The sequence below is a fragment of the Somniosus microcephalus genome, chromosome 3 (genome assembly GCF_052327205.1).
Source record: "Somniosus microcephalus isolate GS21.2 chromosome 3, FLI_Smic_1.0, whole genome shotgun sequence".
Classification (NCBI taxonomy): Eukaryota; Metazoa; Chordata; class Chondrichthyes; order Squaliformes; family Somniosidae; genus Somniosus; species Somniosus microcephalus.
The window spans coordinates 22627642-22915999 of NC_140989.1; the positions used below are offsets into that span (position 1 = coordinate 22627642).

At 48.5% G+C, this 288358-nt stretch overlaps 3 protein-coding genes across 17 annotated transcripts; 1 reads left to right on the top strand and 2 right to left on the bottom strand.

The window, feature by feature from the left end:
* Positions 1-53052: 53052 nt before the first annotated feature.
* On the top strand, positions 53053-133156 carry reps1 (RALBP1 associated Eps domain containing 1). 9 transcript variants are annotated; one of them, XM_085979260.1, is made up of 21 exons: positions 53081-53170; positions 61562-61725; positions 78410-78601; positions 85293-85383; positions 89494-89618; positions 90861-91023; positions 98468-98531; positions 102506-102660; positions 104541-104662; positions 111299-111379; positions 116481-116568; positions 120221-120322; positions 123195-123264; positions 123460-123593; positions 123876-123940; positions 124788-124970; positions 125073-125156; positions 126859-127007; positions 128416-128430; positions 128551-128656; positions 130713-133156. In XM_085979260.1, the coding sequence occupies exons 3-21, from the start codon at positions 78464-78466 to the stop codon at positions 130779-130781; spliced, it is 2004 nt and encodes a 667-aa protein (XP_085835386.1). In that variant the 5' UTR covers positions 53081-53170; positions 61562-61725; positions 78410-78463; the 3' UTR covers positions 130782-133156. The 9 variants fall into 9 exon arrangements, with proteins under 9 accessions (XP_085835394.1, XP_085835395.1, XP_085835386.1 ...); XM_085979261.1 differs by having other exon boundaries at positions 111302-111379; XM_085979263.1 differs by having other exon boundaries at positions 89494-89555.
* An 11301-nt stretch (positions 133157-144457) lies between these two features.
* Positions 144458-211451, bottom strand: ect2l (epithelial cell transforming 2 like). 5 transcript variants are annotated; one of them, XM_085979270.1, is made up of 21 exons: positions 211201-211451; positions 201623-201735; positions 199475-199637; positions 196107-196359; positions 187883-188019; positions 186305-186432; positions 184244-184367; positions 182200-182368; positions 179675-179803; positions 178279-178371; positions 174781-174963; positions 173215-173318; positions 165984-166073; positions 162003-162217; positions 160732-160879; positions 154368-154441; positions 154109-154265; positions 152151-152216; positions 147412-147500; positions 146450-146622; positions 144458-144782 (listed from the first exon to the last, which is right to left on the bottom strand). In XM_085979270.1, exons 1-21 carry the CDS (start codon positions 211426-211428, stop codon positions 144652-144654), a joined length of 2967 nt encoding a protein of 988 aa, XP_085835396.1. In that variant the 5' UTR covers positions 211429-211451; the 3' UTR covers positions 144458-144651. The 5 variants fall into 5 exon arrangements, with proteins under 5 accessions (XP_085835396.1, XP_085835397.1, XP_085835400.1 ...); XM_085979271.1 differs by lacking the exon at positions 165984-166073; XM_085979274.1 differs by lacking the exons at positions 184244-184367; positions 186305-186432.
* A 20839-nt stretch (positions 211452-232290) lies between these two features.
* Positions 232291-264362, bottom strand: ccdc28a (coiled-coil domain containing 28A). Of its 3 annotated transcripts, XM_085979297.1 has the most exons (7): positions 263977-264357; positions 254900-255071; positions 253463-253644; positions 238608-238771; positions 237166-237320; positions 236105-236127; positions 232291-234739 (listed from the first exon to the last, which is right to left on the bottom strand). In XM_085979297.1, exons 3-7 carry the CDS (start codon positions 253612-253614, stop codon positions 234685-234687), a joined length of 549 nt encoding a protein of 182 aa, XP_085835423.1. In that variant the 5' UTR covers positions 253615-253644; positions 254900-255071; positions 263977-264357; the 3' UTR covers positions 232291-234684. The 3 variants fall into 3 exon arrangements, with proteins under 3 accessions (XP_085835423.1, XP_085835417.1, XP_085835418.1); XM_085979291.1 differs by lacking the exons at positions 232291-234739; positions 236105-236127 and adding an exon at positions 236154-236348 and having other exon boundaries at positions 263977-264362; XM_085979292.1 differs by lacking the exons at positions 232291-234739; positions 236105-236127; positions 263977-264357 and adding exons at positions 236154-236348; positions 256393-256497.
* Positions 264363-288358: the final 23996 nt, after the last annotated feature.

The window sequence follows — 288358 nt, forward strand, 5'->3', positions numbered from 1 at the left end:
GGCTGGGTTCAGATCCTCTATCACTCTGCAATACCTGGGCTGGGTTCAGAGCCTCTATCACTCTGTGGTACCTGGGCTGGGTTCAGAGCCTCTATCACTCTGCAATACCTGGGCTGGGTTCAGATCCTCTATCTCTCTGCAATACCTGGGCTGGGTTCAGATCCTCTATCACTCTGTGGTACCTGGGCTGGGTTCAGATCCTCTATCACTCTGCAATACCTGGGCTGGGTTCAGATCCTCTATCACTCTGCAATACCTGGGCTGGGTTCAGATCCTCTATCTCTCTGCAATACCTGGGCTGGGTTCAGATCCTCTATCTCTCTGTGTTACCTGGGCTGGGTTCAGATCCTCTATCACTCTGCAATACCTGGGCTGGGTTCAGATCCTCTATCTCTCTGTGTTACCTGGGTTGGGTTCAGATCCTCTATCGCTCTGCAATACCTGGGCTGGGTTCTGATCCTCTATCTCTCTGTGTTACCTGGGCTGGGTTCAGATCCTCTATCACTCTGCAATACCTGGGCTGGGTTCAGATCCTCTATCTCTCTGTGTTACCTGGGCTGGGTTCAGGTCCTCTATCACTCTGCAATACCTGGGCTGGGTTCAGATCCTCCATCACTCTGCAATACCTGGGCTGGGTTCAGATCCTCTATCTCTCTGTGGTACCTGGGCTGGGTTCAGATCCTCTATCACTCTGGAATACCTGGGCTGGGTTCAGATCCTCTATCACTCTGCAATACCTGGGCTGGGTTCAGATCCTCTATCACTCTGCAATACCTGGGCTGGGCTCAGATCCTCTATCACTCTGCAATACCTGGGCTGGGTTCAGAGCCTCTATCACTCTGTGTTACCTGGGCTGGGTTCAGATCCTCTATCACTCTGCAATACCTGGGCTGGGTTCAGATCCTCTATCACTCTGCAATACCTGGGCTGGGTTCAGATCCTCTATCACTCTGCGGTACCTGGGCTGGGTTCAGATCCTCTATCTCTCTGCAATACCTGGGCTGGGCTCAGATCCTCTATCTCTCTGTGGTACCTGGGCTGGGTTCAGATCCTCTATCACTCTGCGGTACCTGGGCTGGGTTCAGATCCTCTATCACTCTGCAATACCTGGGCTGGGTTCAGATCCTCTATCACTCTGCGGTACCTGGGCTGGGGTCAGATCCTCTATCTCTCTGCAATACCTGGGCTGGGTTCAGATCCTCTATCTCTCTGCAATACCTGGGCTGGGTTCAGATCCTCTATCACTCTGTGGTACCTGGGCTGGGTTCAGATCCTCTATCACTCTGCAATACCTGGGCTGGGTTCAGATCCTCTATCACTCTGCAATACCTGGGCTGGGTTCAGATCCTCTATCTCTCTGCAATACCTGGGCTGGGTTCAGATCCTCTATCACTCTGCGGTACCTGGGCTGGGTTCAGATCCTCTATCACTCTGCAATACCTGGGCTGGGTTCAGATCCTCTATCTCTCTGCAATACCTGGGCTGGGTTCAGATCCTCTATCACTCTGCGGTACCTGGGCTGGGTTCAGATCCTCTATCTCTCTGCAATACCTGGGCTGGGTTCAGATCCTCTATCACTCTGCGGTACCTGGGCTGGGTTCAGATCCTCTATCGCTCTGCAATACCTGGGCTGGGTTCAGATCCTCTATCACTCTGCAATACCTGGGCTGGGTTCAGATCCTCTATCTCTCTGCAATACCTGGGCTGGGTTCAGATCCTCTATCACTCTGCGGTAACTGGGCTGGGTTCAGATCCTCTATCTCTCTGTGTTACCTGGGCTGGGTTCAGATCCTCTATCACTCTGCAATACTTGGGCTGGGTTCACAGCCTCTATCACTCTGCAATACCTGGGCTGGGTTCAGATCCTCTATCACTCTGTGGTACCTGGGCTGGGTTCACAGCCTCTATCACTCTGTGGTACCTGGGCTGGGTTCAGATCCTCTATCTCTCTGTGGTACCTGGGCTGGGTTCAGATCCTCTATCACTCTGCAATACCTGGGCTGGGTTCAGATCCTCTATCTCTCTGTGTTACCTGGGCTGGGTTCAGATCCTCTATCACTCTGCAATACCTGGGCTGGGTTCAGATCCTCTATCTCTCTGTGTTACCTGGGCTGGGTTCAGAGCCTCTATCACTCTGCAACACCTGGGCTGGGTTCAGATCCTCTATCACTCTGTGTTACCTGGGCTGGGTTCAGAGCCTCTATCACTCTGCAATACCTGGGCTGGGTTCAGAGCCTCTATCACTCTGCAAAAACTGGGCTGGGTTCAGATCCTCTATCACTCTGTGTTACCTGGGCTGGGTTCAGATCCTCTATCACTCTGCAATACCTGGGCTGGGTTCAGATCCTCTATCACTCTGCAATACCTGGGCTGGGTTCAGATCCTCTATCACTCTGCAATACCTGGGCTGGGTTCAGATCCTCTATCTCTCTGTGTTACCTGGGCTGGGTTCAGATCCTCTATCACTCTGCAACACCTGGGCTGGGTTCAGATCCTCTATCTCTCTGTGTTACCTGGGCTGGGTTCAGATCCTCTATCACTCTGCAATACCTGGGCTGGGTTCAGATCCTCTATCTCTCTGTGTTACCTGGGCTGGGTTCAGATCCTCTATCACTCTGCAATACCTGGGCTGGGCTCAGATCCTCTATCACTCTGCGGTACCTGGGCTGGATTCAGATCCTCTATCACTCTGCAATACCTGGGCTGGGTTCAGATCCTCTATCACTCTGCAATACCTGGGCTGGGCTCAGATCCTCTATCACTCTGCGGTACCTGGGCTGGATTCAGATCCTCTATCACTCTGCAATACCTGGGCTGGGTTCAGATCCTCTATCACTCTGCAATACCTGGGCTGGGTTCAGATCCTCTATCTCTCTGTGTTACCTGGGCTGGGTTCAGATCCTCTATCACTCTGCGGTACCTGGGCTGGGTTCAGATCCTCTATCTCTCTGTGTTACCTGGGCTGGGCTCAGATCCTCTATCACTCTGCGGTACCTGGGCTGGGTTCAGATCCTCTATCACTCTGCGGTACCTGGGCTGGGTTCAGATTCTCTATCACTCTGCAATACCTGGGCTGGGTTCAGATCCTCTATCACTTTGCAATACCTGGGCTGGGTTCAGATCCTCTATCACTCTGCAATACCTGGGCTGGGTTCAGATCCTCTATCACTCTGTGGTACCTGGGCTGGGTTCAGATCCTCTATCTCTCTGTGGTACCTGGGCTGGGTTCAGATCCTCTATCACTCTGCAATACCTGGGCTGGGTTCAGAGCCTCTATCTCTCTGTGGTACCTGGGCTGGGTTCAGATCCTCTATCTCTCTGTGGTACCTGGGCTGGGTTCAGATCCTCTATCACTCTGCAATACCTGGGCTGGGTTCAGAGCCTCTATCACTCTGCGGTACCTGGGCTGGGTTCAGATCCTCTATCTCTCTGCAATACCTGGGCTGGATTCAGATCCTCTATCACTCTGCAATACCTGGGCTGGGTTCAGAGCCTCTATCACTCTGCAATACCTGGGCTGGGTTCAGATCCTCTATCACTCTGCAATACCTGGGCTGGGTTCAGATCCTCTATCACTCTGCAATACCTGGGCTGGGTTCAGATCCTCTATCACTCTGCAATACCTGGGCTGGGTTCAGATCCTCTATCACTCTGCAATACCTGGGCTGGATTCAGATCCTCTATCACTCTGCAATACCTGGGCTGTGTTCAGATCCTCTATCACTCTGCAATACGCGGGCTGGGTTCAGATACTCTATCACTCTGCAATACCTGGGCTGGGTTCTGATCCTCTATCTCTCTGTGTTACCTGGGCTGGGTTCAGAGCATCTATCACTCTGTGGTACCTGGGCTGGGTTCAGATCCTCTATCACTCTGCGGTACCTGGACTGGGTTCAGATCCTCTATCACTCTGCAATACCTGGGCTGGGTTCAAATCCTCTATCTCTCTACAATACCTGGGCTGGGTTCAGATCCTCTATCTCTCTGTGTTACCTGGGTTGGGTTCAGATCCTCTATCGCTCTGCAATACCTGGGCTGGGTTCTGATCCTCTATCTCTCTGTGTTACCTGTGCTGGGTTCAGAGCATCTATCACTCTGTGTTACCTGGGCTGGGTTCAGATCCTCTATCACTCTGCAATACCTGGGCTGGGTTCAGATCCTCTATCACTCTGCAATACCTGGGCTGGGTTCAGATCCTCTATCACTCTGCAATACCTGGGCTGGGTTCAGATCCTCTATCACTCTGCAATACCTGGGCTGGGTTCAGATCCTCTATCACTCTGCAATACCTGGGCTGGGTTCAGATCCTCTATCACTCTGCAATACCTGGGCTGGGTTCAGATCCTCTATCTCTCTGTGGTACCTGGGCTGGGTTCAGATCCTCTATCACTCTGCAATACCTGGGCTGGGTTCAGATCCTCTATCACTCTGCGGTACCTGGGCTGGGTTCAGATCCTCTATCACTCTGCAATACCTGGGCTGGGTTCAGATCCTCTATCACTCTGCAATACCTGGGCTGGGTTCAGATCCTCTATCACTCTGCAATACCTGGGCTGGGTTCAGATCCTCTATCACTCTGCAATACCTGGGCTGGGTTCAGATCCTCTATCACTCTGCAATACCTGGGCTGGGTTCAGATCCTCTATCACTCTGCAATACCTGGGCTGGGTTCAGAGCCTCTATCACTCTGCGGTACCTGGGCTGGGTTCAGATCCTCTATCACTCTGTGGTACCTGGGCTGGGTTCAGATCCTCTATCACTCTGCAATACCTGGGCTGGGCTCAGATCCTCTATCACTCTGTGGTACCTGGGCTGGGTTCAGATCCTCTATCACTCTGCAATACCTGGGCTGGGTTCAGATCCTCTATCTCTCTGTGGTACCTGGGCTGGGTTCAGATCCTCTATCACTCTGCAATACCTGGGCTGGGCTCAGATCCTCTATCACTCTGCAGTACCTGGGCTGGGTTCAGATCCTCTATCACTCTGTGGTACCTGGGCTGGGTTCAGATCCTCTATCACTCTGCAATACCTGGGCTGGGTTCAGATCCTCTATCTCACTGTGGTACCTGGGCTGGGTTCAGATCCTCTATCACTCTGCAATACCTGGGCTGGGCTCAGATCCTCTATCACTCTGCAGTACCTGGGCTGGGTTCAGATCCTCTATCACTCTGCAATACCTGGGCTGGGTTCAGAGCCTCTATCACTCTGCAATACCTGGGCTGGGTTCAGAGCATCTATCACTCTGTGGTACCTGGGCTGGGTTCAGATCCTCTATCACTCTGCAATACCTGGGCTGGGTTCAGATCCTCTATCTCTCTGTGTTACCTGGGCTGGGTTCAGATCCTCTATCACTCTGCGGTACCTGGGCTGGGTTCAGATCCTCTATCTCTCTGTGTTACCTGGGCTGGGTTCAGATCCTCTATCACTCTGCAAAACCTGGGCTGGGTTCAGATCCTCTAACTCTCTGCAATACCTGGGCTGGGTTCAGATCCTCTATCACTCTGCAATACCTGGGCTGGGTTCAGATCCTCTATCACTCTGCGGTACCTGGGCTGGGTTCAGATCCTCTAGCTCTCTGCAATACCTGGGCTGGGTTCAGGTCCTCTATCACTCTGCAATACCTGGGCTGGGCTCAGATCCTCTATCACTCTGCGGTACCTGGGCTGGGTTCAGATCCTCTACCACTCTTCAATACCTGGGCTGGGTTCAGATCCTCTAGCTCTCTGCAATACCTGGGCTGGGTTCAGATCCTCTATCTCTCTGTGGTACCTGGGCTGGGTTCAGATCCTCTATCACTCTGCAATACCTGGGCTGGGTTCAGATCCTCTCTCTCTCTGTGTTACCTGGGCTGGGTTCAGATCCTCTATCACTCTGCAATACCTGGGCTGGGTTCAGATCCTCTATCTCTCTGTGTTACCTGGGCTGGGTTCAGATCCTCTATCACTCTGCAATACCTGGGCTGGGTTCAGATCCTCTATCTCTCTGTGGTACCTGGGCTGGGTTCAGATCCTCTATCACTCTGCAATACCTGGGCTGGGTTCACAGCCTCTATCACTCTGCAATACCTGGGCTGGGTTCTGATCCTCTATCTCTCTGTGTTACCTGGGCTGGGTTCAGAGCATCTATCACTCTGTGGTACCTGGGCTGGGTTCAGATCCTCTATCACTCTGCGGTACCTGGACTGGGTTCAGATCCTCTATCACTCTGCAATACCTGGGCTGGGTTCAAATCCTCTATCTCTCTGCAATACCTGGGCTGGGTTCAGATCCTCTATCTCTCTGTGTTACCTGGGTTGGGTTCAGATCCTCTATCGCTCTGCAATACCTGGGCTGGGTTCTGATCCTCTATCTCTCTGTGTTACCTGTGCTGGGTTCAGAGCATCTATCACTCTGTGTTACCTGGGCTGTGTTCAGATCCTCTATCACTCTGCAATACCTGGGCTGGGTTCAGATCCTCTATCACTCTGCAATACCTGGGCTGGGTTCAGATCCTCTATCACTCTGCAATACCTGGGCTGGGTTCAGATCCTCTATCACTCTGCAATACCTGGGCTGGGTTCAGATCCTCTATCACTCTGCAATACCTGGGCTGGGTTCAGATCCTCTATCACTCTGCAATACCTGGGCTGGGTTCAGATCCTCTATCTCTCTGTGGTACCTGGGCTGGGTTCAGATCCTCTATCACTCTGCAATACCTGGGCTGGGTTCAGATCCTCTATCACTCTGCGGTACCTGGGCTGGGTTCAGATCCTCTATCACTCTGCAATACCTGGGCTGGGTTCAGATCCTCTATCACTCTGCAATACCTGGGCTGGGTTCAGATCCTCTATCACTCTGCAATACCTGGGCTGGGTTCAGATCCTCTATCACTCTGCAATACCTGGGCTGGGTTCAGATCCTCTATCACTCTGCAATACCTGGGCTGGGTTCAGATCCTCTATCACTCTGCAATACCTGGGCTGGGTTCAGAGCCTCTATCACTCTGCGGTACCTGGGCTGGGTTCAGATCCTCTATCACTCTGTGGTACCTGGGCTGGGTTCAGATCCTCTATCACTCTGCAATACCTGGGCTGGGCTCAGATCCTCTATCACTCTGTGGTACCTGGGCTGGGTTCAGATCCTCTATCACTCTGCAATACCTGGGCTGGGTTCAGATCCTCTATCTCTCTGTGGTACCTGGGCTGGGTTCAGATCCTCTATCACTCTGCAATACCTGGGCTGGGCTCAGATCCTCTATCACTCTGCAGTACCTGGGCTGGGTTCAGATCCTCTATCACTCTGTGGTACCTGGGCTGGGTTCAGATCCTCTATCACTCTGCAATACCTGGGCTGGGTTCAGATCCTCTATCTCACTGTGGTACCTGGGCTGGGTTCAGATCCTCTATCACTCTGCAATACCTGGGCTGGGCTCAGATCCTCTATCACTCTGCAGTACCTGGGCTGGGTTCAGATCCTCTATCACTCTGCAATACCTGGGCTGGGTTCAGAGCCTCTATCACTCTGCAATACCTGGGCTGGGTTCAGAGCATCTATCACTCTGTGGTACCTGGGCTGGGTTCAGATCCTCTATCACTCTGCAATACCTGGGCTGGGTTCAGATCCTCTATCTCTCTGTGTTACCTGGGCTGGGTTCAGATCCTCTATCACTCTGCGGTACCTGGGCTGGGTTCAGATCCTCTATCTCTCTGTGTTACCTGGGCTGGGTTCAGATCCTCTATCACTCTGCAAAACCTGGGCTGGGTTCAGATCCTGTAACTCTCTGCAATACCTGGGCTGGGTTCAGATCCTCTATCACTCTGCAATACCTGGGCTGGGTTCAGATCCTCTATCACTCTGCGGTACCTGGGCTGGGTTCAGATCCTCTAGCTCTCTGCAATACCTGGGCTGGGTTCAGGTCCTCTATCACTCTGCAATACCTGGGCTGGGCTCAGATCCTCTATCACTCTGCGGTACCTGGGCTGGGTTCAGATCCTCTACCACTCTTCAATACCTGGGCTGGGTTCAGATCCTCTAGCTCTCTGCAATACCTGGGCTGGGTTCAGATCCTCTATCTCTCTGTGGTACCTGGGCTGGGTTCAGATCCTCTATCACTCTGCAATACCTGGGCTGGGTTCAGATCCTCTATCTCTCTGTGTTACCTGGGCTGGGTTCAGATCCTCTATCACTCTGCAATACCTGGGCTGGGTTCAGATCCTCTATCTCTCTGTGGTACCTGGGCTGGGTTCAGATCCTCTATCACTCTGCAATACCTGGGCTGGGTTCACAGCCTCTATCACTCTGCAATACCTGGGCTGGGTTCTGATCCTCTATCTCTCTGTGTTACCTGGGCTGGGTTCAGAGCATCTATCACTCTGTGGTACCTGGGCTGGGTTCAGATCCTCTATCACTCTGCGGTACCTGGACTGGGTTCAGATCCTCTATCACTCTGCAATACCTGGGCTGGGTTCAAATCCTCTATCTCTCTGCAATACCTGGGCTGGGTTCAGATCCTCTATCTCTCTGTGTTACCTGGGTTGGGTTCAGATCCTCTATCGCTCTGCAATACCTGGGCTGGGTTCTGATCCTCTATCTCTCTGTGTTACCTGTGCTGGGTTCAGAGCATCTATCACTCTGTGTTACCTGGGCTGTGTTCAGATCCTCTATCACTCTGCAATACCTGGGCTGGGTTCAGATCCTCTATCACTCTGCAATACCTGGGCTGGGTTCAGATCCTCTATCACTCTGCAATACCTGGGCTGGGTTCAGATCCTCTATCACTCTGCAATACCTGGGCTGGGTTCAGATCCTCTATCACTCTGCAATACCTGGGCTGGGTTCAGATCCTCTATCACTCTGCAATACCTGGGCTGGGTTCAGATCCTCTATCTCTCTGTGGTACCTGGGCTGGGTTCAGATCCTCTATCACTCTGCAATACCTGGGCTGGGTTCAGATCCTCTATCACTCTGCGGTACCTGGGCTGGGTTCAGATCCTCTATCACTCTGCAATACCTGGGCTGGGTTCAGATCCTCTATCACTCTGCAATACCTGGGCTGGGTTCAGATCCTCTATCACTCTGCAATACCTGGGCTGGGTTCAGATCCTCTATCACTCTGCAATACCTGGGCTGGGTTCAGATCCTCTATCACTCTGCAATACCTGGGCTGGGTTCAGATCCTCTATCACTCTGCAATACCTGGGCTGGGTTCAGAGCCTCTATCACTCTGCGGTACCTGGGCTGGGTTCAGATCCTCTATCACTCTGTGGTACCTGGGCTGGGTTCAGATCCTCTATCACTCTGCAATACCTGGGCTGGGCTCAGATCCTCTATCACTCTGTGGTACCTGGGCTGGGTTCAGATCCTCTATCACTCTGCAATACCTGGGCTGGGTTCAGATCCTCTATCTCTCTGTGGTACCTGGGCTGGGTTCAGATCCTCTATCACTCTGCAATACCTGGGCTGGGCTCAGATCCTCTATCACTCTGCAGTACCTGGGCTGGGTTCAGATCCTCTATCACTCTGTGGTACCTGGGCTGGGTTCAGATCCTCTATCACTCTGCAATACCTGGGCTGGGTTCAGATCCTCTATCTCACTGTGGTACCTGGGCTGGGTTCAGATCCTCTATCACTCTGCAATACCTGGGCTGGGCTCAGATCCTCTATCACTCTGCAGTACCTGGGCTGGGTTCAGATCCTCTATCACTCTGCAATACCTGGGCTGGGTTCAGAGCCTCTATCACTCTGCAATACCTGGGCTGGGTTCAGAGCATCTATCACTCTGTGGTACCTGGGCTGGGTTCAGATCCTCTATCACTCTGCAATACCTGGGCTGGGTTCAGATCCTCTATCTCTCTGTGTTACCTGGGCTGGGTTCAGATCCTCTATCACTCTGCGGTACCTGGGCTGGGTTCAGATCCTCTATCTCTCTGTGTTACCTGGGCTGGGTTCAGATCCTCTATCACTCTGCAAAACCTGGGCTGGGTTCAGATCCTGTAACTCTCTGCAATACCTGGGCTGGGTTCAGATCCTCTATCACTCTGCAATACCTGGGCTGGGTTCAGATCCTCTATCACTCTGCGGTACCTGGGCTGGGTTCAGATCCTCTAGCTCTCTGCAATACCTGGGCTGGGTTCAGGTCCTCTATCACTCTGCAATACCTGGGCTGGGCTCAGATCCTCTATCACTCTGCGGTACCTGGGCTGGGTTCAGATCCTCTACCACTCTTCAATACCTGGGCTGGGTTCAGATCCTCTAGCTCTCTGCAATACCTGGGCTGGGTTCAGATCCTCTATCTCTCTGTGGTACCTGGGCTGGGTTCAGATCCTCTATCACTCTGCAATACCTGGGCTGGGTTCAGATCCTCTCTCTCTCTGTGTTACCTGGGCTGGGTTCAGATCCTCTATCACTCTGCAATACCTGGGCTGGGTTCAGATCCTCTATCTCTCTGTGTTACCTGGGCTGGGTTCAGATCCTCTATCACTCTGCAATACCTGGGCTGGGTTCAGATCCTCTATCTCTCTGTGGTACCTGGGCTGGGTTCAGATCCTCTATCACTCTGCAATACCTGGGCTGGGTTCACAGCCTCTATCTCTCTGTGGTACCTGGGCTGGGTTCAGATCCTCTATCACTCTGCAATACCTGGGCTGGGTTCAGAGCCTCTATCACTCTGCAATACCTGGGCTGGGTTCAGATCCTCTATCTCTCTGTGGTACCTGGGCTGGGTTCAGATCCTCTATCACTCTGCAATACCTGGGCTGGGTTCAGAGCCTCTATCACTCTGCAATACCTGGGCTGGGTTCAGATCCTCTATCACTCTGTGTTACCTGGGCTGGGTTCAGATCCTCTATCACTCTGCGGTACCTGGGCTGGGTTCAGATCCTCTATCACTCTGCAATACCTGGGCTGGGTTCAGATCCTCTATCACTCTGAAATACCTGGGCTGGGTTCAGATCCTCTATCTCTCTGTGTTACCTGGGTTGGGTTCAGATCCTCTACCACTCTGCAATACCTGGGCTGGGTTCAGATCCTCTATCACTCTGCAATACCTGGGCTGGGCTCAGATCCTCTATCACTCTGTGGTACCTGGGCTGGGTTCAGATCCTCTATCACTCTGCAATACCTGGGCTGGGTTCAGATCCTCTATCACTCTGCAATACCTGGGCTAGGTTCAGATCCTCTATCTCTCTGTGGTACCTGGGCTGGGTTCAGATCCTCTATCACTCTGCAATACCTGGGCTGGGTTCAGATCCTCTATCACTCTGTGGTACCTGGGCTGGGTTCAGATCCTCTATCGCTCTGCAATACCTGGGCTGGGTTCAGATCCTCTATCACTCTGTGGTACCTGGGCTGGGTTCAGATCCTCTATCACTCTGCAATACCTGGGCTGGGTTCAGATCCTCTATCACTCTGCAATACCTGGGCTGGGTTCAGATCCTCTATCACTCTGCAATACCTGGGTTGGGTTCAGATCCTCTATCACTCTGCAATACCTGGGCTGGGTTCAGATCCTCTATCACTCTGCAATACCTGGGCTGGGTTCAGATCCTCTATCACTCTGCAACACCTGGGCTGGGTTCAGATCCTCTATCACTCTGTGGTACCTGGGCTGGGTTCACAGCCTCTATCACTCTGTGATACCTGGGCTGGGTTCAGATCCTCTATCACTCTGCAATACCTGGGCTGGGCTCAGATCCTCTATCACTCTGTGGTACCTGGGCTGGGTTCAGATCCTCTATCACTCTGCAATACCTGGGCTGGGTTCAGATCCTCTATCACTCTGCAATACCTGGGCTGGGTTCAGATCCTCTATCACTCTGCAATACCTGGGCTGGGTTCAGATCCTCTATCACTCTGCAATACCTGGGCTGGGTTCAGATCCTCTATCACTCTGCAATACCTGGGCTGGGTTCAGATCCTCTATCACTCTGCGGTACCTGGACTGGGTTCAGATCCTCTATCACTCTGCAATACCTGGGCTGGGTTCAGATCCTCTATCACTCTGCAATACCTGGGCTGGGTTCAGATCCTCTATCACTCTGCGGTACCTGGACTGGGTTCAGATCCTCTATCACTCTGCAATACCTGGGCTGGGTTCAGATCCTCTATCACTCTGCAATACCTGGGCTGGGTTCAGATCCTCTATCACTCTGCGTTACCTGGACTGGGTTCAGATCCTCTATCACTCTGCAATACCTGGGCTGGGTTCAGATCCTCTATCACTCTGCAATACCTGGGCTGGGTTCAGATCCTCTATCTCTCTGTGTTCCCTGGGCTGGGTTCAGATCCTCTATCACTCTGCAATACCTGGGCTGGGTTCAGAGCCTCTATCACTCTGCGGTACCTGGGCTGGGTTCAGATCCTCTATCACTCTGCGGTACCTGGGCTGGGTTCAGATCCTCCATCACTCTGCAATACCTGGGCTGGGTTCAGATCCTCTATCACTCTGTGGTACCTGGGCTGGGTTCAGATCCTCTATCACTCTGCAATACCTGGGCTGGGTTCAGAGCCTCTATCACTCTGCAATACCTGGGCTGGGTTCAGATCCTCTATCACTCTGCAATACCTGGGCTGGGTTCAGATCCTCTATCACTCTGCAATACCTGGGCTGGGTTCAGATCCTCTATCTCTCTGTGTTACCTGGGCTGGGTTCAGATCCTCTATCACTCTGCAATACCTGGGCTGGGTTCAGATCCTCTATCACTCTGCAATACCTGGGCTGGGTTCAGATCCTCTATCACTCTGCAATACCTGGGCTGGGTTCAGATCCTCTATCACTCTGCGGTACCTGGGCTGGGTTCAGATCCTCTATCACTCTGCGGTACCTGGGCTGGGTTCAGATCCTCTATCACTCTGCAATACCTGGGCTGGGTTCAGATCCTCTATCTCTCTGTGGTACCTGGGCTGGGTTCAGATCCTCTATCACTCTGTGGTACCTGGGCTGGGTTCAGATCCTCTGTCACTCTGCAATACCTGGGCTGGGTTCAGAGCCTCTATCACTCTGCAATACCTGGGCTGGGTTCAGATCCTCTATCACTCTGCAATACCTGGGCTGGGTTCAGATCCTCTATCTCTCTGTGTTACCTGGGCTGGGTTCAGATCCTCTATCACTCTGCAATACCTGGGCTGGGTTCAGGTCCTCTATCTCTCTCAATACCTGGGCTGGGTTCAGGTCCTCTATCTCTCTCAATACCTGGGCTGGGTTCAGATCCTCTATCACTCTGCAACACCTGGGCTGGGTTCAGATCCTCTATCACTCTGTGGTACCTGGGCTGGGTTCAGATCCTCTATCACTCTGTGGTACCTGGGCTGGGTTCAGATCCTCTATCACTCTGCAATATTTTTTCAATTTCAATTTCAATTTAAATCGCTTTATTGGCATGATAAGTTACATCTTATGTTGCCAAAGCATCAAAATACATTTATGGTTCAGCACATAAACGCAGTTCTATTCATACAGTGTATAAACAGGTATATCCCTGAGTGTATAAATATACATTCGCATTGTTTATATATATTTTTTTCTTAGCTTACTGGTTGTCCCTCTGTTCATGGCAAGCTGCAACATAGTGCGCCGCCAGCGTTACACAGCTTCTCTCCTCTCCCAGTAGGAATGGGAGTTTTTGGTTGTCATTCAGATTTCTGAAATCAGGGCATATTTGTGAGAATTTTTGGTAGAAATTCTCCCTGATGCCCTGATATTTTCCACAAGCTGTGAGGAAGTGCATCTCTGTCTCCACCACTCCCTGACTGCAGTGAGAGCATATCCTGTCCTCTCTTGGCAGCCTGGTCTGCCTGTGTCTGCCTTTTTCGATCGCTAGGCTATGTTCGCTAAGTCTGTACCTTGTCAAGGTTCTTCTCAGTTTGTTATCCTTTACCATGGTCAGGTAATCAGCTATGTTGTATTGTCTGTTTAGGGCCAAGTAGCAATTGAGTTTGCTTTGGGTTTTTGTTGTTTCTGCCCAATATGTCAGATATTTTTCCTTTTGCTTAGCGACGATTGTGTTGGGTCGAATTCTTTGTGTTACCCTGTCACTGTCCTGGGCTGGGTTCAGATCCTCTATCACTCTGCGACACCTGGGCTGGGTTCAGATCCTCTATCACTCTGCAACACCTGGGCTGGGTTCAGATCCTCTATCACTCTGTGGTACCTGGGCTGGGTTCAGATCCTCTATCACTCTGTGGTACCTGGGCTGGGTTCAGATCCTCTATCACTCTGCAATACCTGGGCTGGGTTCAGAGCCTCTATCTCTCTGTGGTACCTGGGCTGGGTTCAGATCCTCTATCACTCTGCGGTACCTGGGCTAGGTTCAGATCCTCTATCACTCTGTGGTACCTGGGCTGGGTTCAGATCCTCTATCACTCTGCAATACCTGGGCTGGGTTCAGATCCTCTATCACTCTGCAATACCTGGGCTGGGTTCAGATCCTCTATCACTCTGCAATACCTGGGCTGGGTTCAGATCCTCTATCACTCTGCAATACCTGGGCTGGGTTCAGATCCTCTATCACTCTGTGTTACCTGGGCTGGGTTCAGATCCTCTATCACTCTGCGGTACCTGGGCTGGGTTCAGATCCTCTATCACTCTGCAATACCTGGGCTGGGTTCAGATCCTCTATCACTCTGCAATACCTGGGCTGGGTTCAGATCCTCTATCACTCTGTGGTACCTGGGCTGGGTTCAGATCCTCTATCACTCTGCAATACCTGGGCTGGGTTCAGATCCTCTATCACTCTGTGTTACCTGGGCTGGTTTCAGATCCTCTATCACTCTGCAATACCTGGGCTGGGTTCAGATCCTCTATCACTCTGTGTTACCTGGGCTGGGGTCAGATCCTCTATCACTCTGCAATACCTGGGCTGGGTTCAGATCCTCTATCACTCTGCAATACCTGGGCTGGGTTCAGATCCTCTATCACTCTGTGTTACCTGGGCTGGGTTCAGATCCTCTATCACTCTGTGTTACCTGGGCTGGTTTCAGATCCTCTATCACTCTGTGTTACCTGGGCTGGGGTCAGATCCTCTATCACTCTGCAATACCTGGGCTGGGTTCAGAGCCTCTATCTCTCTGTGTTACCTGGGCTGGTTTCAGATCCTCTATCACTCTGCGGTACCTGGGCTGGGTTCAGATCCTCTATCACTCTGCGGTACCTGGGCTGGGTTCAGATCCTCTACCACTCTGCAATACCTGGGCTGGGTTCAGATCCTCTATCTCTCTGTGGTACCTGGGTTGGGTTCAGATCCTCTATCACTCTGTGGTACCTGGGCTGGGTTCAGATCCTCTGTCACTCTGCAATACCTGGGCTGGGTTCAGATCCTCTATCACTCTGCAATACCTGGGCTGGGTTCAGATCCTCTATCACTCTGCGGTACCTGGGCTGGGTTCAGATCCTCTATCACTCTGCGGTACCTGGGCTGGGTTCAGATCCTCTATCACTCTGCAATACCTGGGCTGGGTTCAGATCCTCTATCTCTCTGTGGTACCTGGGCTGGGTTCAGATCCTCTATCACTCTGTGGTACCTGGGCTGGGTTCAGATCCTCTGTCACTCTGCAATACCTGGGCTGGGTTCAGAGCCTCTATCACTCTGCAATACCTGCGCTGGGTTCAGATCCTCTATCACTGTGCAATACCTGGGCTGGGTTCAGATCCTCTATCTCTCTGTGTTACCTGGGCTGGGTTCAGATCCTCTATCACTCTGCAATACCTGGGCTGGGTTCAGGTCCTCTATCTCTCTCAATACCTGGGCTGGGTTCAGGTCCTCTATCTCTCTCAATACCTGGGCTGGGTTCAGATCCTCTATCACTCTGCAACACCTGGGCTGGGTTCAGATCCTCTATCACTCTGTGGTACCTGGGCTGGGTTCAGATCCTCTATCACTCTGTGGTACCTGGGCTGGGTTCAGATCCTCTATCACTCTGCAATACCTGGGCTGGGTTCAGATCCTCTATCACTCTGCAACACCTGGGCTGGGTTCAGATCCTCTATCACTCTGCAACACCTGGGCTGGGTTCAGATCCTCTATCACTCTGTGGTACCTGGGCTGGGTTCAGATCCTCTATCACTCTGTGGTACCTGGGCTGGGTTCAGATCCTCTATCACTCTGCAATACCTGGGCTGGGTTCAGAGCCTCTATCTCTCTGTGGTACCTGGGCTGGGTTCAGATCCTCTATCACTCTGCGGTACCTGGGCTAGGTTCAGATCCTCTATCACTCTGTGGTACCTGGGCTGGGTTCAGATCCTCTATCACTCTGCAATACCTGGGCTGGGTTCAGATCCTCTATCACTCTGCAATACCTGGGCTGGGTTCAGATCCTCTATCACTCTGCAATACCTGGGCTGGGTTCAGATCCTCTATCACTCTGCAATACCTGGGCTGGGTTCAGATCCTCTATCACTCTGTGTTACCTGGGCTGGGTTCAGATCCTCTATCACTCTGCGGTACCTGGGCTGGGTTCAGATCCTCTATCACTCTGCAATACCTGGGCTGGGTTCAGATCCTCTATCACTCTGCAATACCTGGGCTGGGTTCAGATCCTCTATCACTCTGTGGTACCTGGGCTGGGTTCAGATCCTCTATCACTCTGCAATACCTGGGCTGGGTTCAGATCCTCTATCACTCTGTGTTACCTGGGCTGGTTTCAGATCCTCTATCACTCTGCAATACCTGGGCTGGGTTCAGATCCTCTATCACTCTGTGTTACCTGGGCTGGGGTCAGATCCTCTATCACTCTGCAATACCTGGGCTGGGTTCAGATCCTCTATCACTCTGCAATACCTGGGCTGGGTTCAGATCCTCTATCACTCTGTGTTACCTGGGCTGGGTTCAGATCCTCTATCACTCTGTGTTACCTGGGCTGGTTTCAGATCCTCTATCACTCTGTGTTACCTGGGCTGGGGTCAGATCCTCTATCACTCTGCAATACCTGGGCTGGGTTCAGAGCCTCTATCTCTCTGTGTTACCTGGGCTGGTTTCAGATCCTCTATCACTCTGTGTTACCTGGGCTGGGTTCAGATCCTCTATCACTCTGCAATACCTGGGCTGGGTTCAGATCCTCTATCACTCTGCAATACCTGGGCTGGGTTCAGAGCCTCTATCACTCTGCGGTACCTGGGCTGGGTTCAGAGCCTCTATCTCTCTGTGGTACCTGGGCTGGGTTCAGATCCTCTATCACTCTGTGGTACCTGGGCTGGGTTCAGATCCTCTATCTCTCTGTGGTACCTGGGCTGGGTTCAGATCCTCTATCGCTCTGCAATACCTGGGCTGGGTTCAGATCCTCTATCACTCTGTGTTACCTGGGCTGGGTTCAGATCCTCTATCACTCTGCAATACCTGGGCTGGGTTCAGATCCTCTATCACTCTGTGGTACCTGGGCTGGGTTCAGATCCTCTATCGCTCTGCAATACCTGGGCTGGGTTCAGATCCTCTATCACTCTGTGGTACCTGGGCTGGGTTCAGATCCTCTATCGCTCTGCAATACCTGGGCTGGGTTCAGATCCTCTATCACTCTGTGTTACCTGGGCTGTGTTCAGATCCTCTATCACTCTGCAATACCTGGGCTGGGTTCAGATCCTCTATCACTCTGTGGTACCTGGGCTGGGTTCAGATCCTCTATCACTCTGCAACACCTGGGCTGGGTTCAGAGCCTCTATCACTCTGCAATACCTGGGCTGGGTTCAGATCCTCTATCACTCTGTGGTACCTGGGCTGGTTTCAGAGCCTCTATCACTCCGCAATACCTGGGCTGGGTTCAGATCCTCTATCTCTCTGTGGTACCTGGGCTGGGTTCAGATCCTCTATCACTCTGCAATACCTGGGCTGGGTTCAGATCCTCTATCTCTCTGTGGTACCTGGGCTGGGTTCAGATCCTCTATCACTCTGCAATACCTGGGCTGGGTTCAGATCCTCTATCACTCTGCAATACCTGGGCTGGGTTCAGATCCTCTATCACTCTGCAATACCTGGGCTGGGTTCAGATCCTCTATCACTCTGCAATACCTGGGCTGGGTTCAGATCCTCTATCGCTCTGCAATACCTGGGCTGGGTTCAGATCCTCTATCACTCTGTGGTACCTGGGCTGGGTTCAGATCCTCTATCACTCTGCAATACCTGGGCTGGGCTCAGATCCTCTATCACTCTGCAATACCTGGGCTGGGTTCAGATCCTCTATCACTCTGCGGTACCTGGGCTGGGTTCAGATCCTCTATCACTCTGTGTTACCTGGGCTGGGTTCAGATCCTCTATCACTCTGCAATACCTGGGCTGGGTTCAGAGCCTCTATCACTCTGCAATACCTGGGCTGGGTTCAGATCCTCTATCACTCTGCAATACCTGGGCTGGGTTCAGATCCTCTATCACTCTGCGGTACCTGGGCTGGGTTCAGATCCTCTATCACTCTGCAATACCTGGGCTGGGTTCAGATCCTCTATCGCTCTGCAATACCTGGGCTTGGTTCAGATCCTCTATCTCTCTGTGTTACCTGGGTTGTGTTCAGATCCTCTATCGCTCTGCAATACCTGGGCTGGGTTCAGATCCTCTATCACTCTGCAATACCTGGGCTGGGTTCAGATCCTCTATCACTCTGTGTTACCTGGGTTGGGTTCAGATCCTCTATCGCTCTGCAATACCTGGGCTGGGTTCAGATCCTCTATCACTCTGCAATACCTGGGCTGGGTTCAGATCCTCTATCACTCTGCAATACCTGGGCTGGGTTCAGATCCTCTATCACTCTGCAATACCTGGGCTGGGTTCAGATCCTCTATCTCTCTGTGTTACCTGGGCTGGGTTCAGATCCTCTATCACTCTGTGTTACCTGGGCTGGGTTCAGATCCTCTATCACTCTGCAATACCTGGGCTGGGTTCAGATCCTCCTTCACTCTGTATTACCTGGGCTGGGTTCAGATCCTCTATCACTCTGCAATACCTGGGCTGGGTTCAGATCCTCTATCACTCTGCAATACCTGGGCTGGGTTCAGAGCCTCTATCTCTCTGCAATACCTGGGCTGGGTTCAGATCCTCTATCACTCTGCAATACCTGGGCTGGGTTCAGAGCCTCTATCTCTCTGCAATACCTGGGCTGGGTTCAGATCCTCTATCACTCTGCAATACCTGGGCTGGGCTCAGATCCTCTATCACTCTGCAATACCTGGGCTGGGTTCAGATCCTCTATCACTCTGTGATACCTGGGCTGGGTTCAGATCCTCTATCACTCTGCAATACCTGGGCTGGGTTCAGAGCCTCTATCACTCTGTGTTACCTGGGCTGGGTTCAGATCCTCTATCACTCTGCAATACCTGGGCTGGGTTCAGATCCTCTATCACTCTGTGGTACCTGGGCTGGGTTCAGATCCTCTATCGCTCTGCAATACCTGGGCTGGGTTCAGATCCTCTATCTCTCTCAATACCTGGGCTGGGTTCAGATCCTCTATCACTCTGCAATACCTGGGCTGGGTTCAGATCCTCTATCACTCTGCAATACCTGGGCTGGGTTCAGATCCTCTATCACTCTGTGTTACCTGGGCTGGGTTCAGATCCTCTATCACTCTGCGGTACCTGGGCTGGGTTCAGATCCTCTATCACTCTGCAATACCTGGGCTGGGTTCAGATCCTCTATCACTCTGCAATACCTGGGCTGGGTTCAGATCCTCTATCACTCTGTGGTACCTGGGCTGGGTTCAGATCCTCTATCACTCTGCAATACCTGGGCTGGGTTCAGATCCTCTATCACTCTGTGTTACCTGGGCTGGTTTCAGATCCTCTATCACTCTGCAATACCTGGGCTGGGTTCAGATCCTCTATCACTCTGTGTTACCTGGGCTGGGGTCAGATCCTCTATCACTCTGCAATACCTGGGCTGGGTTCAGATCCTCTATCACTCTGCAATACCTGGGCTGGGTTCAGATCCTCTATCACTCTGTGTTACCTGGGCTGGGTTCAGATCCTCTATCACTCTGTGTTACCTGGGCTGGTTTCAGATCCTCTATCACTCTGTGTTACCTGGGCTGGGGTCAGATCCTCTATCACTCTGCAATACCTGGGCTGGGTTCAGAGCCTCTATCTCTCTGTGTTACCTGGGCTGGTTTCAGATCCTCTATCACTCTGTGTTACCTGGGCTGGGTTCAGATCCTCTATCACTCTGCAATACCTGGGCTGGGTTCAGATCCTCTATCACTCTGCAATACCTGGGCTGGGTTCAGAGCCTCTATCACTCTGCGGTACCTGGGCTGGGTTCAGAGCCTCTATCTCTCTGTGGTACCTGGGCTGGGTTCAGATCCTCTATCACTCTGTGGTACCTGGGCTGGGTTCAGATCCTCTATCTCTCTGTGGTACCTGGGCTGGGTTCAGATCCTCTATCGCTCTGCAATACCTGGGCTGGGTTCAGATCCTCTATCACTCTGTGTTACCTGGGCTGGGTTCAGATCCTCTATCACTCTGCAATACCTGGGCTGGGTTCAGATCCTCTATCACTCTGTGGTACCTGGGCTGGGTTCAGATCCTCTATCGCTCTGCAATACCTGGGCTGGGTTCAGATCCTCTATCACTCTGTGGTACCTGGGCTGGGTTCAGATCCTCTATCGCTCTGCAATACCTGGGCTGGGTTCAGATCCTCTATCACTCTGTGTTACCTGGGCTGTGTTCAGATCCTCTATCACTCTGCAATACCTGGGCTGGGTTCAGATCCTCTATCACTCTGTGGTACCTGGGCTGGGTTCAGATCCTCTATCACTCTGCAACACCTGGGCTGGGTTCAGAGCCTCTATCACTCTGCAATACCTGGGCTGGGTTCAGATCCTCTATCACTCTGTGGTACCTGGGCTGGTTTCAGAGCCTCTATCACTCCGCAATACCTGGGCTGGGTTCAGATCCTCTATCTCTCTGTGGTACCTGGGCTGGGTTCAGATCCTCTATCACTCTGCAATACCTGGGCTGGGTTCAGATCCTCTATCTCTCTGTGGTACCTGGGCTGGGTTCAGATCCTCTATCACTCTGCAATACCTGGGCTGGGTTCAGATCCTCTATCACTCTGCAATACCTGGGCTGGGTTCAGATCCTCTATCACTCTGCAATACCTGGGCTGGGTTCAGATCCTCTATCACTCTGCAATACCTGGGCTGGGTTCAGATCCTCTATCGCTCTGCAATACCTGGGCTGGGTTCAGATCCTCTATCACTCTGTGGTACCTGGGCTGGGTTCAGATCCTCTATCACTCTGCAATACCTGGGCTGGGCTCAGATCCTCTATCACTCTGCAATACCTGGGCTGGGTTCAGATCCTCTATCACTCTGCGGTACCTGGGCTGGGTTCAGATCCTCTATCACTCTGTGTTACCTGGGCTGGGTTCAGATCCTCTATCACTCTGCAATACCTGGGCTGGGTTCAGAGCCTCTATCACTCTGCAATACCTGGGCTGGGTTCAGATCCTCTATCACTCTGCAATACCTGGGCTGGGTTCAGATCCTCTATCACTCTGCGGTACCTGGGCTGGGTTCAGATCCTCTATCACTCTGCAATACCTGGGCTGGGTTCAGATCCTCTATCGCTCTGCAATACCTGGGCTTGGTTCAGATCCTCTATCTCTCTGTGTTACCTGGGTTGTGTTCAGATCCTCTATCGCTCTGCAATACCTGGGCTGGGTTCAGATCCTCTATCACTCTGCAATACCTGGGCTGGGTTCAGATCCTCTATCACTCTGTGTTACCTGGGTTGGGTTCAGATCCTCTATCGCTCTGCAATACCTGGGCTGGGTTCAGATCCTCTATCACTCTGCAATACCTGGGCTGGGTTCAGATCCTCTATCACTCTGCAATACCTGGGCTGGGTTCAGATCCTCTATCACTCTGCAATACCTGGGCTGGGTTCAGATCCTCTATCTCTCTGTGTTACCTGGGCTGGGTTCAGATCCTCTATCACTCTGTGTTACCTGGGCTGGGTTCAGATCCTCTATCACTCTGCAATACCTGGGCTGGGTTCAGATCCTCCTTCACTCTGTATTACCTGGGCTGGGTTCAGATCCTCTATCACTCTGCAATACCTGGGCTGGGTTCAGATCCTCTATCACTCTGCAATACCTGGGCTGGGTTCAGAGCCTCTATCTCTCTGCAATACCTGGGCTGGGTTCAGATCCTCTATCACTCTGCAATACCTGGGCTGGGTTCAGAGCCTCTATCTCTCTGCAATACCTGGGCTGGGTTCAGATCCTCTATCACTCTGCAATACCTGGGCTGGGCTCAGATCCTCTATCACTCTGCAATACCTGGGCTGGGTTCAGATCCTCTATCACTCTGTGATACCTGGGCTGGGTTCAGATCCTCTATCACTCTGCAATACCTGGGCTGGGTTCAGAGCCTCTATCACTCTGTGTTACCTGGGCTGGGTTCAGATCCTCTATCACTCTGCAATACCTGGGCTGGGTTCAGATCCTCTATCACTCTGTGGTACCTGGGCTGGGTTCAGATCCTCTATCGCTCTGCAATACCTGGGCTGGGTTCAGATCCTCTATCTCTCTCAATACCTGGGCTGGGTTCAGATCCTCTATCTCTCTGTGGTACCTGGGCTGGGTTCAGATCCTCTATCTCTCTGTGTTACCTGGGCTGGGTTCAGATCCTCTATCACTCTGCAATACCTGGGCTGGGTTCAGATCCTCTATCTCTCTGTGTTACCTGGGCTGGGTTCAGATCCTCTATCACTCTGCAATACCTGGGCTGGGTTCAGATCCTCTATCACTCTGTGGCACCTGGGCTGGGTTCAGATCCTCTATCACTGTGCAATACCTGGGCTGGGTTCAGATCCTCTATCACTCTGTGTTACCTGGGCTGGGTTCAGATCCTCTATCGCTCTGCAATACCTGGGCTGGGTTCAGATCCTCTATCACTCTGCAATACCTGGGCTGGGTTCAGATCCTCTATCACTCTGCAATACCTGGGCTGGGTTCAGATCCTCTATCACTCTGCGGTACCTGGGCTGGGTTCAGATCCTCTATCACTCTGCAATACCTGGGCTGGGTTCAGATCCTCTATCACTCTGCAATACCTGGGCTGGGTTCAGATCCTCTATCTCTCTCAATACCTGGGCTGGGTTCAGATCCTCTATCACTCTGCAATACCTGGGCTGGGTTCAGGTCCTCTATCACTCTGCAATACCTGGGCTGGGTTCAGATCCTCTATCACTCTGCAATACCTGGGCTGGGTTCAGATCCTCTATCTCTCTGTGTTACCTGGGCTGGGTTCAGATCCTCTATCACTCTGCAATACCTGGGCTGGGTTCAGATCCTCTATCACTCTGTGGTACCTGGGCTGGGTTCAGATCCTCTATCACTGTGCAATACCTGGGCTGGGTTCAGATCCTCTATCGCTCTGCAATACCTGGGCTGGGTTCAGATCCTCTATCACTCTGCAATACCTGGGCTGGGTTCAGATCCTCTATCACTCTGCAATACCTGGGCTGGGTTCAGATCCTCTATCACTCTGCGGTACCTGGGCTGGGTTCAGATCCTCTATCACTCTGCAATACCTGGGCTGGGTTCAGATCCTCTATCACTCTGCAATACCTGGGCTGGGTTCAGATCCTCTATCTCTCTCAATACCTGGGCTGGGTTCAGATCCTCTATCACTCTGCAATACCTGGGCTGGGTTCAGGTCCTCTATCACTCTGCAATACCTGGGCTGGGTTCAGATCCTCTATCACTCTGCAATACCTGGGCTGGGTTCAGATCCTCTATCTCTCTGTGTTACCTGGGCTGGGTTCAGATCCTCTATCACTCTGCAATACCTGGGCTGGGTTCAGATCCTCTATCACTCTGCGGTACCTGGGCTGGGTTCAGATCCTCTATCACTCTGCAATACCTTTGGCTGGATTCAGAGCCTCTATCACTCTGTGGTACCTGGGTTGAAGTCAGCGATCGCTCTTTTTGTGGTACATATGCTGGGTGCAATTTTATTGATTTTATGAATTGCAGAATCAGACAACAAAGGAGCCCATTCAACCCATCGTGCCGACACTGTAAGAGCTACCAATTAGTCCCACTCCACTGCTCTTTCCCCATAGCCCTGCAAATTTTTCCTTTTATATCTGATTCCCTTTTGAAAGTTACTATTGAATCTGCTACCACCACCCTTTCATGCACCTGGAGGTTTAGAAAGATTAGTTTTTAGGCTGTTCCTATTGGTGGGTGAACCCTGAATCTGAAAATCAGATCTGTTAGCAACAGCAGCTGGAGTCAACTCACCAATTCCACGCTCGGCGGGAATATGGGTCAGTGAATCAACACTACAGTGTTGTAGCTCTTTTTCTGACCCACTCTCCCATTGAGCATGGCTCCATGTTTGAGTGGGTGAGGGATTGAGAATGTACCAGTATACGCGATCCCCAACTGCAGTATATACCAATCCAATGCAGCCGACAGTGACAAAAAACCTGTACACCATTCAGTTACTGAAGAGAGTTGCATTGCTCAAGATGCCAGTCTTCAGTCGAGTTATTGAACTGATTCCCCGCCTGCTGTTCTGGTATTTCAAATGGATATTTTATTGGCCCGTATTTTCCGATGCCTACGGGTGTGTACGCGCTGTGTACATTCCCATAGGGACATCAAAAATGCCGGTTTTAGGCATGCGAAGCGCATGCACTGAAAACCGCCATTTCCGATCTGTCAAGAATGCTCTTGACAGATCGGACGCCTGCCCTGGAGAAGGGCCTCTGCGGGCAGAGAGTTTCGCTTTCTGCAGAACCTCCGCCCGCTGAAAACCCTTAGGGGAAAAAATTCGGTTGGTTTGCGCCTCCCGTTAGCGCCTTAAGAGGGCGCTAATGGGGCGCAAAGCAACTAGCGCCCGTGCGCGGCGATGTTTGCGCCGCTCACTAAATTAACTAGACATTTTGCGGCAGCGCTGAACACTACCACCGCAATCTCCTGCGCCGACAGATTGTGACATCAGTCGAGAGTGCAATGCCCCGGACCGGATGTTGAGTGGCGCCCCCTGTCTTACCGCCTGCCGCTAGCAACGACAGGTTGAGGGGAGCGTTTTGCAGTCGGGAAGGGACTGGGGGAGCGCTATTTAAAGGCGACCGCTTCCTGCCTTTTTTTGTCGGCGAAATTTTTGTACCACGCATTCTGAGTGAGAGAGAGAGACTGCAGGAGATATTCAAAGCTGTGTTGAGGAGTTTTGGGTACTGAGCAGCACTTTGCAGGTTCTTTCTGATTTGATCTTCCTTGCATCGATTTAGAAGAGACTATGGGGGCTGCACTCTGAGCTCTTTCCCTGGGCCTCTCCATTGTTCTTTCCAACAGATTTGATGTACAGGTCTCTCCAGGTGCGAGATTCAAGGCTGCAATGAGTAGGGTGTAGATGGAGAGCAAGATCGACCCTCCCCTGTGAGAACTGGCCGGCGCCAGTGTGTCTGTGTTCCATTACTGACTGACATCACATGAGCTTCGCCCACCCTCTGAGGTAGCGCCTCGCTCCTCGGCCTTTGCGCCTTAAGACAGGTGTGCAGCGCTTGATTTAGTGCTCCAATCACCTCCAGGGGCGATAAAAGCCAAGTTTGCAGTTGGAGGCGATAATTAGCGCCAGGCGCTAAACTTTGCGTCCGGCCGATAATTGCGCTCCAAATGGGGCAATACTGAATTTCTCCCCCTTAGAAATCTTACGCCTGGTAAAAGCAGGCGTAAGGCCTGCTTTTACCAGCATAAGAGTTGAAAAAAATATCTCATTTATAATTTAAAAATACTTTCAAAAAAGGTAAGTTTATTTTTTGCCACGTAAAAAATTTTAATTATTTTTTTCAAAAAATTGTTTAAAATATTTAATTTAATGTAATTGTAACTCATTTTTAAAACGTGTTGGTTTTTAAAAAACTTATTAATGTTTTAGTGTCTTTTTGGGGTTCTGTATTCACAAAGGAGGACACAAATAACCTCCCAGGAATATTGACAAACATAGGGACTAATGAGAGGGAGGAGCTGACAGAAATTAGTATCTCTAGGGATATGGTGTTGGGTAAGTTGAAGGGACTGAAGGCCGACAAATCCCCGGGGCCTGATAAACTACATCCTAGGGTACTTAAGGAGGTGGCCCTGGAGATAGCAGATGCTCTAAGGATCATCTTCCGGAACTCCATTGACTCGGGAACAGTACCCGTGGATTGGAGGGTAGCTAATGTTACCCCAATATTTAAAAAGGGGGGTAGAGAGAAAGCAGGGAATTATAGACCAGTAAGCCTTACATCGGTTGTGGGCAAAATGCTAGAGTCCATTATTAAGGATAAAATAGCGGAGCACTTGACAAATGGGGAAAGGATCGGACAGAGTCAACATGGATTTACAAAGGGTAAATCGTGTTTGACTAATCTGCTGGAATTTTTTGAGGAAGTAACTGGTAAAATAGATGGGGGAGAGCCAGTGGATGTGGTGTACCTTGACTTCCAGAAAGCCTTCGATAAGGTTCCACACAAAAGATTATCATGCAAAATTAAGGCTCATGGGATTGGGGGCAAAGTATTAACGTGGATAGAGAACTGGCTGGCGGATAGAAAACAGAGAGTTGGAATAAACGGCTCGTTTTCGGAGTGGCAGGCAGTGACCAGCGGGGTGCCGCAAGGATCTGTCCTGGGACCCCAGCTGTTCACAATATATATAAATGATCTGGATCAGGGAATTGGATGCAATATTTCCAAATTCGCTGACGACACTAAACTAGGAGGAGGGGTGGGCTCTGATGAGGATGTCAGGAGGCTACAGTGCGATTTGGACAGGTTGGGGGAATGGGCGGATACGTGGCAGATGCACTATAATGTGGATAAATGCGAGGTTATCCACTTTGGGGGTAAAAACAGGAGGGTGGATTATTATCTAAATGGCAATAGATTGGGAGATGGGGAAGTGCAGAGGGACCTGGGTGTTCTTGTGCACCAGTCACTGAAGGAGAGCATGCAGGTGCAACAGGCGATTAAGAAGGCAAATGGTATGTTGGCCTTCATATCAAGGGGGTTCGAGTATAGGAATAGGGATACCTTACTACAGCTGTACAAGGTGCTGGTGAGACCGCATCTGGAGTATTGTGTACAGTTTTGGTCGCCCCATCTGCGGAAGGATGTTCTTGCCATGGAAAGAGTGCAGCGGCGATTCACCAGGCTGATACCTGGAATGGCGGGAATGACCTACGAGGAGAGATTGAATAGTTTGGGCTTGTACTCACTGGAGTTTAGAAGATTGAGAGGGGATCTCATCGAAACATATAAAATTATGGCAGGCCTGGACAGGCTGAATTCAGAGAGAATGTTTCCAATGGCAGGGGAGCACAGAACCAGGGGCCACAGTCTAAAAATAGCGGGCAAATCATTTAAAACAGAGATGAGGAAGAATTTCTTCACTCAAAGAGTGGTGAGCCTGTGGAATTCCCTGCCACAGAGGGCTGTGAAGGCTAATTCAATAAATATTTTCAAGAGAGAATTGGATATATTTCTGAAGGCTAAGGGGATTAAGGGTTACGGAGAAAAGGCGGGGACGGGGTACTGAACTGGTAAGATCAGCTATGATCTCAGACGAAGATCAGCCATGATCTCATTGAATGGCGGAGCAGGCTCGAAGGGCCGAATGGCCTACTCCTGTTCCTATCTCTATCTCCATTCATATATTTGACAGGTCTATCTGTCAAAAGTATGAAGGGAGATTCCCTTCTCCTATTGGCTGGCCTGGCCCAGCCCACATGATCCCAGGGACGCTTGCGAACCGCCTGTGCCCCTAGGATACGTGGGCCCTGCGTATTTCGTCTGTGGAGAGGCCCAGGAGCGGAAGTGTCCGGACCTCAGGGGCCCTCAGGTAAGTTCGTAGGTTTTTTTCCGACAGGAGGCATCCACACGCAGGAAGCCTCCTATTGGAAATTACGGGCCATTATTTTTTATTTATTCAGTCACGGGGTGTTAGCGTCGCTGGCAAGGCCAGCATTTAGTGCCCGTCCCTAATTGCCCTTGAGAAGGTGGTGGTGAGCCACCTTCTTGAATCGTTGCAGTCTATGTGGTGAAGGTACCCCACAGTGCTGTTAGGCAGGTACTTCCAGGATATTGACTCAGCGAAAATCTTGTCCGAATCCAATGCCTAGATTGATGCCGAGTGGTCCGTCTGGTACTATTCTTATCGTAACTTTTTTTTTTAGATATATACATATATATTAAGGATCCCACTGTACTATTTAAAGAAGGGCACAGTGTGATTCTAGTGTCCTGACCAACAATTCCCCCTCAGCTCACCCTACCATATAGATTAGTTGGCCATTTATCTCATTGCTGTGTGGAATGTTGCTGTGTGCAAAATGGTTGCCGCATTTGCTTACATAACAGCAGTTACTGCATTTCATAGAAATTCATGGTTTGAGATGTTTCTGAGGGTGTGTTATGGTGCCCTATTTCTGCAAAGCTTTCTTTCCCCAAATAGTTTACTAGAATTTGAGTGGCCATTTCAGTTTGCTGAAAGTGTCTTAAATTGAGGTAAGAACATAAAAATTAGGAGCAGGAGTACAGCCCCTCGAGCCTGCTCCGCCATTCGATCTCAACTCCACTTTCCCGCCCCATCCCCATATCCCTTGATTCCCCTAGTATCCAAAAATCTATCGATCTCAGCCTTGAATATACTCAACGATTCCACAGCCCTCTGGGGTAGAGAATTCCACAGATTCACAACCCTCTGAGTGAAGAAATTCCTCCTCATCTCAGTATTAAATGGCTGACCCCTTATCCTGAGACTATGCCCCCTCGTTCTAGACTAATAAGGAAGCAGCAGGTGGTTTAAGGGTATTATTAGGAGTGAGAAACTCAATGAGAAATAAATAAGCTGATGACACAGGTATCTTGGGCGCCTGAAGAGTACTCAACTATTTTGTCATTTTTGAATTGAAAAATGTCTAAATTTGGCTGCACATAATTATATAACTTGGCGCTGTCATAAAAGGAAAGTAGGGTTAATGGTATAAATGAAAGAACTTGCATTTATATAGTACCTTTCACGGATGTCCCAAAGCCCTTCACAGCCAATTAAGTACTTTTGTGTAGTCATTGTTGTAATATAGGAAACATGGCAGTCAATTTGCACACAGCAAGCTCCCACAAACAGCAATGTGATAATGACCAGATAATCTGTTTTAGTGACCGGAATACCAGGTAAAACTCCCCTGCTCTTCTTCGAAATAGTACCACCTGAGAGAGCAGACAGGACCTTCGTTTAACATTGCACATCTGAAAGATGGCATTTCTGACAGTGCAGCAGTCCTTCAGTACTGCACAGGGAGCGTCAGCCTAGATTATGTGCTCAAGTCTCTGGAGTGGGAAGTGAACCCATGACGATTCTTGTTAAGTCTGTGTGTTCCAGTTGTATTAAGATTAATTACTGACACAGACTACAAGAATAAAGTTCAACAGGTCTTTACTAGTTGGAGGTCAGGACTATACTAAATACCATATCACTACACAGTACTTATATACCGGTGGTCACCACCGGTATTACGTATACAGCAGCCAGAGAAAGTAGTACATCTCTTAAGGTGGAACAGGCTTAAATTCTCTTAAGGTGGAACAGGTTACATACACCACAATCCTCCCTTTTTAGCTTAACAGTCATATCCCCATTTAACATAACATATATATACATATATATATAACTTCAGGTATAAACAGTTCAAAGGTTCAGTCTCTCAGGAGGCCTTCTGATTCGGTTTGGATAACGCCTTTCAGTGGTCTCTGATTCTTGTTGCTGAGGTGACTCTTCTTGTTGGTTTCCTATGTATTGGACGTCATCATCAGGTACAGTCCCTGCCGAGGTAGATGCTTCAGGTTCATTAACGTCTTCCACAGTTGTCTCTGTCGCAACCATGGGTTCGACCCTTGCTCTTGATTCTACCAGTTGATCCGCATGACGCCTTATCACATTGTTACCAATATCTACTGTGTACATCAGAGGTCCTTGTCTGGCCCGAATTGTTCCGGACTGCCATTTTTCGTTTCCATAGCCCCTTGCCAACACTGGTTGTCCTACGTCGAAACTTCGAGTGGACTTGTTATTAATATGCCGGAACTGTTTGTTTTCCACTTCCCTCCGCACATTTGGTTTTAACAAGTCCAACCTGGACCGCAACCTCCTGTTATAAAACATCATGGCAGGGCTTTGGTTAGTCACTGCATGAGCGGCGTTTCGATATGCCATTAGGAAATTGTCCACCTTGTGTTGTAATGGAATCTGATCATCGTTCATGGCCTTTATTGCCTTTTTGAATGTTTGGACAAATCTCTCGGCCAACCCGTTTGTCGCCGGATGATATGGGGCAGAGGTATAATGTTTCACCCCATTCTTCTTTAAGAATTTTTGGAATTCTTCCGACACGAACTGTGGTCCGTTGTCCGAGCAATCCGTTCCTTGCGAATATTGTTCTTAACACCGCAATTGTCTTTTCTGAAGTAGTGGTATTCATCTTGATCACTTCTGGCCATTTGGAATGTGCGCCCACCGCAATTAGGAACATGGAGTCCATGAATGGACCAGCAAAGTCAATATGTACGCATTGCCATGGGGCTGAAGGCCATTCCCATGGGTGTAGCGGTGCGATCGGAGGTGCATTTTGCACTTTTTGGCACCCAGCGCAGCTTTTTGTCAACTCCTCTATCTGTTGGTCAATGCCCGGCCACCATACATAAGCCCTAGCAAGACTTTTCATCTTAACTCCCCCCAGATGACCTTCATGCAGTTCCTTTAGAACTCTTTCCCGTAACTTGGGAGGAATAATCACTCTTGTCCCGTACATCAAAGTACCATGGCAGACGGACAGCTGGTCTCGCCTTGCCGAGAATGCTGGTAACAGAGGATCACCATGTGTTGGCCATCCCTTCACTGTCACCTCGTAAACTCGGGACAGTGTCGGGTCGTTCCTGGTTTCTCTTTCAATACTTGCATTGGTGACTGGTAAACACTCGATGATGGTCGAATGAAATAACTCAACAGGGTCAACTTTCGTCGTCTCTTCTGCTTCAGTTAGTGGCAGGCACGACAGCCCATCAGCATTGCCATGCTGCTTTGTACCTTTGAATTGTATTTGATATTGATGTGCCCCTAGGAAAAGGGACCATCTCTGGAGTCGCTGTGCTGTCATCACCGAAACACCCTTCTTAGGGTTAAAAATGGATACCAACGGCTGATGGTCTGTCAGAAGTGTGAATTTTTGGCCCTGCAGGTAATGATTAAACTTCTTCACTCCCCATACAAGGCTGAGAGCCTCCCTATCGATCTGCGCATAGTTGCGCTCAGCGGAGGTCAATGATCTGGATGCAAACGCGACTGGCCTTTCCGTGCCATTTGGCAACTTGTGTGAGAGTACTGCCCCAATACCATATGGAGAAGCATCACAAGCCAACCGAATAGGCAGTGTCAGGTTGAAGTGAGCCAACACTTCCTCTGAGGTGATCAATTCTTTGCTTTTGCGAAATGCCTTTGTGATAATAATAATAACTTCCGGGAAGTTATGTCATCACTTCCTGTGAACTGTGAACTATGAACTATGAACTGTGTACATACCTCACTTCCTGTCATATGTCACTTCCTGTTGGACTGGTATAAATACTGGTCTGTTCAGTATTGTAAGAGGCTTCTACCAGAGGCATGGTAAAGACCTCTCTTGTATATAGTGTGTTTATAAGTTACTTAAAGCTTACTTTAAAGTTACTTGATGGTAAGACTCCTTTTTCTTACATCAATTTAAGTAACTTAGTATTTACACTCACAAATACTAGACCTTCGGACAAACTCGGAGTTAAGGATCCAGGGAACCACCCATCATGGAGAGAATCCTTAGACCTATTCGTCTGGACTTGGACCCGAATACACCAGCAGCTGGCAGGGTATGGAAGCATTGGTACCGTACTTTTGAGAATTTTCTGGATGAATGTAAAGCGGATGCTCCTGCTAGATTGAGGATACTTATCAACTATGTGACCCCAAAAGTGTTCGAATATGTTGATGAATGGGATAATTACGATGAGGTGATTCGGGCACTTAAGAAACTGTATGCCAAGACCCCAAATGAGGTCTATGCTAGACATCTACTGGCCACAGCCCAACAAGGGCCAGGGGAATCAATTGACGAATTCCTGCAAGAACTTCGCAGGCTCAGCATAGATTGTAACTTTCAGGCAGCCTCAGCTGAGCTGTACCGCAAAGAAATGATTCGTGATGCTTTCATCTGTGGGATTGCCTCTCCATTTATACGCCAGCGTCTACTAGAAAGTAAAACACTTGAGCTACAAAAAGCTTTTGACCTAGCTTGTTCTCTGGATTTGGCAAAGAGAAATGCAGACCTCTATCAGCTGCCCAGATCTCAATCTGCTGCTGTAGCTGCAACCAGACAATTCAAGCGGTCTCAGGTGAACCCTATCATGGGGGAATCTAATTCTGATAATTCTGATGAAGAAGAGGAGGATGACCCCACTTTAGCAGCCTCTTGGCAATCTAGGAAGGAGTGCTTCTTTTGTGGAGATGCTTTTCACCCTAGGAAAACCTGCCCTGCTCGCAATGCAATCTGCAGTTATTGCAAAAAAAAAGGACACTTTGCTAAAGTTTGCCTATCAAGGGCCTCTACGAGGGCCAATCCAGCTAAGGCCTACCGAACTGCCCCAATTAGGGCCTATCAAGATGCTCCAGCTAGGACCTATCAAGCTTCCTCTCGAGCTCTCTCCCGAAGAAGCACACCGAGAGTTTTAGCCACTCTCTGTGCAACGACACCAATTACAGCTGCTTGCCCACAGAACCTGTCTCATGCAGCCACAAAAATTTCAATTAAAGGGCATACCTTAGACGCCTTAATTGACTCAGGAAGTACTGATAGTTTCATTAAGGAACAGATTGTTGCGAAATTGAAACTACATGTCTTCCCATCGGACCAGGCAATTGCGATGGCTCAGTCATCACTTAATACCAGAATCTCCGGCTTTTGTGTTGTTGATATGACACTTCATGGTCGTATGTATCCCTCCACCCGACTTTCGGTGCTCAAGGACTTATGTAGTGACCTCCTCTTAGGGCTGGACTTCCAAAAACAGCATAAGAAACTCACCATTGAGTTTGGTGGATCCAAACCCGGACTTACTATTTCTAATATACCGTCTAAATTACCGTTTTGTGCATTGTCAGCAGCTTCACTGGATGAACACTCATTATTTGCCAGTATTCCGCCTCGATGCAAACCAATAATAACTAAATCGCGGCGCTTTAATCAGGAAGACCAATCTTTTATTGCGGCTGAAATCTCTCGACTTCTAGCAGAGGATATCATCGAACCATGTTCGTCGCCCTGGCGGGCTCAAGCCGTCATTGTCAAGAACCCTCTAAAACCTCACAAACAGCGACTATGCATCGATTATTCGCAAACCATCAATCAATATACCGACTTGGATGCCTACCCATTGCCACGCATTGATGATATGGTTAATAAACTGGCCGAATACAAAGTGTTCTCAACTTACGATTTAAAAAGTGCCTATCATCAGGTACCCTTGAAGGTCTCAGATAAGCAGTACACGGCCTTTGAGGCTAATGGACGGCTGTACCAATTTTGTCACCTCCCATTCGGGGTTACTAATGGAGTGGCTGTCTTCCAACGGGCAATGGATGGCCTGGTTAAGCAGGAAAACCTAAGGGACACTTTTCCCTATCTTGATAACATTACCATTGCAGGTCACGATCAACAGGAACACGACGCCAACCTCCAAAAATTTCGGGATGCCCTCCATCGCCGTAATTTGACCCTGAATGAATCCAAATCTGTTGAGTCGCAACCGACCATCAACATCCTTGGCTACTGCGTAGGCAATGGTATCATTAAGCCAGACCCAGAAAGACTTCGCCCGCTCCAAGAGCTCCCGTCACCTAAGAATCCGGCTTCTTTACGTCGGGCTCTCGGTCTGTTTGCATACTACGCTAAATGGATTCCTAATTTTTCAGACAAAATCCAACCCTTGCTGCATGCTAGATCATTTCCACTGGGAACAGCGGCTGTTGCAGCCTTTAACCTTCTCAAAAAACAGTTGGAGAAAGCGGCTCTTCACTCCATCGATGAGAATCTCCCTTTCGTGGTTGAATGTGATGCCTCGGAGGTGGCGATCTCGGCTACTCTGAATCAGGAAGGTCGTCCTGTAGCATTTATGTCCAGGACCTTACAAGGTGCCGAGCTACATTATCCTCCGGTTGAGAAAGAAGCCACAGCCATCATAGAGGCAGTACGGAAGTGGAACCATTTTCTAGCTCGCCAGCACTTTACATTGATCACGGACCAACGATCAGTCGCCTTCATGCTCGATAATCGAAAACGAACCAAAATTAAGAATAATAAAATACAACTTTGGAGGATGGAACTGGCCTCTTTTGGTTATACCATTCTCTATCGGCCTGGCAAGGAGAATGTGGCCCCGGACACCCTCACACGGGCATTCTGCTCCACTATGTCATCCTCTACTCTCATGGATGCCCACAATGGATTGTGTCATCCTGGCGTTACGCGCATGCTACATTTTGTACGATCACGGAATCTCCCTTTTTCCACTGGAGATGTAAAGAAAATATGCTCAGAATGCCGGCTTTGTGCGGAATTAAAACCTCAGTTCTTCCGCCCCTCAGATGGTATACTCATACATGCAACCCAACTGATGCAACGACTTAGCATCGATTTTAAGGGCCCAGTGCCCTCTTCAACTCGGAACACATATTTGCTCGCCATGATCGACGAATATTCACGTTTTCCGTTTGCCTTCCCCTGCTCCAATATGCTGGCGTCCACAGTAATCTGCTGCCTTGAGCAGGTATTTTCTCTCTGTGGCATGCCGGCTTATATTCACTCAGATCGGGGTCCACCCTTTATGTCAAGGGAACTCAAGGACTACCTCTCAGAACGGGGAATTGCTACAAGCAAAACAACACCATACCATCCCATCGGAAATGGGCAGGTAGAGAGGTATAACAGTATCATCTGGAATTCCGTACGTCTCGCTTTAAGATCTCGGGGCCTACCAGACCAGCAATGGGAAACAGTGCTTCCGGATGCATTGCACTCTATATGGTCCCTGCTTTCTACAGCCACAAATACTACACCTCATGAGCGGTTCTTTGGATTCCAGCGTCGCTCATCTCATGGGACATCACTCCCGTCATGGCTAACTACTCCTGGACCTGTATTACTCCGAAGATATGTTCGGACGTCTAAAAATGACCCTCTCGTAGACGAGGTCGAACTAACCGATGCCAACCCCACCTATGCAAACATACGATATTCCGACGGCCGAGAATCTACCGTATCATTACGGGATCTGGCTCCCTGCCCACCAGGACCTAGTGGGACATCGGGTGATGGCATTTCACCGGGAAACTCTTGGGACCTATCGGGTACCCCTCTCCAGGATCCTGATCGGACACCAACTAGCTTGGTGCCGGTAGAACCCCGTACTCAAGGTTGCGACCCTCCCAGTACCGCGCATGAAAGTACTGATCCGCCACAGACCAGCTCTGCACCTCCCTCTGAACAGAGGCAGTCCGACTTTGAACCTATTGGGGCTCGTACTCGAAGCCATGATCTCCCCGACCCTTCACAGGGCAATCCAGGCCACACAGACTCTGACCAATGGCCAACCGCATGTAAGCGGACCAGCGACCCTCTACGACGGGAATCCAAACGGGTGCGACTCTTCCTTGTTCGGCGGCTGCGGACCAAAAGGTAGACCACAGCCTCCTAATCCTGCAGGAGGGAAGAATGTGATAATAATAATAACTTCCGGGAAGTTATGTCATCACTTCCTGTGAACTGTGAACTATGAACTATGAACTGTGTACATACCTCACTTCCTGTCATATGTCACTTCCTGTTGGACTGGTATAAATACTGGTCTGTTCAGTATTGTAAGAGGCTTCTACCAGAGACATGGTAAAGACCTCTCTTGTATATAGTGTGTTTATAAGTTACTTAAAGCTTATTTTAAAGTTACTTGATGGTAAGACTCCTTTTTCTTACATCAGCCTTCTTACAGTTTTCGCTCCATTCCCATGGTACCCCCTTCTGTAAAAGAGCGTTCAGCGGGTGCAGTACCGTGGATAGATTCGGTAGAAACTTATGGTAATAGTTAATCAATCCCAGAAACGACCTCAACTGAGAGACATTATCCGGAGCGGGAGCCTTTACAACTGCCTCTATCTTGTCAGGAGACTTATGAAGCCCCTCCCGGTCAATGACATGACCACAGTACGAGATCCGCTTCTGAAAGAACTCACATTTCTGCCAATTAACTCTAAGTCCATACTCTTTCAGTCTGTTGAGCACCAGTTCCAAGTTTGCGAGGTGTTCTTCATCACCATCACCTGTAATCAGAATATCATCCAGGTAACATTGTGTGCCTGGAATTCCCTGGAATACCTGCTCCATGGCCCTCTGCCAAATTGCCGGAGCCGACGCCGCTCCAAAAACCAGCCTATTATACCGGTACAAACCTCTATGCGTGTTGATCGTGAGGTACTGGCGTGACTCTTCTTCAACCTTCATCTGCAAGTACGCCTGCGCCAGGTCTATCTTGGTGAAGTGTTTCCCGCCAGACAACGAAGCAAAAATATCCTCAATCCGCGGAAGCGGATACTGCACCGTGTGAAGCACCGGATTAACGGTGATCTTGAAATCTCCACAGATGCGAACCTTCCCTGGTTCTCCTGGCTTGTTGCTCGAAGGACGTTTCATAACAGGAACAATGGGCGTAGCCCACTCACTCCAATCTACCTTAGACAGTACACCTGAACGTTCTAGCGCTTCCAGTTCCGCTTCTACAGTAGGTCGTATTGCATAGGGTACCGGTATGGCTTTGAAAAATTTTGGTTGTGCATGTTCATCAATCTTGATGTTTGCTGTAATTCCTTTCAGTGTTCCCAGTCCTTGCTGGAACACCTCTTTAGCATCATCCAATATTTTGCACAATCGTTTAGGTTTGACATCTGTTTCCCCGGAATCTACCGTTAGTGCTTTTAAGGAGTGCCAGTCCATATTCATTTTCCTAATCCACTCCCGTCCCAGTAGTGGTGGACCTCCTTCAGGTAGCACATATAAGTCCATTACTTGGCTTTCTTCGCCCTTGTGGACCACTTTTACCTCTATCTTTCCGATGGGGTACACTCTTTGCCCCGTGTATGTTTTCAATATAATCTCCGTATCCCGTAGGGGAATATGTTGGAATAACCTTTTGTAATCTTTCTTATTCATGACCGTCAATGCCGATCCAGTGTCCAATTCCATCTTTACTTGGACTCCTGCTATCTGAAGAGTGACCCAAATTGTCTGGAGATCTGCATCCTTACCAACGTTGTGTACTCTTAAGCTACCCAGTTCATTACTGCTAGCGTCTGAATCTGACTTCTGTTCGTTCGAACTGGTCTTTGTCACCTTGTGCACCTTTATGTATTTTCCTTGCGGTGACTTTTTGTTGCTGGTCTTCTTTCCTGACCGGCATACTTTAGCTATGTGGCCAAGCCTGCCACACATTCTGCATTCTTGGTTTTCAAACCAACACTGGTTCTGATCGTGTGTTGTCTTTCCACAATGATAACATTTTACAGTACTCAAACCCAATTTATTTGTACTGTGTTCCGGTGACCGTAGCTGCATTACTGCCGTGCCTCTCGCTGCGGCTTCGTGTGCCGCTGCCATAGTGACCGCTTTCTCAAGCGTCAGCTCATTCTCCTCGAGCAGTCGCTTTTGTGTATCTTCTTTTAATAGTCCACACACAAATTTATCTCTTAGCGCGTCTGTTAGTCCCGTTCCAAACTGACAGTACTTTGCTAGCTTACGCAATTCCATTAAATATTCAGCATTGCTTTCATCCTTCAGCTGCCTTCTGCTGTAAAATTTAAATCGTTCCGCTAGCATCAGCGGCGTGGGGTTTAGATGATTTTTCAGGACAGTAACAATCTCCTCGAACGTCTTATCCGCCGGTTCATCTGGTGATAAAAGGTGTTTCAATTGCCCGTATGTCTTCGCACCCATTAAGTTCAATAAAGTTAGTGCTTTCTCTGCATCTGGGATTTTATTTGCTTTACAATAATTTTGTATGCGTTCTACATATATGGCCCAATCTTCGATGTCGCCATCAAAGGTATCGATGTTCCCATGTTTAGGCATCGTTGCAATTTATTTTATCCCAAGATGGCGGCTTCCCGCTCTTGTCTTCGTCCTCCGCCTACAAAATGGCGGTTTTCCCGCGCTTGGCGGTCTTCACCCACTGGCTGCAATGGCGTTTGGCATGCCGCTGCTGCTCCCCTTTCCCAGCGGTTAGTAACTCCCCCGACGCTGTCTCCGCTTCACCGCGGCTCCCTCGGGCATTCGCGCTTCCCCGATGTCGCGCCTCGCAGCCCTTCTTGCAGCCCGGTTATTAGCACCAGCTGCGTTCACCTTCACCGCGGCTCTCGCGCCTTCAGTCGCCCCATACGCTGCGCCTTTTTGGCCCGAAAACGGCCCAGCCCTTATCACCAGCCGCGATCGATGTCCCCGCGCTGCGCCTTTCGGCCCGAATGCGGCCCGGCCCTTATCTCCAGTCGCGATCGATCTCACCGCCCTTATTCCTCCGTCTTCCTCCCCCCCCCCCGTCTGTACAGCCAACGCGGCCGACTTTCTGCTCGCGTCGCTGACCGGCTTACCCACCACCGAGGTAGAAAGAAGATAGCTGACTGCCACTGATGGAGGCTTCGAGTTCAGGATGTCTTCTGCACTCCGGGTTCTCGATGCCTGCCGCGCGACGTGTCTTCCAGCAGGGTGATGAGGGTGGATGCCTCTCTTCGACGCCCGTTCTGTGGACGAAGCCGCCGTGGATATAAACTGCTGCAGGGTAAGAATCGGACTCGTCGCCACTGTTAAGTCTGTGTGTTCCAGTTGTATTAAGATTAATTACTGACACAGACTACAAGAATAAAGTTCAACAGGTCTTTACTAGTTGGAGGTCAGGACTATACTAAATACAATATCACTACACAGTATTTATATACCGGTGGTCACCACCGGTATTACGTATACAGCAGCCAGAGAAAGTAGTACATCTCTTAAGGTGGAACAGGCTTAAGTTCTCTTAAGGTGGAACAGGTTACATACACCACAATTCTGACACAGAGACAAGGGTGCTACCCACTGAGCCACAGCTGACACCTAATGGGTATTAGAGCTAAAATCACGAGAGTTGCTCCAATCTGCCAATTAGTCTATCCTGCTCTTTTGACACCACTTGTATCAATTACGATTAAAGGAAAATGATTCCAGACAGTCTCAAGAATTTCAATTACATTTTCCTTAAATGTTATTGAAATTAAATCTATTTGACTGATGTGTAGCTTAAGTTTTCGGTAAACTACGTCTATTATGGGTGATTTTATTTTTAATAGCATTATGAAAATTTCAGAATTCAATGAGAATGACTTCAATCAATATCAGAACTACCTGAACTGAATGTGATTTCCCCCAAGCCTGCACAAATCAGGTTTGGATGTGAGGTGATAATGCATCGGCTGCTTGATGACTGCACATTAAATTGGTCAGAGATACCGTCTCCCCCCACAACCCAGTGGGTAAATGTTGTGTATGTACCTTTAAGAGAATAACTGGTCTCAGACTGCAATACCGGCAGTGACCACCCCTGTATAAAAGGCGCTAGAGAGCCTCTGTTGGTTAGTTTCGTTTATGCCTTTCACCAGTAAAGACTTGTTTGTTTCTCTCCTGCTAGTCCGTGTCTCAATCATTCACGGACTTAACACTGGCGACGAGTTAGAAAGAACTTACCTGCAGCTCAGCAGCAGTTCCGACGACGTTGAAGGTCGGAAGAAAAAAAATTTTTTTTTTTAAATACAGTCCATTGAAACTCGAGGAACGGGCGTCGACCGTCAATCATCGGGTTCAAGGCTTTGCAGGAGCGACTTTCCAGAGCCAGGCTGGGTTCCTCAGTCCGTGGTTTCCCAGCTAATTGGGCTGGTGGCAGGTAGTGCTTTGATCCTTCCTGGGCTGCAACGGGGCCGGGCAGCGAGTCGGGAAGCAAGGAGAGAGAGAGAGGGTGGAGCATACAGGGCGCGGCCGGTGTTTCGAAGCTGGGCAGCGTTCGGACCTCAGAAGAGGGAGGGAAGTGTTCCAGAGGGTCCGCTCCACGACGGGAAAATAATAAAAGAAAAAGAATACGCGCAAGAAACCTTGGAAAGCAGCGCTAACAACAGCGGGGAAGAAGGAAAAGCGCGGGAGGCGCCATTTTGTTAAATCAGAGAAGAAGGCAAAGCGCGGGAGGCGCCATTTTAGATCTGCAAGATGCCGAAGACTGGCTGTATCACTGCTTTTGATGATACATTAGAGGACTGGACCACGTATGTGGAAAGAGTCGAGGTATATTTCGAGGCAAATGAAATAGCGGAGGGGAAAAAGGCATCAATATTGCTAAACGTAATGGGCGCTAGAACGTACGGCCTATTGCGGGATCTGATTACTCCAGCCAAACCGAAGGCGAAGAGTTTTAACAAAATTGTTGCTGTTCTACAGGAGCACTTAAACCCTGCACCGCTGTTGATAGCAGAAAGATTTAAATTCCACAGGAGAACTCAGCACAAAGATGCGAGCAATGCTGAGTATCTTACGGAACTACGCAAGCTATCAAAGCACTGCCAGTTCGGAGCAGGACTGGCAGATACCCTACGGGACAAGTTTGTCTGTGGACTCCTGAGTGAAGGAACACAGAAGAAGTTACTCGCAGAAAAAGAGCTGGCGCTAGATAAGGCGTTCAGCGTGGCAGTATCGTATGAAGCAGCAGCCAGGGGAGCTGCAGAAATTCAACAAAAACCACAGGAATACAGCACCCACGAAATGACACGGGGATTTGCAAAATGTTATCGCTGCGGCAGAACTAACCATGACCAGAAGGACTGCTGGTCCAAAGACAAAATATGCAGACAATGCGGGAAGATTGGACACATTGCACGAGTTTGTAGCTCTGGGAAGAAGACCAGCGACAACAAAAAGGCTACTAAGGAACCGTACAAGAAAGTACAAAAGATGACGGACAGTAGTTCCGAAGACCAGATGAGCGATAGTGAATCCGAGAACAGGAGATTAAGCTGTCTCAAACTTCACAATGTAATCGCAAAAGAGGATCACCGAACCATTTGGGTCACCCTCACGATAGCAGGGTCCCAAGTTAAAATGGAATTGGATACAGGATCAGCGCTAACCGTCATGAATCGACGAGACTATGAGCGGCTATTTTCACACATACCCTTGAGAGAGACATCCATCGTCTTGACGACGTATACGGGGCAAAAAGTATACCCCAGAGGAAAAATAAGGGTGCCTGTCGAATACAATGGCAAGAAAATACGGAAATTGTATCTCTACATACTGCCAAATGGTGGACCACCGTTATTGGGACGGGAATGGATCAGGAAGATAAACTTAGATTGGCATTCCATTCATGCAATGATGGTGGACGGTAAAAAAGATGAAGACGTCACTCCTGGACGATTGTCAACAATCTTAGCTAACGCCAAAGAGGTATTTCAACAAGAACTGGGCACGCTTAAAGGCGTAACCGCCTCGTTAAAAATAGAAGAGAATGCAGTTCCCAAGTTTTTCAAAGCGAGACCGGTACCATATGCAATTCGTCCAGCCGTCGAGGCAGAGCTGGAGAATCTGGAGAAGGCGGGCGTGTTGTCTAAGGTCGACTGGAGCGAGTGGGCGACACCCATCGTTCCTGTCATGAAAAAAACGTTAAGCAATAAGTCCGGAGAGCCAAGGAAGATTCGCATCTGTGGGGATTTCAAGGTGACGGTGAACCCTGTCCTTCACACAGTACAATATCCTCTTCCAAGGATAGAAGACATCTTCGCCTCACTGTCTGGAGGGAAGCGTTTTACAAAAATTGACCTAGCACAAGCATATTTGCAGATGGAGGTTGAAGAGTCCTCGAGGAAGTATCTCATGATAAACACTCACAAAGGTCTTTACCAGTATCATCGATTGGTATTCGGAGTAGCATCGGCTCCGGCGATATGGCAAAGAGCGATGGAACAAGTCCTGCAAGGGATTCCGGGGACTCAGTGTTACTTGGACGACATCCTTGTAACAGGTGAAGATGACAGTGAACACCTTAACAACCTAGAACAGGTGCTCACTAGACTACGGGAACATGGGCTGCGAGCCAACTGCCCCAAGTGCAAATTTTTTAAGAAACAGATATCGTATTGTGGCCACGTGATTGATGAAGAGGGGTTACATAAGTCCCCTGACAAAATTGAAGCGGTTGTTAAGGCCCCAGCGCCTGAAAATGTGTCGCAACTGAGGTCATTCCTCGGGTTGGTGAATTACTATCATAAGTTTTTGCCGAATTTGTCGACAATTCTGCACCCACTGAACGCCCTGCTACGAACGGGGGTAGCATGGAAATGGAGCGATGATTGTAAACGTGCTTTTCAGAAGAGTAAGGACTTAATCACTTCGAAGGAAGTATTGGCTCACTACAACCCAGCACTGCCAATCAGGCTGGCGTGTGATGCGTCTCCCTACGGCATTGGGGCGGTACTGTCACATAAATTCCTTGATGGTTTGGAGAGGCCGATAACTTTTGCGTCACGCTCGTTAACTTCTGCCGAGCGTAACTACGCCCAGATTGACAGAGAGGCCCTCAGCCTAGTGTGGGGGGGCGAAGAAGTTCAATCACTATCTGCACGGTCAAAAATGTACTCTACTAACCGATCATCAACCTCTTGTCTCCATTTTCAACCCTTAGAAGGGTGTACCGATAATGACAGCACAACGGCTGCAGAGATGGTCCCTTTTCCTAGGGTCACACCAATATGACATCGAGTACAAAGGAACTAAACAGCATGGAAATGCTGATGGATTGTCACGTCTACCGTTGCCGACGGTGGAAGAAGAAGACCTTGCAGTGGATCCAATGGAGTTATTCCACTTGACCATAGTCGAATGTCTCCCTGTGACGAATGCAAACATAGAAAAGGAAACACGGAATGACCCGACACTATCACGGGTCTATGATTTAACGGTGAAGGGATGGGCAGCACATGGCGAACCACTGCTGCCAGCATTCTCGCCGAGAAGAGAACAGCTGTCAGTGTGCAGAGGAACCTTGATGTGTGGATCCAGAGTAGTAATTCCACCTAAGTTGACGGATAGAGTGCTCAATGAGCTTCATGAGGGTCATCTGGGTGGGGTAAAAATGAAGAGCTTAGCCAGAGCGTTTGTGTGGTGGCCGGGAATCGATAGAGAAATCGAAGAGATGACCAAGAGCTGTGCAGGATGCCATAAGGTCCAAAACGCCCCACCACAAGCTCCTCTGCATCCATGGGAGTGGCCCTCATCTCCATGATAAAGGGTGCACATTGATTTTGCTGGTCCCTTCATGGACTCGATACTTTTAATTGCGGTGGATGCACATTCAAAGTGGCCAGAGGTAATAAAAATGTCCTCAACCACCACGGAAAAAACTATCACAGTTTTACGAACCATATTCGCCAGGAATGGGCTGCCTGAACAGATTTGCTCTGACAATGGACCACAGTTTGTGTCTGAAGAGTTCCGGAGGTTCTTAAAGAACAATGGTGTTAAGCATTACACATCTGCCCCATATCATCCAGCCACTAATGGATTGGCTGAGAGGTTTGTCCAAACATTCAAGAAGGCTATCAAGGCAATGTGTAATGAAGATATACCCCTACAACACAAGGTGGACAACTTCTTGTTTGCCTACCGGAATGCGACACATGCGGTTACCAACCAAACTCCAGCCATGATGTTCTTCAATCGAAGACTACGATGCCGCTTGGATTTGGTTAAGCCAAACGTCCGAAGAGATGTGGAGAACAGGCAGTTTCAGAATATGAATGAAAGGCCGACCAGGAGTTTTAAGATAGGTCAACCAGTTTTGGCCCGGGACTACTGCACTGAGAAATGGCAGCCAGGATCGATTTGTACACGACAAGGACCTCTCATGTATACCGTGGACGTTGGGGAGAGCATTGTAAGACGCCGTGCTGACCAGATTCTAGAGTCACTGGAAAACGTCAACTCCACATCACGATCTGATACATCTGGTAATGAAATCGACGTTCCAATTGCAGCTACCGCAGAACCGGTAATATTGGAAGCAGATGAACCAAACAACGACATTGATTTCGACTCAACATTGCCAGAAGAACCTGATACTCCAAAGAGGCGTTATCCAGACAGAATCAGGAAGCCTCCTCAAAGACTGAACTTATAATTGCTTAAACTTAACCAATGTATCTAGCAACAGTAATTGTGATTGTAATTCGTTATCATTAGTGTTAAATGAATGTTATGTACTGTTTATCTAAAAGGGGAGGAATTGTTGTGTATGTACCTTTAAGAGAATAACTGGTCTCAGACTGCAATACCGGCAGTGACCACCCCTGTATAAAAGGCGCTAGAGAGCCTCTGTTGGTTAGTTTCGTTTATGCCTTTCACCAGTAAAGACTTGTTTGTTTCTCTCCTGCTAGTCCGTGTCTCAATCATTCACGGGCTTAACAGTAAATGCACCACACGGTGTGGTACTGAGCCATCAAGCACGAGAGGTGGTGCAGAGAAGAGCCACACCGCTGATCTTCAGTATCACAGGACTGAATTATTTGTAAAGACCGGGGAAACTTAGACTCCTGCCTTGAAAGGAGGGGTCTGAGAGTGCTTTTCCTTCACACCGACGCTACAATTATAATGCAAACGCAGCCTAAATTATAGAGTCAGGTCTTGATCTGACTTAATCACAGAAGAATCACAGAATCCTCACAGTGCAGATAGAGGCCATTTCGGCCCATCGAGCCTGCACCGACACATATCCCACCCTATCCCCGTAACCCCACGTATTTAATCCCCTAACACTAAGGGTCAATTTATCATAACCAAATCAACCTAACCCGCACATCTTTGGACTGTGGGAGGAAACCGGAGCACCCGGAGGAAACCCACGCAGACACAGGGAGAATGTGCAAACTCCACACAGACAGTCGCCCAAGGCCGGATTTGAACCCGGGTCCCTGGCGCTGTGAGGCAACAGTGCTAACCACTATGCCACCGTGCCCCCCCTGTCTGAGATGACCTCCTCAAGGGAGTCTCACTCCACCTCACTTTGGAGCAAAGCTGGGACCTAAATCCAGATTTACACCACATGAGTTTAGCATCAGTGTAAAATGGAGCAATAGGTGCATAAAGTGACGTACGGTCGGAAGAGATTTAAGCTCACAAGGAATGAACATTTTCAGCACATATATAAATTGGTCTTTGCATGTCTGTGGCATGAGTAGACATGTCTCAAACAATGTGATTCCCCTTCATGTCAGATTACTTGGGCCCCTCAAGTGAATTTAATGCATCACTGATAAAAGAACAGTGGGGCAGAGGAACATACAGGATTGGAGAAGACCATTTTGGTCGATTTGGCCAGTCTCAAGAATTCAAAAACAGAACACAGTTGTATATCCCTCAGTTGATATCATTGCTTAATGCCTGTCCGACTCCTTCTTAAAATTACTAATATTCTCAGCCTTGATTACCTCCCTTAGCAGTCCATCCAAACATTCACAACTGTCTGAATCAGATAGCCATATCTGATCTCTCCATTCGCCTACACTCTTCTGAGATTCATTCCACACCCACTCGCTGTTGTTCTTGGCGCCATGGTCAAGAGTTTCTCAGGGTTTAACATGTCGATACTCTCAAGGATCTAGAATACGTCAATCAAATCCTTTCTCAGTCTCTTCTTCACCAGCGTAAACAAACAAAGAGTCTGTAGTCTCTCCTTGTAGCTCAGGTGCCTGATGCCCAGTATCAGATGGGTAGCCCTTTGCTGCTCTTTTTCCAATGCCATGATGCCCTTTCTGGAAGATGGCAACCAGAAATGCAGACAATACCCCAAATGGAGACAAACTAATTCTTTAACTAATGTCTTGTACAGGCTCAGTATCACATCCTATGATTTGTGTTCTATTCCATGTATGAGACAAACCAAGAACCCATTTGTCTTATTTACCACTGCTGCACACTGTGCAGATGGTTTAAATGATCTGACCACCCATTTCCAATGCTGTATCCTGTAGAGCAATGGCATTTACATTATTGTCTCAATGTTTATTCTTCTTCCTTAGTCTCATTGCTTTGCACTTGATAACTTTAAATTTTAATTGTTATTTCTCAGTCCAGCTTCCCAACCAATCTAGATATGTGTAAGAAGTCACACAACACCAGGTTATAGTCCAACAGCTTTATTTGAAATCTAGATATGGGTTGGGGAGTTTACATGGAGTTTACATCTCTAACGAAAGGTCATCGACCTGAAATGTTAACTCTGTTTCTCTTTCCACAGATGCTGCCTGACTTGCTGAGTATTCCCAGCATTTTTCTGTTTGTATTTCAGACTTCCAGCATCCGCAGTATTTTGCTTTTGTACCTAAGTCAGATGTCCAGTTGGATTCCATTCACGAATGTTAATCCTCCAACTCTTTAAGCTGCAGCTCATTGTTCCTGCAAAATAAAAATCCCCCCTGGCCTCCATCACGCCACAAAATGGCGGCCGTCCCGCCAGAAAGAAACGGCCATTGTCAAGCGCGCGGAGGGTGGGCCACGTGACCAGGTTGACGTTTTTTTTTTAGGGGGTCACGCGGCCCGCTCAAGCCAATCAGTGCAGACTGTCCAGCTCCACATCACCCACATTGCAGAAGGCAGCGTTGCGGGATTTGCTAACCAAAGTAAGAACCCGGGGCGTGTTGGCTTTTCTAAATTGCATAAGTTTACATAGGATATACAGCACAGAAACAGGCCATTCGGCCTAACCAGTCCATGCCGGCGTTTATGCCCCACTCGAGCCTCCTCCCGTCTTTCCTCATCTAAATCTATCAGCATAACCCTCTATACCCTTCAGCTGTGGCTCAGTTGGCAGCACTCTCGCCTCTGAATCAGAAGGTTGTGGGTTCAGAATCCCACTCCAGGGACTTGAACACATAAAGCTAGGCTGACACTCCAGTGGAGTGCTGCACCAGAACATAAGAAATAGGAGCAGGAGTCGGCCATTTGGCCCTTCGAGCCTGCTCCGCCGTTCAATGAGATCATGGCTGATCTTCTGCATCAACTCCATTCACCAGCCCTATCGCCATATCCCTTGATGCCCTTACTAGTCAGAAATCTATTAACTTCTGTTTTGAATATACCCAATGACTGAGCCTCCACAGCCCTCTGGGGTAGAGAATTCCAAAGATTCACCACCCTCTGTGACGTAAGAATACCAGGCACTTGGTCTAAGCGTTAAACAAAGCTTTAATCAACTGTTTTACAACATGGAGGTCTAGTTGTGTCCTTCACTAGTTCCTGTTAAGAATGTCCTGCGCAAGCTGGGCCCATGCCCAAGTATTTATACTCTCCCTGGACAGCGCCACCCACAGGCCGCTCAGTATTATTTCATAAGTCTTTCTTTCATGAATGACTGATTCATGTCACTCTGTGTGAAGAAATTTCTTCTCATCTCAGACCTGAATGGCCTGCCCTTTAGCCTGAGGCTGTGGCCCCTGGTTCCAGACTCCCCAGCCAAGGGAAACATTCTCCCAGCATCCACCCTATCAAGCCCTGTAATAATTTTGTATGATTCACTGTCGGAGGTGCTGTCTTTCAGATGAGACGTTAAACCGAGACCCCTGTCTGCTTTCTCAGATGGACATAAAAGATCCCATGGCACTATTTCGAAGAAGAGCAGGGGGAGTTATCCCTGGTGTCCTGGACAATATTTATCCCTCAACCAACATAGCAAAAACAGATTATCTGGTCATTATCACAGTGCTGTTTGTGGGAGCTTGCTGTGTGCAAATTGGCTGCCATGTTTCCCACATTACAACAGTGACTCCACTTCAAAAGTACTTCATTCGCTGTAAAGTGCTTTGAGACGTCCGGTGGTTGTGAAAGGCGCTATATAAATGTAAGTCTTTCTTTCTCCCTCACGTTTGTCTAGCCTTCCCTTAAATGCATCTATACTTTTTGCTTCAACCACTCCCTGTGGTAGCGAGTTCCACATTCTCACCACTCTTTGGGTAAAGAAGTGTCTTCTGAATTCCCTATTGGATTTCTTGGTGACTATCTTATATTGATGGCCTCTAGTTATGCTCTTCCACCCAAGTGGAAACATTCTCTCTGTATCCACTCTATCAAAACCTTTCATAATTTTAACGACCTCTATTAGGTCACCCCTCAGCCTTCTTATTTCAAGAGAAAAGAGACCCAGCCTGTTCATCCTTTCCTGATATGTATACCCTCACATTTCTGGTATCATCCTTGTAAACCTTCTCTGCACCCTCTCCAGTGCCTCTATATCCTTTTTGTAATATTGCGACCAGAACTGTACGCAGTACTCTAAGCGTGGTCTAACCAAGGTTCGATACAGGTTGAGCATAACTTCCCTATTTTTCAAATCTATTCCTCTAGAAATAATCCCTAGTGCTTGGTTTGCTTTTTTTAATGGCCTTGTTAACCTGCGTCACAACTTTTAGTGATTTGTGTATTTGTAATAAGTGACCTCCCTATTCTTCCTACCAAAATGTAATACCTCACATTTATCTGTGTTGAACTTCAGTTGCCAGTTATATGCCCATTCCGCAAGTTTATTAATCTCTTCTTAGGACTGAGATGAGGAGAAATGTCTTCACTCAGAAGGTGGTGAATCTTTGGAATTTTCTACCCCAGCAGGCTGCGGAGGCTCAGTCGTTGAGTATATTTATTTCCCTGATGGAAACGTTCTCAACTTCACAGCCGAATGGCCCGGTTGGTACAGTGGATGTTGCTGTGGTCCTGCGACATTGAAGCCTCCTCCCAGGAAGCAGACAGGAACCGTCTCAAAAGGCAGTTGTCCAAGTTGTTGGGTGAGCGGAGCCGGCTGGTCGGCCTGCGAGAACCTTCTCGTGTTCAGTATTATCATATAGAAATTTACAGCACTGAAGGAGACCATTGCGGCCCATCTTGTCTGTGCCGTAACGAGTGTCATTATACAGGAAACTTTTTTTTATCCAGCACGGACGGGACCGACGTGGTGCCGGTTCATCAAAAATTCCGGATAACCGAACGCTATAGTAAAAGATACGGAGCTGAGAGCTCCGTATAAAGCAACAAACCCTGTTGCTTAGCAACAGCTTCAGAACAATGTCCACAAGTTGCAAGCATCTCTGTAGCTTAGCAACAGCTGCAGCCACACTCTTGCCTTCCTCCATTTGTTGCTGTGCAAGTAATAAAAGTTACCTGAACCGACTCCTGAATTTTGCCAGTTAACTGACATTTCCGGTTATTTAGGTGCCGGTAAATCGAAAGTTTCCTGTACGCCCATTCTGCAAGTTTATTGATGTCCTCCTGTAATTTGTTGCAGTCCTCCTGACTATCCAACGACAACTACTTGTATTCATATCTTCTTCTTAGGCAGTCCCTCGGAACCAAGGATGACTTGCTTCCACATTAAAAATGACTTTGCAGGTGACTGATGAGTCCAATGCGGGACCTACAGTCTCTGTCACAGGTGGGGCAGACGGTGGTTGGAGGGGAGGGTGGGTGGGCTGCTTGGGTTGACGTGCGCTCCTTGAGCTGCCTGCGCTTGGCTTCCGCTTGCTCCCAGTGAAGAGACTTGAGATGTTAGGCAGGAATGACGTATGAGGAGAGATTGGGTCGATTGGGCTTATACTCGCTGGAGTTTAGAAGAATGAGAGGGGATCTCATTGAAACTTATAAAATTCTAATAGAACTAGACAAACTAGATGCAGGAAGGATGTTCCCGATGGCCGGGGAGTCCAGAACCAGGGGTCACAGTCTAAGGATAAGGGGTAAGCCATTTAGGACAGAGATGAGGAGGAATTTCTTCACCCAGAGAGTGGTGAACCTGTGGAATTCTCTAATACAGAAGGCAGTGGAGGCCAATTCATTAAATATATTCAAGAAGGAGTTAGATATATTTCTTAAGGCTAAAGGGATCAAGAGATATGGGGAGAAGGCAGGGACAGGGTACTGAATTTGGATGATCAGCCATGATCTCATTGAATGGCGGAGCAGGCTCGAGGGGCCAAATGGCCTACTCCTACTCCTATCCTCTATGTTTCTTCTTCTTAGGCAGTCCCTCGGAACCGAGGATGACTTGCTTCCCCATTAAAAATGAGTTCTCAGGTGACTGATGAGTCCAATGCGGGACCTACAGTCTCTGTCACAGGTGGGGGCAGACGCTGGTTGAAGGGGCGGGTGGGTGTGGGGTGCTTGGGTTGACATGCGCTCCTTGCGCTTGGCTTCCGCTTGCTCCCGGCGAAGAGACTCGAGGTGTTCGGCGCCTTCCTCCGGATGCTTCTCCTCCACTTTGTGTGCGGTCTTGGGCCAGGGGCCCAGGTGTCGGTGGGGGGGATGTTACACTTTTTCACTTATTCATATAGGGGCCTTTAACGTCATAAAACGCCCCCAAGGTGCGGAGCAGGAGTATTTTAAGACACAACAACAACAAAAAAATTGACACCCAGCCACCTGAGGAGAAACTGGGGGCGACAAACCCAGCCCCCCCCCAAAAATACACCAACTGAAAACAAAATGGAGGCCGTTTAATTCCTCACACTCGACTTTGGGTTCCAAACACGTCACTGAAGTTCTTTTTTTGAGTCAATCATATTTATTTAAATATGGTAGTACTTGTTACAACTCATCAATTACATAATAAATCTATTAATTCATTAGCCGCAATAAAACAAAGCCTTAAAAAACAGCTTTAGGGTTAACAGTGTAAATGCAGTGGTAAATTTTACGGATAAACCAATAATATTAACAGTACAGGTACCAATAGTGAAAAACAATTTTACGCCAGTCCTATTGGCAATCTAGTAACTCTTTGTTTTTGCTTGGTATTACCTGTTGTCCTTTTTTAAATTTTAACATTCAAGTATAACAGTACTTATACAACTCATCAATTACATAGTAAATCCATTACATTCATTCACTACAATAAAAAGGATAAAGCCTCCAAAAAAAACAGCGTTATGGTCAACAATAATAAAAAATTTTTACAGGTAAGACGATTATGTTGTGACTGGGGTTCTTTGTGTGGAGAGCCGCGCACACAAACGCAGATTGGGTGACCGCTTTGCGGAACACCTCCATTCAGTCCGTAAGGGGGACCCCGAGCTTCCGGTCGCCTGTCATTTTAATTCACCGCTCCATTCCCACTCGGACCTCACCGTCCTCGGCCTCTTGCATTGTTCCACGGAAACTCAACGTAAGCTCGAGGAACAGCACCTCATCTTCCGATTAGGCACTTTACAGCCTTCCGGACTCAATATCGAGTTCAACAATTTCAGATCATAACCTCGGCCCCTATTACATTTTTACTTATTTGTTTTATCCACATCTTTGTTTTGGCCCTTTCCCCCGCCCTTTCCTTTTTTTCTCTCTCCCACATGGCAGCTGTCTCTCATTCTGCCAGAACATTTCACACCTAATCTCGAGCCGTCTTTTGTCTCCACTAGTCCGATCACCATCTCGTCTCGTTTTGAATACCTCTTAATGTCTCTTCACTTCTTTTGTTCTCTCCCCAGCCCTGCCTTTCGATCTGTTTCATTTCCTTTCCAGTTTTGACGAAGGGTTTCGACCCGAAACGTTGACTCTGTTTCTCTCTCCACGGATGTTGCCTGGCCTGCTGAGTTTTTCCAGCATTTTCTGTTGTTAACTCTTTGTTTTTGCTTGGTATTACCTGTTGTCCTTTTTTTAAAATTTTAACATTCAAGTACAACAGTATTTATACAACTCATCAATTACATAGTAAATCCATTACATTCATTGACCACAATAAAAAGGATAAAGCCTCCAAAAAACAGCTTTATGGTCAACAATATAAATACAATAATAAAAAATTTTTACAGGTAAAACAATAATGTTGTGACTGAAGTTCTTTGTGTGGAGGAGAGCCGTGCATGCGCACACTCACTGCACATCCACGGAAGCTCAACGTAAACTCAAGGAACAGCACCTCATCTTCCAATTAGGCACTTTACAGCCTTCCGGTCTCAACATCGAGTTCAACAATTTCAGATCATAACTTCGGCCCCTATTACATTTTTGCTTATATTTTATCCACATCTTTGTTTTGGCCCTTTCCCCACCCACCCCCCCCTCTTTTTTCTCTCTCCCACATGACAGCTGTCTCTCATTCTGCCAGAGCATTTCACACCTAATCTCGAGCCGTCTTTTGTCTCCACTAGTCCGATCACCATCTCGTCTCGTTTTGAATACCTCTTAATGTCTCTTCACTTCTTTTGTTCTCTCCCAGCCCTGCCTTTCGATCTATTTCATTTCCTTTCCAGTTTTGAAAAAGGGTTTCGACCCAAAACGTCGACTCTAATTTCTCTCCACGGATGTTGCCTGGCCTGCTGAGTTTTTCCAGCATTTTCTGTTGTTATTAATCTTTTATTTAAATCTGGTAGTACTTCTCACAACTCATCAATTACATGATAAATCCATTACATTCATTAACCACAATAAGACTAAACCTTAAAAAAAAACACCTTTAGGATTAACAGTACAAATACAAAAATACATTTTTCCAGACAAAAACAATGTCAACAATACAGGTACCCATAGTAAAAAAAAACAATACATACCAGTCCTATTGGCAATCTAGTAACTCTTCATTTTTGCTTGGTATTAACTGTTGTCCTTTGAAAAAATTTTAACATTCAAGTACAACAGTACTTATACAACTCATCAGTTACATAGTAAATCCATTACATTCATTGCGCACAATAAAAAGGATGAAGCCTCCAAAAAACAGCTTTATGGTCAACAATATAATAAATACAATGATAACATTTTTTTACAGGTAAAACAATAAAATGTTGGGACTGGAGTTCTTTGTGTGGAGGAGAGACGCGCACGCGCACTCACTGCAGATCCCGCTTATCGGGGGGGGGAGAGCGATCCCCGAATCTCGCGAGATCTGAAGATCCTCCTCCCGCTTCATTGGATTCTGCCGCCCCCTTCCCCAACGATGTGAGCAGATCTCGCGAGATGAGGAGATTCCGCTCACCCCCGCCCTCTCAGAGCGCGGCTCGCGCGATCTGGTTGCGGGACCCCGGGGCGGCCATTACGCTGGAAAGACTACTACCAAGGAGGTAGGAGGAGAGCCGGGGCCGCGGCTGCTGCTTCACTGACGCTCATTTTCCTTCTTTTGCACGATTGTGTGTGTATGGGGGCGGCCGAATGCGATCCAGGCCAAAGGGGTGTGAGGCAGGAGGGGGCGAGGAGCGGTTTGAATTCCCGGCAGGGAAGAAGGGGGCGAGGGGTGGGCGGGGAGTTCGGTCGGGAATGCGAGCGGAGCAGGCCGACATGGCCGGGCCGGGAGCCGGGAGCGGGCCGGGAAAAACTACATTTCCCAGCCTGCCACGCCGGCCTCGCGCAGGCGCAGGCGCAGAGTCCAGGGCAGGGGGGAAAGTGGTGCTTTGCTGTAGGACCACCTGACAACAACTTGTGTATTGATGCAGTGCCAAATAAAGGTCCCCAAGTCGCTTCACAGGGAGTATTTCTTCACCCAGAGAGTGGTGAACCTGCGGCATTCTCTACCACAGAAGGCAGTAGAGGCCAATTCATTAAATATATTCAAGAAGGAGTTACATAGAAGATAGGAGCAGGAGTAGGCCATTCGGCCCCTCGAGCTTGCTCCGCCATTCAATGAGATCATGGCTGATCATCCAAATTCAGTACCCTGTCCCTGCTTTCTCCCCATATCCCTTGATCCCTTTAGCCTTAAGAAATATATCTAACTTCCTTCTTGAATATATTTATGAATTGGCCTCCACTGCCTTCTGTGGTAGAGAATTCCACAGGTTCACCACTCTCTGGGTGAAGAAATTCCTCCTCATCTCTGTCCTAAATGGCTTACCCCTTATCCTTAGACGGTGACCCCTGATTCTGGACTCACCGGCCATCGGGAACATCCTTCCTGCTTCTAGTCTGTCCAGTCCTGTCAGAATTTTATGTTTCAATGAGATCCCCTCTCATTCTTTTAAACTCCAGCAAGTATAAGCCCAATCGACCCAATCTCTCTTCATACGTCAGTCCTGCCATCCCAGGTATCAGCCTGGTGAATCTTTGCTGAACTCCCTCCATGGCAAGAACATCCTTCCTCAGATAAGGTGACCAAAACTACACACAATACTCAAGGTGTGGTCTTATCAAGGCCCTGTACAACTGCAGCAAGACATCCTTGTTCCTGTACTCAAACCCTCTCGCTACGAAGGCCAACATACCATTTGCCGCCTTAACTGCCTGCTGCACCTGCATGCTTACCTTCAGTTAGATATATTTCTTAAGGCTAAAGGGATCAAGGGATATGGGGAGAAAGCAGGGACCGGGTACTGAATTTGGATGATCAGCCATGATCTCATTGAATGGCGGAGCAGGCTCGAGGGGCCGAATGGCCTAATCCTGCTCCTATCTTCTATGTTCTATGTTTCTATTACAAGACAAAATAAAAATTGACACCGAGTCACATAAGGAGAAATTAGGACAGGAGGCCAAAAGCTTGGTTGAAGAGGTAGGTTTTAAGGAGCACCTTAAAGGGAGGAGAGAGGCGGCGAGGTTTAGGCAGGGAATTTCAGAGCTTGGGGTCCAAGCAACCGAAGGCACGGCCGCCAATGGTTGAGCCATTAAAATCGGGGATGCTCCAGAGGGCAGAATTAGAGGAGCGCAGGTATCTCGGCGGAAGGTGTAACGTTGTGGGTCTGGGGGAGTTTGCAGAGATAGGGAGGGGGAGGCGAGGCCATTGAGGGATTTGAAAACAAAAGTGAGAATTAGGTGACCTAATAGCGGTCTTTAAATTTGTGATAGAGTAGACACCCGAGAGAGTGTTTCCACTTGTGGGGAAGAGCATAACTGGAGGCCATCAATATGAGAGTCACCCAGAAATCAAATGGGGAGTTCAGAAGGAACTACTTTACCCAAAGAGTGGTGAGAATGTGGAATTCTCTACCACAGTGAGTGGTTGAAGCGAATAGTATAGATGCATATAACGGGAGGCTAGATTAACACATGAGGGAGAAGGGAATGGAGGGTTCTGTTGATAGATGAGGAAAGACGGGAGGAGGCTCGAGTGGAGCATAAACGCCGGCATGGACTGGTTGGGCTGAATGGCCTGTTTCTGTGCCGTATATCCTATGACTGGCCATCTCTCATTCCAGTGTTTTATGGCAGTTTCTTGGGTACGTTCTGGGTATTCAGGAATATATTAAAAGAAAGAAAGACTTGCATTTATATAGCGCCTTTCACGACCACTGGCCATCCCAAAGCACTTTACAGCCAGTTTTTTAATAATTGGGATTACGAGGGAAACTTTGACCAATCGGCGTGAGCTTAGAGGCTTGTTGCTGTTTTCCAAAGGTATTGCTCGTTTTGTTTCAATGTGTATTAGATGAAGCCTTCGCTGTTCGTGACGGCACCGTGCTTATTAATCAATTAAAGGGCGGCAGGGGGTGAGAATCCAACCGAATGGCTTCTCCCATAGCAACCTGGCCACTTGCAGTAAATCTATCCAGCTTTCAGGAACAAGTTTAGTTATGCTTAATTATTTTATTTTATTATATTTATTTAGATACAGTGCTGGGTTGAGAAATGTGGAAAATTGGGCATAAATGACTTCTATCAGTGGTGTCTGAGAATGAGGGATGTGATGTGGTTTGACCAGAATTTTAAAACCTTTGAGTTCTATTTTTCATGGTTCCATTTCATCTTGCCTGGTGTGCGCTGAGTTGGCTGTCAGCCAGGGCAGTGGTCGGGCTCTAGAATTGGCAAAGATTCTTGCACTTAATTGCTATTCAGTTGATATCTTGCCTGATGTTGGATGAAGATAGGATACGAGTTGGATAGCCTGTCACTGTGCAACGTGAAGGCTCAAACATGATTGGCCTCTTGGGCAAGCACCAGATAGGCTTTCGATAAGGTCCCGCATAAGAGATTAGCGTGTAAAGTTAAGGCACATGGGATTGGGGGCAAGGTACTGACTTGGATAGAGAACTGGTTGGCAGACAGGAAGCAAAGAGTTAGAATAAACGGGTCTTTTTCCGAGTGGCAGGCAGTGACTAGTGGGGTACCGCAGGGATCGGCGCTAGGACCCCAGCTATTCACAATATATATTAATGATCTAGACGAGGGAACTAGATGTAATATCTCCAAGTTTGCAGACGACACATAGCTGGGTGGGCATGTGTGCTGTGAGGAGGATGCCGAGAAACTCCAGTATGATTTGGACAGGTTGGGTGATTGGGCAGATGCAGTATAATGTGGATAAATGCGAGGTTATCCACTTTGGTGGCAAAAACAGGAAGGCAGCTTATTATCTGAACGGTGTCCTTGTGCACCAGTCGCTGAAGGTAAGCATGCAGGTGCAGCAGGCGGTTAAGAAGGCAAATGGTATGTTGGCCTTCGTAGCGAGAGGGTTTGAGTACAGGAACAAGGATGTTTTGCTGCAGTTGTACAGGGCCTTAGTGAGACCACATCTTGAGTATTGTGTGCAGTTTTGGTCGCCTTATCTGAGGAAGGATGTTCTTGCCATGGAGGGAGTGCAGTGAGGATTCACCAGACTGATACCTGGGATGGCAGGAATGACATGAGGAGAGATTGGGTCGATTGGGCTTGTACTCACTGGAGTTTAGAAGAATGAGAGGGGATCTCATTGAAACTTATAAAATTCTAACAGGACTGGACAGACTAGATGCTGGAAGGATGTTCCCGATGGTCGGGGGAGTCCAGAACCAGGGGTCACAGTCTAAGGATAAGGGGTAGGCCATTTAGGACAGAGATGAGGAGGAATTTCTTCACCCAGAGAGTGGTGAACCTGTGGAATTCTCTACCACAGAAGGCAGTGGAGGCCAATTCATTAAATATATTCAAGAAGGAGTTAGATATATTTCTTAAGGCTAAAGGGATCAAGGGATATGGGGAGAAGGCAGGGACAGGGTACTGAATTTGGATGATCAGCCATGATCTCATTAAATGGCGGAGCAGGCTCGAGGGGCCGAATGGCCTACTCCTGCTCCTATCTTCTATGTTTCTATGTGTCACCATACCAAGGAATCTGTCTGCATTAATGCATTATCAGCGAAGCACAAGCCCTTCCTGATCCACGCCATGCTGTCTTTTAGTCATTGGAGAACGTCTAGATTTTCTTCCAATAATTCCCTTGCCAAAAGTAACAATTTCTTCAACTACAAAAATCTCTCCAATAAAGAAAACTGCACTCATAGTTCCACTGTCAGTATCTGATGAGGAATGAACCTGTTGTCAGTGATCACTGAAAAATGGGGACAGTCTTCTGGTGGGCTGGAATACATTATTTTCTGCTTGCCCACAAGCCAAATAACAACCCTGGTAACTACTGTTGGTTTTTCCTGTACCTGGTTACTTATGGTGGAAGCTCTCCTAATACCAACACCAACAGCTTGTATTTTATATAACGCCTTTTCCGTAGTAAAACGTCCCGCGGTGCTTCACAGGAGCGTGACACCATGTTCGACACCGAGCCACATGAGATATTGGGGCAGAGGTAGGTTTTAAGGAGCGTCTTAAAGAAGGAAAGAGAGGCGGAGAGGTTTAGGGAGGGAATTCCAGAGCTTGGGGCCTCGGCAGCTGAAGGCACGGCCGCCATTGGTGGAGCAGTTAACATTTGGGATGCTCAAGACCAGAATTGGAGGAGCGCAGCTATCTGAGGGTTGTGGGGCTGGAGGAGCTGAGAGACAGGGAGGGGCGAGGATGAGAATTTTAAAATCCAATTAAGATACTTAAACACTGATAACCCAAGTAGGGCTTGAAATTGATGAGTCTGGAAGCTAATTACTCAATTCTGTTAATAAAAAATATTGTTTCTGTATTTGCTCTCTTTGGAGATCTAAATTCAGGTTCTGCAGAAACATAATGTGTGTAGTAATCACAGAATCACAGAATCACAGAAACCCCACAGTGCAGATAGAGGCCATTTCGGCCCATCGAGCCTGCACCGACACATATCCCACCCGATCCCCGTAACCCCTACACCAACACATATCCCACCCTATCCCTGTAACCCCATGTATTTAATCCCCCTAACACTAAGGGTCAATTTATCATAGCCAATCAACCTAACCCGCACATCTTTGGACTGTGGGAGGAAACCGGAGCACCCGGAGAAAACCCACGCAAACACGGGGAGAATGTGCAAACTCCACACAGACAGTCACCCGAGGCCAGATTCGAACCCGGGTCTCTGGCGCTGTGAGGCAACAGTGCTAACCACTATGCCACCGTGCTATCCTCGTAACCATTTTGAATAATAGATTTACCTGCTGTTGGTAGTTCCCAGCTTTTACCTGTCTCAAAAATGTCTACATTTGATTCATTCTGACCAGGCCTCTAAACCGTTGCTTTTCTGAGAAGCTCCGATTCCATCTTAGGGGTGATTCCATGTGGCTTGCAGATCTGTGCTGTGAATTATCAGGATGTTGACTTATAACTGTATACTTTAGAGTACATTGTTGGTTTCAGGAAGTGCATCATGCTTCAGTTTGCTTATAGTTTTATTCTCTTTGAGCGTGTATCTGGTTGTCTTTGACTTGGCTGGAAGATTAGACTGCGATCACTTAAAAGCAATGGGGTATAATTTCCGCAGGGGTTCTCCCGATCATCTGTTGTAACTTTAGTGCATGATTGATGGAAACCCTGGTGAAATGGTGTAAACAGCTGTACACCGAAGTTACCCTGGATGATTGGGAGATTCCCCCGCCCTGTGGAAATTTCACGCGACCGTTTTCACAATATAAAGGACTGGTCTGATTATTTCTGAACTTTGCCTATATCCCTTTCAACTTAGTTTGCTTCATGACTTCTAAAAGAGCTCCGTATCGATAAGCCACTGTGTGCCTTGTTACATTGTCCGTCTGTAAAACTGTCAAACTGTTCCAATATAAATCAGTGAATGATGCTTTCACAAGCCTGTGTGATTATAAAGTAAAATTGCTTTTTGAACGTGAGCAGTTTTTTTTAGATAAGTTCAAAAAAGTTACAAAATTAAGCAGGTTGCCAGAGGGGGTGTCCTGATCTAAATCTTCAGTGAGGTAGTGTGACAGAGGTGGAGGGGTGACGATGAATTGACGTGGTAACTGCAAAATTGTGTTTTATTTATAAACCGTGTGATGATGCATAATGAATGATGTGTAGTATCTTCATAGGCTGCAATGAGTGTGCGTGTGTGATGCATATTTTTTTTCACTTGACTGTCAATTCTTCAGAGCAAAGCTTGAGTGATTGCATTACATGCAACACAGCCTCGAGCACATCATGAACATTTTTTCTTTATATGTAGCCTCTTCAGTCAGTGAGCCCAAGGATTCGGTCGTGACTTTACAATAAGCTTTACCGATTCGAACGTGTCTCAAATGTTTCCAATTTTTAAAAAAATCCTTGGATTCATATGTGGTGCCTGATTGTGTTGTGGTCTGGGGCGTATACAGTGTGTTCCTACCAAACAGGAGTCCAAAGCCAGCATTTTGTTTCTTTTTCTTCTCCTATAAGACGGCAGATTCAAATCTTGAGTTTTGCTTTGTAATCTTGTAGTTTGTGGTGTAGGAACTGGAGGCAGTGTTAAGTTCTGAAAAAGATCAAAAGCCAAGCTTAGTTTAAAATGTGTGTATAATGTGCATCTCTGCTCCATAATGTATGTAAGTTAAATACGTATTTCGTTTGCACATAATATAAAGCAGCTGTGACAAAGTAAGTTATGTCTGGTGTTTGACTTGAGGTTTACAACAATAACCATCTTACACTTATGGTGCTTAGTATGTATAGAGATGATTTGGTAGTGTCTGTAAATCGCTCGTCTCCCCACATACATCTTCTGTAATCCTCATTAATGAAGATATTTCTCCTAAGTTCCCACGCACTGTTGCCTGGCTCAGCACACGGGCAGCAGATCTGCTCTTGGATTTCTGCCAGTGGGGCTCTCTAACTAGCTTACAGGTTGTGCATTAGTGGACCAGGTTGCTTTCTCTTTTTGTCTTCTGTCTTTCTACAGCCAGGAGAGTGGGCGTCGGTCTCCTGCGCTGTCGTTGCAAATGCCCTTTCTACTCGTTCTTTAGTGGTGCTTGACATTGACCCTGTGAGGAGTCCTTTCCTCACTGCACAAAATGGCTGAGTGGGAACTGGATTGCATGGATGATCGCACGCTTGTCCTCTCCCTTTGACCCCTACTGTTTTCGATGAATGATGCAAACCTCCCTTTTCCACCTTGTGGGGAAGTACTTTGTTCGGTTTTGCCACTTCCCTTTGCCTGCATCACAATCAGGATATTTTAGCAATCACTCCTTTAAAGTATTTTTTGCCTTGTACTGAAATATTCCTGTTATTTCAAAAGCTGCTTTGGCATCAAGCACTTGATCATTTACTTCTATTAGTGAGGTTTTTTTCCCCCTCTGGTTAAAACCTCAAGAAAATTAAATTTGAAAAGAAACTCTTTACAAGGTAGAATCTTGTCCATGGGGCAGGGTAGTGTAGGGCCATATCATGGAGCAATGGGTCCAATTTAGCAAGAAAGCGGAAAAAGAACTCAAAATGGTGGGGTAAACAAACAAATGTCAGTTGCATGTTGCTGTGTTTCAACTCGGCAAAGCTGGGAAGTAACGCTTCCTGCTTGATTGACAGATTTGTTTTCTAGCGTTATACCGCAACCTTCAAAGGGCTAAAATGGTGCTGAAAATCCTTTCTACTGTAACCAAATAGAAGACTTTTTTTGAACGAACGTGCAGCATCAAAAGGTTGACGCAGCAGTTTTCTAAGTGCCCTAATTATTGTAGTGCATGATCATGTGAGAGACTGTGGCACTGTAGGTTTAGAATGCAGCCCTTTCACCTTTGGGACTTGTATTTGAATCCAATCTATGAGATGGTGGCCTCTGGACGCAAGATCCCTCAGTAGAATAATTTGAGCAGTCTCAATCCACTTTGGCAGATCCAGGGCTAGTGTATTAAACTTGTGGTCTCGTTCAGAGGAGGTACTTGGTGTTCATGATACTTGATTTCTAGAGTTTCCCCCTTTTCCAAGTGTTTTAGAACTAAAATCACGGTACTGCAAGGAAAAGAAGTGAAGCGATTCAATTGATTCCTGTTGTGTTTCATACCCACTCCGGTATTTAAACTAATGTGTTTGAAATTGTTGCTGTCTTGTTCAAAAGTCTAGTCTCATCCAAAGTGCTCACACACCAGCAGATACTCTTTAGAATAGGCTACATGGTGTGATATACAGGGATTTCATTAATGTTCTGTATCTATCCTGATTGTAAGGTTGTAATATAATTCTCATCTAGCTACTCGGATAAATTGTGAGTGACGTGCTAATGATGTCATCTGAAGCCTCAAATTAGATTACAGCCATATGATTATTCACGAGTATAACGTATTTAGAGTGCATAGATGCAGTTTTATGTGAGGGCTTGCACTTTATTTTCTGCACTGACGGTATATTTTGTGTCTCTGACATTCACACAGGATGATTTATCGTTGCTACATGTTTATCAAGAAGCCAATCTGCGGCTGATTTCCAGGAAGTTGAGTTTTGTGCAATGTACAGTGACGTAACCTGCTTTTATAGACTTGCATTGCTGAAGACCACATTATACAGACGTTTTGGGGTTTGCTGAGAATATTGGCAGGTAGAATTGTGGTATTTATCAAGTGGGTTGGGGGATCCTGTTTTGTTAACGTTGAAATGTTTGCTCTGTATAGGAAAAAGTCACTGTGTTCCTTGAATCCATTGTCTTTGCTGAATGGGTAGATAAAACAAGTATATGAGAATAGACTTGTAGATTACAGTTACATGATGGCCCACAGCTGAGGTAATATTACATCAGCATAACTGTGACCCAGTGTGTATTTCCAGAGATTAAACGTTTATCCCAGTTTTTTGTGCCTGCTCTAATCTGGAGTTATATTGCAGACTTCCCTTTGTAAATTATTTTTCCGAGATGTTTAAGTAATACTGATTAAGTTGTCCTTTGAAAGAAAAGAAAAACTTCCATTTCTATAGCGCCTTTCGTGACCAGCGGACGTCTCAAAGCGCTTTACAGCCAATGAAGTACTTTTTGCAGTGGAGTCACTGTTGTAATGTGGGAAATGCAGCAGCCAATTTGCACACAGCAAGCTCCCACAAACAGCAATGTGATAATGACCAGATAATCTTTTTTTGTGATGTTGATTGAGGGATAAATATTGGCCAGGACAGCGGGGAGAACTCCCCTGCTCTTCTTCGGAATAGTGCTGTGGGATCTTTTACGTCCACCTGAGGGGGCAGACGGGGCCTCGGTTTAACGTCTCATCCGAAAGGCGGCACCTCCGACAGTGCAGCACTCCCTCAGTACTGCACTGGAGCATCAGCCTAGATTGTTGTGCTCAAGTCTCTGGAGTGGGACTTGAACCCACAACCTTCTGACTCCGAGGCTAGGGTGCTGCCCACTGAGCCACAGCTGACGCAGCGGCTGACTCTGCAACCGCACTCCATGCTCTTTGGCCCAACTAATAAAAACTCCCAATTTAGAAGCTGAGTTCCAGCTGCCAAATTACCACTTTTCATTGCTGGATTAATTAAACTGCCCACTGATGTATCTGCTTCGTGGTATACAGCTGTTCACTGCCTCTGAACGATAACTCTCAGGCACTAGCAGTGCTGCTGTGTGACGTGTAGACAGTGTGCATGCCTCAACTCTTGTAAATAAATAGCAAAAAAGACACCCCTGCGTACACAGGTTTGAATTGCCAGTTTGACACCTAAGTTTTTATCATTTTGTGGAGTTGAAATAGAATATGACTATCAGAACTAGAATATAAACATTATTATCTGACTGTGTTACAGCAGTTTCTAATTTTATAAAGCTTCTCCAGTCTTGAGTTTTGTGTTCAGTGGGTTTGATTCAGGTTTTGTTGTCCGAATCGATGTCTCTTCTCTTGTTGACACTGCAGTGGTTATTGACTTGTGGTTTTGTATCTTGTGGCTTTTGTGTTTCTTTATGGTAATACTAGATCATAAGGGTAGTGATCCAGCTGATGGACAAAGTGGTGTTTCTGAACAGTTATACTGAACTGCAGAGTTCGTTTTATATGATTTTAATCTCTACAGGATTGATGACTGACTATTAGATTTAATCAAATCAAATCAACTTTTATTGTCATTGTTAGTGCACGCAGTACAACGAAATGTAGGCTTGCGGCTCCCGAGAGTGTACATTTAGATTAAGACATTTAAACATTCAACATACATTTGGCTTGTAGTATATTAACATAAACATAACCATAATAAAGTGCATTGGCAGATCTGCAGGCTTTAGAGTTTATTTGTGGAGTTCAGTAGGATGACAGCCCTGGGAAAGAAGCTGTTCCTAAATCTGGTCGTACGGGTGCGAATGCATGTGTAGCGTCTCCCAGATGGCAGGAGGGCGAACAGACTGTGGCTGGGGTGGGTAGGGTCTTTGATGATGGACCGTGACCTCCGTAAACAGCGTTTCTGGTATATGTGCTCTATGGTCGGTAGCCGGGTGACGGTAATGTGTTGGGCAGTTTTGACTACCCGCTGCAGGGCTTTCCGGTCATAGTAGCTACAGCTGCCATACCATACTGTGATACAGTTCGTCAGGATGCTCTCTATTGTGCAGCGGTAAAAGTTAGAGAGGATCAGCGGTGACAGGTTACATCCCTTCAGCCTCCTTAGGAAATATAGGCGCTGCTGGGCCTTCTTCACCAGAGAGGAGGTATTGAGGGACCAGGAGAGGTCTTCCGTGATGTGGACTCCGAGGAACTTAAAGCTGTCCACCCTTTCCACCACAGCCCCATGGATGTGGATGGGGGTGTGACTTCCGCCTTTAGACTTCCTGAAGTCCACAATGATTTCTTTGGTTTTCTTGATAAGGGCCAGGTTGTTATTGGCGCACCACTTCACGAGATGCTGGACCTTCTCCCTGTAGGCTGACTCATCGTTGTTGGTGATCTGGCCTACTACCGTGGTATCATCCGCAAACTTGATGATGGTGTTGGAACCATGAACAGCCACACAGTCGTGGGTGAAGAGGGAGTAGAGGAGGGGGCTCAGCACACATCCTTGTGGAGCCCCCGTGTTCAGGGTCAGGGGGAGGGAGGTGTGGTTACCTAATTTGACAGACTGGGGTCTGTTTGTTAGGAAGTCCAGGGTCCAGTTGCAGAGGGAAGTGTTCAGGCCAAGAGTTTGGAGTTTGGTGGCCAGCTTGTTGGGGACGATAGTGTTGCATGCTGAGCTGTAGTCTATGAACAGCATTCTGATGTAGGTCTCCTTACCATCTAAGTGATTCAGTGCCGAGTGTAGAGCAGTTGTGATTGCATCCTCCGTTGATCTGTTTGCATGATAGGCAAACTGGTGTTGGTCAAGAGAGGCCAAGAAAGGAGTAGCCACCTGAATCCAGACAAGGTATCACAGTCTTGAACGCACTCCAGCATTATTTTAGAGTGTATAGATTTTCATGGGCTTTCCTGTTGACCATTTTTTTCAGAAGCTGGTAGATTCTGTAACCACACAGCAGCGTACTATTCACTAGAAAAGACGAAAGCGGAGTCGCAAATTATAGGAGGTTCAGAAAATAAACGTAATGATTTCAACAACTCGAGAGTGGAGGTCCTGCACAGGTTTAAAGGGTTCAAAGCCAATAAATCCCCAGGGACAGGTGGTACATACTTGAGGGTGCTAAGTGGTGTTCTATGAAGCAAAGCTGGTAATGCAGAGGAGGAGCCACTAGATTGGGAATAAGATCTCCGGAATATCTATTTTTCAAAAAGGCAACAGAACAAACTTGGATACCCATTAGTTTTACACCAGTAACTCCCAAAATAACTGACTCACTCAGCAAGAGCAAAGGTGGAAATTGTCTGTCGTAAAATAACCTAGTTAAATGACAGTCGTTCTTCTTGACTTGTCTGCAGCCTTTGACACGGTTGACCACTCCATCCTCCTCCAGCGCCTCTCCGCCATCGTCCAGCTGGGTGGGACTGCACTCGCCTGGTTCTATTCTTATCTATCTAATCGTAACCAGAGAATCACCTGCAACGGCTTCTCTTCCCACTCCCGCATTGTTACCTCTGGTGTCCCCCAAGGATCTATGCCTGGCCCCCTCCTATTTCTCATTTGCATGTTACCCTTTGGTGACCTCATCCTAAAACAGTCAGTCTCCACATGTACGCTGATGACACCCAGCTCTACCTCACTACCTCTTCTCTCGACCCCTCCACGGTGTCTAAATTGTCAGACTGCTTGTCTGACATACAGTTCTGGATGTTCTCCAACTGAAGCCATTGTTTTTGGTCCCGGCCACAAACTCCGTTCCCTAGCCACCGACTCCATCCCTCTCCCTAACATCTGTCTGAGGCTGAACCACACTGTTCGCAACCTTGGTGTCATATCTGACCCTGAAATGAGCTTCCGACCACATATCTGTAGCATAACAGAAACCTCCTACTTCCACCTCCGTAACATCGTCTGTCTCCGCCCCTGCCTCAGCTCATCTGCTACTGAAACCCTCATCCATGCCTTTGTTACCTCTAGACTTGACTATTCCAACGCACTCCTGACCGACCTCCCACCTTCTACCCTCCGTAAACTTGAGGTCATCCAAAACTCGGCTGCCCGTATCCTAACTCGCACCAAGTCCCGTTCGCCCATCACCCCTGTGCTCGCTGACCTACATTGGCTCCCGGTTAAGCAACACCTCGATTTCAAAATTCTCATCCTTGTTTTCAAATCCCTCCATGGCCTCGCCCCTCCCTATCTCTGTAATCTCCTCCAGCCCCACAACCCCCCGAGATATCTGCACTCCTCTAATTCTGCCCTCTTGAGCATCCCTGATTATAATCACTCCACCATTGGCGGCCGTGCCTTCTGTTGCCTGGGCCCTAAGCTCTGGAATTCCCTCCCTAAACCTCTCCGCCTCGCTACCTCTCTTTCCCCTCCTTAAAACCTACCTCTTTGACCAAGCTTTTGGTCACCTGCCCTAATTTCTCCTTATGTGGATTGGTGTCATTTTTTGTCTTAAAATACTCCTGTGCAGCGCCTTGGGACGTTTTACTACGTTAAAGGCGCTATATAAATACAAGTTGTTGTTGTCAACCTGATTTTCAAAAGGGGAAATCTTGCTGAAGTATTTTAAATATTTTTTTTAAAAAAGGAAATGACGTCCCGAGTTCACAGTGGGAAGGCCTGTGACACATGTATAGACTCACAGGACACTTTTCATAAAGGTGTGCATAAAATGCTGCTGCCCAAGTTTAAGGCAGTGGGTAGCTTGGTAATACAGTACTTGGAGGCGGATACGGAATTGTCTGAAGAGGGAGCAGTGTAATGGAGTGCCCATAAGTGATCTGGTTTCAGAAATACAGTGCCATATGGTTAGCTCTGAAGATGATGCTCAACAGCAGAAGGACTTGGGAGAAAGTAGGAAAAGAAAAAAAGACTTGCATTTATAGAAACATAGATAGAAGATAGGAGCAGGAGTAGGCCATTCGGCCCCTCGAGCCTGCTCCGCCATTCAATGCGATCATGGCTGATCATCCAAATTCAGTACCCTGTCCCTGCCTTCTCCCCATACCCCTTGATCCCTTTAGCCTCAAGAAATATATCTAACTCCTTCTTGAATATATTTAATGAATTGGCCTCTACTGCCTTCTGTGGTAGAGAATTCCACAGGTTCACCACTCTCTGGGTGAAGAAATTCCTCCTCGTCTCAGTCCTAAATGGCTTACCCCTTATCCTTAGACTGTGACCCCTGGTTCTGGACTCCCCGACCATCGGGAACATCCTTCCTGCATCTAGTCTGTCTGGTCCTGTTAGAATTTTATAAGTTTCAATGAGATCCCCTCTCATTCTTCTAAACTCCAGCGAGTATAAGCCCAATCGACCCAATCTCTCCTCCTACGTCATTCCTGCCATCCCAAGTATCAGTCTGGTGACTTATATAGCACCTTTCACAACCCAAAGCGTTTTACAGCCAATGAAGTACTTTTTAAAGTGTAATCGCTGTTGTAATGTGGGAAGCGCAGCACCGAATTTGTGCACAGCAAGCTCCCACAAACAGCAATGTGATAATGATCAGATAATCTGTTTTTAGTGATGCTGATTGAGGGATGAATATTGGCCAAGACACCGGGGATAACTCCCCTGCTCTTCTTCAAAAAATAGTGCCATAGGATCTTTTACGCCACCTGAGAGGGCAGACGGGGCCTCGGTTTAACGTCTCCTCCGAAAGACAGCTCCTCTGACAGTGCAGCACTCCCTCAGCACTGCACTGGGAGTGTCAGCCTAGAATTTTGTGCTCCAGTACCTGGAGTGGGACTTGAACCCACGACCTTCTGACTCCGAGGTGAGTGTGCTGCCCACTGAGCCACACTGCTACTGGTGTTGAGCTGGCTGAGGCAGTGATTATAGACTGTACTATTAGCATGTCTAGTCATTGTGGAGCAGCAATCAAGAAAGCTAATTGAATGCTGAGCTATGTTGGCAAGACAGATTAAAAGTTAGCTGCTGCTATGCTTAAACTGTATAGTATTGTGGTCAGAGCACTGCATTCAGTCAGTCCTAGTCACCAAGGCATAAAGAAAACATCCAAGCCCTGGAAATGATGCCGACAAGGACCACGAGGTTGAGCAGTAATGCTAGAGGACTGAGTTGTAAGGAAAAGCTAGAAAAACTTGTATTTTTGCCTTAAAAGGCAAGAGGGCTGATTTATGGTAATCCACAACTACAGGATATGGGGACATGGCTATAGACCAGCAAAAGACAAGTTCATACCTGATGTAGGAAGCACTTCATGCAAAGTGTGTTCAGTGTTTGAAATGGTCAAAGGCATAAATTCTTGAATCATTCAAGATGTTGTGATGGATGGGTACTGTAGGTTCCTGTAGAAAATAAGGCCTATTGCTTTAGCATTCTATTTTACAAAAGCTTGCTCCTCCCAGACAGTAAGATTTTTAGTGTAAGTGAAATAAAACCTTTGTCTATATGAAGATAATTATAGTCTTAAGTGTATGATTGTCTCGAGTGCAAATGAGCAGAGCAACAGTTTCACTGGAGTGTCTTGTGGAAGTCTCTGCTGTTACTGTTCGACAGCGCAAGCAGCATTGTAGCATCATAAGTGTCTGCTTCTCTGAATCTTAAGCCGCTTGAGTTTTTTTTGGCAGTCGTTGCTTTAATTCATCCTGTTTGAGGCTCCCTCTTAGTTGAGAAGAAACCAAGAGGACTTTCTCATCAGAGTTACATCCCTGGCGTACACACAATCCCAGTGAAATGTTTGTGTTCTCTAAATGGCCGCTGTTTAAGCAAGCTGGAGGAGATGGAGAAGAGACGTTCATTTTCTTCTTGGATGTGTCTTGTGCCTCTTGCAATCTCTCAGACCAGCAATCCATGAATCATAGTTTTAATTTTTCTCCTCGGGTACAGTGGGTCCTTCGAAGGCTCAGCAATGAGTAAGTTCTAGATCAATTGCATGACGATAAGAGGAATTACAGGCGCCTGACCTGTGGTATTCTTGTCATTTTGGGGGCTCGCTATTTTCTATTTCTTTCTATGCGCTATTATGCATTAACTTGCTGTTAACTCTCCTCATAACGTCTCTAAAACGCCCCAAAGCACTTCACGTACAGAGAATTGCTTTTGAAGCGTGCAGTTGCTGTTTGCATACATAACGATTCCACAAATAACAATGTGATGAAAGCCCCAATGGATCTGTTTTTGTTGGGTTTAGTTCAGGGAGGAATGTTGATCAGAACATGTCGCTCACCTTCCGATTCGGCACTTCACAGCCTTCCGGACTCGATATCCAGTTCAACAATTTCAGATCATAACCTCGGCCCCTATTACATTTTTATATATATTTTTTATCCACACCTTTGTTTTGTGCCCTTCCACCTTTTTCTCTCTCCCACATGGCAGCTGTCTCCCATTCTGCCAGCGCATTTCACACCTAATCTAGAGCCGTCTTTTGTCTCTTTACTAGTCCGATCACCATCTCGTCTGGTTTTGAATACCTCTTAATGTCTCTTCACGTCTCTTTTGTTCTCTCATCCCCATTTCCCAGTCCCCAAACTGGCCTTTTAACCTGTTTCATTTCCTGTGTTTCTTCAGTCTTGACGAAGGGTTTTGACCCGAAACGTCGACTCTATTTTCTCTCCACGGATGTTGCCTGGCCTGCTGAGTTTTTCCAGCATTTTCTGTTGTTCTGTTGATCAGAACACTTGGTGAACTCCCTGCAGTTTTTCAATGGGATCTTTAATGTCCCCCTGATCAGACAGGTGGGGTTTTATTTAACATCTCCTCTGAAGTGCTCCAACAGTGCAGCATTCCTACTGCACAAGTGGCGGCCTCGGTTATATGCTCAAGTACTGGAGTGGGAATTGAACCCACCACCTCCTGATTTAGATGAGAACACTGCCAGCCGAGCCAAGCCAAACTAACACCTCAAGGCCATAAGGTGGCATAATACTCACTCAATTCGCAATTGACTGGTTTAACTTGCGAGTGATGAATTACCATGTGGGAGTGCAGACTATTGTAGGTACAGTAGGCACAGTAATGTACTGCCTTGCCATTTCCAAAGCGACATGATTTTTTCCCCATGTAATTTACTTGTATTCCCAGCAGCCAGTTGTAAAGTTAACCTGCTGCAATAGTGATTTCAGATCTAAACTGATTGTATTATTATCCGAGCCTCCAGACCATGTTTATAGCTTTGGAAGTCTACCAGCCAAATGCTGAAATGTCCTGTGCAAGAAAGTAATTGAATGCTGGCTGGCTGCATTCTCAACTACTGATGGTAAATTTTGGTGTTTGGCTACAAATTTTAACTTAAATTGTGTTTATTTTCCAATTTCCAGTAATGTCTGGAAATCTTAAAAGCTTTATATTGCTGGTGTATTATATACTGGCCTGGGAGCTGAATACAGAGGGTCACCACAGAGGGTGTAGACTGCCCTTTCACCACCCACTGCTTTGGTTGCTACTTGCGTTAATAACGTGCTCTAATGCTCAGCACCACCACATTGCCCCTGGCAATTTTTAAAATGTGCTGAAATTGATGGTCGTGGAGGGAGGAGTCGAGTTGTAATTTGATAGTTTTTGATCTTGAACAGAAAGAGTGCTAAGATTAAGTTGTGCATATGCTGGAAATTTTCTTAAGTTTACATTGACTTTTAAGTTGACTGTTGAAATTTTATGTAAAAATAGTAGAGACAATTCCAGATATAGAATGCTTTTTAAGGATTATTCGAGGGCACAAATTAAATGTATGTCATATTAATGTAGATGATCTCAAAACCTGAAGTTTAATAGCCGAGCTTTATTTTCTTGCCTTTTTTCCCCCTCCTCTCTCCTCCTGAAGGCAGTACTCTACCTCCTTGCTGGGTTATGGTACCATGGGCACCAGTCTTCCACTGGTACATCACCCAAATGGCTGTCCTTCATATTCGAGCTTTAACAGTGAGCCTTGATAGAGAGGACTGTATCCTAACAGAACGGTGAATTGTGATTCAACTATGGCTGCTCCAATTCCCTGATGGTCAGTTATTGAGAGTCCAATCTAATGGTGTCTCTTGCTGCAAGTGCTTTTAGTCAATCCCTATCGGACATCTCCTGTAAAGGTCCTTGCGTGTGTTTAAATACATTCTTGGAGCCCTGGATTCCCCACCACTAACCTCACAACTCTATTTTTACCTTCATATACCTCCCTCACAACCTATATTTTCCAGGTGAAACAGTGATTTACTTGTACTTCGTGCAATCTAGTATACTGTATTCGCTGCTCACGATGTGGTCTCCTCCACATTGGGGAGACCAAACGCAGATTGGGTGACCGCTTTGCGGAACACCTCCGTAAGGGGGACCCCGAGCTCCTGGTGGCCTGTCACTTTTTAATTCACCGCTCCACTCCCACTCAGACCTCACTGTCCTCGGCCTCTTGTATTGTTCTACAGAAGCTCAGCGTAAGCTCGAGGAACAGCACCTCATCTTTCAATTAGGCACTTTACAGCCTTCTGGACTCAACATCGAGTTCAACAATTTCAGATCATAACCTCGGCCCCTATCACACATATATATATTTTTTATCCACACTTTTGGTTTGTGGCTTTTCCTTTTTTCTCTCTCCCACACGGCAGCTGTCTCTCACTCTGCCAGCGCATTTCACACCTCACCTAGAGCCATCCTTTGTCTATTTACCTATTACCATCGCGTCTCGCCTTGAATATCTCTTAATGTCTCCTCACCTCCCACAGACCTTCCCTTTTGTTCTTTCATCCCCTCCCCCATTTCCCAGCCCCCAAACTTGCTTTTTAATCTGTTTCATTTCCTGCTTTTTTTCTCAGTTCTGACGAAGGGTTTCGACCTGAAACGTTGACTCTATTTCTCTCTCCACGGATGTTGCCTGGCCTGCTGAGTTTTTCCAGCGTTTTCTGTTATTTCTATATTTTCTAATCTTCCTCATCTCCACGCCCCCCCCCCCCCCCCCCCCAACACGTCCAACTCCACACTCACGAATAAAATGTACAAAAGCTGCTTCAGAAGTTAAAACAAATATCAAAGAAGTTGGCGAGGTAGGTTTGAAGAAGGCTTTTGAAGGTGGGAAGACATGTTAAGGGGGTTTAGGGAGAGAGTTGTAGGCTATGAGGCCAAATTGGCTGAAGGCTGTGTCACCAAAAGGTAGAGGAGAACTACAAAGCATGCTAGATTGGAAAGAACAAAGGGCAAGTGGTGGCTTGTTGGACTAAAGGAGGTTGCAGAGATGGGGAGGGGGCAAGAGCATTGGGATATTTATAGCCACGGGCAAGGGTTTTAAATTCTGCGCATTATGGAAGCGAGCCAATAAGACGGGTGTAACAGGGCAGTGGGACTTGGTGCGTCACAGGATGCAGTCAGTGGCATTTTGGACAATTTGGAGTGTATATAGGTGCAGCTCGGGAGACTGGCGAGGAGTACGTACTGCACACGTGGGTAATTACTCCTCCAATCAAACTGCCAGCTGCAACACATGCATTTTACACTGTGCAAGCATCCTGCTTTTAAAATGCGACCTATCCGATCGAGATCTCTGGGCTGTTCAAAGGAGTGATGTATGCTGACCACCTGGTCAGCAGCACCTTCCTCCTTGCATGCCAGCGACAGATGCTCCTCACTCGTGCCTGGTGTATCGCCCAGCGCACGTCCCTGTTTCATTCTCCCCTGGGGATGGATGTCTTTGGACTAGTGCTTGCGAGGTAGAGAATGAGTGAGGGCGCATTCCCTGAACTGCTTTCGGGTCCAAAGGTATTGTGGCCTGGTTCTGCTTCTTTGGCCATATCCAGGGGAGGAATGAGTTCGAATGGATTGCTCAGGAGTAACGCTCACATGTCACTCGCGATAGGATGGCACAACAGTTTCATTATCTAGTTTTCTGACCGTAGGGAGAGAAGGAAGAGAATACAAAAGTTGCGATGCGATGGTGAATCTATGAAACCGCTAAGACTACAGTTGGCGTATCGTGTCGGTTTGGGCTCTGCAATATAGGAAGGATGTTGAGGCAATAGAGGGAACATATAGTACAGATTCACCAGATGTTGTATAGTGTGAGGAAATACAAAAACTGACTTGGAAAAACTGGAACTGTTTTCATTTGAATTAAGAGCTTACGGGGTGATTTGATAGATGTGCTTAAAAATATGACTGGGTGGAACAGAGAATATAGAAACAGACTATATCTAGTGGGGTCTGGAAAGAGGAGATACGATTAAACAAAGAGATTTAGGACCGAGCAGGAGAAACTTTTCTTTTTACCCAGAAGATTGTGAAGCTGTGGAATGCTCCAGCAGAGTTGATGATTGAAGCAGCGGCCATGTCAGCATTGAAGAATAGGTTAGATAGATGGTTGAACAAAAGGAGGATTAAGGGATATCGGAACAGAGTAGACACATGGGATTAGGATTACTGCACAGTGGAAGATAAAAGGCAACACGGACTGGCTGGGCTGAACGGCCAGTTTGTGTTGTAATTCTGTGCATAACAAACTCCAACACAACTCCATCCTTTGAAAGCAAAGCTTCCACTCGATCGAAATACTGGAAATCTGACATAATTTCAGAAAATGCTGGGAACACTTGGCAGATCAGGCATCTATAGTGAACAAAACTCAGTGTTTCAGGTGTCCCCCTTTCTCAGAACGAGAAGAGATTACATATGAATGGCATTTAAAAAGGAACTGAAAGAAGGAAGGGGAAAACACAACAACCGTACACCCAGGAAGTGAAATAGAATGAGCTGTAAAGTGCTTAGGTGGAGAACATGACTCTGAACTGACTTTGCATTAACTAGTTCGGATGGAAATGATTTTTTTTACCAACATTCGATAAGGAAGGAACTTTTGTTTATATAAACAATTCATGACCTCGGGCGTCTCTTTCATGACCTTAGGACTATTAGGACACCCACATGCTACGACGTGAGCAAGTTAATGTTTTCTTGCCAAATCATCAAAGATGGAGTCAAACAAGCCTTGCACTAACGACTATTAATTGCAAAATCACAACTTCAAGTTAAACGTTGGGTATGCAAACTCTTAATAGATATGAATAGATGTCAAGGTCGTCTAGCAGATTGAATAGCTAATAATTAATGGACAGAGTTATATAGCAAATGAATAACCGAGGTTACACAGGCAATTCAGTGTATATCACTGTAAATCGGCATTAACTAACACTGGGTATTAATTATAGCAGAGCTCGGAGTCTGAGATTGTTACAAAGGGCGAGTTAATTAATTTCTATAAAGATGGCCAGTTAACAGCATTAGATAGCCAGTCAGTCGGATAGCTCAGGGTCTCTGCGTGATTAGCATTGTTCCAGGGCTTATACGACCGTGTCCTTATGAATGGTGTGTCTTAGCCGATTGCCTTCCTTCCCCGTGACATGGGCATTGAATTGATGAGCCCCTTTGGCAGCGGGGCTGTCTGTTCCTGCTGAACCCACCTTATGGGCAAGTGACGATATCTGAGCTGGCTTTACTCTCCTCTTCCCTGATCTCAGGCGCTTGTACAATTAAGTGACACCCTTCTCTCTGCCTGTATCTGGCTGGTATAGGTGTTTAATTTAACATTCATAACCTCACTATCTGTCCTGAATATATTTATATTTGTAAAATTACTGCCTGCATCTGCTAGGTAAAACCACATCTGATGAGACTTCGAGAAGCCACCTTTGCTACTCTACTGACTACAGACTGCTACTGTCACTGTTTCTACTGACTTACTGCAACTGGAGGGTGCAAAGCACTCTCTATTTTTATATCTTAATTTCAAAGAGGACCACCCCCCCTCCATTCAATTAACCATGTGTCAGGACAGGTCACCCATTTTCTGCCAATTCATCTCTGATAAATGTGGAGTTCCTGTGAATGTCACTGATCCTTTGGAACATGGTCTCACCCAAGCAAGACAGACTTTGAGTCTGTGTTTTACAACCTCTCTACCTATCCATCTTGCAGTTTTTTCCCCTACACAAATGGAGGAATGTGGCAGCTTTGTCTCCAGGTGTTATTTTAAATGGGGAAGAGCAAAATAGTCAGATATAAGTAAGAGTTATCTTGCTTATACTCACCTTGTTTACATGCAATTCTTTCAGAGGTCATTACTTAGGTCATTTTGTGGTCTAATTAGTTTATGGCTATTAGCTTAGATGTTTATGGCTTAATTATCTGGGAACTTCCATGGCTAAAAGCCTTAGCGATGGCTTGAAATAGCCTGCTGCCAGACACTTCCCAGCATTCAATTCAACATTTGAGTTCCAATTTGTGGGCTGCTTTAGCCTACACTTCTCTTTCGGCACATATCAGGCAGTTTACAGTGCATTTCCCCCTTCGAATCTCGAAGATGCCCTTCGTGCAAATTACAGGGCATGGTTCCCACAGTTGTAATGCGCCCAGTAGAAAGATGAGGCGCTGTTCCTCGAGCTTGTGTTGAGCTTCATTGGTACAGTGTAAAAGGGCCAAAAAGCAGGGGTCCGAGTGGAAGTGGGACTGAGAATGGAAGTGACCAGCGACGCAAAGCTCAGGGCTGCACTTGCAGGCAGATGTTCAGTAAAGTGATCATGTAATCTGCATTTGGTCTCCCTAATGTGGAGGTGACCGCACCGTGAGCAGTGATGCGGTACACTAGGTTGGAGGAAGTAAACGTAAATTGCTGTCTCGCCCGAAAGGAGTGTTCGGAGGCCTGGCGAGTGGTGTGGGAGGAGACAAATGGGAAGATGGTGCACCTGTTGTGCTTGAATGGGAAGGTGCCAGGGGAAGGAGAACAGATGGTAGGAGTGATGGAAGAGTGAACCAAGGTGTCACGGACAGTACGGATGCCGAGAGCGACGGAGAAGATGTGTTTGGCGGTGGGATTCTGTTGAAGGTGGCAGAAGATGTTCTTTTTGAATGGGGAGGCTGATGGGGTGGAAGATGAGGAAAGGGGGAACCCTCTCACTATTCTGAGAGGGGCGAGGGCAGAAGCACGGGAAATGAGACTGACTTGGTTCAGGTTCCTGCCCACTACGGTGGAGGGGAATCTTCCGGTGAGGGAAAATGAGGATATTTTAGAAGCCATGATGTGGAAGGTGGCATCTTTCACGTAAACACTGTTCCCATTTTCTACCTTGACCTGTTGCACTGTCAGGCACTCGCTAACATGACCACAACCTTTCCCAGCACATAAACTGCATTCAAATAAAAAAAAATCTATATTAATATATTTATTATCTCTATTGGCAAATATTCCACACAAATTATATTCCATACACACCGTAAATATTTATAGAAATTTTATTTAATGGCATTTTAACACTCATTCAGAACATGCTACATTTATATAAAATTTTCCAGTATATACACTAATTTTATTCAATTAATTTAATTTTAATTCCTCTTTTTTTGCATTGATTTATTTTTAACCAACGTTCTTTTTATCCTCAGCACCACCTTACCATACACCTTATGATCACTCTCTCCTCATCAAATACGTTCGGTGCAAAAATGCACGCAATCATGGAATTTGAGTCTGAAAATACCACCAACACCCCCACTATTCAAACAGTTTCATTGAAACACAAGCCATGGCCCAGCTATAATATATTTTGTTCCGTGGGATAACGGTGTATCCTGTCACTCGGCATGAGCAGCACCATGGGAGATCCACAGAAACATTCTCGCTGTCCTCCAATAATGAAAATCCAAACTGCGTCAGTTTTAACCAGAAACCTTTGAAGTCATCAGGTTCTAGAGTTTAATTCCCGAATTTGTCTTTCCCTTCTCCTGTTTGCTCTCAAGTACAGAGGAAAGTAGCCTTGCAGCACTGAAATCTTCATGGAATACATCAGATACGTTGTCTTGGTCACTGGCTAAGAGATTTATGGCGTAGGAGGATGACCCAGCCAATCTCAATTCCCCACCACCATACCAGGGTGCAAACTAAACTCGACAAGTTACCGTGGCTCAGTGGGCAGCACCCTCGCTTCTGAGTCAGAAGGTTGTGGGTTCAAGTCCCACTCCAGAGACTTGAGCACACAAATCTAGGCTGACTCTCCAGTGCAGTACTGACGGAGTGCTGCACTGTCAGAGGTGCCGTCTTCGGATGAGACGTTAAACCGAGGCCCCGTCTGCCCCTCAGGTGGACGTAAAAGATCCCATGGCACTATTTGGAAGAAGAGCAGGGGAGTTCTCCCCGGGGTCCTGGACAATATTTATCCCTCAATCAACATCACAAATAGATTATCTGGTCATTGTCACATTGCTGTTTGTGGGAGCTTGCTGTGTGCAAATTGGCTGTTGTGTTTCCTACATTACAACAGTGACTACACTTCAAAAAGTACTTGATTGGCTGTAAAACGCTTTGGGACATCTGGTGGTAGTGAAAGGCGCTACAGAAATGCAAGTCTGTCTTTTTCTAATTTAGGAATCTTGAATGATGTTTGCCGAATCTTGGAATCGGGCTTTAACTCCTAAATGAAAGTCCAGCACGATCCCTGGGACTAACTGGGGTCCTCGTCAGACTTGCCTGATAATTTGAGCCGCATTTGCACGAAATCGGCTTGTTTTTCTGTCATGGTGACACGAATAACCATTTCCACACATTGTTTCTTTACACTTCATATACAGTAAATGCATTGGGTCAAAGACCAAATCTGTTCTAGTCATTAGATTATGTCAACCTCCACAAATGTAGTAATGGCAGCGTTCCAATTTGTCTCCTTGGTCTTGACTGCATGTGGTTTTAATTTGGTGATTGTATGCATAATGGTTTTTATTATATTTATGTGTGGGTTTACCGGTCCAGGACTGGATCTCGGTGTTCTTCATCAGAGGAACATACCAGCAGTTTGAGTAGTAAGTCGCCGTTTCCCCAACCTACCAGTTTTGAGTAATGCTCAAACTGACCGGACCCTCCATTGGGTTCTAACCCCTCTACCTTTATTGCCACAACCATGGCTTCACATCTTGGACAAGCAGTGATGACATCTGTACTGATTGAAGTAGGCAGTAGTCGTGCAGGAGCAAAGCAGGGGAAAATAAATTGGGGGGAGGGGGGGGAAGAGACTGACCATTTCAGTGGTCCATTTCTGAAACTGGAGGCTAACTATATAACTGGTGTAGACTGCAGTATATTGGCACAGCAGCTATGGAGACGCAATAAAAACTAAGAAAAAAACTGGAAATACACAGCAGGTCAGTCAGTATCTGTAACAAGAGAAGACGAGTAATGATGTTTGGCTGTAGAATCTGTATCAAAACTCAGAAGCTGCAGACAGATGTTGAAAATCCATTTTGCCTTGTATAATTTTGTGGGGATAGGGAGGTGATCTGCTCCCAGCTGTTGCATCAGCCACTGGAATGTACAGGAGGGTACCTCGGGTCCCACTGACTCTGCCCAGTGTGGGGGAACCTCCTTTCCGCTCCCTGTGGGATACTAGCCTACGTCCCCTGGTGGATTAAGACACGGCCTTGCTATGTGTAGCATCAAGGGCATGGATCTAGGTAGATGCTGTCACTATTAGCACAGCTTTTTTTTTACACAGATTAGCCTGCCTAGTAACAAGATTAGGTGTAATGCAGTAACGTCCTTCAGCTCCGCTATTGAGAGCTTTTTAATTATGGAAATTTTAATAGGTAATTAAAATGACATCTGTGCCATAAAATATTTTTTCATGTTTTTCCCACAGTATAATTTTTTTGATACTCAAGTTTAGCTTTCACAAATAAATGCAAGCAATATAACGTGCTGTTCCACCCCCACCGTTATCTTCTGCTTAACCATTTTTCTCCCCCCCCCTCCAACGGTGAAGGATCCTTTACCTAGATCTGTCGTTTCTGAGAAGCAGGAGCTGAGGCACGCATCTATGTATTCTGATCCTGACAGCCAGGGCACGTACACCAGTGTCATCCCTCCCCCTCCCAGCCGGACACAAGTCAAAAAGGTCTCCACCAGTGTGCCCCATGATGTGATAGCACAGCGAGTGCCAGCAACAGAACAACAGGTACTGCAAATCCAGAGCATTCTTTTCAGTTTGTGCCTCTCTCGCTCTGTCTCTGCCTCTCGCTCACCTGTCTCTCACTCGCCTCTCTCTCTGTCTCTCGCTCGCCTCTCTCTCTGTCTCTCGCTCACCTGTCTCTCACTCGCCTCTCCCTGTCTCTCACTCGCCTCTCCCTGTCTCTCACGCGCCTCTCTCTCTGTCTCTCGCTCGCCTCTCTCTCTCTCTCTCTCTCTCTCTCTCGCTCGCCTCTCTCTCTCTCACTCACCTCTCTCTCTGTCTCTCGCTCGCCTCCCTCTCTCTCGCTCGCCTCCCTCTCTCGCTCGGCTCTCTCTCTCTCGCTCGCCTCTCTCTCTCTCTCGCTCGCCTCTCTCTCTCTCTCGCTCGCCTCTCTCTCGCCTCTCTCTCTCGCTCGCCTCTCTCTCTCGCTCGCCTCTCTCTCTCTCTCGCTCGCCTCTCTCTCGCTCGCCTCTCTCTCGCTCGCCTCTCTCTCGCTCGCCTCTCTCTCGCTCGCCTCTCTCTCGCTCGCCTCTCTCTCTCGCTCGCCTCTCTCTCGCTCGCCTCTCTCTCTCGCTCGCCTCTCTCTCGCTCGCCTCTCTCTCTCGCTCGCCTCTCTCTCTCGCTCGCCTCTCTCTCTCGCTCGCCTCTCTCTCTCGCTCGCCTCTCTCTCTCGCTCGCCTCTCTCTCTCGCTCGCCTCTCTCTCTCGCTCGCCTCTCTCTCTCGCTCGCCTCTCTCTCTCGCTCGCCTCTCTCTCTCGCTCGCCTCTCTCTCTCGCTCGCCTCTCTCTCTCGCTCGCCTCTCTCTCTCGCTCGCCTCTCTCTCTCGCTCGCCTCTCTCGCTCGCTCGCCTCTCTCGCTCGCCTCTCTCTCTCGCTCGCCTCTCTCTCTCGCTCGCCTCTCTCTCTCGCTCGCCTCTCTCTCTCGCTCGCCTCTCTCTCTCGCTCGCCTCTCTCTCTCGCTCGCCTCTCTCTCTCGCTCGCCTCTCTCTCTCGCTCGCCTCTCTCTCTCGCTCGCCTCTCTCTCTCGCTCGCCTCTCTCTCTCGCTCGCCCTCTCTCTCTCGCCTCTCTCTCTCGCTCGCCTCTCTCTCTCGCTCGCCTCTCTCTCTCGCTCGCCTCTCTCTCGCTCGCCTCTCTCTCTCGCTCGCCTCTCTCTCTCGCTCGCCTCTCTCTCTCGCTCGCCTCTCTCTCTCGCTCGCCTCTCTCTCTCGCTCGCCTCTCTCTCTCGCTCGCCTCTCTCTCTCGCTCGCCTCTCTCTCTCGCTCGCCTCTCTCTCTCGCTCGCCTCTCTCTCTCGCTCGCCTCTCTCTCTCGCTCGCCTCTCTCTCTCGCTCGCCTCTCTCTCTCGCTCGCCTCTCTCTCTCGCTCGCCTCTCTCTCTCGCTCGCCTCTCTCTCTCGCTCGCCTCTCTCTCTCGCTCGCCTCTCTCTCTCGCCTCTCTCTCTCGCTCGCCTCTCTCTCTCGCTCGCCTCTCTCTCTCGCTCGCCTCTCTCTCGCTCGCCTCTCTCTCTCGCTCGCCTCTCTCTCTCGCTCGCCTCTCTCTCTCGCTCGCCTCTCTCTCTCGCTCGCCTCTCTCTCTCGCTCGCCTCTCTCTCTCGCTCGCCTCTCTCTCTCGCTCGCCTCTCTCGCTCGCCTCTCTCGCTCGCCTCTCTCTCTCTCGCTCGCCTCTCTCTCTCGCTCGCCTCTCTCTCTCGCTCGCCTCTCTCTCTCGCTCGCCTCTCTCTCTCGCTCGCCTCTCTCTCTCGCTCGCCTCTCTCTCTCGCTCGCCTCTCTCTCTCGCTCGCCTCTCTCTCTCGCTCGCCTCTCTCTCTCGCTCGCCTCTCTCTCTCGCTCGCCTCTCTCTCTCGCTCGCCTCTCTCTCTCGCTCGCCTCTCTCTCTCGCTCGCCTCTCTCTCTCGCTCGCCTCTCTCTCTCGCTCGCCTCTCTCTCTCGCTCGCCTCTCTCTCTCGCTCGCCTCTCTCGCTCGCTCGCCTCTCTCGCTCGCTCGCCTCTCTCGCTCGCTCGCCTCTCTCGCTCGCTCGCCTCTCTCGCTCGCTCGCCTCTCTCGCTCGCCTCTCTCTCTCGCTCGCCTCTCTCTCTCGCTCGCCTCTCTCTCTCGCTCGCCTCTCTCTCTCGCTCGCCTCTCTCTCTCGCTCGCCTCTCTCTCTCGCCTCTCTCTCTCGCTCGCCTCTCTCTCTCGCTCGCCTCTCTCTCTCGCTCGCCTCTCTCTCGCTCGCCTCTCTCTCTCGCTCGCCTCTCTCTCTCGCTCGCCTCTCTCTCTCGCTCGCCTCTCTCGCTCGCTCGCCTCTCTCGCTCGCCTCTCGCTCTCGCTCGCCTCTCGCTCTCGCTCTCGCTCGCCTCTCGCTCTCGCTCGCCTCTCGCTCTCGCTCGCCTCTCGCTCTCGCTCGCCTCTCGCTCTCGCTCGCCTCTCGCTCTCGCTCGCCTCTCGCTCTCGCTCGCCTCTCGCTCTCGCTCGCCTCTCGCTCTCGCTCGCCTCTCGCTCTCGCTCGCCTCTCGCTCTCGCTCGCCTCTCTCGCTCGCCTCTCTCTCTCGCTCGCCTCTCTCTCTCGCTCGCCTCTCTCTCGCTCGCCTCTCTCTCTCGCTCGCCTCTCTCTCGCTCGCCTCTCTCTCGCTCGCCTCTCTCTCTCGCTCGCCTCTCTCTCTCGCTCGTCGCTCTCGCTCGCCTCTCGCTCGCCTCTCGCTCTCTCTCGCGCTCGCCTCTCGCTCTCGCTCGCCTCTCGCTCTCGCTCGCCTCTCGCTCGCCTCTCGCTCTCGCTCGCCTCTCGCTCTCGCTCGCCTCTCGCTCTCGCTCGCCTCTCGCTCTCGCTCGCCTCTCGCTCTCGCTCGCCTCTCTCTCTCTCGCTCGCCTCTCTCTCTCGCTCGCCTCTCTCTCTCGCTCGCCTCTCTCTCTCGCTCGCCTCTCTCTCTCGCTCGCCTCTCTCTCTCGCTCGCCTCTCTCTCTCGCTCGCCTCTCTCTCTCGCTCGCCTCTCTCTCGCTCGCCTCTCTCGCTCGCCTCTCTCTCTCGCTCGCCTCTCTCTCTCGCTCGCCTCTCTCTCTCGCTCGCCTCTCTCTCTCGCTCGCCTCTCTCTCTCGCTCGCCTCTCTCTCTCGCTCGCCTCTCTCTCTCGCTCGCCTCTCTCTCTCGCTCGCCTCTCTCTCTCGCTCGCCTCTCTCTCTCGCTCGCCTCTCTCTCTCGCTCGCCTCTCTCTCTCGCTCGCCTCTCTCGCTCGCCTCTCTCTCTCGCTCGCCTCTCTCTCTCGCTCGCCTCTCTCTCTCGCTCGCCTCTCTCTCTCGCCTCTCTCTCTCTCTCGCCTCTCTCTCTCGCTCGCCTCTCTCTCTCGCTCGCCTCTCTCTCTCGCTCGCCTCTCTCTCTCGCTCGCCTCTCTCTCTCGCTCGCCTCTCTCTCTCGCTCGCCTCTCTCTCTCGCTCGCCTCTCTCTCTCGCTCGCCTCTCTCTCTCGCTCGCCTCTCTCTCTCGCTCGCCTCTCTCTCTCGCTCGCCTCTCTCTCTCGCTCGCCTCTCTCTCTCGCTCGCCTCTCTCTCTCGCTCGCCTCTCTCTCTCGCTCGCCTCTCTCTCTCGCTCGCCTCTCTCTCTCGCTCGCCTCTCTCTCTCTCTCGCTCGCCTCTCTCTCGCTCGCCTCTCTCTCTCGCTCGCCTCTCTCTCTCGCTCGCCTCTCTCTCTCGCTCGCCTCTCTCTCTCGCTCGCCTCTCTCTCTCGCTCGCCTCTCTCTCTCGCCTCTCTCTCTCTCTCGCCTCTCTCTCTCTCTCTCGCTCGCCTCTCTCTCTCGCTCGCCTCTCTCTCTCGCTCGCCTCTCTCGCTCGCCTCTCTCTCTCGCTCGCCTCTCTCTCTCGCCTCTCTCTCTCTCTCGCCTCTCTCTCTCTCTCGCCTCTCTCTCTCTCTCGCCTCTCTCTCTCTCTCGCCTCTCTCTCTCGCTCGCCTCTCTCTCTCGCTCGCCTCTCTCTCTCGCTCGCCTCTCTCTCTCGCTCGCCTCTCTCTCTCGCTCGCCTCTCTCTCTCGCTCGCCTCTCTCTCTCGCTCGCCTCTCTCTCTCGCTCGCCTCTCTCTCTCGCTCGCCTCTCTCTCTCGCTCGCCTCTCTCTCTCGCTCGCCTCTCTCTCTCGCTCGCCTCTCTCTCTCGCTCGCCTCTCTCTCTCGCTCGCCTCTCTCTCTCGCTCGCCTCTCTCTCTCGCTCGCCTCTCTCTCTCGCTCGCCTCTCTCTCTCGCTCGCCTCTCTCTCTCGCTCGCCTCTCTCTCTCGCTCGCCTCTCTCTCTCGCTCGCCTCTCTCTCGCTCGCCTCTCTCTCGCTCGCCTCTCTCTCGCTCGCCTCTCTCTCTCTCTCGCCTCTCTCTCTCGCTCGCCTCTCTCGCTCGCCTCTCTCTCTCGCTCGCCTCTCTCTCTCGCTCGCCTCTCTCTCGCTCGCCTCTCTCTCTCGCTCGCCTCTCTCTCTCGCTCGCCTCTCTCTCTCGCTCGCCTCTCTCTCTCGCTCGCCTCTCTCTCTCGCTCGCCTCTCGCTCTCGCTCGCCTCTCGCTCTCGCTCGCCTCTCGCTCTCGCTCGCCTCTCGCTCTCGCTCGCCTCTCGCTCTCGCTCGCCTCTCCCTCTCGCTCGCCTCTCGCTCTCGCTCGCCTCTCCCTCTCGCTCGCCTCTCGCTCTCGCTCGCCTCTCGCTCTCGCTCGCCTCTCGCTCTCGCTCGCCTCTCGCTCTCGCTCGCCTCTCGCTCTCGCTCGCCTCTCGCTCTCGCTCGCCTCTCGCTCTCGCTCGCCTCTCGCTCTCGCTCGCCTCTCGCCTCTCGCTCGCCTCTCGCTCGCCTCTCTCTCTCGCTCGCCTCTCTCTCTCGCTCGCCTCTCTCTCTCGCTCGCCTCTCGCTCGCCTCTCTCGCTCGCCTCTCTCTCTCCTCGCTCGCCTCTCTCTCTCTCTCGCTCGCCTCTCTCTCTCTCGCTCGCCTCTCTCTCTCTCGCTCGCCTCTCTCTCTCTCGCTCGCCTCTCTCTCTCTCGCTCGCCTCTCTCTCTCGCTCGCCTCTCTCTCTCTCTCGCTCGCCTCTCTCTCTCTCTCGCTCGCCTCTCTCTCTCGCTCGCCTCTCTCTCTCGCTCGCCTCTCTCTCGCTCGCTCGCCTCTCTCTCTCGCTCGCCCGCCTCTCTCTCTCTCGCTCGCCCGCCTCTCTCTCTCTCGCTCGCCTCTCTCTCTCTCTCTCGCTCGCCTCTCTCTCTCTCTCTCTCTCTCGCTCGCCTCTCTCTCTCTCTCTCGCTCGCCTCTCTCTCTCTCTCTCGCTCGCCTCTCTCTCTCTCGCTCGCCTCTCTCTCGCTCGCCTCTCTCTCTCTCTCTCTCGCTCGCCTCCCTCGCTCGCCTCTCTCTCTCTCGCTCGCCTCTCTCTCTCTCGCTCGCCTCTCTCTCTCTCTCTCGCTCGCCTCTCTCTCTCGCTCGCCTCTCTCTCTCGCTCGCCTCTCTCTCTCGCTCGCCTCTCTCTCTCGCTCGCCTCTCTCTCTCGCTCGCCTCTCTCTCTCGCTCGCCTCTCTCTCTCGCTCGCCTCTCTCTCTCTCGCTCGCCTCTCTCTCTCTCGCTCGCCCCTCTCTCGCTCGCTCGCCCCTCTCTCGCTCGCTCGCCTCTCTCGCTCGCTCGCGCCTCTCTCGCTCACCTCTCTCTCTCTCTCTCGCTCGCTCGCCTCTCTCTCTCTCGCCTCTCTCTCGCCTCTCTCTCGCCTCTCTCTCTCTCGCTCGCCTCTCGCTCGCCTCGCTCGCCTCTCTCTCTCTCGCTCGCCTCTCTCTCTCTCGCTCGCCTCTCTCTCTCGCTCGCCTCTCTCTCTCTCGCTCGCCTCTCTCTCTCTCGCTCGCCTCTCTCTCTCTCTCTCTCTCTCGCTCGCCTCTCTCGCTCGCCTCTCTCTCGCTCGCCTCTCCCTCTCTCTCTCGCTCGCTCGCCCCTCTCTCTCGCTCGCTCGCCCCTCGCTCGCTCGCCCCTCTCTCGCTCGCCCGCCCCTCTCTCGCTCGCCCGCCCCTCTCTCGCTCGCCCGCCCCTCTCTCGCTCGCCCGCCCCTCTCTCGCTCGCCCGCCCCTCTCTCGCTCGCCCGCCCCTCTCTCGCTCGCCCGCCCCTCTCTCGCTCGCCCGCCCCTCTCTCGCTCGCCCGCCCCTCTCTCGCTCGCTCGCTCGCTCGCTCGCCCCTCGCCCGCCCGCTCTCTCGCTCGTTCGCCCGCCCCTCTCTTGCTCGCTCGCCCCTCTCGCTCGCTCAACTCCCTCTCCACAGAAGGCCAAAGTTGCAAGTTGTGTAAGCCGGACCAATATGGGTTCCTTTCCCCCCAAAAGGGCTTTTTGTGAATGAGTTGGGGATTTTACAATAATTCCGCAGCTTTCACCATCATTTCCTTGTACTGGGAAACTTGACCAGTTTTTTTGGAATCAGTCTCGTGATTTGCTGTTGGGTTTGAACTTGTGACCTCTGTGCCACATTCGGCTACCATATCCATGAAATAGTGAATCCATTGGGGCATTTGTAAATGTTACTGACTTAGCTGCTCCTAGACACGATTTCTTTTAATGTGCTGCGAAGCTTTCATTGTTTTGTGAACAGGAGCCTAGATGCTGGGTGCCATGTCAATTAATCTTTTGTTGTATAAACCTGAATTGAGTGATTAAAATCATCGGCACTGGTTAATTTCTGCAAAGATTTCTTGAAATGTGATGCCACTGATAATTTTCTGGGTTTTTGTTCTCTTCCCCTTTTTTCCACTCTCTCAGGATTCTACGTCCCCAGTTGTGTCTCCTCATCAATCGCCACCATCTTCACCAATTGCCTGGAGGAAACACAGCAAGCAGCATCCTAGTGGAGGTAACACTGAGCACACATAAGAACATAAGAATTAGGAGCAGGAATCGGCCACACGGCCCCTCGAGCCTGCTCCGCCATTCAATAAGATCATGGCTGATCTTCAACCACAACTCCACCTTCCCGCCCTATCACCATAGCCCTTGATTCCCTCCGTGTCCAAAACTCTCTTGATCTCTGTCTCGAATATACTAAACGACCTGAGCCTCTGGGGTAGAGAATGCCAAAGATTCACAGCCCTCGTGAGTGACGAAATTTCTCCTCCTCTCAGTCCTAAATAGCCGTCCCCTTATCCTGAGACTGTGACCCCTAGTTTTCGACTCCCCAGCCAGGGGAAACATCCTCCCTGTCGAGCCCCTTAAGAATTTTACACGTTTCAATGCGATCACCTCATTCTTCTGAACTCTAGGGAGTATAGGCCTAGTCGAGCAGGAACTGGCCCTTTCTGGGTTCCTTTGGAGCAGCACAGTTGGGTATTGAGTAGCAGTAAAGTTGGGGGCGACAAAAGATAGAAGCTGCTGATTTGGTCAGTAAAACCCTTGAATGCATCCAATTGTTTTCCATGGGTGTAGGTGGGACCTGCTTGCCATGCTCTGCATACTGAGGCTGGAGAATGCCACTCGCCAGCTCGCAGAGAGGATGTGGTGTTTTGCAGTTTGAGCTGGAAAGCCAAAGCCCCTTACCACCTTCAGAATGACGTCAGTACATTTCAGATTTCTAATTTCTTAACATTTTATGCTGGTTTGTTACAGTTCTTCCCTTATCTGCTGACCAACTCCTGTATACTTAAGTGAATTGTATTGCTTCTTACAACTTAATGGCCCAGAAATTGGTGTCGGGGGCTTCCCGCGGGTGCAAGCCCCCGACCTACACTTACATAGCGCGCCGACAGTCGAAGCCTGGCCCTGTGTGGATTTCCTGTCTGTGGCCCGGTTCAGCTCCTGGCGCGCTGTGCTTGCGTGATCCAGCGGCGTAGTTAGTTCGATGAGCCGGCTGGGATCACGTGAGCACTGGGCAACCAATCGGAGGTTGCAAAAGTTCATTCATGAGTTTGATAGTAAGAGCTGTCAAACTCATGAAAACTCCGGGCGCCCAAAACAGTCCTTAAACTTCAAATAAAAGTTTTTAAAAATCCCACTAATTAAATGAACTATTAATAACTGTAAAAAAAACTATTTTAAACAATTATTCAAATTTTTGAAAAAAATAATTTTTTAACAAATCGGGTCTAAAAATACACTTACCTTACTGTAAAGTCTTTAAAAATAATAAACCTGTGGAAAAAAAATTTCTAACTTTAATTAATAGACCACTTACCTTTTAAAACTAAGTCCTTACGTCTGCTTTTTTCACGCGTAAAAACTGGAGGCCTTCATGCACGGGCAAAGCTTAAAAAAAGAAGGCATTTCAGCGCGCACGTGCAGACTCCTGCGCGCACGCGTTCGGCCTCTGAACCCCTTGGTTCAGAGGAAAGGAAATGCCGGTTTTCCACGCATGCGCTGTGCATGCTGAAAACTGGCACTTCCATCGGGCCCACGCGTGCGTACCCCGTCCGTACTCACGCGTTGGGACCCGAATTACTGGGCCAATTTCTTTTGATTCAAGTTTCATGTAGCCGTTCTGGATTTCTAAAACTTCAGTTCAAGAATTAAAAAAAAAAAAAAAAACTAGGAATAAGCTTCTACCTTGCTTTTTAAAAAGAGTAAATATATTTTTTTAAATTTTAGGCACTAGTTACAAGCTGCAATCACCTGCAACTTCCACAACTGGGGTAGGTCATTCAGGAAGATGAGAGTATGAATCCAAGGGGCAAATTCTGTTTTGGACCTCCAACGCGTTGTTTAGGAACAGTGTTGGAAGTTTGGATTTAGTTGCCAGAAGAAGTTATCTACCCAAAGCTGGTTTTAGTATATTGGTCTCTAATGGCACGGGCGCCAGGTGTGGAGATTGCACTGGTGTTTCGGAAAGGACAGGACCTAGCTCTGTGCTTTGCTCTCTGTATCCTAACTCGCACCAAGTCCCGTTCACCCATCACTCCTGTGCTCACTGACCTACATTGGCTCCCGATCCGGCAAAGCCTCAGTTTTAAAATTCTAATCCTTGTTTTCAAACCCTTCCATGGCCTCGCCCCTCCCTATCCCTGTAACCTCTTCCAGTCCTATAACCCTTTGAGATCTCTGCGCACCTCCAATTCTGGCCCCTTGCATATCCTCGATTTTCATCGCTCCACGATTGGCGGCCATGCCTTCAGCTGCCTAGGCCCAAAGCTCTGGAATTCCCTCCCTGAGCCCCTCGACCTCGCTGCTCCTCCTCTCCTTTTAAGACACTCCTTAAAACCTACCTCTTTGACCAAGCTTTTGGCCATCCGTGCCGATATCTCCGTATATGGCTCGGTGTCAAATTGTGTTTGCTAACGCTCCTGTGAAGCACCTCGGGGGCCTTTTACTACGTTAAAGGCGCTGTATAAATGCAGGTGGTTGTTGTTTGTCCAAGGGAGTTAGTCATTGGTTCACATAATCCCAAAACTACCAGTTTCCTACTTCTGAGTGTAAGCCAGTGTAATTTTGGTTAATGTGAAACGAGTACACATGTCACTGTCAGTGAAGGGTTTAAGTGGGTAATAAAATAACAAGGATGGAAATGGTTGGATTTCCATAATGGGCAGAATATCTTCCAGTGAATGCAATGTCTCTGGTGGGATTTGTACATCAAATCTTTCTGGTTTTACTCGATCTCCATTTATATTACAGCAAGCTAAAATAACTTAACTGGCCTCCGATTCAAAGGAGTTGCATTCCTGAGTGAAATTGCCAATGATTTGTTAATTTGACAGGCTTATCCAGCAAGTATCGAATTTCTTTGCAAAGAAAATACCACTTGCCATCTGAAGCCGCATCCTGCCCCGTCTCTAGCTTTCTTTCTCCCCATCGCTCCTGAAGGCACTGACTCGCGGCGGGATGCTGTTCCACGGGTACTGATAACTCTCCTGTACCTCACCTAGTTGGCCATTCTTCCAACAAGAGACTGAACAGTGAATGTTGGCAGGTCATTCAACTGTGGAGTAGCATCACAACCGAGCTGCCCGTGACCTTGTGTGCGTTCCTGCGCCTTCCAGCAGAGGTCACTGGAGTGCAATTCACCGCAAGCATATTGGCTGAAATCTCCTGTCCTTGCCCATTGTAGCTGCAAGCCTGCTGATCTGGTTGAGATTAGCTGTCAGCCCAGATTGAACCTGGCACTGTCCTGGTCCTGTGTAGCTCAGTACCACCTGACCTGGTGCCGTTGCCCATTGAGGGACCCTGAAATTTGTATACTAAATTCCATTGTGAATATTTTTATCTCTTGCTGTTGGGTTGTCTAGAGTCTGTTTACATTCGCGGTGGAGACACTGGGCAGGATTTTAACTTGGAGGCAGGTAGGGAGTGGTAGATTGCGGTCAGGAGACCTGGGAGAACGGGTTTCCCTCGGGCCCTGCCAAATTTAATGGCAGGGCCTGATTAACATTTTTTTTTCTGCCTCCTGGCAGTAGGTTGACCGCTTACCCACCCCCCCCCCCGGTCCCGCCTCCGTTAAAACCTGAAGTGGGCGGGTTGGGGGTCAGGATTCAGAGTTCTGCCACTTAAATCTTCCACCCGACCCAAACCCGCCCGTTTTTTGGGGTTAAAATTCCCCCACTGACTTGAATTGCATTTTTATTGCAATGGATTCTGGAATTTTTTACTAGTGTTTTGGTTGTCACGTGAAAACCCACAAACCAGTGACCTGGAGTAGCTTGAAGCAGTTAATCACCCTGCTGGTTGTCATTATTAGAATGGAGTATTCTTGGCTTCTGTGACATGAATACAAAATGATTGTATGAGGTGACATCAAACTCTGCCTTCAGTAGGTTGCCAGTGTTTTACACCGTGTACCTATTCTACACAGCTGTTATCAGCTCGGGATTGCTGCTTGTTGTCTCGAGCAGTTTGACTTGTGTACTGGGAATTTTTTCATTCTAAAATGCATTTAATTATAATAGGCTTTCACTGTGTTTTATTTGCTATTGTCATTTCTTCAAATCTTGCTCTTCAGTGCTGATTTGATCTTTGTTGATTTATTCCTCTTGCATTCCAGGGTCAGCTGCTGGTGATGGAATGTGGCCTGCCCACTCTCCCCCTCCCAACCAAGAGAACTGGGTGAGTTTCACTGACACACCCCCTAGCAGCACCCTTCCTGCAATGCATCCGGCCTCCATTCAGGTAAGCAGAGAGAACTGGTAAGTCTTCGCAAATTGTGAAGCTATTTGCTCGACCCGCTGAACTATTGAGTGTCTTCTGTCAGTTACATGATAACTATACTGGTTGAGGGGCATCTCTGCCCTTTTTTGAACACTAACTGGGAAGGGGAGAGGGAGTGGGAGAGAAGAATTCAGTGCTAGCAGCTGCAGTGTTGCTATAAAGAGCAAACCCAAGGTTAAGGGATTCAGCAATGTAAGTGCACAGGATGGATGGCAGCCTGGTGACATCTTCTGTTCATCTGAATGACCCCTGTTGCCTATAATTAAGCAATGCATATTGAGTTTTTAATGACAATCTGACCGCTTTATGGTCACTTGTACAGATACCAGCTTTTTATTTCAGATTAAAAAAAAACAATTCAAACTCTCAAATTGACTTGGTGGGATTTGAACTTGCGTTCACTGGATTATTAGTCGCGGTCTCTGGACCGTTCTGAAAATCACAGCAGTGAGTTTCCAGACTAATGCTGCAAAATGGCATTCTGGAGTTACCACTGTGCCATTTTATATTGTACTAATTAATTATTTTTTCAAAAGAAAGGGTCTAAACGTACAGACACTGGTACAATTTAGTCCACCACGTAAATAAGACATTCATTATACAGGAAACTTTTTTTTATCCGGCACCGACGGGACCGGCGTGGTGCCAGTTTATCAAAAAGTCCGGATTACAGAGAGTATAGTAAAAGGTACCAGAGCCCCGTACACGGCCACAGATCCAGGCGTCCCTGTTGCTTAGCAACAGGTGCAGGAACCCCAGTTACACGGCCACAGACCCAGGAACGGCCACTAATATGAAGTAAAACTTACCTGAACCTACTCCTGAATTTTGCCGGTTAACAGAGATTTTCGGTTATTTAGGTGCCGGTAAATCGAGAGTTTCCTGTCGTTAATTTGGTTTTCCCTTCTGTAATTTTAGCTGCCCCAGCACTTTTGAAAAAATCCCCCCCCCAATAAAAGTACTGCACCTTTCAGATCTTGGTGGTAGCGATGAAGCTTTACACCTGAAACTCTGGCCCTGCACACAGAATTTTAAGTGGAAAGTTAGCTTTTGACTTGCTGAATCAGGTTGTTGAGTCGCATTCCTGTTTCGGCTCACCCAGCGTGTCAGATTGGCTAATTACAACTCTCGTATCATCCAGTGCCGGGACAAAGATTTGATCCGTGGTTTAAAATAATGTTCACCTTGTGTTTATTTTTGCAGGAGCACACAACAGTAAGGACCGTGGCATCTGCTACAAATGCCATGGAAATTCGCAGGCAGTCCAGTGGTTACGATGATCCTTGGAAGATTACCGATGAGCAGAGACAATATTATGTTAACCAGTTTAAAAACATTCAACCAGATTTGAATGGTTTTATTCCAGGTATGTTCTGAAAACCAAATGCAATCTACTGTCCAGTCTTTGCGACCTCTTACTGAATTGATGGTACTCTGCATTAGAGAGGAAGTGTCACCATTAAACGTGTTTTTTTTTTTGCTTAAATCAAATGGACCATTAAGGTTTTTTTGTGCCTCCAAGCTGTTTCCTCTCTGGGGCTTCTTCAGTAGTTGTTGAAAAATAAATTAACAGTAACCAAGAAGTGTAGAAGATAAAGCAGATTATAAACCTTTTTAGCTATTTTGTTTCCTGAAAGGGAATTCTCTACTCCCACTTGTAAAAGTTGCTGTTGCCATAATAGCGTCGGTTTGTTGAACAAAAGATATCACAGAGACCGCCTGTTGAATTTATCATGTTATGCCAGTGTCCTCTAGTTATTGAGAGGTCATTAAAATTTTGTGTTGGGAGGTTGGCTATTCCAGTTGCCTTTTGTGTCCAATTCCCCCCCCCGCTCCCACGAAGCACATTCGCCGATATTTAACGGAAAAACAATGAATGCTACCAGCATTTTGCAGAATTATCCCACTGTTGTTTATCGATGTAAGGATAAATCTAGCAAAGTGCAAAAGTTGGCAAAAAATGCTCACAGTTTTGAACATGGAATCATAGAAATTTACGGCACAAAAGGAGGCCATTCGGCCCATCGTGTCCGTGCCGGCCTAATCCCACTTTCCAGCTCTTGGTCCGTAGCCCTGTAGGTTCCGGCACTTCAAGTTCATATCCAGGTACTTCTTAAATGCGCTGAGGGTTTCTGCCTCTATCACCCTTTCAGGCAGTGAGTTCCAGACCCCCACCACCCTCTGGGTGAAAGAATCTCTCCTGAACTCTCCTCTAATCCTTCTACCAATTACTGTAAATCTATGCCCCCTGGTTAATGACACCTCTGCTAAGGGAAATTGGGTCCTTCCTATCCACTCTATCTAGGCCCCTCATTATTTTAATGCCTCAATTAAGTTCCCCCTTAGCCTCCCCTGTTAAAAAGACAACAATCCCAGCCTATCCAATCTTTCCTCATCGCTAAAATTCTCCAGTCCTGGCAACATCCTCGTAAATCTCCTCTGCGCCCTCTCTAGTGCAATCACATCCCTCCTGTAATGTGACCAGAACTGCACGCAGTACTCTAGCTGAGGCCTAACTAGTGTTTTATACAGTTCAAGCATAACCTCCCTGCTCTTGTATTCTATGCCTCGGCTAATAAAGGCAAGTATCCCGTATGCCTTCTTAACCACCTTATCTACCTGTCCTGCTACCTTCAGGGATCTGTGGACATGCACTTCAAGATCCCTCTGTTCCGCTACACTTCTCAGTATCCTACCATTTACAGCAAAAAATAAACTTTCAAAAGCAAATGGTGCTGAATTTGAGGTTGAATTGCTAGACGTGCAAAGCAGGTCAGGCAGTATTCGAAAGGAAAAGGCTAATTATTGATGCACTGTTAGCCTATTTCATACATGAATTTAAATTACATGCAAGGGGAAAGTATTTTGTATTGTGAGAACGTCCCCTTCAAGACCGTTGCAGCCCTGGCCTTTAATTAAGCTGCATTGGCCTGGTGAGCTACAAACTCTCAGTAACTATGACCTCAGTTTAAAAGTTGCTGCTTGGATTATTGTCGTCCATTTTAGGTAGAAAATCTCAAAATCTTGAGTTCCTTTTGTTTCAAGAGAATACGGTACCTAAATTCCTATTTGCCCTCCACACTGGAGGTTGAACAAAGACTCTCATCGAGCGAGACCTTTTAGTTGGCAAGAAAGTTTTTAGGTTGCACCACCCCCCCCCTCCACAATGCCAAGTAATGCATTAAGTGGGTTGTGGAATGTGAGAGAGCAGTCAGGCAGTCCGTTAATGCACGCGAACGACGCAATTGCAGCTGATCCGTAAAACCGATATTGTTCACCTTCCTTCATGGTCATTTACCGATAGTCGAAACTGGTAAGTAATGGAGATCTATGTTAAATTATCACTTTAGCTGTTAACGAGACACTTGACCTTTGTTGACCAACTGAACATAGACAGCGAAAGTACTGAAAATAGGAACGCTCCATTTCATGGAGAAAGATACGCCTCTGTAAATCTGTATGCTTACCTAACCATTTATAGAAAGGCCAATCGTCAATCTCATCAAACATATTAAACCCCTCCTGGGTATCAAAATAACGTGGCCTAATAGCCCAGTTTTGTCAAATGAATGTGAAAATCTCCTCACTGATTTTTGAAAATGTATCCTGCAGTAAAATCTGAAAATAAGCAAGCAGAGTGTGCAAATGTGACACTGAGGGAAAAGTAACTGCTGCTAAATAAAGTGGCACTAACTGGTTAACAATGTAATGGAGGAGAAAGCCACATCGAACAACTCTCCCATTCTGATACTGTGTAAATATCAGCCGCATGCAGAGCTAACAAATGGATATCAGTGTCACTATATATAACAAAATAATAATATAGCACACACATAATGGCCACTGTTCCCTGGTGCCTCAATTATTTTATGCAATAACCTTTTCACATAAGCTCCAGATTCACAGTGTCAAGTAATTTGCAATTTTTTCATATCTCCACCAATTGAGTGAATATTTGGCTGAAGAGCCCTTTGTATGGGATGAGAAAGGCAGACAGTTTAGAGGAAGAGGGGGTCAAGGAATCTGCCAATATCTGAATGCCAGAATCCCAGGGACATAAAAGCAGGGTGAAAGTCATCTGAACTTCGGGATCCTCCATAGGGCCACCTCACACAAGGTTGATGTCATATGAGGAAACGCAGCAAATAAGGTGCGCGTAGTCTCCTACCTTGACCACCCCATGCAAGAGATGGCTAGTGCCATACAGATGTAGCTTGTTTTGGGAGTCTCGTATCGGGCATGCGGACAATGTGACCCGTCCATCGGAGCTGATTAAGCGTGGTCAGAGCTTCGATGCTGGGTATGTTGGCCTGAGCAAGAACACTGACGTTGGTGCGCCTATCCTGCCAATGGATTTGCAGGATCTTGCGGAGGCAGCGTTGATGGTACCTCTCCAGTGCTTTGAGGTGCCTGCTGTATATGGTCCATGTCTCTGAGGCATACAGCAGGGCGGGTATCACTGCTGCTCTGTAGACCATGAGCTTAGTGCCGGGTTTGAGGTCCTGGTCTTCAAGCGCAGGCAGCGCAAGGAGCGCACGTCAACCCAAGCACCCCACCCACCTGCCCCTTCAACCACCGTCTGCCCCACCTGTGACAGAGACTGTAGGTTCCACATTGGACTCATCAGTCACCTGCGAACTCATTTTTAATGTGGAAGCAAGTCATCCTCGGTTCCGAGGGACTGCCTAAGAAGACAGATGTAGCACAGATAGGGTACGGTTGCTGTGTAATCTGCCTTTAGCTGTGCATACCATGACATTCTTGCATTGTGTATGCAAGTAGACTGTACAGTTAACCCCCTCCCTAGATATGATCCACCACCAGTCAGTGCTGCTTAGTTGTTTGGCCATTTAGACAAGTTTATGGGCATGGCTGGAATGTTGGTGTGAGTGGCATGTCGTCTGACCTGCTTGAGTGTTCTTGATTCCTCAGTGTATAAATCTAGAAATGTTTGTACTCTTTGTGTGGTAGTAAAGTAAGTTACTCATGTGATTTTAACTCTATTCTAGAGTCTATAGTGTTTCCTTCTTGGAAATATTCTTTCTCTCCTTCTCACTTTCCCCCCCTCCCCACTCCGAACATATCTGTTCCTTGGTGGACATAGTTCCATGAACACCGTACGCCCTCGGACACCTCGCCTAAGTGGCCATTATTCATTTGCAAATTTTACTGAGAGTTGGCAGGCTATTTCGCTGCTAGAGGCCATCGCAGCAGAGCATTGCCCTGTTCTGTACATGTGGCAAACTCCAGTAGGGGTCACTAGATAGCAATCAAGAGCAGGATTCTTGGCTTGTTATTTTTTCCTACCCTCCTTGGCCTGTTGTATTGCCTCTACTACCACCCTGGCTTATATCAGAAACTCTGCATAGACCAAAGCCCGAACCTGGGACCTTTCTGGTCAATGTTGCTTGTACCTGAGAATCTATTAAATACAGTTTAACACAGTACAGTTTGCAAGTTTCCACCAATATGAGTCAATACCATCTTTCCTTTTTAAAAAAAAAAAGATTTGTATGATACATATGTTGCTTTATAATCCTGAAAACTGAGTTTCATAGTTCTAATCAGTCTCTGCAATTACACTCCAATAATTTATAGGTTGCGAGTGAAGAAGATTAATTAAACTATGTTTCCAATTACATATTGAACATTTGCTAGTGTTAAACCCCCCCGCCTCTCAAAAAAATGTTTTCCTATGTTTTAAATACAGGAAACTTTGTGCTATCCGGCACCCATGGGACCGAGCTACTGCCGTTTTTTTAAAAGCTCCGGATAGACCAGCGTCAATGTTATCAGATAGGAGCTTTTCATCGCAGTATCTGACCACAAACACTGTTGCTCAGCAACAGCTTGTAAACACTCGGCCCGTGGCTTGGAAGCGTCTCTGAAGCTGTTGCTAAGCGACAAAGATGCTTTCCAGAGCCTGCCTGTGAAAAGCAGAAAAAAAACTAATCAAAATGGCTGCTGATTTCTGCCGTTAGATCAAAGTTGCCGGACATTCAACTTCCAGATAGCACAAAGTTTCCTGTAACTGGATTCCATTCAGACACGCCCATTGATGGTTCAGCCATCAGAGATGAATCCGTCAATTCTGCAGTTGTGGTGGGTTGTCGCACGCTGACAATTCAGAGAGGCTGCCCTCGTTACCAAGCAACCGTCGACCCGTCATTTCTGAATCCTGCCAATGGCAGCAACAAAGAGCCGAGCGGGAGCACATTGAATACATGGGTGGATGTAGTCCGTTCTGTGCATCCGCCATGTCCGAGATTCCGCGACAGGCACATCTAGCTGTAACTAACTTTTCAATCACATTTACTCCAGCTGAAGTCAAATGTAGAATATTTAGAGCCTGTAATTAAATATTGGGATGACTTTATACTGTCCAAATAGAATCTTGAAACTATTCATAATATTCGTAATGCAAGTTACAGAACTATAAATTGTTTGATCATTGTAGCTACAGTAAAATTGTGTTCCAGTTCCAGTACAATTGAAGTGCTTATTTAGATTAGAAGTCAAGACATTGTTGCATCTTATCTCCCTAAATTCATTTATACACAGGGATCCCTCCCCAACCGCAGGGGATACGTCCCTGAAAACTCCCGTAGTTAGTAAAACCGCGGTTGGCAAATTCAGTATAAACACAATAAAAAAGAATATAAAAAGCATATAAATAGCATAAAAATCATGTTTTTTACCTTATTCCTAAATTAAAAACCGCGGATATGCGAATTTCACTGCCGCAGTTGACAAAAATTGTCGCAGAGTGGAAACCGTGTATACGTGAAATCCGCGTACGGCAAAACCGCGGTTGGGGCAGGATTCCTGTACTTCTGATTAGGAATGAATGGTCATAATTTTATTATTTATAATGTCAAAATTGAAAGATTTTATAAATCCCAAGTTTATGTTAATAGAATGAATGTCATTGTGCTCGTTATGATAAGTACAACACAGCTTAAAATAGAATAACTGGCGATAAATTCTGATATTTATATTCTAATCAACGTAATAAAGCATTCAGGAATACAGATAGATGAGATGAGAGTAGTAAGTTGTGGGTGCACAGGAAGAGGCGAGGACAGTAGGTTGTGGGTGTATAGCCATGGGGGTGGGCAGGCAGCAGGCGAAAGGAGAGGAGTAATGACAGAAGGAAGTAACATGCAGATTTGAATGCCGAATGGCATTGATTTGGGTGCATAAATGGGATCAACATCTGGGCAACTGGAGAAGGATGTTTTTAAGGTAGCCAGATGGGCAGATACACAGGATGGAGATACTGGCATTGCAACAATGGGAAGAGTGGACCACAAAAACTACTCGCACGTGCATAATGCGCAAGGAAACCTGTAAGGTGCTCCACAGAAGTGGAGGGTGGATACCAGGCAGGAGTTAGTTGGGGAGGTGGCCAAGAAACGGTCACCGGTTTTGTGGTTTTTTGAACTTGGGGAAAGTGTAAGAAAGCATGGGGGGTTAGGTCGAGACATCCACAGTGCAGGACAGGGAGAGAATGCACAGCAGACCAGAGTTAGCAGGACAGAGTATACAAGTTGAGATGCAGGGCTGAAAGCAGTTGCAGCGGTAGGCAGGAGATATTTATAAGCAAGGACAAGTAGTTTTGAAATCTATGCGTGGGGGCGGTGGCGGTGGTGGGAGAGAGGATAGTCAGCAGAGACAGGCAAAAATATGAGCAGGACTTGGTAGAGGCCGGCATAGGATGTGGTGCTGCAAAGTTTTGGATGAGTTGGGACAGAATGTACAGCAAGTAGCTGAGATCAAAAGAAAAGCAGAGACTTAAAAGTGTATTTTTTTTTTTTTAAATCAAAAATGTTTAAATTTGAAAAATATACACAAACATCAGGATCCTATCTGAAACAAAATGTTTTGTTCAGACTATTGGATGATTTTTTTTTTGAAAAATGATAGCCTGGTCTTTAAGTGAATGGCCCACCGTGTACTTGTCTGTGACAAGTTATTGAGTAGCTGTTGTTGCATTTGATTCCTCCTCTAATCTTCCTAGCTTGTGCATGACCCAGCCGTGAACTTCGAACTGCATGCTGAAATGATTGTCAGAACCCCCGAGTAAAATTCAGGAGTGATCGACTGTTTTTAACATTGCTTGCATTCCTAAAGCATTTTCTCTCGGAACTCTGCCAAGTGAACTTCTGTCTTACCATAGATTGACCAGAAGTAACTAATTGTAAAAAGGAACAAATTGCATGTTTTGATGTAAGATTTGAAGCTGGCCAGTGGTGTAAGGAAGAGCTATAATTTGACCCAAAGAATGTAAATTGGCGAGAAAGCATGTGAAGGGTTAACGATGGAGAGAGAATCCCCTGCCCCTCGACTCGCTTGTGCTGTGGTGGGAAGGCACTGAGCAGAGGTAAGGACCTTCCCCACACAAAGTAAGGCGAGGAAGAACAAGCGCTAGTCAGCGTAGTCTGTACTTATAGGCCTATTGGGGACCAGATACTGAGTGCTGCCAGCAAGGGAGTAGAAGCATACCTGCAGTCTACCACCTTGGTGTCGGAAACAGCATGGCTTGTGGGGATCAGAGCAAATCGTGGAGGCAGTAATACATAAAGGGAAAGAAATATACCGCTAAGCTGTGAAACAAAAAAAACTCATCGGGTTACCCAAATCCACCACTTCCTTCACTTCAGTGTTTTCTTTATTTTATTGTGGCACTGTATCAGAATAATCTACTTAATGAGCAATGCTAATCCTAAAAAGGAATAGACTACACTTGTTGGGCGTCATTAAAAAAACAATCTTACCAAGTCTGTTGCCACCTTGCTCTCTTCTTACAGGATCTGCAGCTAAAGAATTTTTCACAAAATCCAAACTCCCAATTCTTGAACTTTCTCACATTTGGTAAGCATTGGCGTGGTATGATTGATATTTGTAGCGCGTGACATTTTCAGACATTCCCACAACACGTGTCTCGGGAGGGAAGCAGACTTGCAATGCGTCTTCATTGCACCCAAAACTGGGACCCTTCCTGAGAGGCAGGAAGTGTGGTGGGTAGTGTAGGTTCTATACAGAATACTGCTTGTGGTCATTTTCTTCCTTCCACTATCTTAGAGTATCTGGACAAGAGGCGCTACATTCTAGAATCCTCCTGGCAAGGGTCCAGCTAATTGTAGGAACTCCATTGGAACTGGAGACTAGTTAGTGTAATGCTGAAATTCAAAATCTTAATCAGAGATGTTAGGAGGTAGTCATTTCATAGTAAAAATATTTGGGCATTTTATGACTGCCCAGTGAAGCAAATAGGTCGGGTCCAGTGGATGTAAATGACTTGACTTGACTTGAAAAGCAAAGTTCCACATGGGAGGCTTTTATAGATTAAATTTTATGGAATTTATGGCCAATTAGCTAGTTAGATTAAAAATCAGCTTGCCATAGAAGCCCAAAGTATAATGGCCACTGCCCGGTCTGAATAGCAGTGAGGAGTGGAGCTCTGTTCTGGGCCCTCTGCTGGTCACACTTCTCAAATAGTGTGGAGTTAGATACTTCCAATATTAGTAACACTTGCTGATGACCCACACTACGTGGGCCGGTGACCAACGTAAGGGAAGTTGATGGCATTAAAGGCAATCTGGACAAATTAAGTGAATGGCCTTTCTCTTCTCATCCCTCACCCCACCCCTTACAACATAATTAACGTGATAAGCTGAAAGAAACAGAAGAATTTTTAGGCAGGGGAAAACAAAAAGGGCCTGCCTGATTTTGATTGATCTCAACCCCATCTGTTTGTCTTCTCGCTATATCCTCAATCCCAGTTTAGAAACGTTATCTAGTTGCCTTTTAAATCAGTTCATAATAGTGGCTTCCAGGACCTTAAGTGGTAACACATTCCCACTATATTACTATTTGTAAGTTCTGCGTTATTTTCCTTCTTGCCCCTAACTACTTTATTTTTAACTTCTTGGGGTGAAATTGGTCTATGGCCGTAGCACGAAAGGGCTCCTTGTGAATCGACAGCCTTCTTTACACCGCTGTAGCTTTTCTGTTCCATTGACGGGCTGCCAGTTCACTGAGCCTGGTTTGCGCTCCTGGCATAGACCAGTTTCACCTTCCCTTCATTTGTTTGGAAATGAAGCACTGGAATTGGCAAGACCTGTACGTGTAATATTCCTATATGTTGTCCAAGTATCCTGCCGAGGTGGGGAAATGGAACGGGCATGATCCCTTTCAGCCTGGCAAATGGCAACTGTGTTCTCCCTGTTGTTCCTTCACACCTACTGAAAGGATACAGGAGAGAGCAACCACAATGATGAGGGAATGGAGGGATTGGATCATGAGTGATTTGTATTAATTGGGCATGTTCTCACTCGGAGAAGGTTCAGAGGTGATATGGTTGCTATTTTTAGGATTCTACAGGGACTAGATAATGTAGACTATGACGAGCTGCTTCAGCTTGCCCAGAAGAGTAGAACCAGAGGACACGGGCTCCACTTGAAGGGGGGTAAATTCAGAACTAATCTGTGGAAACAATATTTCAGAGAGCGAATGCTCAATCTATGGATAAGGCTCCCCAGGGAGATGGTAGAGGGAGTTGCTATTGATTCATTCAAATGCAAATTAGATTTCTTTTGAGAAAATGACATTTTGGGATGCAGAATACGTGACGTGGTAGGTGTAGCATGCTTGGCAGAAACGGGTGACTTAGAATCATAGAATGGTTACAGCAAGGAAGAAGTCATTCGGCCCGTCGAGCCTGTGCCGGCTCTCTGCGAGAGCACTTCATTTAGTCCCACTCCCCTGCCCTTTCCCCGTAGCCCTGCAAATGTTTTTCCTTCAGGTACTTATCGAACTCCCTTTTGAAAGCCGTGATTGAGTCAGCCTCCACCACCCTTTCAGGCAGTGAATTCCAGATCATAACCACTCGCTGAGTAAAAAAGTTTTTCCTCATGTCGCCTTTGGTTCTTCTGCCAATCTTAAATCTGTGTCCTCTGGTTCTCGACCCTTTTGCCAATGGGAACAGTTTCTCTTTATCTACTCTGTCCAGACCCCTCATGATTTTGAACACCTCTATCAAATCTCCTCTCAATCTTCTCTGCTCTAAGGAGAACAACCCCAGCTTCTCCAGTCTATCCACGTAACTGAAGTTCCTCATTCCTGGAATAATTTTCGTAAATCTTTTCTGCACCCTCTCTAAGCCCTCCACATCCTTCCTAAAGTGCGGTGCCCAGAATTGGACACAATGCTCCAGTTGAGGCCGAACCAGGTTTTTATAAAGGTTCATCATAACTTCCACGCTTTTGTACTCTATACCTCTATTCATGAAGCCCAGGATCCCGTAAGCTTTTTTAACTGCTTTCTCAACCTGCCCTGCCACCTTCAATGATTTGTACACATACACCCCTTTAGGATTGTACCCTTTAGTTTATATTTCCTCTCTTCATTCTTTCTACCAAAATGTATCACTTTGCACTTTTCTGCATTAAATTTCATCTGCCACGTGTCCACCCATTCCACCAGCCTGTGTATGTCCTCTTGCAGTCTTATCACTCTCCTCCTCACTGTTCACTATACTTCCAAGTTTTGTCATCTGCAAATTTTGAAATTGTGCCCTGTACACCCACATCCAAGTCATTAATATAGATCAAGAAAAGCAGTGGTCCTAGAGCCGACCCCTGGGGAACACCACTGTATACCTTCCTCCAATCCGTAAAACAACCGTTCACCACTACTCGTGTTTCCTGTCACTTAGCCAATTTCGTATCCATCCCTTTTATTCCATGGGCTTCAACTTTGCTGGCGAGCCTATTATGTGGCACTTTGTCGAACGCCTTTTGGAAACCCATGTACACCACGTCAACCGCATTGCCCTCATCAACCCTCTCTGTTACCTCATCAAAAAACTCGATCAAGTTGGTTAAACACGATTTGCCGTTAACAAACCCGTGCTGACTTTCCTTAATTAATCCACACTTGTCAAAGTGACTGTTAATTTTGTCCTTGATTATTGTTTCTAAAAGCTTCCCCACTCCCGAGGTTAAGCTGACTGGCCTGTAGTTGCTGGGTTTAACTTTACACCCTTTTTTGAACAAGGGTGTAACATTTGCAATTCTCCAGTCCTCTGGCACTACCCCCGTTTCTAAGGAGGATTGGAAGATTCTGGCCAGGACCTCTGCGATTTCTTCTTTCACTTTCCTTTGGTCCCCAATGCTCTCCACCACTGGGGTTTTCCAGACTGGGTCAGTTGTAGACTAATTGATTGTTATGAATAGTCAATAACTCCATTATCATTGTGTTAAGCGACTACCAGAATGATGGAAGGCAAACTAGATGGACCATGGTCTTTTTTCATCTAGCAATTCCTATGTTCCTTGTATCCTTAAGCTATTAAGGGATATGGGCCAAAGGCGGGTATATGGAGTTAGGTCGCAGATCAGCCATGATCTCATTGAATAGCAGAACAGGCTCAAGGGGCTAAATGGCCTCCTTCTGTTCCCAAGTTCCTATTTGTGTATTTAAAGGTTAGACTGACTTTTCACCTCTGGCATGTGGGTTTAAATCCAGCCCATACTGATGGAATGATGTCTGCTTGTGAGCGCCCTGCATGAAATGTTTGGGCAGCCTTATTCCAGTTTCTAGAGAGAGTCTTCACAGTGCATAATTGTTCCTAATTCAGCACTAATTACACTCCGTGGGATGGATGGTGTGGGAAATGGAAAAACATCACAGTGGAGCAGTAGGGGGTGTTTTTACGAGATTGGTGTGGGAGGTTCTCGAGTGCCCCAAGTGGAAAAGTCTCATTCCCCCATGAACTAAAACACAAGGTTTGTAACAAATACTTGAAAAATGTTGAATTTGTCAGTGTTTGCTTTGTGATTCAGGGAGCTGTCAGACTTTGACAAAGATGGCGCATTGACATTGGATGAGTTTTGTGCAGCTTTCCACCTAGTAGTGGCCAGAAAAAATGGCTATGATTTGCCAGAAAAGTTACCGGAAAGTTTGATGCCAAAGTTGATCGATCTGGATGATTCAGGAGGTAAGTAGCACTTGATTTCCTGTCGAAATAGGGCTATAGAAAATTGCAATTGGGGTGTCGAAATGTTTGGTTTCCGTAAGGAGGTTTTCTGGCTGCTGTTTGTAACCCAATGTGTTCAGCTTCTAGAGTTCAATTTCTGTTCCGCCTGGTTCACGTGATTTTAAAATGCGATGTATTTCGGCCTGTGTTTGTCATTGGAGATTGGCATGCAGTGTTCCCCTGAGGATAAACTGGACTGCCTAATGGTTTGCCCGTTTTTGAGTGCAATGGCTCACCAACCTAGTCTTAGCCTGAGTGCCATCAGGCAACTGTGAATTCTGCCGCCTAACTCTGGATTTGCACTTGGCTGAAACTGCTAATGTATTTCAGATGTAGCTTCTTTTTCTCAAGTCATATTTGTCGGGCAGTCGGTCGGTTGAAGTTCTGCCTTCTGGCCTTGGATATTGCATACCTGTTACAAAGTCTTCACCATTGCATTTTCAAATAGGAGGGTATGCATCAGGGAATGGTGGCTTGTGGAAAATTAGCTGAGTTGCTTCATTAGTGGTAACTGCACAAATGATGCGTTTTGAGCAAGGCATGTTCTCCTTGTACAAGCACACAGCAGAGCTACATGCACATTGTTGGTGTGTTTAGTTTTCACATTTGTGGGTCACTTTAGATGGACACGTCAGACCATATGGTACTATTTGAAGAAGATCAAGGCGTTCGCCCCACGTTGTGACCAACACTGCTCCCTCAACCAGCGCCACCCGAGAACGGATTAACTGATCACTCCTTTCAGTGCATTTTGTGGGCTCTTGCTATGCACAATGGCTGCCACATTTCCCCTACAAACAGTTAACTGCACAAAATAATTAGGTCCGAGGCTCTTTTGGGATGTTTCTGGGAGACGTGTTACGGTGCTATGTAAATGTAAATCCTCTTTACTGATTAATGCACCTTTTCCACGACATCTTAAAGCGCTTCACAACCAATAAATTACTTTTGACGTGCGGTGGTTATATAGGCAAACACAGTAGCCAGTTGCGCACAGCAAGCTTCCCAAGCCAATGAATGAATGACCGGATAATCTGTTTTTAGATTGTGTTGGTTGAGGGAGAATATGAGTTACGAAACAATGGAACTCTGCTATTCAAATAGTGGAATGGGATCTTGTATGTCCACCTGAAAAAGTAGACTGGCCTCAGTTTAACTTCTCATCCAAAAGGCCAACAATGCAGCACCCTTGGTACTGCACTTGACTGTCAGCCTGTGCTGAAGTCCTGGAGTGCAATTTGAGCCCACAACCTTCTGGTTACTAACTGAGCCAAGCACGTGGTTCCAGGAGCTTGCCCTCTTACAAAAGGCTCAGAAGGAGGAACCATGGCTCATTGCTAACCTCGGGTCCACGTATGGAAGTGCAGCTGGAAAACAATCCGGAATGGAACCCCTCGTGTATGTGATGATTTCCTGCGTTCGTACAGGTTAGGATATTTTTTAATGTTAATGGCAAGTGTCAGTACTGTAGTAGAGGACTAGTGCAATCTGGAGACTGTTGAGTGCTGGGTTGAGTCCATGATTTTCTCTTTCAATGCGAGTTCCTAATCTTGGTTGTGCTGTTGTGGAGAGGGGCAGAGTGGAGTTTAGCCATCTGAAAAGGGAAGAAGGAGTAACTACCCTAGACAGTCCATTTCAGAGCAGCTGTGGCCTGGTCACTGGTCATCTGCCCGCTCCCTAAATTTTTGCTGCAGGAAGAATCATTGAGTGAAACCTTCTTTAGAAGAAGAAGCCTCTTTAAGCCTCAAATTTTGATGTTGCTCATTTGCTCCATGCCTACTTTTAGCTTGTTTAAAGATATGAGTGCTGTACAGTTCGCATTAACCCACCTTCTGTTTTAGAAGTTGCTGACCAGGGTTCTGAAACTGGCTTCTCGACCTCACCCACAGAAGTGCCCCCGAGCAAATCGCCGTCGATGCCCTCGCTAAACCAGACGTGGCCAGAACTGAACCAGGGCAGTGAGGTTAGCAACTGGTTTCTATTGTATTCCATAGATATACAAATTACAGAGGGCATCTTGTTTAATTACCTCATTGCTTGCTGAATACAGTGTCAGCTGTAATTAGAACAGGTAGAAGGTGAACTGCATGGGCCAGTGTCTTACCCAAAAATAAAGCACAAATGCATGTAGAGCATAAGTCTGACAGTTCTGTTTATTTTCCAATGGTCCATGTTGCCGTTTGTTTTCTTAAGCTGTCACCTCATGCATTGCTGTTTGAGTGTTTAGTAAATTTTATTTTTTAATTAAAGTAGTGCTGTCCTTTTAAAGCTATTTGGCATGCGACATTGCAGAAATCCATTCCAGGTGCAGACCACATAGCCACACCCTGCCCTGTGCATTCACTGGTTTATAGGTTATATATATACGTGGTGTAAAATACAATTTTTGTTTTACATTAGTTAGTTTTGTTTCATGTGCTCCTGTTATTCCCCCCTCCCCCTCACACTCTCTTCCTCTCCTGAAGGTAGTGACTTCCAGTTTCAAGACTGGGCACAACACTGCTAACTTGTACAAATGACCATTCTTGTGCGAGCTTAGTCAGTGAGTACAGAGGGCTGTTTGACTGTTGGGAGCATCGCAGTTCAGTCTAATCCTAGGATCCACTGGTGGAACTCCAGCCGGAAAATCATCAGGAGTGGACCCCCCTATTGGATATATGATTTCCTTTTGTGTGTTCCTCCCTTTCTTGGCCTGGGAGTAATGAGGCTGGCTGTAGCGTCCACCCAACCCCATTTAAAAAAAGACTGTAGCCCTGGCAAAGTTGTCTAAACCAGCATGGAGCAGGGATTGGATCTGGTGCCTTTCTATTCTGTATAGTACTCTGTCACTAAGTGCACGCACTGCATCGATGGAAAGACATGCTAAACTTCCAGCTCTTCGCGCACACACACACACACGCCACAAATCTAGGGTGATTCGTGGGAAAGGTCATTTATGACAAGAGGGTGTTGAACTTGGGAGTTTAAAAAGTGATTGAGCTAAGTGGCCTTTTGTGCCCTATATTCTTGGCTTAAAAAGGACAAACCTATTCTCTATCTCCCTCACTTACTCCCTCACTCACTCACTCGCCTTTTGTGCCCTATATTCTTGGCTTAAAAAGGACAAACCTATTCTCTATCTCCCTCACTTACTCCCTCACTCACTCACTCGCCTTTTGTGCCCTATATTCTTGGCTTAAAAAGGACAAACCTATTCTCTATCTCCCTCACTTACTCCCTCACTCACTCACTCACTCACTCGCCTTTTGTGCCCTATATTCTTGGCTTAAAAAGGACAAACCTATTCTCTACCTCACTCCCTCACTCACTCCCACACCTCACTCACTCTCTTGCCTTTTGTGCCCTATATTCTTGGCTTAAAAAGGACAAACCTATTCTCTATCTCCCTCACTTGCACTCACCATCCTCACAAATAAAATTCAACACGTTTAACACGGGTGGTGGGGACGTTTGGGGAACATCTGGACCAGTTGGTAATACATTGAAATACTGGGCATATAAAAGTACGCACTGAATTCAAAAGTTGTTAAATGTGTTTGGATCGTGCATGTTAAAAGTAAATGAATGTAAATACCAAAATTGTCCTTTTACTTAATCATCAGGACAGCTTAAGTTATTAGTTACCTTATTGGGATGTTTGGGGGAGATTAAAAGGAGATGGGGATTCTTGCTCAGGTAAAATATAATCTTTTTTTCCTCTTTGTTGTTTCTTGTCTAGGAGTGTCCATTGGTCAAGCCTTCCACTGATATTTAGAGCAGGGCCACTCTAGATATCAAATAAAAGATTACTTTTACCCAGGCAGGCTTGATGTTTTTTAAATGGAGTCTTTGGTCAGCGGAGAGTAGTCTGCCCGTAGGGGAGCAGCCAGATTTCAGTGATCGTTGAGGCTGATTTGTAAAAAGCTTTCATTTCTGCGATTTAACTTTTATCTATATTCACTCTGGCACCCCAATCATTTTTTATTTACATTCTCTACTTAGTAACTTAGTTTCCAAATCCCTCCATGACTTCCCTATGTCTGTAACCTCCTCCCCTTCCGAGATCTCTGCGCTCCTCCAATTCTGGCCTCTTGAGCATCCCTGATTTGAATCGCTCCACCATTGGCGGCCGTGCCTTCAGCTGCCTAGGCCCTAAACTTTGGAATTCCCTCCCTAAACTTCTCTTTCCTCCTTTTAAGACGCTCCTTAAAATCTACCTCTTGGACCAAGCACCTGTCCTAATATCTCCTTGTGTGGCTCGGTGTCAGACTTTGTTTGAGAACGCTCCTGTGAAGCGCCCTGGGATGTTTTACGATGCAAGTTGTTGTAGTAGATTAGAAGGTTCACCAAGCCGCAGATTTGGGAATCGGGATGTGGGGGCCGAGGCAGGCAGCGAACTCCTGGAGCATGAGGCTCAGGATATTTTAATTCCCAGGTCTCATTGACCTTTCCCGCACTGACTCCCAACCAAAGCTGACGGGAATGATGTCGCTGTCCACCGGGAGTCAACCTTTGTGCTGGTGGGGGGCACGGGGAGAGTCGGGACGCTGCCAGGGACCCACGGGAACGAAGCCCTGGCACGGTGAGTAAGGGGGTGGGGAGAATCGGGACAGTCTGCGAGCATGGAGGGGGGTTGCGGGTGGCATGCCCAGGAGACCAAGGAATTCTTCTGGGGCCAGGAGCAGCACGTCTGGCCTACAAGGAACCTATAAAAACAATTTTAAAAGGTTAAACTTACCTGGACCTCCTGTGGCCAGAATCTTGGCTGCTGGAAGCTTTCGCTAGTGGGATTGAGACTGTACGGCCCTTAGTCAGGCCCGTGGTTAAAATTGCGGGTGCTACTCGACGTCATCGGGACACGGCTTTGCCATTTAATATAGGCCCTGCACTCCTTTGCGGGGCGGGGAGGCAGACTACCCGTGCCTGAGTACAGGCTTGTTAAAATGGTGGGGGGGCAGGAACGCAAGGTGAACCCCCATCCGCCAACCGCTATCTTAACCTCCTGCCCTCACCGTTCCAGCCGGGCAGTGGAGGTGTTAAAATATTTTTTTCGTTTCACCGTTCCTGCAAAGTCAGTATGGTGTTATGGCTGTGTACAGGTATGACAGAATAACAAGGTGTGAGCTTTTGTCTTTAGTTCCCACACACTTACTTACTTCTCCATGGCTGGTTTAAAGAAAAAAAGCACTAACAGCCTTTAAGCAGTTCGTTTGCTGACTTGGCCATGAATTGACGAAGAAAGGTTAGGGCAGGAAAATGTTCAATGTTTAGAAAAATGTCAGTGCCACTCTTCATTAAATTTCTTTCTATCTCCCACCCCCTCCCTTCCCAACCTCATGCTCTGCTCACCAGACTTTATAGGAATTAAAATTAGCAAGAAGGCTAAATCATGTCATAATTGGATTTTGTTATCTTTAAAAGTTTTCTGTGCAACTGGAAACGAAATGGTTAATTGTTCTTGTCCAATCTCCTTGGGGACACACGTCATTTGCACTGAGCAGCGTCCCATATTCACTGTAGGTGTCGACTGCATCACTGGCTCATATCTAACTAGTCATGGGCAATCTAAATAACAGCACATTCAGACAACACTGGCAAGTCAGTGTGATCTAAGACTATTGTCGTCATCATCAGACTAGACTTGGTTTTTAAACTGTTGCAAGGACAGTTTTAATGGGAAAATAAATGTGATTTTGTATTCTACTTGAGATGGTACCTCTTTCTGCTAGCCTTAATCAGATGCATTCAAATGGTGCCAGAGGGATAGCCTGTAGAGCACGCTATTATCAGCCTTTACAATACTGCCTGTAATTCCACTGGGGCAGCTCCATATCCTACAATGGGTGTTGGAGGTTGGATATAGCGTCCTGGGCTTGTGGCCAAGGCTGTACAAATCATCCCTCGTCTGAAGGCAAGCCTTGTTTTGACTCTTCACCTCCATTGCCTGCTCGCACGGTGAATCTCATCTGAACCATTATTTGGGCAGAAGTCTGGGAGAGGGAGGGAATATGCTTCACCGCTTGCAGCTGGGTCAAGAGCAGCATCCAAGGTGCTCTGTTCACAAGTTATGTGAAAGGAAGCTTGTAATGGAATTGTGCTTTTGAATACAACAGAGGAGTGTAAATCAAATGGGGAGTCACATCCGTATCCGTATCCATGTCCTGACTCTGGTCTGGATGTCTGTGAAGAGATAGCCCTCCCTCAAAAAAAAAAACACGTCTACCATATTTTATCCATGGTTGCCTCTCATTGTGACAGTTCACATTACTACAGTTCCCACTCCCAGGAAGGTGCTAGATAGCTTATTTCATATGAATTGTAAACTGGTTGCAGCATCATCCATACTTGCATTCATAAGCAGACCAATTATAGTATCTTAAATGGGAAGGTGGAATTGTCTATGTTCAAGATGTTGCCCCTGGACTTTGTTTTTGTTAAAGCCTTTAGGGTGTTTACAAGCTTTTTTAGTTGGATATGTGTACCCCTAAATGTGCAGGTTAGTCAGTGCTAGGCGATAGTTTTTTTTTCCTATTTTGTAATCAGTAATAGCATGAATCACATCTCTGGCCAAATGCAGGCAGAGATTTAACTGCACTTTGCTAAAAATTCAGCTTAATTATGGTTCACCTCCGTACTGCATAATTTGGCCATTCTTTCGCACCCATGCTGTTCTTGTGGTTTTTCCAAAGTGACTGGAGCAGGTTGGAGGGTAGTCTTTCGTTGGACTTGTGTTCATTGGGGAAGGAGTTTAGATTGTCCAAAGTCATGTGACACCCTTGACAGCCATGGAGAAAGGCTGGGCAGTATAGTTGGGGCTGGGTGAACCCAGCCCTATACCTTAGTGTGACAGGCAAGTGGAAATCCAAACAGTTAATGGGCAAGTTTAGTTTTGTTTATCTGATAAAATAGTCCAGGATGCAGAATTTAATTCTATAATGGGATAGTTCGATTGCAAATGTTACCCACTACAGGTTATGGTTTTTCTGGGTATAAATATGACAGAATAGTGTTCGACCCATCCAGCAAATTCAGTTCACATTGTGATAGGAAGGGCCTGCAAGGGAGAAAGCATGTTAGGGCTGTCATGAATTAAATCAGCTATTCCACTTCAATACGTCCTCCATTTCCCTCTCGTCCTCCCAAGCGTTCTAACTTGGTATTTTAATAAGCAGTGTTAAATTTGTACGTAACAGCTTGGCTAGAAATCGAAATGATGCTGAATAAATGGTTAACAACCGCTGGCCTCCTTGCTAAAAAAAAAAAATCCATAGTCTACAAAATGACATGCTTCAGTGTATAAAAGTTTTTCACAATTTATAAATGAAATCATGCAGGTTAAAGTGTAGAACTAATATTGTGACTTTTAAGGTGTGTTGCAAAAGTGACGCAAAGTTTTGGGTCCTCATAGAATGGGAAGGTGAAGGAGGACACTTAAAGGCTTCTGGCCTGTAAACCGACATGCCCCTGAATCTTCATCTCGACTGTCTGGCATTGCTGTGTGGAAAATCAGGAGCTCCAGCACTGTGAAGGGAGACTAAAGCACCATCTGGTGTATACCTAGCAGCTTGTTTCAGAACAGCGTTCACAGAGAGCTCAGAATAAGACACCTGCTCTGTTCTCTGCTGTGTGGCAGCAAAGAGATTCAAGAGGATAAAAGCAGATTATAGATGTTATCGGGTTTTTTTTAAACTTCGCATATGGAGCACCCCCTCCACTCCGTTACCTGAATAAATTGAAACTTACTTTTCATGATCAGAGGGGCCACTCCAACAGGAATATTCCATTGGGTCGACATTTGTTCAACCTCCAGTTGACTTTTTATTTGGTCACGCCCCCAGCAGCTTCATGGCGGGGGGGAGGGAGGGTGGTGTCTGCATTCTTTGTGTCCCTCAAACTGACACTTGAACATCCGTACTAGCATTCAAGACTCGAGCTGTCGATTCTCATTTGAACTTCAGGATTACCATTCTGGTGTGAGAAACATAGAAACATAGAAGATAGGAGCAGGAGTAGGCCATTCGGCCCCTCGAGCCTGCTCCGCCATTCAATGCGATCATGGCTGATCATCCAAATTCAGTACCCGGTCCCTGCTTTCTCCCCATACCCCTTGATCCCTTTAGCCTTAAGAAATATATCCAACTCCTTCTTGAATATATTTAATGAGAAGAATGCAGATCCCTGCTGCTCTCGATCACACGCAACCAGAGAAGGGCCCAGATGTGTCGGACTGAGCCTTTCCTCACCTGACGAAGCTGTGGGGTTCTATGAAGCTGCTGGGGACTTGTGGGGGGGGCGGGGGCATCTGTCTTGAGGCAGGATGGAGAAATGATTTACACAGAAAGGACTTTTGTTTTATTTTTTCCTTCTCCCACCCCATTCCCCTTCAGTTCAGTGAATCGCACGATTGATTTGTGTTTTTTTTTTAATTGAATATAAGCTGGCAAGCAGGAGGGTTACCACCTCATTAAGCAGTTAAAAGCATATGTGCATCTCTTGTTGTGAATTTAAAGTGCTTGACTTGAAACTTCTCCTTTTTACTTCTCTGCAAAAATTACCTTTTATAAAAGCTTTGAGATGTGTGACTTTCTCATTCTGATTGGTCTCTACTCTGTCTGTCCAGCAGTGGGAGACTTTTAGTGAACGCTCTTCAAGCTCGCAAACTCTGACCCAGTTTGATTCTAACATTGCACCAGCTGATCCTGTAAGTGAATCACGTAGTGGGCTTTCTGATGTTATGCTTTTTGTTTTATTAACCCTGAACTTTAAAAAAAATAACTTACTGGTTTTGCATGTGCTCGAGTTGGAAGTTCAGCGTATGTACATACTAATCAACTCTGTTCGAAGGAACTGGTGATATCAATACATTAAGATCTTGTTTGCTTCTTTCTGTGCTACGTCCAAATCATCAGCATGTGCTTACAAGTGTAGTTCTGTCTCTAATTCTAAAGCCTACTATAATGAAATGGCCTTCCTTTTGTTGTAACTGGCTTATCAATTGCAAGTGTATGAAACCTGCACAATAATCCACTTACCTTGCATAGGGGGCTGAATTCTGTATAAAGATTGGGAAATTCCTATGTTGCTTTCTGCCCTCCAGCCCAGTTTCTTTCTCTCTCTCTTCTCTTTTTTTCTCTCCTTTTTCTCTCTTTTTTTCCCCCTCTCTCTTTCTCTTTCTCTTTCTCTTTCTCTCTCTTTCTTTCTCTCTCTCTCTCTCTCTCTCACTCTCACTCTCTCTCTCTCTCTCTCTCTCTCTCCCCCTCTTTCCCCCCCCCCCCAGCCCAGGTTATGGTGCTGGCAGCCCCTCAGTGTCTCGCCCATTTCGCCATCATTCATAAATAAAAACACACAATGCTGGAAACACTCGGCAGGTCGGGCAGCATCTGTGGAGAGAGAAACAGTTAACGTTTCAGGTCGATGGCCCTTTCACAGAACAGGTTGTAAGCAAGTACGGGGGGGGGAGGAAAGAACAAAAGGGAAGGCCTGTGATAGGGTGGAAGGCAGGAGAGATTAAATAACTAAAGCTATGATTGTACAAAGCAATAGGAGATGGTAATGGGACAGGTAAAGAAACAAAAGATGGGTCTAGAGGAGGTGTAAATGGGAACAGCAGAATCATCAGCTGGCGTCTGAAAGAGTGGGGGTAGAGGTTATGATCTGAAATTGTTGAACTATATGTTGAGTCCAGAAGGTTGTAAAGTGCGTAATCGAAAGCTGAGGTGCTGTTCCTGGAGCTTGCGTTGTGCTTCGATCGAACAGTGCAAGAGGCCGAGGTCCAAGTGGGAGTGGAGCGGAGTGACAGGCGACTGGAAGCTCGGGGGTCATGTTTGCGGACTGAACGGAGGTGTTCCGCAAAGCGGTCACCCGATCTGTGTTTGGTCTCCCCAGTCTAGAGGAATGTAGCCATCATTCATGTGAGTGTAGACTGAGAGAGCAGCCAACCCTAGTCCTGTCTATGTGGTATCCAAATATGAACTAACCAGCCAGGGTCCCTGGGCTGCAATCAGGATTGGGAGCACTGACTGAAGTCTCATCTTCTCTTCCCAGGCCAACTGTTGCACCCCATTGCTGAGCTGGTACAGATCACACCACCACATAGTACTAATCTAGAGCCGCCTTTTGTCTCCACTAGTCCTGTCACCATCTCGTCTCGTTTTGAATACCTCTTCATGTCTCTTCACTTCTCTTTTGTTCTCTCCCAGCCTGGCCTTTTAATCTATTTCATTTCCTGTGCTTTTCCAGTCTTGGCAAAGGGTTTGCCCCAAAACGTTGACTCTATTTTCTCTCCACGGATGTTGCCTGGCCTACTGAGTTTTTCCAGCATTTTCTGTTGTTATACCATATAGTACTAAGCCATTGGGACAGCCCGAAACTTGTGTTGTTATTTCTATGGGAACCTTAGTGATCAGTCAATATTGCTCAACTACCTTGCCTCAGACTGTAATTTTATTTTGCACTGAGGGTATGTTCCTGGGATGTGAGGGCTGTCTTATGAGGCGAGATTGAGTAGGTTGGGCCTATACTCTCGAGTTTAGAAGCACGAGAGGTGATCTCATTGAAAAACACAAGATTCTGAGAGGGGATTGACAGGGTCGATGCTGAGAGGTTGTTTCCCCTGGCTGGAGAGTCTAGAACTAGGGGGCATAGTCTCAGGGTAAGGGGTCGGCCATTTAGGACTGAGGTGAGGAGAAATTTCTTCACTCGGAGGGTTGTGAATCTTTGGAATTCACTACCCCAGTGGGCTGTGGATGCTCAGTCGTTGAGTATATCCAAGGCTGAGATAGAGAGATTTTTGGACTCTAGGGGAATCGAGGGATATGGAGATCGGGCGGAAAAGTGGAGTTGTGGTCGAAGACCAGCCATGATCTTATTGAATGGCGGAGCAGGCTCTGGGCCGTATAGCCTACTCCTACTAATTCTTATGTTCTTAGTTCGTATGATGTATACTGAGAAGAGTGTGTGAGGAGCAAACGTATTTAAAGCTTGTAATGTAGAGTAGCCCTGGTTTTTTTTTTTTGCAGTGCGGCAATGCAGAATTTGTCAGAATTGGTACTTGTGTGTTGAGTCTTTAAGCTGAAGTGAACTTAGTGCCAACCAGATTGCTAGCTGTTAGGTAAATGAGGATATTCAAGGTTCTTCAATTCACCGAGCCTCTCCAAATAGACTGCTAACCACCAGACTTGTTAATGTAGAAGTTGACCCAGTGACTTGTCATGTTAGAGCAATAGTGTGACCAGTGTGGCGCTCCACAGATTAGCAGGGTACAGTTCTGTGCTGGCACAGTATCAATTGCTGATTAACCAATTGCCCTCTCGCTATTAACACAATGGAAGAGGAAAGTCGGGGGAGAGGGGGAAGAACAATTACAAGTGCAGTTGAATGAAATAAAATCTGAGGTAGTATATTTTTGATGCAAGAATGACATGGAAATATAGTCAAAATAGAGGGAACGAGGAGGGTAGATGAGTCCAGTGGCAGAAGGGTGTAGAACAAAGGAGCATAGATACAAAATTAAATGAAGGGGGGGTTTTAGGACCAAGTGCAGGAGAACTGTTTTTATTTTAGAGTTGTGCGGCTGTGGAATGCACTGCCGGAGTTGGTGATTGAAGCAGAAACCGTGGTAATATTTGAGGAGAGGTTAGATAGATGGCTGAAGGAAAGGGGAACAAAGGCATATAGGAACAGTGAGCACGTGGGATTCGAACTACAGCTTGTGGAGGATAAACACTAACGCATACTTGGTTGGGACGAACGGCCTGTTTCTGTGTCGTAATTTATACTTTATAATAGAGGGTTTTTAGAGTCCGTGTACGTAAACCAGTCAAAGCTAGCTTGCCAGTGTAAAAGAGATCATAATGGCTATGTGGATGCTGGGCTTGATCACGAAAGTGTATAAAAGTAAAGAACTTACTGCAATTATGCAGAGTGCTGGTCAAACTCAGTTGGAATATTGTTCCACTTTTGCCCCCCATTGGGAAGGATATACAGGGCCTTGGAAATCCAGTAACAGTTCACCACATGACCCTTAGATTGAAGGAAGTTAGCTGTGATGAAATCGTGAGCAATGTTTAGTTATTCCATGGCAGCGAGGGTAAGGAATGATCTAATTCAGTTGTTCAGATAAATGAAAGGTATTTAAAGAGGTTAGACTGTCCTGTAGTTGAGGAATCCCATAAGGGGGCACAATCTTAGAATTAGAGTCAACCCAGTTAAAAGCAAATGTAAAAACTTCACACACACGGCTGTGAGAATGTCCAGTGCACTGTCCCAGGAGATCATAGATGTAGAATCAATTGAGGTGTTTAAAAGGGAGATAGATATGTAGTAAATAAAGGTATGGAAAAGTATAGACAAAGGACAGGAAATTGGGTCTAAAAATGATAGACCTGCTATGGCTAGCAACACGATGGAGCAGACTCGATTTGGTCAAGTGGCTTCCTAGGTATCTTTATAATCCTCCTAGTTTGATAATTAACATGCATATATGATGCACTTATTGCTGAATATAGTTAAGTTTCTGCTCCTTTTCTCTTCCCTTCACCTCCTTTCCAACCCCCCACAATGCCACTTACATTTGTAATTTGCTGTCTTATTTCAGTGTTAACCCTCTGCTGACTTAATGATGGAATAAGATTGTAGTTCTATTTTTGCATATATTACAGATTAAGGGTGTGAAATTTTTTTAACTAAATTAAAAGATAGGAGATGGGGAATGCGTCACTGTAATGTCTTCTGTTTACATATTTTGTTAACTCGCGTCGTACCCTTGTTTGGATGTGAAGTGCTGCTTAAGAACAAGTTGTGATTGTGTCGAGCTTTATATCTATCCACCTCCATTCCTGTCGGCAGTCGAACATGTGGCCTGTGCTGCAGTGTAGAGTCGTGTTCTAACCAGTGGGTTTCCATCTGTGATTTTCCAAGAGAGGCACAAGGCGATGGCTATATGCTTCGTTACAGCGAGGGGCCCAATGTATCTGTTCCCAAAGCTCACTTCTGCAGTCAATGGCCGGATGATGCTAAAGCTGGCGGAATTTGTTCGACTAACCTGGAAGACCCATTTCTTCCCCCCCCCCCCCCCCCCAGGACGCGGTATCTGCCGCTGGCCTTACGACCTCCTAAAAGGGTTGCAAGCAGGTTGCCTCCCTGATTGAAATGATGTCCTGACATACATGCCCTGGTCTTGCATTGTGGTGTCATTAATTGATAATGATGCAATTAGATCACATTTGTCACTCGTGTTTTGCGAACGCATTTTCCTTTTTGGCTGAAGTGAAATTGGAAAGTTAATTCCAGAGAGGCCCTTAAGACCCTTTGAGTTATTGTTGCATACCCTGCCAACCTAGGTACAGTGCAGCAGAGCCCTGTGGGCTTGTCTCCCTGTCCCATGTAGAGGAACCATGATCTTATCTGGGGAAGCGGAAGGAAATACTGGTTTTAAAGAAAAAACAGCTATACCGAGAGAATATCTCGTCTTCACTAACAAACAAATATCACAAACTACAAGGAAGGTTTATTTGAATTGTCAGAAGTGATTTCGGGCTAATATTGACTTCCTGTTCCTACGTATGATCGATTTTATAATCGCACTAGTTTAATAATGGCTGTTGTATGCACTGTTGCCATCCTTGTATGCTCTTTATAATTCAGGCAGTGGGAATATTATTAAATGGGTACTTTTTAAAATTATCTTTGTTCAAAAAGTGTGAATAGTCTGACTTAGTGAAATGCCTTTTGGAAATGCTAATGGTAACGTCTGTTTTTCTCCTCCTTCTCTCCCTACCCCTTTCCAAAAAATTAACTCGCAGGACACGGCTATCGTTCACCCTGTTCCAATCCGCATGACTCCAAGTAAAATTCACATGCAAGAGATGGAGCTGAAAAGAATTGGAAGTGGTAACGAAAATGGCTGCTCCCATGTCTGTCTGTCTAATTCAGCATTTATTTCTGTGCTGGCCATCGAAGTTTTAGTTGTGTTGCTATAATCTTCCTTAGTTCCAGAGAAAATGTAATTTTTTTTATATATTCATCTGTCCTAGCTTCTTAAAGAATGTCTTTTTTTTTAAAAATCAAACAAATGATTTGTCCGCACACTTTTTGCAACAGTTTATATAATGGGGAGACTCTTTCTCTCTGCTCAGGGGCATGAGGTAAAATTGCCTGTTCAGCCTTGGACTCGGGATGGGATGGGATGGGAGGGTGTATTGTGGTTCTTCAGTATCTCTTCCCTGGGGGTGCAGCCCATTTCCTGAATGAGGTGTGTGGATTGAATTCTGTTCTTTCCAACAAAAAAACCCGTGTGTTTAGTTTGTCTCCATGGTTACTGTTTGTCATCTTGAGCAGATTAGCTATAACTCTCTCTCTCGTATTTTAGTTGTGACTTGCAGAACTAATAAATGCTCTTCCAGGCATTGTCTGACCAGGCTTGAAGTTTGTAAATTGGGTGTGTTAGCCACATCCAGTTCCCCCTGGCTCAGTTGGTAAAGGCACACTGCCCAGTGTTTTATTAGGCCATACGCACTCGAGGGCGCCCCCCCCCCCCGGCTCCATTTCCTGAGCCGTGCTGAGTTGTGTGATCTCGGCTGGCTCAGCAAGGAGGCTTCCGTGTTCCTGGGCTTTGGGGGGGGGTAAAATTAGCCAGAGTTCCTGCCCCCCATCAGTGTCGTGAGGCACCTACTAAAAATTGTTCATATGTGGATATCTTGGGAACAGGATGAAGCTCAAATATGGTTCCCATCCAGGTTGAATAGAAGATTAGCATGTGTCTGGGTTCACGCCTGGAGAATGGCCATTTATTGGGAGAGCTGGCATTACTTTTCATATCCCAGTACGAGAATTTAGGAGGGAACATATTAACTCCTTGTCAGCTCGGAGCTGATTTGATTTCAAGCTTTTAATCCAGAGCTTTCAAGTAACTGGTTCATAAGCTTGAAATCCAAGCCTAGAAATGAGTTTGTGTACAATTTTCCTTCTGTTTAAAGTCTGATGGTCAAGTGGGGACTGTAAATAATTTGATTGCAACCTGTTCACCTCACCAGCAAACACAAAATCCAAGCTGGTTGGCTGTTGAGAGTGAGGATGCTGTGAAGGTTTTTAGTCTGCATTTATTTTTCTCCAACCACAACATGCAACACTATACCCTTTCCGAAAGGATTTGCAACCATGTTGCTCCCTGTCCTTGGTTGGGATGATTGATAATCACTGATGAAAGAAAAATAAAAGAAAGTCTTTCTTTAATTACTGATGGTGTCTTAAGTGTGGATAGACCTGATACTAAATTTATTTCCTGTGAAATTGCTAAAGAAAATCTGTACCCCTCAACCACTTAACAAATCTGTGCCTCCCGCTCACTCCAATTGCATAAGTAAATTATTTCCGCCCATGACACCTGCTCCTATTCCTCTTAACTTCATAGCCTGGTTACTGTTCCTCACCCACCTTTTGTCATCTGGAAGCTGTCTAGTCATGGGTGTTGTGTCCTCAAGCGCGTGTCTGGTGGGGCCAGGGCCGATGATGACGATGCTGGTCTGGGAGATGGCTGCAGGCTTGGGGAGGTTGAGGAGTGGGACCCTGGCAAGAGGCGTCATTGGGGAAGAGAGGCCAAAAGGTGAAGCACCGGGATTGATCTGTGGTCACCAAATGACCAAAATACATTCATGGCAATCGGCTTGCTGCCTGCAGGCACTCTGGATTTTCTTCAGTATAGCTCGATGCAGAGTGCATATTTCAGGCATGCAGTATTTTAATGAGAGCTTTTGTGCTATCATAGTGCCAGGAGAGTGGAGCACTTTCACTTTTGGTATCCATTGTCTGTATTAGGTGCCCACAGTTCAGTTATGGCAGGACTCCGATGTGGAATAACACTTCCACTACTCTGCTCCAACAATGTGCCTCGGAAGAATCACTCCAACATCTGTTCCATTCCCCACTTTCTCACTCCAGTCACCATTCTGACCACTTCAGTGAGGTTGTCAGTAGCGTTGTCGGTCTATGTTCACTTGGGACTGGATTGAATGTCTGAACCTCATTTTACTTCAGAACTTTGCAGCTGGCAGCAAGGGGAGATCTTCATTACATCATTCTGGGCTGGATTTCAGCCCAGGTCCCCGAGCCGAATGAACAGTTCACTGCTCCAGTGCTCCACCCAATCCCTGTGGTTTTGTTCTGGAGAAAATGCTAACACTGTGGTTCTATATCCCTTATGAATGCAGAAATAAAAGATGTCTTAGTTTGAATGCCTCATGACAGGTTCAATCCTAGGCTAAAAAAAATCAAACTTAATAGACTTGCCATTTTGTGGTGGTCTGTGCAATGGGCAAAGGACTGGCCACTATATTAAGTGCAGTATTTCAGACTGGAAAGAATTAATGACAGTGCCCAGTGTGGACTTTGCTTACATCAGGTGTCATTTTAAGGGGTGAATAGGAAACGTTTTAAAACAAGTGAGTTGGCAGAAATAACAACAGGCAACGCTGGAAAAACTCAGCAGGCCAGGCAGCATCGGTGGAGAGAGAAATAGAGTCAACGTTTCAGGTCGAAGACCTTTCGCCCAAACTGGGGGGAAAACAGGAAATGGAAAGCAAGTGGGGGCTGGGAAAAGGGGGAGGGGATGAAAGAACAAAAGGGAAGGTCAGTGATAGGATAGAAAGCAGGAGAGAGTAAGAGACATTGAGAGATATTCAAGGCAAGGGGAGGTGGAAATGGGACAGGTTAAGGAACAAAGGATGGCTCTAGATGGGGTGTGAATTGCGCTGGCAGAATGAAGCACAGCTGCCATGTGGGAGGGAAGAAAAAACCAAAAAGTGTGGATTAAAAAAAGAAAATATGTATGTATGTGATAGGGGCCGAGGTTATGATCTGAAATTGTTGAACTCGATAAGTGCCTAATCGGAAGATGAGGTGCTGTTCCTCGAGCTTACACTGAGCTTCCGTGGAACAATGCAAGAGGCCTTGGCAGACTTGTTCACGTTAATTGCTTCTGTTATATATTGAACCTTTGGCCTTGAAAATTCCCTTTTTAATACAATTCTGGATGGACGAGGCAACCCAGTGCAAAGCTGGCTATGGGAAGTGCTTCCTGGCTTTACTTGCACTGAGTCCCTGTGGTTCTTGATTGCCAGTTTCATTGAGGTTGTATTCGTATTACTGTATTTTACGTATCGTAAGTTTTGACACCAGAGACCTAATCAAGCGGCCAGATTTTCTCTCTGCTACTGTCAGCTTAATTTGCTCGAGGTGCATGAACTGTCCGTAATGACGCAGCGCTGTACAATATTTAAGGATTCATGGAATGCAAATGAACTTCATTTAATGAATTGGGGCAGAGAATTGTTGCATTTCTGAGCATGCCCACAAATATGCCGCCTGGGAAGTGATGACTGGACACTCATGCTACTGTTGAGAGAGTGCGTCTAAGGATCTGTTGTGCAACATACGGCAGCTTTAATGGAAATTGTGGACTAATTATGGGAGCGACTGATTAATTGTTTTCTTCATATTTTGAATTGTGCTTGATGAAATCCAAATGACTTGTATCATTGTTTTACAGAACGAACGCACCCAACTAGCCCTTTGCTTACAAACTCGCCTGAGCTTTCAGAAGAGACTAAACTAGCTACCACTGTGAAATTTGTTGCAGGAAACACTGTAGGTAAGGAAAATAAATGCTTTGCAGCACTTATTTTTTCCACCCCGTAGGCCACAGTGTGATTACTGTTGTATATTTTTTTTCAATACATCATGAGAACACTTTTTTTATATAAAGCTGTTTTTGGTTGATGACGGGAGCTTCAGTTGTGCATTGTCTCGTCCCATTGTGAGGTGGTCTCGGTAGCTGCGGAGACTTCCACTGGCTTGTCGGGGGTTATCAGTCGTGGCTCAGTGGGTCGCACTCTTGCCTCGGAGTCAGAAAATCATAACTTCAAGTCCCACTCCAGAGATTGAGCACATAAATCTAGGCTGACACTCCAGTGCAGTGCTGAATCACAGAAACCCCACAGTGCAGATAGAGGCCATTTCGGCCCATCGAGCCTGCACCGACACATATCCCACCCGATCCCCGTAACCCCTACACCAACACATATCCCACCCTATCCCCGTAACCCCACGTATTTAATCCCCCTAACACTAAGGGTCAATTTATCATAGCCAATCAACCTAACCCGCACATCTTTGGACTGTGGGAGGAAACCGGAGCACCCGGAGGAAACCCACGCAAACACGGGGAGAATGTGCAAACTCCACACAGACAGTCGCCCGAGGCCGGATTCGAACCCGGGTCCCTGGCGCTGTGAGGCAACAGTGCTAACCACTATGCCACCGTGCTGCTGAGGGAGTGCTGCACTGTCGGAGTTGCCGTCTTTCGGATGAGACGTTCAACCGAGGCCCGGTCTACTCTCTCAGGTGGACGTAAAAGATCCTATGGCACTATTTCAAAGAAGAGCAGGGGAGTTCTCCCTGGTGTCCTGGCCAATATTTATCCCTCAATTAACATCAGTGAAACAGGTTATCTGCTCATTATCACATTGCTGTTTGTGGGAGCTTGCTGTGTGCAAATTGGCTGCCGTATTTCCTACATTACAACAGTGACTACACTTCTAAAAGTACTTCATTGGCTGTAAAGTGCTTTGGGACGTCCTGAGCTCATGAAAGGTGCTATATAAATGCAAGTCTTTCTTTGGTCTCCTTACCTAAGAAAGGATATACAGGAAACTCTTTGGTATCCGGGACCGGCGTGTTGCCGGTTGATCAAAAATTCCGGATGACGGAGAGGGTTATCTACCGAGGCTATTTTTAACAAAGAAAAATTAAAAAATCAAGAAATGTGCAGTATACAGTAATTGGGTACTCACCTACAGAATGTTGTGTTAAATGGATGGTGGAAGATGCTTGATTAAGTACAGTACTGCCAGTTGAGGGTAATGCAATGCAACGACTACCAGCAGCGTGGGAGACACACAGTACCCCTGTAAAATGGCGAATCAGAAGAGACTCCCGGCAGCGCGGGAGAGTCAGACTCCTGTTATTGAGGTGTTCGGACTTCCGACCGCGCCAAGAAGCCAAGTAGTGGCAGTTTGGAGAACTACCCCCACTGACTAACTCGGCCACCGCGGGAGACTCGGACTCGGCAACATTGCCGGTTATTGAGGTGTTTTCAGAGTGAGGATTTTGCCGGTTAATAGAGAATTCCGGATATTTAGGTGCCGTTTAAACGAGAGTTTCCTGTACTTGCCATAGAGGGAGTGCCGCGAAGGTTCCCCAGACTGATTCCTGGGATGGCAGGACTGTCGTATGAGGAGAGATTGGGTTGACTAGGCCTGTATTCACTAGAGTTTAGAAGAATGAGAGGGGATCTCATTGAAACGTATAAAATTCTGACAGGGCTAGACAGACTGGATGCAGGGAGGATGTTTCCCCTGGCTGGGGGGTCTAGAACGAGGGGTCACAGTCTCAGGATACGGGGTAGGACATTTAGGACTGAGATGAGGAGAAATTTCTTCACTCATGAGAATGGTGAACCTGTGGAATTCTCTACCACAGACAACTGTGGAGGCCAAGTCACTGAATATATTTAAGAAGGAGATAGATAGATTTCTAGACACAAGGGGTATGGGGAGAGAGCGGGAATATGGTATTGAGATAGAGGATCAGCCATGATCACATTGAATGGCGGAGCAGGCTCGAAGGGCCGAATGGCCGACTCCTGTTTCTGTGGATGGTACTGGGTACCAGCTGAACCTGGTGGGGAATGGGTTATTGTGCAAGTGTGGACTTGCAAACAGGCAAGCTTTTATTTTGGTCAGCGAGGTGTCTGGCACGCATGGAAACCCCTCCCCCTGCTCAAGCGTTTTGTTTTGACTATATGGAATGAGCATTTTCCCACCAGGATGCAGCCCATTTAGCAAAGCCCAGATAACTTGGGTGGGGGCAGAAACTAAGGGCTGAGGCTGAGACATCCCCCCCCCTCCGCCAAAGTGTGCGCGGGCTACTACTGAAATTTAGCTGGTTAAAATCATGCAGCTTCCCAGCAGAAAGCACTGAGAAGTTTCCATCTGCTTGTATAGCCAGGGTCATCCCTACATTGGCGCACGGTTGGTCCCAATCGTCATAGCAACTGGTCTAACCCACCCCCTCCCCCCGCCCCTCCCAGTCCAGCAGTAAACTAGGCTGACAATGGACAGAGCCCTGGAGTATTGTGGGCCTGTACCGCTCACCTATACAATTGCCAAGTTAACTGCAGAGGATTGACAGTGTTCCAGTGCACGGAGACCCAGCTTGTACCCCCAACCAGGATGGTCACTCTTGTTGCATTGACTTGCATTAACCTACCGACCTTAACCAACTTGTTCTTTTTTTTCTCTCTCTCCTTCGCCCACCCACCATGTGCACAACTGTTATATATTCTCCGGAATTGGCGTGTGAAATGTTTTAAATATTTGGGTTTGCTCGAATTTATGCATTTTATTTGTTTGTTTTTTTTAATGTATTTGATTCAACATTTGATTCTTTTTCTCCCTCGGCAGACGGCTACAGCAGTTCAGATTCGTTTGTTTCAGAATCTGAGCAGATCGGAAACAGCGTAACTCGGCAACGGTAAGTGGAGGCCTCTCTGGGGAGTTTCTCAGATTGTGGCTGTATGGAGAAGAGTATATTATGATTAATGTGTCTTTCTGGAGAGTTTAAAAAAAATTAAAAAAAATGTAATGGACTTAATTCTGTGGAAACAGCACCCGATCACGAGGGTGGAAGCATACATTACTGTCTCAGACTTGTTTGTGCTCTTCCCAGTTCGCACTCAGGCACTTCCCCAGACAACACGCTCAAGACTGCTGCGCCGCCTCCACCTCCACCAAGACCCCAGCCTTCACATTCGAGATCTTCGTCCCTAGATATGAACCGAACCTTTTCTGCCAGCAGCACAGGTGGGGAACTTTATCTCGCAGATTTTCTTAGTCGGGTCATACAGGATATTTAATATGCTGTGTGGTGAGCACAGTCATTGGTGCAAAGGTGAAACGGTGCAGAAATTATGGTTTGAATTTTGGTTGTGGCAACTCTAGTGGCACACAAAAGGAATCGAGTGCCTGGTGTGAAGCGAGGACAGTTTGTGTAATTTGCGAGGCAGATGTGACATGCTTTTGAGACTATCCCAATGATCGTTTGTTTGTTTGGGTTTTTTTCCCCCCCATATTGCTGCTCTGAAGGACAACCACAAGCTGGAGTTGTCGCCTATCCCCCTGCGGTGCCTCCAAGACCACAGCCTACACAGGTAAATGGATTAATTGTGAAGGTGTAATGTTGGGTGTGTGATGTTCGCTGACCAGTCCTGAGAATCTCCTCGGCATACGCCGCAATGTAAAAAACTCAGGTAAAACCAGCGGAAATCAGTGTGACCAATCGAGGAAAGCGCCAGATTTACGCCATGTTCCTCCTGTTAGTCCTTCTCTTTATGCATGGAAATTAAAGTTTAATGTCTTCAAACCACCATTTATGCACATTAGACACAGCATGTTTAAGAAAATGCAGTCGTGCGAGTTTTTGAATTTTTTTTATTTTTTTTAAGTACAGATCATTCTGGTGCTATGACGTTTTATTCAAAGATGCAGAAAATACATTGTAGGTCTCAGAATTTTTTACGTGGTTTTTGACTTTTCGGCAAACTGCTGCGATTACGGCAATCGTGTGTGTCTGATTGATGGTCGTAAATTTAAATTGCTGTGCAGTGTTCCATTCGTGGTACAGGAAACTTTCTGGTATTCGGCACTGACGGGACTAAGTTGGTGCCATCCCATCAAAAGTGCCGTATAAACCAGCGCTAATGTTAAAACATACGGACCTTTTCAGCTCCGTGTGAATCAACAAACCCTGTTGCTTAGCAACAGCTTCAAAACAGTCGGCCGCAGCTTAAAAGCATCTCTAGCTAAGCAACAGCTTCAGCTAGACCTTGCAGAGCCTGACTGGGGAAAAAAAGCAACGAGAAGTAAAAAAAACTTATAGGAAATGGCTCCTGAATCTTGCCGGTAGATAGAGCTTTCCGGACATTTAACCTCCAGTTAAACAAAAGTTTCCTGTAATGTGAAAGGCATCTCTCTAATGCAATGCTGCCTGTCATCTAGGTCACTGTGCCTCCGTTACATCGCCCGGCGGAGGCTGATGGCCACGCAGCGCACAGCAGCACCTCGCCTCACCAGATGCCAGAGCAGCCCAACTTTGCTGATTTCCGTCAGTTTGAAGCATTTATATCGAAGAGTACAGAACAGCAAATAGATGACTCAGACAAGCATTCCGAAACCATTCAGGTGAACGTTGTTGGAGCTTGCTCACGTCACAGCAGTTGGGGCTGAAATGTTATTGGGTGTGATGAAGCCAGTATCTAATCAACTTTAAATACCTTTTTTTAGGCTGAAAAACCTTCAGATTCAGCAGGGCCCCTGAGAACAGCAAAACTAGATGGTTCTAGTGATGAAAAGACAACTGGAAACACAGTACGTATGTTTTTGAATTGGATTAAGCTATTTACAGTAACTGCACCGTCTTTTCTGTTTCTGTTTTTATCCTTCACAACCCCCCACCCTTCCTTCCAACAAATAAGATTTAGTTCTGGCTGCTCGCCAGTCAGTGTGACCAAATGGGGGAGGGTGGGGCTGAGTCACCTAGGGGGTACTCTTGCACTCCTTCTAGTGCTAGGTTACAGAGTAACATTTACATGTGGAAGGAGGCGGTGGCTATCCTGTCCTCTGTCCTTGGTTATGGAGACTGAAATCATTTAAAGGCGACCATGCCAAATTAATTCTCTCTCTGCTCACACAAACCCCCCCCCCCCCCCCCCCCAGGGGGGGGGGGGGGATGTTTATTCATTCATGGGATGTGGGCGTCGCTGGCGAGGCCAGCATTTATTGCCGATCCCTAGTTGCCCTTGAGAAGATGGTGGTGAGCCGCCGCCTTGAACCGCTGCAGTCCGTGTGGTGAAGGTACTCCCACAGTGCTGTTGGGGAGGGAGTTCCAGGATTTTGACCCAGCGACGATGAAGGAACAAATTCTTAATCGGAAATCCCTGACCACATAGAGCTTTTTATTTAAAGTCATCAGGCTCTAAATTCCCTTCCAGAAGGGATATGCTGAAAATTACATGTGCGCATCCGTTCACCTGGACCTATTGTAAGAGACACCTGGAACCTGAAGTTCTTGCTTTAGTTTTCAACCACATTTTGTGACTTTTTCCTGTCTCTGGGTTACTTTTCAAAACTGAGCATGACGGCGAGCCCAGTCCCATGTTTGCTTTTCCTCTTTGAGTGCCCCGAAGTTTCGGTTTGCATTTGCGAAGGCCCAACAATCTCGCATGTTCTCATTCTTTTGCTATTAGCACTTTTTTTTTAAAGCACTGCTTACTTTTAGTTTAGATTTTCATGTTGCTGATATTGATGGTTCTACATGTTTCCTAAATTTTACTACAACAACTTGCATTTATACAGCGCCATGAATGGCGTAAAATGCCCCCAGGAGCGTAATCGGACGATATTTGATGCAGAGACATATTAGGACATGTGATGAGATGTAGGTTTTAAGGAGCGTCTTTAAGGAGGGAAGAGAGGCGGAGAGGTTTAGGGAGGGAATTCCAGAGCTTTGGGCCTAGGCAGCTGAAGGCCCGGCCACCAATGATGGAGTGATGAAAATCGGGGATGCGCAAGAGGCCAGAATTGGAGGAGCGCGAAGATCTGAGGGTTGTAGGGCTGGAGGAGGTTACAGAGATGCGAAAGGGTTTCAAAACAAGGATGAGAATTTTTAAATCGAGGCGTTCTCCGATCGGGAGCCAATGTAAGTCAGTGAGTACGGGGACATGGTGCGAGTTCGGATAGGGGCAGCAGAGTTTTGGATGTCAGAAGCAATGGCTGTGATTTCACCAGCTGCTTAAGGAGTAAAACCTTTTGCAGTGTTCATCAGAAGACAGCGGAGACTTCTGCAGCACTGCTCACTTACCGAGCGATACCTCGGAGAGCCTTGCAGTGCGGAGGATATAAATGGACACCAAGGGAGAGGGAGAAACCGAAGATTAGTGGGGGGGAAGGGGGAATCCGATCCAAGAGACACCTTACACCCCATTTTTGAGCTGAAATGGGAATTGGATATTAAAAAAAAAAAAAAAAAAAAATTCTGGAATTTTTTCAATCCTATCTTTTTTAATTTCAGGTTAAAAGTACAACATCTCTTGTCCCTCCGCCAAAGCCCATTCGCAGGAGACTGAAGTCTGATGACGAGCTTCGTGCTGAACCAGACGAGCTTACCCAGAAAACCAGTGTAATTAATACTGTACTGGTCACGCAGTCATCGATTCCAAGGTAAATGTGATTCTTTTTAATTGCCTTACCCACCCAGATTGTGATTTTTGCCGTGGCTGGCATCCTGTGCTCAATCAATGCCCCATATTAGATCTAGATGTATGTCTAACCAATTGATGGTCCAGTTCAACTCTCCCAAGTTGTCTGCATTGTCAATTAATTTCAATATTAAGTTGTTTTTTTTTTCCTCCTTCCCTTTCGTATTCCCTCTGTTGTGCCCTCCTCCCAGCTGAGGAGGCAGGCTCTTTACCTGACTCTGCTGGGATATAATTTGACTACTGAATGCACACTTACAGAGCGATACCTCTGGCTTGCTTGCATATTTTCTCTCTCCTCCTCTAGCCTCCACGCCCTCGCTTCTCCAAATTGCCTGATCTCTGCTTGGCACTTCCCCTGCCGTAGTTCACCTGAGATTGGGGGCTTGCCACTTGGTAAATTTATGGCTCCAATGTTCTGTCCAATCCTTGCTGGCAAATGTAATGTTTCCAAAGAGGGGCTGGAGACTGCAGCTGGCCGATAACATTGTCCGTTCATCTCTCAGACTTGGGTTTCAACCAGATTGATGAGATGCCGGCCACCCGCCCCGCCCCGCCATTGGCGGGAGAGGTTCTAATTGAATATTTGGTAGACTCGGAGTGATTCCTAATTGTGCTAAGTCCAGATTGTGCAGTGGTCAATGTTTGAGTGTTGCTGAGGCAGGGGACAAGGATGGTTAATGGGGAAATGGGAAGTGTCACATTGGTGAGTCACTGACTTAACTCCAGTCACTTGAAGTTGGAACTCAATTGTGTTGGTGCAGAATTGGATCTTTACTTTGCATCCAACCCATATTTATTTTTACCAGACCTGGGATTGTCACTAATAAGGGCCTTATAGAACATGTTGATCATTACCTTGACGTTTCCCCCCCCTGCCCCACTTACACTTTACTCGCACCAAAAGAAATTATCATAGACTCATCGAATAGTACAGCACAGGAGGAGGCCATTCGGCCCATCAAGTCTGTGCAGGCTCTCTCGAAGACCAATCCAGTCAGTCCCACTCCCCCGCTCGTTCCCCAGATCCCTGCAATTTTTTCTCCTTCAAGTATTTATCCAATTCCCTTTTTGAAGGCTGCTATTGAATCTGTATCCACCGCCCTATCAGACCTAGGAGTTCAAATGGATTTCTAGTTGTAGGATCCTAGACTCCGCGGTGCACTCCGTAAGGTGGGACCTGACTGACTGGGCTGTGTTGCACAGAGCACTGCTGCACATTGCCGATTTGTGGGACAGCTACCACCCTCCCTCACTGTATGGGGAATAGAAACGAGCTGCTTATATAAAGTAAAATAAAAATGGAAAATGCTGGTGATACTCAGGCAAAAGGTCATTGACCTGAAACGTTAACTCTGTTTCTCTCTCCACAGATGCTGCCTGACCTGGTGAGTATTTCCAGCATTTTCTGTTTTTATTTCAGATTTCCAGAATCTGTAGTATTTTTGCTTTTGCTACTAAAGTAAAGATGGGGGTGAAAATATTAACACCCCCTTGTTTAATTTTAGGTCAGTTGGCAAGGATAAAAAGTCTATTCAGGCTTCGATCAGAAGAAATAAGGAAACCAACACTGTGTTAGCCAGACTCAACAGTGAATTACAACAACAGCTGAAGGTAGGGAGAGGCTGGATGTACTGGTCAAATCAAATCAAATCAAATCAACTTTTATTGTCATTGTTAGTGCACAAGTGCAGTACAACGAAATGTAGGCTGGCGGCTCCCGAGAGTGTACATTTAGATTAAGACATTTAAACATTCCACATACATTTGTCTTGTAATACATTAACATAAACATAGCCATAATAAAGTGCATTGGCAGATGTGCAGGCTTTAGAGTTTATTTGTGGAGTTCAGTAGGATGACAGCCCTGGGAAAGAAGCTGTTCCTAAACCTGGTCGTACGGGTGCGAATGCATCTGTAGCGTCTCCCAGATGGCAGGAGGGCAAACGGACTGTGGCTGGGGTGGGTAGGGTCTTTGATGATGGACCGTGACCTCCGTAGACAGCGTTTCTGGTATATGTGCTCTATGGTAACTTTGTGCTGTAATGTCCGTGAAACTTAAAGCCAGCCAAAACTGCAGGGAGCAATGCTCGTCATTCTTTGAACAGTGAATTAGCCGAGCCTGTCTTCAGCTGCCTTTCTTCAGATCACGTCAAATGAAGAGGTGACGCTCAAAGCCGTTAGGATGGGCTTTAAATGGAGAGCACGTCAGATCAATTGGGCTCAATAATCCAAGCATTCATTTAAAGAAAAAGACACATGAATACCTCTTCATTAGTTTAGATAACCTTTTAAGTCTCCCTATTCAAGGATGTTCAATATTTTTTCCACAAATATCTGTGGGGGGGGGGGGGTTGGGGGGGAGTCTGATCGTTATCACCAGTTAGTTTATTCCTTTCCTACCTTGCATGGCAAGCGTGCAATGTCATTTTATTAAGAGATGGTTAAAAAGCTCATGGGCAATATATTTGTGCTATTTTGTTTTTGTAAGCAACTATCAGTTCATTCTTGTTAAGATGTGACACTTGTGTACAGGCCATAAAATGACATTGCCTTTGATTTAACATTCCCCTTCGTGTTCAGTTTACATGAATATATAATCGCCTAGAACTCCTCGGTGGATGTCCCTACAGTGCAAAGGCAGAAATAAAACCTTGATAATTGGACCTGAAGACCTACAGTCCGGCTCGAGTTTACTCCGCCGTTATCTTTTCACATGAATGGAGTCAGTTTTGACTGAGAATTAGGAGAAAATGTGGGAAATTAACATATTACTCCGCTTTTGCTGCCAGAGTGTTACTTTTGAGGGGTTTACCTCTGGGACTGTGTGAAAGAAGTATTCAGTTCCAATTGGCAGGATTACAGGTACTAATGATTTTGCCCATCATGGCTAACACATCAGTTACAGATGGAGTCGGACTGCAGAAATCAGTAAAGCTGGGCTTGATGAGACAGACGTGTGATTGGTTTTCTATGCCACGTGCTTAAATATGATCGCAGTCAGAAACTATAAAGAACTCTTGTCATGCATGCATACAACATTTTAGATCATGATGTTTTTGATAATCCCCACTTTCAAACTCTCAAAACACATGAAAATTTGAAAACTTTTTAGAACGAGCCCAGTCCCAGGGTTGACTACTGCAAAATCTCTATTCCAAAGTGCACAGCTGGCTGAACTCGGCCCATACAACATCGTGCACTATGTCCTCTGCACAAGCACAATAGTAACACTTGATGCTTTAAAACTCCCAGCGTGTCAGCCTTGGCTCAGTGGGCAGTGCTCTCACTTCTGAGTCAGAAGTTTGAGAGTTCAAGCCCCACTCCAGAGACTTCAGTGCATAATCTGGGCTGACACTTTAGCGCAGTACTGAGGCCAATCCGTTTTGAGGTCAGTGGCTAGTGTGCCTCCGGGCGCGATGTGCCACGCTGCCAGTCCCTCGTTTTCTCTGCGCTGCCTGCGAGAAATGGTGAGAAACTAGAGAGCGTGAGTCGGCCAGCGCCACCTTGGTGCATCGGCAGAAAGAGCGGGGTGCGGGAGTAATAAAAGGAGTTGGAGAAAACAAGTGACGGTGCATGCTGTGAGAAAAGCGAGGTGGTGTAAAGAATTAACCAAGACCTTTTCCTCTCTTTCCCCCCCCCCCCCCCCGGACCTGGACAATTGTCGAAGGATGTGCTCGAGGAGAGAATCTCCCTGGAGGTACAACTGGAGCAGCTTCGGCCATTTTCGCACTTGTAACGGAGGAGCTACCCGGCGCGTGGACGAGACTAAAAACGGTGTTTGGTGCGAGTGTGTCACCGGACCCCCCCCCCTCCCTGCAGGCAGTTTACCTGTGTTCAGCTTCGCCCGGTCTACTGCGCAGCAATACTTTACGTGGTTAATTTCATCGAGCTGCTGCACGCTTGCCACTTGGGTGCGGTTTGTCTAAGAGGCGGGCGGGGGGAGGGGCAATTGTAAAGCTGATGGGCATTCAGGCCCTGGGGGAGGGAGGGATTTGCAACAGTTTTGATTCTACAGAAGAGCAAATAATTTCAGCACCTCTCCCAGATCAGTCCACGTTACAGACAGCAGAGCTGGCTTGCCAACGGGACGGAGCGCTCCTAAAATAAGATGGCCTGTTGAATCCTCTGGACTTGCTGTGGTTGAAGGAGGGTAGCTACCAGCCAGCCGCAACATTGAAGTGCCCATGTTCAGTCGCTGGTGTGTAGTCTTGGGTAACGTTACTTTGATAGAATTATTGTGCTTGTTGCGAGGGAAGGGGTGGAAGAGCTGCGCTCGAGTGGAATATTGTTTCCTGTGTCAATGTTCAAAGGAGTGTCTCAAAATGCTTCTCCGCTACCATGGCTTTCCTTTTGGGTGAGGACTAGGGTTTTTTTTTGTTTCGGCAGCTTGTGTGTGAAAATGGCTGCTTGTGTGTGAAAATGGCTCACCTTACCCTTTTCACTTTCAGACCATTCAAAAAAAAAAAAAAAAATTCCCATTGCATTACTGCAGTAAAACACTAAGAACACAGTGTCCCTAAACATTTGGAGCGCCCTCGGGGGGGGCATATGTAATGAAATGTTTTGCACTACTGACTGAAGTATAAGTGTATTCATGTGTTGCTAGGTATGGTTCAAAACCACTTTTTAATTGGAGGGTGTAAAAGATAATATATGTTTGGAGTCGGGGTGAGAATTTAGAGACAGCCGCGGAGGTGTTTTTTAATAAATATTAGACAGTCATTCGTTAAGGACCCAACAGCCTGTTGTGTTTATGTTGAAGCAATCTGTTGGTTTGTGCATGTCTAGATGCTCGTGGTGAGCTGGCCTTTTTAAATTGAGTGCACTGGACTCACTAATGAAGCTGCTGTGTTAGCCGTATCCCAGTGGCTTAACTGTTCAATACAGTGCGCCAACGCTGGCTGCTGCACATGCCCGCACGGTTATGGTGGGGGTGGGGGGGGGTGTTTGTTTTGCTTTTGGCTTTGCCGTCCCCATCCGTCTCTGCCGTCTGTCCACTCGTAGGATGCATCCGTCGGAGGAAACTGGACCTCAAACGGGCAGCCTCGTCTCTGAGCAGGAAAGAGCAAGCACTGTTGTTTTATTGCTGCACCTTGTGTCACTTCTCTTGTCAACGTTCACGGCGGGGGTGGGGGGTGCGGAACGACTGGTGTGTGGCATAAACCATGCGCGGGTGAGGTGGGTGCGGGCCGTGTGTGTGGGGCGCCTCGCGTTTACATATGAAATGCCACCACTCAAGGGGCGAATCTGTGTGCAGTTTGCATGGGGGGTGCATCTGTACTTCTCTTCCCCACCCTCCCTCGAAATGACTGATTAATACGTGGGGTTTGTGCAGCAGTGTGGGGATCAATTGTGATGATTTAAGAAAGACGACTTTAGTGTGTGTATATGTTAATGACTTGCAGTTCTGAGAGTTCTCACAACACAGCCTCTATCTGCATGTTACTGAGCGACATCCACTTGTTACATTGCCATTCTGCCTGCATAGCCTTCTGAGTACCAATTACATACTGTCTGTCTCCCTGACACTGGTAAAGGTGATCCTCTTTAAATTTAATACTGGGAGTTTAATCAAAAATTGTACAGAACTAGAGAATATTTCTTTAAATTATTATGCGAAGAGCAAGATTTTATAATTAAGTTTGACTTCAGTGTTCAGTATTCTAAGGGTTAATGTGATTTGCAGTTTCTTATCTCTGAATATATATACTCATCTCTGTGTAAAAAAAAAAAAAAAAAAGTTTTTTCTTTCAATTTGGGACTATCTTTGGTTTCTGTAATTCACTTCTTCAAGCCTTACTGTTCTGGCTTTATAGTTTAAAGGAGGGGGGCGGGATGGACTGGGAGGGGAGGCTTCCTATTCTGACCCAGTGAGAGCCGCCTTGCTATTCAGGTCGATGTACTGTATAAGGGGGATGATGTAAATTGTATGATACATACTTTTGATCTCGTATGTAAATTTCCATTAAATTGCTGACTAACAGCAACTCTATTTAATTGCTTATTCTGGCTCTGGGTTCTTAGATGTTAAACTGCATGGATGTATCTTGGCAGAGCAAACTAGCAACTGTGATTTTTACACAAATAAAACCGCACAATATTTTATCTGACTGCCCGCTCCATTCACCATTCATTTACTGCTTTCTGGAGTTCCGTTCCCAGCCGGAACTGTTAATATCCAAACTGCAGCTGTAAACACTTGTGAAGTGTTACACAAATTTTCCCGCAATCTACTGTTTTCAAGAAAAATGAATATTACTGTAGCCCTGACACGGGACCTCTAATATGCCTTTAAGATCTTTGTGATGAGACCGGCAGTGCATCACGTGGTTAATTCATCTTCCAACTGCTGCCATATACTCTGCTCCGTCAAATCAAACAGCGAGACCGTGCCATAGAAATGAGACACATTTCTCACAACATCCCCACTTGGAAATATATCGGCCGTTCCTTTATCGTCACTGGCACAAAATCCTGGAACTCCCTCCCCAACAGCACTGTGGGAGCACCTTCACCACGCGGACTGCAGCGGTTCAAGAAGGCGGCTCACCACCACCTTCTCGGTCAATTAGGGATGGGCAATAAATAAAAACAAAAAATGCTGGAAATACTCAGCAAGTCAGGCAGCATCTGTGGCGATAGAAACTGAGCTAACATCGACCTGAAATGTTAACTCACTCCACAGATGCTGCCTGACCTGCTGAGTATTTCCAGCATTTTCTGTTTTTATTTCAGATTACCAGCAGCCGCAGTATTTTGCTTTCGTATATGGGCAATAAATGCTGACCTTGCTAGCAATGCCCAAATCCCGAGAATGCATGAAACAAAACGACATACTAAGTTGCATAAATGTTAATCCTGAGCACTATTTTGAGATAAATCACAAGTACAGGACAAGACAAGTTTGGAGCTGTAGTCGGGAAGGACTTCAGTGTGATCATTACTTGGAATGGTGCCTCTGGTATGGTACTGGAAGGAAAAAAGCTCAAGTTACTCTAGAACCAATTGGATATTCTGATGGGATTATAGATTGCTATAGAAGGATGAGTTAGACGGGCTGAATGGTGACTAGTAACGTAATGTATCCTGTGATTATCATCTCAGACTTGCAGTGCTTGTGTCAGTTGCTTCTTCATTGGGCACATCATCTACATGGAGCCAACCGTGCTTGCTACGACACGTCAACATCAAAATATGTTGCGTGCAAACAAAACTAAACTGCCTCTTCCAGCGCCACACTGGCTCCGTAACTGAAACCAACAGAAGGGAAGTTGGCGAACAATTCTTAGCCCGGCGGTTTTAGAAAATACGATTAAATAGTGTCCTGTCGTGGGGAATTGTGGATGGTGTCCAATATAGTACATGGCATCACTAATATTGGGTGGACTTAAAAGATCCTGTGGCCAATGTTTTCCCCCTAATTTTTTTTGGGTGAGGCCCATTCAAAGTTTCACACATGCGCGAACTTTAACAATGGAAAAGCCGGTCCCAGGCTGCGCGGGACAGGCAGACAGCCGCGTGGCCGCACAACTTACAGGGAACGTTGCCCTATTTCCAAGAAGAGCAGGGGAGTTCACCCCAGTATCCCTCAACCAACATCACTAAAATCAGATGATCTGGTCATTATCACATTGCTGTTTGTGGGAGCTTGCTGTGCGCAAATTGGCTGCCGTGCTTCCTACATTACAACAGTGACTACACTTCAAAAAGTACTTCATTGGCTGTAAAGCACTTTTGGACGCCCGGTGGTCATGAAAGGCGCTATATAAATGCAAGCCTTTTTTTTTACACGAGCACAGCACCAACTAGGCGGAGTACTGGTTCTTAGACAAGCAAGGTGGAAAGGAGGTAGATATTGAGTTACGGCTACTTGGTTAACAACAAAGTCATCTTGGACTGTCTGATGTTTACAGCTACCAAGCAATCCAATGGCCTGATACTTTCTTCACTGAGCACATCCGACGGTATTTCTTGCGTAGCTTCAATAACCGTAAGTGTTAAAAGCGGTTTCGCCCATAAGCTGCTGCCTTCAGCTCCTCACCTTTCTGCTATATTGGCTCCTGGGTTAGTTTGTACTGCAGCAGAAACTGCACTTTGGAGCAAAACTTGTGCAGTGGTTTTTCTCATTACTGGTAAATGAGAGTGCAAGGCGCTCTTGATACTGCATTAGCCTCTGCCCACAAATCTAGTAAAGTGCCTCATAAAATCCGTTACTGGACAGCAATGCCTCTTTTAAAGAACCAACAATCTTGGCTAAAGTGCTGTGACTTGGCCTGAATACAAATGTGCAATGTACTTTAAATATGTGAAGTATTATACCAGGTTTAATTGCAACACCGCCTTCAGTGTGCCAGTGCAGCCTTCGGTTGCCTGAGGAAGACCAGGACCTCAAACCCAGCACCAAGCTCATGGTCTACAGAGCAGTAGTGATACCTGCCCTCCTGTATGCTTCAGAGACATGGATCATGTACAGCACTGGCGAGGTACCACCAACGCTGCCTCCGCAAGATCCTGCAAATCCATTGGCAGGATAGACTTTGTTGTTAACCAAGTAGCTGTAACTCAATATCTACCTCCTTTCCACCTTGCTTGACGTCCATGTTCTCGCTTAGGCCAACATCCCTACCATTGAAGTTTTGATCACGCTCGATCAGCTCCGATGGACAGGTCACGTCGTCTGCATGCCCAATATGAGACTCCCAAAACACGCGCTCTACTCGGAGCTCCGACATGGCAAGAGAGCCCCAGGTGGGCAGAGGAAACTCTTCAAGGACACCCTCGAAGCCTCCTTGGAAAAAGTGTAACATCCCCACCGACACCTGGGGACCCCGGCCCAAGACCGCACAAAGTGCAGGAAAAGCATCCGGGAAGGCGCCGAATACCTCTAGTCTCTTCGCCGGGAGCAAGCGGAAGCCAAGTGCAAACAGCAGAAGGAGCGCACGTCACCCCACCCACCCGCCCCTTGAAAGGATTCGCAAATTTCATGTCTTCCCCCGAAGATTTACTTTTGGCTTATTGGGGGAACCCTGGCTGGACTGAGTTTAAAATCCAGGGCTCAACAAGATGGCTGCGGTCAACCTCATGGCCAAGGCCTGTAAGTTTCAGTTTGGGCTGACAAAGAAGGAACTTTCCAGAAATTAGAAGGCAGACAAACCACCTGCATTTATGCATGAGAAGCAAACCAGTGGCATTCGGGCCTCTGATTAAAACCCATCAAGGCCATTTGCACAGTCAATCAATATGTAATAGCTGCGTTCAGACCTTCGTTAGAGGACATCAGCACTGTTTGCAAACGATCAACGGGGCATTCAAGCTGGAATGGCCCCATCACGAAACCAGTGGGACAAAGGGGAACACTTATGAGACGTTCAAAAACCGATTAACCGGCCATCCAGGTTGATGGGCCCAGATCGGTTTCCTTTGTATAAGCTTCAACACGTCCAGGTCAGACAAAGGAACAAGCTGATCTGGCGAGAGATAAGGACTCCCAGGAGGGGTATAACTAGTCCCTCAGGAAGCCATCTCTCTCTCTCTCCCGCCTCGACTCCGGTGCCCTGCCTTACCATCAAGAGGATCATCGACGAAGAACCCGTCCAGGGAAGCAGGGTACCCGCAGTTACATTTAAATCACTGGGGTATCTCTGCTTTGGGCGGTGAAAACCCTAAAGACATCGGCAGGCAACAGGGCACGGAGCAGGCGCTTCAACATCCTAGACTGGTGAGCATCAATTTTCTGGCCCATCACAAGACAACCTAGATAGGTGTAAAAGGATGGGAGTTAAGGGGAATTGCTAAAGTGTCATTTTGGTCATTTTCCCTCGATGTGTCCGTTTCTCCTCCCCCGCTAAGTGTAATTGTGTTGCATCCATAGCGATTTTCTCTGTATAGTAATTGTTCTCTATTTTAATAAACATTGGTTTTCTTTGCACCGAACCACTGGTCTCGTTTGTCTATATCGCTACTCGTAAATAAGTCCGGTGCTCAGAACTAAAAGGAGGAAGCGATTCGAACCGCACGGGACTGGAGCAGCTCAGACACGACTGATTGGCCGGCCACAAACCCCAAACCAAAACCCCCTGCAGAAATGGCAAGCCAGGTAGGAACATCGGCGACGGTATGCGATATGACAGACAGTGGTGCGGAGGGAGAAACCGCAATGGAAGAGAGGTTGTCCACTTCTGTGTGTAGAAAGGTCCATATCGCCAAGAAATGGGTGGGCGCTATGTTAAAGGCCGAGCGTCCCATAGACGCCGCTGCCCAGTGGACGGCGAGTAAACAGCATAAGAGGGCAATTGAAAAGGCAGTCTGGTTAATGTGTTATAAGAAACGGGTCCTAGTGCTGGACAGGGTTGTAGCAGCACAGGCTGCCAAGCTCAAGAAATTGGCCCTAGAAATGCAGGATAAGGTTTTAGCGGAAGAGAAGGTGCTAGTGGCGTTTCAGGCGTTAAGCCAAGAAAGAGCACAGACAGCCAAGGAACACCAGGCAAAGGTAGAGTGCCTGGAGGCCCAGGCCCTTGGAGTGCAACGGGAACACCAGGCAAAGGTAGAGCGCCTGGAGGCCCGGGCCGTCGAGGTGCAACGGGAACACCAGGCAAGGGTAGAGCGCCTGGAATACCAGACCGCTGAAAGTAAAGCCAGTGCTAGGCGCAAGATGGAGCACTTAGACTACCAGTTCAGAGAGGCGAGGGGCAGCGAGATAAAGCTGCAGGACACGATTTGCGACCTCACCCAAAAATTAAAAGAGCAGGAGGAGAAAGTAAGGGAGGTAAAGGCAGCATACAAGCTAGCCTGCGACCGGGGGTTCGAGGAGATAGCTTGGGCATGGCCTTATCGAGGGCGAAGGGCATGGTATGCCTCATCAGCCCAAAGGTGGGCCAGTCGGACTTTACCAGCAACCCAAACAGAACCATCCCACAGGCAGCACCCAGAACAAAGTTGGCTAGGGAATCCGAGGTCCCACGGCCGCCACCCATAGCTCTGAGTTTTCAGGAGTGCTGGCAGCGAGGGTGAGGTGGGAAGGGAAGCACAGCAGGCCCCGTTAGATAGGCCGGGGCCAGGACCGGTGTACCCCCTCCGACAACGGAGGTACGGCCCGCCCGTTGATGACGAGAACCCAAGGGCCATCCAAAATCAGTTTGTGGTGCCGCATGGCACCCAACAGCTCAGGGCCATGGTTAGTCAGATCCCCAAGCTCACCGAAAAGGGAGACCCCTCTCTGCACTTCAGGGAGATAGAACAGGCAGCGTGCGTCAATGACTGCGATGATGCAGAGCAAGCTAAGATGCTGCTGTTTTCTCTGGGGAGTAATCTCCTCCAGACCCTACCTGATGAATGTAAAAAGGGGCATGAGGATTTGAGGAACGAGATATTGGAGGCCATGGGACTCAATGACGGTAGTCCGTTCGCCCGGGTGGGAAAAACGGTACAGCTCCCAGGGGAGTCCCCGCAGGTGTTCGCAGACAGGCTGTGGCCAGTCTACCGGAGCGCGTGCCCAGGAATACCAGCGCGGACATTACTGAACCAAGTCCAATTGACCCACTGGTTCCGTTGTCTAATGACAAACTGCCTGCCCCAAATCTGAGCCCAGGCTGAGCCCCCAGACCACCAAGGAAACGGTGATCTGCCAGCTCACGATAGCATTTAAAAATATGAAGGGTATCGAGACGCCCCAACCCAAGGGAAAAGTCCATGAGGTTAAACCTGGGGGCCAGAATAAGAAAGAGTGGTACGAGGAGGGGAACCGTCCCTCCCAGACTAAGTTAAACTGTTACGGGTGCGGGAAGGACGGCCACTGGCGCAAGGATTGTAAAAATCCATGGAAAGACAATAAAGTAAAGAACTCCACAGCCCCAGCCCAGAAGGCAGAGCCAGGTATCCCTCCCGCTGCGATCGAGCCACTCTTGGAGTCGATACAATCTCTCTCCCTGACCAGCCAGGGGAGAATAGCAGCCACCACCAGTGCTTTGACCCCGTCTGCCCCATCCCACTCCCAGCAATGACTAGAACCAGCGCAGCCTGTCGACCTGTGTCCCTGCGAAAATGCTGAGGGGAGCAGGCCCTATGTTAAGATGGGGGTGAAGATGGTGCAGGGGAGATATTCGGTGGACACTGGAGCTTCCAGCACGGTGGTCCATTCGGAAGACCTGACCAATTCACCCCGGTCTAACAAGGTCCCATGTAGCTTAATGGGATCCACAGGGAACGAGCAGGCTGGGGAAAGGTCAAAACCTTTGGCCATAGGTTTAGGATCCCTCCATACCATGTGGGAGAGTAACCAAAAGACCGACGAGGTGGCCAAGCAGGGGGACAGGGAAGGAGAATTCTGGGACCCCTGTAGAGCAGGCCCGGTAGCAGCAATCCAGGACAAGGGAGGCACACGGGGTAGCTTTGGCCCCGGACCAAAAGCAGGTCCAAGCCCAAGACTCCGCCTTTAAGGCCACCCTGGTAAGGAGAAAGAATTTAGAACGGGGTTGCTGGCAGGCTGCTAGTTATATTAAACAAAGTAAGTTGTTTAAACCTGAAAAGAAAGAGCAGCCAGTTGGGACAAGGTCTGAGGTTAGAAATCCTCAACCCGCAGCGGGTACAAGCTCACAGGCTGCACAGGCAGGCACTGTGGCTTGTGTTAGGGGAGGAGCCATTCCGCCCACTGTTCAGGACACTCCCCCAATCCTCTGGGATTAAGATGGGAAGGAGCCCGAGCGCGAGAATCCCTCCCCTGACCCAGGTTTGGAACCTGGGGGCGGAGGCTCACAGCCTGCTGCAACAGGCAGCGAAAGGTTACCTGCCCTCAGCCCAGGTTTGGGAGGGGAGGGACCCGAGGGAGAAGGCATCCAGCCAGCAAGGACTGTGACCCGAGCCAAAGGCCCACCCACCAAGAAAACCCCATCCGTAGCCCTCCCTAGAAGGTCCCCTCGGCCACCCCAGCCCAGAAAAGTATGGTCACCGGCTCTTCAGTTAAAAAGGATGGCCTCCCGTGTCAGGGAGAAGCTGAAAGACAGAGGTCCCCAGCCAGCAGCCATAAGCTGCGAGGGACCAGAAGTGGAGCTCAGTGCAGCCTGCAGCAGTCCAAACAGGAATTAGGCTGGCCGCCCGGAGACGAGCGGCGGATGTCTATAGTTTAGGTAGTATAATTTTAAGTAATGTGTATAGAGGGTTAAGTTAGGGTGTTTTGATTTAATTCTATGTAAGGAACCGGTAGTCTATAAGTTTGAAGTTTGAAACCGTTCCAGAGTGCTGTCTACATGAGCCGAGGTCGCGGGACCCGATCACACTTCCCCCGAGCCAGGGAGCCTCCAGGGAACCTGGCTAGATGCTTTTATGTCTTTTTCAGAATTTCGAAATGTGCGGAGGCATAATCCTGCTCGCCCTGTTCGGGCTGAGCCTCGCGAGAAGGGGCGACGTCGAGGACCATCATATTTTCGGATGCTCTGGGAAGAGAGCACCCCTAGCGCACGATGGAAGTGGTCTATGGGAGGCGGATGAAATCACCTCGTATGTCCACGAGGGGAGCTGGCCAGGATGGCTGGGATCCAATTCAACCCAGTATTCTAGCGAGACCGGCTTCACGTATGGCGAGGCCTCCCTCCAGTGCCCGAGGATACGAATCGTCACCCCAAGGATTAGCGTCACCGTGGGCAAAAGAATATGACGTGTAATGGGGACGTTCCCCTGGATAGGTGGTGGTGGCTCAGAAAGTTAAGCAAAGACATGGAGAACCCTCGGGTAGAGTGGGAAAGGTTAGGGAATGACACAGGACCATTACAGGGACCCAGGGAGGGTTAAGTGTGTGCTGAGATAAATGGTGGGAACCGCATCAGGGGATCTACGTCTGTATGTGGGGATCAGAGAAAGCCTGCCCCACGGGCGTTTCCATCATTTTCTGTAGCCAGTGGCAAAATAACGGGAGGGGGATGGACTGGGAGTCTCGCCTGGATGCATGCACAATCCCATACTCCCCAATCTCAGTTAATGGCACTGAACTAGTGACCCGGCCCCTGCCCACAACCCCAATGTCACGGACAATAGCAGAGGGATGCCCTGCCACCACCAAGGGACCAGGGAACGGCCTGGTGCTAGTACCCACAGACCAGGTGCTGTACCAAGGGGTACATTACGCGGTGGCCTCGGTGATTTTAAACCTCACTGAGGTACACTTACCCGCATGGTGCCCCGCAGAGACTGCCAAATTGTATCAAGCCCTATTAACAGACATGTTTTGGAAATTCCGTGAATTTGACTTTTTGGAGGTCAATAAGACCGCATTGTATATTCACAACGAGATTTGGGACGGGGTTGGGAGGCAAAGAAGGGGTGTTTTTAATTACATTTTAACTGGTTTTAACACGGGGTCCTCGGTCATCAACAGTTTAGATGACATCGAGCTGCAGACCCAGATTAATGGTCTAAAAACGCAATTAAAGGGTATTTTAACTGATGAGAATAAGGTGGTAGGTTCTGAGTTGCATGAAGACCAGGCTATGACTCTCCATTTGAAGGAGATCATCGCGGAGCTGGAAAAACATGCAAAGACGGTAAATGCTCTCATCAGGGAGGACAGAAACGCTTCTGACCAGGCTGCGCGAAACGAGGTGTGCGTGCTGTATGGAGCATGGTTGCTGGGCGAGGGCCGCAGCAATCTGGAGGATTTAAAGCAAGGTTTAGTCCCCTCCTGGATCAGCAACAAACACCTCGCAGCCCTCCACCCTTTTGAGAACGCATTAAGCCCGTGCCAGCTCCGGTTAGCTCTGAGGCCTACCCAGTCCCAGTGGACTGTGGGTGGTCCAGCCACACCGTCATGGGGATAGTTATAAGAATGCCGGTCATGGGCGGGATGGCCCGACCCGCACCGGTATACAGGCTGGAGAACATTGGAATCATTCAAGGGGGTGCACACATTTGTTTTGCAGCAGTCCCGCCCTATGTCATAAAGTGGGAGCACGCTATGACGGGTACTGACCTCTCGGGGTGCCGTAGCCGGGGAGCACATATCATCCTGTGTCCCCCACACTTGAATGCCTATTCGAAACCACAATGCGGGTTCAGAGCTGCTGACGCAAAACCTATAAATTGTACCATGGAAGCCATGGCACAAGGCCATGTTCCCCCACAGGTAGCATATATAGGAGGTGGGACATATTGAGTCACCACAGGAGCGTCTCACTACCAGCACGGACAGCACAGCTGGTGCACGGTGAGTGACAGCAGCTTCTGCTTCAAACCTGAGGCAGAAGTTCAAGTGGCACAAACACGAATTGTCCCCATTCCTGAACCATCCACTGTTCACCTCACTGTGGAGGAGAATTTTACCCACCTCCAGAAATATGTCGCCCACTTCGGTTACCAGATTCCCCCTCTCCCAGAGCACCTTCCCAAATTATTAAAAGCCGTTCTAATATTGCAAAAGCACTTCTACACTTTGGAACAGAAGACTGTACAGATAGGGGCCGACATTTTAGATATTACGACCCCGCCCTGGTGGGACGTTTTTGAGAGTATAGAGGTTCCCTCCTGGATTCGTATGGCATCCCACATCTTAGTAGCCTGTCAGCTAGGGATCGTCCTCTACCTGGTTTGTGCCCAGTGTAGGAGAAAGGGTCCCAGGGTAGAATGTAAAGTAAAAGGGTTGTGGAAGGACCAGTATGCCTGGGTGGAAGAAGAAACACCCATGTGAGTTTTGTGTCCTATCACTGCCGAGTGATGGCAGATCCCTTTGCTATTTTTAATAAAGCTCGTTCCTTCAGTTTGTTATTTTTAATAAATATGGGTTTTTTTGGCCTGATGTTTATTTTTATTAAAGGTTATGTGTTGTAATGAAGTTTTATGATGTCCCAAGTAGTGCAGGGGTGTTGGACCCCCTCCGTGCTTGGATTATTGTAACAGATAGTAATTGTTTCTATCGATAGATGCCTGTCGTGCACTGCGGTTTTCTCTAAGTAAGGGGAATGTATGTGTCGAGGGATCGTGGATAGATAAATATAGGGGAAGGTTGTTAGTGGGGGGTCAGAAATTTGCTCACCTTGATTGGGCACTTCAAGCAAGTTTCAGTACCTTAGGGGCAACTGAAAGGATTCACAAATTTCATGTCTTCCCCCGAAGATTTACTTTTGGCTTATTGGGGAAACCCTGGCTGGACTGAGTTTAAAATCCAGGGCTCAACAAGATGGCTGCGGTCAACCTCATGGCCAAGGCCTGTAAGTTTCAGTTTGGGCTGACAAAGAAGGAACTTTCCAGAAATTAGAAGGCAGACAAACCTTCTGCATTTATGCATGAGAAGCAAACCAATGGCATTCGGGCCTCTGATTAAAACCCATCAAGGCCGTTTGCACAGACAATCAATATGTAATAGCTGCGTTCAGACCTTTGTTAGAGGACATCAGCACTGTTTGCAAACGATCAACGGGGCATTCAAGCTGGAATGGCCCCATCACAAAACCAGTTGGACAAAGGGAAACACTTACGAGACGTTCAAAAACCGATTAACCGGCCATCCAGGTCGATGGGCCCAGATCGCTTTCCTTTGTATAAGCTTCAACATGTCCAGGTCAGACAAAGGAACAAGCTGATCTGGTGGGAGATAAGGACTCCCAGGAGGGGTATAACTAGTCCCTCAGGAAGCCATCTCTCTCTCTCTCCTGCCTCGACTCCGGTGCCCTGCCTTACCATCAAGAGGATCATCGACGAAGAGCCCGTCCAGGGAAGCAGGGTACCCGCAGTTACATTTAAATCACTGGGGTATCTCTGCTTTGGGCGGTGAAAACCCTAAAGACATCGGCAGGCAACAGGGCACAGAGCAGGCGTTTCAACATCCTAGACTGGTGAGCATCAATTTTCTGGCCCATCACAAGACAACCTAGATAGGTGTAAAGGGTGGGAGTTAAGGGGAATTGCTAAAGTGTCATTTTAGTCATTTTCCCTCGATGTGTCCGTTTCTCCTCCCCCGCTAAGTGTAATTGTGCTGCATCCATAGTGATTTTTCTCTGTATAGTAATTGTTCTCTATTTTAATAAACATTGGTTTTCTTTGCACCGAACCACTGGTCTCGTTTGTCTATATCGCTACTCGTAAATAAGTCCGGTGCTCAGAACTAAAAGGGGGAAGCGATTCGAATCGCACGGGGCTGGAGCAGCTCAGACACGACTGACTGGCCAGACACAAACCCCAAACCAAAACCCCCTACACCCTTCAACCACCGTCTGCCCCACCTGTGATAGAGACTGTAGGTCCCGCATTGGACTCATCAGTCACCTGAGAACTCATTTTTAGTGTGGAAGCGAGTCACCGAGGGACTGCCTAAGAAGAAGAATTGAGTTCTGTGCACGTGGTAACTGTTAGCTAATACAGTGGTGTTCATATCAGTTGCTCAGCAAGAATGCACAGCAGAAGTTGCATGCCATTGACCTAGACACTTCACCATGAAATGAAGACATTGCTTTATTTTTCGTTTCACTTAAAAATCCTAACACACTGTACATTGCATATAATCCACACGATTAAAATTGGAAAACTTGAGAATGTATTGCAAAAATCCTAATGTGTGCACTTTTGGTGCTCTTGTTTATCCCAGCTGAAAGCTTTCAATGACCGGTGATGACCGCCTTCTTGTGAGATCAGGTCTCTTCGACTGCAGCACGAATACCACTTTCTAAAATGGAGAGCCAGGTGGCTTTATCTTCCTCGGTCTCTGTTGCGCAAATCCATTGCCGTTTCGGTCCTTGCAGAACAAATGCGTTTTGGATGTCTGAAACCCAAGAAAGGTGGTGCATATTTTTACTTCTCCAGGTGGAAACGTGTAACAGAAAATGGTTTGGCTGCTGTGCGCCCGAGAACACGGAGGTCGGCTATGATCCAATTTGGTAAAGAATCCTAAAGCTACCACTTGGAACCCAATTTGCAAAGGCAATGGACGTAACGCCTGTTTCAGGTGGATGTCCTGACCAATAGCGCTCACACTAAACGTGCAGATGCCTTAGTGGACCTTTCAGCGCCCTTTTCTCGCTCGAAATCGGTGCTGCGCAATTGTGAATTTCTAGGCCGTTAAACCAAGGCCCTGTCTGACCTCTCGAGTGAACGTAAAAGATCCCACGCCACTCTTTCGAAGAAGAGCCGGGGAGCTCCCCTGGTGTCCTGGCCAACATCAGTCCCTCAACCAATTTCATTAACAAAAAAACGATCTGGTCATTTATCTCAATGCTGTTTGTGGGAGATTGCTGTGCGCAAATGTGTTGTCGCATTTCAAGTGACTACACGTCCAAAAAATAAACTTCATTGGCTGTAGGCTGCTTTGGGATGTCCTGTGGTCGTGAAATGAAAAATCTTTCACTCCTGAAACGTGGAAAGAAAGGGTGCTTACTGCTTTATAAAGTCACTGCAGCAGACAGTTTGTTCTCTTTCTCCCTGGGGGTTTATCTTAAATCACTGAGCAACATGGGGATTTTATCTGGAATGAATGACCTGTGAGTTGTGTACTAGTGCAATGCACTAATATACTGGCACACTGGTTATGTATGGATTTTCACTTTAATTGAGTGACAATTTCCATGAGCTAGTTGGTCTTGTTTTTAAAGGTATGTCTATTGTTAACTTGAGCTGCTAGTCAGGTTTTCCTCGAAGGAAATCTTCCTTTTTAACTGAATTGCTTCAGGACACCCAAGGATAATACCAGTCCTTTATTTAAATATCCCCAGATCAGTTTTTTCTTTTCTCGCTCGCGCTCTCTAGTAAAGCACTCCCGCCAACCATGCCCTGGCCAAACCTCACCAACCCGGGCATCTCTCGCTCTGCTATCCGAGCTACTGGCCGAGCAGCAGGTACGTTTTAAATCTCTCGGCGGGGGAGGGTGGCAGGACGACTACAATTGGCGGCAATGTCGCTTTATAAGAGGGGGGAAAATCCGGCGTGGTGACCCTGCGGCGGAAGGTGCATTTGTGCGTACATCTAGTGAGGCTGCTCCCCTTGTGACCAGAAATGTAGGTACTCAATGCTCGCTGAGCAGCCTCATGGAGGAACGGCCACTTGTACCAGAACGTAGCCAATAGAACCATGAGACAAAACGAGGAGCAAAAAGAAAACAATCCCTCACGCCCCCACCCCCCCCGTCCGTTACCAGAGTGAGACGGGGCAGCTATTCTCAACATGCCTCGTGGCTGAAGGGACTCGGCTGTGACCAGAACCTTGTTCTATGCCCTGTGCATCAATGCCTGCCAACCTAATACAAGCAGGTAATGGAGTTAGATATATTTCTTAAGGCTAAAGGGATCAAGGGATATGGGGAGAAAGCAGGGACAGGGTACTGAGCTTCGATGATCAGCCATGATCTCATTGAATGGCGGAGCAGGCTCGAGGGGCCGAATGGCCTACTCCTGCTCCTATCTTCTATGTTTCTATGAGTACAGAATGTTGCTATACATTTGGAGTCTGGGATGTCTTCGACGAGAAGCCTGGAAAGGGCCACGGATGCCAAAAACTGGAGAGATGTCGTTGGACTTCGTTCAAAGGGCAGATGAGAAACGGTTCTCGAGGCGAAAACGAGGGCATCATTGAAAAGGAAGAGACTCAGGTCACTAATGTGCTCGTAAATCCTGGGAATGAAAAAAACATTTTAAAAATAATTCACATCCAGAGCGTTTAACACTCAATAATATAATTGCATTTTATACTGCAGCCTGTTGCATCTCGCGACGTAAAGTTCATATCAATAAGCAGTATACGACCCGAGGTCTGGAATTCCTTCTCTAACCCTCTCCCTCCACTTCTCCTCCTTTAAGACCCTCCTTACAACCCACCTCTTTGGCCAAGCTTTTTCTCACTCCTCCCTGTTTGGCTCTGGAGTTGAAATAGTGCCACGGGATCTGTTACATCCACCGGAGAGGGCAGACGGGTTGACATCCCGTCCGAAAGACGGCACCTCCAACAGTGCAGCACTCCCTCAGCACTGCACTGGAGCTTCTGTGAAGCGACTTGGGATGTTTTCCTACATTTAAGGTGCTGTATAAATGCAACTTATTACTGTTAGAACCCCCACCCCCGGTTCAGTGAGTCACAGTGCAATGTGCCTACGGAACAATTGCTGATGACCAATGTCAGGAAGGCACCCCAGCACCCTCTGGTGGAATGCAAGTTCATGACCAGGTGGATGCGTTTCCAATCTCCACAGTGCCAGCGGGGAAGCATCAAAGCTTCCTCACAGCAAGGGCTGTGGGGAAATCATCGAGCCACCGTCATGCACCTCCTGAAAGGCACTTACAGGACAGAGGTTCTACGACCAATGCAAACTGCTAGACATCTTGGCTGTGTTATCAAGGGAAGGGGGAGGAAACAACATCACAACCGCTGAAGAAAGTTTGGAACGGCAGAGCTCTGCATCGTACCTGAAGGAGGCACAGATCTTTCCGTTGAGGAGACTCATCCGAGCCACTTCCTGAACCTGGATCAGGTACCTATTTGCCTCCAGCAGGATCTGTAAACAAATCACATCCAGTTTACCAGCAGCTGCTTCGAATGCAGTTCTAGGGCAACAAAGCCCAACCTCATGACCCCCCCTCCTCCCCGCCCCTTTAACAGAGGTGCACTGCTAACATTGTGGGGAAAGGGTGAGTAGGTTGGGCCTCTACTCATTGGAATTCAGAAGAATGAGAGGCGATCTTATCGAAACATATAAGATTGTGAGGGGGCTTGATCGGGTGGATGCGGGGAGGATGTTTCCACTGATGGGTGAGACTAGAACTAGGGGCATAATCTTAGAATAAGGGGCTGCCCTTTCAAAACTGAGATGAGGAGAAACTTCTTCACTCAGAGGGTAGTAAATCTATGGAATTTGCTACCCCAGAGAGCTGTGGAAGCTGCGACATTAAATAAATTTTAAAAGGAGATAGACAGTTTCCTAGCTGATAAGGGAATTAGGGGTTACGGGGAGCGGGCAGGGAAGTGGACGTGAGTCTAGGTTCGGATCAGCTATGATCCTATTGAATGGCGGAGCAGGCCCGAGGGGCCGTATGGCCTACTCCTGCTCCTACTTCTTATGTTCTTATGAAAGGGTGGGGGGTCTATCCAAACTGTCGGGTACTTGTTTTCTCTCTCATCCTGGGCGGGGAGTAATGCTCTCACTCAAGTGACGAGTGATATTGGCCAGTGGGTGATGACCTAGGAGCCCCAGCTGAATTTTTTTACTCACCCAAGTGTAATGGGTATCACCAACCCAACCAAGACCAACTCAACACTGGCACAGCATCGAACCGGGGCTCAGCACCAGCGAGGGCAGTGCGCTTAACTATGATATGGGGGCGTCCTCCTGGACTGTAAGTTCTTTGTGTGTTTTTTGATTGTATTATACAAGTCATTTATAAGAACAAATAAGTAAGAATTAGGAGCAGGAGTTGGCCATTCGACCCCTCGAGCCTGCTCCACCATTCAATGAGATCACGGCGGATCTTCGACCTCAACTCCACCTTCCCGCACGACCCCCATATCCCTTGATTCCCCTAGAGTCCAAAAACCTAAGAAGGACAAGTAATTTCTTCCTTTTATTTTTGTTCATCTGCAGGGGGCGAGGAGAGCTGATTAGTTAAAATCATTAGACTCTTGAGGCCATTCAGCCCATCGTGCCTGTGCCGGCTCTTTGAGAAGAGCTCTCCATTTAGTCCCACTCCCTCCTCTCCCCATAGCCCTGCAAATTTTCATGTCAGCTGTGGCTCAGTGGGCAGCACTCGCCTCTCAGTCAGAAGGTTGTGGGTTCATAGTCCCACTCCAGAGACTTGAGCTCATAAAGCTAGGCTGACACTCCAGTGCAATGCTGAGGGAGTGCTGTACTGTCGGAGGTGCCGTCTTTCAGATGAGATGTTAAACCGAGGCCCCGTCTGCTCTCTCAGGTGGACGAAAAGACCCCACGGCCACTACTTTGAAGAAGAGCAGGGGAGTTCTCCCCGGTGTCCTGGCCAATATTTATCCCTCAATCAACATCACAAAAAACAGATTATCTGGTCATTATCACATTGCTGTTTGTGGGAGCTTGCTGTGTACAAATTGTCTGCCGTGTTTCCCACATTACAACAGTGACAACACTTCAAAAGTACTTCATTGGCTGTAAAGTGCTTTGAGACGTCTGGTGGTCGTGAAAGCTGCTATATAAATGTAAGTCTTTTCAAGTACCTCTCCTCCTTTAAGATGCTCTTTAAAACCTACCTCTGTGACCAAGTTTTTGGTCATCTGTCCTAATATCTCCTTACATGGCTCGGTGTCAAATTTTCTTTGATAATCGCTGCTGTGAAGCACCCTGGGACATTTTACTACATTACAGGCGCTAGATAAATGCAAGTTGTTATTAATCCAGATCCAGAGGCTCAGAATTGGAACACTATGTTCTTCTTGTCACCTTGGATCAGCATTGAGCATTCTCGGCTCAGCAATGCACGTTACACTGAATGACTTCAGAGTGCCGCTACTGGTGTTACATAGGCCATCGGGGCAGCCATTTTGCGCACAAGGTCAGGCAGACAGCGTTGTGATGATAGACCGGTTGATCGGTATAAAGACGGGGTGGGTGGGGGGGAGTGGGTGTGGGGGAGGGGGGGGCTAAAAACTACAAACGATGGAAATTTGTAAATAAGAACAGAAAAATGCTGGAAATACACAGCAGCCATCAGAGAAGCGAAAATAATCCACGGTGCATTGAACGGCCAGCCTTGTTGGGATAGCAGCGGTGAGCTGCAGGGTGCCGGTCGCACTCCCAGAGGCCTGTTGTGGAGGGGGGAGAAGATTCGGCTGGTTCAGGCACTGGACCAGGGTCTCGGGTGCGTCAGGAGGTGGGATGGAGGGGGAGGGGTGGCTGTCGGTTTTAACGTGCAGCCCTCGCGGGTGGAGCATAACTGCTCCTCTTGTCTCCCCGTTAAGGTCAGCGAAGCGCTTGAAAACGTTACCTTTTTTTTGGGCGGGAGCCTCCAGCAGTCCCTTTTAAGGCCTGATGGTTTGGCGGCTGCGCGCCCCAGCAAAGAAGCCGCAGCGCGCCCGGCGCTCAGTCGCAAACCAGTTGCACAAAGGGGGCTGAAATGGGTGTGAGGCCCCCCCCGATTTGCATAGTCAATAGGCCTAATGCCAGTTTCAGGACAGGCGCCCTGAACAGCTACAGGACACCGTAACCAGTATAGCTTGCAGCTCGCGTCGACCATCATATTGGAGACTTAGTCGCCTGTTTTACTCCTGCAAGACAGTCGAACTTCTAGCCTCATGTTTTGGGGGTAAAAAAAAACTTTCATTTAGATAGCGCCTTTAACGTAGAAAAATGTACCAAGGCGCTTCACAGGAGCGAAATGAGGCATGTATGTTTAGAAGTTTAGAAGAATGAGAGGTGATCTCATTGAAACACACATAATTCTTACAGGGCTTGACAGGGTAGATGCAGGGAGGATGTTTCCCCTGGCTGGGGAGTCTAGAACCAGGGGTCACAGTCTCAGAATAAGGTGTTGACCATTTAGGACTGAGATGAGGAGAAATGTCTTCACAGCGGGTGGTGAATCTTTGGAATTCTCTACCCCAGAGGGCTGTGGAGGCTCAGTCGTTGAGTATATTCAAGACAGAGATCGATAGATTTTTGGATATTAAGGGAATCAAGGGATATGGGGATCGGGCGGGAAAGTGGAGATGAGGTAGAAGATCAGCCATGATCTTATTGAATGGTGGAGCAGACTCGAGGGGCCAAATGGCCGACTCCTGCTCCTATTTCTTATGTTCTTAATGCACACCAGGGCAAATAAAGGAGATATTAGGAGGGACGAGCTTGATTCAAATAGGTGGATTTTAAGGAGGGTCTTAAAGCAGGAGACAGAGGTGCAGAGACTCAGGGAGGTTTACAGAGAGAATTACAGATCTGGGGTCTAGACGGCTGAAGGCATGGCTGTTACTGGTGGAACGAAGGGAGGCTTGAATGCACATGGGGCCAGAGGGAGGACGGTAGGGCTGAAGGGAGTTTACAGAGATAGAGAGGGGTGAGGCCTTGGAGGAATTTAGACACGAGGATGAGAATTTTGAAGTGTTGGGGGACCGGGAGCCAGTGTCGGTCAGCGAGCACAGGGGGTGACGGGTGAACGGGACTTGGTGCGAGTTAGGACACGGGCAGCAGAGTGTTGGATGAGCTGAAGTTTACGGAGGGTGGGAGGTGGGAGGCCAGCCAGGAGTGCGTTGGAATAGTCGAGTCTGGAGGTAACAAAGGCCTGGATGAGGGTTTCAGCAGCGGATGAGCTGAGGCGGAGTCGGGAGACGGGCGATGTTACAGAGGTGGAAGTAAGCGGCCTTGATAATGGAGCGGATATAGGGTCGGAAGCTCCTCTCAGGGTCAAATAGGACGCCGAGGTTGCGAACAGATAACTGCTCAGAGCTTAATACCTCTTAATGTCTCTTCACTTCTCTCTTGTTCTCTCATCCCCATTTCCCAGCCCCCAAACTGGCCTTTTAATGTTTCATTTCCTGTGCTTCTTCAGTCTTGACGAAGGGTTTCGACCCGAAACGCTGACTCTATTTCTCTCTCCATGGATGTTGCCCGGGCCTGCTGAGTTTTTCCAGCATTTTCTGTTGTTATTTCGGATTTCCAGCATCCGCAGTATTTTGCTATCGTAACTGCTCAGAGCACCTGAAAAGTCAGGCCCAAAACATGAACCTGTCCTTTCAGATGCTGACTTTCCACACAGTGATGGAGCGAGAGTCATCCCAGCCATTCTCACCTATTAGGTTGTGGGAAAGTCACGACCCTTCTCAGTGTCAGACACTCAATAACAAAGCCTTTCATTTATATAACTCTCAAACTATTTGCATAATCCATTTAGCAACTAAAGGAGCATCAATTTAAATAAATTTAATAGTCATCTTCCGGCCTTACTATGGTTTTGCATTAGGACTGATAAAGGCACATTTAAAATAGTACAGATTGCACAGATCCAGGTCGCAGTGTCTGTCACCCTAATTGGGTCGGTGTCTCTTCCTGGACATCAGACAGGTGACCAACTGTTGACTTCACAGAATCACAGAAACCCCACAATGCAGATAGAGGCCATTTCGGCCCATCGAGCCTGCACCGACACATATGCCACCCGATCCCCGTAACCCCTACACCAACACTTACAGGAGAGCCGGCTATACTTCGTTGGGCTTCCACTATCTGCCGATCTCTCTCACTCCGCACCTTCAGCTGAAACAGAAAGTGTCGGAAAATTCAAATCCTGTCAGAAAAATCACATTTTCACCAAATACCGCTTCGTGGTGGGGGGGCGGAGGGGGGGGAACACACCTTTGGCCATTTTTTGGAAAGCGGGTGGAGAGGGTGACACAGGCGAGTCTCTGTTGAGAAAGGAGCCTGTTTCAGAGAGTGTTCCAAACGGATCTGCTGCATTACAGAATCGCCAGAGTCACAGCCAAGCAGGATTCGGGACAGGTACACATACAAAAACACACACACACACATACAAAAACACACACACACATACAAAAACACACACACACACATACAAAAACAAAAACACACACACATACAAAAACACACACACACACATACAAACATGCACATACACACATACAAAAACACACACACACACATACAAAAACACACACATACAAACATGCACATACACACATACAAAAACACACACACACACACACAAAAACACACACACACACAAATACACACGCATACACATATAAATACACACATACAAACACGCATACACATATACACACATACAAACACGCATACACATATACACACATACTAACATGCAAATACACACATACAAACATGCACATACACACACAAATACACGCATACACACACACACACACATACACAAACACGCACAAACACATACAAACACGCACACACATATAAATACACACATACAAACACGCACACACACAAATACACAAACACGCACAAACACACATACAAACACGCACATACACACATAAATACACATACAAACACGCACATACACACATACATGCACATACAAACATGCATACAAACATACAAACACGCACACACATATAAATACGCACAAACACGCACACACATATAAATACGCACATACAAACACGCACACACACACATACAAATACACAAACACACATACACACATATAAACATGCACATACACACATATAAACGCACATACAAACACGCACATACACACATATAAATACGCACATACACACATACAAATACACAAACACATACATACATATAAATACACACATACAAACACACATACACACATATAAATACACACGCACATATAAATACACACATACCAATGTTCCCTGTAAGCTGCGCTTTGTCCTACGCGGCCTGTTTCTTTTAATGCGCGGTCCCTTTAAATTTCTGCTCACGCGCGGTATTTACAACGGAAAAGCCGGTGAGTGGCCTGTGCGGGACTGCTCAGATTTCAACGCGGCCACGCTCCTTAGCGGGAACATTGACATATACATACACATGCATACATATGCACATATAAATACCCGCACATACAGACACGCATACAAACACATACATACGCACATATACACGCATACATGCACATGCACACATACACGCTGATATATTTCCAAGTCAGGATGGTGTGAGACTTGATGGGGAACTTGGAGGTGATGGTGTTCCCATGCGCCTGCTGCCCTTGTTCTTCTAGGTGGAAGAGGTCGCTGGTTTGGGAGGTGCTGCTGAAGAAGCCTTGGCGAGTTGCTGCAGTGCATCTTGTAGATGGTACACACTGCAGCCACGGTGCGCCGGTGGTGGAGGGAGTGAATGTTTAAGGTGGTGGATGGGGTGCCAATCATGGCAGAGCAAATTGGACCTGGGCCGTTGGAAAGAGTAGGCTAAGAGTAGGCTCGTTCCACAATTTATGTCTTATTGAGGTATGGTGCCCACTATCACCCCCAACCCTGCTCCAAAATTAACGTGGGGACTCCTAGAATCATACAGCACAGGAGGCCATTCAGCCCATCGTGCCTGTGCCGGTGGGCTCAGTTTAATTTTGGTACGCAGACACAATACAGCAGCTCACGACGGCAAATCCAACCAGCCACACGCACCTGCCGGATGTAATCCCGAAAGCATTTCAGGTTGGCGATGGCAGCAGTGAGATCGTGGCGGTCCGCGTGCTCGGCGGGAGTGTGCAACCGCAGAGCGTACAACAGCGTCACGTACTCCTCGAACCGGTCGCTGGGGCGCAGCAGGATCTCCTGAAGGCTGCAACAACAAAAAAAAACACGACGAGAGGCAGTCAGACATCTCCACCATTCTCTGACGCAAGCTCGCCTTGTAAGGAATAAATGTCAATGGTTGGGATACCTCAGCATTTTAGTCATCGCCGTTCGGTCATGCCTCGTTAGGAAAGCGCGGAAGCCCGGAGTAGTGTTTCGGCACTGAAAGAATGGTAAAGTAAGGCTTCTATTAATCAGTGAGAGAGCATACACACAAGTACAGTATCTCCCCAATTTCCCCTCTGCCCTCCTCTCCTGAAGGTGTTGACTCCCTCAATGGGGGAACCACTTCATGGCCACTGGCTGCAGTCGGCTACCTCACCCTATTGGCCATTCTGAGCAGAGAACGCCAAGAATGGGTTTGCAGAGTCTTAGAATCATACACCACAGAAGGAGGCCATTCGGCCCATCATGCCTGTGCCGGCTCTTTGAAAGAGCAATTCAATTAGTCCCACTCCCCTACTCTTTCCCCAGAGCCCTGCAAATGTTTCCTTTTCAAGTATTTATCCAATTCCCTTTTGAAAGTTGCTATTGAATCTGCTTCCGCCACCCTTTCAGGCAGCGCATTCCAGATCACAACAACTCGCTGCGTAAAAAAAAATTCTCCTCATCTCCCCTCTGGTTCTTTTACCAATTATCTCAGTGCCCTCAGGTTACCAACCCTTTTTGCCACTGGAAACAGTTTCTCTTTATTTACTCTATAACAAACCCTCATAATTTTGAACACTTCTATTAAATCTCCTCTTAACCTTTTCTGCTCTAAGGAGAACAACTCCAGCTTCTCCACATAACTGAAGTCCCGCATCCCTGGTACCATTTTAGTAAATCTCCTCTGCGCCCTCTCCAAGGCCTTGACATAGAAACATAGAAGATAGGAGCAGGCGTCGGCCATTCGGCCCCTTGAGCCTGTTCCACCATTTAATGAGATCATAGCTGATCATCCAAATTCAGTACCCAGTCCAGGCTTTCTCCCCATATCCCTTGATCCCTTTAGCCTTAAGAAATATATCTAACTCCTTGAATATATTTAATGAATTGGTCTCAACTGCCTTGTGTGGTAGAGAATTCCACAGGTTCACCACTCTCTGGGTGAAGAAATTCCTCATTTCTGTCCTAAATGGCCTACCCCTTATCCTTAGACTGTGACCCCTGGTTCTGGACTCCCCGACCATCAGGAACATCCTTCCTGCATTTAGTCTGTCTAGTCCTGTTAGAATTTTATAAGTGCGGTGCCCAGAATTGGACACGATCTTTAATAGAGGTTTTTAATACAATGAAGGGTGAATAGGGAAAGATTATTTCCCCTGGTTGAGGAGTCAGTGATGGCCAGTTTAAGAAGCAGAGAGAGAGAGGTTTTGGAGAAATTTCTTTACTCAAAAGGCTGTTGGCGCATGGAATGCTTTGTTGTATCCATTGAGGGAAAAGTGGATAAATATTTGATGCGGAGGAAGACGGAAGAGCTATGGGGAGAGAGCAAGGGCGCTGGAATCGCTTTAGCAAAGGGCCGGCGGAGACGCAATGAGGTGACTGGGCTCTTTCTGTGCCTTAAACCGCCATGCTTCTTCATGTGTGAGCCCTGATGGTGGTGGTCAGGCCATCCGACCACTGGGGGCAGGAGATCTGAGACCATGCTGTCCACAGCTGACCCCTGCACTCGCTCACTTCCCAGGGAGACTCGCTGTATAGTGAGCAGGAATCATTGAGTCATAGAACTTAACAGCACAGATAGAGGCCATTTGGCCCGTTGGGCCTGTGCCGGCTCTTTGAAAAGTGCTGTCCAATTTAGTCCCACACTCGAGCTTTTTCCCCCAAAACCTGGCAAGTGAGTCCTCTTCAAGTACACGTCCAATTGCCTTTTGAAAGTCTCTACGGAATCTGATTTCCAGCACCTTTTCAGGCCGTGCGTTCCCGATCTTCACAACCCTCTCTGTGGAAAAAACATTCTCCTCGTTTCACCTCTGGAATTTTTTGGCAATTATGTTAAACCTCTGGCCTCTGGTTACCCACCCAATCGCCAGAAAGAAAGAAAAAAAAGACTTGCATTTCTATAGCGCCTTTCACGACCTCAGGACGTCCCAAACAGCTTTACAGCCAATGAAGTACTTTTTGAAGTGGAGTCTCACTGTTATAATGTAGGAAATGCAGCGGCCAATTTGAGCACAGCAAGATCCCATAAACAGCAACGTGGTGATAACCAGATCATCTGTTTTAGTGCTGTGGATTGAGGGATAACTATTGGGCAGGACACCGGGGATAACTCCCCTGCTCTTAGAAACATAGAAAAATAGGAGCAGGAGTAGGCCATTCGGCCCTTCGAGCCTGCTCCGCCATTCAATGTGATCATGGCTGATCCTCTATCTCAATACCATATTCCCGCTCTCGCCCCATGCCCCTTGTGTTCTTCGAAATAGTGCCACGGGATCTTTTACATCCACCTGAGAGGGCAGACGGGGCCTCGGTTTAACGTCTCATCTGAAAGACGGCACCTCCGACAGTGCCGCACTCCCTCAGCACTGCACTGGAGTGTCAGCCTGGATTTTTGTGCACAAGTCCCTGGAGTCAGAGGAAACAGTTTCTCCCTATTTGCTCTATCAAAACCCTTCAGTATCTTGTATATCACGGAGAGGTCTCCCTTTAACCTTCTCCGAGGGCAGGAGCGGGAACCCTGGCTGATATAACAACAGAAAATGCTGGAAAAACTCAGCAGGCCAGGCAACATCCGTGGAGAGAAATTAGAGTCAACGTTTCGGGTCAAAACCCTTTATCAAGACTAAAGAGGCACAGGAAATGAAATAGATTAAGAGGTCGGGCTGGGAGAGAACAAAAGAAGTGAAGAGACATTGAGAGGTATTCAAAATGAGACGAGATGGTGATAGGACTAGTGGAGACAAAAGACGGCTCTAGATTAGGTGTGAAATGTTCTGGCAGAATGGGAGACAGCTGCCATGTGGGAGAGAGAAAAAAGGAAAGGGGGGGGAAAACCAAAACAAAGGTGTGGATAAAAAATATAAATAAAAATGTAATAGGGGCCGAGGTTATGATCTGAAAATGTTGAACTCGATATTGAGTCCAGAAGGCTGTAAAGTGCCTAATTGGAAGATGAGGTGCTGTTCCTCGAGTTTACGCTGAGCTTCCGTGGAACAATGCAAGAGCCCGAGGACGGTGAGGTCTGAGTGGGAGTGGAGCGGTGAATTAAAGTGACAGGCCGCCAGGAGCTCGGGGTTACCCTTGCGGACTGAACGGAGGTGTTCCGCAAAGCGGTCACCCAATCTGCGTTTGGTCTCCCCTGGCTGATAGTCTCCTTCCTAGTCCAGGGCCACTGAAGCCGATCGGAGTGGCCCCTACTGGTGGCCCCCCGGTTCAGGACGGCTCATTCAGCAGGGATCCAACCTGGGACTTGACTGGCTTGTAGGACTATGAGAAGGAGCCTTTGAGCCAATAGACCAGCATCTGTCTCGAATATAAAGTAACATATTGGAGGAATTGAAAGGCTGCTTCCTGTCCTAAAGAAATGGGTCTATTAGCAGCAGTCATTAGGAGGAACCAGCACCGCTGAGTCTGACTGTAATCTCATCAACCCCCTGCTTCTCAAGGGTCATCTCGCTGTCATTTCCCATTAGCGACAAGAAGCACAGAAGCTGAACAGCCACTGGAAGAGCCCGAACCATTCAGACTAGACGCGGGGCTGAGCAACGCAGCGTCCTTATCTCCCCCCCCTCGGCCGCGCATAGACTGGGCTCGTGTTCCCTCGAGTGTAGGAGCTTGTGGGGTGACCAGACCGAGGTGTTGAAAAATGTTAAAATGATCCGGTAGGTTAGGTGCGGAGAAACGGTTTCCTCTGGTGGGGGAGTCCGGAACCAGGGTGGGGGGGCAATAACATTCAAATTAAAGCGAGGCCGTTTAGGAGGAAAATCAGGAAACTCTTTTTCACGCAAGGGGTATAGAAATCTGAAACTCTCCCCTGTATCGATTTGTATGTGGGTTCAATGACCAGACATTTATGAAAGAGAATGTCTTTTTATCTAAAGTATTACAACTCAGTTAACAGCATTTCAGGAGACACCATCTTAGGGATCCATCTAAAACGAAAGTGAAACTAAACTGCTTGTCTCTGTCACATGCCCTCTGCTGGTCAGGCATAAGTAATCAATCAGGCAAAGATGCTGGTAAGGCATAAATAATCAAACAGGCAAATACCATCACTATTTGCTGATATCATTACATCCCCCCCCACCCCAAAAGACTGTGGATGCTGGGGGTCAATTGAGCTTTCAAGATGGAGATCGACAAAAACATTTTTGTTAGGTAAAGGTATCGAGGATATGGAGCAAAGGCAGATAAATGGAGTTGTGGTGCAGATCAGCCGCGATCTCATTGAATGGCGGAACAGGCTCGAGGGGCTGAACCTCCTGTTCCTATGAACACATCCTGGTTGGCTCACAGACCCCTGGCACAAGACAGTAATAACAACAACAACTTGCATTTATATAGCATCTTTAACGTAGTAAAACGCCCCAAGGCGCTTCATAGGAGCGTTTATCAAACAAAATTTGACACCGAGCCACATGAGGAGATATTAGGTCAGGAGGAGGTAGGTTTTAAGGAGCATCTTAAAGGTGCAGAAATAGGTGGAGAGGTTTAGGGAGGGAATTCCAGAGCTTAAGGCCCAGGCAGCTGAGGGCACGGCCGCCACTGGTGGAGTGATTAAAATCGGGGATGCGCAAGGGGTCAGAATTGGAGGAGCGCAGAGATCTCGGAGGGTTGTAGGGCTGGAGGAGATCACAGAGATGGGAGTGGGGGGTGCAAGGCCATGAAGGGATTTGAAAAGGAAGATGAGAATTTTAAAAACAGTGTGGCAGCTGACTCCACCTCCCACTTTGTTCCCATCCTACGCCCCATCACTTGGCTTCAGGGTTCCCACATGCGTAACGGCCACTGGGGCGAGGCGACTGATGGTTGCGGCTCTCTAGCCCAGTGAGGAAGCCAAGGCCGCCTGGAGGAGAGGAAAGAATCTAGATTGAGAGCATTGGAGGGTCTTGGCACATTAAAAGGATCGGTTTAACTCATGAAATAGTCAAGCACCAGCACCCAATGCCTCCAATTCTGGCCCATTGGGGTCAGAGTTGGTTGGTAACTGGTGTGTCATTTCAGGAGCTGCTGACTCTGAGTTTATTGGGTAATTTGGGTCTTGCACGTGAAGCATTTCAAAAGACAGGATTACAATTTCATCTGAAAATGGCTGGCGTGAGGTCCCCTTTGCGAGCCTGTTCTTCACAACACCTGCTCATAGATACATAGAAACATAGAAGATAGGAGCAGGAGTAGGCCATTCGGCCCCTCGAGCCTATTCCGCCACTCAATGAGATCATGGCTGATCATCCAAATTCAGTACCCTGTCCCTGCCTTCTCCCCATATCCCTTTAGACTTAAGAACTATATCCAACCCTTTCTTGAATATATTTAATGAACTGGCCTCCACTGCCCTCTGTGGCAGAGAATTCCATAGGTTCACCACTCTCTGGGTGAAGAAATTCCTCCTCATTTCAGTCCTAAATGTCCTACCCCTTATCCTTAGACTATGACCCCTGGTTCTGGACTCCCCGACCATCGGGAACATCCTTCCAGCATCTAGTCTGTCCAGGCCTGACAGAATTTTATAGGTTTCGATGAGATCCCCTCTCAATCTTCTAAACTCCAGTGAGTATAAGCCCAATCGACACAATCTCTCATACGTCATTCCTGCCATCCCAGGTATCAGCCTGGTGAATGTTCGCTGCACTCCTTCCATGGCAAGAACGTCCTTCCTCAGATAAGGCGACCAAACTGCACACAATACTCAAGGTGCGGTCTCACCAAGGCCCTGTACAACTGTAGCAAGACATCCTTGTTCCTGTACTCGAACCTTCTTGCTACGAAGGCCAACATACCATTTGCCTTCTTAACCGCCTGCTGCACCTGCATGTTTACCTTCAGTGACTGGTGCACAAGAACACCCAGGTCTCTTTGCACTTCCTTTTCTCCCAATCTATTGCCATTCAAATAATAATCTGCCTTCCTGTTTTTGCCACCAAAGTGGATAACCTCACATTTATCCACATTATAGTGCATTTGCCATGTTTCTGCCCAATCACCTAACCTGTCCAAATCGTACTGGAGTTTCATGACATCCTCCTCACAGCATACCCTCCCACCCAGCTTTGTGTCGTCTGCAAATTTGGAGATATTACATCCAATTCCCTTGTCCGGATCATTAATATATATTGTGAACAGCTGGGGTCCTAGGACCGATCCTTGCGGTACCCCAGTAGTCACTGCCTGCCACTCGGAAAACGACCCGTTTATTCCAACTCTTTGCTTTCTGTCCGCCAACCAGTTCTCTATCCAAGTCAATACCTTGCCCCCAATCCCATGTGCCTTAATTTTGCACGCTAATCTCCTAAATGGACTCGCACCTTATCGATGATCTTCAGGATGACACCGTAGTTGTTGAAGAAGTTGGCGTAATGCGTCAGTCTGGTGCTGAACTTGACGAAGACATCTCCCAGACACTGTGACGGACCCCACTCACTGAGACGGTCGGTCAGGTCCCCCAATAAATCCCTGCAACATTCAGCACAACAACCATTGTTATCAGAATGGGAAAAGCATGTGGCTAACAGGGGGTTACAGACTGGAATCTACTCGAGGGGTTCGGGGTGTTTATATATAGAATAATGGTTACCCGGGAGTGAGTTACAGGCCAGAATCTAATCGAGGGATTCAGGGGGTTTATATATAGAATAATTGATACCCGGGAGTGAGTTACAGGCTGGAATCAAATCAAGGGGTTCGGGTGGTTTATATATAGAATAATAATGGATACCCGGGAGTGAGTTACAGACTGGAATCTAATCGAGGGGTTCAGATGGTTTATATATAGAATAATGGATAACCGGGAGTGAGTTACAGACTGGAATCTAATCGAGGGGTTCGGGGGGGGGGGGTTAAATATATAATAATGGATACCCTGGAGTGTGTTACAGGCTGGAATATAATCAAGGGGTTTGGGTGGTTTATATATAGAATAATGGATACCCGGGAGTGAGTTACAGGCTGGAATCTAATCGAGGGGTTCAGGGGGTTTATATAGAGAATATTGGATACCCGATAATGAGTTGCAGGCTGAAATCTAATCGAGGGGTTCGGGGGGTTTATATATAGAATAATGGATACCCAGGAGTGAGTTACAGGTTGGAATCTAATCGAGGGGTTCAGATGGTTTATATATAGAATAATGGATACCCAGGAGTGAGTTACAGGCTGGAATCTAATCGAGGGGTTCAGATGGTTTATATATAGAATAATGGATACCTGGGAGTGAGTTACAGGCTGGAATCTAATCGAGGGGTTCAGATGGTTTATATATAGAATAATGGATACCCAGGAGTGAGTTACAGGCTGGAATCTAATCGAGGGGTTCGGGGGGTTTATATAGAGAATATTGGATACCCGGGAATGAGTTACAGGCTGGAATCTAATCGAGGGGTTCGGGGGGTTTATATAGAGAATAATGTGGGCCTTAAATCTGCTAGGTGAGATGGTGCATTTGGTTGGTGAGTCACTACGCTCGGCAGCACCCACTCAAGGCACTGGCACACCGGCTCCCACTCTTTTGCCCTTTGCGTCATGGTGTGAGTCTGATAACCTGCCGCTACCCCTCACAATAAAAGTGTTGGTTGAAAACCTGTTGAGGTCCAGGATCGACATGATGTCGGAGAAGATGCTGTGGATGTTGGCAGCGCTCAGGATTGCTCGGTTGGAAGCCAGGGCTGCCCTCAGCGGAGCCCAGTAAAGGTCCTTTGCGATCACCAGGGTCTGCACGTAATCTCGCTCGCTCGACGCGGTCTCCCTGGCGATCTGCGTCCGTTTCTCCACAAAGTCAGCAAGCAGCATTCTGTTCTAAAAAGAGCGGGAAAGGTCAAAGGGTAAGTGTCCGGTGGAAAATAAAGGCTGATTATTAAAAAATATTGGGCCTGAATTTGCGGTCGGAAGCTTCCCGCGGGCGGATGCCTCCGAGCGGCAAAAAAACTACGAGCATTCCTGGTGGTCCGGGATCCTCGGAGACTCGCGCTCCTGAACGTAGATGTGCGCAGAGGCCCACATATCCCAGGGGCACAGGCGGTTCGCAAGCATCCCAGGGATCACGTGGGCCCGGCCCAACCAATGAAAACAGGGGGATCCCCATTCATGCTCATGGGGATTCCGTATTTTCGTCAAGCCCATGAGCATGAATGGGGATCCCATAAAAAACAGATTAACGAAACAAATAAATAAATACAAAAAAATTACATATTTAAAATTAATTAAAATACAATATAAGCATTTAAAACAAAAATGTAACTTTTTGAAAAATAAATTTTAATGTTTTAAAGGGGCTAAAAATAACCTTACAGGTGTTTTAATGTTGAAATAATTGAAAAAAAATTATTTTTATATTCATTCAAACTCTTATGCTGGTACGAGCAGGCCTTAAGCCTGCTTTTAGCAGGTGTAAGAATTTCACCGGCATTCGCTGGGCAGGAGTTGGGCAAATAGCCCAACACTCCGCCCGCGGAGGCCCTCTTCCCGGGGATGGCTACGATCCGTCAAGAAGATTCTTGACAGAGCGCAATTTCCGGGTTTTCGCGCATGCGTTTCGTGCGTGAAAACCTGGAACTTGCGGCACTTATGGGCATGTACGCATCCGTAGGGGCCACAATTTCTCTGAATGCGGGCATCGCTGGCAAGACCAGCATTTATTGTCCATCCCTAGTTACCCTTGAGAAGGTGGTGGTGAGCCGCCTTCTTGAACCACTGCAGTCCGTGTGGTGAAGGTACTCCCACAGTGCTGTTAGGGAGGGAGTTCCAGGATTTTAACCCAGCGACAATGAAAGAACGGCGATATATTTCCAAGTCAGGATGGAATGTGACTTGGAGGGGAACTTGGAGATGGCGGTGTTCCCATGCACCTGCTGCCCTTGTCCTTCTAGGTGGTAGAGGTCGCGGGTTTGGGAGGTGTTGTCGAAGAAGCCTTGGCGAGTTGCTGCAGTGCATCTTGTAGATGGTACACACTGCAGCCATGGTACGCCGGTGGTGGAGGGAGTGAATGTTTAAGGTGGTGGATGGGGTGCCAATCAAGCGACTGCTTTGTCCTGGATGGTGTCGAGCTTCTTGAGTGTTGGTGGAGCTGCACTCATCCAGGCAAGTGACTTGCTGTCTAAAGGTCAAAGGTTGTGCCACTACGGGGCTGGACCTGTAGGGCTTCAGCTCCCAGCGCGGGTCGGAGGTCGGGCTGTAACAGTGTCTCCCCAATTCTCCGACCTCCTGCTCACTGCTTGCAAGGCTCTGCTCTGGAGGCGTAGCCTCGAAATCTCAATCATTATACCTGTTCTGATAGAGCATTATTATGGGATGTGAGGAACATTGGAAACCATGGAAACCCAAAACAGCCAATTGGCCCATCAATCTCCCAGCTTCCACAGTCTACGATCAATCTACCCTGTCGCATACACTACTTCACCCCTTTATCTCTGCAATGTCCGTGTGTAATTGAGACACGGACTGCAGAAGTTGGTTATAACAGGTGTTTACTGAATGGAGACAAAACTGGAACTACTATACAAAGTTACTACATGGGCTTATATACAGGGGTGGTCACTACTGGTACTGCAGTATACAGGGGCTGCAGAATATAGTTCCTTCTTCAAGGTACATACACTACAATCTCTCTCTCACTCACTCTCTCCCTCGGAAAAGTTCTGCGCAAGTGATTCTCCTAGATTGTGTATTAAGTCTTTTGTGCATCACACAAGCCTCCATTATTTTGGTTTTGATTGAATAGACAGAGTTTCGATAAAGTAGATGGGGAGAAACTGTGTCCACTGGGAGGAGGGTCAGTAACCAGATTTAACATAATTGGCAAATGAACCCGGGGGGAGTGGAGGAGAATGATTTTTTAACACAGCAAGTTGTTGTGATCTGGAATGGGCTGCCTGAATGGGCGATGGGAGCAGATTCAATAGTAACTTTCAAAAGGGAATTGGTAAAAATACTTGAAAAGGAAAAATGTGCAGGGCTCTGGGGAAAGAGCAGGGGAGTGGGACTAATTGGAGAGCTCTTTCAAAGAGCCGACATGGGCACGATTGCTTCTTCTTCTGTTGGGTGATTGGGCAAAAGCATGGCAGATGCAATATAACGTGGATAAATGTGAGGTTATCCACTTTGGTGGCAAAAACAGGAAGGCAGATTATTATCTGAACGGCAATAGATTGGGAGAAGGGGAAGTGCAACGAGACCTGGGTGTCCTTGTGCACCAGTCGCTGAAGGTAAGCATGCAGGTGCAGCAGGCGGTTAAGAAGGCAAATGGTATGTTGGCCTTCATAGCGAGAGGATTCGAGTACAGGAACAAGGATGCCTTGCTGCAGTTGTACACGGCCTTGGTAAGACCACATCTTGAGTATTGTGTGCAGTTTTGGTCGTCTTATCTGAGGAAGGATGTTCTTGCCATGGAAGGAGTTCAGCGACGATTCACCAGGCTGATACCTGGGATGGCAGGAATGACATATGAGGAAAGATTGGGTCGATTGGGCTTGTACTCGCTGGAGTTTAGAAGAATGAGAGGGGATCTCATTGAAACTTATAAAATTCTGACAGGACTGGACAGACTAGATGCTGGAAGGATGTTCCCGATGGTCGGGGAGTCCAGAACCAGGGGTCACAGTCTAAGGATAAGGGGTAGGCCATTTAGGACAGAAATTAGGACGAATTTCTTCACCCAGAGAGTGGTGAACCTGTGGAATTCTCTACCACAGAAGGCAGTAGAGGCCAATACATTAAATATATTCAAGAAGGAGTTGGATATATTTCTTAAGGCTAAAGGGATCAAGGGGTATGGGGAGAAAGCAGGGACCGGGTACTGAATTTGGATGATCAGCCATGATCGCATTGAATGGCGGAGCAGGCTCGAGGGGCCGAATGGCCTACTCCTGCTCCTATCTTCTATGTTTCTATGTTTCTATACTGTATGATTGTATGGTTTACTGTCCACCGTGGGATAATAAATCCCCCCCTACGGCCACCATCTCCCCAGCCCTCGCGATACAGTTAAACATTAAGCCTCGTGGAGAAGTTAACCCGTCCAGCTTTGTGCTTTCACTTTGCAATTCTGATCCTTGTTTTCAAATCCCTCCATGGCCTCGTCCCCCCACCCCTCCTCCCTATCTCTGTAACCTCCTCCAGCCCCACAACCCTCCGCGATCTCTGCGCTCCTCCAATTCTGGCCTCTTGCGCCGCCCTGATTTTAATCGCTCCACCATTGGTGGCCGTGCCTTCAGCTGCCTGGGCCCAAAGCTCTGGAATTCCCTCCCTAAACCTACCTCTTTGACCAAGCTTATGTCCTAATATTTCCTTATGTGGCTCGGGTTTGAGAACGCTCCTGTGAAGCATCTTGGGACAAGGTTTTACAAGGTTAAATGCGCTATATAAATGCAAGTTGTTGTTGTTGTTGCACGTCGCACCCCTACGTTCCCAACCAGCTGAGACAACAATTTAAAACGTGAGTCTCACGGTCTATACCACACTAGAATGTTTGATCAGCAAACTGCCCTCCACCTCACCATTGCAAATTGAACACAATATCCACACACACCCCAAGGCCAGGTGTTGACTGCTCAGTATGAGGACTCACCAGGTGGATCTGCTCCTGGAAGGTCTCTTCATGCCTCTGAAGGTGCTGAGAGGCTTGCTCCACGCTCCCGGCTTCTGCCGCTTCACCTTCCTGCCGGGGAAAAGGAGAGAGAAAACCGACACGTTTAAGTGACGGGGGGTCTCCATTGCTGTCCTGAAGGCTTGTGCCGGGGTTTGGCTCCACAGGGGCCCCTGGAGACTCCCGTTCCCACAGTAGAATATTCTCTGATGTAAGAAAACTACTAGGCACTTGGTCTAAGTATTAAACAAGGCTTTAATCAACTGTTTTTCAACATGGAGATCCAGTTGTGTCCTTCACTAGTTCCTGTTAAAGAATGTCCTGAGCAAGCTGGGCCCATGCCCGAGTATTTATACTCTCCCTGGACAGCGCCACCAGCAGGCCGCCCAGTATTATTTCATAAGTCATTTCCACATGAATGACAAGATTCATGTCACTCTCCACTTACCTGGATGAGTGCTGCTCCAACAACACTCAAGAAGCTCGACACCATCCCGCTTGATTGGCACCCCATCCACCATCTTAAACATTCACTCCCTCCACCACCGGTGCACCGTGGCTGCAGTGTGTACCATCTACAAGATGCACTGTAGCAGCTCACCAAGACTTCTTCGGCAGCACCTCCCAAACCCGCGACCTCTTCCACCTAGAAGGGCAAGGGCAGCAGGCGCATGGGAACACCACCACCTCCAAGTTCCCTTCCAAGTCACACACCATCCTGACTTGGAGGTATATCGCCAATCCTTCATCGTCGCTGGGTCAAAATCCTGGAACTCCCTCCCTAACAGCACTGTGGGAGCACCTTCACCACACGGACTGCAGCGGTTCAAGAAGGCGGCTCACCACCACCTTCTCAAGGGCAACTAGGGATGGGCAATAAATCCTGGCCTTGCCAGCGACACCCAGATCCCACAAACAAATATTTTTTTAAAAGCCAATTTGCGCACAGCAAGCTCCAACAAACAGCAATGTGATAATGGCCGGATCATCTGTTTTAATGATGTTGGTTGAGGTATAAATATTAGCCCCAGTGAGAGCCCCGCCACCAGTGCCAGTGACAGCCCCGCCGCCAGTGCCAGTGAGAGTCCCGCCGCCAGTGCCAGTGCGAGCCCCGTCGCCAGTGCCAGTGAAAGCCCTGCCCCGGGTGCCAGTGAGAGCCCTGCCCCCAGTGACAGTGGGCGTCCCGCCACCAGTGCCAGTGGGAGCCCCGCCCCCAGTGCCAGTGAGAGCCCTGCCCCCAGTGCCAGTGAGAGCCCAGCCGCCAGTACCATTGAGAGCCCTGCTACCTGTGCCAGTGAGAGCCTTGCCCCCAGTGCCGGTGAGAGTCTCGCCCCCAGTGCCAGTGAGAGCCCTGCCCCCAGTGCCAGTGAGAGTCTTGCCCCCAGTGCCAGTGAGAGCCCTGCCCCCAGTGCCAGTGAGAGCCCAGTGCCAGTGAGAGCACCGCCACCAGTGCCAGTGAGAGTCTCGCACCCAGTGCCAGTGAGAGCCCCGCCCCCAGTGCCGGTGAGAGTCTCGCATCCAGTGCCAGTGAGAGCCCCGCCACCAGTGCCAGTGAGAGTCTCGCACCCAGTGCCAGTGAGAGTCCTGCCACCAGTACCAGTGGGAGCCCCGCTCCCAGTGCCGGTGAGAGTCTCGCACCCAGTGCCAGTGAGAGCCCCGCCCCCAGTGCCGGTGAGAGTCTCGCACCCAGTGCCAGTGAGAGTCCCACCACCAGTACCAGTGGGAGCCCCGCCACCAGTGCCAGTGAGAGCCCTGCCTCCAGTGCCAGTGAGAGCCTTGCCCCCAGTGCCAGTGAGAGTCCTGCCCCAGTGCCAGTGAGAGCACTGCCACCAGTGCCAGTGAGAGTCCTGCCCCAGTGCCAGTGAGAGCACTGCCACCAGTGCCAGTGAGAGTCCCGCCCCCAGTGCCAGTGAGAGCCCCGCCAGTGCCAGTGAAAGCCCCGCCCCAGTGCCAGTGAGAGCCTCGCCCCCAGTGACAGTACCAGTGCCAGTGAGAGCCCTGCGCCCAGTGCCAGTGAGAGCCCCGCCCCAGTGCCAGTGAGAGCCCCATCCCCAGTGCCAGTGAGAGCCCCGCCGCCAGTGCCAGTCCCACCATCAGTGAGAGCCCTGCCCCAGTGCCATGAGAGTCCCGCTGCCAGTGCCAGTGAGAGCCCTGCCACCAGTGCCATTGAGAGTCCTGCTGTCAGTGCCAGTGAGAGCCCCGCCATCAGTGCCAATGAGAGCCTCACCGCCAGTGCCAGTGAGAGCCTCGTCGCCAGTGCCAGTGCCAGTGAGAGCCTCAGTGCGAGAGCCCTGCTGCCAGTGCAAGCCCCACCACCAGTGCCAGTGAGAGCCCCACCAACAGTGCCAGTGAGAGCCTCTTCGCCAGTGCCAGTGAGAGCCCCGCCGCCAGTTCCAGTGGGAGTCCTGCTGCCAGTGCCAGTGAGAACCCCGCCGCCAGTGCTGGTGAGCGTCTCGCCCCCAGTGCCAGTGAGAGCCCCGCCCCCAGTGAGCCTTGCCCAGTGCCAGTCCCAATGCCAGTGAGAGCCCTGCCCCAGTGCCAGTGAGAGCATCGCCGCCAGTGCCAGAGAGAGCCCTGCTGCCAGTGCCAGTGAGAGCCCCGCCACCAGTGCCAGTGAGAGCCGCACCGCCAGTGCGACCCCACCACCAGTTCCGGTGAGAGCCTCGCCACCAGTGCCAGTGAGAGCCCCGCCGCCAGTGCCAGAGAGAGTCCTGCTGCCAGTGCGAGCCCCACCACCAGTGCCAGTGAGAGCCTCGCCACCAGTGCCAGTGACAGTCCCACCCCCAGTGCCAGTGACAGCCCCGCCGCCAGTGCCAGTGAGAGCCCCGCCCCCGGTACCAGTAGAGCCCTGCCGCCAGTGCGAGCCCCACCACCAGTGCCAGTGAGAGCCCCGCCACCAGTGCCAGTCCCACCTCCAGTGCCAGTGACAGCCCCGCCACCAGTGCCAGTGAGAGCCCCGCCCCCAGTGCCAGTGTGAGCCCTGCCGCCAGTGCCAGTGAGAGCCTCGTTGCCAGTGCAAGCCCCACCACCAGTGCCAGTGAGAGCTTTGTGCCAGTGCAAGCCCCACCACCAGTGCCAGCGAGAGCCCCGCCACCAGTGCCAGCCCCATCACCAGTGCCAGTGAGAGCCTCGTCGCCAGTGAAAGCCCCACCACCAGTGCCAGTGAGAGCCCCGCCGCCAGTGCGAGCCCCACCACCAGTGCCAGTGAGAGCCCCGCCACCAGTGCCAGAGAGAGCCTTGCCGCCAGTGCCAATGAGAGCCCCGCCACCAGTGCCAGAGAGAGCCTTGCCGCCAGTGCCAGTGAGAGCCCCGCCACCAGTGCCAGTGAGAGTCCCGCCGCCAGTGCCAGTGAGAGCCCCGCCACCAGTGCCAGTGAGAGCCCTGCCCCCAGTGCCAGTGAGAGCCCTGCCCCCAGTGCCAGTGAGAGCCCCGCCACCAGTGCCAGAGAGAGCCTTGCCGCCAGTGCCAGTGAGAGCCCCGCCACCAGTGCCAGTGAGAGTCCCGCCGCCAGTGCCAGTGAGAGCCCCGCCACCAGTGCCAGTGAGAGCCCTGCCCCCAGTGCCAGTGAGAGCCCTGCCCCCAGTGCCAGTTAGAGCCTCGCCGCCAGTGCCAGTGAGAGCCCCGCCACCAGTGCCAGTGAGAGCCCTGCCCCCAGTGCCAGTGAGAGCCCTGCCCCCAGTGCCAGTGAGAGCCCCGCCACCAGTGCCAGAGAGAGCCTTGCCGCCAGTGCCAGTGAGAGCCTCGCCACCAGTGCCAGTGAGAGCCTCGCCACCAGTGCCAGTGAGAGCCCTGCCACCAGTGCCAGTGACAGTCCCACCCCCAGTGCCAGTGACAGCCCTGCCGCCAGTGCCAGTGAGAGCCCTGCCCCAGTGCCAGTGACAGTCCCACCCCCAGTGCCAGCGACAGCCCCGCCACCAGTGCCAGTGACAGTCCCACCCCCAGTGCCAGTGACAGCCCCGCCGCCAGTGCCAGTGAGAGCCCTGCCCCAGTGCCAGTGAGAGCCCCACCCCCAGTGCCAGTGAGAGTGCCAGTGACAGCCCCGCCCCCAGTGCCAGTGGGAGCCCTGCTGCCAGTGCCAATGCGAGGTTCGCGAGAAGGCAAAGAGGATAGCCAGTGCTTGATTGCAGCGATCAAGCAGCAGACAGACATGGGAGACTCACAGTGTGTCACACTAACACTGGAAAATCCTATTAGCTCATTGGAGGGGGGGGGCGTGGGGGGCAGTTACAAAATTCAGAGAGTGATTGATCACATTGCTGAAACCAGCGGAAAAAGAAAATAAAGGTTTTTAAACAGTTTTGACCTCCCGGCCCTAGAATTTCGGACAGTGTCAGGTCTGAAGGCAAGAGACGGGGACCAGTCCTGTTCCGCCTTTGGGAATTTCAGGATCCAAAGGTGCTAGATCTGATGTTAAACATTTGTTAAGCCCAGGATTGCCTCTTTTAGGGGCCACTAGCACCCAGTATTTCAGCCCAAGTAGCCTGGTGACAGCCCGAAAATCGTCACCCACAGAGCGTACTCCTGAACTATAAGAAAGACTTGTATTTATACAGCGCCTTTCACGACCACCAGGTGTCTCAAAGCGCTTTACAGCCAATTAAGTATTTTTGAAGCGTAGTCATTGTTGGAAATGTGGCAGCCAATTTGCACACAACAAACTCCCACATACAGCCATGTGAAAATGACCAGATAATCTGTTTTAGTAATAAATATTACTCTTCTTCGAAATAGTGCCGTGGGATCTTTTACGTCCACCTGAGAGAGCAGACGAGGCCTCAGTTTAACGTCTCATCCGGCAGTGCAGCACTCCCTCAGCACTGCACTGGAGCGTCAGCCTAGATTATGTGCTCAAGTCCTTGGAGTGGGACTTGAACCCACAACCTTCTGACTCAGAGGCGAGAGTGCTGCCCACTGAGCCACTGGCTGACTCACGTAAGGCCATCATCTGGCAATAAACAATTGTATATAATGTAAAAGGAGGCCATTCGGCCCATCGTGACTGTGCCAGCTCTTTGAAAGAGCTATTCAATTAGTCCCACTCCCCCCTGCTCGTTCCCCATTGCCCTGCAAAATTTCAATTATTTATTCAATTCCCTTTTGAAAGTTACTATTGAATCTGCTTCCACCGCCCTTTCAGGCAGTGCGTTCCAGATCACAACAACTCGTTGTGTAGAAAAATTCTCAACTCCCCTCTGGCTCTATTCACATTGGCCCAGTAATTCCGGTCCCAACGTGTGAGTACGGACGGGGTACTCACGCGTGGGCCCGTTGGAAGTGCCGGATTTCAGCATGCACAGCGTATGCGCGGGAAACCGGCATTTCCTCCAAGGGGTTCAGAGGTCCAACGCGTGCGCACAGGACTCTGCGTGCACGCGTTGAACTTTCTTCTTTTTGACAGGTTTGCCCGTGTGTAAGGGCCTCAACTTTTTAGAAATGTAAAAAGGAGGCGTAAGGACTTGATTCTTTAAGGTAAGTGGTCTATTATTTAAAATTATAACATTTTTTCCACAGCTTTATTGTTTTTAAGGACTTTACAGTAAGGTAAGTGTATTTTTAGACCAGATTTTTTAAAAAAAAAAAATTTTTTTTTTTTAATTTGAATAATTGTTTAAAATAGTTTTTTTTAAAGTTATTTATAGTTCATTTAATTAGTGGGATTTTTTTTAAAATTTTATTTAAAGTTTAAGTAGTGTTTTGGGCGCCCGTAGTTTTCATGAGTTTGACAGTTCTTACTATCAAACTCATGAATGAAGTTTTCCCTCCCCTGATTGGCTGCCCAGTGCTCACCTGATCCCAGCCAGCACATCGAATTAACTACGCCGCTGGATCAGGCAAGCACAGCGCGCCGAAAGCTGAACCGGGCCAGTGACTGGCATTCCAAGCAGGCCCAGGCTTCAGCTGTCGGCGCGCCGGGTAAGTGCACATCGGGGGCTTGCACGCGCGGCAAGCCCCCGAACCTAATTTCTGGGCCAATATATATCAATGATTTGGATGAGGGAACCAAATGTAATATTTCCAAGTTTGCTGACAACACGAAACTAGGTGGGACTATGAGTTGTGAGGAGGATGCAGAGGCTTCAAGGCGATTTAGACAAGTTGAGTGAGTGGGCAAATACATGGCAGATGCAGTATCACGTGGATAAATGTGAAGTTATCCACTTCGGTAGGAAAAACAGAAAGGCAGAGTATTATTTAAATGGTGATAGATTGGGAAATGCTGATGTACAAAGGGACCTGGGTGTCCTTGTACACCAGTCACTGAAAGCAAACATGCAGGTGCAGCAAGCAGTTAGGAAGGCAAATGGTATGTTGGCCTTCATTGCAAGAGGATTTGAGTACAGGAGCAAGGATGTCTTACTACAGTTATACAGGGCCTTGGTGAGACCACACCTGGAGTACTGTGCGCAGTTTTGGTCTCCTTACCTAAGAAAGCATATACTTGCCATAGAGGGAGTGCAGCAAAGGTTCACCAGACTGATTCCTGGGATGGCAGGACTGTCGTATGAGGAGAGATTGGGTCGACTAGGCCTGTATTCACTAGAGTTTAGAAGAATGAGAGGGGATCGCATTGAAACGTATAAAATTCTGACAGGGCTGGACAGACTGGATGCAGGGAGGATGTTTCCCCTGGCTGGGGGGTCTAGAACGAGGGGTCACAGTCTCAGGATACGGGGTAGGACATTTAGGACTGAGATGAGGAGAAATTTCTTCACTCAGAGGGTGGTGAACCTGTGGAATTCTCTACCACAGAAGGCTGTGGAGGCCAAGTCACTGAATATATTTAAGAAGGAGATAGATAGATTTCTAGACACTAAAGGCATCAAGGGCTATGGGGAGAGAGCAGGAATATGGTATTGAGATAGAGGATCAGCCATGATCATATTGAATGGCGGAGCAGGCTCGAAGGGCCGAATGGCCGACTCCTGCTCCTATTTTTCTATGTTTTTATGTTTCTTTTGCCAAGATTTTATCTGAAATCTATGATCTCTGGTTACCGACACTCCCGCCAGTGGAAACAGTTTCTCCTTATTTACTCTATGAAAATCCCGCATAATTTTGAACACCTCTATTAAATCTTCCCCTTAACCATCTCTGCTCGAAGGAGAACAATCCCAGCTTCTCTAGTTTCTCCGCATAACTGAAGTCCCTCATCCCTGGTACCATTCTAATCGTATCGCCAAGGAAACAACAGGTTGCTTTCACTTCCACTTACCCGTTTGTCACTTGACGTTATGGTCAGTCCTTCAGTTAAAGCTCGAGCAGTTTCTTGGTTCTCCCGGACCTTAGCTGCACTCATTGAGTCAAACATTAGCTGCCCTATAGGTAAATAAAGTGCACAAGTTACACTGCACACCAGGACCGGCCTAAACCTGCGTCAGGTTTTAAACCTCTCACCCGCACTGATATATGTGACACAATGGGCCAGAACTTCGGGTCCCCGCGGGTGAGTACGCACTGGGTACTCACGCGTAGGGCCCAACGAAAGTGCCGGTTTCGTGCACGCACTGCACATGCGCGGGAAACCGGAACTTCCGTTCCCTTAAAAGAAGGGGTTCAGAGGTCGAACGCGTGCGCCGGAGAGGCAGCGCGTACGCCTGGAACTTCTGGGTTTTTTTGCAGGTTTCTCCGGGAGGGTAAGTCTCCAGCAGCTACACTTTTAAAAAGCAGGCACAAGGCCAGCTTTTAACAAGGTAAGTGGTGAATTAAGTAAAATTAAAACATTTTTTCCATAGGTTTATTATTTTTAAATACTTTAAAGAAAGGTAAGTTTATTTTTAGCCCCGTTAGAAACTGTAATTAATTTTTTCGAAAATTAAAATTATAGTTTAAAATAGTTATTTTATGTAATTTATAGTTATTTTAAAAATGTGATTTAAAAAAAAAATTATTTGAAGATTTAGTGATGTTTTGGGGCTTATAGTATTTATAGGTTTGACAGGTCTTCCTGTCAAATTTATGAATGAAGCATTTCCTGCTACCATTGGCTCTCCATGGCCCACGTGATCCCAGGGGACGCATCGAACTGACTGCGCCCCTGGGATACACAAGCACTGCACGCCGGCAGTTGGAGGAGGCCCAGGATCGGAATCCAACGCGGGCCCACAGCTCAATGGCCGGCGTGCAAGGTAAGTGCAGGTCGGGGGCTTGCACCCGCGGGAAGCCTCCGACCCGAATTTCTGGGCCAATATTAACTCAAGTTTCAGAAGTTGCACACACTGACTGCAAGTTATGGTGCTCAGGGAAAGGAGAGTAAGGGGGAAAGAGGAACTGAGTGAGACAAGGGACGGAGGGAAGGGGAAAATAAAGGGGTCAGGAGAGCGAAAGAAGGGTAAAGGAAATAACAGGATAGTCTTTAAAAAAAAATAAGAGGGCAAGAGAGAGGAAAAGAACAAAAAAAGGGAAAGGGAGGAATGGAAAGAGGTAAGGAGGGTAAAAAGAAGATGCTAGGGAATTAGAGAAAAGTAGAGAAAGAGGAAACTGGAGAAGGAGAAAAAGAAAAACAGAAATAGTGAAGATTTAGTAAGTGTGAAATCTCTACAGTACACTTTCACTTCAATTTCCATAATTCCTTTCAGAGTGCCACTGGATTCCAAACAGGGACTGCCGGCATTCCGGGAGGGAGTGAGCCCGGCGATTACGTACAAGGGAGCTGGTGAGATTTTCGCCGGGCAAATTATAATGTCTGCTTATCAAGATTAGCTAAAACCATCCCTGGCAACTGTACAAGTATTTAAAAATTTAGCAGACAACGAGGAATAAAATGTGTTTGAAATCCTACCGGTCATCCTCCCACCGACGTCTCTCTGCAGGCGCCTGACATACGGCCTCATCTGCCTGCGCACAGTCCTCAGGACCTCCTCCTGTGCCTGCGCCGTCCTGCTCCATGCCTGCAGCTTCTCCTCGTTGAAGTACATGGCTGGGGGGGCCGGGCCCTCGCGCGCCCACAGCCACTCGCTGAGGACTGATAGCCAACAGAGCAAACACTCAACTGTACCGCCAGAGAAACTCGAGGATTATTAACGCGCGTCAACGGTAGCGCACTGAGTGAATGCTCACGTGTCCTGACTCGCGCCGTGTCCTGACTCGCGCCAAGCCCCGTTCGCCCATTGCCCCTGTGCTCGCTGACCGACACTGGTTACCGGCCCCCGATCGCCTCCATTTTATAATTCTCATCCTCGTGTTCAAATCCCTCCACTGCCTCGCCCCCCTCCCTATCTCTGTAACCTCCTCCATCCTTACAACCCTCCGAGATCTCTGCGCTCCTCCAATTCTGGCCTCTTGCGCATCCCCGATTATAATCGCTCCACCATTGGCGGCCGTGCCTTCAGCTGCCTGGGCCCTAAGCTCTGGAATTCCCTCCCTAAACCTCTCCGCCTCTCTCTCCTCCTTTGAGACGCTCCTTAAAAACCTACTTCTTTGCACAGATGACAGATGACCATATCTCCTTATGTGGCCTGGTGTCAAATTTTGTCTGATAATCGCTCCTGTGAAGCGCCTCGGGACGTTTTACTACATAAATACAAGTTGTTGAAAGACTGTCTCCAGTTTCTCATAAAACTTACTTCATGACAAGCCTGTTATTCAGTGCTTGCTCCAGTGTTTTTTTTATTCGTTCACTGGATGTGGGCGTAGCTGGCTAGGCCAGCATTTATTGCCCATCCCCAATTGCCCTTGAGTGGCTTGCTAAGCTGTGGAATTCCCTCCCTAAACCTCTCCGCCTCGCTACCTCTCTCTCTCCTTTAAGACGCCCCTTAAAGCCTCCCTCTTTGACCAAGCTTTTGGTCACCTGTCCTAATATCTCCTCATGTGGCTCGGGGTCAGTTTTTGGCTGATTACGCTCCTGTGAAGCGCCCTGGGGACGTGAAAGGCGCTATATAAATGCAAGTTGCTGTTCACCTGCTTTCATATTGAGAAACCAAAGCTGAAGGGCCAAGGCCCATAATATGTGGGACAGAGTGTCAGAACATGGGGGACTAAAATCCCTGCACCCTGTAACCTCAAACAGGCATTTCAACTCATCGGTAGTCTTTGCCAAGGCGGGAGGGGGAGAGGGGGGTGCTAAAACAACGTGAAAGGGACACATTATTAGGTGGCTGCGAGGTGTTTGCCACTGTTATTCAGCGTGGCAGCATGGCCGGAAGGAGGTGGAGGCAGGTTTGAGACTACAGCTGACCAGGACCACCACTCGCTGTGTCAGCCCTACCCTGCTTGTTAGCTAAAGGTGTCCTTACAGCGGACGTCACAGCTCTTTCCTTTCATTATTTATTCTCGGGGTGCGGGCGTCGCTGGGAAGGCCAGCATTTATTGCCCATCCCTAGTTGCCCCTCGAGAAGGTGGTGGTGAGCCGCCTTCTTGAACCGCTGCAGTCCGTGTGGTGAAGGTGCTCCCACAGTGCTGTTAGGGAGGGAGTTCCAGGATTTTGACCCAGAGACGATGAAGGATTGGGTGAATTATTTCGAAGTCAGGATGGTGTGTGACTTGATGGGGAACTTGGAGGTGATGGCGTGCCCATGCGCCTGCTGCCCTTGTCCTTCTAGGTGGTGGAAGCTGTCGGCTTGGAAGGTGCTGCCAAAGAAGCCTTGGCGAGTCGCTGCAGCCACGGTGCGCCGGTGGTGGAGGGAGCGAATGTCTAAGGTAGTGGATGGGGTGCAGATCAAGCAAACGTACGTGGTGCTCTGCTGACCTGGACCCCACGAAGACAGTTCCCCCCAACCCCCCCCCCACCGTGCTTGTGGCCATTTACGGTGCAACGGTGCTTGCAGGTATGGTCGGCAGCACCTTGGTGGGGCCGCTCAATCTGTTGGTCACCCTGACATGCCTTCGCTCATCCAGTACCACTGAAAGTGGGACATACGGTGATTGGGTATTTCCTCAGGATCTTCCAGCAGGATAGTTCTTCAGGCAACCACAGGTTTGGTGTTCCAGGTCGGAGCCTCCACCTGCCCCAGTACGAGGCCGCAGTGAAGTATGTGCACCTCTCCCTGTAGATGGAGGTGCGAGGGTACCAGCAGGTGCGGTGCATTCTGACCTGCCTGGTGCCCTCTGCTGACCTTCCACTTCCAGTAAGCTAAGTTAGGGGCAATCCCATTGGGACACCCATTGCTGGCAACAATGGATCCGTCGGGAATAGGGGAAGCAGCAAACTAACTGCCGCCAAAAAAAGGTCTCAAAATCTAAGTGGGCCTGACAATGCTCGGAAAGATATTGCTGATGACCTTGTAAATCCTGCCTAGCAACCCTGGACTCCATTAGATGAGGGCTTAAATACCATTGAGCATCCTTGGATGCATGAAAATTAGGAGTTGTTTCCAGCCTAATTTGAGTATGTTAAGGAATTTCCTTCCGGACTCGATATCGAGTTCAACAACTTCAGATCATAACCTCGGCCCCGATTACATTTTTATTTTTTTATCCACACTTTTGGTTTGTGCCTTTTCCTTTTTCTCTCTCCCACACGGCAGCTGTCTCTCACTCTGCCAGCGCATTTCACACTTCATCTAGAGCCATTGTTTGTTTCTTTACCTGTCACATTACCATCTCGTCTCACCTTGAATATCTCTTAATGTCTCTTCTTTCATCCCCTCCCCCATTTCCCAGCCCCCAAACTGCCTTTTGTTTCATTTCCTGCCTTTTCTCCCAGTCCTGACGAAGGGTTTCGACCCGAAACGTTGACTCTATTTCTCGGTCCACGGATGTTGCCTGGCCTGCTGAGTTTTTCCAGCATTTTCTGTTGTTATTAAGGAATTTCCTAACCTGCTTGAGGCGAGTGTTTCACAAACCTCCCTCCACTCCCCCCCCCCCCCCGGCCAGAAATGTGCGTGATGTGCAACACGGGCGGAGATCCAGCGTAGTGGAGTCCCGCCCACTTTCTCGCCTGAACATTGGACGGGTCCTAGCGGACGATCCATGGCTAACTAAAGAGTGCTGCAATCGAGCCGGTCCCAGCGCGGACTTTGCAAGCGTTTAGCGAAGGGGTGGCTTTGCCCAGAATGCATCAGACAGGAACTTGGCGGGATTGCGGTAACGTCCAGTGCATTCTGGGAAGGACAAAGTGGAACTCAAAGCTGCTGGCGGTCATACCGCAGGCGGAGGAAGGCCAAACTTTGGGGGGAGGCGGGAGCAGGAGCGGCCCCTAGTGGGCGAAGCTTCGAGCTGCTGGTTTGTTTTGGGATTGATCAGTTCAGCGGCCCTGCCCAGGTTGCTACACTGCACTTTGGGAACCAAGCGGAACAAATACACCAGTTGCGCGGGTTTAACGGAGATGCAAAGTACTCACTGTGCTGGTAGGAGCCCGTCACTATCCCGGCAGGTGCGCTGTAGCACAGAGCAGTCAGCGCAGAGAGCTGGGCCAGGAGTTCCATTCCTGCCTCTGGCCACAGAGAAAAGACGGGTTAAAGTCAGAAGTAAAATAAGGGATGTTCAGAACTTTTAAGAAGGGGGCATTAGGCCCAACAAGCCTCTCTCTCTCCCTCTCTCTCTGGTAGATATGAACTCCACCTCTCTACTTTCTTACCACTTCCCTCAATCTTTCTTCTCTCCGGAAATGGGTCTAGTTTAATGTTGTGGAGAATTGGGAATCCAGATGTTGATTATCAGTGATCCAGATGTGGTTATTTGGGAATCCATGTGTGATTTCTGATTATTAAATAAAATCGACACTGTCGTTGGGCGTGTGATTTGAATGCTCCTCCGCATAGCGCACGCATGTGAACTTTAACCCTCTTGTGAATGTGTTGGTAAAACGGTAAGACCAAAAGCGGAGTGTCCACGTGCTTTTCGATCGTTGTGACTGCTTTATTTCCATGGTTACTGAATGGTGGGAGAAGGTCGTTAAGTACATTTACCTGTGTTGTGTGAGTAAGTGTGTGTGAGACGGTTTCTACTAAAATTAGTGCACGTGGCTAAATATTCAGAAATTGGACAACATTAGTAGCCCGTTCATTCCTATGAATCGATGGCATTCCCTGCTAACTTACACCACCAGACATCTCCGCATTGTCTAACTAATTTCGGTGAGGGGTCAACACCTTCAGGGAGGGGAGGTCAGGGCACTGGACTTGTTCAGGAACCAGTTGGGGTGCTGTAACGGTGACATGGCAGGGTTGGTATATTGGAACTAACTGGGCCAAAGGGACTTTTTCCACCTGAACTGATTGTGGAGAAAGATTTCCTCTGCGCACTACGGAATTGTAAACCCATTGCTACTGATGAAAATTCATCTCTGGTCCACTTACTAACGCGTGTGGCTCGGCGAGTCAGAAGGTTGTGGGTTCGAGTCCCACTCCAGAGTACGGAATCCAGGCTGACACTCCCAGTGCAGTGCTGAGGGAGCGCCGCACTGTGGGAGGTGTCGTCTTTCGGGTGAGACGTTAAACCGAGGCCCCTGTCTGCCCTCTCAGGAAGTAAAAGATCCCACGGCACTATTTCAAAGAAGAGCAGGGGAGTTCTCCCCGGTGTCCTGGCCAGTATTTATCCCCCGCCCAATATCTTTAAAACACATATTATCTGGTTCAGGCTCGAAGGGCCGAATGGCCGACTCCTGCTCCGATTTTTCTGTGTTTCTATGTGTTAATATCCCGGCCCAGACCAGTTGGGACTGCTCCCGACCGGATGACTGCAGCAATAGTTTGGCACCTCTTCGTCCTAAGCTCTTGAAGACACTGAAAACTAACCGGATGCGGCCAACGGGACAAAGATATCGACGTGGCCGCCATCTTCCTGCGGCAGGACGCAGCCGCCCAGATTCTCCCAGAATCCTCTGATCTTGTCCTCCGGAAGATTCTTTGAACTGATTTTACAGCCTGGAACAAGGGAACAAAAAGGGGCGAGATTAGTCATTTTAGGGGTTAGGGGTTTAACTATTTTCTGCTCACAATTTATTATCTTAAAGGTTGCACCCTTGTAGCTATGGAGGGGACTGAGCAAACACACAGTTGCTTTTGCGGAACCCTTTCCTCAACCCAATGATTGCAGCCTTGCTGCAGATGATCTGAGGTGACAGAACCCTTTAGTCTGCAAACACAGGCTCGCTTCGGAATGGAAATCGGGGACTCGCTCCCCCAAGAGGCTGTGGATGTTGGGTCAATGGAAATTTTCCAAGATTGATCGACTTTTGTTGGATAAGAGTATCAAGGGAAAAGGAGCGAAAGGCGTGTGTCATGAATCAGTCATTCATGAAAGAAAGACTTATGAAATAATACTGAGCGGCCTGCGGGTGGCGTTGTCCAGGGAGAGTATAAATACTCGGGCACGGGCCCAGCTTGCGCAGGACATTCTTAACAGGAACCAGTGAAGGACACAACTAGACCTCCATGTTGTAAAACAGTTGATTAAAGCTTTGTTTAACGCTTAGACCAAGTGCCTAGTAATTTTCGTACGTCAGCGGGCAAATGGGGTTGAGGTGCAGATCAGCCGCGATCTCATTGAATGGCCGAACGGGCTGGAGGGGCTGAATGGCCTCCTCCTGCTCCTAATTTCAAACAGAATCAGGTTGCGATTGGACAGCAATGAACCCCCCCCCCCCCATCTTTCAACAAAAGGAACCAGGCGGGCCAGGTTAAGCAGCGGGAGAGCTGCTCCGATTGTGGTGCGTTCGCTCGAGGCTCCTACCTCGGGTGGAACTGAGCCAGGCAGAGCAGGAAGGTTCCACAACCCTGCTGGGTGGGCAGAGGTGGCAGCTGGCACGAGAGTCCTGCTGTTCTGCCAGTCTCTGTGTGTGTGTGGAGACTCGGACCTTCAATAGCACCCCAGGAACGTATCCCAGGATTCGGCATTGGGGAACTCTGAATCGAGTCGCCCTCCTCGCTGCAGCGACAAACCACAAAACTCAGCGGGTTTTCTACAAAGGGCTGATTTGCGCACGTTTACTCTGTAAAGGTTCAGTTGGCACCAGTTAGCCCTTCACTAGGTGGGCTCTTTAGTTTAGATCTGTGCACTTCTCCAATTCTGGCCTCTTGCGCATCCCCGATTTTAATCGCTCCACCATTGGCGGCCGTGCCTTCGGCTGCCTGGGCCCGAAGCTCTGGAATTCCCTCCCTAAAACTCTCTCCCTCTCTTTCCTCCTTTAAGACGCTCCTTCAAACCTACCTCTTCGAGCAAGCTTTTGGTCACCTGGCCTAATATCTCCTTATGTGGCTCGGTGTCTGTCATAAATCGCAACTTCTACAAGAAGTAACTCAGGAAGTACTACTGGATGGCCAGCTGAGGGCGCTGTCCGAGGAGTATAAATACTCGGGCATGGGCCCAACTTGACCAGAGACAATCTGGAAACAGGAAGCTAGTGACTACTAACTAGACCTCCATGTTTTGTTACAAGTCGATTAAAGCCTTGCTTTATGTTCAACCAAGTGCGTAGTGAGTCTTTATTACGTCAGTGTTAAATTTTGTTTGATAATCGCTCCTGTGAAGCGCCTTGGGACGTTTTACTATGTTAGTTTTTGGATACTAAGGGAATCAAGGGATATGGGGATCGGGTGGAAAAGTGGAGATGAGGTCGATGATCAGCCATGATCTTATTGAATGGCGGAGCAGGCTCGAGGGGCTGTATGGCCGACTCCTGCTCCTAATTCTTGTGTGCTTAAAGGCACTATATAAATGCAAGTTGTGGCGGTGGTGTAAGCGGTCTGCAGTTCAGGCAACTGACGGCATCGTAGATCCAGGGCAAATAATCCATTGCTAGATTATGACCAGCCGTAGGGTTGCCAACTCTGGCTGGGTGTATTCCTGGATGTTACATCACATGACCTCCCTCCCCACCCAGACAAACAGACTTTTATTCCCCCAATCGCCAACATTTTTTATATCTAATATCTAAAGACGACTGCGCTCAAAGAAAATGAATTTTTTGTTTTAATGCCCCTGTGATTTTTCTCCCGGGAGTTGCTCACAGCAGAGACCTGGAGATTAATCTTTCATTCCTGGAGACTCCAGGGCAATCCTGGAAGGTTTGGCAACCCCCTAGCCAGCCGCCCATGCAAAGTCAACTTTTGGTGTCAGCCTTTGCGCTGAATGATGATCGGATCGCCAATCAACCAGCCCAGAAGGTTCACAAGTGGGAGGGAGCCTCACGGAGGTCACTGTCCCCGCACAGGACCAATTTTAACAGGTCATCTCTCTCTAGGTGGCGATATCATCCCGAGCTTAGACCTAGTTCGGCCATTCGTGTCTTAGCACCCAAGCAGCCGCCCATACCACTTGCCTTGAACCAAGTCCACCTCACTCGGGTCACCCTCAGCGACTATCCCGATGCTCCTCGCTCTCCGGCCTCGCAGAACGTTCTCCAGACGGTACAGGAGGCTGTCCAGAGTCGTACCGCTGTGCTCATATACCACGGGGATCACGCCAACCTTCACACAGTCCAGGACCATCTGTAGGAAGAAGAAACATAGAAACATAGAAGATAGGAGCAGGAGTAGGCCATTCGGCCCCTCGAGCCTGCTCCACCATTCAATGAGATCATGGCTGATCATCCAAATTCAGTACCCTGTCCCTGCTTTCTCCCCATATCCCTTGATCCCTTTAGCCTTAAGAAATATATCCAACTCCTTCTTGAATATATTTAATGAATTGGCCTCAACTGCCTTCTGTGGTAGAGAATTCCACAGGTTCACCACTCTCTGGGTGAAGAAATTCCTCCTCATCTCTGTCCTAAATCGCTTACCCCTTATCCTTAGGCTGTGACCCCTGGTTCTGGACTCCCCCGCCATCGGGAACATCCTTCCCGCATCTAGTCTGTCTAGTCCTGTTAGAATTTTATAAGTTTCAATGAGATCCCCTCTCATTCTTCTAAACTCCAGCGAGTATAAGCCCAATCGACCCAATCTCTCCTCATACGTCATTCCTGCCATCCCAGGTATCAGCCTGGTGAATCTTCGCTGCACTCCCTCCATGGCAAGAACATCCTTTCTCAGATAAGGCGACCAAAACTGCACACAATACTCAGAAGTCTCAAATCTCCTTCACATGAGAATAGCTCCCTCCCTCCCCAAACTGCGCCATCGGTAAATGCATTTCCCAGCAGCGGTGTGGGCAGGGGAGTGGGAATGTTCAGGGTGCTCAAACACCCCCTGATTTTTTTTTTTTTTTAATCGGACCCCTCTCCTCTGAGTCAGAAGGTCGTGGGTGCAAGTCCCACACCAGAGACTTCAGCAAAAAGATGACACTCCAATGCAGTACTGAGGGAGCACAGCACTGCCGGAGGTGCCTTCTTTCGGACAAGTTGTTAAAGAAACATTCTATCTGCCTGCTCAAAGCTGAAATGGGAAGTTATAAAAGTAGATATTTGATCTTTATACATGAGTGGAGAGGGTTGGGTGATGGTTGGCAGCTTGGCCACTCAGAGCTCAGTGAGTGGGAGGAGACAGGTTTTCTAGGTGTCAGCCGTGGCTCAGTGGGTAGCACCCTCCGAGTCGGAAGGTCATGCGTTCAAGTCCCGCTCACTCCAGAGACTTGAGCACAAAAATCTAGGCTGATACTCCAGTGCAGTGCTGAGGGAGTGCTGCACTGTTGGAGGTGCCGTCTTTTGGATGAGATGATAAATCGAAGCCCCGTCTGCTCTCTCAGCTGGGCGTAAAAGATCCCGTGGAACTATTTTGAAGAAGAGCAGGGGAGTTAATATCAATAAAAAACAGAGTAGCTGCTGTTTGTGGGAGCTTGCTGTGCACAAATTGGCTGCCACATTTCCAACATTACAACAGTGACCACACTTCAAAAGTACTTCATTAGCTGTAAAGCGCTTTGGGATGTCCTGAGGTTGTAAAAGGCGCTATAGAAATGCAAGTTCTTTTTCCAGATATCAGCTCTTTGGGATTGGCCGAGGTCCTGACTCTGCCTTGCCCATCACCCTCCCCACCCTCTGCCCTCCAACCAAGACCTCAGGAACAATGAACTACATTCAAAAACCCATCAGCAGATATCCTTGTATCTCCATTCACCAACAAACCCCCTGTTATAAATCTCATCATCAAGAAACTACTTATGAAATAACGCTGGACGGCCAGCTGGTGGCGCCGTCCAAGGAGTATAAATACTCGGGTGTGGGCCCAGCTTTCCAGGGACATTTTGTAAGACAAGGAACTAGTGAAGTACAACTAGACCTCCATGTTCTGAAACAAGTTGATTAAAGCCTTGCTTTACGCTCAAACCAAGTGCGTAGTGAGTTTTATTACGTCACCCCCCACCTCCCGCCCCCCCCTCACCACTCCCAGCATTTCAGAGTAATTCAGGCAAAACTGTAACCCTACCTCCCACGCTGCAATCCTGGATGATATGAGGACCACACGCGGTTGGTCAGAGATACCATTCGCTGGCCGTGCAGCCTCGCGGTGAGGTAATGTGGGGTAGGACCCACCCCCAGTGAGGTTCTTCCTGCAATTGATAGAGAAACATTTGTCTTTACAACAGGTTCCTGTACGGTACCTGGGAGTCACTGCATTCAGTTCTGGGCCCCGCACAGAATCAATCACAGAATCACAGAAACCCCACAGTGCAGATAGAGGCCATTTCGGCCCATCGAGCCTGCACCGACACATATCCCGCCCGATCCCCGTAACCCCTACACCAACACATATCCCACCCTATCCCCGTAAACCCACGTATTTAATCCCCCTAACACTAAGGGTCAATTTTTTTTATCATAGCCAATCAACCTAACCCGCACATCTTTGGACTGTGGGAGGAAACCGGAGCACCTGGAGGAAACCCACGCAAACACCTCAGGAAGGGGTGCAGCGCAGATACACCGGAGTGATACCGGGGCTCAAAGGGTTAAATTATGAGGACCAGTTGCATAGACTAGGCTTGTATTCCCTAGAAGATTCAGGGGTGAGCTAATTGAGGTGTTTAAGATGATTAAAGGAGTTGATAGGGTTGATAGAGAGAAACTATTTCCTCTGGTGGGGGGGGGGGGAGTCCAGAACAAGGGGGCATAACCTTAAAATTAGAGCCAGGCCGTTCAGGGGTGATGTCAGGAAGCACTTCTTCACACAAAGGGTAGTGAAAATCTGGAACTCTCTCCCTCAAAAGGCTGTTGAGGCCGGGGGTCAATTGAAAATTTCAAAACTGAGACTGATAGATTTTTGCTAGACGAGGGTATTAAGGGATACAGAACCAAGGTGGGTAGGTGGAGTTAAAATACAGATCGGCCATGATCTAACTGAATGGCAGAACAGGCTCAAGTGTCTGAATGGCCTCCTCCTGTTCCAAAGTTCCTACTTTCCTATAAAATCAGATAATTCAGCAGAGGTGGGGAATTGAACCTGGGACCTGGTGGCTGGTATAGCTCGGTGCTGCCCCAAGTTGAGGTTTTATCCACTTCAGCATTAGAAAGTCAATCTGACCTTTGAAGATAAAGACTTGAAGTGGGTCCCTCAATTAAAAAAAGTCAACCAATCAGGTAAGTAAAAGGGATGAAGCTTTAGCACTGGGATCAGGGCACTGAACACTTTGAGATTTCCAAATTCACTTTTTTTTTCCTTATCTTTTTAATTCTCCAGCTTAGCTTTTTTATTGGAACTTTAGTTCCTAGGTGAGTTTTCCCGGTCCCACCAACCTCCTAAGGTGGTTCTTGGTTCCTCAAGGGGAGGCCAGCACCTCTTTTTGTTGATATCGTCACACAAGTGTGGGAGGCAGTACAGTAACATAGAGGGCGCACACCCTTACAGCCTACACCCATAGTGACGCTGCCAGTCTCTTAATGGGGCACAACACAGCCCAGAGAGTACATGATTATTGACCTCAATCTCCTCAGTTTTGGTCTACTGTGCACAGTTTTGCTCTCCTTATCTGAGGAAGGATATACTTGCCTTAGAGGCGATGTAATGAAGGTTCGCTAGATGAGAGGGTTGTCCTATGAGGAGAGATTGAGTAGATTGGGCCTATACTCTCTGGAGTTTAGAAGAATGAGAGGGGATCGCAATGAAGCATATAAGATTCTGAGGGGGATTGACAGGGTAGATGCTGAGAGGATGTTTCCCCCTGGCTGGAGAGTCTAGAACTAGGGGGCACAGTCTCAGGATAAGGGGTCGGCCATTTATGACTGAGATGAGGAGGAATTTCTTCATTCAGAGGGTTGTGAACCTTTGGAATTCTCTGCCCCAGAGGGCTGTGAATGCTGAGTCTTTGAGTATATTCAAGGCTGAGATCGATAGATTTCTGGACTCTAGGGGAATCAAGAGATACGGAGATCGGGCGGGAAAGTGGATTTGGGGTCGCACATGATCTTACTGAATGGCGGAGCAGGCTCGAGGGGCCGTATGGCCGACTCCTGCTCCTAATTCCGATATTCTCAGCGCTCCGTTACTGACCTGGTGCACAGCACTCTCAGTGATCCCAGCACTCGCTGCTTCTCCAGTGCTGGGTTACACAAGGCCGAAGACTTGCTCTCTTTGCTCAGGAGCTGGGAGAGGGTTACAACTGACTGGGCGTTTATATCCTGGAATAAATCAACGTAGGAAAACGTTTCTGTAAGTTCAACAATGGCTCACATGTAGGCCGTGTACGTGTGTGGGCGTGTGTGCTGTGAGGAGGATGCCGAGAAACTTCAGTATGATTTGGACAGGTTGGGTGATTGGGCAGATGCAGTATAATGTGGATAAATGTGAGGTTATCCACTTCGGTGGCAAAAACAGGAAGACAGATTATTATCTGAACGGCAATAGATTGGGAAAAGGGGAAGTGCAACGAGACCTGGGTGTCCTTGTGCACCAGTCACTGAAGGTAAGCATGCAGGTGCAGCAGGCAGTTAAGAAGGCAAATGGTATGTTGGCCTTCATAGCGAGAGGATTCGAGTACAGGAAGAAGGGTGTCTTGCTGCAGTTGTACAGGGCCTTGGTGAGACCACACCTTGAGTATTGTGTGCAGTTTTGTTCACCTTATCTGAGGAAGGATGTTCTTACCATGGAGAAAGTGCAGCGAAGATTCACCAGATTGATACCTGGGATGGCAGGAATGACGTATGAGGAGAGATTGGGTCGATTAGGCTTATATTTGCTAGAGTTTAGAAGAATGAGAGGGGATCTCATTGAAACTTATAAAATTCTAACAGGACTAGACAGATTAGATGCAGGAAGGATGTTCCCGATGGCCGGGAGTCCAGAACCAGGGGTCACAGTCTAAGGATAAAGGGTAAGCCATTTAGGACTGAGATGAGGAGGAATTTCTTCACCCAGAGAGTGGTGAACCTGTGGAATTCTCTACCACAGAAGGCAGTAGAGGCCAATTCATTAAATATATTCAAGAAGGAGTTAGATATATTTCTTAAGGCTAAAGGGATCAAGGGATATGGGGAGAAAGCAGGGACAGGGTACTGAATTTGGATGATCAGCCATGATCTCATTAAATGGCAGAGCAGGCTCAAGGGGCCGAATGGCCTACTCCTGCTCCTATCTTCTATGTTTCTATGTACATATTGCGATTGACGTACCACTGCTGGGAAGTGTACGCCCGTGTATTGGTAGGCGTGCGCGGGCATGAACGTGTACATGTGTGGGTTCCCTTCCCTAAAGGACGCTAGTGAACCAGTTGGGTTTGTACGACAATCCGACAGCTTCATGGTCACGTTCACCGAGACCAGCTTTTTATTTCCAGATTTTATTTTTATCTGAATTCTCAAACGGCCCACGGTGGGATTTGAACTCGCGTTCCCTGGATGATTAGCCTCGGCCTCTGGATGACCATTCCAGTAACGTGACCACGACACCACCATACTCGATATGAACTGTGCAATTTACTGGTCCAATTTCAGGGCCTCCCTCCCCTCTTTAAAGTAAGTTTCTTGATGGTAAAACTCCTCTATTTAAAGGTGGAACCGCACGCTGAGACTGCCCCCTTAAAGAGGGCATCTGGATAATGGATTCGCCCTTTCTAAAGTTCCCAGGTGTTACCGTTAGTCGCGGTAATGCGCTGCTCATTCTGGTCTGCTCCAGGCCTGTCTGGGACGTGCTGACGTGTGGCCTTGCATTGCGCTGGCGAGCATTCCATTTCCCACTCAGCCAAGGGGGTCGTGACCTCAGTAATTCCTCTGAAAGATTAACGGATGAGAAGCAATGAGGTATAAAGTGTTGTAACAACAACAACAACTTATATTTATATAGCACCCTTAACGTAGTAAAACGCCCCGCGGTTCGCAGGAACGTACTCAGACATAAATCTGACACCGAGCCACATAAGATGACCAAAAGCTTGGGCAAAGAGGCAGGTTTTAAGCAGCGTCTTACAGGAGGAGAGAGGGGCAGCGAGGGAATTCCAGAGCTTGGTAGCTGAAGGCACGGCCGCCAGTGGTGGGGTGAAAAAAGTGGGGAGTTGTGCAAGAGGCCAGAATTGGAAGAATTTTTATTTTTTCTGGCATTTATTGCCCATCCTTAATTGCCCTAGAGAAGGAGGTAGTGAGCCACCTTATACAACTGAGTGTTTTGCTGGGCCATTTCAAAGGGCAGTTAAGAGTCAACCACATTGCTGTGGGTCTAGGAGTCATATATAGGCCAGACCAGGTAAAGATGGCAGATTTCCTTCCCTAAAGGACATTTTACAACAATCTGATAGTTTCATGGCCACCATTACTGATACTAGCTTTTTATTCCAGATTTAGTTAATTAACTGAATTTAAATTCCCCAGCTGCCGTGGTGGGATTTGAACTCAAGTCTCTGGATCATTAGTTTAGGCCCTCAAGATTACTAGCCCAGTGACAGAACCATTATGCTACCGCATCCAACATGCAAGAGCTCTGGGAGGGTTGTAGGGCTGGAGGAGGTTACAGATAACGTACTCAAGAGGGTCAGGGTCAATGATCCTGCTGAGCTGCGCGCTGTCATCAGCAAGATCCCGCGCGGGGCCGCTCACCGGCTTTTACACTGTAAATACCGCACAGGCGCAGAAATTTAAAGGGACCGCACATTAAAAGAAACAGGCCAAGCTGAACAAAGTGCAGCTTACAGGGAACATTGGTCAGGGTGACACCACAAATCATAAGACAAACTGCAAACGTTTAAAATAATCCATGGGGTATATTTTGCAATATAGGAGATGTATCTGTACTGCAGGCGTTAATCTGGGTAGTTGCTGCAGCAGAAATGCACATAGAACATTTCGCAATGGCTCACAGAGAGCTGGTTGGCCACGGGAGGTATCAGAGCCAAGCTCGAACATGTCCCCAGCGCAACGATCAGGAGAATGTTGCTTCTTCCCCTTCTCTTAGCCCGGGGACATTGAGACCAGTTGTAGCAAACTTGCCCGCCCGGCCTGAGATCCCAAGTTCAGGCCCATTCTCTGCTGAGCTTTCCGGAGTGGCAGTAAGCCCGGAGAGGAGCAATAAAGTCCATCGGGGTTCCGGCTACTGATCGCTACCCCACTGAACCCTTGCTGGAAATCCATGAGAGCAATTCGCCCGAGGCTGTGATGGCCACCATGGCGGAATAGCTTGCCAGCACACACAGGGGGTAATTTTGACTTTGGGCGACAGGGTAAAATGGGCACTATCGAATCAGTCGCCCGTTACACATCTCTCCCCATTTTTATTTCCATTGTCTTCAATCGGGAGTGACGTACGGGCGGGCGGACTGATCCGATATCGCCCATTTTACCCTTCGTCAGAATCACCCCCACTGTCTAAGCTCATACATGAAGAAGGCCTCTTGAGTGAGGTCCAGGAGCAACTGAAACCCAACATGATTCACCACCTTTTAAAAAAAGACGTGCATTTCTATAGCGCCTTTCACAACCACCGGACGTCCCAAAGCGCTTTACCGCCAATCAGGTACTTTTTGAAGTGTGGTCACTGTTGTATTGTAGGAAACACAGCAGCCAAAATTGCACACAGCAAGCTCCCACAAACAGCAATGTGACAATGACCAGATAATCTGTGTTTAGTGATGTTGATTGAGGGATAAATATTGGCCAGGACACCGGGGAGAACTCCCCCGGCTCTTCTTCAAAATGGTGCCTTGGGATCTTTTACATTAATAGAGAGCAGACGGAGCCTCAGTTTAACGTCTCATCCGAAAAACAGCACCTTCCCTGTAGTGTATGTGCTTTAAGTCAGAACTACTTTTTACAGCTCCTGTATACTGTAGTACCGGCAGTAACCACACCGGTATATATAGCTGTGCGCATGCCTCTGTACCCCAGTCTAGAGATGACCCTCCTCCAGTAAAGACCTGTTGTTTGTTTATGTACAGCATCCGTGTAATTATTTATCCACTGAACCGCGGATCTAACAGTGGCGACGAGTGTTGATGCGAATCTACCTGCAACATAAAAAAAAAGAAAAAAATAGTCGAGTCCAGGAACATGGGCGTCGACCGCGAGCAACCGCCCAGCAGTCAGGCAGAGATCCAACTTCACTGGGGAGGCTGTGGAGAGCCGGGCTTGGTTCCCCAGCCACAACGAGCAGTAAGAGACCGACGACAGGTCCAGAGCAGACCCTTCCTGAGCAGCGGCGGCTGGAGCCGACCGACGGCAGAGAGAGAGAGCCGGGCAGCGTCGACGGGGTAAGAAAGAGGGTGAAGAGAGCAGGGCGTAGCCGGGGATTGATCACCGAGCGGCGTCGAGGAAAAATACTGCAAACCGGAGAGAGAGAGGGTAAGAAACAGCCGGGTTCTAGACTGAGCGGCGTCGACAAATATCAAGAGAAGAACGCGCAGAGCACAGCCAGGGATCACAGGCTGATTAGGGTCCACGGGGCGAAGCAAGGGGAGACGCCATTGAGCCGCGGAGAAGCAGGGAGAGCACGGGAGGCGCCATTGAGCCGCGGAGAAGCAGGGAGAGCGCGGGAGGCGCCATCGAGCCGCGAAGAAGGAAGAGCGCGGGAGACGCCATTTTGCGAAGCCGCAGCGGAGAAGACGGGCGAGCGCGGGAAGGAAGGAAAGCGCGGGAGACGCCATTTTGTGCCAGCGGAGAAGAAGGGGAAGCGCGGGAGGCGCCATTGGGGATAGTTAACGCACAACCAAGGATGCCGAAGAGTGGCAGTATCTCTACGTTCGACAATGAAGTCGAAGATTGGGCGACATATGTGGAACGTATTGAGGTGTACTGCAGGGCGAATGAAGTGCCAGATGCTAATAAAGCACTGGTTCTGTTAAATTCCATGGGTGCAAAAACTTATGGGTTACTGCGAAATCTAATAACCCCAGAGAAGCCGGTAAACAAGGATTTTGGAAGCATAGTAGAAATCCTACAGGACCACTTAAGCCCCACACCGCTGCTGATAGCAGAACGATTTAAGTTCCATAAAAGGAACCAACACAAAGATGAAAGCAATGCTGAGTACCTAACGGAACTGCGCAAGCTATCGAAATACTGCCAGTTTGGAGCGGGACTAGCAGACACGTTAAGGGACAAGTTTGTGTGTGGGCTACAAAGTGAAGGAACCCAGAAACGGCTTCTATCAGAAAAGGACCTTACGCTGGACAAAGCTTTCAATATGGCAGTATCACACGAAGCAGCTGCAAGGGGCGCTGTAGAGATACAACAGAGACCGCAAGAATACCAGAGCATGCAGGTGCAACAGGCGATTAAGAAGGCAAATGGTATGTTGGCCTTCATATCAAGGGGGTTCGAGTATAGGAATAGGGATGCCTTACTACAGCTGTACAAGGTGCTGGTGAGACCGCATCTGGAGTATTGTGTACAGTTTTGGTCGCCCCATCTGCGGAAGGATGTTCTTGCCATGGAAAGAGTGCAACGGCGATTCACCAGGCTGATACCTGGAATGGCGGGAATGACCTACGAAGAGAGATTAAATAGTTTGGGCTTGTACTCACTGGAGTTTAGAAGATTGAGAGGGGATCTCATCGAAACATATAAAATTATGGCAGGCCTGGACAGGCTGAATTCAGAGAGAATGTTTCCAATGGCCGGGGAGCACAGAACCAGGGGCCACAGTCTAAAAATAGCGGGCAAATCATTTAAAACAGAGATGAGGAAGAATTTTTTCACTCAAAGAGTGGTGAGCCTGTGGAATTCCCTGCCACAGAGGGCTGTGAAGGCTAATTCAATAAATATTTTCAAGAGAGAATTGGATATATTTCTGAAGGCTAAGGGGATTAAGGGTTACGGAGAAAAGGCGGGGACGGGGTACTGAACTGGTAAGATCAGCTATGATCTCAGACGAAGATCAGCCATGATCTCATTGAATGGCGGAGCAGGCTCGAAGGGCCGAATGGCCTACTCCTGTTCCTATCTCTATGTTTCTATGTTTCTAATACGGCACCAACGAAATGACCTATGGAACAGGGAAGTGCTATCACTGCGGCAGAACAACACATGACCAGAAAGATTGTTGGTTCAAGGACCAAGTGTGCAGACAGTGTGGGAAAGCAGGACACATAGCAAGAGTCTGCAGGTCTGGGAAGAAAACCAACAGTAAGAAATCTCCACAGGAGAAGTACAAAAAGGTACACCAGGTGATGGACAGTGGTTCAGACGAACAGGAAAGTGACACAGACTCCGGAAGCAAGGAGCTGGGTTGTCTGAAACTACATAATGTAACCGAAATAGAGGATCACCAGACTATCTGGGTTACACTCAAGATAGACGGAGTCCAAGTGGAAATGGAATTGGACACAGGGTCAGCTCTAACAGTCATAAATCAAAGAGACTACAAGCGGCTATTTTCACACATACCCTTGAAAGCTACAGAGATTGTCTTGAAGACGTATACGGGGCAAAAAGTCTACCCCAAAGGAAAAATAAGGGTGAAAGTGACATATAAAGGTCAGGAAATACCTCAAATGGATATATATGTATTGCCAAATGGAGGACCACCACTGCTAGGACGTGAGTGGATCCGGAAGATACATTTAGATTGGCATTCCATACAGGCACTGAACGTGGAGGCCAAAAAGGATGATGACGTCACACCTGGACGACTGTCAAAAATGCTAACTGATGCACAAGAAGTGTTCCAGGAGGGACTAGGAACACTAAAAGGAATAACAGCAACAATTAAAATAGAGGATAATGCAAGCCCAAAGTTTCTGAAGGCCAGACCAGTGCCTTATGCGATCAGACCAGCGGTTGAAGCAGAGCTGGAAGGGTTGGAACGTTCAGGAGTACTGTCCAAAGTGGACTGGAGCGAGTGGGCTACACCCGTCGTCCCTGTAATGAAGAGGTCGTTGAGTAATACGCCTGGGGAACCAAAGAAGGTCCGCATTTGTGGGGATTTTAAGGTGACAGTGAACCCAGTCCTTCACACGGTGCAATATCCGCTTCCACGAATTGGGGATATTTTCACCTCGCTATCTGGTGGTAAACGCTTCACCAAAATTGATCGAGCCCAGGCGTACTTGCAAATGGAGGTAGAAGAAGCTTCAAAACATTACCTTACGATCAACGCCCATAAAGGTCTCTATCAATACAACCGGCTGGTGTTTGGAGTAGCCTCGGCTCCGGCTATCTGGCAAAGGGCGATGGATCAGGTCCTGCAAGGGATTCCAGGGACCCAGTGTTATTTGGACGACATCTTGGTCACGGGCGAAAATGACAGTGATCACCTCGCTAACTTGGAGAAGGTGCTCGCCAGATTAAAGGAATATGGGCTACAAGCTAATCGCCACAAGTGCGAGTTTTTCCAGAAACAGATCTCGTATTGCGGCCACGTCATCGATGAAGAGGGGTTACATAAGTCCCCTGACAAGATTGAGGCAGTAGTCAAGGCTCCAGCACCGGAAAATGTGTCACAACTGAGGTCGTTCCTCGGGCTGGTAAACTATTACCACAAGTTCTTACCAAATTTGTCTATGGTACTACACCCGCTGAACACCCTACTGCAAACAGGGGTACCATGGAAGTGGGATGACGAACGTAGACGAGCTTTCCAGAAGTGTAAAGAATTGATCACATCAAAAGAGGTGTTGGCCCATTTCAACCCAGCACTACCAATTCGTTTGGCATGTGATGCATCACCCTACGGCATTGGAGCGGTGCTGTCGCACAAATTCCCAGACGGATTGGAGAGGCCAGTGGCCTTTGCGTCTCGGTCACTAACCTCAGCCGAGCGCAACTACGCCCAGATTGACAGGGAGGCCCTCAGCCTAGTACGGGGAGTAAAAAAATTCAACCATTATCTGCATGGGCAGAAGTTCACCTTGCTGACTGACCACCAACCACTTGTCTCCATCTTTAATCCTAAGGGCGTGCCAGTAATGACTGCACAGCGGTTACAAAGATGGTCCCTGTTTCTAGGGCCGAATCAATATGAAATAGAATATAAAGGCACGAAACAGCATGGGAACGCTGATAGTCTATCGCGCCTGCCACTGCCTACAGTGGAGGAAGCACCAGCAGTGGACCCTATCGAGACATTTTATTCGTCGATAATTGAACGATTGCCAGTAACAAACGCGGATATAGAGGAGACCCGCAATGATCCGACGCTGTCACGGGTATATGAATTGACGGTGAGGGGATGGCCAACACATGGTGACTCACTGTTGCCAGCATTCTCATCCAGAAGAGAACAGCTGTCAGTATGCCAGGGGACAGTGATGTGTGGATCCAGAGTGGTGATTCCACCCAAGTTAAGGGAGAGAGTGCTAAAGGAGCTACATGAAGGTCATCTGGGGGGAGTGAAAATGAAAAGCCTTGCTAGGGCTTATGTGTGGTGGCCAGGAATCGATCAACAAATCGAAGACCTAACTAAGGGCTGCTTAGGATGCCAGAAGGTCCAAAATGCACCACCACATGCCCCTCTACACCCATGGGAGTGGCCCTCCTCTCCATGGCAACGGGTGCACATTGATTTCGCTGGTCCATTCATGGACTCAATGTTCTTAATAGCAGTGGATGCTCATTCAAAGTGGCCTGAGGTGATAAAGATGTCTTCAACCACTACAGAGAAAACGATTGCAGTCCTACGGACCATATTTGCCAGAAACGGTTTGCCAGAGCAGATCTGCTCTGATAATGGACCACAGTTTGTGTCCGACGAGTTCCAAAAATTCATGAAAAGGAATGGGGTAAGGCATTACACATCTGCCCCGTATCATCCAGCCACCAATGGATTGGCTGAGAGGTTCGGACAAACCTTTAAGAAGGCGATAAAGGCCATGTGCGACGAGGAAATTCCACTACAGCATAAGATGGACAATTTCTTATTAGCCTACCGAAACGCGACACATGCAGTTACCAACCAGACCCCAGCCATGATGTTCTTTAACCGAAGGTTGAGATCTCGTCTGGACTTGCTCAGACCAAATGTGCGAAGAAATGTTGAGGACAAACAATTCCAGCACATCAATGAGAAGCCGACAAGGAGCTTCAATGTAGGGCAACCAGTCTTGGCCCGTGACTATCGAACAGAGAAGTGGCAACCCGGAACGATATGTACAAGGCAGGGGCCATTAATGTACACAGTGGATGTCGGGGAGAACATTGTGAGACGCCACGTCGATCAGATCTTAGCGTCACAGGAAGGCGTCAACCCCATGTCTCGAGTACCTGGGGATGAACCCGACATACTGGTAGCATCTACTTCAGACCCAGTAGCAGTGGAACCCGATGAACTACCCGATGAAAAGGGGTCAGAATCGCCTCTGCACCAAGAACAAGAACCTCCGGAAAGGTGCTATCCCGAAAGGGTCAGGAAGCCGCCCCAAAGACTGAATCTATAAATGGACTTTTGTTATTAAATGTACATGTAAAAATGTAATTGTTATCTGAATATTAAGGGGGTATTATTAATCTAAAAGGGAGGAATTGTAGTGTATGTGCTTTAAGTCAGAACTACTTTTTACAGCTCCTGTATACTGTAGTAGTGGCAGTAACCACACCGGTATATAAGCTGTGCGCATGCCTCTGTACCCCAGTCTAAAGATGACCCTCCTCCAGTAAAGACCTGTTGTTTGTTTATGTACAGCATCCGTGTAATTATTTATCCACTGAACCATGGATCTAACATTCCCCAGTGCAGCACTCCCTCAATACTGCACTGGAGCGTCAGCCTAGATTTTTGTATTCAAGTCGCTGGAGTGGGACTTGAACCTACAACTTTCTGACTCAAAGACAAGCGTGCTACCCAACTGAGCCACAGCTGACATTTTAGAAGGGGCAGGGAGAAAATCAGAGGGGCCAATTGAGGGAAGAAATTGACAATGTACTCCAATTATGCTCACTCTTCTGTCGCGCTAGACTATCCTGGATCAGTCTCCGTAGCAACCTTTCGTTCCACCTGTCCTCCCTCTCCTCTGCGACCTCCTTGGGCTCTTCGAGGATCCGGTAGATATTGGCTGCCTCCATCGGCGTGAGGTAGTCCAGGCTGCAGGCACAAGCAATGTAGTGTCGTTTCCACGCCCCGTATTCGTGGTCTGGTGGCGTGTAGGGCAGAAACCAGCCACGCTTCACACATTTGGGCATCCACAGGCAGTCCTGTCGAGAAGCAACGAGATGCTTGCATTGACTCACGTTTAGCATGGCTCATTGACAGAGTAAATGTAAGTTAAGAATCTGCAATTCCCGCTTTGCCAATGTGGAGTCAGGGTCCCCAGTGGGGGTGACAGGGTCAATGGGAGTACAGTCGAGAGAATTGGGGCTCTCTCCAACCCACATTACCTTTGACCCCACGTTTCCCACCGGGAGTGCTAGATCATGAAATCGCCCCTACGGGGGATAGATGACTGGCAGCATCGCAGAGATGTCTCCTGCAAGGTTACATGGCCCTTTAGATTTATGGTTTTATTGGAAATCTTCGCAAAACACTTTGACAATGTTACCACACACCACGACCTACATTTTTTAACCGAAATGGGTAAAGTATGATAATTCATAGCTTGGGCAGTTCAAACAATTGATTCTGATGATGACTGGCTTATGTGTTATCAGAATCACAGGATTAGAGAAAGAAAGAGAAAGAGTGTGAGAGATTGGAGAAGAGAGAGAGTGGAAAAGAGTTTGGGGAAGAGAGGGAGTGTGAAAGTATGTGAAAGAGAGGGAGAGTGAGAGTGGGGAGAAAAGGGATAGTGTGTGAAAGTGAGTGTAAAAAGAGGAAGTGTGAAAGTGAGATTGGAGAAGAGAGGAAGACAGAGAGTGAGGAAGATAAAGAGTGTTAAAGTGAGAGTGTATGGGAGAGGGAGAGTGTGAAAGTAAGACGGGGAAGAGGGAAAGTGTGAAAGTGAGAGTGTGGGGAAGAAAGAGAGTGAGACTGATCAGGAGAGAGCGAAAATGAGTGGGAAAGAGGTAAAGGGTGAATGAGAGGGAGAGCGAAAGAGTGAGAAGGTGAGATTGAAAGTGAGAGCCAGGAAGAGGTAGAGTGTGAAAGTGGGAGGTAGAGAGCAGGGCAAGAGAGAGATTGTTAAACAAGAATTAGAAGGAGAGAGTGTGAGAGACTGTGTGTTTTCAGATGGAGAGAGTGTGAGACGGAGAGAGTGCACGAAGGAGAGAGAGAGAGAGAGAGAGAGAGAGACAGTACCTATGTGTATGAGAGACAGAGTGCGTTGCATCCCACAGATGACACTTCTAGGATTAGAACATGATTGGGGGCCATAATAATGTATACAGTGTATGATCATCTATCGCTGGCCCTACGACCTCCAAACCCATTCTTACCCAGGCAAGAAGATGCTCACAGTTCCCCATGAATGGCATTTTGAAACAAGTGGTACAGTGTGGCTCTCCCTCAGATCTCTCAATCCCTTTGCGAGCAGATGCCCGGCCCCCTGATCAATGTCCCCTTGTGCGGGCATGGCTGAGATAGTCATGTACAAGACTAAGGCACAACTCTGGGTACTGCCGGATTCAGCAAAACGGGCATCAACTCCAGGAGTTAGCGCCACATGGTTGCTACCCTGTGCTAATAATAATTGGTCTATTCTTTAGTTTTCCTTGCGGCTCATGAATGTTGTGTTGATGTCCTTTGGGCTGTGATGATAGTTTAATGTATAATTAATGTTTGAAAGGGACTGCACCATCTCACAAAGGTTTCATCTAAAACTTCTATTTCCGCCCCCCCAACAGTGAAATCTCTCACCTCGGATCGCAGAATGATACAGCACAGAAGGAGGCCATTCGGCCCATCGTACCTGTGAAGCGTTCAAAGTGTTTTACTTTTTGTGGGAGAAGGAAGCGGAGGTTTGGGAGGGGGGGAAATGTCAGGTGAGGACTGAAGTTTCTCTATCCATGTGCAGCCTCTGGACACTTTCATCATTCAAGCCCAAAAGATCTACATTGTTCATTTTCAAAGTTGGATCAGGGAGAGATTAGGTTGAGAGAGAAACCTGATTGTAATTATCCCAAGTCTCCCATTGCAAGGTCTCTTTGTGAATGAGGACAATGCAACTAATGCGATGGTACTCCCAAGCACAGCCGAGGAGCCATTAGCAGACCATCTCCATTTCACCTGTGGCCTCCCCCCCCCCCCCCCCCACCACCAAAAGATTCAATGCCCCATGTGTGTGTCTCTCTCTGGGCCCCCCTGGCTGCGGGATGTTGACTAAAGCTGTCTCTCTCTCCCTCTCTCTTTTTCTGTAGCATCAGAGAGCGGTGGTATTACCTTGGGATTGCTCTAGTAAACAGCAGGAGCAGATACAATGGGCCGAAGGGCCCCCTTCTTCACCACATAAACACTGTGACAACAAGAGCAGGTCAGAGGCTGGGTATTCTGCGGCGAGTGTCTCACCTCCTGACTCCCCAAAGCCTTTCCACCATCTACAAGGCACAAGTCAGGAGTGTGATGGAATACTCTCCAGTTGCCTGGATGAGTGCAGCTCCAACAACACTCAAGAAGCTCAACACCATCCAGGACAAAGCAGCCCGCTTGATTGGCACCCCATCCACCACCTTAAACATTCACTCCCTCCACCACCGGCGCACCGTGGCTGCAGTGTGTACCATCTACAAGATGCACTGCAGCAACTCACCAAGGCTTCCAAGGCTTCTTCAGCAGCACCTCCTAAACCCGCGACCTCTACCACCTAGAAGGACAAGGGCAGCAGGCGCATGGGAACACCACCGCCTCCAAGTTCCCCTCCAAGTCACACACCATCCTGACTTGGAAATATATCGCCGTTCCTTCATCGTCGTTGGGTCAAAATCCTGGAACTCCCTCCCTAACAGCACTGTGGGAGTACATTCACCACACGGACTGCAGCGGTTCAAGAAGGCAGCTCACCACCACCTTCTCAAGGGTAACTAGGAATGGGCAATAAATGCTGGCCTTGCCAGCGACGCCCACATCCCATAAAAATGAATTTAAAAAAAAACCTCCAATGGTTCATAATGTTGTACGGTTCCTTCCATCCTCTTCAACAAAAAGAGTTGTCACCCACCAGGATCCACGGGTACCGCATTGTCAAGATGGTGAAGGGAGTACGAAATCAAGGGTACGAAGGGTCAACGTGTTGTACCTGACAACAGCAGGGCTGGGGACTGGCACCAAGAAATCTCTCACGTTAATAATCATTTACAAACAACGACCTCACGCGTGCGCGCGCACTAAGTTCCACGGGAACGCGGTACTTCCCGAAAATGTGGAGGTGGAACGGCCGACCTGCTCAGTCAGGAACCTCCAGTGCCAGCTGACTCGGGAAGCTGAGCACAGCTCTCTGGGACTCAGGAACGAGAAGACGTAAAGCGACAGGAATCGCGGCAGAACCGTGGTGAAGTCCAGCTGGGCTACCGGGATAGTCTTGGTCAACCAATCCCGGCTAAACCTGTGCAGACACAAACCCCCATCACCACTCAATAGTCAGGAATAGTAACGTAGCATTAATGTAGTAACATTAGGAACAGGAGGAGGCCATTCAGCCCCTCGGGCCTGTTCCACCATTCAATGAAATCACGGCAACTCCATTTACGCACCTTGGTTCCATAGCCCTTATTATCCGTACCTAACAAAAATCTATGGATCTCAGTCTTGAAAGCTCCAATTGACCCCTAGCATTCACAGTCTTTTGGGGGAGAGTTCCAGATTTCCATCACTCTTTCTGTGAAGAAATGTTTACTGACATCACCCCTGAACGGCCCGGCTCTAATTTTAAGATTATTCCCCCTTGTTCTGGACTCCCCCCACCAGAGGAAATAGTTTCTCTCTATGGACCCTGTCAAATCCTGTTATAGTTATAAACACTTCAATTAAATCACCCCTCAATCTGGTTGAGGGTGGGTTAGGAGGTGACATAATAGACTGAGCTTATCAAATACTTCTCAGCAATGTTCCCCCTAAGGTGGGGATGGGGCGGGAAAGTGGAGTTGAGGCAGATGATCAGCCATGATCTGATTGAATGGCGGAGCAGGCTCGAGGGGCCGAATGGCCGACTCCTGCTGCTATTTCTTATGCTGTTATGTGCGCGGCCGCACCTGGTGGGTGGGGGTGGGGGGGGTCCGCGCGCACCGCTCACCTGCTGCTGTTGCCGCGCTGCAAATTTAAAGGGACCGCGCACCTTGAGTACTGTGTGCAGTTTTGGTCGCCTTATCTGAGGAAGGATGTTCTTGCCATGGAAGGAGTTCAGCGAAGATTCACCAGGCTGATACCTGGGATGGCAGGAATGACGTATGAGGAGAGATTGGGTCGATTGGGCTTATACTCGCTGGAGTTTAGAAGAATGAGAGGGGATCTCATTGAAACTTATAAAATTCTGACTGGTCCGGACAGACTAGATGCAGGAAGGATGTTCCCGATGGTCGGAGAGTCCAGAACCAGGGGTCACAGTCTAAGGATAAGGGGTAAGCCATTTAGGACAAAAATGAGGAAGAATTTCTTCACCCAGAGAGTGGTGAACCTGTGGAATTCTCTACCACAGAAGGTGGTTGAGGCCAATTCATTAAATATATTCAAGAAGGAGCTGGATATATTTCTTAGAGCTAAGGGGATCAAGGGATATGGGGAGAAGGCAGGGACAGGGTACTGAATTTGGATGATCAGTCATGATCTCATTGAATGGCGGAGCAGGCTCGAGGGGCCGAATGGCCTACTCCTGCTCCTATCTTCTATGTTTCTATATTCGAGGGAGCATTGCTTCTCGGAGAGAATGGTTTCCCGCACCATGGGGTGGACGGGCTGGAGGTGTTCCTGATTACCTTTGGTGGGTATTGACATAGAGCTTTCCCACGGTAGATTAAAAAGGACGGATAGAGTCCATGATCAAGCAGGTTGCACGGGTTTGAAGGGCTGAATGACATCCCCACCCTCATTCCACACATTCGGGTGAGATGACTTTGCCAGCCTCAGGCGAGTCCCGGGAAGGACAGCTGTGCGGGAACGCGCTGGGGCAGCACTGAAGCTGCCGGGAGGGACGTTTTCAGGCTGCGCTGCCCCTCCGACAACATCAGCCTCATGGGAGTATAACCGGGAAAGTAAATACACAGTGGAAGCATAATATTCAAACCGGAAGCCATTTAAAATAAACATCTTAATGGTGACAGTTGGGCCATAGAAGCACAGAAGGAGGCCATTCGGCCCATCGAGTGTGTGCCGGCTCTTTCAAAGAGCAGCCCAGTCAGTCTCACTCCCCGCTCTTTCCCCATATCTAACGTCCCGGTTGTGCTGCTCGGCCGGGCGGTGGTCTGGGGGTCCCGCGCATGGCTTTAGAATGGAAAAAAACACACATGCGCGATAACTTGAATGGGCCGCGCGCCCCAAAACTACTATTATGATGCCACCTTTGGTTGTGTTTACACGTGTTTTGTTCACACTTACTTGAGTTGTGATTTACTGCAGCGCATTAGGATACCGTGTATAAACCGTTTCCTCTGCTTATCCGTCCACAGGTCAAACCAATGACTTACAAGAGTCACTCGCTCATCAAAGAGCTGCAAGAGAAGAATATTCACTGCACACTATGTTATTGGTAAGTTTTTTTTTACAGTATTCTGCATTCCCAGGACTGGACAATGGTGCAGTGAGGTGTGGCACCAGTAGAGGGAGCTCACCGCACAGGGGTGTAATGAGCGGCGAGACCTGCAGGAGGAGCTCTTATGTTAAATACAAATTACTCTGGACAGCGAGAGTTAACCATCAACTGCAAAAACCTGCAGCCAGCTCCAAAAATCTTTGAACATGACAATTTTTAGGGACAGCAAAATGTTTATACAGTAAAAGCAGCTGGTAGCACCCTCGCCTCTGAGTCAGAAGGTTGTGGGTTCAAGTCCCACTCCAGAGACTTGAGCACAAAAACCTCGGCTGACACTCCAGTGCAGTACCGAGGGAGTGCGGCACTGTCGGAGGTGCCGTCTTTCGGATGAGACGTTAAACCGAGGCCCCGTCTGCTCTCTCAGGTGGACGTAAAAGATCCCAAGGCACTATTTTGAAGAAGAGCAGGGGAGTTCTCCCCGGTGTCCTGGGGCCAATATTTATCCCTCAATCAACATCACTAAAACAGATTATCTGGTCATTATCACATTGCTGTGCGTAAATTGGCTGCTGTGTTTCCTACATTACAACAGTGACTACACTTCAAAAAGTACTTCATTGGCTGTAAAGCGCTTTGGGACATCCAGTGGTCGTGATAGGCTCTATATAAATTTCTTTCTTTCACTTCACCAGCCTCTGTGCAGGCTGTGATTTAACACTCCGGGAGAGTATAAACTGCTCCAGCCACGATATTTTTTAAATTTATTCTGAAGGTTGTGATGCTCACAAGGCATCATTTAATGCCCATCCCTTGTTACACTGAGTACACAGTACAGCACAAGAATCACATGTAGGCTGGTACAACAGTGGTAGATCCCAGCCTCACATCTTCCACCCTCCATAAACTTAAGCACAACCACAACTCTGCTGCCCTTATTCTAACTTGCGCCAAGTCCCATTCACCCATCACCACTGTGCTCGCAGACTTACATTAGCTCCTGGCCCCACGAACGCCTCCATTTTTAAATTAGAACTCTACTGCTCAAATACCTCCATGGCCTCACCCCTCCTCCCCTCTGTAACCTGCACCAGCCCTATAACCTTCCACGTCCTCTGCGCTCCTCAAATTCTGATCTTTTACACCCACCTGAGAGAAGAGACAGGGCCTTGGTTTAATGTCTCATCCGAAAGATGACACTTCTGACAGTGCAGCACTCCCTCAGTACGCCGCTCCGACAGTGCGGCACTCCCTCAGTACTGCCCCTCCGACAGTGCAGCACTCCCTCAGTACGCCGCTCCGACAGTGCGGCGCTCCCTCAGTACTGCCCCTCCGACAGGGCAGCACTCCCTCAGTACTGCCCCTCCGACAGGGCAGCGCTCTCTCAGTATTGCCCCTCCAACAGTGCAGCACTCCCTCAGTACTGCCCCTCTGACAGTGCATCACTCCCTCAGTACTGCCCCCCTGACAGTGCAGCACTTCCTCAGTACTGCCCCTCTGACAGTGCAGCACTCTCACAGTACTGCCCCTCCGACAGTGCATCACTCCCTCAGTACTGCCCCCCTGACAGTGCAGCACTCCCTCAGTACTGCCCCTCTGACAGTGCAGCACTCCCTCAGTACTGCCCCTCTGACAGTGCAGCACTCTCACAGTACTGCCCCTCCGACAGTGCATCACTCCCTCAGTACTGCCCCCCTGACAGTGCAGCACTCCCTCAGTACTGCCCCTCTGACAGTGCAGCACTCCCTCAGTACTGCCCTCTGACAGTGCATCACTCCCTCAGTACTGCCCCTCCGACAGTGCAGCACTCCCTCAGTACTGCCCCTCTGACAGTGCATCACTCCCTCAGTACTGCCCCTCTGACAGTGCAGCACTCCCTCAGTACTGCCCCTCTGACAGTGCATCACTCCCTCAGTACTGCCCCTCTGACAGTGCAGCACTCCCTCAGTACTGCCCCTCTGACAGTGCATCACTCCCTCGGTACTGCTCCTCTGACAGTGCATCACTCCCTCAGTACTGCCCCTCTGACAGTGCAGCACTCTCACAGTACTGCCCCTCCGACAGTGCATCGCTCCCTCAGTACTGCCCCTCTGACAGTGCAGCACTCCCTCAGTACTGCCCCACCGACAGTGCAGCGCTCCCTCAGTACTGCCCCTCTGACAGTGCAGCACTCCCTCAGTACTGCCCCGCTGACAGTGCAGCACTCCCACAGTACTGCCCCTCTGACAGTGCAACACTCCCTCAGTACTGCCCCTCTGACAGTGCAGCACTCCCTCAGTACTGCCCCCCTGACAGTGCAGCACGCCCTCACTACTGCCCCTCCGACAGTGTGGCACTCCCTCAGTACTGCCCCTTCGACAGTGCAGCACTCCCTCAGTACTGCCCCTCTGACAGGAAAATAGGAACATAGGAACAGGAGGAGGCCATTCAGCCCTTCGAGCCTGTTCCACCATTCAATGAGATCATGGCTGATCTGCGATTCAACTCCATATCCCTTTTGCCTTTGGCCCATATCCCTTAATACCGTTGGTTAACAAAAAGCTATCAATCTCCGATTTATAATTAACAACTGATCGAGCAGCAATTGCCATTTACGAAAGATAGTTCCAAACTTCTACCACCCTTTGTGTGTAGAAATGTTTCCTAATTTCACTCCTGAAAGGTTTGGTTCTAATTTTTAGAATATGCTCCCTAGTCCTAGAATCCCCAACCAAGACACTGTAGCTCTCCCTCAGTACGGCACCTACGACAGTGCAGCACTCCCTCAGTACTGCCCCTCCGACAGTGCAGCATTCCCTCAGTACTGACCCTCCGACAGTGCAGCATTCCCTCAGTACTGCCCCTCCGACAGGGCAGCACTCTCTCAGTATTGCCTCTCTAACAGTGCAGCACTCCCGCAGTACAGCCCCTCCGACAGTGCAGCGCTCCCTCAGTACTACCCCTCCGACAGCACAGCGCTCCCTCAGTACTGCTCCTCCGACAGTGCGGCGCTCCCTCAGGACTGCCCCGCCGACAGTGCAGCACTCCCTCAGGACTGCCCCGCCGACAGTGCAGCACTCCCTCAGTACTGCCCCTCCAACAGTGCAGCACTCCCTCAGTACTGCCCCTCCCACAGGGCAGCACTCCCTCAGTACTGTCCTTCCGACAGTGCAGTACTCCCTCAGTACTGCCCCTCCAACAGTGCAGCGGGTCCCTCAGTACTGCCCCTCTCACAGGGCAGCGCTCCCTCAGTACTGCCCCTCTGACAGTGCATCGCTCCCTCAGTACTGCTCCTCCAACAGTGCAGCGCTCCCTCAGTACTGACCCTCCAACAGTGCAGCACTCCCTCAGTACTGCCCCTCTGACAGTGCAGTTCTCCCTCCGTACTGCCCCTCCCACAGGGCATCGCACCCTCAGTACTTCCCCTCCGACAGTGCAGCACTCCTTCAGTACTGCCCCTCTGACAGTGCAGTGCTCCCTCAGTACTGCCCCTCCGACAGTGCAGTGCTCCCTCAGTACTGCCCCTCCGACAGTGCAGTGCTCCCTCAGTACTGCCCCTCCGACAGTGCAGTGCTCCCTCAGTACTGCCCCTCCGACAGTGCAGTGCTCCCTCAGTACTGCCCCTCCGACAGTGCAGTGCTCCCTCAGTACTGCCCCTCCGACAGTGCAGCGCTCCCTCAGTACTGCCCCTCCCTGCAGTGGTGAGGAATGATATTGGCTCAGAAGCTCAAGATGTAGAATGAGTTTGGGTGGAGATAAGAAATAGTATGGGTAAGAAGTCACTGGTGGGAGTGGTCTATAGGCCCCCTAACGTTAGCTATACTGTCGGACAGAGTATAAATCAAGAAATAATGGCAGCTTGTAAGAAAGGTACCGCAATAATCATGGGTGATTTTAATCATCATATAGATTGGACAAATCAAATTGGCAAGGGTAGCCTTGAGGATGAGTTCATAGAATGTATTCGGGATGGTTTCTTGGAACAATACGTTGAGGAACCAACCAGGGAGCAGGCTATTTTATCTCTGGTAATGTGTAATGAGACAGGATTAATTAATGATCTCATAGTAAAGGATCCCCTAGGAAAGAGTGATCATAGCATGGTAGAATTTCAAATTCAGTTTGAGGGTGAGAAACGTGTGTCTGAAACTAGTGTCCTAAACTTAAATAAAGGCAATTACAAAGGCATGAAGACAGGGTTGGCTAAAGTGGACTGGGAAAATAGATTAAAGGGTAAGATGGTAGATCAGCAGTGGCAGACATTTAAGGAGATATTTCATAAATCTCAGCAAAGGTTTATTCCAGTGAGAAAGAAAGACTCTACGAGAAGGATGAACCATCCGTGGCTAACTAAGGAAGTTAAGGATGGTATCAAATTGAAGGAAAAGGCATACAATGTTGCGAAGATTAGTGGTGGGCCAGAGGATTGGGAAATTTTTAGAAACCAGCAAAGGATGACTAAGAAAATTATAAAGAGGGAGAAGATAGAGTATGAGAGTAAACTAGCAAAAAATATAAAAACAGACAGTAAGAGCTTCTACAGGTATATAAAAAGGAAGAGAGTAGCTAAAGTAAATGTTGGTCCCTTAGAGGATGAGACTGGGGAATTAATAATGGGAAATAAAGAAATGCAGAGACTCTAAGCAATTATTTTGGATCGGTCTTCACGGCAGAAGACACTAAAAACATCCCAATAATAAATCGATAATCAAGGGGCTATAGGGAGGGAGGAACTTAAAACAATCTCTATCACTAGAGAACAAGTACTAGGCAAACTAATGGGACTAAAGGCCCACAAGTCCCCTGGACCTGATGGCCTGCATCCTAGGGTTTTAAAAAGAAGTGGCTGCAGAGACAGTGGATGCGTTGGTTGTAATCTACCAAAATTCCCTGGATTCCGGAGAGGTCCCAGCGGATTGGAAAACCACAAATGTATCGCCACTATTCAAGAAAGGAGGGAGACAGAAAGCAGGAAACTATAGACCAGTTACCCTAACATCTGTCATTGGGAAAATGCTGGAATCCATTATTAAGGAGGTAATAGCAGGACATTTAGAAAATCATAAGACAATCAAACAGAGTCAACATGGTTTTATGAAAGGGAAATCGTGTTTGACGAATTTGCTAGAGTTCTATGAGAATGTAACAAACAGGGTGGATAAAGGGGAACCAGTGGATGTGGTGTATTTGAATTTCCAGAAGGCATTCAATAAGGTGCCACATAAAAGGTTACTGCACAAGATAACAGCGCACGGGGTTGGGGGTAATATTTTGGCATGGATAGAGGATTGGCTAACTGACAGAAAACAGAGAGTCGGAATAAATGGGTCATTTTCCGGGTGGCAATCAGTAACTAGTGGGCTGCCACAGGGATCAGTGCCGGGGCCTCAACTATTTACAATCTATATTAATGACTTGGATGAAGGGACCGAGTGTACTGGAGCCAAATTTGCTGATGATACAAAGATAGGTGGGTTAGCGAGTTGTGAGGAGGACAGAGAGTCTGCAAAGGGATATAGATAGGTTAAATGAATGGGCAAAAATTTAGCAGATGGAGTATAATGTGGGAAAATGTGAGGTTATCTACTTTGGAAGGAAGAATGAAAAAGCAAATTATTATTTAAATGGAGAGAGATTACAAAATGCTGTGGTACAGAGGGATCTGGGGGTCCTAGTACATGAAACACAAAAAGTTAGCATGCAGGTACAGCAAGTAATTAGGAAGGCTAATGGAATGTTGGCCTTTATTGCAAGGGGATGGAGTATAAAAGTAGGGAAGTTCTGATACAACTTTACAGGGCACTGGTGAGACTGCACCTGGAGTACTGCGTACAGTTGTCTCCATATTTAAGGAAGGATATACTTGCACTGGAGGCAGTGCAGAGAAGGTTCACGAGGTTGATTCCTGAGTTGAAGGGGTTGACGTATGATGAAAGGTTGAGCAGGTTGGGCCTATACTCATTGGAGTTTAGAAGAATGAGAGGTGATTTTATTGAAACATATAAAACTCTGAGGGGGATTGACAGGGTCGATGCTGAGAGGATGCTTCCCCTAAGTGGAGGAATCTAGAACTAGGGGGCATAGTTTCAGAGTAAGGGGTCGCCCATTTATGACGGAGATGAGCAGGAATTTCTTCTCTCGGAGGGTCGGGAATCTTTGGAATTCTCTGCCCCAGAGAGCTGTGGGGGCGGAGTCAGTGGATATAATCGAGGCGGAGATAGACAGATATTTGAACTACAAGGGGTATGGGGAGAGAGCGGGAAAGTGGTGTTGAGGCCAACATTGGATCAGCCATGATCTTATTGAATGGCGGAGCAGGGTCAAGGGGCCGATTGGCCTACTCCTGCTCTTATTTCTTATGTTGTTATGACAGTGCAGCACTCCCTCAGTACTGCCCCACAGACAGTGCAGTAATCCCTCAGTACTGCCTCTTCAATAGGACAGCATTCCCTCAATATCGTCCCTCCGACAGTGCAGCGCTCCCTCAGTACTGCTCCTCCAACAGTGCAGCGCTCCCTCAGTACTGCCCCACAGACAGCGCAGTAATCCCTCAGTACTGCTTCTTCGATAGGACAGCATTCCCTCAATACCGTCCCTCCGACAGTGCAGCGCTCCCTCAGTACTGCTCCTCCAACAGTGCAGCGCTCCCTCAGTACTGCACCTCCGACAGTGCAGCACTCCCTCAATACCATCCCTCCGACAGTCCAGCGCTCCCTCAGTACTGCCTCTCCAACAGGGCAGCACTCCCTTAGTACTGCCCCTCCGACAAGGCAACGCTCCCTCAGTACTGCCCCTCCGACAGGGCAGCGCTCCCTCAGTACTGCCCCTCCGACAGTACAGCGCTCCCTCAGTACTGCCCCGCTGACAGTGCAGCTCTCCCTCAGTACTGCCCCTCCGACAGTGCAGCACTCCCTCAGTACTGCCCCTTCGACAGTACAGCGCTCCCTCAGTACTGTCCCTCTGACAGTGCAGCGCTCCCTCAGTACTGCCCCTCTGACAGTACAGCGCTCCCACAGTACTGCTCCTCCGACAGTGCAGCACTCCCTCAGTACGGCCCCTTTGACAGTGCGGCGCTCCCTCAGTACTGCTCCTCCAACAGTGCAGCACTCCCTCAGTACTGCTCCTCCGACAGTGCAGCACTCCCTCAGTACAGCCCCTCCGACAGTGCAACACTCCCTCAGTACTGTCTCTCTGACAGTGCAGCGCTCCCTCAGTACTGCCCCTCCGACAGTGCAGCGTTCCCTCAGTACTGCCTCTCCGACAAGGCGGCGCTCCCTCAGTACTGCCCCTCCGACAGTGCAGCGCTCCCTCAGTACTGCCCCTCCGACAGTGCAGCGTTCCCTCAGTACTGCCTCTCCAACAAGGCGGCGCTCCCTCAGTGCTGCCCCTCCGACAGTGCAGCGTTCCCTCAGTACTGCCTCTTCGACAGGGCAGCGCTCCCTCATTACTGCCCCTCTGACAGTACAGCACTCCCTCAGTACTGCCCCTCCGACAATGCAGCGCTCCCTCAGTACTGCCCCTCCAACAGGGCAGCACTCCCTCAGTACTGCCCCTCCAACAGGGCGGCACTCCCTCAGTACTGCCCCTCCGACAGTGCAGCGCTCCCTCAGTACTGCCCCTCCGACAGTGCAGCGACACCTCAGTACTGCCCCTCTGACAGTGCAACACTCCCTCAGTACTGCCCCTCCGACAGTGCAGCACTCCCTCAGTACTGCCCCTCCGACAGTGCAACACTCCCTCAGTACTGCCCCTCCGACAGTGCAACGCTCCCTCAGTACTGCCCCTCCGACAGTGCAGCGCTCCATCAGTACTGCCCCTCCGACAGTGCAGCGCTCCCTCAGTACTGCCCCTCTGACAGTGCAACACTCCCTCAGTACTGCCCCTCCGACAGTGCAACACTCCCTCAGTACTGCCCCTCCGACAGTGCAGCGCTCCCTCAGTACTGCCCCTCCGACAGTGCAGCACTCCCTCAGTACGGCCCCTCCGACAGTGCAGTGTTCCCTCAGTACTGCCTCTCTGACAGTGCAGCACTCCCTCAGTACGGCCCCTCTGACAGTGCAGCACTCCCTCAGTACTGCCCCTCCGACAGTGCAGTGTTCCCTTAGTACTGCCCCTGCAACAGTGCAGCACTCCCTCAGTACTGCCCCTCTGACAGTGCAGCACTCCCTCTGTACTGCCCCTCCGACAGTGCAGCGCTCCCTCAGTACTGCCCCTCCGACAGTGCAGCACTCCCTCAGTACTGCCCCTCCGACAGTGCAGCGCTCACTCAGTACTGCACCTCCGACAGTGCAGCGCTCCCTCAGTACTACCCCTCTGACAGTGCAGTGCTCCCTCAGTACTGCCCCTCTGACAGTGCAGCGCTCCCTCAGTACTGCCCCTCCGACAGTGCAGCGCTCCCTCAGTACTGCCCCTCCGACAGTGCAGCGCTCCCTCAGTACTGCCCCTCCGACAGTGCAGCGCTCCCTCAGTACTGCCCCTCCGACAGTGCAGCACTCCCTCAGTACGGCCCCTCCGACAGTGCGGCACTCCCTCAGTACTGCCCCTCCGACAGTGCGGCGCTCCCTCAGTACGGCCCCTCCGACAGTGCAGCGCTCCCTCAGTACGGCCCCTCCGACAGTGCAGCGCTCCCTCAGTGCTGCCCCTCCGACAGTGCAGCGCTCACTCAGTACTGCCCCTCCGACAGTGCAGCACTCCCTCAGTACGGCCCCTCCAACAGTGCAGCACTCCCTCAATATGGCCCCTCCGACAGTGCAGCGTTCCCTCAATACTGCCCCTCCGACAGTGCAGCACTCCCTCAGTACGGCCCCTCCAACAGTGCAGCGCTCCCTCAGTACTGCCCCTCCGACAATGCAGCACTCCCTCAGTACGGCCCCTCCAACAGTGCAGCGCTCCCTCAATATGGCCCCTCCGACAGTGCAGCATTCCCTCAATACTGCCCCTCCGACAGTGCAGCACTCCCTCAGTATGGCCCCTCCGACAGTGCAGCGTTCCCTCAATACTGCCCCTCCGACAGTGCAGCGCTCCCTCAGTACGGCCCCTCCGCCAGTGCAGCGCTCCCTCAGTACGGCCCCTCCAACAGTGCAGCGCTCCCTCAATACTGCCCCTCCGACAGTGCAGCGCTCCCTCAGTACGGCCCCTCCGACAGTGCAGCGTTCCCTCAGTACTGCCCCGGGGGTGTCAGAAAAGTAATTTAAACTGAAACTCCAAACTACAGCAAGGCTCAAGAAAGGTTCGATTAATAATAAGAAAAGATATAATAGAAAGCCAAAAATATGACTGACAGAACTGAGGGAAGAGAAAAGCATAAAGCAAAGGAGACAGTAACAGAGAGACAAAGAAAAAAAAGTACCAGATTTAAAATTGTTTTTCATTTATTAGTCGATGCCCTAAAATCCGATTGATTAATAAACCGTCGGTGCTGTAAGAACAGCAGCAATCCACAATTCACCTGCTGATTGGCCACCTTGTGTATCACCGGTGTCCACGCGCTGAATCTGGTTTGCCGGTTAATCCCGGCCCTCTTCAGGCTGGACTCTCTGCCGATCAGTTCCGATTCTCCACTGCGCTGCCCCCAACTCTCCAGCTCCCACCGTTTGATTCCGCACGGGGCGGGCCTCAAGCTGGCGAACATTGCCGTCACGGGGCTGGGCAACTTCTGCGATGCCAGGGTCTTCATCGCAAACCCTCGCCGCACCCCGTGCCCACCTCCTTTCCACCCCCCCTCCACCCCCGTCCTCAAGGGCCGGTCTTCAGGGAAGTTTAGCCTGTAAGAAAAAACAAGGTCAGCTCTTTCAGAAAAGGAGGTTGTCAACTGCAAAGTAAAACTCTTTAAAAGGGGCTGAAAACACACGGCCTTTCCCCGCCGCAGTGCAATTTCTCCACACAAGGCAAGGGAATACACAATGAATGGTAGGACCCTAGGAAGGACAGAGGATCAGAGGGACCTTGGTGTGCATGTACATAGATCCCTGAAGGCAGCAGGACAGGTAGGTAAGGTGGTTAAAAAGGCATATGGGATACTTGCCTTCATTAGCCGAGGCATAGAATATAAGAGCAGGGAGGTTATGATGGAGCTGTACAAAATGCTAGTTAGGCCACAGCTGGAATACTGTGTGCAGTTCTGGTCGCCACACTGTAGGAAGGATGTGATTGCCTTGGAGAGGGTGCAGAGGAGATTCACCAGGATGTTACCTGGGCTGCAGCGCTTCAGCTATGAAGAGAGACTGGACAGGCTGCGGTTGTTTTCCTTACAGCAGAGAAGGCTGAGGGGGGACCTGATTGAGGTGTACAAAATTATGAGGGGCATAGATAGGGTAGATAGAAAGGAACGTTTCCCCTTAGTAGAGGGGTCAATACAAGGGGGCATAGTTTCAAGGTAAGGGGCAGGAGGTTTAGAGGGGATTTGAGGAAAAACTTTTTCACCCAGAGTGTGGTTGGAATCTGGAACTCTCTGCCTGAAAGGGTGGTAGAGGCAGGAACCCTCTCAACATTCAAGAAGCATTTAGATGAGCACTTGAAACGCCATAACATACAAGGCTACGGACCAAGTGCTGGAAAATGGGATTAGAATAGACAGGGCTTGATGGCCGGCACGGACACGATGGGCCGAAGGGCCTCTTTCTGTGCTGTATAACTCTATGACTCTATGACCTCTGCTACAGGCGGTGGCTCGTGCTGGTTCAGGGTGTCTGTACACTCTCGGGAACCTCCCTCAAGATAACAAAAACAAGAGGCAAACTAATTGAGGTGTTTAAGATGATTGTAAAGGAGTTGATGGGGTCGATAGAGCGAAACTATTTCCTCTGGTGGGGGGGAGTCCAGAACAAGGGGGAATAATCTTAAAATTAGAGCCAGGCCATTCAGGGGTGATGTCAGGAAGCACTTCTTCACACAAAGGGTGGTGGAAATCTGGAACTCTCTCCCCCAAAAAGCTGTTGAGGCCGGAGGTCAATTGGAAATTTCAAAGCTGAGATTGATAGATTTCTGATGAAAGGTCATCGACCTGAAACGTTAACTCTGTTTCTCTCTCCACAGATGCTGCCCGACCTGCTGAGTGTTTCCAGCATTTTCTGTTTTTATTTCAGACTTCCAGCATCCGCAGTATTTTGCTTTTGTATTGTTAGATTTTTGTTAGGTAAAGGCATTAAAGGTTACTGAACAAGGCGGGTAGGTGGAGTTAAGATACAGTTCAGCCACGATCTAATCTACCTCTTCTTTCATATGGTAGTAGCAAAAAACATATTAAATGTCAATATCTAAGTCAGATATCCAGGCCAAAGCTTCCGATATAACAGTGTAGATATCTTGTAGGCTGCCTGTGAATTTCCTCTGAGGGCAGTGCTCAATGATGTGCTCCAGGGTCTGATTAGGAGCTCCACAGTCACATGATGGGGATGCTTTAATCTTCCATCTATGGAGAAGGTGGCAGCATCTATCTTGACCGGTTCTGAGGTGGTTGATGGTTGTCCACTGTTTGCGAGGAAGGTTTGATCCTTCAGGTTGTACTGTGGGGTCCTCTATAAGGAATCCATTCCGTATGTCGCAGTTCTTCCAAGCATTTCGCCGTCGGTCATCAAGGCTGAGGGGAGATCGCCGAAGGGCTTCGGCGACGGTCCAAAATAATCCTCTGGATTTGAGGCGGGTTGGTGGTAGGTTGTTCAAGTCGACCTGGATCGGCATGTCTTTGCTGGTGCAGCGGTTGTATTCCCTGGAGACTGCCTATTCGCAGTGTAGGTGTGGTGGTGCGATGTTTGCAAGCACGGGCAGCCAAGGTGTTGGTGTCGATAAAAGCGTACCGGTGATAATTCTCATAGTAGAATTCAGCTGGACATCAATGGATTTGACATGTGGACTTGATAGCCACGCCAGAGAGCAGTACTCCGCTGTAGAGTACACCAGGGCAAGTGCTGCTGTACAGAGGGTTTGAGCGTCTGCTCCCCGTGTGGATCCAGCGAGGTTCTGGATCAAGTTGACCTAACTCTTTAGTTTCTTCCCAAAGTTCTGAAGATGTTGTCTATATGACAGGGTGCGATCAAGCGCGACTCCTAAATAGGAGGGTTTTTGGCATGGTTTACCTCCGCGCCGCAAAAGGAGACTTTCAAAGCTTGGTTTGCTTGATGGGTGTTGAGGTGGAATGTCGGGGTGACGGTCTTTTGCTGGTTTGGCCGAAGTCACCATCGGTGGACGTAGGCCTCCATCCTCTGTAAATCACTGGTCAGGGTCTCCTCGGTGATGGACAGATTCATGTTTTGCATGGCCTAATTGAATGGCGGAACAGACTCAAGGGGCTGAATGGCCTCCTCCTGTTCCTGTGTGAGAGCAATTGGAGCAGGGCAAAGTTTACTGCTGGACGGCTGCCTCTCATAGAGGTAAAATAGATAAGGGAGAACCAGTGGATGTGGTGTATTTGGACTTTCAGAAGGCTTTTGATAAGGTCCCACATAAGAGATTAGCGTGCAAAATTAAGGCACATGGGATTGGGGGCAAGGTATTAACTTGGATAGAGAACTGGTTGGCGGACAGAAAGCAAAGAGTTGGAATAAACGGGTCGTTTTCCGAGTGGCAGGCAGTGACTAGTGGGGTACGGCAAGGATCGGTCCTAGGACCCCAGCTGTTCACAATATATATTAATGATCTGGACGAGGGAATTGGATGTAATATCTCCAAATTTGCAGATGACACAAAGCTGGGTGGGAGGGTAAGCTGTGAGGAGGATGTCGTGAAACTCCAGTACGATTTGGACAGGTTGGGTGATTGGGCAGAAACATGGCAAATGCACTATAATGTGGATAAATGTGAGGTTATCCACTTTGGTGGCAAAAACAGGAAGGCAGATTATTATTTGAATGGCAATAGATTGGGAGAAGGGGAAGTGCAAAGAAACCTGGGTGTTCTTGAGCACCAGTCGCTGAAGGTAAGCATGCAGGTGCAGCAGGCGGTTAAGAAGGCAAATGGTATGTTGGCCTTTGTAGCAAGAGGGTTCGAGTACAGAAACAAGGATGTCTTGCTACAGTTGTACAGGGCCTTGGTGAGACCGCACCTTGAGTATTGTGTGCAGTTTGGTCGCCTTATCTGAGGAAGGACGTTCTTGCCATGGAGGGAGTGCAGCGAAGATTCACCAGGCTGATACCTGGGATGGCAGGAATGACGTATGAGGAGAGATTGTGTCGATTGGGCTTATACTCACTGGAGTTTAGAAGATTGAGAGGGGATCTCATCGAAACCTATAAAATTCTGGCAGGTCTGGACAGACTAGATGCAGGAAGGATGTTTCTGATGGCCGGGGAGTCCAGAACCAGGGGTCATAGTCTAAGGATAAGGGGTAAGCCATTTAGGAATGAAATGAGGAGAAATTTGTTCACCCAGAGAGTGGTGAACCTGTGGAATTCTCTGCCACAGAGGGCGGTGGAGGCCAGTTCATTAAATATATTCAAGAAAGAGTTGGATATATTTCTTGAGGCTAAAGGGATCAAGGGATATGGAGAGAAGGCAGGGACAGGGTACTGAATTTGGATGATCAGCCATGATCTCATTGAATGGCGGAGCAGGCTCGAAGGGCCGAATGGCCTACTCCTGCTCCTATCTTCTATGAATATAGGAGGTAATTCTTCTTTTTCCCCCTCAATTCTCTTCCCTGAAGGCGTTGACTCACAAGACAGATATTGAATGAGGAAGGTCATTTGACGCAACTTAGCCCATCCATTCAGTAAAGACCTGCAGCTACCCCTTCCCCATCAAAACATTTCTCCAATTATTAGTTTTTGTCCTCGCTAGGAAGCGCTGAAGCGAGGGATGCCACATGAGGGCTTGACTTGCCCACGCTGCCCCCATGGTAGAATAGCCCACGACTCTCACTGTAAAGACTCACGTCTGGAAAAAGCGGTGCCGTGCGACTTGCCCCTTTACACCGTGGGGTGGATTTCAGAGCAGCAGCAGCGACGCTAAACCACCTGCCCCCCCACCACCGCCCCCCCAACACCACCCGCAAATTGAAAAAACGCCATCGTGACCTTTGCTTAAATCCCAATGTCCTTCCCCCAGTGATAATGTTGGGTGAGCAAAAGATTGGACTCAGCCATAATGTGACCTCCCACACCACCCCCCTCCCCGCCATCCTCACCCCCATGGTCAAATAGCCCGCTGACACTCAGCGCCTAGGCTCAGAGATGAAGAATGTTGACTTGGGCGAGCTACCCTGGCGAGGCTCACGGTGTCCGTGGGATGGTACGCCAGTCATCGCCTGCAGGAGACGAAGGGAGGAAATTGGGTAACAGGAGAATGCTCAGGGAATCCGCCTCCATTCTCCAAGACTGACATTCCCCACCAGACTGGGCTAGCCAGGAAACATCATCTTCCTGCAACACACGGCAGAGGGGCAACTTCAAAACCGCATCCCTGTAGTGCCAATTTTCTCCCTAGATGCACGACGCTACAGACTCCCCCAAACTGCCTACTTTTCGCACACGAGCCACGACAGCAGGTGCAAGCCGGCTGTTCCACCACAGGGGCCTCGCCGACAAGTCCAATCCAATCTGTCCCCCACTCAAACATCTTTCACAGAAACATAGAAGATAGGAGCAGGAGTAGGCCATTCGGCCCTTCGAGCCTGCTCTGCCATTCAATGAGATCATGGCTGATCATTCAATTTCAGTACCCTGTCCCTGCTTTCTCCCCATATCCCTTGATCCCTTTAGCCTCAAGAAATAGATCCAACTCTTTCTTGAATATATTTAATGAACTGGCCTCCACCGCCCTCTGTGGCAGAGAATTCCACAGGTTCACCACTCTCTGGGTGAAGAAATTCCTCCTCATTTCAGTCCTAAATGGCTTACCCCTTATCCTTACACTATGACCCCTGGTTCTGGACTCTCCGGCCATCAGAAACATCCTTTCTGCATCTAGTCTGTCCAGACCTGACAGAATTTTATAGGTTTCGATGAGATCCCCTCTCAATCTTCTAAACTCCAGTGAGTATAAGCCCAATCGACACAACCTCTCCTCATACGTCATTCCTGCCATCCCAGGTATCAGCCTGGTGAATCTTCGCTGCACTCCCTCCAAGGCAAGAACGTCCTTCCTCAGGTAAGGTGACCAAAACTGCACACAATACTCAAGGTGCGGTCTCACCAAGGCCCTGTACAACTGCAGCAAGACATCCTTGTTCTTGTACTCGAACCCTCTTGCTACGAAGGCCAACATACCATTTGCCTTCTTAACCGCCTGCTGCACCTGCATGCTTACCTTCAAGCGACTGGTGCACAAGAACACGCAGGTCTCTTTGCACTTCCCCTTCTCCCAATCTATTGCCATTCAAATAATAATCTGCCTTCCTGTTTTTGCCACCAAAGTGGATAACCTCACATTTATCCACATTATAGTGCATTTGCCATGTTTCTGCCCAATCACCCAACCTGTCCAAATCGTACTGGAGTTTCATGACATCCTCCTCACAGCATACCCTCCCACCCAGCTTTGTGTCGTCTGCAAATTTGGAGATATTACATCCAATTCCCTCGTCCAGATCATTAATATATATTGTGAACAGCTGGGGTCCTAGGACCAATCCTTGTGGTACCCCACTAGTCACTACCTGCCACTCGGAAAACGACCCGTTTATTCCAACTCTTTGCTTTCTGTCCGCCAACCAGTTCTCTATCCACGTCAATACCTTGCCCCCAATCCCATGTGCCTTAATTTTGCACGCTAACCTCTTATGCGGGACCTTATCAAAAGCTTTCTGAAAGTCCAAATACACCACATCCACTGGTTCTCCCTTATCTATTCTACCAGTTACATCCTCAAAAAATTCCAGTAGATTAGTCAAGCATGATTTACCTTTTGTAAATCCATGTTGACTTTGTCCGATCCTGTCACTGCTTTCCAAGTGCTCTGCTATTACATCTTTTATAATGGACTCTAGCATTTTCCCCACTACCGATGTCAGGCTTACCGGTCTATAATTCCCCGCTTTTTCTCTGCCACCTTATTTGAATAGTGGGGTAACATTAGCTACCCTCCAATCCATGGGTACTGTTCCAGAGTCTATCGAGTTCTGGAAGATGACCAGCAATGCATCTACTATTTCGAGGGCCACTTCCTTATGTACCCTGGGATGTAGATTATCAGGCCCTGGGGATTTATCGGCCTTCAGTCCCATCAATTTTCCTAACACCATTTCCCTACAAATACTGATTTCTTTCAGTTCCACCCTTTCATCAGACCCTATGTTCCGCGGTATTTCTGGGAGGTTATTTGTGTCCTCCTTTGTGAAGACAGAACCAAAATATGTATTTAGTTGGTCTGCCATTTCTTTGCTCCCCATTATAAATTCCCCCGATTCTGACTGCAAGGGACCTACGCTTGACTTCACCAATCTTTTTCTCTTTACATATCTATAAAAGCTTTTACAGTCAGTTTTTATGTTCCCTGCAAGCTTACTCTCATATTCTATTTTCCCTTTCTTAATTAATCCCTTTGTCCTCCTTTGTTGAATCCTAAACTGCTCCCAATCCTCAGGATTATTGCTTTTTCTGGCCAATTTGTATGTCCTCTCCTTGGATCTTATGCTATCTTATCCCTAATTTCCCTTGTTAGCCACGGTTGAGTCACCTTTTTTGTTTTATTTTTATGCCAAACTGGGATGAACAACTTCTGTAGTTCATCCATTTGGTATTTGAATGTTTGCCATTGCCTATCCACCGTCAACCCTTTGAGTGCCATTCCCCAATCAATCCTACCCAACTCGCTCCTCAGACCATCGTAGTTTACTTTATTTAAATTGAGGACCCTAGTTTCTGAGTCAACTTCGTCATTCTCCATCTTAATGAAGAATTCAATCATATTATGATCGCTCCGACCCAAGGGGCCTCGTACAACAAGATTGCTAATTAATCCTTTCTCGTTACATAATATCCAGTCTAAGATGGCCTGATCTCTGGTTGGTTCCTCGACATATTGGTCCAGGAAACCATCCCGTAAACACTCCAGGAATTCCTCCTCCACAGTATTGTTACTAATTTGGTTAGCCCAATCTATATGTAGATTAAAGTCACCCATGATGACTGCTGTGCCCTTATTGCACGCTTCTTTAATTTCCCTTTTAATGCCATCCCCAACCTCCGCCTTACTGTTTGGAGGTCTATATACCACTCCCACTAATGTTTTTTTCCCCTTAGTATTTCTCAATTCTACCCATACAGATTCCACCTCATCAGAACTAATATCCTTCATTATAATTGTGTTAATCCCTTCTTTAACCAGTAATGCTACCCCTCCTCCCTTTCCTTTTTGCCTATCTTTCCTGAATATCGAATACCCCTGGATGTTGAGTTCCCAGTCTTGGCCGTCCTTGAGCCACGTTTCCGTAATCCCAACCAAATCGTATTCGTTTACCTCTATTTGCGCAGCCAATTCATCCACCTTATTATATATGCTCCTCGCATTAAGACACAAAGCCTTCAGGCTTGTTTTTTTAACACTCTTAGACCTATTAGAATGATTATTTATTGTGGCCACATTTGATTTAAACCGTTGATTTCTCTGACTGCCACTTTAAAATAAGAACATAAGAACATAAGAAATAGGAGCAGGAGTAGGCCAATCGGCCCCATGGCCCGCTCCGCTACCCACAGGGCCATGTCCGATCCGAACCTAGACTCATGTCCAAATCCCTGCCCACTCCCCGTAACCCTTAATTCCCTGTACTTCTAGGAAACTGTCTATTTCTGTTTTAAATTTATGTAATGATGTAGCTTCTACAGCTTTTTGGGGCAGCATATTCCATGGACCTACCACCCTCTGAGTGAAGTAGTTCCTCCTCATCTCAGTTTTGAAAGAGCAGCCCCTTATTCTAAGCCTATGCCCCCTAGTTCTAGTTTCACCCATCATCGGGAACATCCTCCCCGCATCCACCCGATCCAACCCCTTCACAATCTTATATGTTTCAATAAGATCGCCTCTCATTCTTCTGAACTCCAATGAGTAGAGTCCCAATCTACTCAACCTCTCCTCATATGTCCATCCCCTCATCCCCGGGATTAACCGAGTGAACCTTCTTTGTACTGACTCGAGAGCAAGTATGTCTTTTCTTAAGTATGGACACCAAAACTGCATGCAGTATTCCAGGTGCGGTCTCACCAATACCTTGTACAACTGAAGCAATACCTCCCTATTTTTATATTCTATCCCCCTAGCAATGAAAGCCAACATTCCATTGGCCTTCTTAATCACTTGCTGCACCTGCATACTAACCTTTTGAGTTTCGTGTACCAGGACCCCCAGATCCCTTTGTACTTCAGTACTTTCCAGTTTCTTGCCATTAAGATAATAGCTTGCTCTACGATTTTTCCTGCCAAAGTGCATAACCTCACACTTTCCAGTATTGTATTCCATCTGCCAAATCTCTGCCCACTTACTTAGCCTGTCTATGTCCCCTTGCAGGTTTTTTATGTCCTCCTCACTCACTACTTTCCCTCCCATCTTACTATCATCTGCAAACTTTGATATGTTACACTCGGTCCCCTCCTCCAAATCGTTAATATAGATTGTAAAGAGTTGGGGACCCAGCACTGACCCCTACGGAACACCACTAGTTACTGATTGCCAGTCTGAGAATGAACCATTTATCCCAACTCTTTGCCTTCTGTTAGATAGCCAATCCTCTATCCATGCCAGAATATTACCCCCAATCCCGTGATTTTTTATTTTAAGCAATAATCTTTTGTGTGGCACCTTGTCAAATGCCTTTTGGAAGTCTAAATACACTACGTCCACTGGTTCCCCTTTATCCACCCTATATGTTACTTCCTCAAAGAACTCCAGCAAATTTGTCAAACATGACTTCCCCTTCATAAAACCATGCTGACTTTGTCCTATTAAATTATGATTATCCAAATGTCCTGTTACTGTCTCCTTAATAATGGACTCCAAAATTTTACCTACCACAGATGTTAGGCTAACCGGTCTATAGTTTCCAGCCTTCTGTCTGCTGCCCTTTTTAAAAAAGGGTGTTACATTAGCAGTTTTCCAGTCTGCCGGGACCTTTGCTGAGTCCAGGGAGTTTTGGAAAATTATTACCAATGCATCCACAATCCCTACCGCCACTTCCCTCAAGACCCTAGGATGTAAGCCATCAGGTCCAGGTGATTTATCCGCCTTGAGTCCCATTATTTTACCGAGTACCACTTCCTTAGTGATTTTGATCGTGTTTAGCTCCTCCCCCCCTATAGCCCCCCGTTTGTCCAGTGTTGGGATATTCTTAGTGTCCTCTACTGTAAAGACGGATACAAAATATTCATTCAGTGTTTTTGTCATCTCCATATTTCCCACCATTAATTTCCCGGTCTCATCCTCCAAGGGACCAACATTTACTTTAGCCACCCTTTTTCTTTTTATATAACTATAAAAACTCTTACTATCTGTTTTTATATTTTTTGCTAATTTACTTTCATAATCTATCTTCCCTTTCTTAATCAATCTTTTTGTTATTTTTTGCTGTCTTTTAAAGTTTTCCCAATCCTCTATCCTCCCACTAGATTTGGCTACCTTATATGCCCTTGTTTTTAGTCGAATACTATCCTTAATTTCTTTACTTAGCCACGGATGGCTGTCTTTTCTTTTACACCCTTTTCTTCTCAGTGGAATATATATTTTTTGGAAGTTGTAAAATAACTCCTTAAATGTACACCACTGATCATGTATCGTCTTACCCTTTAATCTATTTCCCCAATCCACTCTACTCAATTCCGCTCTCATACCTTCATAGTCTCCTTTATTCAAGCTTAGCACGCTTGTTTGAGATCCAACCTTCTCACCCTCTAATTGAATATGGAATTCAACCATGTTATGGTCACTCATTCCAAGGGGATCCTTTACTAGGACATTTTTAATTAATCCTGTCTTGTTACACAGGACCAGATCTAAGATTGCTTGCCCCTTGGTCGGTTCAGTTACATACTGCTCAAGAAACCCATCCCTAATACAGTCAATGAACTCATCCTCAAGGCAGCCCTGCCCAATTTGATTTGTCCAATTAATATGATAGTTAAAATCCCCCATAATTATAGATGTTCCCTTATTACAAGCCTCAACTATTTCCTGATTGATACTCCGTCCAACAGAGTTGCAACTGTTCGGAGGCCTATAGACTACGCCCACTAGTGTTTTTTTCCCCTTATTATTCCTTACCTCCACCCAAACTGTTTCATTATCCTGATCTTTTGACCCAATATCATTTCTCTGTATTACAGTGATTCCTTCCTTTATTAACATAGCCACCCACCTCCCCTTCCTTCCTGCCTGTCCTTCCTGATCATTAAATAACCTGGTATGTTTAATTCCCAGGCATTGTCACCCTGCAGCCATGTTTCTGTAATGGCCACAAGATCATACCCATGTGTAGTTATTTGTGCCATTAACTCATCTATTTTGTTACGAATGCTACGTGCATTCAGATAGAGAACTTTCAAATATGTTTTGTGACACTTAGTTCCTGCTTTTGCCCTTTTTATTACTTTACCTTTTACTCCATACCTTCTGCCCCTTCCTGACACGCTCTGGTTTTTAATTTTCCCACTGCTACCTAAGTCTATGACCTTCTCTGTTGTCATTTTTATTATTTGCTCTCTAGGAACCTCCCCCCCCACTAGTTAGTTTAAAGCCCTCTCTACAGCCCTAGTTATATGATCCGCCAGGACTCTAGTCCCAGCACTGGCCAAGTGAAGCCCGTCCCAACGGAACAGCTCCCTCCTGCCCCAGTACTGGTGCCAGTGTCCCAGGAAGCAAAACCCATTTCTCCCACACCAGTCTTTGAGCCACGCATTTAACTCTCTCATTTTATTTGTCCTAGCCAAATTCGCTCGTGGTTCAGGTAATAATCCAGAGATTATTACCCTTGAGGTTCTGTTTTTTAATTTGATCCCTAGCTGCTCATACTCCTTTAACAGAACCGGCTTCCTAGTCCTATCTACGTCATTTGTACCAACATGGACCACGACAACTGGATCCACCCCCTCCCACTGCAAGTTTCTTTCCAGCCCAGAGGAGATGTCCTTAACCCTGGCACCGGGTAGGCAACACAGCCTTCGGGACTCTCGCTCTCGGCTGCAGAGAACTCTATCTATCCCCCTAATAATACTATCCCCTACCACTACAACATTTCTATTTACTCCCCCCTCTTGAATGGCCCCCTGTTCCACGGTGCTGTGGCCAGGTTGCTCATCCTCCCTGCAGTCCCTGCTCCTGTCCCCACAGGGAGTAAGAACCTCGAACCTGTTGGACAAGAGCAAGGGCTGCGGCTCCTCCAGCTCTACCTCCTGGATCCCCGTACCTGCCTCACTCGTAGGCACACCGTCCTGTCCCTGACCATGGGCTACATCTGAATTAATTAACTTCATAGGTGTGACCACCTCCTGATATACAGAGTCCAGGTACTTCTCCCCCTCCCTGATGTGTCGCAGTGTCTGAAGCTCAGACTCCAGCTCATCAACACGGAGCTGGAGTTCCTGTAGCAGCAGACACTTGTCACAGACGTAATCACCGTGAGCCTCAATGGGGTTCACCGGCTCCCACATCTCGCAACAGTAACACATCACCTGCTCCATTCTATGTAATTAATTACATTTTTTATTGTTAGTTATGGACACCCTCTGCCCGATTTTAGATGCTAGTATCCCCTTTAATTAATTGGATTTAAATTAAATCAATCTCTCTAGTTACACCAGTTAAATGGTTTACCAACAGTCACTCTGCACCAGAAAGGCCTTATTAACTACAACCCACAGAGTTAAAGTTTGAAAAGAGCACCTAACACCCCACTTACCCTAACTCACACTTACCCAAACTCACAGCACTCTTTGATGACTCGCACTCAGTGCTTGCTTGCACTAGGACTGGTCTTTTTATACTGTTTGTTTGTTTACAGCCAAATGAGTCACCCCTGCTGATTGGTTAGAAAACTGGTTTCCACTCCCTGCTGTGCCAATTTACTCCAACTGCAGTGTAACCTTGTTTTACTCTTCTTAAACCAACAGAATCTCAAATATTTAACTTTTCCCCTTTACTTAAACTGCTTAAGTAATCTTATCAAGAATGATTTAAAGAGAAATAACAATTAAAGAACTCTCACACTTACCCAAACTCACAGCACTCTTCGATGACCCGCACTCAGTGCTTGCTCACACTAGGACTGGACTTTTGTTTTTCTCCTTCCTATCTTTTGCTTTTACCCTTGTTTCCCTTTCCTCTGTCTCCCTACTCAGGTTCCCAACCCCCTTCCATTTTAGTTTAAACCCTCCCCCACAGCACTAGCAAACACTCCCCCTAGGGCATCGGTTCCAGCCCTGCCCAGGTGCAGACCGTCCAGTTTGAACTGGTCCCACCTCCCCCAGAACCGGTTCCAATGTCCCAGGAACTTGAATCCCTCCCCCTGGCACCATTCCTCTAGCCACGTATTCATCTGAAGTATCCTTCCATTTCTACTCTGACTAGCACGTGGCACTGGTAGCAATCCTGAAATTACTACCTTTGAGGTCCTGTTCAGCAAGAGGGTTGCTCGCCCTAGGGCCTGGGCTCGAACCCAGAACCTACTGGCCTCTACGGCAATGGTCCCCCCATGTAGGGTTACCCCAGTCAGCCATCAGGAATGGCTCTCGGCTTTAAAGCACAAAGTTTCTTTATCAAGCAGTGGACTGATAGCGACGACCCTGGTCGCATCTGGTGTGACACGCGCTTCTCTGTTAAATAGCTTCCCCCCCCCCAGAAAACACTGGCATTTTAATTGTCACAAAACAGATTGAAAGGAGATTAGGCGGGGTAGAAATTTACTGCTTTTTTTCACAGCAACAGTCACCATAAATTAGGTAGAAATACTTTCTCTGGCAACTTAACTTTCTTACTGGTTTGTGATTAAAGCTCACTCACCCATGACACAGACCCAAAGTAAATGAGAACCAACCGTACAAGGGATTTGTTTTGCGTGTTCCACCCACTCCAGCTCCTATTATGGGGGTTTTTTCTCTCCTTTATCGTGTTCCTGTGCCCCCCGCCACCGTCAAGCCACGAAAAGCTCCCAGAAGAGACGCCGCGCCTTGAACGGTTGATTGAAGCAGAAAACAGAGGCTCTAACGTAGATTTCTTACTCCTGCTGCTGCTGCTCCACTGCTTAAGCCCTCTGTGTGCAACAAAGTCCCATCACCACGGCAACTAGGCGCACATGAAACTCAATGCAGCTGGTGATCTTCCAGGCAAAGTCTCTCCGCTGACACTCGCCACCCAGGAGCAATAACTTCTCTACCAAACCCAAACAGGAGAGAGAAGAGAGAGATAAATATTGTTTTTCATTTTTTTTTGTCGTGACCTGGAACGCACTGCCTGAAAGGGCGATGGAAGCAGATTCAACAAGTAACTTTCCAAAAGGAAAACATAGCAACATAGAAGATAGGAGCAGTAGGCGGCCATTCGGCCCCTCGAGCCTGTTCCGCCATTCAATGAGATCATGGCTGATCATCCAAATTCAGTACCCGGTCCCTGCTTTCTCCCCTTATCCCTTGATCCCTTTAGCCTTAAGGAATATATCTAACTCCTTCTTGAATATATTTAATGAATTGGCCTCAACTGCCTTCTGTGGTAGAGAATTCCACAGGTTCACCACTCTCTGGGTGAAGAAATTCCTCCTCATCTCTGTCCTAAATGGCTTATCCCTTATCCTTAGACTGTGACCCCTGGTTCTGGACTCCCCGGCCATCGGGAACATCCTTCCTGCATCTAGTCTGTCTAGTCCTGTTAGAATTTTATAAGTTTCAATGAGATCCCCTCTCATTCTTCTAAACTCTAGCGAATATAAGCCCAATCGACCCAATCTCTCCTCATACGTCATTCCTGCCATCTCAGGTATCAGTCTGGTGAATCTTTGCTGCACTTCCTCCATGGCAAGAACATCCTTCCTCAAATAAGGCGACCAAAACTGCACACAATACTCAAGATGTGGTCTCACCAAGGCCCTGTACAACTGCAGCAAGACATCCTTGCTCCTGTACTCGAATCCTCTCGCTATGAAGGCCAGCATACCATTTGTCTTCTTAACCGCCTGCTGCACCTGCATGCTTACCTTCAGCGACTGGTGCACAAGGACACCCAGGTCTCATTGCACTTCCCCTTCTCCCCATCTATTGCCGTTCAGATAATAATCTGCCTTCCTGTTTTTTGCCACCAAAGTGGATAACCTTGCATAAATACTTGAAAGGGAAAATTTGCAGGGCTCTGGGGAAAGCGCAGGGGGGGAGCAATGTTCCTTTTATGCTGCGTGGCTACCTGGAGCTCCCACGCAGGCCGCTTTGTCGGCTTTACAATAGGAAAAACCGCGCTTGTGCAGGAATTTGAATGGACCGCGTAGCCCGTCAAAGGGGTCGCGCACCCGAAAAAAATTAAAGGGAGCGTTGGGGGGGAGTGTCAGAGAGTCATAACGGCACAGGAGGCCATTCGGCCCATCGAGTCCGTGCCGGCTCTCTGTAGAGCAATCCAGTCAGTCCCATTCCCCCTCTCTATCCCCGTAGCCCTGCAAGTTTATTTCCCTCAAGTGCCTATCCAGTCTCCTCTTGAAAACATTGAGTGTCTCCGCTTCCACCACTTCCATCGGCAGCGAGTTCCAGGTCCTCACCACTCGCTGCGTAAAAAAGTTTTTCCTCACGTCCCCCCTGTATCTCTTGCCCAAAACCTTAAATCTGTGTCCCCTAGTCCTTGTACCATCAACTAGTGGGAGCAGCTTTTCCCCGTCTAGCCTATCCAAACCCGTCATAATCTTGTACACCTCTATCAAATCACCCCTCAGCCTCATTTGCTCTAATGAAAACAAATCCAGCTTCTCCAACCTGTCCTTGTAGCTAAGATCCCCCATCCCCGGAACCATTCTGGTAAATCTCCTCTGCACCCTCTCAAGGGCCTTCACATCCTTCCTAAAGTGTGGTGACCAGAACTAGACACAATACTCCAGTTGTGGCCTAACCAACACTTTATAAAGGTTCAGCATAACTTCCCTACTTTTGTACTCAATAACTCTATTTATGAAGCCCAACATCACATATGCTTTACTAACCACTCTCTTAATATGTCCTGCCACCTTCAGGGGCCTATACACATTAAATCCCAGGTCCCTCTGTCCCTGCACACTCTTTAAAACTGTGCTATTAAGTGTATATTGTCTCTCCCTGTTCCTTCTGCCAAAATGCATCAACTCACACCTCACCAGTGGGACTAATTGGAGAGTTCTTTCAGCGAGCCGGCACAGGCACAATGGGCCAAATGGCCTCCTTCTGTGCTGTATGATTCTATGAAAGGCAAGTTGGTTTCTGGCGGATACAGGGTAACTCCCTGAGTACTGTGGGCAGATCTGAGCATTTGAGAGGTGAGCATTAACCCAGGTGGGTGCAGCCATTCCCTCCTCTCCTGATGGTGTTGAATCCTTGCCGGGCTTTGGTTCCTCAGTTGTGAGGCACCCTCAGTACTACCTCACCCATTCCAAAGTGACTATTTGACCATGGAGGGTGGCACAGTTGAGCTTTTCTATGCCCCACACCACCGGCCAAATTCCCACACGTGAACATCTGGATGCTGATTAGGAGCGGGAGTTCACACAGAGTATTCCCTCTTTAATAGGGTTGCCGACGTTCCCAGATTGCACGGGAGTCTCCCGGAATGGGGCATGGATCTCCTGGGAGATCTTTGCGCTTTAAATTTCCCGCATAACTCAGTGGATAGCAAGCCGGGATGTTCAGGTCTGCATGGCTTAGTGCTGGACTGGGGGCTGGGTGGTCATTTGAAGAGGCGGTGAAAACCTTTTTAATTTAAAAGTGTTGGCAGTTTTTCTTACCTCTTAACCTTTCAAGAAGTCCTCGACTCCTTGCTGGGGCTCAATTGTTTGGGAACCAGGTGTCCTCTGGCACATTATTCATGTGCGCAGTTGGCAGCACTCTCCCCTCTGAGTCAGAAGGTTGTGGGTTCAAGTCCCACTCCAGAGACTCGAGCACAAAATCTAGGCTGACCCTCCCAGTGCAGTGCTGAGGGAGTGCTGCACTGTCGGAGGTGCCGTCTTTTGGATGAGACGTTAAACCGAGGCCCCGTCTGTCCTCTCAGGTGGATGTAAAAGATCCCAAGGCACTATTTCGAAGAAAAGCAGGGGAGTTATCCCCAGTGTCCTGGCCAATATTTATCCCTCAATCACCATCACTAAAACAGATTATCTGGTCATTATCACATTGCTATTTGTGGGAGCTTGCTGTGCAGTAATTGGCTGCTGCGTTTCCTACATTACAACAGTGACTACACTTCAAAAGTACTTCATTGGCTGTACAGAGCTTTTGGGATGTTTTAAGGTCATGCAAGGGGCTGTAGAAATGCAAGTCTGTCTTTAGTAGCTGAGACTGGTTAATTCATCTATGATGGTGCAAGGACTAGGGGACATAGATTTAAGGTTTTGGGCAAGAGATACAGGGAGGACGTGAGGAAAAACTTTTTTACGCAGCGAGTGGTGAGGACCTGGAACTCGCTGCTGACAGAAGTGATGGAAGCGGAAACACTCAATGTTTTCAAGGGGAGGCTGGATAGACACTTGAGGGAAATAAACTTGCAGGGTTACGGGGATAGAGCGGCACGGACTAGATGGGCCCAATGGCCTCCTTCTGTGCTGTATGACTCTATGGGACTCATCAAAGACAAGGGAGCCGCCTGGCCAGGACCTGCATGTATCAGCTGCTCACTGGACAATCTCGCTCAAAAATGAAAAGCAGTGGAATGGGTAGAAAAGGAATAAAATTAAAGTTACAAATTAGGATACAGAAAAAATAGGGAATCAGAATCACACAGCACAGCCAGAGGCCATTCGGCACATCGTACCTGTGCCGGTTCTTTGAAAGAGCTCTCCCATTAGTCCCACTCCCCCTGCTCTTTTCCCATAGCCCTGCAAGTTTTTCCCCTTCAAGTATTGATCCAATTCCCTTTTGAAAGTTATTACTGAATCTGCTTCCACCGCCCTTGCAGGCAGTGCAATCCAGGAGAAGGAATAGGAAATAAGTGTGAGCACAAATAGAGTGCAAAGGTTAAAACTTTGTTTTTATGTAAAATCATCCTGTGAATGAGATGTACAGTCCCGGCCCAGCTGTTCCGGTGGATGATAAAGATCCCATGGTGGCACGCAAGGAAGTTCTTCCAGGCTCCGAGCAACATCACACACATTCAATGAACACCACTTGAAGTAGAATCTGGTCATTCAATCCGTTGCTGTCTGTGAGATCTTAATGTGTGCAAATCAGCTGTCAAACTTTCCTGCACAGCAATAGTCACGCCACTTCACAGTGACACACGGTACGTGAGGCACCTTGAAATGTTGCCGAGAGATGTGATAAACCGTTACATAAATGCAAGTTTTTGCAGTTAGCTTTTAGCGAGTTTAGCAGTTTAGGGCTGATCTTACAGTAACAAATCTATTCTTGATGTTTGAGCAGTTTCATTGTGATAATATTCACAATTATTGTAGAAACAGGGTGTGTGTGGGCTAAAAATAAAAACAAAACCAGCGAGACAGAAGTCTCGCCAAACCTGCCAGCAGTTTGTTAGTTTGTTAAGTCCAAAATAGACAGACTGAAGAAAGTGATGATAAACGATGGAATGGTTGGGAGACAGTGACGTGACTGATGCAGTTCTGCAAGATCTGCTCTAGGTCCTCCGACAGTCACAAATTACTTCGAAGGCACAGCACAGAGACAGAGACAGTACTTGCATTTATACAGCGCCTTTCACGACCACCGGACGTCCTTTTGAAGTGTAGTCACTGTTGTAATGTAGGAAACTCAACAGCCAATTTGCACAGCAAGCTCCCACAAACAGCAATCTGATAATGACCAGATAATGTGTTTTAGTGATGTTGATTGAGAGATAAATATTGGCCGGGACACCGGGGATAACTCCCCTGCTCTTCTTTGAAATAGTGCCATAGGATCTTTTACGTCCACCTGAGAGGGAAGATGGGGCCTCGGTTTAACGTCTCAAATAAAAGATGGCGACTCCGACAGTGCAGCACTCCCTCAGTACTGCACTGGAGCATCAGCCTAGATTTTTGTGCTCAAGTCTCTGGAGTGGGACTTTGAACCCACAACCTTCTGACTCAGAGAGGGTGCTACCCACAGCTGACACTACGCCATTTGGCCCAACAGGTTTACAACGGGTCCTCCCACCCCTCTTCATCTGACCCTATCAACATATCCCTCTATTCCTTTCTCCCTCATGTGTTTACTTAGCTTCCCCTTGAATGCATCTCTGCTATTCGCCTCAATTACTCCCTGTGGTAGTGAGTTCCATGTTCCAACCACTCTCTGGGTAAAGAAGTTCCTCCTGAATTCCCTATTGGATTTATTCGTGACTATCTTATATTTTATGGCCCCCAGTTCTGGTCTCCCCCACAAGTGGGGACAGCTTCTCTGTCTACCCTATCATAATCTTGAAGAGCTCTATTAGTCAGTGTGGCACAGTGGGTAGCACCCTCGCCTCTGGGTCAGAAAGTTGTGGGTTCAACGTCCCAACTCCAGAGACTTGAGCACAAAAATCTGGGCTGACAATCCAGTGCAGTACTGAAGGAGCGCTGCACTGTCAGAGGTGCTGTCTTTCACACGAGACGTTAAACCGAGGCCCCATCTGCTCTCAGGTGGATGTAAAAGATCCCACAGCACTATTTCAAAGAAGAGCAGGGGAGTTCTCCCCGGTGTCCTGGCCAATATTTATCCCTCAATCAACATTGCTAAAAACAGATTACCTGGTCATTATCACATTGCTGTTTGTAGGAGCTTGCAGTGCGCAAATTAGCTGCCACGTTTCCTACATTACAACAGTGACTACACTTCAAAAAGTACTTAATTGCCTGTAAAGCACTTTGGGACGTCCTGTGGTCGTGAAAGGCGCTGTATAAATGCAAGTCTGTCTTTCTTTTGGTCACCCCTCACAGCCTTCTCTATTCTAGAGAGAAGAGCCCGTCTTTCCCAAAAGGTATAACCTCTCAGTTCTGGTATCACCCTTGTGAATCTTTTTGGCACCTTCTCCAGCACCTCTATGTCCTTTTTATAAGATGGAGACTAGAACTGTGCAGAGTACTCCAAAATGATGTGGCAAGTCTTGTAGTATTGCTATAAGCCATTGGGTGATGAGCAGATGGGAAACTTCTACAGGTAGATTTTCATCTTTACAGCCTGGGGGGGGGGGGGGGGGGGTGCAAATGCCTGAGCCCATTCCTTCTGTTTCCTCCCAAAACACATTACCCAGCACTTAACCACACTGAAATTACTCTGCCACCTGTCTGGATACTCCGCTAGCTTGTTGCATTAAATTGCAAAGTGTGACACTTCTAGTGTGACGTCTTTTTCTATATATATATATATATATATATATATAAATATATATTACTCTAATATATTAGTCAAATTTCCCCTGTTGTTGCTCATGGCAAAACGAAGGATACAGTATATTATAAGGATTGGAATATCATACCACGTAGAACAATAATGTAGCGTTCTGCTACCAAAGTGCAGGCGTGTGTCCCTTTAAGACCATGAAGCCTAACTGCAGTTAAGCAAAATAAACTGCCTGCTGGAAATCAGGCATCAGAGGAGAAAATGCTGGAAACACAACAGGACAAGCAGCATCTGGGAAGAGAAATGGCAAGACTGTTATGTTTTGGTTATATATCCTACACGTTAATGTGCCTACAATTCCCTCTCTAGACCTGGAGCAGGCTCGAGGGGCCGTATGACCTACTCCTGCTTCTTGTGTTCTTAACCTCTCCACCTCTCCCTTTCCTCCTTTAAGGCGCTCCTTAAAACCTGTTTAACTGAGCTTTTGGTCATCCGTCTGAATTTCTCCTTATGTGGCTCGGTGTCAAATTTTAGAAGAAAAAGAGTTAGGAGCAGGATCCTGCGAAGCACCGTGGGACGTTTTACTATGTTAAATACGCGATATTAGACAAACTAGGGTTGTATTACCTGGAATTTAGAAGGTGAAGTGTTGATCTGATTGAAGTTTTCAAGATATTAAGGGGAACTAATAGAGATAAACTATTTCTGCTGGTTGGGGATTCTAGGATTAGGGGGCATAGTCTAAAAATTAGAGCCAGACCTTTCAGGAGTGAAATTAGGAAACACTTCTACACAAAGGGTGGTAGAAGTTTGGAACTCTCTTCCGCTAATGACAATTGATGCTAGATCAATTGTTAATTTTAAATCTGAGATTGACAGAATTTTTTGTTAACCAAAAGGTATTATGGGATATGGGGCAAAGGCAGGTGGGTGGAGTTGGGTTACAGATCAGTCATGAGTTCATTGAATGGCGGAACAGGCTCGAGGGGCTGAATGGCCTCCTCCTGTTCCTATGCTTCTATATAAATGCAAGTAGTTGTTGTTTGACCCTCATGCTGCACCTGGGAATAACTGAGTGAAGCTTCGGTCTTGTGCATTGGGTGGGAACAGTGAGCCAAAGTTAAAACTCAAAAAGGGACCAATCTCAAAAAAAAAGTCAAACACATTTCATTTTAATGCTTCATTGTGCAATACTTTGGTAGGAGCCTACAGCAATGACAGACAGACAGCGAGAGCGCAGACAAAGTACAAAGCAAACTGGCGTGGGCAGCGCTGCACGGCTCAGGCCGCATTCTCTGCCTGTCCTTCACCCACAGCCAGCCAATGGGCCATTATCGCCTCTTCTCGCCCCGTCTAACTTGCGACGAGGGCGCGGCTGCAAGCAGCGTGCGATTCCCAGCGAGGGGGACCGCGGGAACGGTGAAGTAGATTTTTAAAAATCGTCCTTCGGACCTTCGGTTTGGGTCGGGTAGAGGTCAATCTGACTTCAGGAGGGCGGGTTGGGCAACTCAAAGGAATCACCTCGCCGAAAATTAAGTTAAAACTGCTTTACCTCCCACACATTGAACATAAAATAGGCAGCTCATTTGAAAGCTATTGCACAAATCCGTGCAGAGAGGTATTCACACACACACACGTACAGACGAAGCAATGAGTGCCGAGTCTTCTGCAAATTGCACTGGGATGAATCACAGAGATTGTAAACACAAGGATGTACAGAGTGATGTGCAATAAAAGTTGGATTCACAGCTGCACCAACAGTGCGCGGATATAAACCAACCCCCCCAGCTCATGTTGGGAGGACTCGTAAAAATCAACATTTCATTGTGCAGTACACACGTCTGCTGCATATATATGACAAATAAATTTGAATTGAATTCAATTGAATTGATGAACGGAGGGAGAGAAAAATATAACACTAGCAAACACCGAGCGAGCCAGCAACAGCCGGAGTCATTCAGTCGGTTCTCCAGAAGGTACCAAACGACGCCAGCGGGTGAGGTGCCGGCTCACCCCCTCTCCCGGACCCTCACACACAACCTCCCGTTCTCAGGACAGAGCGGGAAACGACAACAAAATAACACAGCAGAGGGCGAGAGGCTCCCTCCCCCTAGAGAGAGAGAGACTTCCAGCTCAGCAGCATGAGCAAGGATACTGTTGCAGAATACTTGGCCAGAGGACGGCGCTACCACACACACAAGTCACTGGAGGATAGTAACATTTTAAAACAAGGGAGTCTTTTTTTTTTAAAAAGACCCAAAGTACATATTGTCCTTCTGGTTGTTGAGAGTTTAAATGGCATTTCAATCAGGGATCTCACAATTTTGATTTATTTCCCCTCTCTCCAGAATCTTTACACTAAAACAGCAGTCATCTCCATAAATTACAGTCAACCTGCAGTACATAATCGATACTTGGGTAATTGCCTGACAGAACAAGGACCTATTGACTTTGATGGTGTTCTGAGAACTGGTCTGCTTTCAGGCCGCGGGGTTTGAACGTGTCCTTCACTGATTGCTCAAAGTGATTTCTTCTTCCTCTTCCCCCCCCGCCCCCCACCACCCACCCTGTACCAGACCACTGCACTTCCCCAATTCAACCGGGGCAACATCTCCGTGGCTCCGGCCAAGCCAAGAAAGCCAGCGTCGGCCCCAACCCCACTTGGGACTGTTGCTCGACACTTGCAGGAGCAAAGCAGCGACAACTGGTGGCCGCGACCCTTGGTTTAGCCACTCACTGCCTGATTTGGGTTGGGGGGCTCAGTCGGACGGAGCCAAACCTTGAAAAGTGCCAGTTCTTCCCAGCCGGCTCTCCAATTGGCTCACGCCCTGGGACCGATGGACCGACAGTTCTGTGGGATGGTTTAAGAGCACGGCGATGGAAGGAAGGCAGTCTGACAGCATCCTGCTGAAATGGGGGCCTTTCAAAGTTGCAATGTCTGATGGTTTCAACCCAAGCAGAAATCAAACCTCTGCGAATGGTAATACAAAATATTCCAAATCATCCCGTAGTACTTAATTCTTCTGTCAAAAACGTGCCTTTTGACTTTCCCTAGAAGCACTGGCAACACATTGTCCATTACAACCATCATCACGCAGACCTGCTCACCCAGTACCTCCCCTAGGTGGAACATGTCCCGCCACAGCAGCAGACTTCGTCCAGCAACCTGTCCAAAAACACAAGAAGGCATAATGCCAAGTATGCCAGGCAGTTAAACACAACGATCGATTATTATACAACTAATTCATCCCATTCATGCAAAATACACTCAAGTCTGAGAAGAGTTGCTCTTCTGGGTGCGCGGCCCATGGTGACCAGAGCTGTGAAGACCAGCACAACGACGGCAGTAGTTATTGGTGGCAACTGCTCTGATCTTCACGGGAGCGCCTTCCAGAACCTCCAGTGAGAACAAGCGCAAGTGCGAGAGAGCAGGTGCAGGGAACAATGGCTGGAATAAGAACACACCACACTGCTATCTTCTCATCAATTGCTATTGTTAATCGGTGTTTGCGTGGTGCTGAATACATAGACTTCCCAACCATTCTTCAGGAGGTGGACGCTCTCGGGACATCTTGATTATCTGCCAAGTTCAGTTTTTGACTGAAATAAATGCTGGGTTAAGGGTGAATACAACAAACAATTCCATGTTTCACACTCCCTCCTCCTCCTCCATCTTAATGTCTATTTATGAATGTAGAGTTCTTATTGGTTTGTGCTAACCACGTGATATCATGTCACGTGCATAACAGGAACCAATCATAGGAACAGGAGTAGGCCCATTCAGCCTCTTCCACCACTCATGGCTGATCTGCATCTTGGCTCCAATGAGATCCCAGAACCACAAGAATGGAAGCAGCATGAAGCCCTGATCGCGGACTTGCTTTCTGCTGGCCGATCGTCAGAAACCAACTACGATAGCAAAATACTGCGGATGCTGGAAATCCGAAATAACAACCGAACGTCAGGACGAAGGGTCTTCGACCCGAAACATTGACTCTGTTTCTCGCTCCACGGATGTTGCCTGGCCTGCTGAGTTTTTCCAGCGTTTTCTGTTGTTATTTCAGAAACCAACTCATTGAAACTTATAAAATTCTAACAGGACTAGACAGACTAGATGCAGGAAGGATGTTCCCGATGGCGGGGGAGTCCAGAACCAGGGGTCACAGTCTAAGGATAAGGGGTAAGCCATTTAGGACAGAGATGAGGAGGAATTTCTTCACCCAGAGAGTGGTGAACCTGTGGAATTCTCTACCACAGAAGGCAGTAGAGGCCAATTCATTAAATATATTCAAGAAGGAGTTGGATATATTTCTTAAGGCTAAAGGGATCAAGGGATATGGGGAGAAGGCAGGGACAGGGTACTGAATTTGGATGATCAGCCATGATCTCATTGAATGGCGGAGCAGGCTCGAGGGGCCGAATGGTCTACTCCTGCTCCTATCTTCCATGTTTCTATGTAACTCATTGATTACAAAGTTTTCTTCTGCCTCAGCCAGTCTAACAGCAGTACAGGCCAAAGGATGGGGAGCAGGCAGCCTTGCTCTCTGCTGACCTGGGATAGAGCTGAAGATAACACAGAAGTGAGAGGAAAGAAAAAAAACTAAATGCTGCAAAAAGAAACTAAATTGGCATCATGAGAAGGAACTCTCCTTTTGGGAGGGAAGCACTTGGAAGTACAATATTTAACCCCCCAACCAACACCTAAAAACATATTATCTGCTCACTATCTCATTGCTGTTTGTGGGAGCTTGCTGTGCGCAAATTGGCTGTCGTGTTTCCCTATATTATAAGAGTGACTGCACTTCAAAAAGTACTTCATTGGCTGTTGAGCACTTTGGGGCGTCCTGAGGTCAGGAAAGGCGCTATATAAAGGCAAGTCCTGTCTTTCTTTTGCCCTGGGCACCATCTTGTTTATTTCTGTTGCACTATAACCCGAGGCAGTTCAACACACCAGACAAAGGATACATCGAAGAGCTCAGCTCCTCCAACTGCAAGAGAGAAGAGCAAATGTCTGATCACAGGATTTGGAACTACAACATCCTGACTTGGCTACACACTGCAGAAAGTACCTGACGAGAGCAGAAACGTGACCCCTTCAGTCTGCAAGAGGGCGGGCTACTTCCCAGTGCTCTCCGAGCACAGGCGGGAATCTCTGAAAGCTCATAGAACACCAACATGGCTGCGGCTGAGACAGTAGCTGAAAGCCTGGCTGAAGAGCAGTGAAAGTTTGTCTTTTAAAAAAAATTCATTCTTTGAATGTGGGCGTCACTGGCAAGGCCGGCATTTACTGCCCCTCCCTAGTTGCCCGGAGGTGGTGATGGTGGACCTTCTTCTTCAACCACCGTGTTGTAACAGTTTGATACAACGGCGTGGCTCGCTAGGCCACTTCACAAGGGCAGTTAAGAGTCAACCAGGTTAGTGTGGGACTGGAGTCACACGTAGGCCAGACCGGGTAAGGACGGCAGGTTACCTTCCCTAAAGGACATTCGTGAACCAGTTGGGTTTTTACGATAATTGGACTGTACTAGTAGAATTGTGGGCAGTGGGTCAAATGAACTCATTTCTGGTAGGGGTCACTGGATGGTGTACTCTTTTGGGTACGAACAAAAAATACTGTAAATTAACAAAAATACATTAAATGAAACTTAACAAATTAAATTGAAATTTGGTTGTTGGTGGTGATAATGCACTCCAGTCCCTGCGGTGCCCACCGGTCGCGGAAGCACTGGATGGTGTATAGGGAAAGTAACCCTGCGAGATTCCACCCCCCCTTTCCCTTATCCAAGGACACCGATTTCAATTGTAGCAAACCTGCCGCCATTTTGGCTGCGATCCAACTAGCTCAATCAAACCTGGGACCTTCCAGTATCTGTGGTTCAGCTACTCACTGGATCAGCTGAGCCACCAGGAGACTTCCTTTTAAAATTTCTTTTCATCCCTCTCCTCCCGATCGCTTGACCACCCCCGCCCCCCCCCCCGCCAACGTTTCAAACCCGGCAGAGTTGGCCGCTTTGAACGGGACTTACGTTCGTTAGCAATTTGTCCAGGTTCGTGTCCACAGCCATGTTGCTCTGTTCCTCCACTGGCTCTTCCAGGTCGCTGTAAAGGTCAAAGTGCAGGCGAGCTAGCTTCTCCTGCATCTCCCGCACATGTTCCATCTGTTCAATGGAGCACTCGTTGCCTGTGGCGACAGAGAAAACAAGTAATCCCCCACAAGTCAACAGGAGAGGCAGAGAGCACAGATTAGAAAAACAGAGACGTAGGAAGCTGGGGATGGGGGAGGAGGGTGTGGGCCAAATCATTTATGTAAATGGTGAACAAAAGTTTGTCCCAGCCCTGTGGAACACCACTTCCCATCTTCCGCCAGTCTGACTAACTACCTTTAACCCCCTACTCTCTTGTTTTGTAGCCAGTTTTTGCTATCCATTCTACTACTTGTCCCCCGACTCCACAAGCTCTGACCTTAGTCAGGAGGCTACTATGCGGTACCTTATCTAAGGCCTTTCGAAAATCCAAGTGTATCACATCTGCTGACTGCGCTGAAATAACGGTGTAGCAGGGGTGGTACAATTAGCCACAGTGCCTGAACTTCCAGGATTCATCCAGTGACCTAGCTGGAGGAGAACAGGAATGGATGACTGTAACTCACCGGCAAATAGCCTACTAGCATTTCCTGTCAAGACTCACAAATGAAGAATGGACACTCGAGTGGTACCAAGAGCCATACCCTGACGCAAGTCAACACTATCAGGAAGGGGGGGGGGGGGCGGTATGTTGGGCAGATTATTGCATACATACAATCTTATGATCAGGTTTAAGTAGTTTCCAGCTGGGTTCTTACCTGGGGTGGCAGGAATGACGTATGAGGAGAGATTGGGTCGATTGGGCTTATACTCGCTGGAGTTTAGAAGAATGAGAGGGGATCTCATTGAAACTTATAAAATTCTAACAGGTCTGGACAGACTAGATGCAGGAAAGATGTTCCCGATGGTCGGTTAGTCCAGAACCAGGAGTCACAGTCTAAGGATAAGGGGTAAGCCATTTAGGACTGAGATGAGGAGGAATTTCTTCACCCAGAGAGTGGTGAACCTGTGGAATTCTCTACCACAGAAGGCAGTAGAGGCCAATTCATTAAATATATTCAAGAAGGAGTTAGATATATTTCTTAAGGCTAAAGGGATCAAGGGATATGGGGAGAAGGCAGGGACAGGGTACTGAATTTGGATGATCAGCCATGATCTCATTGAATGGTGGAGCAGGCTCGAGAGGCCGAATGGCCGACTCCTGCTCCTATCCTCTATGTTTCTAGCTGAACAGAGCTCAGCTCCACTTGAAGGCAGTTGGAAAAGCAAATAAATCAACTACTCAAGCCTGCCTTGCTTGTACGGTCAGCCTCGGAGAGTTGATGCAGTGAAACCCAGATTGCACTTGGAAGAAGAATCTTACAACCACAAAAAGAGCCTTTTACCAAACGCTTGAAGCTTCCCAGAGTGGAAATCAGTTAGAAGGCTGAGCAGTCCTCTCTCCATCTCTTTCACATCGGATACATCGGTGAGGAAGGAATGCTGAATAGGGGCCGACTGCGTGCTCTTCCCAGCTACACTCTGTAGTTTGGGCTTCTCTTTAACTGCCCTACGGACAAAGGAGGGAAAGAGAGAGAGAGAGAGAGAGAGAGAGAGGGGTAGTGAGCGTGATTAAAATGTGCATTCCTTCATAGTGGTAAACTAGGGTTGCATGCTCCAGAGCACCAACTTGTGCTGTCAGATATGTGGGGTGCCGGCTCGATTCCTCCACACTGTTGGGGTCCCAGTTTCAGCCCTGCTGCTAGAGAGAATTGTGGGCACACGAACATACAGAAAATGTTTCTTCATCGCCTCTGGTTCTTTCTCCAGTCAGCTTAAATATGTGGCCTCTGGTTACCGACCCTTCTGCCACTGGAAACAGTTTCTCCTTATTTGCTTTATCAAACCGTTTATGATTCTGAACACCTATCAAATCTCCTCTTAACCTTCTTTGCTCTAAAGACAACCCCAGCTTCGCCGGTCTCTCCACATAACTAAAGTCCCTCATCCCTGGTACCATTCTAGTCAATCTCCTCCGCCCTCTCCAAGCCCTTGACATCCTTCCTAAAGTGTGGTGCCCAGAATTGGACACAATACTCCAGCTGAGGCCAAAACAGTGATTTATAAAGGTTTAGCATAACTTCCTTGCTTTTGTACTCTATGCCTCTATTAATAAAAGCCAAAGATCCCATAGGCTTTTTTAACAGCCTTCTCAGCTTCAAAGATTTGTGTACATACACACCCGGGTCTCTGTTCCTGCACCCACTTTAAAATTATACCATTTAGTATATATTGCCTCCTTATTCTTCCTACCAAAATATATCACTTCACACGTCTGTTAAATTTCATCTTCCACGTGTCGGCCCATATCATCAGTCTGTCTACGTCATCCTGAAGTCTGTTACTATCCTTCTCACTGTTTACTACATTTCTGAGTTTTGCGTCATCTGCAAACTTTGAAATGATGCCCTGTATACCCAAGTTCAAGTCATTAATATTTATCAAAAAGAGCAGTGGTCCTAAATCCGCCCCCGGGGACACCAGAATATACTTCCCTCTAGTCTGAAAAACAACCGTTCACCACGACTCTGCTTTCTGTCCCTTAGCCAATTTTGTATCCATGCTGCCACTGTTCCTGTAATCCCATGGGCTTTAATTTTGCTAACTAGTCTATTATGTGATACTTTGTCAAACACCTTTTGAAATTCCATATACCTATCAACCACACTACCCTGATCAACCCTCTCCGCTATTTCATCAAAGAACTCAATCAAGTTAGTCAAACATAATTTGCCTTTAACAAATCCGTGCCGACTTTCATTTATTATCCCATACTGTTCCAAATGCCAATGAATTTTGTCCCAGATTATTGTCTCTAAAAGTTTCCCCAGCACCGACGTTAGACTGACTGGCCTGTAGTTGCCGTGTTTATCCCTCCCCCCTTTTTAAACAGGGGTGTAACATTTGCATTCCTCCAGTCCTCTGACACCACCCGATATCCAAGGAGGATTGGAAGATTGTGGCCAGAGCCTCTGCAATTTTCACCTTTACTTCCCTCAGTAACCTCGGATGCATCCCATCCGTACCGGATGACTTTTCTACTTTGAGGACTGCCAACCTTTTAAGAACCTCCTCTTTATCTATTTTTATCCTATCCAGTATCGCTACTGCCTCCTCCTTTACTGGTACATCGGCAACATCCTCTTCTCTAGTACTCAAAGTACTCATTTCGTACCTCAGTCATGCCCTCTACCTTCTCAAGGGTTGGGTGATTGGGCAGAAGCATGGCAGATGCAATATAACGTGGATAAATGTGAGGTTATCCACTTTGGTGGCAAAAACAGGAAGGCAGATTATTATCTGAATGGCAATAGATTGGGAGAAGGGGAAGTTCAACAAGACCTGGGTGTCCTTGTGCACCAGTCGCTGAAGGTAAGCATGCAGGTGCAGCAGGCGGTTAAGAAGGCAAATGGTATGTTGGCCTTTGTAGCGAGAGGGTTTGAGTACAGGAACAAGGATGTCTTGCTGCAGTTGTAGAGGGCCTTGGTGAGGCCGCACCTTGAGTATTGTGTGCAGTTTTGGTCACCTTACCTGAGGAAGGATGTTCTTGCCATGGAAGGAGTTCAACGAAGATTCACCAGGCTGATACCTGGGATGGCAGGAATGACGTACGAGGAGAGATTGGGCTTGTACTTGCTGGAGTTTAGAAGAATGAGAGGGGATCTCATTGAAACTTATAAAATTCTAACAGGGCTGGACAGACTAGATGCAGGAAGGATGTTCCCGATGGTCGGGGTGTCCAGAACCAGGGGTCACAGTCTAAGGATAAGGGGTAGGCCATTTAGGACAGAAATTAGGAATTTCTTCACCCAGAGAGTGGTGAACCTGTGGAATTCTCTACCACAGAAGGCAGTAGAGGCCAATTCATTAAACATATTCAAGAAGGAGTTGGATATATTTCTTAAGGCTAAAGGGATCAAGGGATATGGGGAGAAAGCAGGGACAGGGTACTGAGTTTGGGTGATCAGCCATGATCTCATTGAATGGCGGAGCAGGCTCGAGGGGCTGAATGGCCTACTCCTGCTCCTATCTTCTATGTTTCTATGTTTCTCAAGAATTTCTCCTTTTTGGTCCCTAATCAGCCCCACCGTTCCTTTGACGACTTATATGTTTATAAAAGACATTTGGGTTTCCTTTTATGTTAGCCGCTAAACTATTCTCATATTCTCGCTTTGCTCCCTTATCCCTTTTTTAGATAATCTTTTTTTCCTGTATGGTTATGGTTCATGACATGAAGTTAAATCTATGGACGTTGTATACCTTGCAACAGACCGTTATACTACAAGGATTTTACCAGTTACCTCGGGTTATGTATCACAAGTGTTTATTTGGAATTAGTTTTCACACCCAGCTGCTAGAAATCTGTGATGAACACACACACACTCTCTCTCTCTCTTTAAATGAGACAAAAATGTATGAACTACTAGCGGATCACCTGCTGTGTTGCTCACGGCAAGTTAGAAGATAAAGAGAGAGTTTGGCTCAGTTGGCAGCATTCTCATCTCCAAGTCAGAAGGTTGTGGGTTCAATCAGTCCCTAATTCAGGCTTTGAGCACATAAACTAGGCTGAGATTTCTCTGCAGTTCCAAGTCGTCAGAGGTGCCATCTATCCGATGAGATGTAAACTGAGGCCCCGATGGACGTGAAAGATCTCTTGGAGCCAAGAAGAGCAGGGAGTGCTCTTGGTTCTCCTGCATTCATACCCCAACCAACATCTCCAGATTCTCTGGTCATTCATTTCGTTTGCTTGTGGGGCCTTGCCGTGTGCAAACTGGCTGCTGAGATTGCCTGCAGAGCAACAGTGACTGCACTTCAAAAATTAATCATTGGTTGTGAAAATGTCTCGAGGATGTGAAGGGCACTATTTTGTAAAAAAAAACAGTTTTATAAGGACAGGCCCAATATTCATGTAACAGTGTGTTAATCTGCTATGGGGTTTTTCCCTTTAAGGCCGCAAGGTATAAATGACCTCAGGACATCCTGACTCCTGAGGTAAATTAGAAGGTATTTTCTGTTGTTGGGGAAGTTTTAATGTTGATTGACCTCCCTATTACTTTTTTTTAAAAAGTGTAACATGGAAATTTGCAATTGTGACAAACATTTTTCCAAGCTTATATACAGAATATAAGCTAGGAGTTAAAGCAAGATTCATAGTGAATGGGTGAAAAAAACAATCTATCTAAAAGCATAAAAGTACTTTCTCACTCAAACTTGATTTATGTCCTTATTTACTTAAATATAGTGCCTTCTCCCGAACATGCAACAAAGGCGGGCACACGAGTAACTCTACAGCTACCCGCAGTGGCTAAAGGGATCAAGGGATATGGGGAGAAGGCAGGGACAGGGTTCTGAGTTTGGATGATCAGCCATGATCTCATTAAATGGCGGAACAGGCTCGAGGGGCCGAATGGCCTACTCCTATCTTCTATGTATTTTTAAATACAAGATTCCAAATTTGCATCAAATATACATGCAGGTTTTTAAAGCAAATTCATTTTCTCTCCCGTTCTGAAGGTGGTGACTCGTGTGCAGATGTAATCCTATGAGGCTGGCACCTCGGATCAACAGACCATAATTCACGGGCGAGTACTGGAGGTATTCAGAGGTGAGCCTGACCCCCCCCACCTTCAGCTGCAGTCACTGAATGGCGAACGAAGGACTCCGCCTGATTTCTCCCCCGCACCTAGCCAGTGAGGTCATGTTAATCGTAGCAACCCTCGCTCAGCTGAGATCAGCTCATTTAATCATAGATCAAGGATTGAACTTGGGACCGTCCTGGTCTGCATGTCTCAGTGGTATATTTACCCAGAGAGCTGCTGTGGGCTGCAGTACTGTAGTTCTTTGTTTTAATGCAATCAAAAACGCTATAAAACCTGATCAAACATTAATGAATCCTGCAGCAACGTAAACACTTATAACCCTTCTCGCTGGACTTCAGAGTGAGCAGCAATGATTAATTTACCCTAAGTTTACACTCTGAGACCCCATGCACAATGCAAGCTCAAGTGTTCAAATCCATTGCCGCTGGTTTCAGTGGAGCTGCCCTGCTAAGTAAAAAAAGGGGAAATAGCTACTCGCCCATGGTCCCAGACCCCACTTTTTGCATCACTCGCCACTGTTTACTTGCGTTAACAAACGGAAGTGAAGTTGTACGATAACAGTGATCTCTGGATTGGCGTATTAAGCCGCAACTTGATACAGGATGAACAAAATAGGAGGCAACAGCCAAGAAGGGAGAGGCAGGGATTCAGGCAAGTACAACTGGCCCAACGCAGACCCCAACACTAATTTAGAAGTGGGAAGAGATTTGGGATGTGGGAGGAGGGCACTTTGGGAGGAGTGAGCTGGACACTTTCTGAGCTGGATATTCATTCCCGAATGGAGAGCAATGAAGAAATACTCTGGCAGGTAGTACAGTTCAAAGCCAGTAAAACAGGTTGCTCTTGGCAAGCACTTAACGTCAAGATAAAGCATCCCTGTTCTCCCCATATGTGCGCGGTGAATAACAGAACAGGACAGGAGCCCAAACTTCCCGCACGGTATAGTCACTCCTGTGTAAAGCAGTATTAAAATGTTTAGTTTGAGGTTGGACTCATGGTGTTGACAATCAAACAAACTCTGGGCACAGCTTTACTGATCAGTTGCTGGCCAGTTTTAGAATTATCTTGGACAAGGCCCTACAAATGTTTCATTTTCAGGTAGTAATACACCCACATTCCAGTGGCAGAAGGGGCGGTAACCAGAGGACACAGGTTTAAGGCAATTGGCAAATTGGCTAGCTCTACCAAAGAGCCGGCACTGGCACGATGAGCCGAATGGCCTCTTTCTGTGCCATATCATTCTATGATATATCCAATTCCCTTTTGAAAGTTACTATTGAACCTGCTACCACCGCCTAATTTGGGAGGAGGGCATTGCACAAAATGAGCTGGGGTCCTTTCCAGCCAGATACTCAGTTCCTCATTCAGAACAAGAAACACTCTTGCAGGTAATACCAAAAAGCTTGTGATAGTTCAAAGCCAGCACAGGGTGCTGTCCTGTTGCTGAATGGTAGCTCCATCACCACTAACCTGTCTACCATCAGTGAATTCAGCACCACTAACCTGTCTACCATCAGTGAATTCAGCACCACTAACCTGTCTACCATCAGTGAATTCAGCATCACTAACCTGTCCACCATCAGTGAATTCAACACCACTAACCTGTCTACCATGTGAATTCAGCATCACTAACCTGTCTACCATCAGTGAATTCCGCATCACTAACCTGTCTACCATCAGTGAATTCAGCACCACTAACCTGTCTACCATCAGTGAATTCAGCATCACTAACCTGTCCACCATCAGTGAATTCAACATCACTAACCTGTTCACCATCAGTGAATTCAACACCACTAACCTGTCCATCAGTGAATTCAGCATCACTAACCTGTCTACCATCAGTGAATTCAGCATCACTAACCTGTCCACCATCAGTGAATTCAACATCACTAACCTGTTCACCATCAGTGAATTCAACACCACTAACCTGTCCATCAGTGAATTCAGCATCACTAACCTGTCTACCATCAGTGAATTCAACACCACTAACCTGTCCACCATCAGTGAATTCAGCACCACTAACCTGTCCACCATCAGTGAATTCAACACCACTAACCTGTCCACCATCAGTGAATTCAGCACCACTAACCTGTCCACCATCAGTGAATTCAGCATCACTAACCTGTCTACCATCAGTGAATTCAATACCACTAACCTGTCCACCATCAGTGAATTCAGTATCATTAACCGGTCTACCATCAGTGAATTCAGCATCACTAACCTGCCTAACATCAGTGAATTCAGCATCACTAACCTGCCTACCATCAGTGAATTCAGCATCACTAACCTGTCTACCATCAGTGAATTCAACATCACTAACCGGTCTACCATCAGTGAATTCAACACCACTAACCTGTCTACCATCAGTGAATTCAGCATCACTAACCGGTCTACCATCAGTGAATTCAGCATCACTAGCCTGCCTACCATCAGTGAATTCAGCATCACTAACCTGCCTACCATCAGTGAATTCAGCATCACTAACCTGTCTACCATCAGTGAATTCAACATCACTAACCAGTCTACCATCAGTGAATTCAACACCACTAACCTGTCTACCATCAGTGAATTCAGCATCACTAACCGGTCTACCATCAGTGAATTCAGCATCACTAACCTGCCTACCATCAGTGAATTCAGCATCACTAACCTGTCTACCATCAGTGAATTCAACATCACTAACCGGTCTACAATCAGTGAATTCAACACCACTAACCTGTCTACCATCAGTGAATTCAGCATCACTAACCTGTCTACCATCAGTGAATTCAGCATCATTAACCTGTCCACCATCAGTGAATTCAGCATCACTAACCTGTCCACCATCAGTGAATTCAACACCACTAACCTGTCTACCATTAGTGAATTCAGCACCACTAACCTGTCCACCATCAGTGAATTCAGCATCAATCCCAATGTAAATCTGGAACCTACTGTATAGCAGCTACCACACAGGGCAGTGCTCTGAGCCATTCACTCAGATTTCCATCTCTTGACTGCCTCCCACTTGCAGAAATGCTCAGCTAACGCCTTGTAGTCCCAGAGAGTGATATTTCGGAGACGGAGCGACTACTTACAGCGTGGTGTGCAATATTGCCACGGTGACTACTGACACTGCAGACGCACTATATCACGTGCCTGACTTGGGTAAGGATTAGCGTTCGGGTGTAGGGTTACCGATATATAAGAATTTGTTAGCACTGGGCACTGTGCAAGATCTGAGCCAACAGCTGCGCAGTTAAACTCTGTGTTGCCTGCAGAAAATGCTATTATCAACTCCCGTTGTCACTAACTACGTCCTTCAGTCAGAAACTCTCAACAGAGCCTAGTCCATAAACCGACAAATTGAAATTACCTCAACTATTTGACGCATGTACAGGTAAATGATAACCCTTCCTAATCACAAGTTCATAAGATTTTGCTTTCTAGATCACTTTGCTCTGTATTACAGCACTGTTCTGCTTTCAGCTGTGGCTCAGTGGGCAGCACACTCGCCTCGGAGTCAGAATGTTGTGGGTTCAAGTCCCACTCCAGAGACTTGAACACATAAATCTAGGCCGACACTCCCAGTGCAGTACTGAGGGAGTGCGGCACTGTCGGAGGTGCCGTCTTTCAGATGAGACGTTAAACCGAGGTCCTGTCTGCCCTTTCAGGTGGACATAAAAGATCCTAAGGCACTATTTCGAAGAAGAGCAGGGGAGTTATCCCCGGTGTCCTGGCCAATATTTATCCCTCAAATCAACATCACTAAACACAGATTATCTGGTCATTAATCACATTGCTGTTTGTGGGACCTTGCTGTGCGCAAATTGGCTGCCGCGTTTCCCACACTACAGCAGTGACTAAAGTTCAAAAAGTTCTTCATTGGCTGTAAAGCACTGAGACGCCTGGTGGTCGTGAAAGGCGCTATATAAATGCAAGTCTTTCTTTCTTTACCTTGGATGTGCAGTATGTGCTTTCCGCTTCTCCTAATCTGCAACAGCTCCAAGTCAGGCTGACAGTTGAGAGTCTCTGATACAGTTCATAAATAAACACCAACTGCATTAACCTATCGGCTCTTGTGATGTCACTCACTGACAACCTGACCTTTTTGTGACCTCTGACCTCACAATTGTAAGCAAGGAAACAGCCAGGAGCTTTCTCCCCTACTTAAAGTTACTCCTCATATATCGATTGGGCACTTTACAACCTTCTGGACTCAGCACGGATTTCAATAACTTCAGATCATAACCACTGCTCCCTTTCCTCCCCTCCTCCTCCTCCCCTCTTTCCCTGCCTCTGCACTTACATCTGCAATTCCTTCTAGTTCTGATGAAAGGTCATCGAGCTGAAACGTTAACTTTGATTCACTCTCCACAGATGCTGCCTGACCTGCTGAGTCTTTCCAGCATTTTCTGTTTTTATTGCAGATTTCCAGCATCCGCAGTATTTTGCTTTTGTTAAAGTTACTCCCCCTGCCCGATCACCACAGTTTTATTATCGCAATAATAACGCTCTGAAGCAGTACACGCTACTAATGTAGACTTTTACAGCCCGTTAATGTTGCACAGTTACACAACCTCAGCCGCCATTTGCTAAACGACCAATTTTCACAGGTTTTTCAACAAGAGGCGGTGGGAGGCCGGCGGGGGGGGGGTGTAAATAGAATGCGGGAGCAGGAAGAAATCACAGCTCAGTCCGATTCCTAACCTGACATGCATCTTCCAGCAGATAACAATCATGGGCAGCAACATCGGCTGATCTACCCACCATCTCCTGTGCCTGGGGAAATTGAGGCCAATTGTACTGCCCCCTACCATCTTGCTGGGTGAGGCTTGTTAACTCATTACAGGAAACTCTCTTTTTACCGGCGCCTAAATATCCGGAAATCTCTCTTAATCGGCAAAATTCAGGAGTAGGTTCAGCTAAGTTTTACTATATATTAGTGGCCGTGTAACCGGGGTTCCTGGATCTGTGGCCGTGTAACCGGGGCTCCTGCACCTGTGGCCGTGCAACAGGGACTCCTGGATCTGTGGCCGTGTAACCGGGACTCCTGCACAAGTGCCGTGTAACCGGGGCTCCTGCACCTGTGGCCGTGTACGGGGCTCTCGTACCTTCGTAAGTATACCTCTCTGTAATCCGGACTTTTTGATCAACCGGCACCATGCCGGTCCCGTCGGTGCCGGATAAAAAAGAGTTTCCTGTACATGGAGGGCAATCAGGAACGGCGACTGCCGGATCAGCTAACTCAGCATAAGGCAGTGAGGAAATCTGGAAATGGGTCTATTCTGGTCTGTCCAGTTCAGTAGCAAACTGTGCAGTTAGCCACTGAGCCTTCAGGGGAACCCCACAGAGAGCTGGTTAATGGACAAGGCAGAAACCAGCTGAATATCCTTTCTTCCAGCAAAAAAAGAAAAAGACTTGCATTTATGTAGCGTCCTTCACGACCACCGGACATCCTAAAGCGCTTTACAGCCAATGAAGTACTTTTTGAAGTGTAGTCACTGTTGTAATGTAGGAAACGCGGTAGCCAATTTGCGCACAGCAAGCTCCCACAAACAGCAATGTGATAATGACCAGTTGATCGTTTTTTTTTTTTTTTTTTTTTTAAGTGATGTTGATTGAAGGATAAACCTTGGCCAGGGCACCAGCGAGAACTCCCCTGCTCTCCTTCGAAATAGTGCCATGGGATCTTTCACGTCCACCTGAGAGAGCAGACGGGGCCTCAGTTTAACGTCTCATCCGAGAGGCGGCACCTCTGACAGGGCAGCAGTCCCTCAGCACTGCCCTGGAGTGTCAGCCCAGATTTTTATGCTCAAGTCTCTGGAGTGGGACTCAGCCTTCTGACTCAGAGGAGCGAGAGTGCTACCCACTGAGCCACAGCGAACACTACTTTTACTGCTTTGCATTCCTAGGGGTTTTGGTGCTTATTTTTGATTATTTGCAATGCTTGTCATGGACACTCTGCAGTTGCACTAGCTTCTGAAAAAAGTAAAGCTGAACGAAAACTGGAGTCAGTCTCACATTCTTAAGAGCAGAGAGTCGAGGAGCAGGCACAAAATGGATTCAGGCACAGAAGAGCGTGGGTCAGGGAGCAAGACTAAAAGAACACACAAAAACTTGGCAACAGCAACAAAGAGAGGGTTGGGAGCAAACTTTGATGAGGGGGTGGGAGGGGCGGCAGAATTTGGTGTTAACTAATAAACACAAGTACAATGTTTTTCGATGGGAGGGGTAGAAAGGAGCATCATTGGCTTAACTGGAGAACTAGGAAGCCTAATTATTAATATTAGATTATCAAGCATGGCTTAAATGAGTGTTTCCAAACTCAATGAGCTGTTCTCAAGAGGCTGAGATCTGGAACAGTGGCTATTAGATCTCCAGCACACCGATACCCAGTTAGTCACGGAGGCAAATTGCCCACAACAGGGTGTTTAATATATTTTAAAAGGGAGATGTCGGGAGGCCCACATGGTCAAAGAGCTGACTGACAATCACCATTTAGGCTTGCATGCAAAGAACGGTCACTTGGTCGAGGCACCAGAGAGATGTTGGCCCCAGAGGGAAACTGTGTCCCAGCAAGAGACAGAATAAAGTAAAAATGTTTTAGAAATGAAACAAAGCTCCTCACTTAACGGATGCTTGAAAGGACTCTCACTATGCTTGACCTGCCCATCTGTCTGTAATAATAGATCACAACGCAAATAGACCTGTGGGGTTTTTTAAATGGACAATTACAAGATTGACCTTTTAGGATTGTGCAAAGCAAAAGAATTAAACATTGCAAACTGATCTAAAACGATCCCATGTTTTCTCCAAACCTGCACCTTTAGTAAACAGGCTAAAGGGTATCAGCACTGTGGGAAAAGAACAGTAAGCTACAACACTGATACCCTGCCACAAGAGGGAGATTGGCTAATTGGAGCCTCCTGTCCTCTGGGCTGCGTCCAGGAGCGAGAGTTGGCAATGAAGAACCGCCCTTCTAAATTCAAATGATCCAATCAGTGGACTGGATTATTGATTCTCGCATCTTCATTGCACTGTATAGGATGTACCTCTCTAATTGGAGAGTTCCCACCCTCTGTCCTCAACAAACAAGATGAGCAGATCCTCAGCCCAAGTCACTAACAGCATTTCGTTTTTTTTTAAACCTATTAAACTTAATGCGCTCAAGCCCATCAATGTCATTAGAATGTGTGATCAGAAACCAGATTTGTCCATGGAGAAATGCGGGTAAATGGGGTTGAGGTACAGATCAGCCAATGGCGGAACAGGCTCGAGGGGCCGAATGGCCTACTCCTGTTCCTGTGACTACTTCCTCTCTTCCCTCCCTCCCCTGGCGGAACAGGCTCGAGGGGCTGAATGGCCTACTCCTGTTCCTGTGACTACTTCCTCTCTTCCCTCCCTCCCCCGGCGGAGCAGTCTCAAGGGGCTGAATGGCCTACTCCTGTTCCTGTGACTACTTCCTCTCTTCCCTCCCTCCCCTGGCGGAACAGGCTCGAGGGGCTGAATGGCCTACTCCTGTTCCTGTGACTACTTTGTCTCTTCCCTCCCTCCCCCGGCGGAACAGGCTCGAGGGGCTGAATGGCCTACTCCTGTTCCTGTGACTACTTCCTCTCTTCCCTCCCTCCCCTGGCGGAACAGGCTCGAGGGGCTGAATGGCCTACTCCTGTTCCTGTGACTACTTTGTCTCTTCCCTCCCTCCCCCGGCGGAACAGGCTCGAGGGGCTGAATGGCCTACTCCTGTTCCTACTTCCTCTCTTCCCTCCCTCCCCCGGCGGAACAGGCTCGAGGGGCTGAATGGCCTACTCCTGTTCCTGTGACGACTTCCTCTCTTCCCTCCCTCCCCCGGTGGAACAGGCTCGAGGGGCTGAATGGCCTACTCCTGTTCCTGTGACTACTTCCTCTCTTCCCTCCCTCCCCCGGTGGAACAGGCTCGAGGGGCTGAATGGCCTACTCCTGTTCCTGTGACTACTTCCTCTCTTCCCTCCCTCCCCCGGTGGAACAGGCTCGAGGGGCTGAATGGCCTACTCCTGTTCCTGTGACGACTTCCTCTCTTCCCTCCCTCCCCCGGCGGAGCAGTCTCAAGGGGCTGAATGGCCTACTCCTGTTCCTGTGACTACTTCCTCTCTTCCCTCCCTCCCCCGGCGGAACAGGCTCGAGGGGCTGAATGGCCTACTCCTGTTCCTACTTCCTCTCTTCCCTCCCTCCCCCGGCGGAACAGGCTCGAGGGGCTGAATGGCCTACTCCTGTTCCTGTGACGACTTCCTCTCTTCCCTCCCTCCCCCGGTGGAACAGGCTCGAGGGGCTGAATGGCCTACTCCTGTTCCTGTGACTACTTCCTCTCTTCCCTCCCTCCCCCGGTGGAACAGGCTCGAGGGGCTGAATGGCCTACTCCTGTTCCTGTGACTACTTCCTCTCTTCCCTCCCTCCCCCGGTGGAACAGGCTCGAGGGGCTGAATGGCCTACTCCTGTTCCTGTGACGACTTCCTCTCTTCCCTCCCTCCCTCCCTCCCCCCTCCAAAAAATTAAAATCAGCAACTCCGTACATGGGAAATCACAGAACAAATCCATGCCCTAAACAACGTTCCTGCTAAGCTGCGCGGCGGTCTGAAGGTCCCGCGCAGACCACTCACCGGCTTCTTTATGGGAGAAACCGCGCATGCACGAAAATTTGATTGGGCTGCGCAGACATTAAAGGGACCGCGCACCAAAAAAAATAAGAGGGAACATTGGCCCTAACTGTTCCATGCCACTGGGAAACCTATAAATGATGCATTTCTCAATGCAAAGTGCACAGGCGCAGTATGGAACAGAGATGAGACATCCAAACACCTGCAATGTTGTCACTGGGTTCAATGTACCTGTACTGATACCAATGTTATAAAAATAAAAAGTCTATGTGATGCAATTAGATCATCACCTGAAATTTCTCCATCGCTTATGACTAATCAGTAGCCACTAGCTCTTCATAGCGATGTTATACAGTTCAGAAATACTGCGTCCTGACACAACAGTTCAGACGGACAAAGTGTATCGCCGTGGTACAGTTCAAGTGGAGCTCGCACAAAGACTCCACACACCCACAATTCGGCTTTATTTAAATCCTGACCACAGCCCAAACCTGCCACTGAAGTCATCGAGATAATGAAGATGATAATGTTCTTCATTTAAAGAAAAATGAGCCCAGTCTACATTCCTTCAGCTTTACTACACTGGAACGCCTCCAAAACCAATGCTGCTTGGGTGTATTTTTCGATCACAAGCTTAAAGTGTGCAATTTGGTAGGGTCCATCAGCTTCTGGAGCTATCGCACATGCTATACTATATAGGCAATGAGTACTTATAAAGAAAAAGTACATTGAAAAGAAGCAACAGCGATAGATTTTTTCCAATTCTGTAAACTGAACAGTTTCAGTTACTAGAAGCTTGTTGGGACCAGTCTAGAAGATAGATGGTTAGAAAATTGTATTTTTATGACTGGGATTTGGGCTTATATTCAAGCCAGATTAATACCATCCAAGTCTTTCCTCTCCCTTTGTCAGCTATGTGTTTCTCTCTCCACAGCCTGACCTGCTGAGTATTTCCAGCATTTCCTGTTTTTGTTTCTTAAAATTAGTTTGAGCTTCCTCAATCCAATTCCTACTGTGCACAAAACTGCCTGTGATTGAACACAAATTAGCCATCTCACTCTTACCTTATTCCCTTTCCACTTTCTTGCTCTTCTATGCCCCTGCCCCAATGTTTGTACTTCCCTTGTGCAGGCAGAGCGCACCAGACTGTACGCAGTGCTCAAGCGTGGCCAGACCAGTGCATTGTTCAGCCTCAGTAAAACCCGTTTTGCACTGTTGGGTTATATATCCTAGCAACAGGCGCTCGCTTTGAAGGGCGTTCATGCACAGGCTTTTATAGACTTCTAACACTGGTGCAGTAAGGGGAGCTCTTCTGAAATGACGGTAGAGTAAAGGGTACTTTAACTGAATTTGACTGTGTATACCTCATCTCGGAGCTCCTGATGTTTAAAAGTGGGGAAATAAAAGTGATGCATTGCCCCTCGCTCACCTCGATGAGGGACAACATATATATAAAATTAAAATATAAAGAGACAGGTCAAAATATTACTTCTGATACCATATACTTCCGCGACTGCTAAAAAATGTATAAATGAAATGAATGTATAGGAGTAAAAGCACAACTGGTTCACTAATGTCCTTTAGGGAAGGAACCCTACCATCCTTACCCGGACTGGCCTATATGTGATTCCAGTTACACACAATGTTCCTTTTCATTTTTTTTGGGTGCACGGTCCCTTTAATGGGCTGCGCGGCCCATTCAAATGCTCGCGCGTGCGCGTTTTTTCCTATTGCAAAGCCGGCAAGTGGCCTGTGCGGGAGCTCCAGGCAGTTGCGCGGCTGCACAGCTTAAAGGGAACACTGATCGCACACCAATGTGGTTGACTCTTAACTGCCTCAGAAGCGGTCTAGAAAGCCACTCAGTTGTTAAAGAAGGCAGCCCACCACCACCACCACCTCAAGGGCGACTAGGGATGGGCAATAAATGCCAGCCTTGCCAGCGACGCCCACATCCCGAGAATGAATAACAATTTTTTAAATGTATCATACCGTTTCAACTTTTGTCTTGGAACAGTTAACTGTGCGCCACTGTTCAAGGCCACGCTCTTACTCGGCACCGTGGTTTTCTTGTTGCTTGCTGGAGGAGCGTGCTGGTTTGTGGCGGTCTTGGGGCTCCTGCGCTTCAGTTTCTTTTCCTCCATTCTGTCTGCTGTTCAGAGTGCAAAGTCTGCCTGCGGGAAGACAATGTAAATAAATCTTAAAACAGCCGAAAGATATCTAGGTACCAGCTGTTACCTAGGCTGCATTTTCCACTAATAATTGGTCCAAATTAAGCCTGTGGAGAATGTGTAGCTTACATAAGTCGTTGATCCACAGGCAGTGGGGGGGGGGGGGGGGGAATAAAAATAAATAAATAGGAACAAACATTTGGTTCTTGCAATTGTCAGTGGCAAAGTATGAGTATACTGACAGTTTTAACACAAAGACAACAAGGTTTAAAATTTTATTGGCAGTGCACAAATTGGCAACCACGTTTGCCTGCATTACAACAGTGATTACAATTCAAAAGCACTTCACTTGATCAAGCATTTTGGGACATACTGAATTCGTGAAAAGCGCAAAAAAATGCAAGGTTCTATCTTTCTTTAAAAAACCCAAATATACGCACGGCTTGGAGCTCAGTATTTCCACGCGAGCCATGCGATTACATGGCTTTTTTTGTGATACTCAACTATATCTTCTTTTCCTGAAGCAGTACACAATCTGTGTTCCGATCTGGCAGGCTTTCCTTATTAACGCGAACGGCACGACTGGATGTGATATACAGAATCAGCAGAGTTGGGGACCACGCATAAAATTCAACCGTCGGGTGACTCGGGATCCTGTGCTGGCCGACGACTCAGCCACGAGTACAAGTATTCACTTGCTTTTAGCGCTCCGGTGCCAAGTACCAGCAACAGAAACTTGAAACGAAATTCAAATGAACATAGAGGGTAGACGGACGGTTTGAGAAAACCATACCACAGCAATGTTACTGTTCCATTACTGACTTAATATACCACACATATATAATATATGCACATAACAATCGGAAACTGTCTCTAAAAATGTAGAACTCGCTTCTACGTGGAGTACTTGAGACGAATAGCATAGACGCATTTAAGGGGAAGCTAGATAAGTATACGAAGGAGAAAGGAATGTGCTGGTAGGGTTAGATAAAGTAGAGTGGGAGGAGGCTGGTGTGGAGCATAAACACTGGCATAGACCAGTTGGGCCAAATGGCCCGTTTCCGTGCTGTAAATTCGATGTAAAAAGCCCATACCCATTTTTGAAGGAAGTGAGCACATTGTTGGTGTTGGCACAGGTTTAAAGACCGGTTGGATGAATCACACTGGTCTACTGTTACATACCAGGCCAGTGTGAATTTGGAATGTCACTACTTTTAGCCCCATTTTCCTGACTTGCTGCCTTCTCGCACCCACTTACAGATAGTTCCTTGATCTTGTGTCAATGTTGCTCTGTGACCAGTTCAGTAGGCGAAGCTAGTCTGGATCAACTTTCACTTCATCCCGTCACCTGTAATAGTTTAGCCTGGCACACACTTCGAACCCCCGTAGTCACGGTTTCTTTGCAGTGTTTAATGAGGCTCCCGGACAGGCTGCAAAGAAATAAAAAAAGTCAACTCTGCTTCTAAAGCGAATGATAACTCCCGAGAATGGCATCACCAAAGTACGCCCTCTCTACTTTTTCCAAGGCTTTACACACTGCGGTACACGGTGTTCCAATGCCCTGTGCCCACACAGTGATAGAACCTGACACTTGCCACAGATTCTGTACTTCAATAAGTTCCTGTACGTGGACAGATTGTCTACAAAGGAGTAGGATGGAAGAGAGGGAGGGAGAAAAAGAGAGGCAGTTATAGAATGATACAGCAGAGAAGGAGGCCATTTGGCCCATTGTGCCTGTACCGGCTCTTTGAAAGAGCTCTCCAATAAGTCCCACTCCCCTGCTCTTTCCCCATAGCCTTACAAATTTCGCCTTTTCAAGTACTTATCCAATTCCCTTTTGAATGTTACTATTGAATCTGCTTCCACCACCCTTTCAGGCAGCGCATTCCAGATCACAACAACTCACTGCGTAATTTCCCCCCCGCCCTCATGTTACCTGTTTTTTTTGCCCATCACTGAATTAATTGTAATTATGTGAACGTTTGTGAACTACGATGGGGAGTGCCCTCTGATTACCAACCCTTCTGCCGCTGGAAACAGTTTCTCCTTATTTACTCGATCAAAACCGGTCTCTATTACAATACAAAAGGTATAAATCACCATCTGAAAGCACAGCGGGGAGCTATGCCCGATTCACCATTTTAGAATTTGCAACACTCCCGAGCAGTTTGCATGACGCGGGGACACCTGCGAGGATGCTGTAACTCTCCCCGCACCCCTCAAGACTGCTCGTCAGCAGACAAACAGTTAGTACAATATATTTACTTGCCTCGTTCCTGAATGAGGGTGGGAGAGAGATATTGATTTATATAGTGCATTATTATCACATAATCAGGACATCACAAAGTCCATTGTAACTAATTACTTTTGATGTGCAGTCACTATTATTGTGTCGGCAAATCAACCAGCCAATTTGCATATAGCAAGTAAGATGAACAAGTTAAATTATTTCTGGTGGTGTTGGTTGAGGGAGATATTGGTCAGCACACCAGAAGAACTCCCTGCTCTGCTTTTGAATAATGACATGGAATCTTTAACATCTACCTTAACTAATGGGACAGGCAAGTGAAGCCTTGGTTTAACATCCCAACCGAAAGACAGCGCCTCTGGCAATGCAGCACTCCCTCGGTACTGCACTGTAACATTAGCATAGATTACACGTTCAAGTTCGGGAGTGGATTGAACCCATGACCTAAGAGGAGCCCGATAAACAGTTTCTAAACCATGAGACTACTTGGGGGAAAAAAACACCTTTAAAATGTTCTTTTTCCTTGCCCCTCTCCCGATTCTGCTAGGGTCTTGTTCCAGAGCACCAGCAGCCATTCAGGACATCGCCCGGGGCCTGTTCATGTGTGAAGATTAACCAGCAAATCAGTTAATCCTGTCCTCACCCAACGCCAACACCTACACACATTCCAGGAGTCGTCACTGGATAGCAATAAAAAGCTAAGCTGACCGTTACCCTCCAGCCCACTCAGGGACACGGTGAAAGAAAGACTTGCATTTATATAGCGCCTTTCATGACCACCGGATGTCCCAAAGCACTTTACAGCCAGTGAAGTAATGTGGGAAAAGTGGCAGTCAATTAGTGCACAGCAAGCTACCATAAACAGCAATGTGATAATGACCAGATAATCCATTTCTGGTGATGCTGATTGAGGGATAATTATTGGCCAGGACACCAGGAAGAACTCCCCTGCTCTTCTTCAAAATAGTGCCATGGGATCTTTTACGTCCACCAGAAAGCAGACGGGGCCTCGATTGAACGGCTTATCCGAAAAACGGCACCTCCGACAGTGCAGCACTCCCTCAAGTACAGCACTCCCTCAAGTACAGCCTAGATTTTTGTGCTCAAGTCTCTGGAGTGGGACTTGAACCCACAACCTTCTGACTCAGAGGCGAGGGTGCTGCCCACTGAGCCACGGCTGTCAGCGCCACTGCCAGCCAAGCTGAGATCAGATAACTCGGTACAAATCTAGCACCTTCCTGCTATGCGGAAATCAGTACCACGCCAGGGGGAAGGGCAATGAGAAACAACTGGATCAGCTAGCGCTCTTTAGCCTTGAACAGTGATGTGGAGAGCAGTTCTTTTAGAGCTATATGATGGCAGGGTAGAGAAAGCAAACCCAAAATTATACTTTGAGATAATCCAGAGCAGCAGGATAAGAGGGCACAGGTTCAAGGTTGTGAAGGGCTCATTTAAAGCACAGGTCAAGTATTTCTTTACAAGGAGGGTGATCAACAGCTAGATAGAGGCTACCATAAAAGGTCATTGAGGCCAAGACATTGACTTCATTTAAGAAACAGCTAGTTACAGATCAAGAGGTCCTTTGCTGTGCTTGCCTTGCATGCCAGTTGACTGAAAATAAATAAAGTAGAAGAAATTCTAACCAAAACTTTAAAAGCAATAGGAAAGAGCTCCAGTCTCTGGCACAGCAAAACACAGACTGCTACGCACCTGAAAATAGGCAATCTATGAAGTAGCAATTATTCAAATCTGGTAGAATGGCAATTATTCAAATCTGGTAGAATGGCAATTATTCAAATCCAGTATACTATGTACTCTTTTAGTTGGGTGATTAACCAATTAGTCTGTAAATTAATAAAACTTTAAAGGAACCTTAACAAATTAAATTAAAATTTCATTGGCCGGGGTGATGATGCACTCCAGTCCCCGCGGCACCCACCAGTCGTGGAAGGCCTCAAGCGTGCCGGCGGCGGACACCGCGTGTTCCATCTCCAGGGATGCGGAAGAGAGGCAGGCAATCGGGCTGAATAACCCCCTCGACCGCCCGCTGTCTGGACCAGTTAATGGCCACTTTGACCAGGCCCAGGAGCAGTCCTACAAGGAGGTCCTCCGATCTGCCCGCTCTCTGGTTGAGCGGTTTTAGAAAACCGGCTTGAACAAGGGTCCTTCCACTGAGAACACTAATCTGCCTGGGGGTTATCGAGAAGGAAGTGGAGGACATACAGTATCAACTTAGCTCAGTTGTCAGCACTCTCCAACTGTTACAGTAGTAGGTTAAAGCTTCACTGTGGATTGAAGCACTGAAGCTTGGCTGACACCTCAGTCCAGTACAGAGGGAGTGCTACATTGTCAGAGACACCATCTTTCAGAAGAGATCTTACGTTGAAGCCCCGTCCGATGCATTTAAGGGGATGCTAGATAAGCATATATGGGAGATGGGAATAGAGGGTTATGCTGAGAGAGTTAGATGAGGAAAGACGGGAGGAGGCTCGAGTGAAGCATAAACGCCGGCATAGACTGGTTGGGCCGAATGGCCTCTTTCTGTGCCGTATATCCTGCGTAATCCTATGAGGTAGTGGAAGGTGCTATATGAAATGCTAGTTCATTCTTTTGCTTAGGAAGGACACTGAAGAGCGTTTGGATCTGTTTGAAAAAGAGCAGGGTGTGTCTGCCAAAATTCTCACTCCAGCCCATCAGATTGCCTGGTCTGGCCATTCAGTCACTGCTTGTGGGACTTCACTGTGCCCCCACCCCACCACCATCCCCACACTCATCTTCCCCACCCTACCCCATCCCCTCTCCCTCCCCACCCCATCCCCTCTCCCACCCTACCCTACCCCATCCCCTCTCCCTCCCTACCCCATCTCCCTCCCTACCCTAACCCCATCCCTTCTCCACCCTACCCCATCCCTTCTCCCACCCTACCCCCATCCCTTCTCCCACCCTACCCCATCCCCTCTCCCACCCTACCCCATCCCCTCTTCTCAATCCCCTCCACTCCCCCACCTGCTCACACCAAACCACCAACCCCTCCTTCCTCCTTCCCCCCTCCCCTCCATCTTCACCCCCTCTTCCCCTCCACCTCCTCCTCTCCCCCCTCCTCCTCCTTTCACTCCCCTCCTCCTCCTCTCCCCCCTCCTCCTCCTCTCCCCCCTCCTCCTCCTCCTCTACTCCCCTCCTCCTCCTCTACCCCCCTCCTCCTCCTCTACCCCCGTCCTCCTCCTCCTCTCCCCCCTCTCCTCCTCCTCCTCTCCCCCCTCTCCTCCTCCTCCTCTACCCCCCATCCTCCTCTACCCCCCCTCCTCCTCCTCTACCTCCCCTCTCCTCCTCCTCCTCTCCCCCCTCTCCCTCCTCCTCCTCCTCTACCCCCTCTCCTCCTCTACCCCCTCCTCTCCCCCCTCCTCCTCCTCTCCCCCCCGTCCTCTCCCCCCCGTCCTCTCCCCCCCCCTCCTCTCCACCCCTCCTCCTCTACCCCCCTCCTCCTCCTCTCCCCCTCTCCTCCTCCTCTCCCCCTCTCCTCCTCTACCCCCTCCTCCTCCTCTCCCCCCTCTCCTCCTCCTCCTCTCCCCCCTCTCCTCCTCCTCTCCCCCCCCTCCTCTCCTCCCCCCCTCCTCCTCTCCCCCCCTCCTCCTCCTCTCCCCCCTCCTCCTCCTCTCCCCCCCTCCTCCTCCTCTCCCCCCCCTCCTCCTCCTCTCCTCCTCTCCCCCCTCCTCCTCCTCCTCTCCTCCTCTCCCCCCTCCTCCTCCTCCTCTCCCCCCCTCCTCCTCCTCTCCCCCCTCCTCCTCCTCCTCTCCCCCCTCCTCCTCCTCCTCTCCCCCCCTCCTCCTCCTCCTCCTCTCCCCCCCTCCTCCTCCTCCTCCTCTCCCCCCCTCCTCCTCCTCCTCCTCTCCCCCCCTCCTCCTCCTCCTCTCCCCCCTCCTCCTCCTCTCCCCCCTCCTTTCCTTACCCACCCCCCTCCTTTCCTTACCCACTCCCCCCTCCTTTCCTTACCCACCCCCCCGTCCTTCCCTTACCCACCGTCCCCCGCCCCGTCCTTTCCTTACCCACCGTCACCCCCCCTTTCCTTACCCACCGTCACCCCCCCCTTTCCTTACCCACCGTCCCCCCCCCTCCTTTCCTTACCCACCTCCCCCCCTCCTTTCCTTACCCACCTCCCCCCCATCCTTTCCTTACCCACCGCCCCCCCCTTCCTTACCCACCGCCCCCCCTCCTTTCCTTGCCCACCGCCCCCCCTCCTTTCCTTACCCACCGCCCCCCCTCCTTTCCTTACCCACCGCACCCCCCTCTTTCCTTACCCACCGCACCCCCCCTCTTTCCTTACCCACCGCCCCCCCGTCCTTTCCTCACCCACCGCCCCCCCCGTCCTTTCCTCACCCACCGCCCCCCCTCCTTTCCTCACCCACCGCCCCCCCTCCTTTCCTCACCCACCTCCCTCCCCCCTCCTTTCCTCACCCACCTCCCTCCCCCCTCCTTTCCTCACCCACCGCCGCCCCCCCTCCTTTCCTCACCCACCTCTCCCCCCCTCCTTTCCTCATCCACCTCCCTCCCCCCTCCTTTCCTCACCCACCGCCGCCCCCCCTCCTTTCCTCACCCACCTCTCCCCCCCTCCTTTCCTCACCCACCTCCCTCCCCCCTCCTTTCCTCACCCACCTCTCCCCCCCTCCTTTCCTCACCCACCTCCCTCCCCCCTCCTTTCCTCACCCACCTCCCCCCCCCTCTTTCCTCACCCACCTCCCTCCCCCCCCTCCTTTCCTCACCCACCTCCCTCCCCCCCTCCTTTCCTCACCCACCTCCCCCCCCCCGCTCCTTCCTCACCCACCTCCCTTCCCCCCCTCCTTTCCTCACCCACCTCCCTCCCCCCCCTCCTTTCCTCACCCACCTCCCCCCCTCCTCCTTTCCTCACCCACCTCCCTCCCCCCTCCTTTCCTCACCCACCTCCCCCCCCCTCTTTCCTCACCCACCTCCCTCCCCCCCCCCCTTTCCTCACCCACCTCCCCCCCCCTCCTTTCCTCACCCACCTCCCCCCCCGCTCCTTTCCTCACCCACCTCCCTTCCCCCCCCCTCCTTTCCTCACCCACCTCCCTCCCCCCCCTCCTTTCCTCACCCACCTCCCCCCTCCTCCTTTCCTCACCCACCTCCCTCCCCCCTCCTTTCCTCACCCACCTCCCCCCTCCTCCTTTCCTCACCCACCTCCCCCCTCCTCCTTTCCTCACCCACCTCCCCCCTCCTCCTTTCCTCACCCACCTCCCCCCTCCTCCTTTCCTCACCCACCTCCCCCCTCCTCCTTTCCTCACCCACCTCCCCCTCCTCCTTTCCTCACCCACCTCCCCCCCTCCTCCTTTCCTCACCCACCTCCCCCCTCCTCCTTTCCTCACCCACCTCCCCCCTCCTCCTTTCCTCACCCACCTCCCCCCTCCTCCTTTCCTCACCCACCGCCCCCCCTCCTCCTTTCCTCACCCACCGCCCCCCCTCCTCCTTTCCTCACCCACCGCCCCCCTCCTCCTTTCCTCACCCACCGCCCCCCTCCTCCTTTCCTCACCCACCGCCCCCCCTCCTCCTTTCCTCACCCACCGCCCCCCCCTCCTCCTTTCCTCACCCACCGCCCCCCCTCCTCCTTTCCTTACCCACCGCCCCCCCTCCTCCTTTCCTTACCCACCCGCCCCCCCCTCCTCCTTTCCTTACCCACCGCCCCCCCTCCTCTTTTCCTTACCCACCGCCCCCCCTCCTCCTTTCCTTACCCACCGCCCCCCCTCCTCCTTTCCTCACCCACCTCCCCCCTCCTCCTTTCCTCACCCACCTCCCCCCTCCTCCTTTCCTCACCCACCGCCCCCCCTCCTCCTTTCCTCACCCACCGCCCCCCCTCCTCCTTTCCTCACCCACCGCCCCCCTCCTCCTTTCCTCACCCACCGCCCCCCTCCTCCTTTCCTCACCCACCGCCCCCCTCCTCCTTTCCTCACCCACCGCCCCCCCCTCCTCCTTTCCTCACCCACCGCCCCCCCTCCTCCTTTCCTCACCCACCGCCCCCCCTCCTCCTTTCCTCACCCACCTGCCCCCCCCTCCTCCTTTCCTTACCCACCGCCCCCCCTCCTCCTTTCCTTACCCCACCGCCCCCCCTCCTCTTTTCCTTACCCACCGCCGCCCCCCCTCCTCCTTTCCTTACCCACCGCCCCCCCTCCTCCTTTCCTTACCCACCGCCCCCCCCTCCTCCTTTCCTTACCCACCGCCCCACTCCTCCTTTCCTTACCCACCGCCCCCCCCTCCTCCTTGTGGGTAGTGGAGCGGGCCCAGGGGCCGTGTAGCCTTGTTCTGCTCCTACTGTGTTCTAATTCTGTTAGATTTCAGGAGATGGTTTTATTCCTGTTCCTGGCTGGGGTGGAGATCGCCTTTACAGAAGGTAAGTACTGTAGAAAATATAGGGACAGAGTGATCTCCTGAAGAATTTCGATCGCCTAGATGGGTCGGAGAGGAATTTCCCAGATTTTTTTCTCCCAAATTGGCCATTGGGTCTTTATCTGGTTTTTCGCCTCTCCCGGGAGATCACATGGGTTCGGGGTTAGGATCAGATCAGCCATGATCTTATTGAATGGTGGAGCAGGCTCGAGGGGCCGATTGGCCTACTCCTGCTCCTATTTCTTATGTTCTTATGTTCTCCTCCTTTCCTTACCCACCGCCCCTCCTCCTCCTTTCCTTACCCACCGCCCCCCCCTCCTCCTTTCCTTACCCACCGCCCCCCCCTCCTCTTTTCCTTACCCACCGCCCCCCCTCCTCTTTTCCTTACCCACCGCCCCCCCTCCTCTTTTCCTTACCCACCGCCCCCCCTCCTCTTTTCCTTACCCACCGCCCCCCCTCCTCTTTTCCTTACCCACCGCCCCCCCTCCTCTTTTCCTTACCCACCGCCCCCCTCCTCTTTTCCTTACCCACCGCCCCCCCTCCTCTTTTCCTTACCCACCGCCCCCCCTCCTCTTTTCCTTACCCACCGCCCCCCTCCTCTTTTCCTTACCCACCGCCCCCCCTCCTCTTTTCCTTACCCACCGCCCCCCCCTCCTCTTTTCCTTACCCACCGCCCCCCCCTCTCTCTTTCCTTACCCACCGCCCCCCCCCTCCTCTTTTCCCTACCCACCGCCCCCCCTCCTCTTTTCCTTTCCCACCGCCCCCCCTCCTCTTTTCCTTACCCACCGCCCCCCCTCCTCTTTTCCTTACCCACCGCCCCCCCTCCTCTTTTCCTTACCCACCCGCCCCCCTCCTCTTTTCCTTACCCACCGCCCCCCCCTCCTCTTTTCCTTACCCACCGCCCCCCCCTCCTCTTTTCCTTACCCACCGCCCCCCCTCCTCTTTTCCTTACCCACCGCCCCCCCTCCTCTTTTCCTTACCCACCGCCCCCCCTCCTCTTTTCCTTACCCACCGCCCCCCTCCTCTTTTCCTTACCCACCGCCCCCCCTCCTCCTTTCCTTACCCACCGCCCCCCCTCCTCCTCCTTTCCTTACCCACCGCCCCCCCTCCTCCTCCTTTCCTTACCCACCGCCCCCCCTCCTCCTCCTTTCCTTACCCACCGCCCCCCTCCTCCTCCTTTCCTTACCCACCGCCCCCCCTCCTCCTCCTTTCCTTACCCACCGCCCCCCCTCCTCCTCCTTTCCTTACCCACCGCCCCCCCTCCTCCTCCTTTCCTTACCCACCGCCCCCCCCTCCTCCTCCTTTCCTTACCCACCGCCCCCCCTCCTCCTCCTTTCCTTACCCACCGCCCCCCCTCCTCCTCCTTTCCTTACCCACCGCCCCCCCTCCTCCTCCTTTCCTTACCCACCGCCCCCCCTCCTCCTCCTTTCCTTACCCACCGCCCCCCCTCCTCCTCCTTTCCTTACCCACCGCCCCCCTCCTCCTCCTTTCCTTACCCACCGCCCCCCCTCCTCCTCCTCCTTTCCTTACCCACCGCCCCCCCCCCTCCTCCTCCTTTCCTTACCCACCGCCCCCCCTCCTCCTCCTCCTCCTCCTCCTTTCCTTACCCACCGCCCCCCCCTCTACACTGTAAAGCGATGTGGGATGTGCTTGAGGACGTGACTGAAGTGCAGTATCAATGCAAGCTCATTTCTTACCAGGCTTCTAGTCGCTACGCTGCAAAGTGTGGAGATGGGGGTGAGGACATGGTGGGTCTGCGGCGGCGGCGGAGGCGAGTCACAAGAGGATGGCCATTGGACGGGGGTTGCGGGGGGGAGGCACCAGAGGTCGAGGCGGGTCCGGAGAAGCAGCAGCTCCGGGAGAGAAGGGATGGGCGGGGAGCCAAAGCCGGGGCCTACAGGCTTCTGGGGGTTTCAGAGACCCACCCTCCCCCCGCCGGGCATCCCAAGCAACCACAACCCGGCTTGCTCGGAGTCTCCCGGGTGCCGCCAGGGCCCAGGCTCGCTAACTCGACCCCAGGCCCTTGGTTACCCGAGCAGGGTGCTGGTTGCCATGGCGCCGTCCGCCGTAAGGCATGCCGGGCGTTGTAGTTCCCGCCTGCGCAGCGCTACGACTGAGCGGAGGGCAGAGGAACTACAGCTCCCAGGGAGCCCCGCGGCGGGCGCTCACAGCCCAGGGCAGGGATGGGGCAGCAGCATCCAGCTGGTACAGGTGAGGGTGGCACAGTCTGCAATCACAGCTGGTACAGGTGAGGGTGGCACAGTCTGTGCAAATAATCACAGCTGGTACAGGTGAGGGTGGCACAGTCTGTGCAAACAGTCACAGCTGGTACTGGTGAGGGTGGCACAGTCTGTGCAAACAATCACAGCTGGTACAGGTGAGGGTGGCACAGTCTGCAAACAATCACAGCTGGTACAGGTGAGGGTGGCACAGTCTGTGCAAACAATCACAGCTGGTACAGGTGAGGGTGGCACAGTCTGTGCAAACAATTACAGCTGGTACAGGTGAGGGTGGCTCAGTCTGTGCAAACAATTACAGCTGGTACAGGTGAGGGTGGCACAGTCTGTGCAATCACAGCTGGTACAGGTGAGGGTGACACAGTCTGTGCAAACAATCACAGCTGGTACAGGTGAGGGTGGCACAGTGTGCAAACAATCACAGCTGGTACTGGTGAGGGTGGCACAGTCTGTGCAAACAATCACAGCTGGTACAGGTGAGGGTGGCACAGTCTGCAAACAATTACAGCTGGTACTGGTGAGGGTGGCACAGTCTGTGCAAACAATTACAGCTGGTACAGGTGAGGGTGGCACAGTCTGTGCAAACAATTACAGCTGGTACAGGTGAGTGTTTTGTATGTACCTTTAAGAGAATAACTGGTCTCAGACTGCAATACCGGCAGTGACCACCCCTGTATAAAAGGCGCTAGTGAGCCTCTGTTGTTTTCAGTTCTCGATTGACTTCAATCAGTAAAGACTTGTTTTGTTCAACTCCTGCTGTCCGTGTCTCAATCATTCACGGACATAACACTGGCGACGAGCAGATACGAACTTACCTACAGTCTGCACCACCTCCTGGGATCCATTCCGACAGCGAAGTGAGCAGAGGTCGAGGCCAGAAAGAAAAAAAAGTAAGAAGCAGTAGAAACGGGCGTCGACCGTGGGCATCCGCCCCTGTGTTAGCGGAGTTGAAGATTGCTGGAGAAGCTGTCGAAAGCGGGGCCTGGTTCCTGTCAACGGTGCTTCAGCTAATCGGGCTGGTGGCAGGTAGTACACTGATCCTTCCTGGGCTGCAGCGGTCGCGAACTCGAGCGGGTGGCTTGCAACGGGGCCGAGCAGCGTTGTCAGGAAGAAGAGAGAGAGAGGCTGGAGCACACAGGGCGCGGCCGGTGCTACGAAGCCGGGCTGCGTATAGACCCGAGAAGAGGGAGGCAAGAGTCCCACAGGGTTGTTCCACGACGGGAAAATAATTAAAAAAAGAAATATTAAACGCGCAAGAAACCGCGAGGAGCTGCAGGTTGCAACGGGAACCGCGGAAAGCAGTGCTAGCAACAGCAGGGAAGAAGGCAAAGCGCGGGAGGCGCCATCTTAATCAGCGGGGAAGAAGGCAAAGCGCGGGAGGCGCCATTTTGTTAAATCGGGGAAGAAGGCAAAGCGCGGGAGGCGCCATTTTAGATTTGCAAGATGCCGAAGACTGGCTGTATCACTGCTTTTGATAATACAATAGAGGACTGGACCACGTATGTGGAAAGAGTCGAGGTATATTTCGAGGCAAACGAAATAGCTGATGAGAAAAAGGCATCGGTATTGCTAAACTTAATGGGCGCTAGAACGTACGGCCTATTGCGGGACCTGATTACTCCAGCCAAACCGAAGGCGAAGAGTTTTAACGAAATTGTTGCTGTCCTACAGGAACACCTAAACCCTGCACCGCTGTTGATCGCAGAAAGATTTAAATTTCACAGGAGAACTCAGCATAAAGATGAGAGCAATGCTGAGTACCTTACGGAACTACGCAAGCTATCAAAGCACTGCCAGTTCGGAGCAGGACTGGCAGATACCCTACGGGACAAATTTGTCTGTGGACTCCTGAGTGAAGGAACACAGAAGAAGTTACTCTCAGAGAAAGAGCTGACGCTAGATAAGGCTTTCAGCGTGGCAGTATCGTACGAAGCAGCAGCCAGGGGAGCTGCAGAAATACAACAAAAGCCACAGGAATACGGCACCCACGAAATGACACGGGGATTTGCAAAATGTTATCGCTGCGGCAGAACTCACCATGACCAGAAGGACTGCTGGTCCAAAGACAAAATATGCAGGCAATGCGGAAAGATGGGACACATTGCACGAGTTTGCAGGTCTGGGAAGAAGACCAGCGACAACAAAAAGGCTACTAAGGAACCGTACAAGAAAGTACAAAAGATGACGGACAGTAGTTCCGAAGACCAGATGAGCGATAGTGAATCCGGGAACAGGAGACTAAGCTGTCTCAAACTTCACAATGTAATCGCAAAAGAGGATCACCGAACCATTTGGGTCACCCTCGCGATAGCAGGGTCCCAAGTTAAAATGGAATTGGATACAGGATCAGCGCTAACCGTCATGAATCGACGAGACTACGAGCGGCTATTCTCACACATACACCTGAGAGAGACATCCATCGTCTTGACGACGTATACGGGGCAAAAAGTATACCCCAGAGGAAAAATAAGGGTGCCTGTCGAATACAACGGCTGCAGAGGTGGTCTCTTTTCCTAGGGGCACACCAATATGACATCGAGTACAAAGGAACTAAACAGCATGGGAATGCTGATGGATTGTCACGCCTACCGTTGCCAACGGTGGAAGAAGAAGACCTTGCAGTGGATCCAATAGAGTTATTCCACTCGACCATAGTCGAATGTCTCCCTGTGACGAATGCAAACATAGAAAAGGAAACACGGAATGACCCGACACTATCGCGGGTCTATGATTTAATGGTGAAGGGATGGCCAGCACATGGCGAACCACTGCTGCCAGCATTCTCGCCGAGAAGAGAACAGCTGTCAGTGTGCAGAGGAACCTTGATGTGTGGATCCAGAGTAGTAATTCCACCTAAGTTGACGGATAGAGTGCTCAATGAGCTTCATGAGGGTCATCTGGGTGGGGTAAAAATGAAGAACTTAGCCAGAGCGTTTGTGTGGTGGCCGGGAATCGATAGAGAAATCGAAGAGATGACCAAGAGCTGTGCAGGATGCCAGAAGGTCCAAAACGTCCCACCACAAGCTCCTCTACACCCATGGGAGTGGCCCTCATCTCCATGGCAAAGGGTGCACATTGATTTTTGCTGGTCCCTTCATGGACTCGATGTTTTTAATTGCGGTGGATGCACATTCAAAGTGGCCAGAGGTAATAAAAATGTCCTCAACCACCACGGAAAAAACTATCATGGTTTTACGAACCATATTCGCCAGGAATGGGCTGCCTGAACAGATTTGCTCTGACAATGGACCACAGTTTGTGTCTGAAGAGTTCCGGAGGTTCTTAAAGAACAATGGTGTTAAGCATTATACATCTGCCCCATATCATCCAGCCACTAATGGATTGGCCGAGAGGTTTGTCCAAACATTCAAGAAAGCTATCAAGGCAATGTGTAATGAAGATATACCCCTACAACACAAGGTGGACAACTTCTTGTTTGCCTACCGGAATGCGACACATGCGGTTACCAACCAAACTCCAGCCATGATGTTCTTCAATCGAAGACTACGATGCCGCTTGGATTTGGTTAAGCCAAACGTCCGAAGAGATGTGGAGAACAGGCAGTTTCAGAATATGAATGAAAGGCCGACCAGGAGTTTTAAGATAGGTCAACCAGTTTTGGCCCGGGACTACCGCACTGAGAAATGGCAGCCAGGAACGATTTGTACACGGCAAGGACCTCTCATTTATACCGTGGACGTTGGCGAGAGCATTGTAAGACGCCATGCTGACCAGATTCTAGAGTCACTGGAAAACGTCAACTCCACACCACGATCTGATACACCTGGCAATGAAATCGACGTACCAATTGCAGCTACCGCAGAACCAGTGATATTGGAAGCAGATGAACCAAACAACGACATTGATCCCGACTCAACATTGCCAGAAGAACTTGATACCCCAAAGAGGCGTTATCCAGACAGAATCAGGAAGCCTCCTCAAAGACTGAACTTAAAATTGCTTAAACTTAACCAATGTATCTAGCAACCGTAATTGTGATTGTAATTAGTTATCATTTAGTTGTTATATGAATGTTATGTACTGTTTATCTAAAAGGGGAGGAATTGTTGTGTATGTACCTTTAAGAGAATAACTGGCCTCAGACTGCAGTACTGGCAGTGACCACCCCTGTATAAAAGGCGCTAGTGAGCCTCTGTTGTTTTCAATTCTCGATTGACTTCAATCAGTAAAGACTTGTTTTGTTCAACTCCTGCTGTCCGTGTCTCAATCATTCACGGACATAATAGTGAGGGTGGCACAGTCTGTGCAATCACAGCTGGCACAGGTGAGGGAGGCCCAGTCTGTGCAAATAATCACAGCTGGTACAGGTGAGGGAGGCTCAGTTTGTGCAAACAATCACAGCTGGTACAGGTGAGGGTGGCACAGTCTGTGCAAACAATCACAGCTGGTACAGGTGAGGGTGGCACAGTCTGTGCAAACAATTACAGCTGGTACAGGTGAGGGAGGCACAGTCTGTGCAAACAATCACAGCTGGTACAGGTGAGTGTGGCTCAGTCTGTGCAATCACAGCTGGCACAGGTGAGGGAGGCCCAGTCTGTGCAATCACAGCTGGTACAGGTGAGGGAGGCACAGTCTGTGCAAACAATTACAGCTGGTACAGGTGAGGGTGGCACAGTCTGTGCAATCACAGCTGGCACAGGTGAGGGAGGCCCAGTCTGTGCAATCACAGCTGGTACAGGTGAGGGAGGCACAGTCTGTGCAAACAATTACAGCTGGTACAGGTGAGGGAGCTCAGTCTGTGCAAACAATTACAGCTGGTACAGGTGAGGGAGGCTCAGTCTGTGCCAACAATCACAGCTGGTACAGGTGAGGGTGGCACAGTTTGTGCAAACAATCACAGCTGGTACAGGTGAGGGAGGCACCGTCTGTGCAAACAATTACAGCTGGTACAGGTGAGGGTGGCACATTCTGCAAACAATTACAGCTGTTACAGGTGAGGGTGGCACAGTCTGCAATCACAGCTGGTACAGGTGAGGGTGGCTCAGTCTGTGCAATCACAGCTGGTACAGGCGAAGGTGGCTCAGTCTGTGCAAACAGTCACAGCTGGTACAGGTGAGGGTGGCTCAGTCTGTGCAAACAGTCACAGCTGGTACAGGTGAGGGAGGCTCAGTCTGTGCAAAGAGTCACAGCTGGTACAGGTGAGGGTGGCACAGTCTGTGCAAAGAGCCACAGCTGGTACAGGTGAGGGTGGCACAGTCTGTGCAAACAGTCACAGCTGGTACAGGTGAGGGTGGCACAGTGTGCAAACAATCACAGCTGGTACAGGTGAGGGTGGCACAGTGTGCAAACAATCACAGCTGGTACAGGTGAGGGTGGCACACTCTGTGCAAATAATCACAGCTGGTACCGGTGAGGGTGGCTCAGTCTGTGCAAACAATCACAGCCGGTACAGGTGAGGGTGGCACAGTCTGTGCAAACAGTCACAGCTGGTACAGGTGAGGGTGGCTCAGTCTGTGCAAACAATCACAGCTGGTACAGGTGAGGGTGGCACAGTCTGTGCAAACAAGCACAGCTGGTACAGGTGAGGGTGGCACCGTCTGTGCAATTGCAGCTGGTACAGGTGAGGGTGGCACAGTCTGCAAACAATCACAGCTGGTACAGGTGAGGGTGGCTCAGTCTGTGCAAACAATTACAGCTGGTACAGGTGAGGGTGGCACAGTCTGTACAAACAATTACAGCTGGTACAGGTGAGGGTGGCACAGTCTGTGCAAACAATCACAGCTGGTACAGATGAGGGTGGCTCAGTCTGCAAACAATTACAGCTGGTACAGGTGAGAGGCTCAGTCTGCAAACAATTACAGCTGGTACAGGTGAGGGAGGCTCGGTCTGTGCAAAGAGTCACAGCAGGTACAGGTGAGGGTGGCTCAGTCTGTACAAACAATCACAGCTGGTACAGGTGAGGGTGGCTCAGTCTGTACAAACAATCACAGCTGGTACAGGTGAGGGTGGCACAGTCTGTACAAACAATCACAGCTGGTACAGGTGAGGGTGGCTCAGTCTGTACAAACAATTACAGCTGGTACAGGTGAGGGTTGCTCAGTCTGTACAAACAATCACAGCTGGTACAGATGAGGGTGGCTCAGTCTGCAAACAATTACAGCTGGTACAGGTGAGGGAGGCTCAGTCTGTGCAACCAATTACAGCTGGTACAGGTGAGGGAGGCTCAGTCTGTGCAACCAATTACAGCTGGTACAGGTGAGGGTGGCACAGTCTGCAAACAATTACAGCTGGTACAGGTGAGGGAGGCTCGGTCTGTGCAAAGAGTCACAGCAGGTACAGGTGAGGGTGGCTCAGTCTGTGCAAAGAGTCACAGCAGGTACAGGTGAGGGTTGCTCAGTCTTTGCAAACAATCACAGCTGGTACAGGTGAGGGTTGCTCAGTCTTTGCAAACAATCACAGCTGGTACAGGTGAGGGTGGCACAGTCTGTGCAAACAATTACAGCTGGTACAGGTGAGGGTGGCTCAGTCTGTACAAACAATTACAGCTGGTACAGGTGAGGTTGGCACAGTCTGTGCAATCACAGCTGGTACAGGTGAGGGTGGCACAGTCTGTGCAATCACAGCTGGTACAGGTGAGGTTGGCACAGTCTGTGCAATCACAGCAGGTACAGGTGAGGGTGGCTCAGTCTGTACAAACAATTACAGCTGGTACAGGTGAGGGTGGCACAGTCTGTGCAATCACAGCTGGTACAGGTGAGGGTGGCACAGTCTGTGCAAACAATTACAGCTGGTACTGGTGAGGGAGGCTCAGTCTGTGCAAACAATTACAGCTGGTACTGGTGAGGGTGGCACAGTGTGCAAACAATTACAGCTGGTACAGGTGAGGGAGGCTCAGTCTGTGCAAATAATCACAGCTGGTACAGGTGAGGGCACATAAGAAATAGGAGCAGGAGTAGGCCACTTGGCCCCTGGAGCCTGCTCCGCCATTTAATGAGACCCTGGGTGATCTGATCTTGGGCTCAGCTCCATTTCCCTGCCCGCTCCCCATAATCCATCACTCCCTTATTGTTCAAAAATCTGTCTATCTCCACCTTAAATATATTCAATGACTCCGCCTTCACAGCTCTCTGGGGCAGAGAATTCCAGAGATTTACGACCCTCTGAGAGAAGAAATTCCTCCTCATCTCCGTCTTAAATGAGCGACCCCTTGTTCTGAAACTATGCCCCCTCGTTCTAGATACCCCCCCCCCCAACGAGAGGAAACATCTTCTCTGCATCTACCTTGTCGAGCCCCCTCAGTATCTTATATGTTTCAATAAGATCCAATGAGTATAGGCTCAACCTTTCTTCATAAGTCAACCCCTTCATCTCAGGAATCAACCTTGTGAACCTTCTCTGAACTGCCTCCAATGCAAGTATATCCCTTCTTAAATAAGAAGACCAAAACTGTACGCAGTACTCCAGGTGTGGGCTCACGAATACCCTGTACAGTTATAGCAGGACTTCCCTACTTTTATACTACAACCCCCTTGCAATTAAGGCCAACACTCCATTTGCCTAATTACTTGCATGCTAACTTTGTGTTTCATGCACAAGGACCCCCAGGTCCCTCTGTACTGCAGCATTTTGTAATCTCTCTCCATTTAAATAATAATTAGATTTTTCTTTTTCTTACCAAAGTGGATAACCTCACACTTTCCCACATTATACTCCATCTGCCAAATGTTTGCCCACTCACTTAGCCTGTGCAATCCCTTTGCAGATTCTTTGTATCCTCCTCACAACTTGCTTTCCCACCTATCTTTGTATCATCAGCAAATTTGGCTACAGTACACTCAGTCCCTTCATCCAAGTCATTAATATAGATTGTAAATAGTTGAGGCCCCAGCACTGATCCACTAGTTACCGTTTGCCAACCGGAAAATGACCCATTTATCGCAACTCTCTGTTTTCTGTTAGTTAGCCAATCCTCTAACCATGCTAATATATTACCCCCAACTCCATGAGCTCTTAGCTTGTGCAGTAACCTTTTATGTGGCACCTTATCGAATGCCTTCTGGAAATCCAATATACCACATCCACTGGTTCCCCTTTATCCACCCTACTCATTACATCCTCAAAGAACTCCAGCAAATTTGTCAAACATGATTTCCCTTTCCTAAAACCATGCTGACTCTGCTTGACTATATTATGATTTTCTAAATGTCCTGCTACTGCTTCCTTAATAATGGACTCCAGCATTTTCCCAATGACAGATGTTAGGCTAACTGGCCTATAGTTTCCTGCTTTCTGTCTCCCTCCTTTCTTAAATAGGGGAGTTACATTTGCGGTTTTCCAATCCGCTGGGACCTCTCCAGAATCCAGGGAATTTTGGTAGATTGCAACCAATGCATCCACTATCTCTGCAGCCACTTCTTTTAAGACCCTAGGATGCAGACCATCGGGTCCAGGGGACTTGTCGGCCTTTAGTCCCATTAGTTTACTGAGTACTTTTTCTTTAGTGATAGTGATTGTTTTAAGTTCCCCCCACCTCCCTATAGCCCCTTGGTTATGTATTATTGGGATGGTTTTAGTGTCTTCTACCGTGAAGACTGATACAAAATATTTGTTCAAAGTCTCTGCCATTTCCCCGTTCCCCATTATTAATTCCCCAGTCTCATCCTCTAAGGGACCAACGTTTACCTTACCTACTCTCTTCCTTCTTATATACCTGTAGAAGCTCTTATTATCTGTTTTTATATTTCTTGCTAGTTTACTCTCATAATCCATCTTCTCTCTCTATTGTTTTTTAGTTGTCCTTTGCTGGTTTTTTTAAATTTCCCAATCCTCTGGCCTTCTGCTAATCTTGGCAACATTGTATGCCTTTGTTTCCAATTTGATACCATCCTTTACTTCCTTAGTTAGCCATGGATGGTTCTCCCTTCTCTTAAAGTCTTTCCTTCTCACTGGAATATATTTTTGTTGAGAGTTATGAAATATCTCCTTAAATGTCTGCCACTGCTTATCAACCGTCTTACCCTTTAATCTATTTTCCCAGTCCACTTTAGCCAACTCTGCCTTCATACCTTTGTAATTGCCTTTATTTAAGATCAGGACACTGGTTTGAGACCCAACTTTCTCATCCTCCAATTGAATTTGAAATTCAACCATGCTATCATCACTCTTTCTTAGAGGATCCTTTACTATGGTCGCTGTGCCATCTGTGCAAAGAGTCACAGGTGAGGGAGGTCCAGTCTGTGCAAAGAGCCACAGCTGGTACAGGTGAGGGTTCCCAGTCTGTGCAAAGAGTCACAGCTGGTACAGGTGAGGGTTCCCAGTCTGTGCAAAGAGCCACAGCTGGTACAGGTGATGGAGGCCCAGTCTGTGCAAAGAGTCACAGCTGGTACAGGTGATGGAGGCCCAGTCTGTGCAAAGAGCCACAGCTGGTACAGGTGAGGGTTCCCAGTCTGTGCAAAGAGTCACAGCTGGTACAGGTGAGGAGGCCCAGCCTGTGCAAAGAGCCACAGCTGGTACAGGTGATGGAGGCCCAGTCTGTGCAAAGAGTCACAGCTGGTACAGGTGATGGAGGCCCAGTCTGTGCAAAGAGCCACAGCTGGTACAGGTGAGGGTTCCCAGTCTGTGCAAAGAGTCACAGCTGGTACAGGTGAGGAGGCCCAGCCTGTGCAAAGAGCCACAGCTGGTACAGGTGATGGAGGCCCAGTCTGTGCAAAGAGCCACAGCTGGTACAGGTGAGGGAGGCCCAGTCTGTGCAAAGAGCCACAGCTGGTACAGGTGAGGGAGGCCCAGTCTGTGCAAAGAGCCACAGCTGGTACAGGTGAGGGTGGCCCAGTCTGTGCAAAGAGCCACAGCTGGCACTATTGTGTCGGTACCTTTTTACCTAGACACAATTAGAACTCAGAACTCAGAGATTCAAACATGAAGTGCTTTATTCAGGAAGGAAAGGGGAGTTCTGGAGAGTTCCGAACAAAGAGAGCTAAACTTAACCAGGAGAACACCCAACCATTTATCTGCTGTGACAGCGCCACCACAGGTGGGAGGAGAACACACAATACATAACAGGCACAGCCTTGAGAACAGGCCTAGGGCTATCACATTCTTCAAAACAAATGTAAGGTAACTCACTGCGGCAACTAGATGGATATAACTTACTACATAACTAAATATAGGGTAATTCACTGCTGTAACTGCATTTAGGGTAATTTACTACATAACTACATATAGGTTAGATCACTACAATAACTAGATAGAATCATAGAATAGAATCATAGAATGGTTACAGGACAGAAGGAGGCCATTCGGCCCGTCGAGCCCGTGCCGGCTCTCTGCAAGAGCACTTCAGCCAGTCCCACTCCCCCGCCCTTTCCCCGTAGCCCTACAAATTGTTTCCCTTCAGGTACTTGTCCAATTCCCTTTTGAAAGCCACGATTGAATCTGCCTCCACCACCCTTTCAGGGAGTGCATTCCAGATCCTAACCACTCGCTGCATAAAACAGATTTTCCTCATGTCGCCTTTGGATCTTCTGCCAATCACCTTAAATCTGTGTCCTCTGGTTCTTGATTTTTCCGCCAATGGGAACAGTTTCTCTCTATCTACTCTGTCCAGACCCATCATGATTTGGAACACCTCTATCAAATCTCCTCTCAACCTTCTCTGCTCTAAGGAGAATATCCCCAGCTTCTCCATTCTATCCATGTAACTGAAGTCCCTCATCCCTGAAACCATTCTTGTAAATCTTTTCTGCACCCTTTCTAAGGCCTTCACATCCTTCCTAAAGTGCGGTGCCCAGAATTGGACACAATGCTCCAGTTGTGACCGAACCAGTGTTTTATAAAGGTTCATCATAATTTCCTCGCTTTTGCACTCTATGCCTCTATTTATAAAGCCCAGGATCCCGTAAGCCTTTTTAACCACTTTCTCAACCTGCCCTGCCACCTTCAACAATTTGTGCACATATACCCCCAGGTCTCTCTGTCCATGCACCCCCTTTAGGATTGTACCCTTTAGTTTATATTGCCTCTCCTCATTCTTTCTACCAAAATGTATCACTTCGCACTTTTCTGCGTTAAATTTCATCTGCCCGTGTCCGCCCATTCCACCAGCCTGTCTATGTCCTCTTGACAACTCACTACAATAACTAAATATAAGGTAAAAAAAAGAAAGACTTGCATTTATATAGCGCCTTTCAGAACCACCGGATGTCCCAAAGCGCTTTACAGCCAATGAAGTACTTTTTGAAGTGTAGTCACTGTTGTAATGTGGGAAACACAGCAGCCAATTTGCACACAGCAAGGTCCCACAAACAGCAATGTGATAATGACCCGATAATCTTTTTTTAAGTGATGTTGATTGAGGGATAAATATTGGCCAGGATGCCACGGAGAACTACCCTGCCCTTCTTCGAAATAGTGCCCTGGGATCTGATGTAACAAGACTATTGAGCACTTGGTTTGAGTGTAAAACAAGGCTCAGTAGTCTTTTTACATCAATTTAATCAACTGTTTCAAACATAGAAACATAGAAGATAGGAGCAGGAGTAGGCCATTCGGCCCCTCGAGCTTGCTCCACCATTCAATGAGATCATGGCTGATCATCCAAATTCAGTACCCTGTCCCTGCTTTCTCCCCATACCCCTTGATCCCTTTAGCCTTGAGAAATATATCCAACTCCTTTTTGAATATATTTAATGAATTGGCCTCTACTGCCTTCTGTGGTAGAGAATTCCACAGGTTCACCACTCTCTGGGTGAAGAAATTCCTCCTCATCTCTGTCCTAAATGGTTTATATTATGTCCGTGTGTAATTGAGACACGGACTGCAGAAGTTGGTTACAACAGGTGTTTACTGAATGGAGACAAACGGCAACTAACTATACAAAGTTACTACACAGGCTTATATACAGGGGTGGTCACTACTGGTACTGCAGTATACAGGGGCTGCAGAATATAGTTCCTTCTGCAAAGTACATACACTACAATTCCTCCCCTTTTAGCTAAACAGTACATAACATTCGATTAATAATTAAATAACATATTTACAATTACAGTTGTCATATACATTAGCTGAAGTTAAGCAATTATAAGTTCAGTCTTTGAGGAGGCTTCCTGATTCTGTCTGGATAACGCCTCTTTGGGGTATCAGGTTCTTCTGGCAGAGTTGATTCGGAATCAACGTCGTTGTTGGGTTCGTCTGCTTCCAATATTCCCGATTCTGAGGTAGATGCAATTGGTACTTCGGTTTCATCACCAGGTGTATCGGATCGTGGTGTGGAATTGACGTTTTCCAGTGACTCTAGAATCTGGTCAGCATGGCGTCTTACAATGCTCTCTCCAACGTCCACGGTATACATTAGAGGTCCTTGCCGTGTGCAGATCGTTCCTGGCTGCCATTTCTCTGTGCGGAAGTCCCGGGCCAAAACTGGTTGACCTATCTTAAAACTCCTGGTCGGCCTTTCATTCATATTCTGAAACTGCCTGTTCTCCACATCTCTTCTGATGTTTGGCTTAACCAAATCCAAGCGGCATCGTAGTCTTCGATTGAAGAACATCATAGCTGGAGTTTGGTTGGTAACCGCATGTGTCGCATTCCGGTAGGCAAACAAGAAGTTATCCACCTTGTGTTGCAGGGGTATGTCTTCATTACACATTGCCTTGATAGCCTTCTTGAATGTTTGAACGAACCTCTCAGCCAATCCATTGGTGGCTGGATGATATGGGGCGGATGTGTAATGCTTAACACCATTGTTCTTTAAGAACCTCCGGAACTCTTCAGACACAAACTGTGGTCCGTTGTCGGAGCAAATCTGTTCAGGCAGCCCATTTCTGGCGAATATGGTTCGTAAGACTGTGATAGTTTTTTCTGTGGTGGTTGAGGACATTTTTATTACCTCTGGCCACTTTGAATGTGCATCCACTGCAATTAAAAACATCGAGTCCATAAATGGACCAGCAAAATCAATGTGCACCCTTTGCCATGGAGATGAGGGCCACTCCCATGGATGTAGAGGGGCTTGTGGTGGGGCGTTTTGGACCTTCTGGCATCCTGCACAGCTCTTGGTCATCTCTTTGATTTCTCTATCGATTCCCGGCCACCACACAAACGCTCTGGCTAAGTTCTTCATTTTTACCCCTCCCAGATGACCCTCATGAAGCTCATTGAGCGCTCTATCCTTCAATTTGGGTGGAATTACTACTCTGGATCCACACATCAAGGTTCCTCTGCACACTGACAGCTGTTCTCTTCTCGGCGAGAATGCTGGCAACAGTGGTTCACCATGTGCTGGCCATCCCTTCACCGTTAAATCATAGACCCAGGAGAGTGTCGGGTCATTTCGTGTTTCCTTTTCTATGTTTGCATTCGTCACAGGTAGACATTCGACTATGGTCGAGTGGAATATCTCCACTGGATCCACTGCAGGTGCTTCTTCCACCATCGGCAACGGTAGGCACGACAATCCATCAGCATTCCCATGCTGTTTAGTTCCTTTGTACTCGATGTCATATTGGTGTGCCCCTAGGAAAAGGGACCACCTCTGTAGCCGTTGTGCTGTCATTATCGGGACGCCCTTCTGAGGGTTGAAAATGGAGACAAGAGGTTGATGATCAGTTAGTAGAGTAAATTTCTGACCGTGCAGGTAGTGATTGAACTTCTTCACCCCCCACACCAGGCTGAGGGCCTCTCTGTCAATCTGGGCGTAGTTACGCTCGGCTGAAGTTAACGAGCGTGACGCAAAAGCTATCGGCCTCTCTGAACCATCAAGAAATTGATGTGACAGTACCGCTCCAATGCCGTAGGGAGACGCATCACACGCCAGTCTTATCGGTAGTGATGGGTTGTAGTGAGCCAATACTTCTCTTGAAGTGATTAGGTCTTTACTCTTCTGAAAGGCCCGCTTACATTAATCGCTCCATTTCCATGCTACTCCAGTTTGTAGTAGGGCGTTCAGTGGGTGCAGAATTGTGGACAAATTCGGCAAAAACTTATGGTAGTAATTCACCAATCTGAGGAATGACCTCAGTTGCGACACATTTTCAGGCGCTGGAGCCTTAACTACCGCTTCAATTTTGTCAGGGGACTTATGTAACCCCTCTTCATCAATCACGTGGCCACAATACGATATCTGTTTCTTAAAAAACTCGCACTTGGGGCGATTGGCTCGTAGCCCATGTTCTCTTAGTCTAGTGAGCACCTGCTCTAGGTTGGCAAGGTGTTCACTGTCATCTTCACCTGTCACTAGGATGTCGTCACTGAGTCCCCGGAATCCCTTGCAGGACTTGTTCCATCGCTCTTTGCCATATCGCCGGAGCTGATGCTACTCCGAATACCAGTCGATTGTACTGGTAAAGACCTTTGTGAGTGTTTATCGTGAGATACTTCCTAGAGGATTTTTCAACCTCCATCTGCAAATATGCTTGTGCTAGGTCAATTTTTGTAAAATGCTTCCCTCCAGATAGTGAGGCGAAAATATCTTCTATCCTCGGGAGAGGATTTTGTACTGTGTGAAGGACTGGGTTCACCGTCACCTTGAAGTCCCCACAGATGCGAACCTTCCTTGGCTCCTCAGACTTATTGTTTAATGTTTTCTTCATGACAGGAACGATGGGTGTCGCCCACTCGCTCCAGTCTACCTTAGATAACACGCCTGCATTCTCCAAATTCTCCAGCTCTGCCTCGACGGCTGGGCGAATTGCATATGGTACCGGTCTTGCTTTGAAAAACTTGGGAATTGCATTCTCTTCTATTTTTATCGAGGCGTTTACGCCTTTAAGAGTTCCCAGTTCCTGTTGAAATACCTCTTTGGCGTTAGCCAAGATTTTTGACAATCGTCCAGGTGTGCCGTCGTCATCCTTTTTACCAGCCACCGTCAGTGCCTGAATGGAGTGCCAGTCTAAACTTATCTTTCTGATCCATTCACGTCCCAATAACGGTGGTCCACCATCTTGCAGTATGTACAGATACAATTTCTGTATTTCCTTGCCGTTGTATTCGACAGGCACCCTTATTTTCCCTCTGGGGTATACTTTTTGCCCCGTATACGTCTTCAAGACAATGGATGTCTCTTTCAAGGGTATGTGTGAGAATAGCCGCTCGTAGTCTCATCGATTCATGATGGTCAGGGCTGATCCTGTATCCAATTCCATTTTGACTTGGGACCCTGCTATCGTGAGGGTGACCCAAATGGTTCGGTGATCCTCTTTTGCGATTACGTTGTGAAGTTTGAGACAGCTTAGTCTCTTGTTCCCGGATTCACTATCGCTCACCTGGTCTTCGGAACTACTGTCCGTCATCTTTTGTACTTTCCTGTACTGTTCCTTAGTAGCCTTTTTGTTGTCGTTAGTCTTCTTCCCAGACCTGCAAACTCGTGCAATGTGTCCCATCTTTCCGCATTGCCTGCATATTTTGTCCTTGGACCAGTAGTCCTTCTGGTCATGGGTTGTTCTGCCGCAGCGATAACATTTTTCAAATCCCCGTGTCATTTCGTGGGTGCCATATTCCTGTGGCTTTTGCTGTATTTCCGCTGCTCCCCTTGCTGCTGCTTCGTACGATACTGCCACGCTGAAAGCCTTATCTAGCGTCAGCTCTTTCTCTGAGAGTAACCTCTTCTGGGTCCCTTCACTCAGGAGTCCACAGACAAATTTGTCCCGTAGAGTATCTGTCAGTCCTGCTCTGAACTGGCAGTGCTTTGATAGCTTGCGTAGTTCCGTAAGGTAATCAGCATTGCTCTCATCTTTATGCTGATTTCTCCTGTGGAATTTAAATCTTTCTGCTATCAGCAGCGGTGTAGGATTTAGGTGTTCCTGTAGGATATCAACAATTTCGTTAAAACTCTTCGCCATCAGTTTGGCTGGAGTAATCAGGTTCCGCAATAGGCCGTACGTTCTTGCGCCCATTAAGTTTAGTAGTACCGATGCCTTTTTCTCACCGGCTACTTCGTTTGCCTCGCAATATACTTCGACTCTTTCCACATACGTGGTCCAGTCTTCTATTGCATTATCGAAGGCAGTGATATTGCCAGTCTTCGGCATCTTGGAAATCTAAGATGGCGCCTCCCGCGCTTTGCCTTTTTCCCCGATTTAACAAAATGGCGCCTCCCACGCTTTCCGTCTTCTCCGCCGCTGCTAGCGCTGTTGCTGGCGTTTTATGCCTTGATGGCGATGCCCTATGGTCTTCGCGCACTTCCCCCCTGCGCTGCTGCTAACGCCGCTCTCCGCGGTTCCCGTGGCAAACTGCAGCTCCTCGCAGCTTTCTGCGCTTCTAATTTCTTTTTCCCCGTCGTCGGAGCAACCCTACGGGACACTTTCCTCCCTCTTCTCGGGTCTGTACACTGCCCGGCTTCGTAGTACCGGCCGCGCCCTGTGTGCTCCACCCTCTCTCTCTCTCTCCTCTTCCCGACAACGCTGCTCGGCCCCGTTGAAAAGCCACCCGATCGAGCTCTAGCCCGCCGCAGCCCAGGAAGGATCAGTGTACTACCTGCCACCAGCCCAATTAGCTGTAACACCATCGACAGGATAACCAAGCCCCGCTCTCGACAGCCTCTCCTGCAAATCTTCAACTCCGATGAATCAGAGGCGGTTGCCCACAGTCGACGCCCGTTTCTTCTGTTTGTTTTTTTTTTCTTCCTTCTGGCCTCGACCTCTGGCAACTTCGCTTCAGGGATGGATCCCCATGAGGTGGTGCAGACTGTAGGTAAGTTCGGATCTGCTTGTCGCCAGTATTATGTCCGTGTGTAATTGAGACACGGACTGCAGGAGTTGGTTATAACAGGTCTTTACTGACTGGAGACAAACGGGAACTAACTATGCAAAGTTACTACACAGGCTTATATACAGGGGTGGTCACTACTGGTACTGCAGTATACAGGGGCTGCAGAATATAGTTCCTTCTGCAAAGTACATAAACTACAGTTTACCCCTTATCCTTAGACTCTGACCCCTGGTTCTGGACTCCCCAACCATCGGGAACATCCTTCCAGCATCTAGTCTCTCTAGTCCTGTTAGAATTTTATAAGTTTCGATGAGATCCCTTCTCATTCTTCTAAACTCCAGCGAGTACAAGCCCAATCGACCCAATCTCTCCTCATATGTCATTCCTGCCATCCCAGGTATCAGCCTGGTGAATCTTCGCTGCACTCCTTCCATGGTAAGAACATCCTTCCTCAGATAAGGCAACCAAAACTGCACACAATACTCAAGATGTGGTCTCACCAAGGCCCTGTACAACTGCAGCAAGACATCCTTGTTCCTGTACTCAAACCCTCTCGCTACGAAGGCCAACATACCATTTGCCTTCTTAACCACCTGCTGCACCTGCATGCTTACTTTCAGCGACTGGTGTACAAGGACGCCCAGGTCTCGTTGCACTTCCCCTTCTCCCAATCTATTGCCATTCAGATAATAATCTGCCTTCCTGTTTTTGACACCAAAGTGGATAACCTCGCATTTATCCACATTATATTGCATCTGCCATGCTTCTGCCCAATCACCCAACCTGTCCAAATCATACTGGAGTTTCTCGGCATCTTCCTCACAGCACACACGCCCACCCAGCTTTGTGAATTAAATAGGATGTTGTTATATGGGAACTCACGACAGTTAGTAAATATAGGCAATGCACTACAATGAATCTATCTGATGTGTGGGTGGCACCAGGTTGATAGTGTGCTATTTGGCCTCGGCAGCCATGGATAAAGGGCAGGAGAAAAAAAATCAACAGGGGTTCTCACTCCTAATCACAGACTAGTCTCGAAAGTGCAAGTCTGTGCAGGCGATGGAGAGGAAAGTATTGGACTTGGCTGTGAGGCCCTCACTGCAGTTAAATAGCCTGCTGACACTCATCGTCAGGATTCATACATAAATAATGACCATGTGATGATCACTGGCTTGTGATTCAGTCACCCTGTTCAGGAGAGGTCGGCAGGGACAAAATTGGGCAGGGAGGAAAAGCACTGCACTAATTACTATTGCAAGAAAAATGTAAAGAGATATAAGCATTTCCTGATTTCTTGTGTCTGTGTGTGATCTTCTTATCTATATATAAAACAGTATGTCTGTCTGTCTTTCTCTCTGTCTGTCTGTCTGTCTGGCTATACAATCAAAAGTTATAGAGCGTACCCACACATGTGTTATATCAAAAGAAAGCTCATCATTAGGGGACTCTTGTAGGCATATTTACTTTTTCGTTGGACAAAAATTGTGCCGACGGTATCCAAAAAACTTTCAAAATTCCGCTCATTATCATCGAGTGACGTGAAGGTTCACCAATCGTACGGTCGAGCGACCCGACGGTCGACCAATCGCTGCGTCACGGGGGCGGGTTCATTGCATGTGCGGGCGGGCCATCCTACAGTCGAGTGACAGGACGATTGACCAATCCTACACTTCAGTGACCTGACGGTTGACCAATCAGTGCGTGTGTGGGCGGGCCTTATCATTCTGAACCGAGGTGAGTGGCCGCCATCTTGATTCCAAACTCTTCATTTCTTTTTCCCGCTTTCAGCGTGTTTCTTTTCAAATCTACATTTCCAGCAAAAAAAAAGTTGCTTTTAAAACACAAATTGTTTTTTAAAAAAGTTAATTCATTTGTAAATCTTTTCTCTAACCTCTATAATTTTCCTACCTTTCACCGTTTTTGCAGGCAGGCCTCGAAGCCTGGGCGTCTGTTGCCCAGCCACGCCTGAACTACGCACCGGCCGTCCCACTGGGGCCCGATTCCGAACCAGCGGCCAGCCATCTTGGTAAAGGCTGGCTGGGCTCACTGCAAGCTGCTCGCACTTCATTCGCGCTTCAGCGCTGCACGGCGCACGCGCACCTCCACACAGGGCCCACAGAGCGCGGGCAGAGGAAAGCGAGCAGGTTAGCGGGGGGGGCGGGGCTCGGGAGCGGAGAGGGTTACCCCGGCAACTGGGCATGCCAGCCGCAATCGGCCGTCTCAGGCCCAGGCCCGGTCCCGGAGATCGGGAGGGCGGAGAGGGGAGGAGGGTTACCCCGGCAACCGGGCCCGGCCAGCCGCAATCGGCCATCTCAAGCCGCCTCAGGCCTGGCCTCGGGAGGGGGGAGCGGGGATCGGGCTGACTGGGGCACTGCGCTCGGCTGGGCCATGTCAGTGCGTGGGGCGGCACGGAGCTCAGCGGAGCCATCGAGGGGAGAGGGTCTGCTGGCTCCCCCCCTCCCTTTCTCCCCCCCCTCCTTCCCCCACCTTTCCCCCTCCCCCCCTCCCTTCCCCAACCCCACCCCCCTCCCCTCCCCTCCTCCCACCCCCTCCCCTCTCCTCCCCCTCCCCTCCCCTCCCCCCCTCTCCTCCCCCTCCCCTCCCCCCCTCTCCTCCCCCCTCTCCTCCCCTCCTCCCCCTCTCGTCTCCCCTCCCCTCCCCTCCCCTCTCCCTTCCCTCCCCTCCTCTCCTCCTCCCCTCCCCCTCTCCTCCTCCCTCCCCCTCTCCTCCTCCCCTCCCCTCTCCTCTCCTCGTCCCCCTCCCCTCCCCCTCTCCCCTCCCCTCCGCTCTCCTCCTCCCTTCCTCCCCCACCCCCTCCCCTTCCTCCCCCTCCCCTTCCTTCCCCCTCCTCCCCCCTCTTCCTCCCCTCCTCCCCTCCCTTCCACCCCCCCTCCCCCTCCCCTTCCTCCCCCCTCCCCTTCCCCTTCCTCCCCCCTCCCCCTCCCCTTCCTCCCCCCTTCCTCCCCCTCCCCTTCCTCCCCCCTCCCCCTCCCCCCTCCCCTTCCTCTCCCCCTCCCCTTCCTCCCCCTTCCCTTCCTCCCTCCCCTCCCCCTCCCCTTCCTCCCCCCTCCCCCTCCCTCTCCCCTCCCCTCCCTCCCCCCTCCCCTTCCTCCCCCCTCCCCCTCCCCTTCCTCCCCCCCCCCTCCCCCTCCCCTTCCTCCCCCCCCACCTTCCTCCCCCACTCCCCCTCCCCTTCCTCCCCCTCCCCTTCCTCCCCCCCTTCCCCCCATCGCTCTCTCCCTTCCCCCCAGTCGCTCTCTCTCTCCCCCCCCAGTCGCTCTCTCTCTCCCCCGCAGTCGCTCTCTCTCTTCCCCCCAGTCGCTCTCTCTCTTCCCCCCAGTCGCTCTCTCTCTTCCCCCCAGTCGCTCTCTCTCTTCCCCCCAGTCGCTCTCTCTCTCTTCCCCCCAGTCGCTCTCTCTCTCCCCCCCCCCAGTCGCTTTCTCTCTCCCCCCCAGTCGCTCTCTCTCTTCCCCCCAGTCGCTCTCTCTCTTCCCCCCAGTCGCTCTCTCTCTTCCCCCCAGTCGCTCTCTCTCTCTCTTCCAACAACAACATGCCCTCAAAAAAGCTTCGGCACCGCCGGGCACTTCAGCTAGTATATATATATGTAAAAGCAAAATACTGCAGATGCTGGAAATCTGAAATAAAAACAGGAAATGCTGGGAATACTCAGCAGGTCAGGCAGCATCTGTGGAGAGAGAAACAGAGTTAACGTTTCAGGTTGATGACCGTTCGTCAGAACTGGAAAAAGTTAGAGATGTAACAAAATTTTAAGCGGGGGAAGGGGAGGAAAAAACAAAAGGGAAGGTCTGTGATAGGATGGAAGGCAGGAGAGATTAAAAGACAAAAGGGATGATGGTACGAGGCAAAAGGCGAGGTAATGGGACAAGTTAAGAAACAAAATATGACTCTCGTTCTTTTGTAAATGACAATGGCAGAGTCATCAACAACTGCCATATGAAAGAAAAAAATAAAATAAAATAAAATAGGGGCCAAGGTTATGGTCTAAAATTGTTGAACTCGAGGCTGTAAAGTGCCTAATCGAAAGATGAGGTGCTGTTCCTCGAGCTTACGTTGAGCTTCGTTGGAACAGTGTAAGAGACCGAGGACGGTGAGGCCTGAGTGGGAGTGGAGCGGAGAATTACTGTGACAGGCGACCGGAAGCTCAGGGTCACCCTTATGGACTGAATGGAGGTGTTCCGCAAAGCGGTCGCCCAATCTGCGTTTGGTCTCCCCAATGTAGAGGAGACCGCATCGTGAGCAGCGAATACAGCATATTAGATTGCAAGAAGTACAAGTAAATCACTGTTTCACCTGGAAGGAGTGTTTCGGGCTCTGGACAGTGGGAAGGGAGGAGGTAAAAGGGCAGGTGTTGCATCTATATATATATATGTGTATATGTATCTGTATGTCTGTGGACGTAGGAATGGGCCCGACTAAGGCCTCCTCCAGAGTCAGAGAGCCTGCTGACACTAGGCGGAAAAATGGATGTGCAATCAGAATGCTAGGGACGAAGTACAGATGGCTAAAGGTGAAGTGGAAAGGGATCTGGTCATTCAGCAGTTAGTACAGGAAATCTTTGTGCAGCAGCAACAAACAAAGTGAATGGAATGTTTAATTAAATTACAAGATCATTGAGTGGAAGTTGGAGGATGCCAAGCTAATAGCTGGAGTCAGTGCCCTGATCAGATCACGCCCCGAGTACTGTGCTGCATCTTGAGCAACAAGAAGCCATGATGGAACCATTCGTGCCCTGGAAGTGGTGCAGAGGAGAGACATGATGCTGATCTCCGGCATTGAAGGACTGAGTTACGAGGAAAGAGAATTTAGAATAGAGATCAGGAAGAATTTCTTCCTGCAGAGAGTGATCGGCATTTGGAATGGAATTTCAGGTAGGGTAGTGGAGGTAAAAACCAGAAAATCGGATTAATTTTGAGACGTAGATGGTGTGATGGGGATTGCAAGTTTACTTTTATTCTGAATGGATGAGCTAAGTGGGTTGAACGCCTCTCTCATCCGTATTTATCTTGTGACCCGCTGACGTTTCCTCTGTCCCTGTGGGCAAGCAACCAGCCACTGTCCAGTGCTTAATTTGTGTCTAAACAACAGCACATGCTCATTTTCAACATTAACAGATTTCTTCCCGTGCTGTGGGGGAGAGGTAAGTATGCTGCTCCATGTATTTTGGATTAAAGTCAGCTGCAGGCATCCTATTAATATTTTTGACTGCCTCAGTTATTTCTTTTATTTTTCTCATTTGCTACCCGCCCCCCCCCCCCTCCCTTTTTCTCCTGCTCTCTCGTGAAGTCAGCCCTCTGTGGCAGAAAGTAATGCAATACCTAAGCCAGGGAACCTTGCAGTACTCCAGGGCACTGTTGATGATTGACCAGCAAGCCTGGCTTATTAATAGGATCTGCAGAGATAGACTTGTCACGGTGGGGCGGTGGCGGTGAGGGGGGGGGGCGGGCTGGCGGGGATTAGCATTCTTCCCACTCGGCCCCAGATAACCCGTACAAGCCAAAGTACATGTATTTATATAGCGCCTTTCATGATTTCAGGGCGTCCTAAAGCGCTTTACAGCCAATGAAGTACATTGAAGTGCAGTCACTGTTGTAACATAGGAAACTAGGCAGGCAATTTGCGCACAGCAAGCTCCCACAAACAGCTATGAGATAATGACCAAATAATCTGTTTTAGTGATGTTGGTTGAGGGATAAATATTGGTCAGGACACCGGGGCGAACTCCCCTGCTCTTCTTCAAAATAGTGCCATGGGATCTTTTACATCCATCTAAGAGGGAAGACGGTTCTTCGGTTTAATGTCTGCTCCGAAAGACGGCACCTCCGACAGTACAACACACTCTCAGTACTGCACTGGAGTGTCAGCCCGGATTATGTGCTCAGCCAAGAATGGGACTTGAACCACAACCATCTGCTACCCACTGGGCCAATTAATATTAGTTAATTAAGCTCCGGAGGTCCCCAAGCCCTGCCTCTTGCCAACCTTGTGCCTAAGCACTCTCAATTTAAGTGGGTGGCCTATGTCCGTACAAGAGAAGAGTGTAGCATTTCACATCGGGCAAACAGAAACTCTACCTGTCTGGCTGTCTCAGTCGCTTGATTTGGAGACTTGTAAACATAGTGACATGTTCGGGCCTGGTTGACACATGTTGGGGCACAGTCCTACAGCTGCTGGGCACCCTCCACCAGCTTTGCCCAAGTGTCCAACCTTAACCCTCACCTGACATCAACACATGGGCAATTCTTAGTACTGATCATTGGATAGTGATCAGGAGCAGGAATCTTGGCTATTTTTCCTCCCTTTCTGTCCCTTGAGACACTGACGCAATTGTAGACCTTGTACCACTGTCCAGATTTAGGAAAAAAATAAGAATGGAATATCTTTGTTTTCTTGTGACTTGTGCTACAATATCTAAGCAGGGTAGATGTATCAGAAATGTTCACTTGCAAGATTGTGTAGTGAGTGAGCACATGCTGTCAGCCACGGTTCAGTGGGTGGCAGTGTCGCCTCTGAGTCAGAAGGTCATAGGCTCAAGTCCCAGAGACTTGCACACACAATGTTAGCTGGCACTTCAATGCAGTACTTGTGATGAAATAACTCTGTGTTCTGGCATTTGTATTGCTGTTCTTGTTGTACTTGTTAATGTCTGGAATGTTCCACCGGTGTAACCACTAATGCTCTTCCCTAGCCCCGCCCCTCTTCTGGAATGTTCTACCAAGGGCTGGGTCAGTGATGAATGATGGTTGCCCTGTGTTAACTTGATGCCATGTTCTTACTTAATAAAAGCCTTTAGTTTTAAGCTTTAACCTCATGGATTCAGGCAGTTATTTGGCACATCAATTTTATTAAGTAACAAAAATAACAACAGAAAATGCTGGAAATACTCAGCAGGCCAGGCAGCATCCGTGGAGAGAGAAACAGAGTTAACGTTTCAGGTCTGGGACCCTTCATCAGAACTGGAAAAAGCTGGATATGTAACAGATATTAAGCAGGTGCAGAGACGGGGGGGCGCGGTTTAGGAGGGGAGGAAGAAATAGAAAGAACACCCTGTACTTTTGTAAGAGGCAGGAAAGATAAAATGTTGCAAATGGGAATGGCAAAAATCATACTGCATGAAAAATGGGGGCAGGGATAATTATCTGAAATTGTTGAACTCAAT

Excerpts from the sequence above, each read along its gene's own strand:
- reps1 (XM_085979268.1), top strand. The coding sequence starts at position 78,464 with ATGTATTCTGATCCTGACAGCCAGGGCACGTACACCAGTGTCATCCCT. Across the intron at positions 85,384-89,493 it reads CAAGCAGCATCCTAGTGGAG|GGTCAGCTGCTGGTGATGGA; the intron begins GTAACACTGAGC and ends CTTGCATTCCAG. Across the intron at positions 102,661-104,540 it reads CGATCTGGATGATTCAGGAG|AAGTTGCTGACCAGGGTTCT; the intron begins GTAAGTAGCACT and ends CTTCTGTTTTAG.
- ect2l (XM_085979270.1), bottom strand. The coding sequence starts at position 211,428 with ATGAAGACCCTGGCATCGCAGAAGTTGCCCAGCCCCGTGACGGCAATG. Across the intron at positions 201,736-211,200 it reads ACAAGGTGGCCAATCAGCAG|CTCTTTGATGAGCGAGTGAC; the intron begins GTGAATTGTGGA and ends CTTCTCTTGCAG. Across the intron at positions 173,319-174,780 it reads CGTCGGTGGGAGGATGACCG|GGCAGCTAATGTTTGACTCA; the intron begins GTAGGATTTCAA and ends ATTTACCTATAG.
- ccdc28a (XM_085979291.1), bottom strand. The coding sequence starts at position 253,614 with ATGGAGGAAAAGAAACTGAAGCGCAGGAGCCCCAAGACCGCCACAAAC. Across the intron at positions 238,772-253,462 it reads CCAAGACAAAAGTTGAAACG|GGCAGTTAAAGAGAAGCCCA; the intron begins GTATGATACATT and ends CTTTGTCCGTAG. Across the intron at positions 236,349-237,165 it reads TGGACAAATTGCTAACGAAC|CCAGGCTTTCAGCTACTGTC; the intron begins GTAAGTCCCGTT and ends ACTGCTCTTCAG.